The 288,358-nt window shown below is 33.1% G+C and overlaps 11 protein-coding genes across 15 annotated transcripts in view; 4 read left to right on the top strand and 7 right to left on the bottom strand.

Moving 5' to 3' along the window:
- LOC106714909 overlaps positions 1–7,037 on the top strand; it is an 11,048-nt gene extending 4,011 nt beyond the window's left edge. The window contains exons 3-7 of the mRNA XM_014508032.2: positions 2,678–2,886; positions 3,897–4,032; positions 4,360–4,493; positions 4,614–5,031; positions 6,800–7,037. Of these exons, the coding sequence (XP_014363518.2) occupies positions 2,678–2,886; positions 3,897–4,032; positions 4,360–4,493; positions 4,614–5,031; positions 6,800–6,864 (962 nt within the window). The 3' untranslated portion in view covers positions 6,865–7,037. The remainder of the gene's footprint in view (positions 1–2,677; positions 2,887–3,896; positions 4,033–4,359; positions 4,494–4,613; positions 5,032–6,799) is intronic.
- Positions 7,038–45,167: 38,130 nt separating this feature from the next.
- LOC123721093 lies at positions 45,168–47,339 on the bottom strand. Its single transcript, XM_045678420.1, has one exon. The coding sequence runs from the start codon at positions 47,337–47,339 to the stop codon at positions 45,168–45,170; it is 2,172 nt and encodes a 723-aa protein (XP_045534376.1).
- A 35,833-nt stretch (positions 47,340–83,172) lies between these two features.
- Positions 83,173–85,967, top strand: LOC106707291 (deoxyribose-phosphate aldolase). The gene is made up of 6 exons (XM_045678421.1): positions 83,173–83,202; positions 83,539–83,747; positions 84,117–84,273; positions 84,587–84,816; positions 85,521–85,667; positions 85,764–85,967. Exons 1-6 carry the CDS (start codon positions 83,175–83,177, stop codon positions 85,965–85,967), a joined length of 975 nt encoding a protein of 324 aa, XP_045534377.1. The 5' UTR covers positions 83,173–83,174.
- A 1,367-nt stretch (positions 85,968–87,334) lies between these two features.
- Positions 87,335–94,256, bottom strand: LOC106714857. Its single transcript, XM_045678349.1, has 5 exons — positions 94,230–94,256; positions 89,062–89,982; positions 88,892–88,979; positions 88,394–88,547; positions 87,335–87,504 (listed from the first exon to the last, which is right to left on the bottom strand). Exons 1-5 carry the CDS (start codon positions 94,248–94,250, stop codon positions 87,345–87,347), a joined length of 1,344 nt encoding a protein of 447 aa, XP_045534305.1. The 5' UTR covers positions 94,251–94,256; the 3' UTR covers positions 87,335–87,344.
- A 4,121-nt stretch (positions 94,257–98,377) lies between these two features.
- On the bottom strand, positions 98,378–111,971 carry LOC106714973. Of its 2 annotated transcripts, XM_045678471.1 has the most exons (23): positions 111,869–111,971; positions 110,725–111,609; positions 110,331–110,483; positions 109,108–109,220; positions 108,871–109,027; positions 108,404–108,536; positions 108,087–108,217; positions 107,478–107,681; positions 107,228–107,371; positions 106,824–106,997; positions 106,552–106,702; positions 106,330–106,464; positions 106,003–106,210; positions 105,627–105,792; positions 105,396–105,557; positions 103,521–105,318; positions 103,235–103,433; positions 102,819–103,002; positions 102,463–102,641; positions 102,117–102,307; positions 101,645–101,839; positions 100,146–101,567; positions 98,378–99,682 (listed from the first exon to the last, which is right to left on the bottom strand). In XM_045678471.1, the coding sequence occupies exons 2-23, from the start codon at positions 111,517–111,519 to the stop codon at positions 99,540–99,542; spliced, it is 7,137 nt and encodes a 2,378-aa protein (XP_045534427.1). In that variant the 5' UTR covers positions 111,520–111,609; positions 111,869–111,971; the 3' UTR covers positions 98,378–99,539. The 2 variants fall into 2 exon arrangements, with proteins under 2 accessions (XP_045534427.1, XP_045534426.1); XM_045678470.1 differs by having other exon boundaries at positions 110,725–111,971.
- An 899-nt stretch (positions 111,972–112,870) lies between these two features.
- On the bottom strand, positions 112,871–114,117 carry LOC106714901 (NADH dehydrogenase [ubiquinone] 1 beta subcomplex subunit 7). The gene is made up of 3 exons (XM_014508024.2): positions 113,841–114,117; positions 113,488–113,656; positions 112,871–113,004 (listed from the first exon to the last, which is right to left on the bottom strand). The coding sequence occupies exons 1-3, from the start codon at positions 113,947–113,949 to the stop codon at positions 112,926–112,928; spliced, it is 357 nt and encodes a 118-aa protein (XP_014363510.1). The 5' UTR covers positions 113,950–114,117; the 3' UTR covers positions 112,871–112,925.
- Positions 114,118–114,943: 826 nt separating this feature from the next.
- Positions 114,944–116,951, top strand: LOC106714931 (serine/threonine-protein kinase Nek8). The gene is made up of 6 exons (XM_014508058.2): positions 114,944–115,154; positions 115,235–115,325; positions 115,426–115,596; positions 115,674–115,834; positions 115,909–116,059; positions 116,675–116,951. The coding sequence occupies exons 1-6, from the start codon at positions 115,084–115,086 to the stop codon at positions 116,909–116,911; spliced, it is 882 nt and encodes a 293-aa protein (XP_014363544.1). The 5' UTR covers positions 114,944–115,083; the 3' UTR covers positions 116,912–116,951.
- Positions 116,952–117,276: 325 nt separating this feature from the next.
- LOC106714890 (U2 small nuclear ribonucleoprotein A') lies at positions 117,277–119,649 on the bottom strand. The gene is made up of 6 exons (XM_014508013.2): positions 119,453–119,649; positions 119,227–119,374; positions 118,954–119,118; positions 118,519–118,703; positions 118,247–118,396; positions 117,277–117,916 (listed from the first exon to the last, which is right to left on the bottom strand). The coding sequence occupies exons 1-6, from the start codon at positions 119,532–119,534 to the stop codon at positions 117,873–117,875; spliced, it is 774 nt and encodes a 257-aa protein (XP_014363499.2). The 5' UTR covers positions 119,535–119,649; the 3' UTR covers positions 117,277–117,872.
- A 2,453-nt stretch (positions 119,650–122,102) lies between these two features.
- On the bottom strand, positions 122,103–212,508 carry LOC106714941 (cAMP-specific 3',5'-cyclic phosphodiesterase). 4 transcript variants are annotated; one of them, XM_014508069.2, is made up of 11 exons: positions 189,641–190,974; positions 186,518–186,613; positions 181,841–182,035; positions 178,466–178,501; positions 162,283–162,384; positions 160,200–160,264; positions 150,236–150,348; positions 129,382–129,475; positions 126,453–126,562; positions 125,138–126,268; positions 122,103–124,731 (listed from the first exon to the last, which is right to left on the bottom strand). In XM_014508069.2, exons 1-11 carry the CDS (start codon positions 189,934–189,936, stop codon positions 124,669–124,671), a joined length of 2,301 nt encoding a protein of 766 aa, XP_014363555.2. In that variant the 5' UTR covers positions 189,937–190,974; the 3' UTR covers positions 122,103–124,668. The 4 variants fall into 4 exon arrangements, with proteins under 4 accessions (XP_014363555.2, XP_045534175.1, XP_014363553.2 ...); XM_045678219.1 differs by lacking the exon at positions 178,466–178,501; XM_014508067.2 differs by lacking the exons at positions 186,518–186,613; positions 189,641–190,974 and adding an exon at positions 211,780–212,508 and having other exon boundaries at positions 122,105–124,731.
- A 53-nt stretch (positions 212,509–212,561) lies between these two features.
- On the bottom strand, positions 212,562–213,313 carry LOC106714943. The gene is made up of 2 exons (XM_014508074.2): positions 212,919–213,313; positions 212,562–212,686 (listed from the first exon to the last, which is right to left on the bottom strand). Exon 1 carries the CDS (start codon positions 213,308–213,310, stop codon positions 212,924–212,926), a length of 387 nt encoding a protein of 128 aa, XP_014363560.2. The 5' UTR covers positions 213,311–213,313; the 3' UTR covers positions 212,562–212,686; positions 212,919–212,923.
- Positions 213,314–225,278: 11,965 nt separating this feature from the next.
- LOC106719772 lies at positions 225,279–227,198 on the top strand. Its single transcript, XM_014514215.2, has one exon. It carries the CDS (start codon positions 225,279–225,281, stop codon positions 227,196–227,198), a length of 1,920 nt encoding a protein of 639 aa, XP_014369701.2.
- The last annotated feature ends 61,160 nt before the right edge of the window (positions 227,199–288,358 follow it).

Here is a 288,358-nt window from a genome sequence, read left to right on the forward strand (position 1 = left end):
TATCGCCATAGAGCATCCCCCTACGTGTGATAGACGCAGTAGGTAGAACAGTGGTAGACGCCAGCAGCTACAATATCCGTTAAACGAATAGCAGGTTTCGTCTGATGAGTGTGGTGCCGGAGGCCTAATTTTAGTCCTCTTTTCCTTCCCAACCTTTTCTTACAAGGAAAGGATGGGAAGGGGAGGTGGATTTGATGGAAGAGGAGATGCATAGGAAGGTTAAATATTCTCTTTTAATGCGTCTCCTCCTTCATCGATTGGGGGTAGGCAACGCACCTTCAAATGTGAATGTCTATGGGCAGCGGTCGCTTCGCCATTTCGACAAATTTATGTGGCCGCTTGCTTGTTTGCCACCTTGTAATATAAAAAAAAATGTGTGAGAAAATAAAATGATTGAAAGAGCTTAGCAAATGCAATATTTAATTGTTTAACCATAGTTTAGTTACTTAATTGTAGATCTAGTTGTTGATAAAGTAATAAATTACGTAAATTAGCAAGAAGTTTTAAATATAACTATTTGATTGATCTTTCCCTTAACAATTGGGGTTTTTCGGCCAAAATTACTTAATTGTATTTCATAACATTGATCGAATCTAATCTCATTAAATGTGATTACGAAATGATCAAGGAAACATTTAACGGTTGGTTTGGTGTATCTGCAGTGCTTTCATAATCAGTTTTTGATAATACTTTTCAAACTGAGTATAACTTATCAGAATATGATTAGAAATAAGTATTTACAAAAATAATTGATGCTTGCAGTTAAATGTAGTTTCCGTTTTTCAAAAAAATTTTGCCAAAGAAATACAAATAAAAACTGTTTATAAAACGGACATTACGAACACTTTCAATTAAATCTTTTAAGCATAATCACACAAGTGACAAACTAGACAACCAAAACACTATCAGTACCAGTTTATGAGCATACTGTGGGCCTAGCACGAATATGGTGAAAATCACCTTCGTATCGTCGTCGCCAATTACGTCAAAATTAGTATGAGATTTTTGTTGTAATTTAGGATCAATAGAAGCGCTGGACAAATTTTAATACAAGTTTTGTCTATGACGATATGACGGTGATTGTCACCATATTCGTGCAAGGCCCACTGTTTGGTTCGTAATATCCCGTCTATTGACTTATGTTATTGTATTTGAAGGGGCAGGAGGGCCTTCATCAGAAATCATATTGTGCGAGTATAAAAGCGGGTATGTCGGCAGGTGGATGTGAACAGATCACGAGTCCTTGTTGCAATCGCAGTTGTTTAAAAAGGGTTAGGTAACCAAAAATACACAGTGGATCGAACACTGTAGTGTCTAACCAATGCGACACCAACTTAATTAAGCGCTAGATTTTAATTGTTAATTAGATGCTAAGCGATTCGTCGCAAGCGTGGTGCGCGGGCGCCGTCTCGAACAACACTGTTCAATGGCCGCCCTCACAACCATCGACAGTGACGCTTCGCTTGGCTGAAAAAGTCAACCAGTCATTTGACTTTGGCGGATACGCCGTCACGGCCGGACTGACATTCGACCGTCCTCGGGCGATTCTCTGAAACAATGAACTGCAGTTGTACCTATTCCGTTCGGCATCCTGACGGACTACTCATTACAATCATCATATGATACTTAAGACTTAAGGCGAGCGTCTCGTAACAATTAAGTCAGATGACACTGCCTTGTCACTAAACAGCATGTAGGTTAACTGTTCACAATCGGTACTATTGGACAGGTCAATCCTTTGGTGGATGTGACCCGGACGACAATATTCGTCTTAACACAATCTGCAAGGCATCCAGAACAAGTCATCCAACATAAATGGCTCTGACTCGGACGACAATATTCGTCTTACCACAATCTGCAAGGCATCCAGAACAAGTCATCCAACATAAATGGCTCTGACTCGGACGACAATATTCGTCTTACCACAATCTGCAAGGCATCCAGAACAAGTCATCCAACATAAATGGCTCTGACTCGGATAACGTTTTCGACTATGCACCGAAGATCGTTCACTATCACTAGATGTAGACGTATCCCTATTACGACCGGCACAACGCCTCCTCTTGCGAGACTCGTTTGTTCGCAGAGGTGGACTACCTTCCGACCTGCTACGCGATCTAAACCGGTTACGCATCCCGAGCAAATTTTAATTAAAAACGCAAGAGATTTGATTAGCGGCCGTTTGTTTTTTTTTTTCACCCTCTTATAAAGTAATTTGGAAAGCAGATAGTGGGCTGAAAGGCCTATCCCACTTCTGATGAAGGGGCAGGAGGGCCTTCATCAGAAATCATATTGTGCGAGTATAAAAGCGGGTATGTCGGCAGGTGGATGTGAACAGATCACGAGTCCTTGTTGCAATCGCAGTTGTTTAAAAAGGGTTAGGTAACCAAAAATACACAGTGGATCGAACACTGTAGTGTCTAACCAATGCGACACCAACTTAATTAAGCGCTAGATTTTAATTGTTAATTAGATGCTAAGCGATTCGTCGCAAGCGTGGTGCGCGGGCGCCGTCTCGAACAACACTGTTCAATGGCCGCCCTCACAACCATCGACAGTGACGCTTCGCTTGGCTGAAAAAGTCAACCAGTCATTTGACTTTGGCGGATACGCCGTCATATTAAATGTTTTTTTTTTTCAAAGAAAATACCAATATGTTTATTTAATTTCTATACAGGTGTTGGAGGACTTCACAATTTAGAAATTAACGTGCCTAGCGCAGTTCTTGTGGACGAAACTGTAACACTCGAATGCAGCTGGCAATTAGAAGATGAAGAAGCATTATACAGTGTAAAGTGGTATCGAGGGAAAGAAGAATTTTACAGATACATTCCCAAAGAATTGCCACACACAAGAGTGTTCCCACTGCCGGGAATCGAAGTTGACGTAAGTATTCCAAACAGAATCAGTAATTAGATTTCGTAAAGGAAAATCTTAATATTGTTGTATAGAAAACCGGATACAAGACCTTTTTCTGAATAAAACAATAATGAATACTCTATTATTCTGTCCCAAGCGAAAATTGGACAATTTATATGTCTTTCATAGAAAACCGTTTTTATTTGTTACACTCTATTACTTAGAATGAATTCATGTTATTACTGAATTTTATTTACCGCTGATTTCATAAATTATAAATAGATGAAAGTCTTTTCAACTTAAAACAATTTTATAAATATTTAATGTGAATGATTGACACTCAGTTCAATTATAGTCAGAAGTTTGATGATCGAGTTAATTAATTTAATAGAACAAGAGCTATGATCGGCAATTTTTAGGTTTTACGATATTACAAAACATTTTTCAGCTAAAATAATTCCACAATCTCTTCAAAACGATTGTATTAATAAATTAATTAATAACCTTAGTTGGAAGCCCGAGTGGTTTTGTAAGTAGATATTAATGTGTTTATTATACCAGTTCAGATTCCGTTAACACCTTGAAACGATGTTTCGTGGGGTGGATCTAATGCTATGGTCTATAGTAATAGTTTAATGTGAAGCGTATTGTACAAGGCTTAGTGTTTGACTGTACAATATTATAGGAACCGTCCAATATGAATATATGTATATTTTATGGTCAAAATGACTATTCTAATATTTTATTAACTTTATTATTGATTAATAATAATGACTTTGTATGAAAATATTTCCAATTGTTACTCCAGTAAAAATATAACTAAATTTTTCTTTCCCCCAATTTCCAATAAGGTGGATGCAATCCAATAATTGTGTCATTAGACATATTGATTTTTTCGTACCCTTAAGAAATCAATATGTCTAATGTCATTTTAGGATTTTAAAGTTGTCTTGTATAGCTTTAAATCTTAATAATGTCTTGGTCATCGTTAAAATTGAACTAGGGAAATGATACTTACCCTAACCTCATTGGTGCAGATATCCCGGTCTGGTGCGCGGCGCGTGGTACTGCAGCAAGCGACGCCGGCGATGGCGGGTCGTTTCCGTTGCGAGGTGTCCGCGGACGCGCCCACCTTCCACACGGAGATACGATCCGCCCCACTAGAAGTTGTTGGTAATTGAATATTTGGATATTATAATTATTATTAGAGAATTTATTGATAGCTCACTTAGTTGAGTGACCATCACTTCTCTTTAGTGAGCACAACAGTCAAAAGATGAGATTCCTGAATTGCTTGCGGAAAGTTGCAGGAAGTAAATATAATTATTTTTACTTCCAGTATCAGAAGCATATTATTATAAGCAACATTGTGGAATTATATCTAAATATACATTTTAAGATGCCTTGGTCTATTCATATAAATAAAAAAATATGGAAGCGTAGAAAACTTTTATATACGTTCTGATTTTCGGAGAATATATTCTGAACTTAAAATTTTAGAACCTCCGGAATGGGGACCGAAACTAGTCTCCGATCGGTCGTGGTACGGCGTTGGGTCAAATCTGCGAGCCACGTGCGCCTCCCCACCGTCTTATCCATCTGTGAATCTCACCTTCGCACTTAACGGAGAGGAGGTAAGAAATTCTTTTACAAAGGCAAATAAAGCAATTGTACAATTTCCCACTACATTTAAGAATCTAATCTATAAGTACGAATTACAATAATAGTAATTAACAAAGACTTTTGTTACACAGATTGACATCGAATCTATAACACACGAGTTACCACCATGGTTCAAGTGGGATGCCCCATTAAAATCCGAATCGACGACAACCGAGCGATCTGATGATGAAATGAATTTCAATGTTTTCCACGACGAAGAGAACCTGCAATACTTAGATGAGACGTATATAAATTTACATAAAGAAGAGATAAGGCGTCCATCGAAGGAAAGTTTGAAACAAATATTTGAGAGGACGGGTCCCGATAATAGGACGCCGACTGTCGGTGTGGTATCGTTCGTTGTACGCACAGAGGCGTTTGAACGTGGCAGCCTCCGGTTAACGTGCATCGCTAATATATACAATCTTTACGCAGCACGTACCGAATTAATATTTGATATGGAGCAACCTGAAGTTGCTTCGGTTCTCGGAGTCCGTAATAAAAGCACAGGTGAGACTATTTAATATACAATTCCCAAATTATGATTAAGTGCATAATGTAATATTGGGTAAACTTTAAGTTATACGAGTATATGTGTAGCATTTTTGCAAGAGCTTATAGACGTTATAGTTATTTCTATATACGAAGTAAAAATCATTAACATTTGCTGTGTACTATTTACGTGTATACAGTGATATAAACCGAAAACTTTAGTCGATTTCCATTGAAATTAGACAGAATCCTACGTTTTGTTTTTACTTTGTTTAAAATGTCACGAAGAACAATAGATGTTTATAAATGAAATATTGGACTTAAAATTGTTATCTAAACTCTAGGTGGTAATCATATTTGAGCATGGTATTTAGGCTTTAATGGGATGTGTGTGTGTGCTCTTGTTTTTCGTATGTAGGATTTTTAACATTTTATATTATATTAGGTCCTTACATATGAAATTGGCGTTTTGTATGGGAGGAACAAAAAGTCGAATATTTTTTAATATAATATATTTAATTAATCAAAGTATGAACCATTATTTTCTATGCACTTTTGCCATCTCATAGGTAGTTCATTGATCCCTTTACTAAAAAAACCAGTCGGACGGGAATCAATAAAATCTTTGAAGGCGATTTGGACTGCCCCATCGGAGTTGAATTTTTTCCCTTGCAAGAAGTTATCCAAATTTCGAAAAAAATGGTAATCTGTTGGAGCAAGGTCCGGGGAGTACGGATGATGTCTTAGACTTTCCAATTGAAGCTCTTCTAATTTAGTAGCCGTCTGTTGCGCAGTGTGTGGTCTAGCGTTGTCGTGAAGCAGCAGTGGCGTGGAGCGATTGACCAGCCTAGGTTGTTTAGCCGCTAGCTTTTCCATCATGGTTTGCAATTGCTGACAATAGACATCAGCCGTAATAGTCTGGCCAGATTTGAGAAAACTGTAATGAACAATACCGACACTAGTCCACCAAACGCTTACAAATAACTTTTTTGGGGTTAATTTTCGCTTGGGGCAGGATTTGGCTGGCTGGCCAGGATCCAACCATTGCGCTGAGCGCTTCCGATTATCGTAAAGAACCCATTTTTCATCACAGGTAATGATTCGGTTTAAAATACCTTCATTATTGGGCCGGTTGAGTAATGTAACGCAGCAGTCGACGCGCGTTTGCCGGTTTGCTTCAGTCAATTCGTGAGGTACCCACCTTTCAAGCTTTTTAATCTTCCCAATTTGCTTCAAGTGAATTAAAACAGTTTTATCACTAACATCGCAGCCTGCAGCTAACTCGGACGTGGTTTGCGATGGATCCGCTTCCACAATAGCCTTCAACTCTTCATTATCAACTTGAGTCTCAGGCCGTCCACGGGGCTTGTTCTGCAGATCGAAATTTCCAGAACGAAAACGTTGGAACCAAAAACGAACTGTGTTTTCTTTAGCAACACGACCGCCATACACATCATTCACCCTTCGAGTCGTTTCCGCAGCACTAGTGCCACGGCGGAACTCGTATTCGTAAATAATGCCATATTTTAAGTTATCCATTTTGTAAAATGAGTGACGCAAACAGAAAAAAACAGAAGAAAAAAAACAAATGAATGACGGTCATCGAACCACAAATACATGAGTCTATAGCTGTACAAATTTGAATTTGAAATTCCTTACCAAAGAGGAGAAATTCGTGATTAAAGTGGCCAGTACGAAAAACGCCAATTTCATATGTAAGGACCTAATATTAAGATTTTATCTCTTATTCTTCTATTAAGATTAAATCTCAATTTACTTGTTTCAGTTCCGAGTTTCATACATTTTTGGCTGTTTGGGTTGCTGATATTTCTTTGGCTAAGCGGTCGGTAGTTTTATTTAGGATCTTTATCTATAAGGACAAACTTGTAATTAAATTCTAGGAGTCGAAAACGAAGATTTGAAGACCATAGTGTACAAAAATTCTGGACATATCCGATAGTAATGGGTCAATACGAAATTTAACTTTGCTTTGAAATCCAAAAAACATTGTAAATAAATAAATTACGAAAGAAAATTCCAATGAATGTTACATATTTAATAATAGTTTTATTAGTATTTATGTAATTACTTATTAATACAAACAGATTAAACACTCTTAAAGCAACGTCATTCAATACGTTTCCTAAATTTAAATATTTTTAGCAAATGAAGGCTAAAAAAAATAGAAATCATCTTGTAAAGGGACATATAAACTTGTAAAAGACTGATTACTTACGTAAACTGTGTGTTACTTGTTTGCATTTATTTAAATTACTTTGTAAACTTATTATTTGTTTGAAAACTGGTTTTATATTGCCTTCTTTTCCGATGTTTTCCTTGAATTTAAAGAATTTAAAAGATATCTATACATTTGTAAATATTTGAGTAGTTGTAAAGATTTTCAATATATTAGAAATAAATATAGATGTTGACATTTAAATGAGTTTTATTTTTTAGAAAACATGAAGCTAAGCAAAAAAGACTAGTCACATGGTCTTTTTTAAGTTTGTGGATAGCGATTGTTATATTGTGTTGGTAAAAGTTTAACATATGCTTATTTGGTGCCGTCGCAACCTGTCGCCGGGAATCGTGTAGGTAAATGCAATTTAACAACTTCTGCGTCCTTTTGTACCTGTCACTGCTTGCAGCGTTGTGAAAACGTTTCCAATATTCACACAGTTAAAATGAACATTTACGCAGATTGTGTTATTTTGATGTAATTTGAAATTGATCGTAAACTTTACACTTCATAAGTGGAATACAAAAATTGATAGAACTACATAATATGTTGGTGTTATATGGTGGGACTCATTTATAGATTTATATTAATAATAGGCACTAAATATGGTCGCTTACCATTGGTAATAGTAAGTTTAAGAGCCTTTAGTACAATATTTATCTGAGGTTAGGTTAAAATAAGATTAAGGTTAGAGACCTTCCAAAGGGAAAAGTGTTAGAAAGATGATCTTAATAAGTGTAGTGCATTTTTTTTTCTTTTGTGCCTCAATTCTTAAGTATTCCACATAATAGCTAGGCATAATTGTAAGTTCTAAGTAAAATAAAATTAAAAATAACTGTACCATGCGCTAAAAATGTTAACGTTTACATTTTACAATTAAATGTTCCGGTTCGCTTAATCTTCATTTAATTAATGCAAAGTTTCATATCAAATTGAAAATATAATGCACAGTTTCTCAAAGCCAGTTCAAAGTAAAACTTTGTAGAACTCCGTTCCAGATAAAACAACGATCCTAAAGTCGATTTAAGTTTAATTTCTTGCTGAACGACCGGTTGATTTCATTCTAGCCCCTTGAAAATAACTTGATTATTCATACTTTAACAACCGCTAAACTTTTGCATTTATTAGGTAGACCATTATTTATCATTATTTAAAAAAAATTAAAAAGGAACGATACGATAGACGGGAATTTGAAAGGTAAAGTAAAAAATAGTAAAGTAAAAAGTCTAGACTGGTAAGTGATATTACAGAAACGAAATCAGAATTACTCGGATATTCTTTACCACATGGGCGACGTTGGGAGGATCTCTAGTATTAATGAGACGAGACGACGATAATCTCAAATATTATATAATATGCAGTAGGTACATAATTCTATTCATCCTATCCGTGTTAATTGTTTGGGAGATCGTTATTTTTTTGCAAATGCTATATCAAACGCGAAAAAAAACTCTTGCAAATGACCTGGATACGAGACTAATTAGCCGTAGCGTGTTGCAGGTGACAAAGCTTTCACTTTTCACAGCGACCGTACGGTTTCACAAACGCGTACAATTTCACACCCTGCGGCTTCACTTAATTAACCCGTTCCGGCTCTTTTTTAAATGAGTTGTTGTGCTTTTGCAATTGACCTTCACTTGCTGTTTTATTTTTCACGAGTTTCAAAATATGAATTTCTTTCATCTTTTTTAAATATCTACACCGCACAACAGAAGAGATGGCTTAATAAATAAGCAATAAATTATTAGAAATTGCGCGTGAAGTGTGCGGGTGTTGCAATTAGTGATCAGTTTCATATATCGTTAGTTGAATCAAGTAAATAATTTTATTTGTGATGAAATAAGTTCGGTGAAAAATGTTGATAGCATTAATTATACTTTTCTTCCTCGTAGTGATAAATTTCCTAGAAACTTTGCCTAAGAAACTGATTTGCTAAAGCAAAGATAAGTCATTACTACATTCAATTAAAACGTTATAAATATACCAAATTTCGTCTAAAATTAATCCTGCAACAATTATTTTTCGAAACGCTTGCTTGAAAAAAGAAAATCAAGGTGAAAGTAATTAAAAGGTGTATTAGCGTTAAATAGGTTAATACGCTCTTTCGCGTGCCACTGACCATTTCAACCGTTGCTTTGGTACGGTGGGTGTTAATTTAATTTGCCACTCTATGGGCCGTCGTTATGGCGACATTCATTTTACGCACGCTGTAACAATGTACATTTAACTACCTCAAGTTTTATTATAAAACGATATATTTTCAATGCCAACAGTTAACACTGTTCAATTAAGCAACAGAAATAAATTATAGCAACATACTGATGCTTACTTGTTAATGTATGTGCTTCAAGTTAAGTGTGTAATAAACGAAACGTAAAAGTACTCTTATTAATATTAACCTACCAAGACCTCATCCACGATAAGAACGGCTATTCAAATTTAGTTTACTTTTCATGTAAAATGTAAAACGCACCCAGATAAATAATGTAAAGATTATAAAACATATAAAACAAACAATATTAAATAACGACAATAACAATATATTTTACATTAAAAAAATATCTCATTATCCATATTATAAAAAAATAATAATATGTAGTATTTTGTATTGTTATAGTCACATCTGTACTTGATACGTATTTTAATTGCTAGGCTTTGCTTGGACCTAACAAAATTATAATAAACAAGAATACCCTTTTGTGTTCAATTGAATTTCTTTCTTTGAAGAAAATTATAAAAGAGTTAGAACTTCAAGGGACGTAGTGACCGCCTGAGGCCTGAATGGATTTTATAACGACCCAGGATTTGTTTTTAAACATTTGTAACTGTTATATATTTTTAGATCAAATAATATTATTTTCTAGCAAACCAGCCCAACTTCACATTTTCTCGTCATTGGTATAGAAATAACAGCGATAAAAATTATATTAAAATTTAAAATGAAAACGGTTCTAAATTTATGAGTAAAAAATAGCAATTTCTAGTACAAAAATACGGATAGGTAAATTTATACATTTCGGTTGAACATGACCTAGGACATCTCTCGCTTACATTGTATCAATGATTTTTGTTTTAAATTTTGGCCTTTATGAAAATCTTTACATATTTTGCAGTAGGTTTTTGCTTAGCTTGCATCAAAGACCTTCCTAAGACATGGCCATGAACTAGTTACACATCTTATGCAAGTCTTAATAGTTCGTTGCATTTTCTAGCTCATTTAAGTCGTTTCTCTTAAAATTATACGTTGCTTTTTTTGCTAAAATTATTTTATATTGTTGTATAAAAATCATCACGGTATAAGTAAAAACTAAGTTATACATAACTTAGGAAGCAGAAGCATATCAATAACTTATCTTAGTTAATTAAGTTAGTCTATCACTCAACGCCAACTACATCTGCCTTTGAGTATACAAGTGAAGGAAAAATAAACATTCTGTGTTATGATGTTATTATTTTCGTCAATCTTCCGCATCCTTTGTTTATTCGAGAATGATGACTTGTAAACAACGGTATTGTATTTTTAAGTAAATACGTAAGCTGTAAGTAAGCTGCAAGAAAGCTAGATAGAACATTAAAACCAAACAATTTACGTTATCAGCCGTAGACCCAGAAGATCGGATGTTGCTGTCGATTATTTAAAGTAGTTTTTTAAACTTAAAAAACTATTATAATCAAAAAAGAAATATAAAGAGAACAGACTAAAATATAAGACCTCGCTCTCTTTGCTGCACTCTAAAGACTGTCTGGGCTGTCACTCGAGAGACTTTATTTTACAACGCCAAATAACTCTATGAGTTTCGTTGCTTCATTGTCATTTTAGGTTGTTGGTCACTTGTTCTATTTTCGTAAGATAAAATTAATTATTCAATGCACGTATACTATATGTAAACGAGTATAAATCACTCACTACTCGTTTAATTGATTTTTTTTTCGAAATAATAATTTAGATTATAGATAATAATTTTTTTTTCCGGAGATACCTTCAAACAAACATACATCCGTCCATCCATCCAATTTAAACTTTCACATTTATATCATTATTTAGAAATAAGATTGCGACTGCGAGTACTTGCGGTGTTTAAAATATGAATAAATAGAATTAAAAAAAAAATGAGTCCATTAAAATGATGTTTTGCTAGTGGGCAACATTACGGAACACAATTTAAATATTTAATAGTGCAGCAGCGTTGCAATTGGCCGGCCAATGCTAACATCCGGGTCACTCCTACCACTTTCTTTACCTTACTAGAATTCAAGCTTCAATTCTGTACATTTCAGGTAGAAATCTGTAATATATCTTTATTTTCCATACTTTTACCAAAATAAATGTATGAAACAATTTAATGGATTGTTCAGATTCATATTATTCTCTAGATCGTGTAGTATATCTATCATAGTGTTACAGTCAGTCTGATTTGATTATAATTACCTGTTCCTTATTTGGTATGAGTAATTTTTTCAGGAAAATGTACAATAAATTGTTTGTCCTTTTAAATAACATCCTCTCTAACTAATAACGATCATTACGCCAGAATTTCAATGAATGCCTGCTATAAACTACCCTGACGATTAGCATTCCATAATGCTTGAGAACAACGATCTTATATAATATTAACAACTTTCGGATACTATACAATAGCCACAAATTATAAGATACTAATATCGACTTAAGTTGTGTTATGAAATTAACTGATACAGTCATAAACTTAAATTCCACAGTCGTAATAGTTTACTCTACATAATCAAGATAATAAGGTAGGTAAAGCAAAAAGCATTATTAAAATGAACAAAACTTTGATTTCATTTTTTGTGGATTTAGGGCACACATTATAAGGTAAGTTTTAACATACTGTCACATACTGTTAAAGTTTTAGTAACGCATAGTGAATAAACTTGCCAACGTTGATTTTCATTTATTTAAATAAACATTGATTAACATTTTGCCATCGCTTTAATTAAAATCAGTCGGGTAATAACAAGGCTGACGCTTGCCAAATCGTTTTTATCTCACTGTTAATAATATTTTGTACAAAGTGTAGTTACAAACGGCGGGCTGCGCGTGACACTAAGGGTTAACAAGTGCGGAACAACTGCCATCCCGCTTCTAGATTTCAGTTACAGTTTAGTGTTTTGTTACACAATTTAATGTTATTGTGTCCGACTATTTGTTGTTTCAGATATACAGACTGAATATTATTGCTCTTTTTGTTTAGATAATTGTTTTGTGTTAATTGAAAATAGATGGGTAATAGATGGTAGAGACGTAGAGGAATACCGAAGTAAGTATGGACGGATAGTGTAAAAGAGAATATACGTAAGATGGGAATTAAGATCTCTGTAGGGTAATGGGAAGAGTGTTGGTGAATTTTTAAGTGTAATCATTTTGTTGTATGGAGTCCTAATTACCAAATAATAATAATAAATAAAACGAATTCTTTCTTTCACTTTTTAGATTTTAAGACTTGTTGTCATTTCTTAGGAGTTGTGACTATTGAGCTCGTAATGATTTATTTTAGTACTGAGTCTATATAGTTACATAAAATGAATGTATGGATATTATCAATACATTTCTCATTGATAATTTCCGTAGACGTCAATAGACGTCGACATGCTTGTTTTATTATGCTATGGAAAATACGGCCGGCTGTTATTTGTAGGTCAAACAAACAACGTTTGACTTTGAAGGATTTTAATAATACGGTATCGTTTCAGGAAATGGATTTGTCCACATTAACGCATGATAAATAAAGATTTAACACATCTTTTTTCAGTAAGTACTTACTTAATAGATAAATGTATACCATGTGCTGTGAAATTTCGAAATAACGAAATGTTTTTAAGCAAATCCTGAACGAATCCAGTAAGGTTAAAATGAAGAAGTATTATCAGGGTTAGCGAGAATCCTCTCGGACCAATTGTAGTAATTTACATAATATTCCTTGTTTCAATTTTGTTTGAGATTTGGGTTTCTTTAAATCTTATCAAATTGGACAGACAAATCGGACATCTTGAGAATATTTGAATTAAAAGCCGTAGATTGACAATTTATATATTTTGTACAGTCAGCTTCATAAATATAGTGGCAGTCAAGATATCCAAATATATAGGAACACCTAAAGTGATCAATTATATAAGTACAACCAAAGTTATCAAATTAATTGAAGCATCCACTCTGCTCAAAAACACCGGAGCGTTCACATCGTCATATATATGAGTACATTCAAAGTGCCCATAATTATAGTAACAGACATAGCGTCAATAGTAACGAAGCATCGAAAGTATGCAAAAATATCGTAACATTTGACAAAATTGAACTCTATCCCTATCTACTTAAGATACACTTTGAAATATACTACTTCTGTTAAATTCATTTGACGCTTTGTATCAACATAATAGGTTGTCCAATAAGTTCGTTCCGATTTTCAATAGGTATCTTAGAATAGACCCGAATATATTACAATTATTGAAAACATATGACATGTTTACATAACACATACATACTGAAAAGCTTAACTTCAGCCATATTTTGACAAATGGTAGGACACGATTCGTTCTTTTCTATCAGTTTTATAAAAACTGATTGACTTAATTTTTGCCGAAATACATAAGACTTTTTGCTATAAAATCGAACAAATATAATTTAAAAGACTTATGCCAAAACTTAAGGGCCTTTAAAATTTCCCTTAAAAATGTTCCCGAACTTATCGGACAACCCAACATTTTTCTTATTATTATAACGCTTAAAATTTATAAATTTACGATACATGACAGATACCTAATCTACCTATCTATATATATAAAAGAAAGTCGTGTTAGTTACACTGTTTATAACTCAAGTTCGGTCGAACTGATTTAGCTTAGAACTAGGAGACGGACATAGGAACTTTTTATCTTGTGAGCATTTTTTTTAATTCCTCGCGGACGAAGTCGCGGGTAAAAGCTAGTAAGTAATATCAAATTTTATTCTGTCACAATATGTGCTAGTTGCAGTGTTTTACTATTTTCGCCGCAGTACGTAAGTTTAATGGTTCGAATCCCAGGCTTACAAGGTTTTTATTTTTCAATATTATCAATATATGTATAGAGCTTGATTTATTTTTAATGAAAAGGAAAAATCTAGTAATTTACTTAGAATATGTTTTTTACTTAACAAAAACAATTTTAAATTTTTATTTTTGGCGTATAACTATTTAAATAAAATTAATAACGATTAGGTTCGGCCATATATACAACTTCTGTTAAATTAATTGACAATTTGTATCAAAATATTTTTCTCTTCCTGTTAGGTATCTTCAGTCCGGTTGCAGTAGAATTTTCCAAGCTTAGATTTATTACACGTATTCGATGTCGCCAGTGACAGTCCGCGCGGAATTAAATGACGAAACTTACAATAATAAACGTGAACAATAAAAAATCATGCTAATGACGTCTCGGTTAAAAAAGGGACAAGGAATATTGTGGTTCCTTAATTTTTAAAGATGTCGAATAGTAACCAATAATTGTTGCGATAAAGTTCAATTTTATATAACGCTTTGATAATAAAATTAAAAACCTTAAAAATGTAAAAATAAGTTTGGGATTCGAATCGCCAAAACTGCGTATTACAGCGAGCAGTTAAGCCGTAAGGCCAAACTGGCATATATGGTGACAAATTAAAATTTGATATTGCTTATCTATCTCGTACCTATCTGTCATGCGGGACGTAAACTTGAAGTAAATAGCAAAAAAATGTTTTGATATAAAATGTCAAATGAATTTAACAGAAGTAGTATATTTCAAAGTGTATCTTAAGTAATAGAATAGATAGAGTTCAATTTTGTCAAATGTTACGATATTTTTGCATACTTTCGATGCTTCGTTACTATTGACGCTATGTCTGTTACTATAATTATGGGCACTTTGAATGTACTCATATATATGACGATGTGAACGCTCCGGTGTTTTTGAGCAGAGTGGATGCTTCAATTAATTTGATAACTTTGGTTGTACTTATATAATTGATCACTTTAGGTGTTCCTATATATTTGGATATCTTGACTGCCACTATATTTATGAAGCTGACTGTACACTCAATTTTGTTATATTATCTAAAATGTTAGAACATCGTATGTTAGATCTTAAGAAATAATAATTGCAAAAATGGTTTTAAATCAAATTAATTTTAACAACTTTATTATATTGTCACTAATATTGAAATAGTTCTACAAATGCTTTCATTTACCTGGAGCTTAATAACTATTCTTCAAATTAAAATTCACAATGAAACCTCTGGAACGTGTGATTTCAAGAATGCAAGTAAAACGAAATGATAAAATCCGTCCCTGCTGTGACATTCGCATCAGGCTAATCTCTGCGATACGCTCTTTGTACTCGGCGCCATTTTAATTTTGCGAACCGAAAACCCTTCTCTAGCGCCTGATACATTTAAATGAAGCACCGACTCCTAATCCTATAATTTACTTTTTAGTAATTCTTCTTTCATTCGTTAGTGGCATTAAAATCTATATCTATATATATAAAAGAAAGTCGTGTTAGTTACACCATTTATAACTCAAGAACGGCTGAATCGATTTGACTGAAAATTGGTGGGCATGTAGCTTAGAACCAGGAATAGGACATAGGATAATTTTTACCCCGTTTTCTTTTTTTTTTTATTCCGCGCGGACGGAGTCGTGGGTAAAAGCTAGTATATATATATATAAGAAAGTCGTGTTAGTTACACTATTTATAACTCAAGAACAGCTGAAACGATTTGACTGAAAATTGGTGGGCAGGTAGCTTAGAACCAGGAAACGGACATAGGATAATTTTTACCCCGTTTTCTTTTTTTTTATTCCGCGCGGACGGAGTCGCGGGTAAAAGCTAGTTAAGTATATAAATAAATATAAATAACTCTTATCACTCCGAACTTATCCTGTGCTATTCAACTGTCTAGTTCAACTTGATTGTTCGTTACCTGTGTCCTACCCTAAAATAAGAAACAAAAATTTAATCTTAACAATAAAAGAACAACGTAGAAAGTCTAAGTATGAAAGAAACCACTTCGATAACAGGAAATCACATAACATATAGAAATAGCGAGTATATTGTATCTCTGTTTTGTCAAAGATAATGACAGGGATAACAAAATGTTTTAAACGGAGGTTTTTGATCTCAGAAACCCACGGTTAGGCAGTTTAGACAACACTTGTTAGAAAGTACCCTAATGGTTTGTTGGATCGATGTCAAGACATGACACAAAAAAAAACTTCTGTAAAGGTCATTTTTACGTAAATACAAATTTTACAAAGAACCAAAACTTAAAAATCCGATTAACAAAACGATTTCAAATTCCCTTAAAGGCCCTTCACAAACGATCATTTATAAGTCTTTTGTAACAAAAACGCTTTTGATGGAAACCTCCAGACGGGGATTATGTTACAGATAATGACAAAATCTGATTGATTGTTATTATTGATAAATAAATTATATTAAAAGGACCATTTAAAAAAAACATGAAAGTAGGTTTTTATTTTTTTACATTTATTTTGTAATTTTGTTAATTAGTTAAATCTCCCATATCTTTTTAAAGATTTTCAACTCCACATCTCGTTCTTGATTCGAGTAAAATGTCTACGTTAAATTTAAATTTCAATACACTTTACAAGATAAAATACTCGATGAATGTTTATTAAGTTATTGAAGCGGATAGATAATATTGAGTGAAAATATTCTCAGCATATTCTGCGACGTTGAAACATGTCCCCGCGACATAAATAATAATATACTTACATAAAATTGAAATAAAATTTATAATATTCATCTTTTTTAAAAACGATATTATCTTTGTGTGACGGGTGAAATACATTCTATATTCTTTTTACTGTGTTCGTCAACTTGTCGGATATTGAAGAGTTTGGTGTCACATTACCCACCTATGGCAACCTAAAATAGCAGAACAACAAATACAGATACCTCGCGGCAGATGCGTGCTTTAAGAAAAATCCTTTAATAACCGTAGAACCGTTCCAGTGATACCTTCAAACAAACATCCATCTATGCATCTAAATTTTCGCATTTATAATATTAGTAAGATTACAAGTCAAGAGCAATAACTAAAGTAAGTTATTACCTGATAAAATACCTATTCCTTTCCGTTAAAACTTGTTCAAAACACTCAAAAACACCAAAAAATTTGTTTTCATTGAAGGTGAAAATAAAAAAAATATGTAAACTAATCTCGCTGCTTATAAAGATTAGCAATAACTAAATGAAATTCGCATGCATTGCAAAAAATTTCGAAATAAAATATCAAATTAAAAAAAAATACACTCCTCTACTGCAATATGCTTATATTCTATGTAAGTATTCTACGAATGTAAAAGAAATCTAGTCAATGATATTCAGATGAAGTAAACTTAATAATGTCTTACTTCTTGGAATTATTGGAAAAATGGGAATTTAAATTACTTTTTAAGGTAAAAAGTACTTATATTTTCAGCTAAATGACATTTAACTTACAAGAAATCAAAAACGATTGACGATATTTTTTTGATATAAAATTAAATCTTACCAAAATTATAAATGCGAATATTTTCATGGATGGAGGAATAGATGGATGGATGGATAGGTGTTTGTTTGAAGGTATCTCCAGAACGGCTCAACTTATTTCGATGAAATTTTGCATATTTACATACTCGTAGATCATAGTCTGGAAGAACATACTAGTATAGGCTACTTATTATGTTTTTTTTTAATTCCGCGCGGACGGAGTTGCGGTCGACAGCTAGTTATTATTATTTTAATAAAATTCTAGAACAGTCTTATATGATAATGGTGAGAAATACAACATATTATCTCTTTTTTGTCAAAGATAATAAGAGGAATGACGTTATGTTTTATACAAAGATTTTGGTCTCAAAAACCAACGGTTAGAAACTCACAGTTTTCTAGAGTTTGCAGCGTGCTTCTTCATAATGATTCTTACTTCACCTTTACTAGCTTAAATCTGAGACTTAGAAATTAATATATGCAGTTGATATAGAAGCGTTATTTAAGGTTTATTGAAGTGCGATTCTATCAGACATATTAATTAATTTAAAATACATCAGGTATCTCTGAAACTCATTTAAATCCAAAAAATGTCTATTGTTTATTTTATTCATAAATCTATTCTAAACTCGTAGAATTATTTTAACAACAAAACGTTTTCCAAGCTGTAAGAGCATGCTGCTATGACGTCATCGGATTCAATTCTCATATATTTATGCGTGATTGTGTAAAACAATGAGCCGCTATTTCAAGTGGATATTCCGATATTCCGTAACCCTCACTGAACACATGGAATCGATTGGATTGATTGACGGCTTGAAAGATTTGTAGTACCTCCAATTTACTCGTATTTTCGTAATAGCAAGCTACGTTTCATTCTTAAATGGATTTGGTGTATGTTCCTCTTATACCACATCGTACGTACGTAGCATATCAAGTGAAAAGTAAAGCATTAGGATAATAACTGAGACGTCGTATAAATATAGGTGTATTAATAAAAAAAAATAATTGAAAAAGTCAAAGGTAAAACATAAAAAAAAAACTTGAGAGGTGTCAAGGGACACCCGGATGGAACGAAGTTCCTTTCTATTAATTAGTAAAGGAACCAATGTTTATTCTATGAATAAAAAACTTAAGTCTTCACAAGAAGTACATTTTATTTCTATGAATTTTCGTTATATATTGTCACGTCGTTGCCATGGTGAAGTAGCGCTCATTCGTCGTTAACATACTATAGCAAAAAGTGTCGTGACAACTTTTCGTAAGAAATTTTTCCGTCTAGCCCCCTTTCACAACGCGCGATAAGGAACTTCGTTCCAAAAACTTTTACAATGATTTAACAAAAATTCTCCTTCCACGTTTTCGTAATAAAATGCACACACAAAATGTTTGGCAAGTACCCCGATACGCATTCGATTTGCAAACTATGCAAATTTACACAATAGATTTGTGAATAAATATGTATGACGTTGCAAACAGGGTGTCATTTGATCTGTAAATCTGCTGTGTAAAGGTAATGGAATTAAATTTACTCCTGAAACCTAGGAGATAATTTTTTTTATATAATTGTACACATAAATTAGAACACAAATACAATTTAGATTGTTCAGCAGTACAAAAACCCACAGAGTTAAGTGTACTCACTGGTCGCTTAGTTAGTTTATAAAATCAATAAATAAAATTACAGACGTTTCTTGATTGATTACAATTTTTTTATTGAAAAAGATCAAACGGTTCAGACCATAGAAAACCATTTGATTGACAATTGTATTATCTATATAAATTATTGAGTTAAAAGAGCAGATACTTCATTTTATTCAAGATGCTTTTACATTTTGTTGGCTTTTTAACGTAAAGGGCTTCATAATTCGTAGAACAAGGACTAAATTCTTAATATTGTTATAGAGATAGATGTGTATTCGTTTCAAACATTGTACATCACAAATTGCTTTATATGATTTCACGTGTTATGTATTATGTCAACTTATTAATATTTAAGTTATTTTTACTTTCAATTATCGGTACTTATAAAGCTAAAAATAATTGACTAAGCTATTACGAGTACAAGCGTTTTGTGCAAATCAATGTGTTACCAGAGTAAGTTAAGTGCTGAGGGTGTTGTCGTGTTCCTTGAATATCATGTAACCCGCATATTGCACTGAAGATTGGCTAACCAGGGAATTTTAAATAGACTTAAGTCCAGAAAGAAATATTACACAAGTAACTTTATGGAATCGTCAAAATAAATAATCGTTTTTTTCTTGATTCGATCTTCAAAGCTATAGGTTGGTTGGTACAATTTTATGCTTAAACTATCTGATATTTCAAGTAAATGTTTAGGAACTGAAATGAGCAAAGTGTACATAAATCAACTTTGAACCTTCAAGTAATACAATTACTGCGACATTCGAACATGAACGAACCCCGCATTAAAGCTCGTGAATTTTGAAGCGGCTTTATGATTAAAGATTTGACTGCGCAGTGGAGCTTGAAATAAACTGTGCCAGTGCCGAGTAAACGCTTTAATTTTATTTACATCATATGTTTGGTGCAAAACTCTTAAAAGCTATAAAAACGTATATATCCATGGTTTTATATAAGAAGAATATATGAATTTAACTTTTTTTCGTATCTAATTGTTTTCTTCTGTTTTCTACACTTTAGTATTGAATTTTACAAACGATAAATTTAAGCACATATAAAGTTGAATACGTGTAATTAGCCAAAACATGCGTCGAATACGAAATGGGAATGTTTTTTTTTGCTTAATAATCTGAAGAAACTTTACGTAAAATCATTCACAACTGAAACATATAAATTGGTTGGTAAATTATGTAGGCAAGGCTACTTACCACTAGAGATCAACGTCAGACCTGAGATCTAAAACTTAAACGAGTTTTCCCACTTCTTGTTATCTTTGGCCATCCGCCATCCAACTTTTATATTGTTCTGTAAATTGAACATCGCGCCGTCGACGTTTGGATACACCGAAACTTTTGTGAATTAATTCAATAGAGATTGCTGTTTGCTTGTAGCTACTTTTCATAAAAAAAATTTAAACATAGAATGACAAACATCGTAGTTTATTCTATACCACTCATGTAGATTATTTCTATCGAATTGTTTATTTGTATACAAACGTTCTTTGTCGAATTTCTTATAGGAACTTCACTTAGATTTATGCCTTAAATCCCATATGAGAATTCCCGTGCTTTTAGACGTTTTCACTCCAAAAAAGTGTAATAAAAATTTCAAGTTACCGCCGTGGATTCCCAAAAGGAAAAAAGCGTTAGGGATACCGGCTTATTCTGAAGTGATCGTGCCTTATCTGTGTAAGGCTAATGCGCAAATTCTCTCAGCGGAAACTCTTAAAATGCAAAAGAATGCAAAGTACTCTGTGAGCTATTCTCTACTTGTATTTCCTTTTGTCTTTTAAAAATTAAAATCCTATTTCCAAAATGGAATTTTTAATCGCACTACTGAGTCTAATAACGTTGTTCAGAGGTTGCGTACTTATCCATAATGTTAGGTAGGTTAGGTATAATTTACATCTATACTAAAATTATAAATAAGAAATATTTGATTGTTTGTTAATAACTACTAAAATATTGGAACGTCACGCATGACAAACAAGACGTCAGGAAAAATTTTCAGATTTTTTACAAAATATTTTAAAATGAGCGTGAAATTAAATGATCGTATAATGGAATAATATTCTATATCCGTGGATAAAAATATATTTGTGTCTACTAATAAGCATCACCTCAAAGTTGGTAATTGATCCTCTGCGCTTACAGTTCCGCGCCACAGTTCGAAAATTTTTATTGAAACATCAAATGCCTGTTTTTCTAATCAACGGTTCATCATCATCGGAATCCTCAATTTTAATGTGATTTTCGCCGTTATATAATCTTCCTTGGAGATGTCAAAATCGTCAGAATCGTAACAAGTAAACAACAAGCATAGGTTTTTTGCGTCAAGCTGTGGTCTGTTCAGACGAATGTTTGTAAATCTAGGGTTAAGACAAATTACAGTGTACATTTAACATTAATTATTTAAATTTTAACATTTACCTAGTTATTATTATATATAGTCCTATTATTATTTTATATTTTATTATTATATGTTAACGTTAACTCTCCCGACCCCTGAGCAGGCTACATCCGCAAGTCAGTCCGGTGCAACCTCGTCACAGGAACTCGTGCAATGCAGAGAATGCTCTCAGCCGCGTTTTTTCAAAGGACAAAGAGGTTTGCACATACACAAAAGTAGGTGCCATAAGGGCCGGCAACCGCATGTAGGTAGCAATGAGAATTTTCATAATGTAACTGACAATGAAGCCCCCACCGGGGGCCCCTTATGGCAAAAATTAAATAACTTGAAGAGAAACCTCCCCTTGGTAAAAAGAATCCCTCGTGGGGCTAGACGGTGCGTAGCGACCTCTTTATCTTCCTGCGTCAGAGATGTCATCGACAAGAACGATAAACATAGCTGGGAGAATTTTCTGACATTCGCGTATAAAACGCTACATGTTAGCCAAGACAAGCATGGCAGTTCCCTTGCACAAAAAATAAAAAACAACTGTTCCCCCAATTTTAGGCCTACTTTAGACAATATTCAGGAAAAACAAATATCGTACAACATTACAAAAAGGATTGAATCAAAATTTGATGAGGGAGACATTAAAGGTGCTGCCGACCTTTTATTTACTAGTGACGTCGTTGCTCCCAACTCACCAGAGACCTACGCTGCCTTGTTGTCTAAACATCCGCAGCCTTTAGCAACAACTCGCTTGCCGGATGCCCCCGAGCCTTCTGAGCCTACCCTGAGGGCTACACCGGAGGATATACGAGCCGCGATTATGTCTTTCAGGAGGGGCTCTGCCGGCGGATTAGACGGTATGTCCCCACAACACCTTAAAGATTTGATTTGTGGTGTTGTTGGTGACGTCGGCACTGCACTTCTGGAAGATTTGACCAGCCTCGTGAATCTTATGTTCTCTGGGAAGGTGTGCAAAGACATCATTGATGTCTTATATGGGGCCAACCTTTGCGCGCTTCGGAAAATGGATGGTGGCATCCGACCAATTGCCGTAGGCAATACAATTCGTCGTGTGGCTTCCAAAATCTGCTGTAGGCACATCCTGCAAGATTTGCAGCAGGAATTTCAGCCAACGCAGTTAGGTTTTGGAACCAAGGGAGGGTGTGAGGCTGCTGTTCACGCTGCGCGCACCTTTCTTAAGCAAGGTTCAAGCGAAGTGTTGCTAAAGGTAGATGTAAAGAATGCATTTAACTCTTTGGACAGGGGCGTCTTGCTGACCCAGGCAAAGGACCAGATACCTCCTACCTTTGCTTACCTGTGGCAATGCTACAGCGGATCAACCAGCCTAGCGTATAATGGTCAAGTTATACAATCAGCTGTCGGCTGTCAGCAGGGCGACCCTCTCGGACCGGCAATATTCAGTTTGGCAATACATCCCCACATCAAGAATTTGACTTCTAAATTCAACGTATGGTATTTGGACGACGGGACCTTGGGTGGAGACGCTGCTTCTGTTTTGTCAGATTTGGAAAAAATTACAAAATCTTTCAGTGATATTGGTTTACAGTTAAATTTTTCTAAATGCGAGTTGTATTTCAGCGAAAGAGTACCGGCACAATGTCGCTATGAACTAAATTCTAAATTTAATGTTTTGGCTCCTAATATTAAAATTATTGACGACCAGTCGCTCCGTCTACTGGGGGCCCCAGTGCTGGAAGCGGCTTTCACCAAAATTGTAGAGGATCAAATATTAAAATTTCAGGAATCTTCCAGCCGCCTAAAAGACATAAATCCTCACATGGCTTATTTTATTATAAAATTCTGTCACTTTGTTCCCAAGACTACCTATACGCTTCGCTGTACACCGCTTTGGGCCCACAATGACCTTCTCTCTCGTTTAGATGAGACAATAAGAGTAGTTTTAAATAGCACATTCAATTGTCCTTTGAATGATAGGTGCTGGGCCCAAGCAACCTTGCCGATTCGCCATGGTGGTCTTGGAATACGGAAAATTTCATGTGTAGCACTGCCAGCCTTTCTGTCCTCGGTTTATAGCTCGGTTAACCTCGTTGGTAGCATACTAGGCCCGTCGTTCTGCGGCGTAGAGGTTGCCTGTTTAGCCGAGGCCAGGGATGCCTGGCTCAGTGCAACCGGTCCGGACCTACCCCTGAACCTGGCTTCACAGCGGCAGTGGGATGAGCCACTCTGCATGAAGACCCGAAACCAATTGTTAGAGTCTTCAGAAAACGAAGCGGAGCGGTCTCGTCTTTTGGCCAGCTGTGAACCTGAATCAGGATACTGGTTAAATGCCATTCCATCGTTTAGCGTAGGTACCCTTTTGGAGAGGACTACATTTAGTTTGGCGGTGAGCTTACGGCTAGGGGCCCGGACGAACGAAGCCCATCGCTGCCGTTGTGGGGTAGACGTGGATCCTCTAGGTCATCATGGTTTAGCATGTCGTCGCAGTGCAGGACGCATTCCGCGTCATGCCGCCTTAAATGACGTCATCCGTCGCGCCCTTGCCTCTTCCGGGGTGCCAGCAGTGCTCGAACCTAATGGCATCACCCGGGACGATGGCAAGAGGCCAGATGGTATGACGCTCATCCCTTGGAAAAACGGGCGGTCACTAGTGTGGGATGCCACATGCGTGGACACTGTTGCCCCATCCCATGTGAGAGCGACCGCTCGCAAAGCCGGTGCAGCTGCGGCGACAGCCGAAACCAATAAAAGGCGTAAATATGCAGCTTTGGGAGAGCCGTATATATTTGTGCCTTTTGCCGTGGAGACCTTGGGGCCTTGGGGTGCGGAAGCCCGTCAGCTCTTCAAGGAGATTTCCGTACGCCTTATCGACGTCTCAGGGGATCCAAGGGCTGGCGCGCATTTCGGACAAAGGTTGAGCCTGGCCATTCAACGGGGAAATGCCGCCAGTCTCTTGGGCACCTTACCCTGCGAGCGCAGCGATTTGGGGTCGATTTTTTACATAATTTAGTTTTATTTTTAGTTTAGTATAAGTATATAGTTTAGTTTAGTAGTTTTAACATATTATTTATAGTTTTTACATAATAATGTTATGTAATTTATATTATATTAAATTAAACTTATCTATTGTTTGTTTGCAAAGAATAGGCTCCGATCCTGCTAAATCGATTTAAGAAAACTTTGACTGTTTGGGAGCTACACTAATCCCGGGGGACATTGGCTATATTCATTTCTAGATGTTTATAATTCCGCACGGACGAAGTCGCGGGTAACTGCTCGTTTTAAATATAAGTAATAGAAATTTATCTTTAGTTTTCTTCGTCCAAATCTACATAAGAACTTTATCTTACATGCAGTCTGTTAGTGAAATCGTTATAATAGACTTATTTAGCTCTCGCTTCAATTAATATTTTATTAATATTAATTATTAAAACGCTTATTTATTTATTTAATTACCAATGTAAAATAAAATCAGAAGTAAAAAATAAAACTTTGGAAAATATGGTTTTAAACTGTATCTAGTTAATTTCTCGTTGCTTTAACTAAGATCAACAAAACATACACGTTTATTCAAACATGTGAATATGAAGTCATGTTAGGAGTCACTTTGTGGTTACCGAAGTGGCTTTTGCAACTCGCCTTTTGCGCTCTAGTTAACAGTCTCTTCTGTGCGCCGCACTATGATGAATATCTTTCAGTGTGGTACAATTGCTATCTTGTAAATCATTCTTGAAGAATTAACAGAGTTTTACTTGCATTAGGCAGTGTGTAAAGTAAATAAACTATAGAAAAATTATGGTGATACACGCTAACCAGTCACTTATCGCATTCAACAATATTCGAAATTAATGTTTAATTTATTAATACTGAAAACATGTCTTTTTGCAGTAATGTAATAAAGTTTAGCTTAGCCTTTCAATGTTATAAAAACGATTCATCGACGGCTCATTTGCACAATGCCTACGTTCACACGTCTCGATTCAAAATTGGGCACGAACGTGGTTTATCACTGTGATCCGGAAATTAAGGAGCGTTCGTTAGTGCTCATTTACAGATTCGTCGACCGCAAATTTAAAGCACCTCACAATGTTAGTGAGTAGTTGCCGAGATGATATATTTATACACACACTATATACATTTATCTCCGTTTAAACACATTGTTTTAATATGAAAATCTTATAACAATTAAATCGGATTATACATACAAAAGCTGCAGCTTACATTCTCAACGCGATGACTTTTGCAGAAGAAAATTACGATGAATTATTATTAACTATTGGATGGACCATTAAGTCACACAACACAACATAAAACCCTAACTTTTTTATTTTTTGTTAGTCATAATTGTAATAATAATAATAAAGCCTTGGCTGACTAATGCCAACATAACCTTTGACAATATTAGATTAATGACGGTTGACGTAAAATATGGCGCAACATCGTTACAGCGGAATGATAATTAATTTTAAGATTTAGGGCTTCAATAAATTGAATAGCTTAGTTGTTATACATTAAGATACAGTCAGAAATCAGATCTTCAACTTAAATGAGTTTTGCTTGCGCTTGTTATCTTTGGCCATTCGCCATCTAACTTTAACGTTGTAGTCAAATGAACATCGTAAACTTTCTCTTTCAATCTACAATTAGAATTAGATTCCAGAAATATTTTTTTCTGTAATTAATTCACAAAGATGGCATCTTTGATACAAGCTTTGTCTTGTAAGACTTTTTTAAATTTTAGAGCACAATTTAGCAAAGTTTTAAAGTATTTATTATTTACAAATACGATTGAAATCATAAAATGACATTTCAAGTATGAATTGTGCTCTCTGTAAAGTTAAATGTACATTGTACTTTATGGTATATCAAATATATTTTATTGATAAATTTTATTTCAACAAAGACCAAGAAAAGAGTGAGTACAAATAAAAGAGAAGACACAATGACAAATATCAGAAAAGTGAAGTTTATTTTACGTTGCCTTAAAAGCTAATGTATAAAATGTTAAAATACTATTTGTTTAAGCTATTAGAGCAAACTATACAAAGTTTAAATATAACTATTTATTTTGTAAAATAATATGAACCTAGATTTAGTCTACGTTGAATCTTACGAGGTTTTTATTTCTGATTTTCCATTAGAAGTAGCGACCAACTCAGATTTCGAACAGTCAAGATACGATAGCCGAAGGAAATCCGGCTCCTTCCGGAAAGGTCTGACGGCGAGTACCAGTGACTTATTTGAAAGTTATTTAACACAAAAAATACATAGCTTACCATCTAGATTGTAACATGACCAAAATTAATTAAAAAAACGTGGTTAAACCCGAAACAAACGAGCTTAGATGTATAAATATGGAAGAGGCGATAGAAGTGTGTCAGGAAGTCTATGGTCTCAGCCTACACATCTGGATTACAGGCGTGAGCTATGTATTTGGTATTGTTACATTAAAGTCAAATAAAAGTACTTCATACTGGCCGAAACGATAAATATATTTTATATATACGAATGAAAATCCTAATGATATTTTTAAAATAGTTTGTCTAAAATATAAGCTTTATCATTTGCATAAACGTAATGTACAGTAATTTGTAGTAGCGTGTAAAGCGTGTGCGATGCTTTTGTTTCGGTCAGTAATATTGGCAATGTTTCTGTGTGGCCGTTGCACCAGAAAGTTTTTGATTAATGACACAGAAATGTTGCAGACAAAGCGAAGCAAACAACCGAAAGCGACGCGCCATGTAAACACCACTACGCCGCACTATTCCGCACTATTGTTACAAACATAATTTGTAATATAAAGTATTACAACAGATTTACTTTCTTTAAAGTTAATTCCTTTAACGAAAGAAAGTAAAATGTTTCAATAATTATGGCATTCAAAAATAAAAACATAATAAAATAAATTTAATATCTTTAACATCGATGCAAAACGTTATGTATTTTCCATTTATATATTTACACTTTATATAATACCAGCGATTTTGATCATGTAAAGAGCATAAAGTTCGATTTGTCCGTTCAGTGGTCGCGCGAGATATTATGGCCGTATCGGGGCAGTGTAACGACAAACAGAATACACTGAAATCGTGACTTGCATAGCCAAATATTTGACATAAAATTATTTTCTGTTAAACAATTTGGTTAATATATTTTAAAAACTAAAAAGGTATTGTAAAACAATATTAAAAGATTTGTAATTTTAGAAACAATGATTACCTGTTATATTTAGCGCTATAGTTCCAATGGAACTGTTGAATAATAGTAGAATACGAATCTAAATTGAAATTCAGTGTAGCGATTGTTAATGTTTTTGTTTAGTGGTCTACTCTATCTGTATTCTATACTTCGGGGCGACGTAAAGAAAAATTTTGTTTTATGTTGATAATTAAAGTGCATTCTGTTGAACAATTTATTTTTAATTTTGAATACCTCTTTAAGTGTGATCATATTTTGTGTATTCTTAACCCAATGTAACTAAACATAATCATTCAACTTGAGTTTAATTTAACATATCGAAGTTATTTTCGGATATATTTCATTCAATAAAAAAAAGTCAAAATAATCAGCTATTTCCCGAATAGAATCTGAGAATCGACAATTGCTGCCTTTAACAGTAGTATGGAAATAAAGAGTGGTCAAGAATAATTCATGGTTAATAAGGTTTGGTTACACATATTTTAAAGTCCGAAAGGTCTTTTAAAAGGAAATGTTAAAATTTTAGTAAGTACATAACATAACTAGAATAGCTCATAAACCAAACGCAAGAAAATGATGAGTAAATTTTAGCGTATGCAATCTTGCTTTCAAAATTGAGTGTTATCAGAACATATAATGATTCCATGTAAAATTTGTCTATATTAAATATATATCATAGTAATATATCTCTAAAGACTCGTTTTAATTAATGAATTTAATTATAGCTGTTTATTAATGCAGGCTGCATTTAACGTTGAAAAACGTCGACTATAAGATACAATATATCGCCAGAAGTTCCGACATTTCGAGAACTCGGAGTTGCGCCGAGTCGGAAGCGCTCAAGTTAAATCATACTGCACTTCGCACTTACCACTGTTTCCATTTACTTCTTCATTTTTTATTTTTAACTTTTTTAATTTACCCAACTTATATTTACCGTAGCGCATATTTTTGTGCATTAAACACTTGCATTTTGTTACTTATTTACAGATTTTATAAATTACAGCGCAATTTTAAAAAGATTGATAACAACATTAAGATTATAGTTGGTTATATGTGAGTCTCTTAGTTTATATTTAGGAAGATAAATCCGCACTAAGGTAAGGCTTTTGTAACCATCATTCGTCTCTTAGTACGGCAGTCTAGTTGTGCAATAGCCTTTATATCAATCTTGTGAGGGCTGTCATTTTAAAGTTTTAACGTTAATAACACAAAACGTTTTGAAAGTGAACATATCACGAAGAGATCATTCTTATTTTGTATTTCAGAGACTTGCGATGACATCTCGGACTCTTCTCATCTTTACAAATGCGACCACACTGCCTTCGCGACAACGGAAGCTTATATTTAAAAGTACGAGTAAAAACCAGATTTCCTTAATGGTACAAGGAGTTAAATAAAAAAACAGCTTTTTAAGTTTTCCTCGCCCAGTAAATTATGACGAGTGAAAATAAAACGAAAGCACATACTTCTGTATAAATAAACATTCTCGACTGACGACAACGAAGAAGAAAAAAAATTGTGCCACTCTCTCTTCCAGAAATTTATTTAAAAAATATTTTTACTCATAATTATTATGTAATTTTATTTAAGTAGACAACTCTGCACTTATTTGAATTATGTACTTTCATGTTCTTTTTCAGCACTTATCTTTTGACCTGCTATCATTTGACACTTGAATTGAAACGAAGCTTATAAGAGAAGCTATAACATATAAAAAAAATGAATTAAAACATAAGTTAAATACATTTATTTAAATGTAAACCAATGAAATACCGTCAACCGATGAAACTAGCTGTCCCGCGACTCTGTCCGCGCGGAATTAAAAAAACACCTAATTAGTAGCCTACTTAGGCTACTTACAACCAGTGGCCACTTGCTCGTTTGCCAACTTGAATAAAATAAATATATGAAAATAAAATAAATTTAATTAAATAGTTACATTAAATATACAATTTACAGTATTCATATTTCAGACTGTTTTTTTTCCGACGAATTACTGCTTTACCAATTTTACATCAAACAAATATTAATACTTATCAAGTTAATTGAAAGGCAAATAAATATTATAGTTATTTTAATATAATTAGACAATACTTCATTACAACTAAAACGACACGTTTACATTTACAAAAAATAACAAAATGCAAGCATATAAACACTCGGAGAACATAAAGCTTAGACACCATATTTACTCACATGTTGGTATGTTTATGTGTGGATGGAGCGAAAGAAATGTGTCAGGGTCGTGCAAAATAGAAATCTTTGTAGTGCTTAAACTACTTCTAATGTGTCTATTCTTTTATGATTAAATTATGAATTTATTTATATTGGTTTATTTTGAATTGAGAGTAACAACCGAAAGCAATATTCAATCCTTCAGATTGATCCGACAATTATTTTAATTACTTTCTATAAAACCAAGCACTACTTAAAGTATAGATCATGATTTTCGATTGCTAAATCTTTTGATCGGTTAAATTTGAACTAAATGGGTTAAAACGTATATTAACAATACTGCGGATAAGCAAAGATGGTTCAAAGTCCAATTTTTGTTCGGCCGTTTTTTTTTTCAAATAAAAAAAAAGTGAATTCTGTAATATGAAAATAATCTTTATTGCGTAATAAGTAGTGAAGTCTTGCTGTACTTCTTTTGTTATTTACTGTACTTGTAAGAAACTTTGTTAATATAACCTTACGTATAAAGCAAATCTGAAATGTAACTTCCTGCAACGCGAGAACTCGCTAAGCTTATTTTTGCAAAATAAAACCTTATGAATTTAATAACTTTTATAAAGTATTTCATTTCTCTTTTTGGATCGTATTTATATAAAATATCTATCTTAGTAACTTTATTCTTATTTTTTACATTTATTTAATTATAGATTTTTGGTAATATTTATATTAATACTCGTTAACACTTACAAATAACCTGATATAAATGTCAGTGTTTGGTGTGTCAAACGAAATTAAATAATTTGTTATAGTTTTTATATTTAATATTCATTTAGACTTTTATATTCACAACTTCGATATTAAATATTTTAATATATAATATTAAAATATTTAATGCAGACCACATATTTTTAAACCTATTATTTACATTTAATTCTTGTAATCATAGTTCACTATTTTTTATTACTTGTTGATATAACTTAATTGAAGCATTTATTATTAATATCTTGAAAGGAAGCCGCTTTGTCAAAACCCTTGTAATTTGCAAGCTTAAATCTCTTCAAACATTCGGCAAATATAATTAAATTGCCTTCTGAGTTTATAATCAAGCGAAATTAAATAGTGGCTATACTAAAGGAAATTATAATAATGTTATTATTTGGGGTTATTTGTGGTGTGAATCAATTTAATAAGTTAAAAAATAGTACTTAAGTGTAGAGGCATATAGCTAGACGCAGGAGTACAAAAACTGACGTAGGTAGCCACCAAACTATGGTAGACTAACCTTTTATGATAATGTTAGTATACACATTATTATGTAGTTATAAATTCTTTATAAACCCATATTCTATTAACCTGCTGTGACTTCGACTTTGTTTTCTCACATTAATATGAAATTACGACCAATGAAAACACAAACAAACGCTGACCGATGAAAGATAAACATACCAAGTATTCGGGTCGCTGGAGTGTATTTTATTACGTCTTGCTGTATAATATGGCAAATAAAAACCCCAGATATAACAAAGAAAATATTTTATTAAACTTCATCGATATTGCAAGTACACTTAATAATACGCAAATATAATTAAAAAAACAATGTATCCGTTTTCATTTTAACAGCCAATTTAAAATGAAAAACATTACTTTGAATAAAATACACTGTTATTAAGAAATTACAGCATTTCACCAATTAAAATTTACATAAAATTAGATTTATTAATTTTGTTTTTGATATATTTATAACCTAAAATTTAATTTAATTTAGCAACGACAACATTATTAACAACAGTTAACAAAATAGAGCAAGAAAAATTTTAGACATAGAAAATATTCTACAAAAGAATTATGGGACTTTTAAGAATTGTTAGTATTGCCATTGAAAGTTATACAATAAGAGTTTCTTTTGTTTCGTTAGCGGAAGCTTTGTAGAAATTCAGCTTAGCTCAGTGAAACGTCCGCCGCAAACAAGCGAACGACGAAATGTTTGCACAGCGCCTGCCTGATAAGCGGAAACACAGAAGCAAATAAACAAAATATACCATTGTGTTTGTTCCTAAAAACTTTGTAAATACTAAAATATGTATCCATAAGACAATGTCGGCATATCAACTAAGATATTAACAGATACATAATAAATTCTACCTACACGTGTAGACATGATTGTAGACTCAAACGTTAATACACGTTGGAACAATTTCCTTCAGTATAAAAATGTTCTCGCACACGGTAGATTATATCAAAGAGTATATTAGTAACTTGGCTGAAAATAAAATTAACATTTGTTTATGTCAACGACAGAAATAAAAATGTTTATGAAGTTCTGAGCAATTATTTTCAGGGGGAAAGCACTAAGAATATGTTACGGTGGCCAAACTTAACAGATTAATTTTATTGTAATATCTTACGATATATAATAAACCTACTGGGAGTCTAAAATCAGAAAATAACGAAAATTTCTTTTGTTTTATAAATCAAAATTTGTTATGTTATCAATAATCAAAAACCTTTAATTAAAACCGTAAAGTCTGTTAGATTCGAATCTTTACTTATTACACAACTTTCAAACATAACTAACGAACGTGAAAGAACAAGCCGAAGAGAAATTCGAAAATTTTGCTTTAGGTAGATACAACTTTTCATTTACCACTGCAGCAGAATAATAAAGTAAAAAGACTTCGGGAACAACAAATTTTAGTTTCGATTGTTGATTAATAGATTTTTTCACAAACTATTTTATAGTTTTTGTAAATGATTTACTAATATCTTCCGTTTTGCGTTTTTTATTTGCTCCGTATAATTAACATCGATCTTCTCATTAATTGCATACCAAAGAGTTGTTCAAACCGTAATTAATAAGACCATTCTATGTCAATTTCAAACGTAATAGATATTGATTAGTTTAACGTAGGAACTCCACGCAAGAAGTACTGGATTACAAATGTTGTTTTAATCAAAATGAATAGAACAATTATTGGATTAAATCTTACTTCTTACTAATATTATCAACGCTAATGTTTTGATATATGAATGGATGGATGTTTGAAAGAAGGTATTTTCAGAACGGCTCAACGGATCTCGATGAAATTTGGCATAGAAGCAGATTATAGTCTGGAAGAACATAAAGGCTACTTAGTTTTTTAATTCCGCGCAGATAGAGTCGCGGGCGACAGCTATTTATTTAATATAATCTTTTACTTGATTCTTTCAACTAATATATCAAAAGTTAAAACTATTACATATTTAGACTTATATATATGGATATAACAAATTGGTTACAAAAGGTATAACAAAAGCTTCAAGAACTTACCTATCTATGATATCTCTCTGCCATCTTCATATATTTTATACTTACATGATATTGATATAGCCTAGGGATAAGCGAAACTATAAGTGATAAACCCCAGTAGGTAGGTACGCAGAATATTTGAAAATAGGTATTTTGGAATTTCTCTGTTGAAAATCAAATCAAAGGACGTAAATCATTTGCGAAATTTAGAACAAAGTTAGCTGGTACCAAATCCCAGGAGTACTATTACATAACTTAGTTTTGTAACTTAAGTGTATGAATTACAGTCATAGATAAAGGGGTAATTAAATGCTATCTTAAGTTCAAACTAACCGCTTACAAAATGTACAATTATTAATGTATGCCACTTTATTTTAGAAAGATTTAATTGCGATAAATATATTCCAATGTTCACATTTTGTAACATGAAATTAAATCTTGGTTCCTAGATTATCACTTAGACTTTAATAAATGTTTAGTTATTTGTTACTATTTTGGAGAAGGTATAAAGCACTAAGTTTTTTTAATCACAAAAACAATTTTTAATAAAATTTTTAGACACAATTAGATGTGTATATAAATTCACACCATTTTTCTTTACAGACACACAACGAAATCAATACGAACAAAACTCTTATTTTGAATAGATTACGTTCGTAAACCATAAAGACTCACGAGCTTTGATGAAATTAAGATACCGGAATAGCCTGGCCGTAACAAATGATGACCAGATGAAAGATAGTTTCATACTTTCTAGACTTGGCTAAGCGAACTATCAAAACTATATAACGAAATTTCAACTTTCGACTTTAAATAATGAACAACCCCGTTGAAGACTGTACTTATATCTTGTACAGGTTTAACAACTTAACGAAATAATATACTTTGTCAAACAATGATATACATACCGCGTGCCGGAGGCTTGCTCGCTCGCTGATTTGCGTCCTTATGAAAAAAAAAATTTTTTTTCTTCAAATACAATTCATCAAAGTCATATATCCATATCATACACATCCCCAACAAGCTTGAGCCTATCCTACGTTGGTGTGACTGGGCCTTAGCCACTATTAAATATATTCCGATAATAAACGACATCGTTGCCGAAGTTATTTTTTTCATTAGACTTAACATAATAACAGGCAATAATCATATATTTTATGACACAGGCTGGGTTTTCCCACGAGCTTTATTACCTTAGGTCACCCAGCCCGTTAAAAAATCATAGACTATTGGGGAAGGAAATGGGATAGAGACATTTTAAGTGGTTATTTTTACACAAAAATTCGCGAATTCAAACAACAAGTTCATTGACAACAAACAACAAGTCGAAATCTTAACGATGAATGTAATTAAGCTAAATTATGTCTACATTCGTATAACACGATTTGTAATTCACTTTAACATGACGTTACTTACTTTCGCTTCTTGAGTAAATTTAATTTGCACCGTATTAGAATTGGAAAACAGATAAGGAGATTATTCAGTCCTCAAGTCGGAAATTGCTCTGCTGCATAAATTTTACTTCATCGTATCAGATGTAAATGATAAGTTGTTAAAGCTTGGTCTTTTGATGGAACGAAATTTAATCTGTATAAACTTGAGTGGCAACTCACGTTGCCGAAACACACGTAAAAAAACAATAAAAATAGTTCTTAAAAATACAATTACCTTAGGTTTTTCAATAAAAATGAGAGTTATATTTTTGTAAGAGTGCAGTAGAAATAAAGTAGAAAATTAATGAAAATATTAAAAATGTTTAAAAACATATCATGGGGATTTATATTATACAAAGCAAATGAAATATTGATCGAAAGCAACAATATTTCCATTTAAGTTCCAAATTAAATACATTTATATGACAATCAGCGTTGTTTCAGACCAACAAGATTTTAATTCATACATCAATATTATTAAAATGAATTACCATTATCATTAATGTTCCTTTGTTTTTATTTCGCAACAGCTTTTCTATGGAAATGTAAGATGTAAATATTTTAAATACTATGGTATATAACGTTAATGTAATAAAAACAATATGTACATACAACAAACATAAATTAAATGTAAATAATCCACAACTGTATAATTGGAAATTAACAATTTTTTTCAAACAATTGAAAATTCAATATTTTAATTTTTTTTTAATAAACGTACACATTATAGACAATTGTAAACTAACTAATTAACTCTGTATACAATAGTAGTCTATCAGTGATCAAAGGGCTTTCATCTGATAATAATACTGACGTAAGCCTTTAGATCATTACTAAGCCGTTCCAATCGCAGAACAGTGCACAATATAAGGGGATAATTTAACCATACTATTGCGTAAAATGATTTTTAAATTAGAATGCGTCTATAGAACGACAGTACGGTTTATTTTTGTTCCTTTATATAATATTTATCATAATTAACATGTACATACATATGCAATTAATTGGAATGTTTTATTATTAAATAAAATAAATATTTGATAAATAAATACGTTAATAATAATAATTTATTTTAAATTTACATTTCATAACCAGTATGGCAATAAAATAAAGCTTTTACCCGGTACGAATGTAAACAGTAGTTCATACAAATGAATTTACCATTTCGTAATTCTCTCGTGGATTTACTTTTCTCGTTTACGTTCGTTAGTTGGCATAAGGACTACATAATAACAATTTAAATTAATTAAATAAGGCACAAACCGCAATTATGTTCAATTTCTACAGCAATTCTGCTTTGTTTGTTGAATTTACAATCTTCCGCAACGTAAATTCTTTTAGTATTAAATAAATAATAACTTACCATACTCGTATATACCTACATGATAGTGAAGAATTAAGATCACGTGTATTTATTATAAATATGGAGGTCTAAATAAATGATCATTACCAATGAATCTTCAACCACGTATTATTACAAAGGTAGAGGAAGGCCGAAGAAACTATGGAAGGATTGTTTGAAAAAAGTTATGCGTGAGCACAGACATGACGGCTGATAGAGTTATATGAAAAAGTGGTAAATACTATGCTTACATTCCGTAGAGTAATGGGTTCAAATCCACAGTTAAAATCACCCCCAATCACAAATATTATTATTACATCTCACCATATTAAAACTGAATTATTTCATCGTATGTGTGAATTGTTGACGTCGTTAAGTGTAGTTATTTAATGTTTTGAGCGTCGCTTTGTTAAGTGAAACAAACTAGCATCCATTATGTATGAGCCGCAATTAATTATTCCTTAATTACTTAAAAGCTCGTTGCTCTTGTTTATAAAATATTAAAATAATATGATAATATTCTCCTTTGTATATTTTACATAATACGTCGTAGTATATCCTATTGTTTTATGTTATTTACTTTAAGATATTTAACACAAAAATATCGGGAGAAGAGCTGTGTTATAAACAAAACTTATACCTTTTTTATTTAAGTATAGTAAAAGATGTTAAAAAAAACATTTGGGTAATTTGTAAAATGTATTCTTTTTTACGTTTAATCATTTAAAGATAAGCAAACTCATCTACCGTGCCTCATGCTCTTACGAATTTAACCTTAATCTAACTATTAAGTTATACTTATATAACTTACTTCTATTTCCTTGAAAATGATATTCTTCAAAGAGATAGAGAGAGAGAGAGATAAAGTAAAATAGGAATCGTCAATAGCTGAAACTCCAATTTGGCATTTCGCGTTCCCGTTCGTTAGTCGGATTAAAAAATCCGATTGTCGGAATGAAATTTGAAAAAATTTGTCATACCAGAATTAAACAATTTTTTTACTGGCGGGAATATCGTCTGTATTCACGGCTGCGAAAGCGGCGGGTTTTTAACATCCTATAAATCACTAAAATGACTCACTGTTTGTTGTATATGTTATACATTTTACAAGTTATAAAGGTGGTATATTTATTTAATAAAGGCGAGTGGTTTCTCAAACGGAGCAACAGCACTAACAGATTATTTGTATTCAGCTCACGTTGCTTTTAGTGAATAGGATTGTTCTGTTTCTACTGTTGCTGGTGCCGCAGTGTGTGTCCCACTTAGTCGTACACATTTATTTTATTTAAGCTCAAAAATCTTCTACTTTTTTTAAAAGGCGAAAAATTATTTAAAAACGCGGAAGTTGTATATCTATATCAATATTGACAGTTAAATAAATTTATACAATATGAATTAAAACAAATGAATAAAGGACAAAAATTCTGAGAAAGTAATAATACAGTTACATCTTAATTTATGATCGGAGAAAAAATCTTGATAAGATTTATCTGTAATATTTACATTTTAAAGCTAATGTAAGATTTATTCAGCCTATTGAGAACAGAAGTTAATGCTACGTAACTTAATATTGTAAGCACACGCATTGAATGTCGATCACACAAATGTATTGTGAAAAACGGTAAAGTGAAATTTTCTTTACCCCGGTTACAGCAATCAGGTCACGAACTTTCACGACTAAGTATATTGTGAATACAAATGTTGGTAAATTGAAATATTATTCACATAAATATGTTTTGGTTTATTAATTTACGTAAGGGTTAACATCAGAAATTTAGATGTATCTAATATTTAGAATATGTGTAAAATAGTTTAGACACATATTAGAGAATACATGAAGATTAATAGATAGAATACACAATCTCGTTCAAGAAACAAGTGAAAGCTCTTACACACCTAAACAATTTCCAAAATAAATAAATAGTTAACACGATAATATGAATAGAGGTATTGTTGCAATGTCAGAATACCACAGAAGTACAAAATACTTGGCACGATTTCTACTTGCAACAAATGTTTGCTCATTGCACGTGTGTTTATTCTGAGTGTAGGTAAACTTCGTCTTGATTTCAGTTGGTACCGTTTCTTGCGACACATGAATGAGCAATAGCGCTCACGTTGCGTTTACTAAGGATCACTAACACAACTTTATAAAGCAATATGTAAGGGATTTAATATAATATTAATTCTGAGTTCAACCACAGACTAGAAATTCTCTGGCTTATCTGAACTACGTAATTTACATTAGTTCGCGCGGAATTAAAAAAAAAAATAAGTAACCTGTGTTCATCCAGACTATGTTCTACATCTATCCTAAATTACATCGAGATTCGTTGAGCCGTTCTGGAGATACCTTCAAACAACATCCATTCATCCATCCATTTAAAATTTTGCATTCATAAAATTATTAAGATTCGTAGTTGTGTATGTGCCCTAAGATGCCAGAATCCTCTTCTATTGCACTCGAGATTGGCCACGGAGGGATTTTAGTGTGTCAAATTCCAATATACCCTTTATTCTCCCCATACCAAAAAAATTAAAGATATGTGCGATAGCTTACTTAAAATTATTTGCTACAGGACACAATTAAACAATACAACATTAATAACTTTCAAAACCGACTAACGAACTCGGTAAAAAACGTGAATGTGTTCCAAATGCAAAATCATAAAACCGACGCAGGTTTCATTTCACTACTTCATTGGATTTAAATGTAAATGAAACAAAAATAACAATAAATTTAACTATAAATCGGAAAGAAAACATACATTATAAATAATGTCAATCTTTGTTTAGTTTATATTAATATTATATTTAACTAGCAACCCGCGATGGTTCACTCGGGAAAACAAACAAAAAAAATCGTAAGTAAAGTTAACGTCTGATTCAATACATTTTTTACTGATACAAGATTTTAACATTAATTCAATTACATTTAAATTTAATGTAAACAATTTTTTTTCTCTTTTTCTACTTATATTCGTTTTAATGTTTGAAACGTGAAGTCTTGGTTTCAAACATATTGGATTAACTAAATAAATACAGCTTTAGAATTCAAATATTTGTGACAGAATACGACGTAGACATCTACGTCACTAAGGTGTTACACACCTACGCCGCTACGCTGCAATACTTTTGCTAGGCTGGTGCTACGAGGGTTGTTGTAAAAGTTCAGGCGAATTTAATTGACTAGTCGTGTTTAAGTTTATCAACTTAAATACATCGAAGAAAACGCTTAGTGTATAGTCGTAGTTATTTGTATTTACTTCATTTGGGTACTTATTTTAAACTAATTTAAGAAATAATTTAGATTCTCTGACATAGTTACTTCTGAACATGTTTATATTTTGTTAGATGTAAATAAAATAAACAAAGATGAACTCGTGTAACTCTTAAAAACATTTGGCACTGCCCTCACTAGCAACCATTTCACTTTTTTATTTGCCCGACGTTTCCGCCGCCCCGTAATGAATTAAAGCTTTTTCACGGCAAAAAGTCCAAATACACACTAGATTTACAAATTATACAAATTTACCATTTTATTTTTACATCACTCGTCCTAGTTACTTGATATTTTGTAACATAGAATTATATTTTCATTTTCGGAACATTTGTTGTATGTAGTTAACAAGGCTCGCTTTTCACCAAACTAATGAGGCATCAAATATATTATAATTTAAATATACTTGTATGTATTTGAATAAAGGAAAATAATATCAAGCACTTTTGAATTGTACAATAGAAATAACCTTATAGCCCTGAAACTTCACAGTTTCAAGTAATTGAGATGTTACAGACTATCGAAAACACTTAAACTGAACCCGCTGGTAGAAAAAGTACCGAGACGAAACGCTTTGTGATTTAAAATAATTTGAATCTAAAAATGTTTACTTGTTGAGGTTGAGTTTCTTATTAAACTATTTAGTGTTAGTAAAAATTCATTAAGCTATTAAACTTAATGTAGTAAAGATAAATAAGTTCATTTTTATAACCTTAATCTCAACAGAGTTGGTGCTACAGCAGTTTTAGTCATTTGAATTCAACATACATCGGTCATAAACGATGTCTAACCCGTAATTGTAAAAACCATTACCTCGAATCAGACATCTGTCTCACAGATTGTCAGTCTCTGTAAGATCTTTTCACCTTGCACACAATCTTAAAGCCTACTACAGACGTTCAATTTTAACTGAAGGTGTGTATGTAAAACTTTAACAGTATAGTTCAATTGACTGCCTATCGTGCGAACTGATGCCCAACTTTTCAAAGATTAATTCTCTCACTTAAAGTAAAACAAATGAAATCTCCTATTAAATGAATTCCTTTCAACTGCTCGTAGCTGAACTAAAAGTTTTGTAAAGTTTGGAAATCAAAACTCAAAAACTTTAATCACCTGAAAGTTTAACGAAAGCCGTTAGTCAAATCATTGGGGAAGTATTACGGAGATCCGCTCCAGATTTACGACCAATAAAGTATCATTCAACTTAATGTATTTTATTAAGACCTGTATTAAGTGTTTAATTCCTTCTGTACTTAATACGGAAATAATATAAAACTTTCTTTTATACGCAATTGTTAAAAATATTCGATAACTTTACTTAAGCCTGACTAAATAATCAGTTAATATTCTTAAGGTAGAAACTAGGCTTTTCTACCTAAGGTTTATTTGAAATTAATATACGTAATCCGACAGCATTTATGATGTTTATGACATGACTACGATCTACGAAGATTACGTCGATTTCCGAGTGTGTCGTATTAACGTAGAAACTGTTGTTATCCGAATGAAATATGATCTAAGTTAAAATTAATAAATAGAGGAAAATTGAACATTATCGAAAGATCTATAAATTTAGTTGTTGGAAGTTAAAAAATACATTTAAAAGGACAATAAGTAAGAAGGCAATGAAACAAGCTAAGGAACCAAATTGAATTTTATGTGGTTTTTATCTTTTAAAACGTTACCTGCTTATTAATTCTTTTGCGAAGCAAATTTAATTTGGTTCAGAGGAAGAGAGGACAAGTGAAGAACATAAAGTTTTAGTAGATTATTTACTAGCCACGGTTTCTTAGGACTGCAATAAATTTTCCTTTAAGCCTGTTACTAAAAACCAAGTTGAAATCTATATAATATATAAAAGAAAGTCGTGTTAGTTACACTATTTATAACTCGAGAACGGTTGAATCTATTTGACTGAAAATTGGTGGGCAGGTAGCTTAGAACCTTTTTTTTTTTTTTTTTTTTTTTTTTTTTTTCAGAGGGGAATGCTTTATGCATACTCCGCGCCCCGGGGGAGGCGCGGTAGTTATGTGGGATTCTCTTCCAGATGGGAAGCATACCCACTAAACCCCTCTGTTCCTCCAACGCATGATGGAGGGGCTGCGGGCACGCTTTCGCTTTCGTCCGCAACCCCGCCTGCGCCAGCTGCCGAGGCAGCTCCCACTACAGGGGAGGTCGATCCCTAGCCACAGGTGACGGATCCCCCCGTATCCGGCACCCTAAGGCTGTTGAGGGGGGAGGCGGGGGCGGCGACATATTGCCGCCCTTGCCTCCCCACTCTTCTACGTGGAGCGGGGGAACCAGGGGATTTTCCCCGTGCTCCCGCTCCCTTGCCCCCCTCTACGAAATAACAACTCGCAGAGGAAAGCAACCGCTCGCCGTGACCTCTCACTTCCCAACATGGCGTCTATAACGCCGGAAGCGAGAGGTCACCGCCTGTCGCCACCATCATTATTGCGGCGCTCCTGGGCCTAGGCTATTGTGGGGGGGGGCGAGGGCGGCAATATATTGCCGCCTTCGCCTTCCCATTCTTCTACGTCGGAGCGGGGGCGCCAGAGGATTTTCCTCGCGCTCCCGCTCCCTTGCCTCCTTCTGAGAAATAACAATTTCGCAAAAGGAGGCAACCGCTTCCCATGACCTCTCACTTCCCAACATGGCGTCTATAACACCGGGAAGCGAGAGGTCACCGCCAATATCCGCTACCAGGGTGCGGCGCTCGTTGGACCAGGCTGTGCACACCTCTAGGGTGTGCTGCGCCGTGTCCTCTTCAGCGCCACACCCATGGCACGACGCTGTCTCTTCCCTCCCAATCCGCCACAGGTACCGTCCGAAACATCCATGACCGGACAGCACCTGTGTGATCCGGAAGGTGAGGGATCCGTACTTTCGTACGCTCCATTGATGGAGCCGTGGGCGTATGGCCTGTATTGTGCGGACGCCATGTTCAGCGCCAGCCAGGCCATCCACCCAGAGCTCCATCGTTTTTAGCCTTCTGATCTCTCGAGCACGGGCGAACTCCTCCGGGGCGGGCAAATCGCCCCGGGCTCTCTGCTCAACCCGCGCTCGGTATGCGTCTGCCAGCACTCCCGCCTCTATCTCCCATGGGGGAGTGCTGGCTAACACGCAGGCCGCAGCGTGACCCACCGTGCGGTAGGCCCGGCAGGCGCGTATGGCGATTATACGCTGCGGCTTGCGGAGGAGGGCTCGGTTAGTTGCGTCCAAGGCCTCTGCCCAAATGGGCGCGCCATATAGGGCCATGCTCCGGAGGACCATAGAGTACACCCTTCTGCAGGGTGTATCCGGTCCTCCCAGATTTGGGAGGATCCTCGACAAGGCCGCCGCTGCGCCAACAAGGCGGGGGGTCAGCGTTCTGAAATGTTCATTGAAACGCCAACCCCCGTCGAGTATGAGGCCCAGATATTTCATCCGGGCTCTCACCCCGACCACGGCTCCATCGAGCTGAAGGGCGGCCCCCGTCGGCACTCTCCACCTTGGCCCTTTAAAACAAAGGGCCTCAGTTTTACTGAGTGCCACTTGGAGGCCCAGCGCCCTGATCCTCCGGATTATTAGTGTGGCCCCAGCCTCCGCCCTCCTCTTTAGCCTCGCAAAGGTGGTGTCCCGGATGGCCACTAGTGTGTCATCTGCGTAACAGATGACCGCCATCCGGGGCAGCACCTCACCGCGGATGGCCCAGTCGAAGCCGATGTTCCATAACAGGGGTCCTAGTACAGACCCCTGGGGAACACCGCAGGCCATCCGCCGCTCTTTCTTTATTTTACCCCTCCCCATGTAGGACACTACCCGCTCTTGCAGGTAGTGCCCTATAATCCTTCTGAGGTAGAGGGGCACTCCGTGATAACGGAGTGCCTCCTCGATTACCCCGAAGGGGAGAGAGCCGAAGGCATTGGCGATATCTAACGATACCGCCATGGCCCCCTCCCTCCTCCCGGCTGCACCCTCTGAGAACCTTTTCAGTGCGGTCAAAGCGTCCAGAGTGGATCGCCCCGACCGGAACCCGAACTGGTTCTCAGAGAGTTGCGGCCCCTCCGTTGCCAGATGCTGGATGATGCGGGAAGCCAACACTCTCTCGAGTAGCTTCCCAACCTCATCCAGCATCACTAGCGGTCGGTGCCCGGAAGGAGAATCTGCTGGGCGATTTTCCTTCCTTAATAGCACTAACCGCCCTTCCTTCCACACCCCGGGGAAGCGACCCACCGCCAAACAATCGTTAAATAGGCGGCGAAGTCGCTCCCCAAGGTGCTTCAAAGCAATAGGGAGTATCTTTCCCGGCACCCCATCTGGTCCCGGAGCCTTCCGGGACCTCCTGAGCCGGCTGACCGCCCTATCGATCTCCACTTCCGTAATCGGAGGAGCTTCAAGGACGGCTACCTCGTCCTCCCGATCGTTGAAAGGAGCCATGCGCGGCGGTTCGAAAGGAGGGCTGTCTGGAAACAGTCCCTCAACCACCGCGCTGAGGACAGCCGGCTCCATGTCTTCCGTGGCAGGCGCCACCTTTAATTTTGCTCGTACCATGCGGTACGGGCGCCCCCACGGATCCGCATCGAGGGTCGCCAAGAACTCCGCATAGGCAGCGTGCTTGGCGGCCCCGATAGCAGAGACGAACGCCTTTCTGGCAGAGCAGAGCTCTGCCTGAAGGCGCTCAAGTTCGCCAGCTACCCGGTGCTGACGTCTACGACACCGGGTGAAGGCACGCCGGGCAGCGTTACTGGCAGCGCGTAGGACTGCAAGGTCCTGCGACCACCAGTATACGCCTGCCCGGGACGCAGAGCGTCGCGCCCTGGGCATCCCGGCGTCACAGATGGCCGTCAGGTCCCGGCGGAACCTGACAGCCCTCTCTTCTACTCCCACGGTATGTGGAGGTTCTTCCGCCCATGCACGGACTATAGCGGCCTCTTCCGCGAGGTCCGCATCGAGGCGTGAGAGCTGCCACCTCGGGAAGCTCTCCACACCTTGCCCACCCGCCACACGGACTTGTGGTCTGTGGGGCGCGTTGGAGACCCTGAACCGAATGTACATGTGATCGGAAAGGGTCTCCACGTCCTCCAGGACACGCCAGCACGTTATGCGTGCGCCAATGGCAGGGGTGGCGAATGTGACATCTACCACGGAGCCCCCCTGCCCGCGCACGCACGTATAGGCATTGCCCTGGTTCTCCGGAACCAGGCCGATCACTGCAGCCCAGTCCCGAAGAAGCGCCCCTTTCATGTCAGTGATGGAGGACCCCCATGCTGCGCACTTGGCATTGAGGTCCCCCATCACGATGACCTGGGCCGGCGATGCTCTCTGCACCACCGGTTCCAGGTCATCCAGGAACCTCTCGAATTCCGAGAGGCTCCTGTTTGGAGAGAAGTAAACTCCTACGAGTATTATTTCTCCCCAATTTGCCGCCACGAAACCCGTGCCTCTATCCCTAAGGGATAGGCGATGCGGGCCTGTTGGCGACACCACAATACCTACCAAACCCTCTGTGTCCCCAACCCAATTTGGGTGAGGGGGAATCACGTAGGGTTCGGCCACGACCGCAACGGCAATTTTCCACTCTGCCAGAACCTGCATGAGCAGGTCCTGTGCGCGGGCAGAGTGGTTGGCGTTGGTCTGCAGAAATTCAATATGCAGGTGTCTAGACATTAAGACACCTGCATATCTTCCTCGGCCGCCTGTCGGTTCTGTGGCGGATTTTGGGGAGGCATAATCTTAGGGACCTTTCCCTTCACCGTAGGTGGTGCGCATTTAGCACCCCCCATCAGGTGACTATGCGGACGACCTGTCTTTGCACAAACTGTGCATTTCGCAGGGGCCTCGCACGTTGCAGCCTTGTGTCCCTCTTTGCCACAACGGAAGCAGAGTTGCCCATTTTCTACCTCCGTTTGACACTCTGAAGGACAGAGAGCCCGTGTATGGCCCAGTATCATACACTTATAACAGCGCAGAGGCTGGGCCTGCACTGCCGTGATAGTGGCCATGCTCCACCCAATAGCCATTTTACCCATAGCGACGACCGCCTTAGCAGCCGTCGCTGGGCATCTAACGATGGCCGAGCCACCGCCCCAGAAGCTGGGACGGATTTGGCCCACTTTGACCAAGGTGGGGGAGCAGCCCCCAGCCGTCGCCACCTTTTCCGCCAGCTCTTCGCGGCTGACCGAGTCGTCCAAACCGGTAAACCGAAGGTCGGCCAGTTTGGTTGGGCGGGTAATATCCGCCAAATCCCCAACGACTCTGGTCAACTCTGCGGCTAGGCGGTCGGCCGACTCATCTGGAGTCTCCCCTCCCACCTCCATCAGTTTAGAGCCGGTCATACTAGTTCGTATCTTGACCGACTCCAGACCAACATCTCTAAGCGAGATAGAGGCCCTAGCCTTAGATAGGACCTCCGCATACTTGGCCGCAACAATTTGGCCATCAGTTGTGGCTATGGTCGCCCCCTCCTTCAAAGTTATCATAATGGCCGCCGTCTTGGGGGCCACTATCTTGATAGGCTTTGGGGCGACCACGGCCCTTTTTTGGATTTCCACGGTTTGGGAGGTGGGCTGGGTCGGAGCCTTTCCCCTTGATTTACGGCCGACAACCTTCGACCATGGCGCTTCTTGAGGAATCTGGTCTTGTTGCACTGGTCCTGTTCCAGTTGAGGAGGCCATTTCTTCATTTCCACCTCTCTGTTTTCCCTTGGGGGGAGGAGGAGGCGGAGGGACAGTCGGCCTCGCCTTCGTCTTCGGGATCCTCTTGGGCCCTGGCTGAGCAGCCTTGGCTTGGGCTGGCTGATCGGCTGTTCCTTTCATAGCGCTGTTCGCCAAACCAGAACGGACTCTGTGGCGGGGCGGTGGTGGCTGTCGCTGATCGGCGATCAGGTGTGGTCGTATCACAGGCTCTGCAGGGAGACGCATCTCCAGGTCTTCGAGGCGGGCGTTGACCATTCCGCCCACCGATTGCAGAAGCTCGCGTCTCATTCCTTCCATGGCCTCCTTTATTATTTCTTCTACACCTGGTTGGACCCCAGCTGTGTTCCTCGATGCCACAGGTGTTCTGTTCTGTTCAGCATACGCTTCTTTAAAGGCTCGCAGTTCTCTGCGCATCAACTCTAGCTCTCTTGCGAGCCGAGCGTTGTCAGCACGGAGTCTGCGCTGCTCCTCTTCTGGTGTAATAGATCGTAGGCCCTCCACTGCGTCTATTACTTTCTGCGTGGCCTTATTAATCTGGCCAATCACTGTGCCTTTAAGGTGTCCACTCTTTTTAACTTCGCCCTGTATTTTTGCGACGTTCATCAGGGCCTCTGCAGCAAGGGCCTCCACTGTTACGGCAAGTGGGGCACTGCGGTCTTCGTCCTCGTAAAGCCCCTTGGTCGCTTGGACTGGGCTCGCTATCTTCCTGTAAGGTGCACGGTAGGTGGCATCAGAGTCATCATCCCCGCTCTCCTCCCCCTCAGCCAGATACTCCTTTGCTTCCTTTAGGAAGCTGTAGGCTCCTAAAGCTCGCTTACCGCGGCCTCGAGTTGACGTTGAGGCCACCTTGAGGGCTACCGCTGGGTCGGCCTGCTCATCAGGCGATATACTTAAGGGTCTCTTCTGGGAAGTCCCAGAGGGGAACCTAGGTATAAGTCCCGAGGTGGACGGCTCGCCCTTTTTGGTATTACTCCGCAAAATGCGAGTCGGCGCCTCCTTACCTCCGTTCTTATCCTGCGGCGAAACTTTCTCAGCAGTCGTGGCACCGAGTTGGCGCCTAGACACGCTCTCATCCTCAGACAGCGGCAGGTTCGCATTCAGATAGACGTTATCCTGTCCCTCATCCATCACAGTGTTGTCCATCGCGTGATCTTTTGATCACGGACGGAGAACACAATGAATGTACAATTAAACTAACACAATTATATACAGTCACAACACATATAGTCAAGATAAAGTAAAGCACAAACGAAAACACATTTAAATTTACAAACTAAACTAAATTAAAACGCATTAACATTATATTTACAAAATATCTACAAAGTTATAAAACCGTCCAATTTTCCAATAACACTAATTACGTAACAAAAAAGCCACGTGCGTCAAACAGTTTTTCGCTAATTACTTTTTTGTTTCGTCACCCTTCGAAACACCGAAAACACCAATAGCTTCGTCTCCTCGAGGCGCATCTCGCGACATATCACCCGTTAAAATCCGAACACTTTTTACCACTTTTGGGGATTTTAATCGCGGAGCTCCTCTAGAAACGATGCACACGGAACGACATCCGGCAGGCGACTAGGTAGCTTAGAACCTGGTTCTACCTTAGGACGGACATAGGATAATTTTTACAACGTTTTCTATTTTTTATTCCGCGCGGACGGAGTCGCGGGTAAAAGCTAGTACATTATACAATCCAAAATAGTATGGTGATTGATTTTCAGACGCTTAAACTTGACAAAACTATGTTTCTAGAATTCTTAGCGCACCTGCTCAAGTTTGTGTGCACATTTTTTCTTTAATTTACTTAAGTGACGAGACAATATTAAGTGAGAATTATAAATACTACTCGTGCTAGTGCCATTTAAAAATATATTCTTCAAAATAAAAATATGCTATCGGCATGTGATTAAATGAAGAAAAGACTTTAAAAATCTTTAGAAAGGACTTTAAATGAGTTAAGAACATCATAACAGATTTAGAAACAAGCAACATTAATTTATAACCTATCTACGATACGCCAGTATTGCTAACGTTATCACGTAAGCACCGAGTACTAAATGGCCACTAAAAAGGTAACTGCGACGTAAAAGCGTCGTTTATAACCCTAAATTTTCTAAAACTATTATTCAATTTGAACACGTACCACCACTTATCTTTATAATTTCGTAAGTGCAGCCATATGTTTCAGGGAATGTAAAAATTATATGAAAACATATATGTAAAAATGCAGTCATTTATATAAAGTCTCAGCTTACCTCAGCTACTTTACTTTAATCCTAAAGATAATGGATAGTTTTGCAAATTTCTAGACTCTTTTTCATGCAAAGGAATCCTAAATGAAACATTTCGAAACAAATGTTAAACACTACTTCAATTTATTTTACAAAACGGCAAAGGAAACAAGAAATATTTTACTCTTTCACGTTTCTAAAGAATGAAAGCAACCTCGTTAGTCAGTAAACAATAACACGGCGAGTCATTACGGGAATACGGACTAAGACCGGCCGTGGATAACATTCACTGTGATAAACGATTTACTTGACCTTATTAAAATAAAGTAAATTAGAGACTTCAACTATTAAGTTAAAATTGATTCGAAGAGTTTTTTTTAAATATACTTTGTTTTCTCAGTGTCTTTTATACTAAGCTAAAATAAATAAAACATAGTTTAATTGGACGAGGACCCTTGCGTAACAAAGACGTGTAATTTTCAGAAACATTAACTGGATGTTACCTAGGGACTCGCCTACGCTACACAAAGAAACTATTAATTATGTAACGATAACAAAGTCCTTACAGAATTGTAACATATAAAAACTTCCATCAAATAATAATGTTACTCCGATAAAAGTCATAGTCAGGTAAAAAATAATGTTTTATTGTTTTTATAAAATTATTTGATTACTTATATGAGAAAATTTTATATTTCGTTTCGATAAATCAGAGTCCTCTTTAATATTAACTCCGCAATAATATTGAGTAAAATAATGATATGGTATATTGTCAAACTTGATGTGATTCATCGCTCAAATGGGATATTCGTAGAACTGTTACTGAGAAACAATGTGGAGTTTATTACCTGCAAGCGTTTTTTTATTTTTTTTGAATTCATTGCAAGTAAAGGTGTAAAAGATTAACTAACTATAATTCAATAAAGCGATAATGCGGGATATCTTATACGTTCCAAAGTGTGATGTGAGTGACAGTTACACTGACATAATTGGGGAATCGACGAGTGTTACAGAGATTATAATTACTATAATAATTACTAAGAAAGTAATTAAATAGTCAACCTCTATCTGAGTTTTACTTTTACAATCCACTTAGCGTTCTAGTACGCTTCCGTAAACTCAGTTAAATCCACGGCAGCATTTGAAGTTCAAAATTTATGTAACTTGGTAATTAAAACAGTTTCTGCTTCATGTAACCGAATTCAAAAGTTTTGTGCGTGTTTTGTACAATTTAAATTAAATCTTTGTTTAACTGTTTTTCTTAACCATTATTATGATTACATAATATTTTCGTCATTTATCAATGTTTTCGCTTATTAAGGTAATAATGCTAAAATCAAACCACTCCATGCGTAGTACCTTAGTGAGTACTAATTGGAAAAAGCTGTATAATTATTACGAGAAACTAATACAAAATTATATTGATATGGATTATTTTCAAATGGTCGTATTTTTCATATCTTTCTTTTGTGTGATCGTATTTGTTTGCATAATTTAACACAGTAAAGAAAACGTATTTAAACAATAGTCCCATCAGGAACTAAATTAAGGTGAGTATACATTGCAATAAAGTGAAAGTGGAGTTACATTACTTAGGAGCGATGGCGATATGTTTGCAGGATTTTGTTTATTCGCTAAGTCGGTTTACGTTTGTCAGGCTGATAGCGAGTAAACATCTATAGCACGCCGCTCACCGCTCGCTGGGTATTTGCGGTCGACGTTTATGTGCACTGAGCTGAGAACGTACGAAGGCTCGAAGAAACACAAACTATTATTTCGTTACATTTTATGCTTTGTTAAGTGAACAGTTACAAATTTATTTTCATTTTAAAACGTTTAATTTATTTTATGCCTTATTATAAAAAAATTCGCACTGTTTACGAGTTTTCATTGAAACTTCCTGTAGCGTAATACGTTTACTGATTATAAAGAATTAGGTATTAGTCGATTTACTACATGGGTCATAGGGGTTTAGTCAGGTTGTTTGAGTATTATTATTAGTATTTATTCTGTCTCCACCTGGCTGGTTTTTATATGATAGATAAAGTAAATAAATAATGATAAAATATAAACTAATAAATATACTACATATTTACGATATATAAATATATATAAAACCTAAATTGCACAATATACATACTTTTAGAGAATTATTAGTCAAGATCATCTCGAGCGTACTGCGCGCTAAAGTTCCCAAAACCAAGTGACAGATAGCTGTAGTGAGGCGACGTAAGCGTTGATATTTGACATGTCTAGTGCCGCGCCGATACACCGGCACAGTGTTGATTTTTGTCTCTAACAATACATACATAAATAAATAATCCTAGCCAGACGAGATTCCCTCGGCAGGGGAGACCAGACGGCCAGGGGTCAGGGAGAAAGGGAGAGCATGACTAATACACTTCTATAAATGTAATTTGTCTAAAAAGCTATTAAACAACTAGATACAGTCGTTACGATACGACGTAATATTTTTCAAATAATATTTTGTGATAAAATATAAGTAAATTTGAGTGAGCCAGGTTGACGCAGGCTCTATACGGCTCACGCCTGCATCGCTCCTCGCGGCTTCGCGCAGCTTCCGGTGGTTTTGTCTGCCCACTTACAAAGCGTCCATTATGGAGATTGAATTCAAAGTTGCTACTTTAGAAACACTTTGCATCATCATATTTCAATATGACACATTTTTTTCAGTGATTTTGAATTTTATCACACTTATTTCACTTACAAATTATGGAAATTTAAAATGATAACGATTTGTCGTAAATTACGATAAATCGTTTTAATTCAACTAGAATTTATAACTTTTTGTTCTGTTTTCCTAAAATATATTTTTTAAGTTTTTTTCAGTAGTAAGTTTCTTTAACCGGAGTTTCTATTAAGGTAGTATATTTGCGCGTAAAATTTCATGATGAAATATTTTTATAGTTACTTGAGACATCAAAATGCTAAAAATTTAAACAATTTTAAAGAAAGTATGAAAGTTACTTTGAAATCTTAAAAGGAATGTTATAAAATTCGCACACCTTTTGTAGAGGCAAGGAAGCTTTGAGCATTCCGTAACGCTGCGAGCTACATTCATTTTACTTTTGAATTTAATATGCGCGCTACATCAACAAACTTTTCACCTAGACACAATGAATTATTAAATTAAGCCGAGGAAGTAAAGTAAAGTTGGTTTTAACATTTCTTTGCGTTGTTTTTCATATTTCCTGGAATAACATGAAAAAAGATATGTTTTACTTCGTAAGCAAACAAAAAACTTTATTTTAAGTTATTTTTTAAATTTAAATACATTTTAGTATTTAAATAATTCATGTGAGAACTTATACCATTTTCAAGATGATTTATTTTACCAGCATAGTACATAATAATTCAAGCAAAAAGTAATATAATTGTTATTTTGCTCGTAAGGAAAATATGTGTATATTATGTGCGCTTATAGTGCACAAAATTGTTATGTAAAATGACTTATGTATATATAATTCAAATATATTTGTGAAAGTGCTCTCGTAATACATATAGTTATACATACAGTAGTATCAATTATAATTATACTCTGTAATACTTACATAGTCTCATAATACATAGGTGATACTGTTAAAAGTAATAAAAAGGCATTTTTAAGTATGTTGTATAATTAAAATCGCACGTAAATTTAATTAATTACTGCAGCTGTGAGGTCGAAAATCTCACTTGTTTGCATCAGATATTTGTCCCATTTCTCTTTGCAGTTTATTCATGTGAAGTACGAGTTTTCCTTTTATTTTCAGATCATCAGATGATCTAAGACTTAATCTTTTTACGGTTTTTGTAGCAACTTTTAATGGTATAAATAGATTACGACACTATATATGGTACACTCAGTGTATACATTGAAGTGTTTCTGTATTAATACAAGTATCCCTTGATTCATTAGTTAAACCGTGTATGACCAATAATGCCAAATAGGTTATAAAAAATCCATCTTCTTGTGAAAAAAGTAGCACCTAAAATAAAAAATACTTTAACTATTTTAATTTTAACAAACATGTTAATATGTTTGCTTAATTTTTACTTTCATCATTTTATTCCCACAAATTTCTAAGTCTCTTCTAAGTCATCTTTACTGTTTATTTAGGAATAGAATAAATACTACGCCCTAATGGAGTATTTTCATTGGCGTATTACTCGATTTTTATGAACACATTACGTATTATTTTTACGTTCATTAATATAGGTATTTTAAGTTCATTCGATAAAACATTAAGTTAATATTTTTTTATTTGTCAATATACCTTACTTACACTGTTCAATCTTTATTACATAGCAACTTTAATATATAGCTTTTTATGTATAATGTTATTACAAACTCACCTTTTAGCTCAGAATAAAGTTAGGCAACATGCCAATCGATTGTTTAAAATAGCCAATGTATATCATAACTTATTCATTAAAATTTAAAATTACAAAATATGAGGTAAAAATCTATGTAAAAAATCTTAAATCTTGTTATTTAAATTTTCTGATGAAATGCCTCTGCCGTAATACTGTGTAAATGAGGCGCCGAATTGTCTTGGTGAGATTTTTGTCCGCAGTACAAATCTTTCTTCTTATATTAAAAACATAATACTTACTCTAACATTAATATCCCTTAATATTACTTACATTAATATCTGTTAATTAATGTCTGTAATTAAGAACAGTCTTAGTATATCTAAGTTCAATAATATAAATTTTTGTTAAACACCAGTCAATAAAACTACGCAGAGTACAATAAAAGTTTTTTTCAAACATTGTCCAAAACATCTCAGAATATGTAGAGAAATAAAGGAAATGTGTTTTAAAATGAATGTTTCGGCAATGAAAACCCACAGAAAAGAAAGGCGAATTAATTGTCAAAATAAATCCTTGAATCAGTCTACGATAGATAAGCTTTTCTTGTCTTTTTTATCAAAACGAAACAACTTTGAGATTTAATTAAAAAGATACGCTGATTTTACGGCCTTAATTTTTTTACATTAATTTGCAAATCTTGTAAATTTTAAAAAGTGAAAGATTTTTTTGTTCGTCATTAATTATCAATGTAATAATTATACGTGTTCTAATGGATCTTTTAACGGGGATATTGTTATTTATATTTTTCCAAAGAAAGTATTGCATTGTATGAAACATAACCTTTGTATACGAGTGTTAATTTAGTTCTTTTATTATTGTAAATTATTTCATGATTGTTGTTGGTCATGTAAAAAATTCTATTTGTAACAATTGCGTCGAATAGTGCGGCCTACTTGTGTTTACATGGCGCGTCGCTTTCGGTTGTTTGCTTCACTTTGACTGCAATATTTTCGTGTCATTAATAAAAAACTTTCTGGTGCAACGGTCACACAGAAACATTACCAATATTATTGAACTACTAAACAAAAACGTCGCAATCCCCATATGATTTTTTGTTATTAAAATTTGAAATTTAATTCATAAAACAGCAATCAAGTACTTTTGATCTTTTTACAACGAATTGAAAGCTTAACAATCTAGTTAATTAATCAGAATTTTTTAACTGAATCTCAACTCTACCTATTTAACTGCGACGGGACTTAATTTTATATTAAACACCGCACCATGACCCAAGGTAAATCAAGGTGAACTTTGTATTTAAACATAGATATTTTGATATTTTGCATTTAAAAATAGTTTAAATATTATTTTAACGCGAACTAAGAAAATTGTGTATATTTAAGCTGTGACTTTTTATAAAATTACATAAAATTCACAAGGTTTTTGTCAAATCGAGTTTGTGACGTTAACAAAACAGCGTAAAAGTTTGATGGCTACTTGCTAAAGATAACAAGAAAAGCTAAACCTCATTTAACTTTAAGTCTTATTTGTAACAGTTTATTTGTTAACATTCAAAGAATACGTTGATATTTATTGAATATTAAGTAAAATGCGATTTAATGTGATATTTAATAAATCTTTAAAAAATCTATCTAATATAAATTTATATATATTCAGAAATATGGCGAAAATCAAAACATGATTGAAATTATACACACTGATTAACAATTGACCTACCTCATTTTGTCTGTCCGTATAAAGCGATATTAAATTCTATTCCCGCGGAATTTATTCATTTCATTAAATTAGGCAACTGTGTTTAGCGGCAATTATTTTACCACAATCAGCGGTCTAATTAACGATTAAATTGCTCAATGACGTGACCCAAGCGATCGGTTGATTTTTTAATCTCATTATATCGTTGAAATACACAATTTACATCATTTATGGTCTTTGAAGATCGTTTTTTTCGTTCCTAGTTCCTACGAGAAAATTTATTAATTTCATTCAGTCTTAAACGGTGAATACAATATTTGATCTCGAAAGATTTATATTTAAATTTTAACCGGTCTAATAAAGATCCCAACAGTAATAGATACAAGTTTATACGTATTCAGCAATTAAAATAACCTATCGGCTTCGGCCGTAAGTTATTAGTTCTGTATCAAGTTCTATATAGCAGTCTTAGGGACTAAGGTTTGAAGTAAATAAGCAGTTTTTTTTGCTGACACGTTGCTTAAATAATTTTAATTTAATTAATTACTTTCTTATTTATCCTACATAAATTATACTAGAATTAAAGAGGCAATTTGCGTAGTGGAAAATTACATTTGAATTTTAAGTGAAATTTGATTGTCCTCTTACATTTTTTTAATTTCTTTTTAAAAACCTCAAAATGGAGCTCATTACAGCGAACAGTAGCTACAATCGTATACACTACAGGAATCTTGAGTGAAGTAGCAATTGCATTTATTGTTTCAATTCTATTTTATAGAAAAAATATTCTTTTCTTCATTTTTCATATTTTTACTAAATTTTGTAGTCTCCTACGACCTATTATCTCTAGAGGTTAGTTAGTACATTTTAATTTCTATCCACAGATTAACAGTTCTATTTCTATTTATGTTTGTAGTACTTTCACAAAATTCACCTCACCGAAAGTAAAGTTACTGAGACATCATTTGAATAAACTCATTATGGTACGGATATGAGCTTAAAATTTGAAATTTAAATTGTTGAAGCGGTCCACGAAACGACTTAATATCGAGTAACAAATCTTATTTTATGTTCTGTATGAAAATACAGCATTTATTTTGAAAAATACAATCTTAGTTATTTGTTGTCGAAGTTGGATATTAGGTATAGGTTATCTCGTTATTTACACTCGTACTCACGTGCCATAAATAATATCGCCTACATTGTATTCATTTTTTTGGTTAAAAGAGTTAAAAACATTTAAATTGTTATTATATGATAAATTATAACGGAGTTAAAATCTTTTGGCATTTTCATTTGTAATATAAAAATTTCCCGACATTGGAAATGTAGCTGAACAAATTGTAAATTGTAAAATATTTTCGAACACAAATAATGTCGTAAAAACTCAATGCATTTTCAAATAGCTTTATGATTAAAGATTTGACAGCGCACTAGAGTGAAAAATAAACTGCATCAGCGTCGAGTAGACGATTAAGTTGTATTTTAAATTGTACATTTTAGTGCTGGCATCTAATATTTTCTGTTCGAAATATTTATGTCGGACATTTTTAGTAAATAAAATAAGCTTTAAAAGTTATTCCTGTGATGCCTTAATATTTCTAAAATTGTTGTAAAAAAAATTTATTCATTTCGATCATATCTTTTCACCATTGTTGTCGTAATTTTCACCAGGTGAAAAACATTCATCACTGGACAGTATTTACTCGGGATAATGTTGACTGGACTAACCAAATAACAGCATGCGCTGTTTTGATTCCTGCGGTTAGTGAAGGTTATCAAAACCTACATACATACAATACCAAAACATACGTATGTAGGTAATTTATGTAAGAAACTAAAACCCAGGAATAACGCTGTTTTAATTTTTTATACATCAAAATACAATGAGAAAATGTTCTGTTCGAAGAATTCATTTCCTATTAAGACAAAGTAACGAACACGGTTTTCCATCCTTCTTTTATTACTTTTATTACATTTCTTTCGCCTCCTATTATTTAATTAGATAATTAAAGTTGGCATGCATCCCGCTGCTCGTTGCTTGTAATCCGGGTCAAGTGAATGTTGTACACGTTGAGAAGATTTGTTTTTATTTCATTTCTCCAATGCCTATTGTGTGGAAAGATTCTGCTTGACACTTCAACATTTATTACATTAATACTTCCTCATAACGGAAGAAGCTATACAAGATGGTTTAACATTTTTTTATTATATAAATAAATGAACATCAACTTCATCATATTAACCTTTTTTCTACGGAGGGTCGGCCCAGTGTATACTACTCTTCCATACATCTCTATTAGCCGTCATATTTGAATTCACTCCCTTCTTACGCATATCCTATTTCACACAATCCATCCACACTTTCTTTGGTCTTCCTCTTGTAGGCGTCACATTCAATGTTATGAGCATAGTCCGTTATTGTTTAGAAACTATTAGAAAATATATTAAGATATCCTCAATTAAGGAATATATTTTTATTTAAATGTATGAGGAAATTAAACAGGTTTACTAGTATTTACAATAGTTATTGCTTAGAAAACTTAATAGTATTCAACCTACTAAAAACTATATAAGTAGGTACTTCATCAAAAATGGAAGATAACATATAAATGTTGAGTAACCACTGACATCGTAATTACGCCCATTGATTACCCACAAGGGTCACACAGCAACATCTCGTCGTAGTTAAATAAAAAATGTATCTCCAATACACATCACCGTTAACTGGCCTCTGTTGGACGTTTCAAACCATCTATCCGGACTATGTTCCAATAACACTCTTTGTCTATTCGAGCTTGATACGCCAATAGACTTTTATATCTCCAAGTTGAATTAATGAATAAAACACGTCGATAACAATAAAGATGTGAGGATTTCAAAAGTGAGTTTTTAATTTTAATAGAAAGATAAACAGCATTTCTTAAGGTCGAACACATGATAATTCAAATATACTGCCACCTTGAATGACCAGATCGACCTCATCTATTAGAGTGAATAAAGTTTTGAAAGACCAATACAGGACGATTATCAAGACAAGAATTTGAAGTTTTGTTCTATTTATGATGTTATATTACTAATTTCTATTTTAAAAAGTAATTTTGAATTATTTAGCTATAACATATATCTATAATTATTAAGTTTATATTATATTTAATTTTAAGATATTCCTCCCAAGTAGGGTTGACGAAAGGCAGGCGGCCGGCCTTGTGTGCCTTCTCCACGTGAGTGGGATAAGGCCTGGGAGATGATGATGATAAAAATAATTTCTACATATACTTATCTTATTCATACTACGTATATTTTGCATGTAAACATAATATTTTCCTTATGAATTCTAACTTATCCTCTAGGAACACCTTGCATAAATAAACAAGTTTAATAATACATAGGCTAAGATTTAAGTTCTCAGTTGATGTAAAGCTCATTATGCCGAGGCACGCGACGTGACACAGTATTTAATCATGGAACACGTCACTTCAGCCAACGGAGCTCAGTACTTTATACTTCTAAAAGTTACACTAACGTATTTCTAATGCTTAAGTCGTAGGAAAAACTTCCTTACATTTTTTTTTAATTATCAACATTAAGAGCATTAGAACGTAGACTTCATCGCAACAAAACAGGCGAAATCTAACCGTTCCACCTTTCCAATCTAAGAAAAAAATTCAACCAACTGTCAATACATCCTTAGTCGGCTTCAACAAACTGTAACCACAACCTTTCTCGATCACCTATACGTAAGTCGTTGTATCTTGGAATGGACATTGTTGACATTGCGGGATGCTTTACGATGTACCACTTGGCACCCCAGGCCTTTTGCCTCTAGTGCTAATCAAAAAGGCAAGCTCCTAAACCAAATAAAGGGTCCCAGATGACAAAGTTTAGGTTTAATTGGTTAAAAATTATCTTTCTTTGTTTAATTTAAAAACAGTGTCAATGAGTACTGAAAAAGTTGAGTGCTAAGTCTAGAAAACTCGGCACTTATAGTTTTAGATAGTAGCACAGCTGTTGCCGCTGTCATGTTCAACAACAGCGCTAACTTCAAAGCATCATTAAGTCCAATTTGCAACCTACAGCAAACTTGCACTCAAATATAATATTAAAAGTACAAAACTCAAACTTATTAGCAACAAAAATATTTTTGTCGTGTCTTTAATTATTTGGGTAGCTAATAATTGACCAAATATTGTTGACAATAGTTTATTCACATAAAACGGAATGTAAAATAAAAAACAAACATGCTAAATGAAAATGTTTTATGTTTGATTATTCGTTTAAAACATGTATTTGCTTTAAAGATATTTACCTACTATTAAAAAATACCTAATTATATACCTATACAACTAAAAGTTACGTTGAACATATATTATATTGAAGTTACATCATAAATAAACGACCATTAGAGATAATGAGTTTTTTCTTCATTTTAGCAAATAACGAACAAATAGCCTCAGGCGATCGCGGCTTGTCGTCCTATTATTATTTCTCAATATTAGGATTTAAGAGAATTTAAAATGTGGAATCTTTATAAAACTTTATTATATGTCTACTTTTGCGAGATCGATCGAAGAAATAAAATGTTCTTTAAGAAAAAGAGATTCTCAGAAAAAGCCAAATTAGGCACTTGGGTTTCTCAAGAGGGCATAAATCACAAGCGTGATTGAAACATACGAGTATTACCAAACCACAAGAGTGCTATTATATTTAGTTTAGAAAATACACGTATAAATCAATGCCATAGGAAAATATCAAACAATATTTTAATATAGTTTCCTTTATAATAGTTTTAATAATGGTTTAAGTAGGGAATGCTACTATTATTATTAGAAAAAAAATTGATGAAAATTACTACAGTCGTTTTAAAATGAAATCGAACAGAACATTATTTGAAATATCTTTGTTAATAAAACAATATAAGCCCAAATGTATTTTAAACTAAACTGACATCCTTTCACCGAGCCAATTAGAGTTGAAATGTGACAGAGGATGGGTGCATTGTCAATTGATGGGAAAAAGTCAGATCCTAAATATATATATTTTTTTATTTACGTTACTTGGATTTATTGCCAAACGAATAAATTTTCAGTATTACATTTTATAGAAGCCGAATTGAGTAAAATTTAATTTCATTAATTGTTACATTGCAGTATTGAATTACGGCATTAGGCCCTTCGTTTAAATGTGTCGAGCTCTAGACAAGGTCCCGGCATTCAAAATTAAAATGGCGCCGAGCACAAAGAGCGTGTCGCAGATTAGCCTGATGCGAATGCTACGGCAGGGACGGATTTTATCATTTCGTTTTACTTGCATTCTTTAAATACCAACGTTGTAAATTTTTAATTTTAAATTCTTCAGAATATTTTTATCGAAGTTTTTACCTCTAGGATACAAATCACTGTGCAACAAAAGTACAGATTTAAATCTTTTGGTTTCTAAACAAACTTCATACACATCCAGATTCATCAGTTTGATGTTGAGTTTTTCTATTTAAGTAACAAGTCCTTTAGTATTTTGTGGCGTAGATTTATGTATGTACCTAACAACACCCGTTAATTTCGTGATACGTTACTTTACTAAACTAATAGTGTGCTATGATGCTACATTTATTAGATTATCAACGGAACTGAAAGATTATCCAAAGTTATATATTAAAAACATTCACAATTCAAATTTCGCAAACGATAAAGGTAAATTAGTTTAGAAGTGCAGTCCTCTCCTAAGCAGCAGTTCCTAACTTGTTTAAATATACGAGGTAGTTTACAAAACCACAAGAGAGTCATACTGAAACAAGGTTCGCCTCCGACTCGAAAGAGATTAATTACAACCCGCAGCCGAGCGCACTTGAATATGCGGCCTATTTTACAAATTAATTTATAGTTACAACTGTCGTATCATACTTTCGGAGTTATGAAATCAAGTGGGGGAAACTAATGAAACCTCAGTTAATCCCGCGCTAACTTGCCGCTGCTGTAGATGCGGTAAATTGGCGATTTGCAGAAATTAATGCGCAATTTGTTGAGCTTTAAAACATGTACACAGAGATATGACATATAACTAAGCATATTTAATCTTAGTTAAAAACGATATTACTACTCTTTATAAAATGACAATACGCGTATTGTAAAATTATTATTTGTTTTAAAAAATCAGAGTCGCGAAATATTTATTGTTAAAATAAAGTGATGGCATAAAAAAGCTGTCGCTACGGGCTACGGGCTACGAACTACGGTCTACTGGCGGTATCCGGGTCACAGAGGCTGCTTATTAGTCAGACGCAGACGTGTTGTCTGAACGCGTGACTGCAATGTTTATACTAATTACTTATGCTATTACTGTTATGTGATGTTACTTTATAATATTCTACATGTTTTCTATATCAGCAGACAAAAAGGTAATAAGTGTCAAGCTTTCGATCCTTTAATTTTGTCTGACTTAATGTAATCTAGATTTGTAATTTATTATCATTGTATTCTTAGATCAATTTAAAACCAGATCAGATTTTTTAAATTAGTATACTAACAACTCACCTTGGGTATGCTCAAATAAAAAACTTAAATTGATTTAATTGGTTTTTTTAATAATCCAGAGTATTCAAAATCATTTTTCAATAAAAGAAGCAATTAATTTTAAGAAAAATTTAAGGCCATTAATAGCTCAGTGTCTGCGCGACTGACCTACATAATATTCTGATGAGTTCGCGATTAGAAATATGTTGAGCCTATAAAACGCTTAATATGAATTGGAAATTTGCTAGTTACCTATTAAGTTCTTATAAGTTCATAAAAATGTAAAGAATGACTGTGGTCTCTGGTTATCACATTATAATACATATTTTTTAAATAAAAGAGGAAACAAATTAATCCTTACTAATATTATAAATGCGAAAGTAACTCTATCTGTCTGTCTCGCTTTCCCGACAAAATTGATAAACCGATTTAATTGAAATTTGGGACACAGATAGTCTAGAGCCTGAGAAAGGACATTTTAATGTGAAAAAAGGGTTGTAAGAGGTTGAAAGGGAGGATAATAAGTTATATGAAAGTGTCGTCATTTTACAGTTAAGCTTTGATATCAGTTTGAAACTTATTTTTAAGCTGGTAATTTAATAAAAATAAATATAAAATTTAAAGTTGGCATAGGGAACGAAAGTTTTTATGGGGATATGTAAGGTTTATGTGAATGTTTACTAAGTTTAATACGTTTTTTTGTAATGTTTCATAAGTATAAGTAAAAAAAATAGCCTGAATAATTAAAATGCTACCCGAAGACAGTATTTCACGCAGACGAAGTCGCGGGTATAGCTAGTAATATTATATAACTTTCAAAATATTTTTTTTGTAGTAGTATTTTTTAATCTCTTGCAAAGTCATCTCTTTAAAATAGTTTCAAACTGAATAAACTACTACAATATTGCTTTGTTTCTAGAGACTTTGAGTCAATTAAAAGTTAAGCAATATGAGGTAATATCAGACATAGTTGTATTGTTTCTATGACGTGTTTATAAACTTATTCGTGATATGTTTACAAACTAATAATAAAGTTATATTAAACATTATCATAAAGCGGTCCAAGCCACAGGGATTTGGTAACGTAGAAATAATTTTAATGCTGCAAGAAACGCGTTACTTCATTGATTATGTTTTCTATTTGATTTTCTTATACTTATCAGATTTCTTATTAATCCTTGTCAATGTGTGTCTGTTCACATCACCGATATTTATAAAAACATGATGTCGAACTTTGATGTTTTAAGCATCATTTCTACTTTAGATTGCACATTGTTATCTTAACTATATTACAAATGTCTGACTAATAACCAAAACGAGCCTATAATCAAATAAAGTAAGTAAAATATGATAAATTATATAATAATAATATGAATAGGCGAATTCATAAAATCAATATAGATATTGTATTACGATTTGTCTGCATCAAAGTGATAAGAGCTAAGGGACCCAAATCTTATACAAAATTGAAACAAGGAATATTATGGAAATCGCTGCGATTGGTCAGGGCCATTTCAGGCCGAGACTACAAAGGATTTATTCTTTGAATTCTGAGTTAACATAACGATTTACTGATTAAAATGTGTCTGCAATGAAACAAAAAATTCAATAAATGATGTTTATGAAAGCAGTAGATATGTAGTCGAAAATGTTTTTATTATGTATGAATTATCTATTCAATTAAAACTGTATTTTAGCTACTGAATTTTAACAGTACAGCGCTTTTCTAAAGTAGCAAATTAAGATTAACTGTGACTTCATTCTGCCAAACAATATTCGTACAAAGACATTAATTCTATTGATCTTTCTAAAAAAACTGAAATAACAATATTTTTAGACATGTTTAGTTGATAGATTTTCCTTACAGTAAGAATATACAACGCCGGGGATCGTGCCTAATGCACTTTCCGGGGTATTAACGTGTTAGATTGCGGTTTAGTTTAGTAACAATGCTATAACTCTACCACATAGAACTGTTTATGTACAATCACTTACATATACATAATATACAAAAATTGATTGATAGTTTTTCTTTTTAAGAAAACTATAACTATAATCAATTCTCGGTGGCTCAAGGGTTAAGCACTTGACTTGCAATCTGCAGTTTCTGGGTTCGAATCCCGCCATGTAACAATATGTTTTTTGATTTTCGATTTACATATGTACATTTATTCGACGTTCGTACGTTGAAGGAAAACATCGTGATGCAACCCGCACATATGTGTGAATTCTCGGGAGAAAAAGACGGTCACTCAGCTCGCCACCCGTCACGTTCCGTCTCCCGAAATGGCGTAAACTAGAGATTGCGGAGCTTCATTTGGCCACACCAAATGGAGGTCCGTGATCTCTGCCTACACCTCTGGGTTACAGGTGTGAGTTGTGTTGTATAACTATAATTTTAGATAGTTTACTGTATAAAGTATATTGTTTATCCATAAAATCAGATATTGAGATAACTTTGATGTGTTGAGTACACCCGTTGAAATTAGTTTACCTGTATTCATTAAAACTTATTAGAAATGTGCTAATACCCAAATCATTATTGTATTTAACTTGCTTAAACACATATGCGAGCAGTAAAATTTCTCTTATTAATAAATTAATGTTCTTTTGCTTACATTTAATTTACAATTTAAATATGTAATTACATTTACGTAATAATATTACAATGTACGCAGTAACAATTTTCGCGGCAAAACAAATATTGCGGTCATTGACAACGTTAAGCATCACTTCGTTTTGATTGTACCTACTTATAGCCGAATTAACTAAGGTATTTGTTTTAAAATGAGTTCTTTTCATTATGAAAGACAAATATTTTCATGGGAATGTGTCTTTTTATTATATGGATGTTTAATTAATAATTTATGTAAAAGAAAATGGTAGCCGAAAGATATGCTACTTATTGTCGTATAGACATATTATTTTTGATTCGTGTTTTATTTTTTGTGGCCTTTGCTTACTTCAAAATTCTTTAGATTTGACAAAACTTCAGTGTTAACTGTACAGTTTAACTGTTCAGTCAAAACTAAATGTCTACAGCATACTCTACGCTGCAATTATGCTTTACGTGCATTCTATTACATGATTTTTTTTATTAATTTTGCGTGAAAAAAGTTACTTTTGGATAATATAAGAAGCGTTATGAGCTGACCGTAGTAGTGGTCTCAGGCAGTGCCTGTACAATTTGCGCAGCTGCACTATTAAATATTTAAATTCTATTCGTTTCCAAGCTGCGGAATATGGAGTAAATAAAATTTTACCTTTTTTATTCTTTTATCCAATTTCGCATGTTTTTCACAAAGCCATTTTGTACGGAAATAATAACAGACAAAAGTAGAGTTATTTTATTTATTTTTAAAAATATATAATTTATTTTTGTTACAATTTTGTATTAATTACATTATCCGAATCTTTACCGATTTGAGTATTAAAGTGTGGAAGAATACATGAGCATTTTTAGTGTCATTAGTACAGTCAATCAGTTGGTTTTTTATGTAAACAGTTCCTTGTTTGATAAATAAGCAAGCATTTTATTTACAAGGGAAACTATGTCATGGATGTTACAATAGCTCAAAATAGGACAGCGGCTGTCAGACTGCGGAATAAAACCACTGACAGGTCTCGTTACCGCCGTGTTGCATAACTCCTGGGGCGGTAATTGACATCCCCATACTTGTTTAGCTATGCCTTTAGCATAATTTATACTGAATACATCGATGAAAATATGTCACTCCCTCTTTTATCCATAGTTCATTATTACTAAAACAGAGCAAAAATAATAATTATTATGAATTCTCTGCTCTGTAGAAAAATGCCTTCGTTTGTTCTGAAATATAGTGTAAGTACCCCAACACTTCGTAAAAAACAATCGCAAAATAACTTATAAAGTAACGCAAAATAATTTAAGAATAATTAAAATATAGACAAGTATACCTATTTATGAAGATATTCGGCAAGGAATTAGTGAAACACGCTCGGTATGTTCCTCGTACATATCTTTACTGATACGTACATTCATAAAGGCATTCCGCTTGCCTGGCTTCGTTAAATTAAATTGCTTAGAATAGGAACTATGCTTTACAATATTTAAACTGTTATTATAATACATACACGAATCAAACTATAGAAATTATTTAAATTGTTTTATTTGAAACAATTCAACGTAAAACAATGAATACCGTGAGATTTAATATCTATCCATATTGTTAGCTCTATTCTTTCTTCTACATTTCAAAGAGAATAAGAGAATTGATCATATGTTTTCATACAAATCTTTCAACTGTGGAAACTCAAAATTTCATGCGGAAGATAGTAGAATACATCTATCAATATGTCGTGACAAGACGACGTCGTGTACATAGTGAGCATCAGTTTGGGCAAGTCTCGCTCAAGTTATGGTACTAATGCTAGTTCGGAGAGCGCAATAATCATAATTCTCTCTATATAGGTTTAAATTGCTAAAGTTTATTACAAGCGTTGTTGTGTGCTACACTATGTTTTTGTATACGTATAATTAAATTGTTTTAAATTTCACTAATGTTATAAATGCGAATATTTGGATGTATGGATGGATGTTTGTTAAAAGGTATCTCCAAAACAGCTGAATGGATCTCGATAGATATAATAGTTTGGTCGGAACATTTTTTTTAAATATAATTTAATGTAATATAATTATAATTCGTAGTACCCATTTAACATATTTTAAGTAACCATTTAGTACTAAAAACGGAATAGGCAACGGCCTTGAGTCTAAATTGCTTAACATTTGCGATAGAAATAAATTATAAGTTCGATATTCCCGCGTTACCCTTGTCATACTTACCCAACCCTCTAATATTCCATTAGTAGGCGTGTTAATTCTATACGATGTCTTAAGTATGTTGTGATAAATGTCAGCTAATTATATGTTTTGCGCCAATTAAGGTACTTATCTTAATACTCAAATGTACCGAAAAACGTCCAATTAAATAAAGTAATTAAGTTTATGAATAATTGTTAGCAAAAATATGTTACCTTTAAACCTATTTAGTATACTGCAAAGTACTCGAGTTGTCGGAATTTAATAATAAATTTTATTTTTGGAACGATGTTCCTTATCGCGCGTTGTGAAAGGGGGCTAGACGGAAAAAATTCTTACGAAAAGTTGTCACGACACTTTTTGCTATAGTAAGTATGTTAACGACGAATGAGCGCTACTTCACCATGGCAACGACTTGACAATATATAACGAAAATTCATAGAAATAAAACGTACTTCTTGTGAAGACTTAAGTTTTTTATTCATAGAATAAACATTGGTTCCTTCACTAATTAATAGAAAGGAACTTCGTTCCATCCGGGTGTCACTTGACACCTCTCAAGTTTTTTAATCATAAACCTTTAAAGTGCACACGGACTAAAAATCACTGTTGCCTTTAATATCCTTCGAATGAGAATAGAAAACAACATTTAATTATACAAATAGAACATAACGAACAACGTAAGATAATAATTTCAGTTCTTCTTTTCGCACCAGTCGTATAAGAAAGTGTTCTGTTTTATAAGAAAGAGTTGCTTTAGTGAAGTTACATTTTGCATTCAATACTTCAATAAGTAAACTGAGCAACTTGCTATACAAAGTTAGCAGCAAAACTTGTCAAACTTAAACCAAACTTTACGAAGACTTACTTCGACACGACTAATGACATTGCTTTCTTACTGAGTTCTGTTGCTAAAAGTAACTTAGTAGTAATTATTTTAATATGTTCGGTCCCTATCTTTCTAATCATGTTTATTTCTCTGATAATAATTTTTTTCCAAAAGATTTCATAAAATGAAAGTAATATTTTTAAAAGAAAACTTTAGCTTTTGCTATTTTTTTGGTAATAAGATAGAAATATTCAATTCTAAAAACTTTGTCACGGTTAAAATGTGTACTAAAAATGGAAGAGAATATGTAACTCTATTGGATGAAGAAAAATAAATTATTTTCGTGTAATATATGACCCCATGCGTACAAGTATGTTACCCTAATTGCCTATAAATTATTTTCTAATGTGCTTCGCATATCTTACAGAGGAACACAATTCATAACATACCACTAAAAGAATAACTCAATTGTAAATGTTTTTAAAGACTTGCAATACGTTTATTTACGGTCTGGTAGGAATTTGGTCTCATTTGTTGAAACCTTTTTAAAATGTAATTACCATAATATTGGATTTCGTTTAAAAAAAAACATCATAATTTTGTACAATTATCATTGTATACACGTACTATATCAGAACAAATCTAAGCGTTGGAAAAATTAGAGATTCGTTACCTATAGAAATAGCGCATACAAGATAAAAATAATAGGACATTATTGCATTAGGAGGCGTATAATATCCCATTACATTTTCAGCTCAGGTACTCGGTGCGAGGCCGCCATTTCTTTATTCACTTTTATTGTCAACTTAATCTCATTTATTACAGCGTTAAGGGACGAACAGTAAATAATATGAGAACTTTTTGTGTTAAATAACATACATATGAACTCATAAAAACAAATTCTGTGTATTATCAAGCTTATATAATGTTGTAGTTTTTTCTTATAAATATAGCTACAACTGCTTACAATAGAAGGTAGAAGACTACTATTGCTTAAATACCTTCCTATCTACGTTATTACAAAGATAAACTGCATTATTTTTTGCAAAATTTTTTCAATGATTTTTAATTTCAATCCAACGTTTAATATTAAATCGTGACCTTAAGGATTCATTGAGTCGCGTCGCTCCGCGAGTGAGTCCCGAACAGCATTTAAATAAATGAATCCAACCGTGAACTTAGTAAACCGTGAAACTCGCGACGATTTATAATCGTCTTCATAACATATTATTAAAACAAGTAATCAAGCTATGTCTTAAGGTTAAAGTTTGATTCATTTTAAGTGGTTTAACAAACACCGTATATGAATAAACATAAGATTTACATCGTGTTATGTTAAAGAAATTTCCTAATACTTTAATAGTCAATTTACATACACACATTACAAATCACATCACGTTATTCTGTGAATCTGGCAAACCACAACAGTTACTTCTTATTTGTTATAAGTCAGGTGGTTAACCACACGGGTATTACGGTACTCAGCAACGATAGCTACTATAATATGTTACGATCTAAGCAAAAACACACGGAGGTCTATTAATTGGGTTAATACCCGTGGGATGCAAAGACCGCCGATGTACGGGAACATTAATCACGTTTAGGATACGCCCTCGTCTGCCGCAATATCATATTATCTTAACCTTTTCACACATACCTTAAATATATAGAAAAACAATAGCTAGTTTTACGCCATTCCCAACTGTAATCAGCTTGATCAATTCAGCCGCTTTGGAATAAAGCCTTTGTTAATAAACAACGTCCATCCATCTTGTAGACATCTTGATTTTACATACAAACATTATGAATAAAACAACACTTTTCCCTTTCCCTAATAAGGTTAGTTATTGGTATAAAATTCTGCGTACTCTGAAACCAAATTTAATAAAGGCTCGAGTTTTATACACACGAGCCAAAATTTAACGTGCGAAAAGGCGGAGTTCACGTGAAGGGCACAAATCTCATCACACCGCTCCACGTATCATTTAAGTATTCAAGCAACACGTAACATACTCTCAGAATAATAAAAGGCATATTCTGTTTACAACGCATTACGTTCCTTTTCACGCCTCATCAAGGCGTATTATTATATTTTAAGAAATAATAATATTAATATTGAAAGTAAATTACAATTTTAGATACTTTGTACATTTTTTTAAACATACATGGTACATACATATTTAATCTAAATTAAGCTAGATTTCACAGCAGTTGTACTCATCCATCGCTATTTATTATACGATTTTATTTCAAAGGACTACTAACTTGTAAACGACGCACAGCACTTTAAAGTAATCGAAAAATTGCAAATATTTCTATGGAAAATTGAAATGGAGTAACTAAGAAAATAGTAAGTAAGTTAACCTCATGCAAAGTGAAATCAATAAGTTGAAGCTATTTTCACGTTCGATTTCATATCTTCTAAATAATATTTTATTATAGTATCGTTACCGCTGTCTTGATCGGATTTTAGGGAGCTAGTGGACCATTCGTTAAAGGATTATATACGAGTATTTTTTCATTATATTATTATACTGTTTGATTGTAACGTAGTAGTCGAAGTTTTCTTTATTAAACATTTACTTGTAAGACGAAGAAAAATAAAGGCAAGATAAGAGCTATTTCATTTATCGCGAGAAATAAATCCAAGGCCATGAATCACTTGAGAAATTGTGAACAAGTTGCCAAAGCGCGGTTTTTCTTTCCGTTACAGTAGTTCCTAACTTGCCAAATAAATTACTCTCTTCGGCTTCGGAATTTAGAAATGTTGGTTTAATTAAATTCAACAAATTCTACTTGGGAAAAATGGATTATTATTTTGTAGCGATAAAACTTATTGCACTTATTGCACACTGTACGTAGAAGCTTTCAAGCTTCTTTACAACTTAAATGGGCGGTGCTTCATCTTCTATATAAAAACCAAATTAAATGAAAAATCTTATATTACTGCAATTTTTTCATCAAAGATTAAACAATCTTTTAAACCGTATATTTTTTCAAAAAGATGTAAATAATTTATTTCGTGTGTCTTATAATTATTTTAATTTTATTTTTTTCGTGAATGAAACAGAATACAAAATTTCTAACAAAAATTTTAATGGACTACATAAAATGAGACGCTAGAATTAAAGTATGAAAACTTACTCGGTTAGATGAAACATAAAAGAAATGGACACTCAAAATTGCAAGACCGTGCAAACCCTCATTCGGGCATCTATTTAATAGTGAATTTGCAATTTAATTTTACGCCTTCAGATACCGAAAAATACTGGAAAATATTGAAATTTCGATTCTTTTGATTTGAAAGTAGGTAGTATTTTCAAGTTATGTTTAATTTTTTCTAACAATTAAAGTTATAATTGCAGCTATATGAAACTATTATAAACAAAACAGATTAAGGCATTTTAATTAAACTTTATTCACGTAGACACATAATATATAAATTAGTTACCACTAGCCTACCTTCATATAATACGCTTAAAAGAAATGAATGCTTAATTATTCATTACTTATTTATCATATATTTACTCATTTTTGTTAATTATCTCAAAGTAGATTATCATATTAAAAGTATGAGCAAGAGGAAACGGAAGTTATATAACTTTTACAACGCTTGTGATATGATACTCGTAACTAGCTTCAACAAAGTTACTAAGTTATTACATGAGTTGATTTTTTATACTATATTCTAACGAGTATGTAATTATATCGCTTTAGCCAAAATTACCAATGTAATTAATAAATTAAGTGTTAATTATTATTATTAGTTTGGAATAGATACATGAAATAAAATAAGAAGAATACAAATGAGATTCAACAAATTACGAGTTGAATTTACTAAATAACATTGCAATATCATCCAATTTTATGACCGAAGATATAAAATGAGTATAAATTTTGGGTAACACAATAAATCAAAGAAATAAAATACAAATCGCAAAATATTGGATTCAACGATGTCCAATATTAATATTTTTGCGAACCGTTTTTGTGTCTTTGTTTGAATACTGGCCATGTAGTATCGAATAATATAGATAAGCGTTGATATGACGCAACTAGAAATCCACACAGAAATACAGACTTTGAAAAATAAACTCCAAATCAATCAAAGTATTGTTATTATTAGGAATAAACCGACCACTTTACATTGACAAGTATTTAACACTTATTTATGAAGATTTCAGAACTCTTCGCGATGTTGTCACTTTTACGACGTCGTTACTTTAAATAGCTGTCATGTTCATGATATATACGTTGACGCTAGTAATGAAAGACTATCGGAATATGTATCATACAAAGTAGTTATTCTAAGCAGTATTTGTTGATTGGTAATCTCAAATTATATAATTATAACTAATTTAGACTTGGTTTTATTGACTTGACTTTATTGGTTTTACTAAATAACTAGCTGTGGCCCGCAACTTCGTCCGTGGGAAATACAAAAGAAAAACATGGTAAATAATCTATGTGTTTTTCCAGACAATTTTCTACATATCTACCATATTTCATCCAGATTCATGCAGTCGCTGTGGAGATATCTTCTAACAAACATCTATTCATTCATCCATCGAAAATTTCACATTAATAGTATTAATAAGATTGATGGTGGATTTATAAACTGGCAAATATTCCAATGCAATTTAGGATGATGTTAAATGGAAAATTATATGACAAAGCATTACTGAAATTCGCGAATAGACAGACGTGCGTTGGGATTTGCATTATTCATACATAATGCAGCCGACCTGCACGCGTTTGCAAATTGTACAAATTATACTTGCGAGTCTTAAAGTTCTTTGTTAAATTTAACGTGCACACGTGACATCGAATTTTCCTTTCTGATTAACAAGACCTAAGACAGACTTGTAATTTATTTTAACTCAATTTTGTACTGAATATAAAGTGGTCTGACGCCCGCGGATATCTTGGCGTTATAGATACAATACGAGTACCAGAGGAACCACCGATGTGTTTTCAGGCATTTAGGGAAGAGTATGTTTTTTGGGGACCTACTCGTAACTTGTAAGTCTCAACTGTTTGGAAAAACTGCTGAGGACAGATTATTTCACCAGACGAGCATGCGATGAAAAAATCAAACGAAAGCCTTGTGAAAATTGTGACATTTTTCGTTCGGCTGACTATAATGACAATTAATTTTTCTAATTTGAGTCTCTATACTCTGTACAATTTGATCAGCTGTAACTATTCTTACTTACCTAAGTATTGTTTAAAAATCTAGACTCAATATCATTACTAATTCACAGTATTTGGTACGTTGTTGTTGTAAAATCTTAATAATAGTGTATAACTGTACAAAAACAGTGAAATTCTTACAATAAAGCTTGTCTGGAATGGAAGAATTTCGTGAATAGGATAGGCCCACACTCGTCTGGGACGTTATTTGTGTACCAAATGAGGATCCGCGTAGCAGTGGTACAATAGCAGTAGTACCCCTCCAGTGAAGGAGTAACTTGACAAAAGATGTGTAAACGTTCTGTCGCTTAGTCAATAAAAACAACTGAAATTCTTATTTACTTTTTTTCTTTACATAATGCTAAAAGTATATATCGATAATGATTTCTTAATGTAAAAGAAATATTGTAATATCTAAATCTTTATAGATGCAATACAAGAAGAAGAAGGAGGGCTATATTTTTTAATTTTACACATATGTATTCTCTAATAATAGGTTCAAATAAAATAGGATACTCTTTCCTAACGTGACATTGTTAAAGTAAAATAAAAACTACAGAAAAGGAAGAAGTTTCTTACTAATGTATATTGTATTTGTTCAAGTAATGTGATAAAGTTTAATTGTTATGCTTACTACTTCTTTTTGTGTTAAAAGGCCATTTGCTTTCGGTAACACGGATAATGGACTTTACAGTGGAATTAAAACTAAGGTTTATAAAATATATCAGTTGCCCACAGCTTCGTTTACGCGGAATTGAAAAAATATAGCCTACGTCACCCGAAATAGTGCAGCTTCCTGAGGAAAAAAAATTTCAAATCGGTTCAGTAATTTCGGAGCCTATTCAATGTAAACGAACGAATAATCAAATCTTTCCTCTTTATAATATTAATAGATGTCACCGGTGACTCCGTCCATGCGGTCTTTATAATAAATTTAATCAGTAGCATATGTGTTCTTCCAGACTATGTTCTACATCTATGCAAAATTTCAGCGAGATCCGTTGAGCCGTTCTGGATATATCCTCAAACAAATCCATCCATCATCTAAACTTTCAAGTTTATAATGTTAGTAAGATAAGTACACATAGAAAATTACTTGTGTCGAACAGAACAGAGAACAGAACAGAGAACAGAACAGAGAACAGAACAAAGAATAGAACAGAGAACAGAACAGAGAACAGAACAGAGAACAGAACAGAGAACAGAACAGAGAACAGAACAAAGAATAGAACAGAGAACAGAACAGAGAACAGAACAGAGAACAGAACAGAGAACAGAACAAAGAATAGAACAGAGAACAGAACAGAGAACAGAACAGAGAACAGAACAGAGAACAGAACAGAGAACAGAACTGAGAACAGAACAGAGAACAGAACAGAGAACAGAACAGAGAACAAAACAGAGAACAGAACAGAGAACAGAACAGAGAACAGAACAGAGAACAGAACAGAGAACAGAACAGAGAACAGAACAGAGAACAGTACAGAGAACAGAACAGAGAACAGAACAGAGAACAGAACAAAGAATAGAACAGAGAACAGAACAGAGAACAGAACAGAGAACAGAACAGAGAACAGAACAGAGAACAGAACTGAGAACAGAACAGAGAACAGAACAGAGAACAGAACAGAGAACAGAACAAAGAATAGAACAGAGAACAGAACAGAGAACAGAACAGAGAACAGAACAGAGAACAGAACAGAGAACAGAACTGAGAACAGAACTGAGAACAGAACAGAGAACAGAACAGAGAACAGAACAGAGAACTCAACAGAGAACAGAACAGAGAACAGAACTGAGAACAGAACAGAGAACAGAACTGAGAACAGAACAGAGAACAGAACAGAGAACAAAACAGAGAACAGAACAGAGAACAGAACAGAGAACAGAACAGAGAATAGAACTGACAACAGAACAGAACAGAAAACAAAACAAATTAAATAACTTTTACATCATATAGTGTTCTAATCTGTTACATCCATATAGTGTTAGTGCAGCAAAACAACAGATCCTGCGACTATGTTAGTAAAATAAGATAAAATAGTTCATACAAATTATTTTGTTACTAGGTTATTTTTCGAAGTGTATCTACGAACAATTCCTAGTAACATTAAGAAACGATAATTAATTTTCTTGTCTATGACGTTCTAAGTACAAAACATAGTATCATCTAGTCTAGTCAATGAATCCATATAACACTGATTGTTTCTTTTAAAATTACATGGATACTGGGGTTTAATATCACGTATTGTGTTCGAAGTATGAAACACTGAATAGTTTCGTATTCAAAGCAGCGTCAAAAGAAATCCTTCAGAAAAAGAGATAAGAAATCTCAACAGATATGACCTACAGGCATGGAATGTGCGGGTAGCATAAATAAAATATGCTAATACATTACTTTCACCTTACTTCAAAGCGGATCTTTTTTACCGGCAGATGTCTTTGCGAGAATTTTCTTTTTTTTGGAGAAGTAAGTGGGAAAACGTTGCATTAAGAGTTAGGATAAATATCAAAATTCGACATCAACTTAAACATTAAAAATTTACCTTACTTAATATTATATTTTAAATGCGAAGCACACACTATCTTTACATCGAAAGTACCAATGTGATATTCTTTCCTCTTAGAGTTTTTGTATCCTGCGACGACTTGAATTACCGTAAATCTAAAAATACCCTACTAGATTATTCTAAACCATTCCATTTTGAGGCTACTGAACGTGAAAAATGGGACCCATTATTTATTTATGTCAATAACATCACAGGAATCAATTCAATTCTTACCTTAGTGATATATCAAGCTTTAATTTTATGTACATACAATTTAATTCTTACAATATTAGAAATGTACGTTTTATGAATATTCGCGTATAAGCTAAGCCATCCGGGATTGTAATACACAAACGCCGGATATTTTTACTAAAATTAATAACAAACTTCAAGCTATTTTACGACCTTCAAATAAATGTTATCCCCAAAGGAAGTAATCCAGTGCCACAAACAATGAATCATTTTTTACAAACTAAAGAACTTTCGTGAAAGCAAACTGCTTACATAATAAAATATTTATAAAATTAGTTTCCTATTTAAACATAAGGAATGACAGTAGAAATCTTCGTTGATAAAAATCAATGAAGAAAAATCTATTTGATACCATAAAAATGAATAGATATGCTTAAATATGTATAATTGAAGTATGATACATGTTATAATGTCACAAGCCTTAAGTTGCGAAAGAACCACCCTACTTGTTAATACTTCTTTGATACTCTGAATCGAAGTTCAGATATTTCTCTTGTATATGAAAATAACGTAGACTGATGAGGCGGAAAAGAGGAAAACTTATTTAATTTGCGCAATTTTTGTTGCAAAACTGTGTGTCGTATTAATAGGAATGCCCAAGGCGAAAATATCGTCATGATAATTTAGTAAGCTACGGCATAAAAAGTGCCTATTTAAATAAATACAACAGAACACTTACAAAATATAAGCGGCCCGCGACTTCGTTAGCGCAGAATAAAAAAGTAGCCTAATTAATAAAGTAGCACAATGTTCGATCTATGCATGTCGAGAATGCATCTGGTACTTTCCAGTCAAATTCCGTCGAAATCGGTCCAGCAGTTCTGAAGATTACCAGAAACAAACGCAGTCTTGCGGACAGACAAACAAGAATTTAAAAAAATCGGTATCGGCAACAAAATACATCACGTGTACGAAATATGATTTTTTTTCTCGATATTACAAACAGATACTACAATTTCAATAATATGTATAGAATAGTATTAAATTACCTGCAAAGTTATTTGAAATTGTCAATAATATTTCATAAAATTGCATTTGAAAAAATATAGTAATTTAAAAGACGAGAGAAAAGCGATTCTATCTTTAACATATCCCTGACTTTATTCCATTGGTTAAATTTGGTATAATAAAGCTTAAATGAATGAATTGGAGCGTAAAAATTACTATTTTTACGCTCCAATTCATTTTAAAAAGGAAAATTTTGAGGTTTACTAACCTCAAAATTTTCCTCACAGAGATTTATTATCGTGAAGTCCTTACGCATCAGTTGAGCGCTCTCCCTTCACGGTATTTGTAAAGGGAAATTAAAAGGTTAATCGTTTAACTTGTTTGTTAAAGCCAAAAGAAAAATCACAAAGTAATATAGTTAAGGAATTAAATAAATTATTAAAAATATCTCTGTTAATGCCGCTTTGAAATATTAACAACATCGAAACTGTTAGAAATATTTAGATGACATTTAATAAGATTACTTGTTGTCTGCAAGCAGCAAGTATTATCGGTTCCGAAATAGTTTATAGTGGTATTAAAATTACCACATCTTGGAAGATTGCCCGTTTGCCATCGGGAGAATAGTTGTTGGCTGTTAGGAAGTAGATAACCAAAGATGTTCAAGGCTTCTATACAATACACAACAACTAAGGGGTCGTTGCAATGGACCAGAATAACAGCAGTCATTTATGTCAGTATAAATATCGGTTTTCACTTAAAATAATATCCAAAGCTCGAGTATTTAATTAGTTACAGAATAATTTGGTAGCTCCCGATTGATAATTCGTGTTATTCACATATCAGTTACATTTACTTGAGTTAACATTTTAAATAATTAATTTTGAGCCGTCTAACGTGTATTCATTGAGTTAAAATATTTATTAATATTATATAACAATAGACACTAATGGATTCAGCTATTAAAACAATAAATGCAAAAAATATTAAAATTTTTGAGTTCATAAGCTTAAATTATTAACCTGATACTCGTGCTTTATATTTTAAAGTGCTTTATATATATTGCTACTCGTGCTTTATATATATTGGTTATAAATTTATAATATTTACTATGATGTTCACTTAAGTATTTTGTTATATTTATTAAATCCATATAAAAATATGTACTCACGTACAAATTTAAACACAATCGTTACACCTCAAAGAGCTTTCAAAACATAAATTAGAACTCAAACTTGTTAGATAAACATGTTTTGCTCCTAACTTTATTATTAATATTCGTCGAAGTAGTCCTATTAAATGTTCCGAACAATTTGCTGGGAACATGTTGTAAGCAATATACGAGTCTGTTTGTAAATTGCTTAGTTTAGAGATATTATAATTATAATAATTTTAGTTAGTTAATTACAATTAAACAAATTTTTTGTCTGTTTTATGACTTGCCTAGAAATTCGTTGCCCAATTACCAATTTAAAATATTAAAGTAAAATAGTTTAATACAAATAGAAACAAAAATATGGTATATCTATATTTTTGAAGTGAAAACTAGTTACAAGATTTCGACATATAAACGGAGGTTTTATAGCGCAGTTACCTTTTAAGTGGCCATTTAGTTCAAAGCGACGCACGTGATATCGAAAGAAATAAAAGGAACATCAAAAAGTGTTAAGATAAGCCAAAATATTTCAGGTGACGACTATATGCATACATAATAAACTTACATACTTTTTAACTTGTAAAATAGTAAGTAAATGTTCTTATCAATGGAAGATAGGTTTCAGAACTTTTTCTTGGCTTTTTTTTATTTCTCATTTTTAAAAAAAGATAAATTTAACTTAAAAGTGTCTGTATCCTTTTTAGCCCTTTTTTTACCAAACGCTGGTAACCAATCCACAAGTTGTTGCCAAATGAGGCTATGATTTCCAAAAAAACACTTAGTATGCATATAATATGAGGGCGATGTAAATTAATAATCTAACAGCATACTATTCAAGTACGGTCGTAATGCGACGTAAATTCCTTGTAGATATTGTTCTCAGCAATTCAAAATGAGTGCATAGAATTTTCATTGTTAACAACAACGCTCCAGTTCGTGCAGTATTTCAAAGAAATGTTTTGCATGACTCGTGCTTAAGGCAATATTCATAAAATGACCAAATGTAGAGATAAAAGAAAAGCAACTGGGTCCTACGAAGTGTAATAGAAGAAGGTTTTTCTATTTTAGTTTTGGAACACTTTTTTCTCTTCTATTTCTTCTCTTTCTCTATTGGTGAATTAAAAATACGTTTCATAAAGTAAATTGGACTGAATGAATAAAAATAAAATAAGCAACAATTTTAACAATTCAAAAATAATAAATGGGAACATCTAACTGGAACACATTTGGCTACAACAGCGGCTGTTGAACAATCCTATTCACTAAAAGCGACGTGAGCGGAATAATAAAAACTCCTTTTCAGGAAGTATCTGCGTTTGCTAAATAAAAATATAATAACTACATTTTTATTTGTGGGGAAAACGTAAAGAGATGACCAGCTAGAGAACTAAGTCACACTTTGTTTTGAAACTTATCCTATCATCCTATCACAGACAAATTCACTCTAACAAATAGAGAATAAAACTTTTTTTTACATTTGGATGTACGTACTGTTAATAGCAAGTTATCGTTGTAAAAAAAACAAAACAAGTTGTTAAATACCATGGCCCGCTCAACCACAATTCGTTGAGTTTAAATGGCAGCTAGTGACAAAGAAAACCTGTTTAATTACGGAGTGACGTAAATTTCAGCCATTCAACGCTGTCACGGTTTTTTAATCCAACTAACGAACGGGAACACAAAATGCTAAATTGGACAGTCGAAGCTTTTGTTGGATTGCTATTTACTTTATATATGCCAAAGTATAACGGACACATAACTAGCCATTTTGAACACAAAGGTAGAAAATGTCACGGGAAAATAGCTCGAAAATAAATACGCTTTTTTTTGTAAAATCGATAGACAGGCCAATGAGATGTAATCTCTCATTTTATTACATAAGAATATAACTATTATAATTATAATAATTAACTATTATAATTATTTTATAACTTTTAATTATTTTTGAAAAAAAAAAACGTTTGACGAATAAAATCTCAAAATGCATTGTCAAAGATATTGAATAGTTCAGTTGGTTATTCAATTTATAAGGCAAAATTGTAAAAAATAATCTTAAGGTCGAAAAATCTTTATTACTTCTAATATTTTTCACGCGTATCTGGTAATATTTTCTTTTAGTAACGAACACAAAGAACCTCTTACAACTTTATATTATTCATGATGAAAACTTTCAGCAGGGCGAGAACAGAAGATTTAGATAGGTAGAGGTTTGAGTGCAAATTGCACATCACGCTTTTAAATGTTACTAGATAAATCATAAGGAGGTTAATGTAACAGGCCGTTCCTTAAGCCTTAGCAAACTACGAAAGCACGAAGTACTCATACTATAGAGGATAGCCGGACTATTGCTGAATAAAAATTGTAATAAAGTAAGTTTTTATAAGTTTAAATTTCATTTCTAGTAATGAAAAAAAAAACGTTTTTTTTTTAAATACAACCGGGTAAATTCAATACGACTTAAGCTTAGTGATTTAACTTTGAAATAGCACGCATTGAATGTTGATTACTCAAACGTATCGTGAAAAAAAAGAAAAATTTACTTCGGCGCGTTACAGCAATCAAGTCACGAACGCTCACAAATATATTGTGAATACAAATTAATGTGAAGCGACAAAATTTTAAGGGACAATACTATTTCTTTTGTTAAGTTTCACAATGTTTTCAATATCAAGAACAAGCAACTTCAACTGTTACAAAGTTTAGAATATTTATAAGCCATACAAATTAAAATGACTATTATTAGTTAATTAAAAGATAATAATTACAACAATATATAATTATAAAAATATTTATATACAACAATAATATTTTAATTGCATGTTGTTTTACGAACGAAGTCAGCCTTTTAATGTTATTAATTAACTAAGTATGATAAAGTTTGCACAAGCTTGGAAAGTTATGTATCGAAGTTGATGTGATTAACGAGTTGCCGGGTTTTCTTCACTTCGTTGTTTAACTATCGAATGTTAATGCATTATTAATTTATGTAAATAATATTGATAACTATCAGAACTGTTTTGTTGTAAAGGCAACATTTAGATTCTCAAATCTTCAGAAAACTTATGTGTATACTGTGTTTTCTATATACTGTTTTGTATATTCTACGATGTATATAACAACGATATTCGTACAGATACAGAGTGCTAACAGTAATTCCAAAATGTTAAAAACTTTATTTTTGTCCTTGATATATATATATTTTTTTTGAATATTGTTACCAAATTTTCGTATTCTAATACATAGGTTGAAAAAAATAGGAATGATTGGCAGACTGGGATGATGATTAGAGTTTTTATATTTTAGAGTAAATTATCTCAGGACAAGAAATGGGTTATCCATCTTGTATAATAATCCGAATCTTTGATCATAAATATATCAAAACAGCAATGGCTCTATGTAGAATGTCATGTTAAAGCATAGTAACGTAGCAAAACATAAATAATGCAAATTCGGTTGAAGGATAGACTGAACGAAAGTTGTTATTGAATTAGTAAGCGAGTCACGACAGCTTGAAAGATGACATAAGCCAAAGTTAGCTAGCCTAGACATGGGCAAAACTGTACTAATAACATTATTTATTACTAATACAGCATCTGCGCATTTGGAATAGTTTATTTGTTAAAATTAGTTGAAATGAGTCATAATGCTAAAGGATTCTTGATCATTTGAAACTTCTCTGCTTAAATTTCAATTGTTTAACAAATTTTCTTGCTTGTAAATTCTTTTTTTAATTCTATCTTAAGACATAAGGAGTCAATTATAACATGTACGTATGTACTTACCTTATTACTTTATCTTCTTTCTTAGTATCAAGCGTATTGCACGTGCGATCTAAAACCAAATACATATTTGAAATTTATTTAAAAAACTGAAAATTTTAATTTAACCGGGAATTAACCATACCATTATAATGCAATGAATGTAGAATAGTAGCGATTAGAAACTAATTAGGTACAACCAGTATAACTATTACATCTAAAAAAAGTTTGTGACAGTTTTCTACCCAGCTCGTAATAAAGTCTCTCCTCTCAGCGCTGAATGAAAATGTCTATATCTTTTCACAGCTCCGCTCGCCCTCATTTCGCGTCATTAAATATGTAGCCTGATGATCTTTTGACACCTTTCCACACTATTTGTCAGATAAGAATTATGAATAAAATCAGTAGTGTATACTAAATTTTAGACACATTAAAAAGTAACCTTTTTCACAATAATTTTTTAACACAACACGTAATTTGTAGGTAATTGTAAAACTTATTATTTGTTTTTATATGTTGTCCGATAATTATAATTAGTACTTACAGTTATTCCGATATTATTTTTACACTTCCGAGATCTGCGAGTTTTCAACCTTCTATAATCTAAATCAAATGAGATTCACGGATCATGTCGCGTTTAATTAATTCTTCCTTCTTAGTTTGAGTTACTTCACAGTTTCAATAACGCTGTAATTTCTTTTTTTATAATTATAAAATTTAATCTTTTATTCTTCTAGCATTATTTTATTATTTATAAAACCATTGTTATAAAAATTTAACTTTATTTCTGAACAAACGTTAAAATTAAAGCGCTTATCTTAAAACATAAGAATGCAGTTTTAATCCATATCAAGTGACTGCCTTTTAAAGTTCTTTAAGTCTTTACTGCTCAGTGTAATAGTTAAATTTAATCAAAGATAAATGACCATATTTATTATTTATTTAAAAAACCGTTGCTGTTAGTCCATTAGCATCTACATTACACTCGTATTACAGAAAAAGGAGAGAAACACTCGCCCTAAAAGTTGATACAATAGCTTTTGAATAAAGACATGTTTTTACAATAGTCGTCGAGCCTGAAGCCACTTTAGCCGGCGTATTCATTGTGCCTCCCCAGAGACTGTAACTCTTTTAAAGAAATTTTGCAAGAAATACACAAGAAAACTTTTATCGCACAATTTATTTTCGTGTCTTTGTGTAACTCTTACGTACACTACGTGGCTACCGAAAGTATTTCAAGAAGTTAATGTTTCAAGTGCCATAAGAAGCATTAACTTCATCTGCACTATGCAGTGCTGCAAAAATTATTAAAGACGAACTCTTTACAAGACTTCAATAGCACCTAGACTAGGCGATAACTTAATTTTAGCCGCTGATAAATGTAACATTTGCGATAATCTCGAAAGAAAGTGGATAGCTATTGGTTTTAAAGAGTCAAGAAAATCTAATCCAAAAAAAACAATTTTACCTTCACCAGGTGAAAAGTTCGTCCCGTCTTATAGTGGACATCGACAGTGTGGAAACGCAAAATTTACGGTAAACAAACTTATACATTGAACAAAATAATAAGTGTGCAAGGAATGCGGGCTGTCGGCTCTACACCATGTGAACTAATAGCCAATTGATAAATGAAACAGGAATTAAGTAAGATTAATTTTATTACAAATCTTCCAAAACATTGCGTCGAAGCCGGAGTTTTACTTCGGCCCTCGAAATGGGTTCCTAAAATATTTATAGCGCAATCTCCTAAAAACAAACTGATCGGAGATCCCAATAAATCGTGCGGAACGTAACATTTATCATTTGATTAGTGTTTTAGTTGACGTCCAATTTGCATAAAGGTCTGCGTGCTGGAGTTTTAGGAACTAATTGGCTGAAAATATGGTTACCACTTTAAACTCGTATAAATTAAAAACCAAGAAAGTCTATCCTAAGAAATTAATACCTTAAAATATGTCTTACTTAAATCTTTATGAACACAGCGTGATCTCGTCGATTTAATTAGGATTAATTTCATTTATCTTTTTTTAGCATACTCCAGAAACCATCATGTCGGCAGATTTACTTTTTGAGGTACTCTTTTTGCAGTCGAGCATCATAATCATCATCACCAGCCTTTGTCTGTCGGCTGTTGAACATATGCTTTCCCCTATGCCTTCCACAGTATGCGGTCCTTTGCTCTTCCGCATCCAACAATTTCCAGCCGCCCGAGGTCGAGGTCAGTCTTTTTGATTTCTCAAGGACCTAGTATTACAATTGTATTGAGTAAAGACATGTAGTTGATTGTTGAAAACAAAATTTCCTGGAACAGAAATTAAATTAAATATACATATGTTTAAAAATTATAATATTTATAAGTAGTGTTACAAGAAAATCAATGAATGGTATTTTTATAAAAGATTTCTCGGTGCCAAAAAGGCTTTGATCCAAAGCCAGGTCGCTATTTGTCATCAGCGGTGTTTGAAACTGACAACTGACGTCTTGATAGCCGTCAAACCGTACTATCAAATGTTGATTTCTGACTTCTCTTCTCTTTGTATAAACAAATTCATATTCATATCTAAACCAAAACTAAAATTCAAACGTTGTTCGTACTGTGCGTTGGCGTTGATAAGATACACATTATTTTCGTTCGATACTTGGTGTCAAGGTCTCGAGTAATTAAATAATTTTTAGAATATTGAGATTAAGCTTGATTATAAGTTTAATTTAAAGTATGATAGGAAATTGTAATAAAACGTTACGTGAGTTAATTTTTTTTCTTTACTACTTTACCAAACTAAAACTATAACAAAGATAGATCTCTATATATTATATCCCATCATCATCATTATCTCCCTGGCCTTATCCCACTCCATCTGTTGCCAACCCTGTTGGATCACATATTATATCTAAAGCCAAAGACAGCCAATAATTTCTTTGATAAGTTATTTATTATCTTTTTTAACTAAGCACTAGTGCTATAAGTGAAACACAAATGTTACTGGACAATATAATAAATTCATGTTAAATGAAACCAAATTTTTGTTTCAATATATTTATATTTTAGTATTTACCATAACAATTTTGTTTACTTTCAGCTATGGATATTATTTCAGAGAAGTTCATGAACAATGTTTATGTCAACAAAAACTCCTTGGAAAACAAAATCAGATGTATTTTAAATGACTATCCAGTGGTGAAAAATGAAACATTAAAGCCATGGCTGTTGCAAATTATATCTGTGATTGACTTGACTACTTTGTCCGGAGATGATACCAGGTCCAATGTAATTAGATTGTGTCAGAAGGTTTGTAGCATAAAATTATAATTAAATTGTTTGAGCTATCACTGCAGATTCTTTTCTCATTCTATGACATTTTCTTTTATTAATTTTATATTGTTAGTTTTATTATTAAAACCTTACTCATCTAAGAGTGTTGCCAGCCAAATCATGAGACTAGTAGTAAAAATTGCTATAAAAATGGTTCATGCGCAACATATAGTTCAATTTATAAATGAAAAACTGATTAGTCATTTTTAAGTTATGTAAGTGGGTCTATATGGATTTTTTGCAAAACCTTACAACTGAAATATATTCAATAAACCAACTTTTATAAATTTACTAATATTTGATTTGATGATTCAGAATCAATATTTTAATTATAATTTTTCATAGGCTGCAAATCCCTTAAAATGTGATCTTTTAAATAAATTGGGCATTGATAATAATAAGCTTAGAACAGCTGCTGTTTGTGTGTACCCTGCAAGAGTACCTGATGCCTATGATATTATAAAACAGATGGGATTGACTGACACTATACAAATAGCATCAGGTAAAAGGCATTTATACTGCTTAATTTTTTTCTTTTGACTTAAATATGAAACAAGTATTAAGCTAATAAGTAAGGTAGTAAAAATGCTCTATAATAGCTTAACAAAGTTATAGTAGAAACTGATTAATACAATGCAATTAAAACAATAAACAAACCGAAATTCGAAGGAGTATGAAATCAAAATAACTACCTTAAAACAGTACAATTCAATCAACTTGTCAGATGAAAATAGTTACATCTAATATAACGATTCCGTAAGATATGTAACTCTTTACATTTGTAGGGTCGCATTGGTGTTGTATTTTTTTTCTAGTTGCAACAGGTTTCCCATCTGGACAGTACCCTTTGGAGAGTAGATTGCAAGAGATAAAATTTGCAGTCAGTAAAGGGGCGACTGAAATTGATGTGGTACTAGACCGCAGTCTGGTGTTGATGGGCAAATGGGATGAGGTGTACAATGAAGTGGTACAAATGAGACAAGCTTGTGGTAATGCACACTTAAAAGTTATTCTCGGTGTTGGTGAACTTGGTTCCTATGAAAATGTGAGTATTGCTCATTCTTTATATTGAGGCAAAACTAAAATCCTCAATATATTTCTTCAATGTTATATTCTGTTCAATACTAACATTTTACCTTTATTCAATCAAACCAATAAGCGGCTACATTTTTTTGATGAAATAGCAAAGCGACCACTACCCATGGACAACTGCAATTGCAGATGTTGTCTACCTTTAATTAACAGAGGATTCACAGAAAGAGGATTACCCTGTCATATGTGTCCCCTTCTCCACCAAATCCACTTTTCCTTCCCATCATTTCCTTACAAGTAATGGGTGGGAAGGGAACATAGACCAAAATTTGTAATCTCCGGCACATACACTCTTCGCGGAATTGCTTCCACTTCATGCCCGTCTAATGTGTGTGTGGTCGTGGTATTTCACAGATCTCCTCACAGATGCTCCATGCAAATATTGTCTCAAAATCTATCACGGTCAAACTAAGATAAGTTTGTGTATTACATTGTGACTGAAATAATTTTCGCTAATTTAAGTGCATCTAATCGCTAATCTATGTGAAGGCATCCATTGTAATTGTTTTTATGTAAAATAATATAAAATTATAAATAAGTCTTATCTAGCTGACATACTGAAAAGACCTTAATTTAGTTATAGCTAAAAGGTCCCTTATAAACAAAATAGTTATAGCTTTTGTAAGTTTTTAATCTGTAGCTATTTTAATTACACAGGTGTACAAAGCTTCAATGATATCTATGTCAGCCGGCGCTGATTTTATCAAGACGTCAACAGGCAAAGAGGCTGTGAATGCGACCCTGCCAGTCGGTCTAGTGATGTGCCGCGCTATACGTAACTTCTACCAACTGACAGGTGTCAAGGTATCAGATTCGTCCAATTTTTTTTTTGTAATGTAATTTGTAACCAGAAAATTATTAGAGTTAGTAAATGATTTTTACAAGGTACTTTTTATGCAGGTAGGTTTAAAGCCGGCTGGTGGTATAAAGACAGCGAGAGACGCCATTAACTGGCTGGTATTAGTGTACACAGAGCTCGGACCCGAGTGGATCACACCAGATCTGTTCCGAATCGGCGCGTCCAGTCTGCTCGATGTTGTCGAGAAATCTCTCGATAATTGTACCAAAGTTGTTCCCAAAGGTGATCTTAACACATTCCAATAAGCGAAAGAATTTATGAAAATTTAGCATTTGATACACTCGATCTTAAATAAACATTATTATCATTTAAGAAGTACGAAGTCTTTATGTTTACAGTGTTGCCATATTATATTTCCTTTTCTTTACATTTTTTTTCTTTTTACTTTTAAGTAAAACTTTATTACAAATGCATTTTATATAATTTGTTGATCCATAATTGTTTTTCTCTACAATTTTATTTGAATAAATATTCTATATTAATGAGACTTATTTTTAACAAATAAAAGTATCCTAGAATCCTAGTATCTGCAATTGCACATGCGATGCCCATCTTTAATCGATAGAGTAGGGGATCATCAGTCGAAACGCGTAATTGTTTCCACTTCTGTCTGTTTTCTGTGTGGAGGTTGCATAATAAAAAATAAAATACATTCATAAGTAATATTAAACATTTTATTATACTATCGCCATAAATTAACATTACAATAAATTATTCTTTTATCATAACAAATTCCCTTCTGTTTTTATGTTGGCAACATTTAAAAGCTTGGACAGCAGAAGATACGGAATAAAGTGCATTGTTTAAAATTAACGTTTATTTATTAACATCATTTCATAATTGTGGTTGGTACCTATATTGCTTAAACAATAACATGGTTTTGTTCATACTATTTCTACATAAATGTGATATTGTTTAATATGAAGCTATAATCAACTTTTTACTCGTACACACAAAATAATAATTTTTTATCTCTTTTGAAATTAAACTATTTAGACTAATAAATAAATATGAGTACATTTATTAAAATAACAAGCTACAAAACAATTTATTGTTTAACACCTAATATTTTAACGTAAGCGTAGACCCAAAACTTTTCTTAATATATAACACGGTCAAAGCTTTTAACGGCTTAACTTTTAAATCGGGGTTTATCGGCCCTGCTCTAAACTTTCCCCAATTGTACATTTCTACATTTGCTTTTCATTTAACATTTTTTTTCTTTGCAATTACAAAATATTTATCTGATATGGCTTTTATTCAAAGGTGCTTAAATTAACATCAAATTAAGTCTTTTGCAAATCAAATTCGGACGTTTCCATGTCAATTAAGCAGAAAAATGTACGAATTACTTTACAAAACTTTCTTTACTTTTAATACAGGTAATACTGTAATTTTTTTTAAAGTCTTGTGGGCCGAAAACTAATATTTGCGACAAGCGCCTTCGTATCGTTAATGTTCAATTAAGTTAAAATTAGTAGGAGATTTTTGCTGTACTTTTAACACAAATTTTGTCGATAACGATACGATGGCGCTTGACACAAATATTCATGCTAGGCCTCCTACTCTATTTTTAAAAATAGGATTTGCTTAATTTACTATTCTTTTTCAACAGGCGCTTTTTACTGTTCTTTTTCGACAGGTGTTTCAGCTCGGAAACCGTGTACGGGGTCGGCGTCGTAGTTGACGACCCTCAGCTTGCCGTGCCTGTCCATGTAGCCGTAGTGGCCGCGCACATGACCGTCATTGTCACGTTCCTCGTATCGGAACTGACGATTTTTACTATAAAATAGATTAATATTGCGTATTATAGAGCGAATGTTTAGATGGATGGATGTTTGTTTGAAGGTATCTCCGAAACGGCTCAACGGATCTTGACGTAATTTGGCGTAGGTGTAGAACATGGTGTGGAAGAATACATAGGCATATTTTTTTAATTCCGCGCGGACGGAGTCGCGGGCGACAGCTAGTAATATATAATCACAAAAACAATTCTTTTTGGGTGTGTCCTATTTGACATGTTAGGCAATCTAATAGATTTTCGTTTCAAACAGTGTTTGCTATATGTATTAAAACAAGTCGCTTTAAAGGTGAGGCGGCATTAGGGATTAGGTACTATTCATGAAAATGGTTTTCGTTCAATTTAAAGTTTGATGATACGGCCCAAACTTTCAAAGAATTGATACGTTTGTGGTTATCCGATCAGTTTTCAAGAAAAACTAAAGATTTAGTCGACCTTTCGGTATTAAGTGGCGTATACTAAGCTTAAGCTGGGTAAAGGTTGAAAAGAAAAACCTTTGATGTACTTTTATTAACACAAGTATAAACGACAAAAGAATAAACTCGAAGTTAGTCTACAATACTGCCTGAATTAGTACTTATTCAATTTTCATTGTATACCATTTAATACCATTATTAATATCATACCATTTAATTATTCTTCCTTTAATGATGATGTTAACAAGGAAAAGCTGTGTTCACAATCTCCCATCATCGTCACTCATATTCCTTAATTACAGCAGCATCTTATCATCTCATAATATGTTACATTAACTGGAATATTTTAGATAGCAGGTGTCCATAGACAGAGGTGGTCACTTTACAACGTGTGAACTACGCGATTTACAAGTATACATGATGTAATGAAGTGCATGTTGTACGGATACTTTACCCTTTGCCTGTGTCGTATCCGAACTGGTAACTATGAGGTCCCTTCATGCCGTGCATGCGGAACTCTGTGCGTTCGGCAGGCGCGGGGGGCACAGGGGGCGCGGGTTGCGATGCTGGCCGCTGATTCTGCTCACCCGATCCATAATAAACACTACCTGCATTATATCACCAATTGATTACCACGTAATACTGGTCATTGAATGCAGTACCCGGTCGTGAAGTGACTTAACTTTCTCTTGACGATAAATGTCGTAGTTAATACAAAGTCAACATACAAGATGACTAAAGTAAAATATCCAACAGTAAATCAGCAATTCAGAATTTTATTATACTATATTCTATTATATCCCTGTATACCCTAGACCGAAATACGCGTGAGATAAGCCGTGACCGTGCCGTGATTAATCTTATTCTATTCTATTTTATTCCATTAATATTAGCTTTTAATCTCTCTAGCTTGTTTACACAAAACTATTTTACTTGTTTGTTCTTTACTTACGTTCAGGATATCTATTGTGACTCGCCGATGCTTGCTGCTCAGCGGTCGACAGCTTTATATCCTCCTTGTTGTTGTCTGCCAAAGGCTCCTGCAGAAACACAATAAGTTATGAATTTATCTACTTGGAAAATACTTAATCTATTCTATAATGCTTCTTTTTCTTTTAATACCTTTTCATTTAAATTTTCTTTTTGCACCTTGCGCTTCTTTTCAGCTTCCTCAAAAAGGTAAACTTTTTTCTCATCCGGCGTCGTTTGGTATTCGTCGTTCGTACTTAACATAGGATAAAAAGGTTTCTGAGGCTTCGCTTTAGGAATTTCATCATCATTAGAATCCTCAACATATTTTGAGATCGGGATGGGAATCGGCTTGAATCCATCAGAATATTTCTTCGGATAAAATCTCGTCGGTATTTTATGTTTAGATAGCTGAGGGCTGTACGGTAACATTTGTGGCAAGATCAATTTCTCTTTATACAAGCTTTGGAAGTGAGGTAAAAATCTATTTTGACCGCCATTGAACGTGAGACGTTGATGTTCCAAACTTCTATGGCCGTTTAATCTTTGTATATTATTCTTAGGATATTCTAATTCCTCAGTAGGAGAAGTAACTATGTAGTCATTGGGTGCGTCCGGAGCCGGGGGTTGCAATTCTGTGGACGGTGTTGGTACAGATGGTTGTTCGTGTTGTAACTCTTTTTGCTGTCGTGTATTCTTTATTAATTTGAGAGCTTCAGTTTCGTTTACCTCCGTTAGTATGATCGGTACTGTATTGGGAGAGTTTTGAGATAAATATGTCATTGGGTACCAGTCGCTTTGCTCGCCAGGAGGATTCTGTTGGTATTGATAGTCTGATTGTTTCCCAGTCAATGGCGGTAGCAAATACGTAGCCAGCTTCGGAGCTCCATCTATTATAACTTGAGCACGCTTTTCAGGCTCGTGGGGAATAAGAAATGTTCTGTCTTCAAGATTCTCGAAGTAGACTGGCTCATGCAAATGTTCAGTAGGGGGATGCACTGAAGTGTTATCTTTTTGTTCTCCATTGTCGATTTCAACTCTAATCGAAGTTACTGATAATACTGCGGTCAGTCCCTTAAAAGATCAAGGGAAATTTTATAAGACAAATCCGACTAACAATTATGACCCATATTCGATCGTATTTTTTATTCAATAGAGAAAAAAAACAACTATACAAAATGAACATTTCTATATAGATCGTGTAGCTTAAAACAAATTACTTTTCAAATAGCATTCGGAAACAGTATTGTTAAAGTACCGTCGTAGTCATTTAAAAATGGGCAACGTTCATCAACAAACGGATGTAATAAATAAATAAAAACCCAAAGTCTATTTTCTATTACGTCAATGTCGCGTAATCATCTGACGAAGAAAAGTGTGTCAAAACAAAAAAAATCTTCATCATGTAAAAAACGAAATGGAACAGTGAGGTTATTGACAACTGTTAGAATTTTTTTTACTTGACAATCTAAAAGTAAGTTGGCAAAGTGGGTTAAGCTTTCTTTTATTATTCAATTAGACATTACTTTTTATGTTTAAGTGGATACTGAAAGTGACCTATAAATATTTAGGGAACCATCTATTCGTATATCAGACGTGTTTACTTGGAGTAATTTAAAAAGGTATATTAAGGTATTTTAATCGATTAAAGATAATAATGAATTCACTATTATTATTTAATTAAATATTAGGATAAAACGAACGCGTGCTAATAATTCTAAGAACATAAAAGCTGCTGATCATATAATTCTATGGGCCATTAGTCCGCTGATCAACGACCTGGCAGTTTCTCGCGGAAATGAGACCGGAGGTTTCCTTCTTTACCAAACCTGCCTCCATGCGGTCGTTACGTTTTCTACGTAATAGAGCCACTTTCAGTGCAGGAAAAAGAATGAATCTATATATTTATCTAAGACGAGCAATTAAGTCGGAGCAGTAACTATTATGTATGTATTTTCATAAACAAATTAAGTGGACAACCCGATTTATGTCTTGATTGATGCATGTTACTGTTCATAGTGTTAACAGTTCTTACCACACCAGTAATTATTTGTAAGTCATCGCATAATATTCACATGCGTCTGAATATTAAAAAAAGGAAAAGCGTAATATGAATTCGCACATGTCCAATGACAAAAACGTGGAATGTTCCATAACGATAGTTTTTGTTCAGCGTCATATGTCACCTAACCAAAATCCATTTTTAATAGTGAAGCAATCGAAAGCGAATTTTTAGGCAATAATTATAACTTTCACTGTAGTGAATACAGAACCGGGTTACGTTTATAAACATAGCATATTCTAATAGAAAATATAATCAAATAAATAGCACTTCAAGTAAACACTTTAGTAGTAAGAAACCTAATCCTATTTCGTCGAGAAAGTGATCCTTATTTACTTATGTACCCAACAAAATTCTATTGACGACAAACGTGTCGTAAATAAATAATAAAATTCTTACCATACGCGCTGCAATTTGTGAAAAGAAATACATATCTAAATGAAGGTAAACCTACCTATTCTTAAGAGGGGTACGTAACTGAATACCGTTTTAAATAAGACTAAGTGATATCTTTAGATAAATTAAATGTTTAGATAAAAATAAATTACAATTGATAGAATCTGGATGTTTGTTAGAAGGTCCATCCATCCATCTAAACATTCGCATTTATAATATTAGTATGATAAGTATTGTCGACATCAAATTGTAATATTTTTGACTGAACATTTCAGTTTGGAATCAATTGTAAAAAAAATTACAATTGGCCAGGTTCAATTTGTGGTCGGGGTTAACGGTGCGGATATATTTCACTTTCTAGGACTGTCCTAGAAAGTGAGGAATTGAGTAGCGACGTCTCCTCGCATCAACTGGTGACCGTCGCCATCGATATCTTTATTAGCGTTCAGTCACGCCACAAAATGCGTATCGATATCGAGTATCGATTTACAAAGTTTAGTATTTGCCCTACAAAGAAACTAGGTCGATGTTAACAGTTTATGTACCTATTGCAATAAAGTTTGTCCTTATGTTCCATACCCACAGTACGAAAATTAAACTAAAAAGAGTTAGATTAAATTAATTCAAATTCGCAATTCCATTCTACTTCAACTTTCTGAAGTTTTCTTATAAAGTATCTTCGTTATCTTGCTGACGATTTACGGGAATGCTGTCATCAGGTTAAATTACTTAGCCCCACACAGCCAATACAGCCAGGCAGTGCAGCATACAAGAGACGGACGACCTTTTGCACTCTATGCAAGCTCAACGGAAGAATAAATCATTGGTAAGTTCATAATCAAATGTATTGTATTACAGCTAAGGATGAGTTTAGTACGAACCGTAATAAGCACAGGTGGGCACAGTTAATCGAAAAGTTAACTTCGTTAATCGTTAATTCGTTAATTCGTTAATTAAAAAATTAACTTCGTTAATCGTTAAAGCGTTAAATTCTCGAAAATTTAACGCAAGTTAAAGTTAATCGTTAACAGTTAACCATACCAAAATTATACATACTGCTTTTTTTAAATAGTAATTTGACTATATATTTATAGAATATACACATTAGTATTAGAGACAAGTATGAATGCATTATAGTATATTTCATTACGAGTGCGGAAAGCCTGTCATTTCAAAGAGTTCCGACAAAATGTCTACCCGAGCCGAGGCGCAGCCGAAGGTGAGGGTTGATAGTTGGAACAAGTTGTAATGACAGTTGCGCACGTGTACTAAACAACTATTTTTGATACAGTTGCGAAAAAATGAAACAATTTAATAGAATAATAAAACACAATAAACGCAACTAACTAAAATATTTGGAAAATGGCGCCAACCGTAAAATAATACAAACAGAGATTTTTTTTTGTTTTCTTCACCCATTCTGGGTAGACAAAGGGAATTATGCCCAAACAGCCAAGTCTTCAGTAGATTATTTTTATTGATATGAAATGAAAATGAAATTTAATGAGATGAAATAAAATGAAACCAAACCTAATTCATTGAATCATATCACTAAATCTGATATTGTAAAAAATTAGGAGCTTCTTTAGAAATATTTGCATGAATCATAAAAACTTCAATGATTTTTTTTGTAAAAACTTCGTGGTTGGTTTTTCTTTTTAACAGACATTATTTTGACAGTTGGGAAAGAGAACGCACGAGTTTGGAAAAGCTAAAGAAAAAGCACGAGTAAAAAAGTGTTTTAATACAGTTGCTCAAAAAGTGTCGTATTGCAGGGACGAAGAGTTCGGACGTTCGGAATGTGGGCTATTACATACTCGTGCTTTTATGTACTATTTCGAACCTTCTTTTGATTTTGTCCTATAGGTCACGTCTTTCCCGGACGCCCTGATGCATCACACTTGCACGCGAACTTCACATATATCAATTATCAACTCGTTCGTTCACCATTCGAGTCGCCGAGGGTCGCCCAATATAGCTGAACTTACGAGCGTGGCGTGGCACGTAATTTAAACAAAATGACAGCACGTCTCCAAGTTTCTAATTTAACGATTAACGGACTTTTATTAACGGAAGTTGAGTTTAACGGAAGTTAACAAAAGCGTTAACACTTTTTGAAGTTAACTTAAAAGTTAATCCGTTAAGCAAAATGTTAACTTCGTTAATTAACGATTAACGGATTAACGAGTTAATGCCCAGCTCTGGTAATAAGCGTTGATAACTAAGCAACAAGCAGTCGGGGTTCGATTACGTCCACACGCTCCTAAACATATCTGTCAAATTTTGGTTTCATTTTGCCTATTTATAGGGTTTGGTTAATTAATCTACATAATTTTCAATTACTTAAGAAATTCATAATACTCATCAGTTGAAGATTGTATCTTTTTTTTTAATACAGTAAACAGAAGTCCATTAAAAGCCGCGAGAACCTATTTAACTGGCCGTTGTTACAGTTCTTGTGAACGCCGCCTCCGTTCCCGCGAGAGAAATGAAAGTGAAACTAATAAGACATGCTTGTCAATAGCCAAGCATTCTCATTATAATTGTATTCATATTTTTTACTCCTTTAATCAAGTTCAAATATAAACAAGAAACTGCAATAGGCTATTAAACTTTCAGCCAAATAAAACAAGTTAAATTATACAATCAACAAAAGCAAATTATTTTCAAACAAAAATATATTTTAGGGAATAGGTACTAGTAGAAGAAAATATATATAAAATAATAACTGAGTTTAAATATTTTTTTATTATAAACTTAATCTTTACTTAAAATTGTAGTATAGTGGTAATCCAATATACTATAATTTTTTAATTATTCGAGTAGTGTTTTTAGTCATATGATTAGTATTAAAAAAACTTACCAATACTAATTTAAACCACATTTTTAATTATTCAGTGATTATTTACGTTTTAACTATTCACTTTAAATAAAAGTAAAAAAATAATCACGCCACTATCTGACAAATATTTTTTTTTGCAATCAAACGTCGGGCAGTGGCATTGCGCCGGCGTCACCTGTACTTATAATATTATTAATGAAAACGGACTGCTGTTTCGCCTGCATTTTATAGATCGACATCTCACTTCTTATACATAAGGCGTTGCATTTGCCGTCGTTGTTTTTGTTTTTTATACGGTGTTAGGTAAGTGTTGCGTAGCTTGGTTATAATTTAAGTTGATATAATTTACTCAGTTTTATTATTAATTATCGTTCGAATATAATGATATCGAAAAAAAATTATTGTATAAATCTCTTCTCTTAGTTAAAACAACTAAACGTACAAAAGCTATAAGCATTCGTTACAATTTACATTGCTTATTATTCTTATGCTTATTTTTTTTAATTTTGTTTCAAGATTATATTTTTAAATATATTCATTTACATACATGACATTATCAGTACGGTCGCTGAATTAATTAATTTTAATTTTCACCTAGCCCGTTTTACTATATAACACGTTAATTTTAAAAGGGCGTTAGTTCCCTTTCTTAATCCGTGATTTAAACAACGCTTTTTAATTTTACCAGCAAAACACGGTTTGGTTGAAATGACCTTTATTTAAACTTTTAAAATACAATAACGACAACATAACTCACTCCCGTAACCCAGAGGGGTAGGCCATTTGGCGCAGTCCTGCCTGACACACCTCTCTCGCTTCTTCTGCATTCATACATCTACGCATACATGCACCATGGTTTCGGACAAATATACTTTTAAATTCAATTCAAAATAAAAATAAAAACGTAAGTTTTAATCAATCTCTTTACTGGCTAGCTTCGGGTTACGAATTTATTTTTCGTCCCTTTCGAATCCGTTATTCGGCACATTATTCCAAAATACGTAAAACTGCAATCGTACATCATCTTTATTATCATAATCATCAACGTCTAGCAAGATAATGTTTTTCCTTGATACCTAGAAGGGATGAAGATATGAATGAAAGCATAGGAAAATTTGGAGAAAGATTTGTATGTAGTCGGTTCATAATTAAATACGTCCGCACTCTCCTCACTTGGGCATGTCCCATAATGTGATATATGCATGCCAAATACACGGAATACCTGCAAATTGTTCTATTTATAGATAAGGTGCGTAATATGAAAATATTTATGTTATAAGAGGTAATTATTTCCGTGTTATTAAGAATCGCCGTTGAATGCATTTAACATTATTTGTTTTTTGTTTATATATAGCTATTCATTGAAAAAAAGAATTAATAACATATTATTTTACAGAAGCATACTACAACACTAAACGCACTTTTTCGTGTACTAGTTAGGAATTTGTAACTTACTAAAACTTCTTTTGATTTTGTGCAAACATAATCAATTTTAACGGAACCCTATTTTTGATATGATATTTAAATAAAACACAAAACTTGAGTAAAATAAGTAGAATAGAAATGATTATGAAAACGATACAAAAGTACGGAATAATATAATACAACAGGATACTGGTAAGACTTTCTTTAGAAGCTGCGAAGAAAACCAAACTGTTGAGGAAAACTTTAAATGACAAAAATGTAACATAGAATCGGACTGACGACCGCGAATTGATTATTCTTGGTTATTGCAGAAAACTTAATTAACAAAAAGATTTTTTTATCTATTGGAATAAGAATGAGGTTAAGATTTGTAAGACCTTGTCTTAATGTTACTTCATAATTTGTGTCAAATTTAGTTTGTCACAATTGAAAATTTTTACACTGTTCTGTATTTGTTTTTGTAAGCATTTGTACTAGGCTATAAACTTGTAATAAAAACTACTTGAACACCATTTTATATGCGACCAGTAAAGCCTGCAATCTTAATAAAAGCAAGATAAAATCAGAAGTTAGTTTAGTTTGTGTCACTCGTACGATGTTACTCGCATTCCTTCATCCATCCAATCACAATTTATAGGTTATAAAACAAGTCCACAGCGTTAGTCGAGAATATGACAAATCTTTACAAGTACGGAATCAAATTAACTGCATTAATTATGGGTATATCAATTAACTGCTACAACTAAAAACAAAAGGTGGACTTACGTGAAAATTAAATCGTCTGCTAATTAAATAGAATCATGTGCAATAATTGAAAATTTCATGTTTTCGATAGTTTGCTGTAAACAAAACTGTTGAGCAATTATATTCAAACTTAATCCAGTGAACTTTATGTAATTGCCTATCGAATTGAATTCTGAAGTCAACAACTTAATTTATTTTTGAGGCATTCAAGACTAAAAAGTTGTTACAAAGATTTTTTCATTGTTTTTTGTTAGTACAAAACAAACACCTATCATTGGGATTACAAACCTAAAAGCATTATGCAATTGTGCGTCAAATATAGTTCGTAGTATCACTTCCCGAGTTGATGAAAATTGTTTTAGACATTATTTTTAATAGAAGTTACAAATTATGGCTGCGTTATTACTATCCCTAAAAAACCGATGCGTTGCCAGCCAGTTGGGGGATATGAGAAAGAGGTCAGGTTTACAGCACTTCAAGCACAAAGCATTTAGAAATAAAACAAAAAATAGACCAAGCGTAAACCAAATCAATCAAGTATAGTCCAAAACGTATGCCTTTTTTAATTACTCAAAATATATTCAGAATCTTCTATAGAATAAAATTGAAACAAATAAAATGTTTTATTGATCACTTTATTGGATATTACCGGTACAGAACTAGACCAATTTAAAATGCAATATTTATTATTTGTATCACTTCGAACAATAATGTCCACAGTTTTGTACAAAAAAATAATATAAGAACCGATGAGTTTAACCGTAGGTTTCTGAGACCAATACCCCCGTTTCAAACATATTTGTAATCTCTGTTTTGGCAAAGATAAAGACAGGGATGACGATATTGTTTTATACAGAGATTTTGTTCTCAGAAACCAATGGTTAAACATTTTAAAACGTTGAATCAATACACGTAAACAGCATTTCTATTTTTCATTTGGTGTGTGTAAACCAGTCGAAATGTTTACATATTGTTAAAACAATGCTTAAAAAAATACGATAAAATTTTTAATCGCTCGAGAAAAATATTAGAACATTAAAAAAGAATATTAGAGACAAATGAATATTTCTATACATTAAGATTATAATTAATAAATAATAATTATTTTATCTTATATTACACTTCATGAAAAATGCAGTACCAGAAAGTAAAGTGCTCTAATACTATACAAATTCTTAACCATAAAGATAACTAAAATCGTTAATCAAAAGTTTATAAAGACACTCTTCTGATAACAAACCATTGAATTTAATGGTAAAGTTAAAATAGGATGAATTATAATGAATTTAAAAAAAACTTCATTCAAAATCATTCTATCATAAACCTGCCAAGACAAGGCAAACTAAGCATTCAGCTTCTACTTTGTGATCTAATGACGACAACATTAATAGATTCTCTCTTTCTCTTTTCCTTATTTATCTTTCTCACTTTTCGTCTTTTATAATCGATATCAGTTTCAAACTCAGGCCAAATGACAGGGCCGGCGTTAGGTTAGGGCCTGATCGTTCGACAGTCCAGGGCGCTGGACAGAAAGGGGCACCACACACAGACACACACACACACAGTCACATATTGTTGTATATATTTTTTCAATGACAATTTGAGGGATGACAATATATGTAAATACAATCGCAAAAAGATATTATTACTTCTGTACTTTTTTTTTAGAGTATTTACACTTTTCAATCAAATACATAGACTAAACAGTTGATATGGCATACGATGTATAGATAATATACATTATAGATTATTAAACATTTCATTAATGTAAATAATTGATTAAAGAATCTGCATTTTGAATTACAAAAAAAATCATTAAAAACGTAAAACACTTTATTACAAAGACCTTTCAAGTAAAAATTTTCATAGATAGTAATATCACAGAGCACAACTAAAAGAAAGGTTTTGTATATTTTGAATTTTTTTAATAATCTATGATGAAGCTTTGTGACAATTTTAATTTATATTTATATTTGTCAGATGACAATAAAAATGCACACCAAAAGGAAAATAGAAATAGTAACGCATATCTTTAATAATATCGAAATTAGACAACATAAAAATCGCATATTCGAATAATACTATCGGCGTAAATATAACTGGGGGCCTAGCACGAAAATTTGTGAGAAAGTATTCATAACGTAATCTACAAATTTTGTTGAAGTTTGTATGAGAGTTGTCGCTGTATGTAATACAAATTTTGTCGATGACATAACGAACTCTTTCTGGCAAATATTCGTGCTAGGCCCCCTGTTGCGGGCAAGTCGAAAGACTGATGCGAACTGAAATGCTTAGGATAACCGTTATGAACGCCTATCTAGTGCTAATTAAATGATAAATACTCCTTACGAGCTAATTTCGACTTAACCTTTAATTTAGCAACGTATCACATCCATCGACCAATCCGTAGCCGTAATATTCGAAAGACAGAGCCAGTATTGAACAGAAATTTTACTTTCAACGAAAAAAAAACAGTTTATTGAGATTTCCGACTAATACAATTGTAAAATGATAAACGATAGTTAATTTACATCGTATGATAATAATTATAGAATTAACGCTTTGCATTAAAATGCATTTACAACTGCGTATACTTAGCAATAAGTACTTCCACGTCATGACTTCAGTATTCTTAATACAGAATTATCAATTATACATTAAAGACATTGTTCGTATTACTTCCATTTAAATGTCAAAATAATCGTTTGGTATTAAACAGTAAAATACGAGAAACAATCGTCATGAGGCTCATGTATTTACAGTTACTTCTTTAGCCCGATGTTTTCTTCGAAAAGCTAAGTATATGTATGGAGAAATACGAAAACAAAAATTGTACGACAAAATACATACTAAGATCTGTTGAGAATTGTATAACTATGTATCAAATATAACATTTTTATGCATAAATAAATTGTAGAACATATATGAATACAAGGAAAAAAAAATTGTGCATCAACATTTTACACTTGGTTTTTAAACACAATTATTCATGACAGGAATTATGATGACTATAAAATGATATAAATTAAAGCTACATAAATTTTATGAAATGAGAATGAATTATATTTCGAACGTACGCCCACATAACCCACTCGATGTAACTCACATACTGTTTTACTCAAGTAGTCTATAAAATGTTTATTCACTTATGTCACTGGTGTTCTACCACTGCTGGTTAGAAGGCAGGTAGTTATCTGGCGGCGGTACAGAGGGCGTGGTGGTGGGCGGGTACGGCGGGTAGTACGCGCCGCCGTACCCCGCGTAGTACGCTGGGTTCGGGTACGCGCCGTACCCCATGCCGTAACCTGCAATTATTTTAATGCCACTCTTTGAATTCAAAGAAAATTATGTTTCCAATCAGTATGTTAGCAGTATAACGTAAAAAAAGTATTAGATAAACTAACTTTAATTTTAAGAAACCAAAAAACGCGAATGACTGTCGCTCTAATAAAATAGCGCCATTTATAGAAATAAAGTTTTTTTAAAACTGAATAAACTTTAAATGTTATATGTAACCTTTTCTTAATTTGAAATAACATACTAGAAAACATCTAAAAAATATTTGGTATTTAACAAAGCTATGGCGAGTGAGATTTCGAGAACTCGTTCTTTTTACTTATTTTTTAGAATTTCATCTCTCACGTCGACAATAAGTGTTTTGTGTTTATGTAATACACTCTATGACACTCCGAGGAAGAAGACTGAATAATCTTAGTTGAATCGATGATAGTAAAACTTATTAGAAACTAATATACACAGATAAAATACCTGGATATTGTCCATAAGGTACTTCTGGAGGCGGATTGTGAGTGGGATAAGGCTGTACAGGTTTCAGCGCACCAGTTGGCATAGGACTGCTTAGAGGATCACCAAGCGAACCCGGTACTTTCCGCACGTCAATGTTAGGCGTCACCGGGGGACCACCCATCAGCCCTATGTTCCCCAAGGCCGGGCCCATCGCCATGTGCTTCGAATGATCTAAACTTTGGCCCATAGTGTAATCGCGCAGTGGACTGATTTGGTTGTCGTGAGATATGCCCAAAGGATTTGGTCGGGGCCCACTGAGCGATAAGTTTTGTGCTATCGAGTCGCTCATCCTGGGTTTAGGTAAGTGGTTGCCGAGCATCGGATCGACCCGAGGTTTCTGCGTGCTCGAGCCGAGTAGACTGGATACACTATGAGACATATTTGAACTCGGTATCGGCGGCCTTTCTATATTTACAGGTGTTTCTATATTCCGAGGTTCGGGATTTGTTTCAATTTTAGTTGGTGATTTCTTCTTTCTGGATTTATTGTTTGTTTTGTCATCGGTGACCGGTGAGTAAGATTGTGTAATATCGTCCAAGTTTCTTCGAAAGTCTGGTATTCCTTCATTGTTCAATGTGCTAGCCGTTCTTTCTAGCTGAGTTAAACTAGATTCCGTCTGCGGTCGGCCGAAAGGACGTTGGTGCCTATAGTTCTTTAATAGATTTATTTTCTTTTCGATTGGTGTGGGTTCGTGCATTTCGTTATGTGCCAAATTCATGTGATTGTTGGGGGCATCGGGTATTTCTCTAGGTGTTTCATTCATGGATTTATTTTCTAAGGCATCTTCAGGTGGTAATTTCTCATCCGTCGTGAGTACCATTGGTTCACTGTCGTTACTTTTCTGGTCTTTTTCTGTTATCGTATCTTTTTCAGCTTCTTGAGGGGCATCTGACTTTTGGCATTCACTATTGTCTTCTTTTCTTTCGGCTTCTTCTTTTTTGTTTGTTTGCTCGCTTGTTTCTTGTTCCTTACTATCGTTTGGTGAATCCTCTTCCTCATCGCTGTCTAATACCTGAGGGTCTTCATCCGACTCTAATTCCATTTTCTTCGACTCATTGGACGCAATGTTTGTAGGCTTTTTTATTTGTTTCGGTATCCTTGTTATACTAACAGAACCGGGTAGGTTAGGCCGCAGTAAACGCGCGTGATTCATTGGCATCTTCGGACGCATCGCTGTGTACGACTTCATATCTCCTAAACGGCTTCTTATCTCTGCTATCTTTTGACCAGGCAATACGGGTCTCATTTTGTTAGGACCTAACATTGAGGGTCGGGACATTACTCTTTGCATCCCAGGTCTAAGTCCGGTCTTTGATGTTATCGTAATTGCAGAGTTATTTTTTAAAGAACCAGGAATATTTACTGCAGCGCGATTGCTCAAAACTGTAATAAAAAAGTTTTATTTAAAATTCAACAACTTTTGATATACGATAGTAAAAGATGCATAGAAAATATCGTACCTTTCTTTCCTATTGGGGTTCCTTCTTTGACTTCGGATCCTTTTTGCAAACCTTTGAGTGACGTCTTAATTGCAATGATTTTACCAGACTCGAGCTGCATATAAATACCTTTCGGCGACTTCAATACCATGACGCGCTGTCCTGCCTTTAGTACAATATTAGTCTTTTCGGCCGAATTCGTAGGTATAACAACGTCTGAAAACGAAAAGAAATACCAGACAATTAATGATATTTTCCTATGCATTGAACTACTATTATTTTTGGATATTTGTGGCGGCCATTACGCCACCACAAAATGACGGATGTCATATATTTGCACAAACCCAAAACATGGATATCAAATGTAAAGATCTCACTAATAAAACAACTTGGTAAATGAGATTAAAAACATTAACTACAAACTTTAAAATGAATTGCTGAACATAGGAATTGACTATTTTTTATTAATATAAGTTGATCTGTGTGCAGTAACCTAGAGGCAGCGTCATCTCCTGCGCGGTCATGCCCTGTCGGCGCCACACGTCTGCAGGTATCCAGCGCGCGTGCTGCATCGGCCGCACGGAGGCCACGGGCCGCTGCACCACCGTGCCGTCCGCCGTGCGCACCGCGCGGTACGCGCCCGTCGGCTTCGGCGCCAGGGCCGCCTTCTTCTCCAACTCGTAACTACCAACAACATATTAACCATACTTCTTTTTCTAACACAATGGTTTCGATCTTTATGCCTAATGTATCGACCAAAGAAGTACCTATCTCTATTCCTACTTATTTCATTAAACAAAGTAAAAATAAATATTCTATTTGTATGTAAAGTGTTTTACCCTCTTTGTGCAAGTCTTTTTTCAGCGCTAGATAATTTCTTCTCCTTTCTATCGACTAGGAGTGATTCATGCTGGAAAGGTTCCTTGCTCAACAATGTGCCGTGCTTTGTGAGAATACCTTGCATCAGCAAGTCAACATACTTCTCTGCGTGCTCTGATAGATCTTTTATTTCTGATTCCTACAAAATAATTTCATAAATTAGATTTATCAGTTTATCTTAGAAATATCAATTAAAATAATAAAAAACTATTTTGTTTATGCCATTTTGTCAAAGATAATGTAAAGGATGATAATATTTATTGATACAAGGGTTAGTGCAGTGGAGGTATGGGATTAAATGGCATTGTTGTATTACTTTTTCGTCATTATCAAAGCATAGATTGGTGATCTCCTTCATAGAGAGCACGGCGTCGGGGTTGCACTCGTCGACGACGCGGTCCGCCATGCCCTGCTTGTTGATCTGTCTGTCGTAGATCTTCTTCTCCAAACACCAGTCCATCACGAAACGGTACACGAAACATGGCTTTTGCTGACCGTACCTGAAATATTAAAAATCGAATTTATTTGATCCCACAATTAAAAAACTCATAGTCTTTTAAACATAAAAGTGTGTTTGTGTGAGAGAGAAACTTAAAGGAAAACATGGATAATGTATTTTAAATATTAATGTACATGAAATAGAACAATGTTGTGACGTCTCAGTCTTAGTTCTCTAATCAAATAACTATGTAGTGTCGTGTGCGTAGTGTGTATTCTTCTATGAAAAATTACCTATATACTCGACAAACAGCTTGCGTGTCGTGACAAGGGTTCCAGCTAGCGTCAAACACAATGACCCTGTTGGCCCCCACCAAGTTAATACCGAGTGAGCCGGCGCGAGTCGAAACCAGGAATAAGTATATATTAGGGTTCGAGTTAAATTCATTGATCAACTTCTCTCGTTCCAAAGCATGGGTTGACCCGTCTAGTCCTGTTAAATAAAAATTTAAGACTTAAGAACTATCGAGTGAAAATTAACAATGTTATATGTTTAATTAGGAACTTCTAAAATACTTACTGTAGTATGAAACATTTCTCTGCCATAAACTAACTGTACCAGGGATGTAATTTTTTTCCAAGAAATCCTCAATAAGATTCAATGTAAATAAACTCTGACTAAAAAGTAATAACCTATCTCCGACTTTGATACTTTCATTGAGAAGATAAAAGAACAACTCCATCTTGGCGGAATTTTCAATAATACCCGGCACGTAATCCTTCAACAATTCGGCCGCCCAATCGTATGTCATTTCTTCCGCCTTTTTCACCATAGCTAACTCCTCTTCTTTATTCATTTTTTCCTCCTTTTCACTTTCTTCAGATTCCGACTCCTCGTTATTCTTATCTTTCGATGATTTTCTATCTTTCCGTCCCTTCGCATTGGGTCGTCCTCTGGCCTTCGGTTTTTCTGCTTTCTTACTGTCTTTTCCTTTGCCTTTTTGTTTAGCTTTCTTGGCGGCTTCGTCAGATTCTGATTTATCACTTTTAGTTATTTCTTTTGATAATGCACCATCTTTTGAAGGACCTTCAACAAATTGATTTTTAGGCGACGCTGCTAATTTGGAACTGTCTCTTTTAGTTTCATCTTTAACAATTTTCTTGGTATCTAGATCTTCTATTTTGACCTCTCCGTCTGATTCAGATTTCATTTCCAATTTGTCTTCAAGTTTTAGTTTGTCTATTTCAGTCTTAATCGTATCTGTGATTGGCCATGATGTGACCGGACTCCCAGCGCTATCGAGAGGCGGTTTTGTTTCAAGGTTAGAAGAGAAAGGCGGGTACTGACACGGATAACTACCGCTCGTACCTGTCTCTGACTGATTTGGATATAGAGGATTTTGCTGATGAAAATTATATGAGTTTTCAAATGGAACATTATTTTGAGGATAGCTTGGTTCAGGTTTCCTCTCAGTAGTCTGATAATTGGAATCCACATTCATCTCAGTTTTAACTGCCGTTTGATTAGGCAAGGAATTACTTTGAGACTGATTAGGAGTAGGATTATTTCCGTAAGCAGGATAATTTGAATTAGGATTATTATATTGGTTGTAAGGAGGTGGGATATTTGATCCATAGCTTGTACTGTTTCCAGGAAACGATGGAGGTTGATATGGTGCATTGGAATAATTCTGTGGTGGCTGACTACTTGGGTAGTTAGTGGGTGCTGAAGCACTGGAATCAAATGTAGGATATGCTGGAGTAGTTTGATTAAGAGGTCCCTGAAAGGGAGGCCGGTGTTGATTGGTGAAGTTATCCTGGTTACCGGGATACTGTGGTATTTGATTGTTAGGATATGGTTGATTGTTTGGATCCATTGTATTAAAGTTTGATGGATACGGTTGACTATTATTGAAATTAGGCGGAGGATTACCAGCAAACTCTGGTTGCGGTTGTGAGTTCGGATACTGAGGATTGTTATAGTAACCTGGATTACCATAATAGTTGCTATTGTTCCAGTAATTTTGATTATATCCTTGGCTACAGTCAGAATTGTTCTGAGGATACTGATTAGGATAATTGTTGCCATACGGCGGTTGAGTTTGTTGATAATAATTGCTATTAAATTCCTGATTATAGCCTTGATTCGGGGGATAGTAACCTTGGCCAGAGTTATGATATTCTTGATACGGGGGATATGGAGCCTCTGGTCTACCGGATCTATAGGAGTCAGGCATCCCTGGTTGCCCCGGTAGACCTGGTGGTCCTGGGTAAGGACCGTTTGGGGGGAACGGTGTATTTCCAAAAGTTCCCGCATCTTGAACATTTCCTGAACCAGTAGTATTAGGAGGTATAGTAGCCGCAGGCTTTTTAGAACCCTTCGAAATAAAGGAAAAATTAATTGAAGTGTTTAAAATTGTACTTGTATGTTTTAATCTATATTGTAGTAACTTACCCGAGGTTTAGCTGCCTTTTTGGGATTTCCTCTGGATCTAGTTTGTCGACCGGCTTTAGTGACTCCGCCTATTTCCTCTAAATCTAGATCTTCCTCGATGGCCATGTTAACTTCATTTCTTTTTCTAAGAAAATTGTATAAGACATCTGGATGATTCCATATCTGAAAATGTAATGTGTTTCAGACAAAGGATAAATTGCTAACGCCGTTATACGACAATTATATATTTACCTTGCAGCAAATAGCGAATGCTTTTAACGGATTAGGCACCGATGTAGTTCTAACAACTTCATTCATGAATTTGTCGTATAATTTTCTTTGCAAAGGTGTCATGCGCACGAGCAGCACATATTCCTCTTTCTGTGGTAAAGTAGACTGAAGCACGGCGTGAGATCGTCTGTGGGTTATAAAATATAGTGAAATTCATGTTTTGGGCATTTTTTAGGTTCGACCTCTAACAGTAAACGTTGAAAGAATTAAAAACAATTCTTGAAGCTGGTAGTTGACACTTTTTCGACTTTTTTTAGGACAACAATTCGGATTTAATTCAGACTTAATATTATTACTTTTTTAAACTTATTAAGCAATGTAATTAATTTTAAAATACCTTTGTACAAAACCCACGAGCAATGAATGAAGAACATGGGCTCTATATCTCATTAGCCGAATGTCCTGAGGCGTGGAATCAATACATTGTCCATTTTGTATGGGACGTTCAAACATGTTGCAAAATTCAGTCTTACTGCCCAAGTAATTCGGTCGCACAAAGTCAACCATACACCAGTATTCCAATAAGTTGTTTTGTAACGGATAACCTGAAAATAAGGTTATAAGATAAAAAAAAATACCTATTAAATACTATTACTAGTTATTTTTTTTTTTATTTATTTAGAATTAATCTGAAATGTAACTAAAATGAAAGGAATAAACTTGCCAGTGAGAACGACGCGGCGTTTTGTTCTCATTTGTTTTAAAGCATAAGATATGTTTGAGTGAGAATTCTTTATTCTGTGACCTTCGTCACATATCACCAGGTCTGGCCCAGGTCGTACCAGTGCTTCATACATTTCTAAAAAAAAAAATTTAGTTAAACGATTTAGGATGAATAAAAAAAGATACTTAATATAAAAATAATGGTGGATCTTAATGATATTACCATCCAAAAGTTTTTTGTCCTCATCAGCTGGACTATCTTCTTTTTTCTCTTCCTTATCTTTAATTTCTTGGTCAGTTTTATTTAGAGTTTCGCCTTCCTCTTTTTCACCTCGGGATTCTTCTGATGGCTTTGACATATTACTTTCTGAACCCTAGAAAAGTAAAAACTTAAAGAAAACAAATTGAAGATAAAAACAGATGTGTGCTTAACCATTTTTTCGGTTTATTACTGAAAAGATTTAAACTATAGTTTCATAAATTCATTATGTATACCTGCATTTCTTCATTAACTTCATTTTTATCATTTCTCTGTGCTTCTTTCTCTTTTTCCGCTTCGGCTTTCAACTCCGCCTTTTTTTTCTTACGAGGTTTCTTGTCCTTTTTCATACTTAAAAGTCTATATAGTTCGTATCCTATCATAAGCACACCGCCAGTTGCAGTCCAATCCTATGAAAAATTATTTACAAAAAGATAAAAGAAAGTACATCCATTTTAAAGATAGAGCTCGCTTATGGCAACATGCAATATAGTTTTATTGATAAAAAACTGAATAAATAGTAATAACGACAAAAAACAGTCCCCTTCTATTAACAACATTAGTAGCAGTACTAGTATAAAAATGTTGTATATTCTCCATCCATATATCCATACATGCTTCATGAAATAAAAAAATGTACCTTAACAACTTTAGCGCGCATCTGTAGCGTTTTGTGGCTGTCGTTGAGGACGTAGATGGGAAAGTTCCTTGGACGGACCTCACCGTGCGCTGCAAGCGGGCTGTTGCTCGCATCTAGCGGCAGCCACATGTTGAACTCTGCCACCTAAAAGTATTATTACAAACATTTCAACAAAAACATTGCTGTTTTCTACATTTTCGAGACGGTGAAGATACAATCATGACGTTTAGAACCATAAAAAAATACTTACCCAATTTTGTAGAGTATTAATTGGCATAATACATAGCACAGTTTTTGATGTGGTGTGCCTCAGAAATATGTCACAGAAGGAGACAATCTGTAAAGTCTTCCCGAGTCCCATAGAATGTGCTAATATGCAACCAAATCCTGTTGAATTTGAAAATCTCTCAACAGATTCTATGATATTGTCAAACAAGAACCGCACACCTCCAATCTGGTAACAAATAAAACATTTGTAAGGTAAGAATTAAAATAGTATAGCCTACGTAAGCGCTGAAAGCAAAAAGGCTAATTTTCGCAACGCATTAAACGCAGCTAAACTCAATATCTACTAATCTTCTAGTTATTTTTATAAAAATCAAAAAAATGGGACCCATCTGCAAGCAATACCTTTCGATTAAAATATTTTTTTATCAAAATCGAAGCACCAGGGGCGGAGCTTTGCGGTAACAAACATAAAAAAAACAGTCGAATTGATAACCTCCTTCTTTTTGAAGTCGGCTAAAAAGCAATGTTATGGTATAGTATAATGAATTTTGAAGTCGCATTTTCATAACAGTCCCAAAATTGTACAAGTATTTTACTGTATTAAAAATAAAACAGCAAAGTCGTAACATACCTGATGCGGTTTTATAATTCTAGCAATTTGAGGAGCTAAGAATATATCTTCTTCTGATTCTGGATGACCGATGTTTATCAAGACGCGTCCTTGCTCGTCTGGTATATTGTAGGTGTCATTTACATGCAAACCTTTATGAAAAAAATAAATAGTTTATGGAATAAATACCAAAATGTATCTTAATGGCACTGAAATGTACAATAACCTTATTAAAATCATTACTTAACAGATGTGCAGTCTGTTTGCACCAACTAGTTTCAGATCAATCAATGGACCTTCATCACGAAATTTATAATAAGATAATAGATGAGCCTCACCAGAATTAGCGGGATCTTCCTCAGCCTCAGGACTTGGCGGTACTTCTGAATCTGACAACATTATGCAATCGTCAGAGTCTGAAGATGACGATGAAGTTTCTTCACCGCTACTACTATCAACTATTTCAACCACCTGAAATACCAAATTTAAATTCTCAAATAAACATCATGAACATCTTTTTCATTCAATATTTTTTAATGAACAATGTTATATATTTTATATGCAGAGTATGTATAATTTAAATTAAAAGTACAGTTTGAAATGCTCTTGTCAATTTGTAGTCATAAATACTAGTGATGCAACAGAAGTGACTTAGCGGAACCAGAAACAGAAACAGATGCAGTAACGGATGTTGAGAAGCGCGCGGAACTTCCGCACTTGCGGAAACAGAAACAGAGATCCGTTGCATCACTAATAAATACTACTAATTCAGTTAATACATGTTCAAAAATATTAATGAACATACCTCTTTCTTTTCTGGCTTTTGATCAAGTTTGCCAAGCTTCTGTGAAAATGTTGCTGAAGTTGTCGGCTTTTGGACTTTGGTAAGTTCAACTTGCCCATGTTTAATAGTCCTCTTAATTTCCCCTGATGGCATTTTCACTGTTACAGTGTTTGGTAAACTAAAAATAAAACATTAATGAGAAACTAGTTGTATAATAAAAATAAATTGAAAAGTTAAATACTTAATTTAAATACATACTTTAATTTTTGTCCAGGCCCAGACTTTTTTAATATTGAAGATCCGCCTTGTAATAAAGAGAGAGTTTTCTGGTGAATTTTGTTCTGTCTGTTCATTGCTATTTGTCTTTGCACCTGTAAAATGTAATAATATATATTACTGCCGCACTCCATCAATACAAGATCCCTAAGACAGAACCATTATATTGCTCTGAGTTTTGCAGTTAATTAGTATACTAAGTAAACATTTTGGAATGTTACGATAAAATGTATACTATTGACATTAAAGTAAACTACAGTGGACCCCCGATAATCCGGCCCCTGTCTAATCCGGCGCCCCCTGTAATCCGACATGACTTAGAATTACATAAATTAAGTCTGATTTGTACTTCAAAGTACATACATATGTACGTATAATATATAGATTCTTGTCATTAGATATGTAATTTGTCGGATTACAAGGTACTCTTTCGTAAAAAAAATCCGGACTATAGGGGTCTTAGGCAGTGCTCTATAATCCGACAAATTCGATTGTCCGACACTGCCCTGCATAGTGTTTGCCGGATTACCGGGGGTCCACTGTATAAATAAGTCATCATTTTGTGCTTTAAGGAGAAATACCTATTAACTATTATTTAGATGGTAAAATAGGCAAGCAGGTGATAAATGCAACATATTCCTTTTCAAGATTTCTGTAGACAATTCATAATCTTCAGAGTTTGATTTATCCATCTCAGCATTTATCAATTTCATCTATATGCCTTTCCAGAGTGGATAGATATTTAACTTAGTTTTCATTTAGTATTTTTAAACATCCCAAAATAATCAGAACTGCAAGATTGCAGTTATTGTAAGAATATGAAATGTGATCTGGGATGTTTGTAATAAAACAATCCTATTAATCATACATGATGTCATACAGCTATTTGATCTTTTAGCTGATGGTAAATTTTATAATTGATTTTAAGAACATGTAATAACTTTTAAATACAACAAATCATATGAGAACCAATCATCTGTTATTACATCAAATTTAGAAAATATTAGACTGTTTCAAGTTAACTCAAAATAAATTATAATACCATAAAAACTATAATTTGTTCATTGCTATTACAATGTTTTTGTATGAGTCAACTCTACAGGCAAGTTGGAAGTATTAATCAAAGTATAATATAAAATATTTTTTTTCCATCTATCTTGACAAGCAAAATTGAAGCAAGTTACTTATTTTATAATATTACTAACCTCTCTGATGATCCTCTGCTGTTCTTGTACACGAGCCAGACGTTCAGACTCCTGCCGTTGGGCTGTTAAAGTTGATGCGTCCAAATTTTTCTCGTCCATTACTTCTCTAATATTTCTCCTTACATTAATTGCATTAAGATTGTTCAGTTTTTTCTGAAACAAAAATTATTAAGTTTTTCTTTAATCTTTGTTTCTATATAAAAAAGTTTTCACACTTGTATCAAACCATATTCTTGCTATTAATATTTCAAAGAAAATAAGTGATACAATATCACATTTTCATACAATGTTTCAACAATGGCAGTCAAAATAAAAGTGTGTTCTATAATAATATATTTACAAGGAAAACAACTTTTTTGTTACTAGGATAGATGAAATAATATATTTCTCTTACCTCTTCTTCCGTTTCAGGTTTCTTTTCATCTTTTACAGGACCCGCTTCCTCATTTAACTTATCTTGAGGTTTGACCTCTTCATTGTGAATCTCAGTTACATTGTTTGACTCCTCAAAGTCCTGGCTAGCCTCATCTTGCTTCATATCTAACAAATCCTCTGGACATTTGTCTGGGCATAATTCACTTGTTTCAACTTCAGCAATCTCAACATTTTTACTCAAGTCAATACCACCCTCATTAATTATGTCACTGATTGAAAGTGTTTTGGGCTCTTCATTTTGCTGCACATCAGAATGGTGAGAAATATTGTCTGGACTTACAGGTCTCTGAACTGTTTTCTTGCATTCCACAATATCACCTGTTACAGGATCAATGTAACTTTCGTTTTCCTCCTCTAACTCCTGAACTGCATTTGGGTTAACAACAAACTCTTCCTCGGATAAACCATCACTTTCCGATTTACTATCTTCACTAGAAAAGTCACTTAGTTCTAATATATTGTTTCCTACTAAACTACGAATTGATATACCAGTGTCTTTTTTTAACTTTTTAGTAAAATCATGAAAATTTTTCACTGCTTCTAATTTTCTTTTGTGGCTCATTGGGCGAGGGCGCGGAGGCGCCCGCCGACGAGGATTCATAGCGGCTGCTTGCGCGTAGTGAGCGCGCTGAATTCTGGCGATAGTCTCGTCGTCGTCTTCGCTATCCCAAACTTCTTCTTCTGATTCGTCCTCTTCTTCGACTCTACTTTTCATTTTGCTTGTAACAGAAGTGACACCACCGGTATCACCCATATTAAATGAGTAATTGCTTTAAATTAACTTGGATTCATGTTAACAGCAAAGCTGGTCGTCAGTTTCCAAAGATATTTTACAAAGCAATATCTAAAACAAACATATTTACAACAATACATTTATACCAAAACATTTGCCGAAGGTGTGAAAATGTATTAATTAATCTTATTATACAACGACAATCTTTATTATAAGAGAGTTCTTTGTAGCTTTCGCACGGGACGCTGCTGTAGGAAATTGAAGGGAGTAGAAGCCGGATGACACAAATATTCACAATGCACACTTGGCTGTATCAGGATACATTATCAACCTGACAGTATTTGTTTAAAAGGGATAAACTATCGCTTACAAATTAACATCAGCAATTAAATTTTAGGAAGCCATTACTTCCGCAATAAATAGCATAAGCCTATTTTATACATATAATTTGTGTATTCGACTAGCGTGTTTACAAAAATTGTTAGATCTCGAAAATCTGTCATGTCAACTTTAATGGTAATTCAAAACAAGGTATGTAATTGCGTATCAGTTTTGTCATTTTAGTTCATGTGCAGTAAAAGAAATATAGGCAACAGCAAACAAAACTCGACTCTAAAAACGTTGACAGATAAGGTGAAAGTTTATGAATCAGTTATTTTGTATAATGGCAATGATGTAAAATTTAAAGGGTTGTCATTATCTTATTGTCTATGGCTCTTTTCGGAACGTTTTAAATTATAATTTCTTGTAAAAGTAAATAAAATTAAACATACAATAATACAGTATTTTCACACTTTTATGAATCACGAGAATAGTAAAATCGAAAAAAACATTTATTGACTTCAAACGCCACATTATAGAGCCGACAAAACCTTTTTATCAATGTTAGATCCCTTTTCCACCAGCAATGGTTTTGGTCGTATACAAAGGGAAATTAGCCTCTTTCTGTCCATCCTCTCCTCTGTCGATTAAAACTATAGATAACGCATCTGCAAATGCGTCTGTCCATGGGTAATGGTCATTTCACTATTTTGAAGAATTCAGGTGATTACCTGATACTATAAATAAAACAGGTTTGACTCACGGCAACTATACAGCGCTATCTACTGCTGTATCACAGGCTGGATTTTACATTGTTACTCTAGCAATAACTAATTTATTTAATTTTTGTTGTAAAAAGCCTATCATGTGTGAGACTTCCATCATTATGATTTTGTATGAATCCACTGCTAAACATAGTAGTCTAGTTATTTGTCATATACACACTACCAAGAATTTAACCTAGTATTATCACTTAGACAAGATTGTCTAAAACTAAGTCCCAAAAAAAAAAATAAGAGAAATAAATTATAGTTTTTTAAAACAATCATGATATAATTTCAAACTATTTTATTTACAATATATTCAGAGAAAATTGCTGAACACATTTAAGCAACACCAACGAGACGATTTTCACGAAGTCTCAAACGACGTTCACGCTCAAACTCCTTCATGCGGAGCACATAACTGAAAACATTTAGAACATTTTAGCATATTTTAATTTGGCGAGTGGGAACACTTACTGGGAGACTGCATTTACTACTAAATATATGGTATTAAAACATAATGTGAACTGGTTCTATGCAACTTCAGAGCATAGCAAATATTGTTTCACTATAAGAAAACCAGGAACATATTTAATGTACAATCAACATAGTTAACGCCGTCTACAAAAACTAGTGGTTAACTATTGTACCTGTTTTACAAGATTTTTAGTAACAGTATGAGTTGAGCTGGTTTTTTTATTAGCTCTTCTTTTTATAAGAAGGGTTCAAACAAGAGGCGGATCGTCTAAAATTATTTGATCGGGCGCCCATAGGACATACGCAACTTCAGAGTAACCACAGATGCGTTGCGGATGTCCATGCAAAATGTAATTCTTAAGAATTCATTATTGGAGTATACTGAGCATAAGCTTACAACCCAAAATAATTATTGTTATTTACTTACTCTTGGTGCTCACAGTTCAAATAATTGTGTTTCTCATGAGCACATCGGTACAACATGGGCATATTTTTGTAGCGACATACTTGATATTCCAGTAAATGATGAGCGCAATAGTCGCGTTTGGAGGGAGGTATTCTTGCCGAAATTAAATCTTCATCTCGCGCTAACATTTCTGAAGGTGTAACATAAAATTTGAATTATTTTTTTTAATTTACTCCTATAATCTAACACTGACATAACAAAATAATAACCTGTCAAATTATATAACACTTAAAAGAGAAAAAAAAACAGTTACTGTCATATATTACTAACAACAATTTATCTTTTGTTTATTTAAATTATTAATAATGATGTACCTCGCTGTTTACGCTCGAATGAAAACCCGTCTTGAGGATCAAAAGTTGGTTTATCGTCCATGTAAAGATCGACATTTCGGGCATTATAAGAACCCATTATTTGTCCCATTTTAATGGCGAATTGTTTCTTCTCAGATAGAACTAAATTGAATCCACTTTACGGAAAGTAAGCTTTGTTTTTAAATGGTTTTTATTGTATGTAGCCGAGCTAAAAATCTAATGAAGACGGTAAGAAATGTCATTTCGTGTTTCGGGGTTCCTCTGCAGAATTGCAGGGATACCAGTATCAGTTATAAACTTATTCTTAACTTGCTATTTTTTGTTAATTTTGGCGGTGTTATTGTTTAGAAGACAAAAATTGTATTTTAATTTTACAAATAAACTATAGGGTACGTAGACAGTACCTTTTTAATCACAAGACGATTCGATTCCGAACGAGTGTACCGCGGCAATATGATACAATAGCATATTCCAATGTTTGATCTCTAACATTTTTCACTGCAATTGCAAACCTTGCTTTATAAAATATTTATTAAAGCCAGAGTATAGATTTTGCAAATCCATTTAGAACTTATACGGAAAGTTGGTCTCGTTCCGAGTCAAAGCCGAGTCTACTGTATCGATTTGTCAACAGTCTACATGTTAATGTCTATGTCGCAGTCACATTGTATAATCCGCCTTATTACATTATGGCTAGCTGTTATCAAAAACAAAAACAGTTTTTGATAACAGCTAGCCGTAATGTAATACGGCGGATTATACAATATGACTGCGACATCTATATAAACCATTAAAAATAGCGATTCGTGTCAAATAGTAAAAATATCTAGAGTTTTATCCGTTTGTAATCTGACTAGGCAAATTGTAGAGAGTCAGCAAATTTAATTCAAATTGCGACCGAATTCACTCACAGAGTGACGAGATGCATTTTAACACCTTGTAAAGATTGATAGATATTTGTGGACATAACAAGTTAATTCCTTATAAGTTTTGATATTTGTTATCAATAATAAAAAAAAGAAAGACGACAATTAATAGGCCTAAACTCAAAATCATGTTTTGAAATCAAATTAACCATTTAGTATCAATTTAATAGCGTTAATATGTGGTTCTCGTTTCCTTTTATAAAATAATAAGATAGACTACACTAGTGATTAAACTAAAAATATTCGGGTAGATGCAAATACAAGACTGTGATAAAGGCGAATGCAAACGTTAAATTGACTATGTTTATTTGAACAAAATGGATATTACAGAAAGATTTAAATTGCATAAATTAATAGTTCTAAGGACAATAGGCAAGGGCACGTATGGGTGGGTTATTATTATAATTTTTTTTACTAAAATGGTGAATAAATTTGTATACAAAATTAACCACAAATTTTAACTTTTAGAAATGTTTACTTATGTGAAAAAAGAAATAAAAAGTCGCTAGCTGTAGTAAAGGATATTGAACTGAATACGAAATTACAAAACCATAATAAGGTAAAAATGTTTTCCTTAACTTTTATGAAATATTTACTATTCTTAACTATAAGACACGTGTGCATTTACAGTTTACTGTTTGTAACATGTATGATTTTAGGAAATCGCCAACGAAATTAAAATTTTAGCAACAATGAATCATCCCAATATAATAAAATTTTATAATTGTTATTACGAAGAAAAACACGTTATGATTTGTATGGAATATGCGACGAAAGGAAACTTAGCGGAATATATGTTTGAACGATGTCCCAATTTAATAAAACAGACGGTAATAAATGTTAAATGGTATAACATTGACTTAGATGGGCTAAGTAGTGTTGTTAATGAAAATACTTGAATTTCCAGGAGATTTTATTTTATTTTAGTCAAGTCCTTTTGGGAGTACGCTACATACACAATCTGGATATAATCCACAGAGATTTGAAAGCGGAAAATATCTTATTAACAGGAACTCATGGTGTGATTGTTAAAATTGGAGACTTCGGAATTTCAAAAATGTTAGCTAGGTTGGGCATAATATAGATGTGTTCATTTCGCTCGGTTAACATGTAGGAAAGTAAAAATATATATTTCATTCTAGTGCAAAGAAAACTTCAACTGTGATTGGTACTCCTTATTATCTAGCACCAGAACTTTGCGAGGGTAAGCCATACGACTCCAAAAGCGACGTGTGGGCGCTCGGGTGTCTGTTATATGAAATGTGTACACATAAGCGGGCCTTTGACTCAGAGGTTAGTGAACATTATATAGGGCAACTCCTTTTTCACTTGACTGTCTTACAGGCGAGGTAATGTTTTCACCTGTATACGCCATTTCAAATTAAGGCCTAAATCTGGTATACCAAACGTCAATTTTTATCGAATTCTGGCCTTACTTTAATTCATAGTAAGCTGCATCGTTTTTTCAAAATACAAGGTCGGAAACGAGCAAGCGGTCACCTCAATTCGCCGAAATGGCGAAGCGACCGCTGCCCATAGACATTCGCAATTGCAGATGCGTTGCCTACCTTTAATCAACGAAGAAGGAAACGCACAGAAAGAGAATATCTCTCAACCTATTGGACCCCCTCCATCAAATCCTAAATTCTAATAAGAAAAGGATGGGAAAGGAAAGGGAACTAGGCCTCCGGAACGCGGAATTACTTTCATTTCACGCCTGTCTTCATGTGGTCGTGGCATCGCACTGGGCGAGCCAGCCCATTTATGCAACAGATGTTGCTGGCCTCTACCACTGTTCGCAAGAACTTCTTGATGATTTTGGGTGTAAGGTGTCATTTTATTCAATGTAGGAAACCTCTCTATGAGACTGTATACCCATTCCCCACTCATTGCATTGTTTGTTTTCAGTCACTAGTGGGGTTGGTGAAAGTGATAACAAGTGGTAACGTCCATCCAATTGATATGACAGTGTATGATAGAGGACTCCAAGACCTGATAGACTCAATGCTTTCTGTAATTCCGGATAAGCGGTCGACGATAAAGGAACTATTAGGCAGACCCATCCTTCTACCTACAGTCTACACAGTTTATTTGGATGCTGGAAATGATGAATTGTTGTATGCGAAATTTTGTAAATGTTTTTAAATCTATTTTTAATGACTAATAAAATGAAATAAAAAGTTTAAATTATAGGACTGGACAGTAAAATGATGATTCAATGAAATAAAACAAATAATATTTTAGATGGTTTTTATTTCTTTAGAAAATGTAGAACTTAGCACTGCATAAAAAATTTGTTTTGAACTTCATATTATAACGAACAAAAAAACAGACAAACCACCTCCTTTTTGAAGATGGTTAAAGAATTATGGTAATGCAAAAAAGAAATAATAACTAAGCAGGAATGGATCAAAAATATGTTAAAGCATAGTCTAAATACTGTTTGTGTGATACCCACCTTGCTTAAAAGCCACAGCTGTATTTTTACCGATATTTGTTTTTGAGCCTACTTTTTATCGACAGAGGAGGGGATATATAGAATGAGGATATTTCCATTCCTATGCATCCCTTCCAAATCCACTTTAAATAATCCACACCAATCTTTAAATATTATTTGGTGTATATTTATGTTTGTTATATGTATTTATAAGGATACCAAGAAATCCAACCTTATTGTTTTACTGTGTATCTGTCAGTTCTAAATTCAGTAATCAATAAAGAAGTATTTTCAATCGTATTGAGAAAAATGAAAGAAAATGAATAGTGCAACATTTAGCATAAGCAAATTTTTTAACGGCAATTGTTGAAATCTTTTTTCAACACTTTTGTATCACAATTTCTTATATGATACATGAATATTTTAGTTGAAATTGCAGTATCTGTCTTTTGTAGCAAAATATACTGGATCTGTAACCATCTGTTCTTAACATCTTAATACCTAAAATTATATTTTATTAGTGTGTATTATCTGTTCTTACAGCTAAACTTCTAGAAAGTTGAATAAGGTTTTCAAGTTGAAATCCTCAATGGAAACACGAGTGTTAAAAACCTTAATGTAATATCTGTTCTTAGAGCTATAAAAAAGAATTCATTATAGAGGCTTTTATCAATTTCCCGTTTGTTCAGTCTCCATTTCTTCATCCTCGTTTTCTGAAATCATTAGAAATGTCTTAATTAATTGTACTAGCAAATATTTTTGTGTTTATATAATTAGCTAGCTTTTACCCGCGACTCCGTCCGCGCGGAATAAAAAATAGAAAACGTGGTAAAAATTATCCTATGTCCGTTTCCTGGTTCTAAGCTACCTGCCCACCAATTTTCAGTCAAATCGGTTCAGCCGTTCTTGAGTTATAAATAGTGTAACTAACGACTTTCTTTTATATATATAGATTAGAAATGTTGGGTGTTTTAAATTGATACTATGGATTCTATATTCACAGGATCAATTGGATCAATTTCATCATAGTTTTTTAAACTTACGTTTTCCATTGGTTTGTGTTGCAGGTTGTATTGGCTTCTGTCCGGGAATTTGACCTGACTGCAACATTCTTGTTAGCCTCTCAACCTCTTGCAAGGATGAAGCATTCTTGATTGCCTCTCTGATCTTGTGGATCTCTTGAGGATTCAAATCTGCAAAAAAACTTTTATTTGATGACAGCAACACAAATAAGAAATACATATTAGTTTGAGCTTTCAAATAATTTTAGTAATACAATGTATTTAAGAGGTACAATCAAAATGTTAACACTAACTTGTAACTTTAGGATCGGGCATATTTCCTCCAGGTACAAATGTTTTTGCTTTTCTTGAAATCTCTTTTTGCATTTCCTTGCCTTTTTTACTCTTGAACAAAGCATTTGCCTCATCCCTTTCTTTTTGCTTAATTTTTCTGAAATCTAGCAATCTTAGCTCTGGAAATTTAAATGCTACATAGGCTCTGAAATCAAGAAGATATGTTATTGCATGCAGATGATAAAATTTTATTAGATTCTGTTATCAGTTCACAAAAAAGACAAACGGAATTATATAATTTATTTTTATTTTAGTAAAAAGAAAACAAGTAAACTGCCAGTTAATATCACAAAAATTTAGTGGATACTACCCATAGACATCTACAACAAGCAATAAGTAACTGATGATGATATTATTTTATAAATCGTAATACACATTTTAAAGTTCGTTATTACCTGTAGTGCTGTTTATTTGCCACGGGGTTGTGCATTAGTGATAGAGTTTTAAGTTTGGGTAGTGTTGCCAAAGGATCCAAGTCCCCTAATTCACCAATATTGTTATTTGTTAAAATTAAAGACTCTAAATTCGGAAGATATTGTTCCAGATTTTCACCTATTCTCCTAAAAATCATAAAATGCAAATTGTATGAATGTTTATTGTATTTAAGACCTAAAACAAGCACAGTCATAACATAAAATATATCTAAAAAAAATATGTAGAATACTCACACAATACGGTTATTATTAAAAAATAAACATTTTAATCTTTTTAGCAGTGGAAATCCATCTAGTTTTCGAACATCGTTATCGGAGAAATCGATTGTATCAAACTGATCCAAAGTCGCTCCTAAATTTTCTATTTGTGGAATTTTATATCCTGAAACAATAATACTATAATTACTTTAATTCTTAAAGCAACAATCAATCTAAGTTTCAGTTGTAGTAAACATCTAACCTCTAAGATCCAACTCACGATCTCGGCATGGATTCATATATTGCATTGAATTTTGAATGAGTTCTGTTGTTAATTTCACCATTTTTATTGAGATTGGAGAGTAATACCATAAGAAACATAAATCTTATCGTCCTTAAGAATATTTGATTGTGTAGTTTATTTTATTCAATGCCGGATTTATGTTTTAAGTTTTATAACCATTTTACACAGATTACTAAAATAATCCTGAGTCCAAAGATTATGGTATTGGTAGTTCATAGATTATATATTATCGATGTATGTCGCTGTTTGATTTGATTTTTTTTCTGTATAGACAAGGATCTATGGCAGTCAAGTCTATGACACGGTAATAATAATACCGTGAGTGAGAGAGATACAGTTATACACAATTCCTGTGACGTGACAAAGACAGGGATAACTATCTTCCGTCCCTTTCTGCGTACCAGGGTTTGGGCTTTGTTTGGAACAAAGGTTGTCCCCTACAAACAACCTAGGTTGTCCCTAACAAAGTTTGACATTCGTGCTATTTTTCGAAAATTGTGAGTACTTAGTGGCTGTGATTGTGCAAAAATATTTTGATATTACAGTTTTAGTGAGATCAAGTGTATAAAACATGGTATACTGCTGTATTGTTGGTTGTAAAAGCCGTAGTCAGCGAAAAGAGAAAAACATAACCTTTCAATCGTAAGTACTGAAACTACGCACTTATTCACATGTATTCATACAAAATAAGGAAGAAAATACAAACTAGTTGTTCTTTACAGTCTTTGTAATAACTAATATGTTAAAATACGTGTAAAATCAGCTAAAATAAAATCGTATTTTTCGAACATTATGCGCCCAAACGCAGATGTCATTTGTGTCAAATAATATACTGTGGATCTGGGAAACAAGCGGCCATATTAAACTTCTTTTCAAATTGGTTGGTTATTACCCGTAAACATAATACCACCATCTTGTTGTAAAAATTACCCTGAATTTAGGGGAAATAAAGTATAGTATTTGTAATGTATATAAATGAAACAATTCACATTTTTTATACTATTTTTAACAGATTTCAAAATGAGTAGTTTTTAATTCTGGTATATGCTGTGTTTTTTATTGATACTTTCTTATCCCGTTGATTTTAAAGAGTATATTTTTTAATTTGTCCCATGTAAATTTTATCGAAATCGGTTACTTAATTTCTTAGAAAGTACAATCAAAATAGTTAAATATTAAGTAGTTTTACATATTGTGTTCACTGTAATGATATACAGAATAATTTAAAATTATATGACTTTAATATTGGTATGTTTTTTGTAGCTTTTTAAGAAGACTTAGGGCTTCGTGCATATCGAAGAAAAAAAGGACATCGTTTGAATGCTGGTCTAATGGACCTAAGACTGAAGAGATGCCGCGCTTTGTTGAAGCGGTACGCGGGAAAAAAATATCGGGAATTCTTTTTTTGGAGTCATCAAGACATCCTTGATTAAGGCAGCCGCCGATATTGACATGGACCTCGTTCGTGCTGTGATAGACGACTGGCCGAGCAGATTGAAGGCCTGTATTCAAAATCACGGATGTCATTTTGAATAAACTTTAGTGTCATAAGAATCTATGTTTTGTTAAGTTCAATTTGGTATATAAATGGTCACATAATGAATAAACTTGTTTCAATTATTTTATATTAAACATGTGACAGAATTTATGACCTGACTAAGTATTACTAAAAAAATCTGTTTATGTAATCTTAGTCACATAAACAAAAATTACGCATTGTTTTTTTATATTTATTACGTTTATTAATTACAATTTAATTGGGAATATATAAATTGGTATATATTAAATTATATCGTAATTATTCATTTTCGGGCAAAACAAATAACTGGTAACCCCAATCCTCTCACTTATATATAGGTATAGTCTATAGTACTCTCTATCTGTCCCTTACGAGTGAACGCGCATGCCATATCTATATAATTCTTCATCTGAGATGGCAGTCGGAAAATATGTGAACTTACAATGTCAACTTGACAGCGTCAGTATAATGTTGCTATTATTATAATTTCAAAATTTCATAAAATATCACGCATGATGCGTTGAAATGTAGCTTAATTTGCTAATGTATTACAATTTAAAAAGTATGGCATTACTAAAAGAAGGTTTATTACTAATTTTATTACTAAAGGAAGGAATTTCAAATCATCATGTGAGTTGTTACATGGACGACTTTTGGAAGAAGCTAGGAAATTTTTGCGCACTGGTAACTCTTAAAACATGTAGGCGGCGCCAGGCTAAAGGACACCGATATCCAAACCCAATACCTTAATAAATAAAAAAAAAGTAGGCGGCGCCCCTCTCGAATCCACTCTAGATATCCATTGAGGAACGCGCGTCTAATTATGGCCACAACTAAACGCACAAACAACCCCAACTTCATATAATAATGGCTCGCGTTAGATTCGTTTTTTTGCCGAGTCACCTTGATGTGTTTGTCTGTCACTCAAGGCTTATAAGGCTAGACTAGCTTGACAAGCTGTTGCTCGCTTCTTCGTCCACGCGGAATATATAGATTGTGAAAGGTAAAAAATTAAACACCTTCGATTTTCTCCAATTTCTTTTTATTCTAAATACATTAATATTCTTTAATTCAACTCAAATATTCATTAAAACTATTACAAGCTATTTTATTTAAACATATAAAGTAATGCAAATGTCCAGCATTGCACACTTTTAACTCGGTATTTATAATAATTTATCTAAATATTATTCATATTAGCGATAGTTCTCCACATCAATAAAATATTGGCGCTCCAAGCTTCAGGGAGAGACTACAGGATTCAAGTAAAATTATGACATGCCAGATGTACATATAGCCAACTCAATAAAATATCACATAAAACCTTTGAACTTTGCTCTTTGGTAAAAATCGAGTTAGATGAACAAAAAACAAAACAAACAAAATACGATTAAACGATAGGGGATATATTACGATCACTTTATGTTATTTGATTACAGTAATAAACATTTAATACATGTTATAGTTTCTATTAACTGCAACGAAGTTTTTACAGCAAGCATATTTAAATCTATACAATTTAGTATTTTCGAGTAGGTTATAGGAAATAACATCTGCTAATTTGTCATCTTTAAAAGTAAAATGTTCCAAATTCGTAAAGGACTTTCAAAGGAGGAGGTTGCAGAAAGTACATCGAATCAGAATTTTACCAAATAATCGGCAGTGCAGCTGCTACAACGTTCTGCCACAGATAAAGTAAATATTGCCACGACTAAACATTTACAAATGTGAACAATTATACTTGACGAATTTGGAAGTATTTCAGAACAATAACGGTAATTCTAAGATTTTGTCCAAGATGCAGTGTCTTCTTAAATTACGAATGAATATGGTATTCTACTTACTGAGTACGTAAGAAAGTTCTTTACACAGATCATAATATAGTACAAATATCTTTACCCAACATTAACATACATACACAATTGTTACCATAATTTTAAACCATCGTTTATAAGCGTAATGATTTGTTTAAACATACACATATATTATATACTGTAGATAAGCGTTCCAAATTAATTTCGTCACTTTTGACACATCGAATTCTACTATGTGAAATTTTAAAATAAAAAATTATTATTTTTAAGAATGTTAAAGACGACAGAATATTTGGTCGCCTGTTGAATCTTAATTTACCTACGAAAATATTGTACATTGGACCTTTATTCTTAACACCGATGAATGATTAGTGCGATTAACAGGGTAATACTGTCCGTAGTTAATAAGTGTAACTATTCCGTTGCAACAAACAAATATGATCGCGAGAAATTATTTGAACGATTATTTATAGCAAACAAATATCTTTTGAGTACATAAAAAACAGAGACCAGCTCACAAATAATAAAATCGTAAACTAAGATGACGGCTTCTATAAAATGCACATAATACAGTTGATTAAGTATTACACCCCCAATGTAAACGAATACGGGAATGAGTTTAATCAAGGTAGATTATTGGGTTGAGGCATCTAGAACCTAATCACTACTTTGGTAATGGCTACAAATAAAGGATGCGAGCCGCGGATTCAGATCTGAGGCTTCGCGAGGACAACAAGCTAGGCACATTTACATGTATACAGATACATACATATATACTTCGAGTTTAGTGAAATGAGCATTTACATTGATACGAGAGAGAATATCGTTGTGCGCAGTTTCGGAAACTATCTACTTAGAAGTACTATTGCAAGACCCGGCCCACGTCACTATCGTATGCCTCTTAATTAGTACTGTCGCAAACCACGCCTCTGTTAGTACTATTAGTTCGGTTCAAAGACTCAAGCCGTTCGTTAGATGCATACGCGAAGATATTTAAATATACCTATTTTTAAGATGACTATTAAAGCGAATGAAACTAGAATTAAAATATGTACGTAATTTACAAAAATAATACATTACTCTAAAGAGAAAATAAGGGGATCGCCAGCGATCCTTCGTTAGAAATGAGGTGCTACAAGTTTATTCAAATCAAGTAAAGCTATCTAACAGGATGTTCTCGGTAGTGTCATTCGGCGAGAGGCGTCGAATATTAAATATTTAGAAAAAACGATACAACAACAACTCCGAAAAGGCGTTTTTAAAATTTACCTTAAAATAGTATTTTATTTTAGGATACCTATAACGTTAATATATTTTGGTGAACAACATCATTATCGCAAACCCGTATTAAATATGAGAAAGTGGATGATATGACAATATAAATTACCCTTTCATACCAATTAATAAGCGTTTTCAATGTCCTTACTTAGCCAGCGCCGGTCACGCGGCGCCGACCTCTAATGCTACTTACACCGTAACGTTACGAGCGAATATCGACTACTGACACGAGGGACACGGGAGAGAGACAGACGACTCGACCAAACCACCACACAGCTCTTTGGTTACACGACAAAATGAAAGGATAGTAAAAACACTAGACGATCGAATGTTACACAGTCATTGGAGGGACATATTGAGTCGTTAGGTAACTCTAGACAACATTGCGTAGTATTTATATAAATAGTGTCGGAGCGGGCGCGTGCTGCACGCGGCTCCGACGTTAAGCGTTAACAAGTGTATTACTATTCCGACAAGGGCGCAGCCTGGGGCGTCTATTGCCAGAGCTTCCACCACACCTGCATCTTCTCAGAGAGTTTCTTGCAGATTCCCAGTAGTTTCCGTCACATTCCACCGTCTCCCTCCCCCTCGCACTCTTCGGAGCCCTCACCCTCCTCTAATGTTACCTATAACAACAAAATATAAGATTAAACATCTGACTCTACCAATCAACATATTCTTTCTAACTGAGTCAATCTTTTCTCCTTCACGTGTCTCCAGTTTTCTTTTCTAAATTAGGTTGTCTATAGATTGCACTGGTTACATAACATTAGATGAACTATAAAAAGTTCGAGATATTGGGAGTCTTTAGCCAATATACACACGTAATTTTAAAGGCAAAAGAATAAAGACTCAAAATTATCCACTTCTCACATCCGGGTCCAATTTCTACTGTAACAAGATCGATAATACTTGTAATACGTTTATACACATGTTAGATAATAAGATTATTTTGCGCAATACTGGTGGCTATATATTTTAATATATAATTCTTTTTCCTTACGGATCAAAGTTTTTGTAATCAAAACGTACCTGGAAGCGTATTTGTTCGGGACGATCGTCGTCGGCTCCGGAATGAGATGCGGAGACGGGTGCCGGCGGTGGCGATGGTGGTATCATGCTCTGGTAGTAGTCTCGGTTCTCCTCCAGTGTGTCCAGTATGTCCTGGGCGTCAGGATGAACGAGGTCTGCCCAAGTCTCCCACAACGGATGCACGATATAGTCGATGAAACCGACTTGAGATTTCTCAATAGTAGCATTGTGCCTGTCGCACATCGGGCTTATATCCATCCCCTGCTCCCTCTCGCGGTCGCCCTGTTGGAAGAACTCCTCCATGAGCAGAGCGACCCAGCGCTTGTACAGCGGTAATGGTTTGGTAGGGTTACTCAGATCGGCACAATGCACGAGATTCTCCAGCACTTGTATCCTATCCGTGTAGTTGTCGAGCAACAGGACGCCGCTACCGGCCACTTTCTTAGTCTCAACCATGGTCTTGAGATCTGCGAGAAGACTCATGTGCTTCGACATGTCCGTGGAGAGCACCATATCTATTACCATCTTGCGCAGCGTCTGCCTCTGCTTCTTGTGGAGGTTGACGAAGATGTCGCACCCGTCGTTCTGAAGCAGTTTAAAAGCGACAGCGAGATGATGGTTCTCTAGTACCGACTCGTCGTTATACATGAGAGCGAGCTCTGAACTCGAGTTGACCAGGAACTGGTTGGTGAGACCGGGATGGTCAACGTCGTGCACGCAGGCAGCGAACAGCGCGGCGCACACTTCGATTGGCGTAAACACGGCGTCGAGTGCCGGCGTATTGAGCAACACGTTCGTCGATTGCGTCACGTCAGCGGCGTGCAGAGAGTTGTGGAAAGGATTGTCACGCACATAGTGCTCCTCGAGGGTGACTACGAACGCTATGAAAGTGCGTGCGGGAATCTGCAGCGTGTTGAGGAGTTCGCGCGATGTGAATGCGGCGTAGGCGACTGCTGTCAGTGGACGGCCGCACGTCAAGTCGCCAATGCGGAAGATGTCGACGCCCCAGCGATCCAGTTCTCCGAGCAAACGGCCGAGCTCCTCCTCGTGAGGTGTTTCCACGCCGTATCTCGGCACGCGCTCGCCTGTGAAACTGTTTGTATGTGTCAGTGTCCTCTTCACACCGGATATCTGAAAATAAAATTACAAAATTAATTAAAAACGGTATGGTACATTTGTAATAATTTTCCTGTTGCACATGCAATGCAAGAAATTACTTCGTAAACAGGATGCGCTGGGAGGATAATAAATGTTTAATTTATTAGGCAGTTACTTATATGTTAAAATATTGTTATTGTATATATTTAAAACTTACTTGTGACATGGTACCTCCGGGCCCGCCATGACGTGGCTTTTCTTTCTTCTTGGTGCGTTCAGTGTTTTCTTCAACTTGCAAGGACGGCAAGTCCAACTCTTGTTGTTTATCTGCAAAATGTAAGTTGTTGATTAACTACATTTCTTATTAACGCTGTGTAGGGTCGGAAAGTAAGCAATTTGAGTGCAAATTATGGTCGCTCTCGATGATTTCGATACACATCCTGAGATCAGTCAAGGTGAAAGATATAAGGAATAAAGATAAGGAAACACTACCATATCGATTCCCGCATATAATGAGAGCACTTGCATTACAAGGCAAAAAATTATTCGATAAAAATAACGCTTCTATTACAACAGTATTATATAAACATTATTTTATTAGCGAATTTTATCGCGCCACAAATGATGTCAATAGGTGCTCGTGTTGAAAGAAAGTAGGCAACACATGGCGTGCTTATAATATCACTGATTGATACAATTCTGGGTCACTGTATCGGTATGCTATCTTTGTGTGATAAACTTGCACATGAAAATATGTTTCTTGTTGAACGAGTGATATAAAACTTAATTTGTGGGAAACAGATATGAAAAATATTATACGCAATTTTTCAAACCCGAATTTAACTCATAAGTAAATCGATCGTGAAGTTTCTTAAAATTTTCTCACACCTGATCTCAGTGGTTTAAAATATGAATCGTGTTTATGGTCAAAAGTTTGATTTCTCCTGTCTTAGCCTACTTACAAAAATGTATTTTTTTGACAAAAATGCATCGTACATTTGACTATACTATTAATCATCTATTAATTCTTGGTGAAATAAAGTCAATGAACTAAATTATTTCGTTGGTATCATCATAATATGACATACGAGAAAAGGGCCAGAAAAAATAACGATAATAGCATTTATAGAGCCAAGTGCATTACACATAGGATTACTTTACCTGTTATCAGGTAAGATAGTACTATGCGACCTGGTTCTATCTAATCTATGGCAGTGATACGAAAAACAACGCAATTAGAAAATAAATCTTAATAATAATTAAGACAAAGTATCAAACATTAATTAAAGGATTCATATGGCGCGAACTCCTCACATGTGAAAAGACCGTTTTTTATTGCTCATTTTTTTTTGTTCTAATGTATTATATCTCTATAATATAATTATCTCTTTGATTTATAAACAAAAACAATTTCATGTCAATTACTGAGTTTAGTTGGCCTTGTTATTCGAAACGGAATAAAAATAGATTGGGATGTTTCTTGTAAACAAAGATTTCAGCAAATGCCATTGTTTCAGTTTCTCAGTATCCTGTACTTATTGGCAAAAGAACAAATAGAAATCAACGATTCTCGTGAATGTTTTTCTCTAACAATAAATAAATTATAGGCTATTTTTCTAAAAATTGTTGTTTCCTTCACAGTCATTTTAAATATTTTTAAACAACATCAGAGAAAAATTAAGTTCTACAAAAATCCATTTTTCACTTACATATATAATTACTTAAACTCTTAGAACTTGTAGACAATATATTGTAAGAAAGATAAAGTAGGAAGTTGAAGGTATAATAATACTCAAATGGCATACGAAAATGTCAATCTACGCGGTCAGCGCTCGTTGTCGGTGCTCACTGGTTCAGTCCAAACAAACCAATTGGCCAACTATTACGACACCGGTTTGTCAATGGCCTCAATAAACCACTTCATTGATCTAATTATTACACTTAGTACATTGCTTTTAGTTCAATTTCTTTGTATTTCTATCTTTTACAAAACAAAATCAACAAACATGCATGATAATTTCAACATCAGTCAAATGTTGGTCAAAGGCTTCTTAGAACATCAGTATAACTATGGATATCGATAGTTCTGCAATTTAATGTTTTACATCTTCGTTATTCTACATGTTTCTTTACTTATCTCTGTTTTGTTTACACAGTCGATGAGCTTTCGCTACATTTTGATAGCAATTCTGATAAAGCGTATTTATTTACCTCTCATGCGATACGCTAGTCTAAAAGTTAAATGACTGGTTGATAATATATACTAATTTATATCTACAACGTAATTTACATTAAGTATTTTCATAAAAAAGCGGTATGTGCTTAAAATTATTATATAATCGTGTGAACGAACTGAAAAATGGGTCAGCACAGTTCAAAAGTAACAATCCTTATCTTTATCATTTTCACTTTCCTACAGGCTTAAAAAGGCTTTGACTTGAGTATTAACATCATTATCTTGTTCTAAGGTAAGCAAACTTAAGATTAAGCAATTTCTAAAGACTAGCACCAATCAAGACTTAGACAAATATGCTATTGCGTCGACGTTTATCCTACATTGTCTGCCAATTCCGTATTGATTTTTATTTTTCTAGCAACTTTAGATTGAATAAATTATTTCACCATATATTTGTCGCCAGAAGAAACTAGATTATATCTTGTAGCAATCTTTAATAATATTTTCACTAAACATTGTATGGTAAAGTAAAAATCTTTCGTGCTGTTAATACCTAATAGTTCTAAACTCACAATCAAAGGCCTTTACTTACAGTTTGAGTTGGATTTTATTCAAGTCCTATGATAGATATATTTCATAGTGTTGAGTATACCAAACTATTTTTCAAAATAATAATCACAGCAATTCAATTTATTTTAATCTACGAAGAGAAATACTGTGTACTTGACTTTCTTTAAATAAAAACACAAATTGAGGTTACCTATATTGACCTTTTCAATTAGATAATTAAAGGCCTTGTCTAGCAGAGCGCTCTATTATTTACAGGATCGATATTTCGATTAAGGACGCTCTAATGAAACTGAAACATTTAATTATGTGAACAAATACTCTGATGGTCTTAATTGTCCCATTGCTATATTTTCTATTCTATTTTTCCTAAACGTAAGAAGTACTAAAAGTGTATACATACCCAAGAAAGTGGAGCAGATATATTCAGAGATCTGGTTGCCGGATTTACTGGATTCGGAGAAGTGGCTCAGTTCCTTGTTGAGCATGCGTTTGAACTGCAAATGCAATATATCCATTGAGTGTGCCATCTTAGAGGCTCGACGCCCGAGCCAGCGAGCCGGGGCACAACGAACGCACTGTCTCTCCGAGCACACACGCATTTCAGAACGAAAATGTAAAAAAAAAAATATTTAAAAGTCTCAATCACGTAATTGTTTTCAAATCACAACGGCCAAATTTCGCACGCAAATAAATATATAACGCGGCGAAGCTAGAACCGTCCGTACACTACGACTTCAAGTTGTACACTGACTGTACTGAAGAGACGTCGTTCGTCGCAAACACCGCTTGTGACGGCCTCGTACTTAAGCGTAGTAAGCTCTCGTCACTTTTGCCTACGTATAAAAATATCTCTTTCCCAGTATTCCGTTTCACTAGTAATCCACATGCTAAATATTGGTTCTAATTTCCTTTTACAATACGAAGAAAATCGAAGAGAAACTTTCACACTTCAATCTTAATTTTAGTGACTAACGCTATCCAGATATAACTGCCAAAACCCAAGATCAATGTAGATCGCACGAGTAACGCTGTATCAATTGTATAATGAATTGTTGCAGTTTAGTAGCCTTATCGAAGTTTCATGGTATAATCGTTATTGTTGGTTGGCTTGTACAATTAAATCGATAGTTTAACTTCAAACTTTCGTGGTTTTTACTAATATAATGTTCGTAAGAAACGGGATTCTTACCACGATTAGGCTGTTTGAACACAGGCATAAAGGAACATATACGAGCTGTTAAAAACAACGATCCTCAGAAGTCGGCTATAGCTGAACACCTTTTGGACCCCTCCACCAATCACTGGATTGAACTTCATAGTCCCCAGGTACTATCGACAGAACGCCACTACATACCAAGATTGGTAAGAGAAGCGATTGAAATTGCTAAATGCAAAAACTTCAATCGCGAAGATGGGTTTAAATTGTCGAGTGCCTGGAATCCAGTGATTCAGTATTACAACAAGACTGGACAGCAACCGACTTCGAGTACGCGCACAAATGTGGACACAGTGAGTGTAGTTTGTCGACAAACAAAAATAACATCGAGTGCGGACTTAATGTGCAGTGAGAACGCGGACAGTGGTAGTGGTCGCCGAATCAGGAAGAAGGTAGACCGATACGGCTATCTTTAACATTTTTTACACTACCGCACAACACCAGTCAACCCGTGAACATGGCGCATGCAACTGTGCCGAAATATCGGGAGCTCAAACAGCCTAATCGTGGTAAGAATCCCGTTTCTTACGAACATTATATTAAATCGATAGTATTCCGTGACAAAAGCCCTCGCCATAGGTGTCGATAATCTTGTAATAGCTGATAAAGCGCATGTCGTAGACGGCTGGCGTAGCAACAGTCGCTTAGAAATTGATACACTCGATTAAGGAAGTGACGTAGAATGTTCGCGAGGACAATTACATGCGATAATGTTTGCTAACATTTTTGAATATTCAGTTACATGTTCAACAACATATATATAATTTTTTCACGTGACAGTCAAGGTTATGTTTTTTAAAAGGGAAATATGTACTAAATTTCTATCAATGAAAATATCACATGTCCAGTTTTAAGTTGTTTAAAGTAATAATCAAAAGGATAAATTAGTATCGAAGGATTATATTTCGATAGTAGAGTTAAGTTATCGAAAATAAATGATATTTAAATATTATTTCAAATGGAAAGGTGTTCATGACACACTTTGTTATCGATTTACCGCAGTATTCCTCAGATCTCACGTACACTTGAAAGAGTGAGTGAGCTTCAAAGAGTTCCCACAGACTTAGTTTTACTGGGATTTTTATTTCAAATAGCCCCTTTATCGTTTATTGACCGTTTTTAAGCTAGTTTATTTTATATAAAAGTAATATTCATAGATTATTTTTAAAATCTTTCTCAAAATATTTTAGTTGAAATAACATGATATTCATATAGGGTATCAAAGAATTAAATAAGTAATAGGTGTTAAAAACAATTATTTTAATTTAGTATCATTATTATTCAGCACCTTTTACTTATTGAATCCTTGATGTTCAGTTTCTACAAAAAAGTTTAACACAAAAGTAGTTAAGATGGATTTACAAGCCGGATAAAAGTTTGTCACACCCGGTTGATAACTACAGTACATGGAGACCGTATACATAGTTGTTATAAAGCTATAAAGGCGAGATTATAGCTAGGATAACTGACAAATGTCTAAATTTATCCAAAGCCGATGCTGTAAAAACGCTTCTATTTCTGTCCGGACATTGTTGATAGTTTGTCATTCACTTTTTAGTGAGCCATTCGCCGACTTATTTGTAGACAGTATAATGAGAACAAATTGTTTATTTCTTTGTGAACTTTTACAAAGTTATTGCTATTTACGCCGCAATGATTCATATAACGAATGCGACTCAAGTTAATGATAAAAAGTTAATGATTTAAAAGGTGATAACGGATATAAGCTGATTTGACGGATTAAAAGGAAAATTTCTAGATTTAAAATGTTCAAATACGCAGTTCAGCAACGCAGCGCAGCAATTCGCAGTTTTACTATAATTGAAAAAATGTATTAAAGTTGCACGGAAAAAATTTGAAACATCTGAATAACTTTTAGCTAGCGATGGACATACCTGTTGTTGCGCAAAGTTTTAACAAACGCTGTCATGAAAATAACACCTTTAAATTTTATGGAATTTATCTGTCATTGTCGTATCCTATATAGCATATTGTCTATGTACTACGTAGTACAATGTTCTAATTAGTCTACTATATAGCATATTGTCTATGGTCGTATCTCGTCTCTACGCTACTATATCTGACATACTTGCCAACTATTTAAAACTAGCTTTTACCCGCGACTCCGTCCGCGCGGAATAAAAAATAGAAAACGGGGTAAAAATTATCCTATGTCCGTTTCCTGGATCTAAGCTACCTGCCCACCAATTTTCAGTCAAATCGATTCAGCCGTTCTTGAGTTATAAATAGTGTAACTAACACGACTTTCTTTTATATATATAGATTTAGATGGACATTCCAGTAGTGTGTCTAAATCGTTAAATTTACTATTTCATGGTTACAACCCTGGCTCTGTACAATAAAATAAGTCACAGACGTTTTATATGAAGTACTAAATGTTTATTTTTGAATTCATATGGAATGGTTAAAAATAACATCAGTTATTTATCTACATTGTTAGTTAATACAAAAACCTGAGAGATAAAGTATACTAACTGTATATAAAAATATATTATTAACGGTAAACGTAAGTCACACCACAAAAAAAGTGAAACGTACTTTGACAGGCTGTTCTAAATATACTGAGTATTCGACAAAATACATAGTAATATTTGCAGAACCTCATTATTTGAAAGATGTTTATGACGATGATGGAGATGAGACAAAAGGCTGGTAAAAGTGGGACACCGTTAATTCGGTCAACATTATGCTTTCGGTTCGTTAGCATAATGTTTTCATAATTTCGAATACTCGTTGTATATTTATCACCCTACATTTCACTGGTAAAATGATTCACCTGTTCCGAGAACAAAAAAAACAATAATGCAACCCGTCCTTATTCACGCACAAAAGAAGGAAAACGAGAAAATCTTGACCACTAGCATTTTCGTGATTTTTTCCATATTATACTTTATTTTAGACTGCCAGTGTTTCAAAATACAAGTATATTGAATTTACTGAGACTTTCATTTTCACCATGCTTTAATTTTAGTAAAAATTGGGAAAAGTATTGTGTTAACTGCGTTGAGTAGTTTTGACCAAAGTAGTCTGTTTTCGCATATTGTTTGATCAAGTTGAGACTTACATACCTAATTGTTGTGACTACTCAACCGATTAATGGAATTTTATTGACTGTGATTTAACCTTTTGATACAGTTAATGTCATATAATTATATATGGCATTTTTAAAAACCTTGATCACCATCTTTACCTTAAGTGTAACACCTACGGGTCTTTAGTAATTATGTGTAAAAAATATTATATTTTGCTCAACGTATTTTTCTCTTAAATAAAGTCTTTTCTATTCTGAACTGTTTCATAATCTGGCTGTGTTTTGTTTAAGACTCTTATTCGAAAAAAATCACTAGCCGTTGGTTTCAGAGACCAAAGTCTCTGTATAAAACATCATATAAATCATCATCCCATGTCATTATTATGTGAGACATCAAAACAGAGATAATAATATATTTAAAGAGGGGAATTTGGTTATACCCACGGTACGTCAAATCCACTTTCAAAAAAACGTGATTTAATCAAAACTTTCGTTAAAAAATCTTATTTTAATGCATCTTGTGTGAATAATAACAATCTATAATGGACGACCGTTATGATCTATACCGATTAAGACCAGTTAAATAAAAGTGACAATTTATATATTTTTCAGTATTTCAGATAAGATCTGCTACTTATACATTTAGAATGTGGGTTATCTTAAGTAAATGTTACATTTTTAAGATGTAGTTGCACCATTGGGTGTGATTAGCGTGAATCATTAGTGTCGTGACAGACGTGACGTAGACCTATAATCTTGTGATCTATAAAGTATCCGTCGGTAATACAGGAAACACGCCGTCAACCCCCACTGCGTGATGTAGAGATCAGACTTTTATAGCACGCGATACCTGCGTGGCTTTATCCACGTGTTTTTAGTTACTTAGAATCGGAAAAAGTGTATAAATATTCGATTAATAAAAACGGATACAGATAATGTAATTTCAAAATAACTTTAATTAAACATTTCTTACAGTGCCATCCATTTCAATTGTTTTAAAAAAATCAGTGAAAATTAATGATTTGGAAAATTAGATTCTAAAAAGGTAATTGTTTAGAAAATAACTATGCAGTTCTTAAGTAACTGAATGCTTCGCCTAGAGTACACCTCTTTTGGTGCAACAGAAATAATTTCCTACAAATGAACATTTTAAGATTATCTGTAAATTTTACTGATTTATACATATTATAGTCTATTTAGAGCGAACACTCCACGCATATAAGTACATATATTATTAATTAGCTATAATCAAACTCGTAAATAATTTTATCCTGTTGCTAGAAAATCTCACATTATATGTTTATTCTGTGTCTATGGGCATTTAAATTCGATTAACATATTACGCTTTATATGTTTGAAGCGTACGTGACTCAAGTGACGTGCTCGTGCGGTATATGTAAATCATAGTTGTATATGTTGTGATGTCTATTTAGTCTATTTCATAATTTGTTTACAGTTTTAAAAACATCTATCATTATTTTGTCACAGTTTCGCAATTAACAAACAATATTATAAACTATTGAAGTTAAATTTAAAACACATATTGGAGAAATCTTGAAAATGACGTACGTGATTAACTTTCCAAAAAGTGATAATGTCTACATATTAAAAATTATTATTTTCATTATTTAACCGAGTCGTATACACAAAAACGGTATTCACAAAAGCACACAAATTAAACATGCGTGTCAATTTCAAGGCGTCACTATTCATACGAAAATCTTTTACGGTATTATGTGTAACCGACTGTGATGTTACGTATTGTATGTGGGTCAGGGCTGGCGCGAGTCGTCGTAAACATCACATGGGCCTCATAAAACTATCTCACAAACTATCTTATCTGTACTCTGATATAATCGGTTTAATTCTACACAACTTATCTATACATATATCTATATTATATCTATACAATTAATAAAATTGGAGTGTCTGTATGTGATATAGAAAAAGAATCATATTCCTCCAAGTAATGTATTCGCGTAGCTTTTAATAAAAATCTGATTTTTTAAATTTTTGACTGTTTGTCCGTAAGTCCGATATATAACCAGTATAATGAGAGACCTTGACTTTTTTACCTTTTACATTCACAATCACAACAGATTGTATTATTCGGACGTCTTTTATTATAATTTAGAAAGAGATATCGATAGTCATATACTTCGTCTAGTTTGGACTTCCTGACACGGGATGAGTTAATAGACATAATATTGGAAAATTACTAGAATAGCAATTTGAAATTTAAAAATAAGATACTGCCAATTAACACAAATTTAATTTTAAAATCGATCTTTATTTTGAATGTTACTCGTCCATAAAAATCTCAAGTGACAGGGATTTTATAGTTTTGCTAGACTATGACATGTAGTACACACAACCAACAGTAAGCGAATTAACTTGAAATTATATCTATGCAAGGTTTCATTGTATGTTCATACCGGTTACTACAATGAACGTCGCATTCTGTGTATGAAATTGTATAGGTAGACGTAGTTTAATTGGCGTAAGTAATGTGACGCTGCAGTCGCAAACTGGTTTAATTGTGAACTAGTCGATTCAATCCGGTAAACCGAATAACACATTTTTTTAGTAAAAGTTTCTTAAGAGCAAGGATTATGAAGTTGCTAAAATTTCTATCCATGATTCGGGTATTTCGCCTACAAGAGTGTAAAAATACAAATCAAAAAAATTATAAATGAACGATCAAAAACGTAAAAATCATATTAATTTAGATAAATAGTTACTGAAGCCAAATGATTTTTTTTAATAAGACATAATTGCTAAAAAATAAGTATAATAAAAGGGGCTCATCATTTGGATTAACCGATCGAAAAAATCATAAAACTTACAGAATCCGTATAAATATATTTTGTGATGTTATTAAAATGAAATCCAATTTTTACCGTCTCGAAGTTGAAAAAGTCAATTCGTACTTCGATTACTAAGAATTAAATGGGTCTGGATTTTTATCAAAAACAACTTTATTTTCTTTTCAACTGATACCGTTGAATCGCTGAATTGAGCTTATTTATTTGTGACGGTTGAGTTCATACAAAATATTAGAAAACTTGTTATTGTGAAAGAAATTTGACATTTCAAAAGTTTATATTATAATATTTTTAATTTCAACTTCAATTATTAAATATTAGTACTTACTATAATATTATTTAATTTACTCGTGTCAGTTAAAATACAGTCATTGGCAGTACGCTTTCACTGTAGTTTTAACACAAGCCACCTAGCGTATCTTTTGTTATTTAATTCATTTGATTATGTTAAGATTTGATTTCAAAACCAAATATTATAATATAAATGTCATTTGTACACATGCCAGTTGAATGCAACTAATTGTCTTGTTATGGGTAAGAACAATTATCATTAATTATTAAAAACGATTTAATACTAGTGTCGGTCATCATTTTGTTTCACTTTATGTTCGTGTCAAAGTTTAATTAATACAGAAATGCGATCTATGCTCGCAGATACTTGCTTCTTTGACTTGATATCAATAAATGTATTATAGTAATGGAATTAATTAAGCATTCGATTCCGAGTGTGTTAAAGTATGCAATTTTATTACGTTATGAGAATAAAATGCAGATTCAATAAAACCTATTGGAGGCTTAGCGCTGCATTGACGTGCCCACACGTCACATACTCGATACAATATTTCCTGTATAACAAACCTTGAATTTTATTTTTGAATTGTGTTTGCGTATGGCAATACATTTCTCGAGAGACTTAAATATTCTGACATAACAATGTTATATAAGCTCTATCAGAGCCAACGTCGGTGACGAAACATTCACGAGCTCTAGTTTTACTTTTATTATTTACTAGCTGTACTCCGTCTGCGCGCAATTAAAGAAAAAAACTTAATTAGTAGCCTATGTGATCCATGACTATGTTTTACATCAATGCCAAATTTCATCGAGATTCGTTGAGCCATTCTGGAGATACCTTCAAACAAAAGTTCATACTTCGATCCATTCAGTAAAGAATAATAGCATACTTTATAAAAGTAGGGTATGCAAAACATTATTGCCAGTTATAGTAAAGTATTAACATGTTTTTGAATACAATTCTATTATGTGGGAAAACTCATTTTGACCTTCTACTAGTCGATGGCAGCCAGTTGCGCGACTTGCTCGCTTGAGGTCGAAAAATACGTCATTTCCTGCGTAGGGTTGCACATGACAGTTTTCGTTTACTCGTATAATCAAAAGTTTATATTATAAGAATTTTAATTTAGTTAAATATATTAATTTAATAAAAATAAACAGACAGGGTCATGATTTATTAATGCAATAAAGATATTTTTTATTTTAATTGTCCTTACATCATCATACGTAATTATTATTGACAAGGTTTTGCCGGTTTAAAAATGACGTTAAAATTATTTTCAGAGTCGCTATTTATTTCTGTATGAATTAGTTAATGCTAGTTATATCAACAATAAAATAAATTAAATATGCGTTAACAAGACCCAATTCTTACAAACATTTGTAGAATAATGTAAAATTCAATATATTGCACTAATTCAATGAGCAAATTAAAAATTATTCAGCGTGTAAATTAATTAAAAGGGAAACACACAGAGAAGGCTTTTTAGGAAATAATTAACTTTAACGGTGTACCTTTTTAATCCCGCGGCACGTTGGGTCAAAGGTCGGTTAAGGCCTTCAAAGTACTCTTTATTATCCTATATCGTCGGCCAATTAGGTACTTGTTAAAATCTGAGTAATTTGACAGTTTCTTATATTTAGGTTAATCGTAAATTACATTAGTTCTGGAAATGTTTATTATATTTCAATTTCTGTACAAAAGATGACTAATCGTTGGTTTCTGTGACCAAAATCTCTGTTTAAAACATATTGTCATCCCTGTCATTAGCTTTGATAAAACATAGATAACAGAAACATAGTTGAAATATTTTTAAAATTTAATTTTTCATTAGTTAATTGAATTCTTGACACGCAGTTGAAAATTATGTTGCCGACTCAATTTTGGTATGCTTAAATCAATAAATGATGGGGAAAGGATCATACCAGTGTCTGAAATGACGTTATAGATTACACAATAAGGAAATTTATTAATCTGGTGATTCGTAGTTATGTTTTGCTTTATTAATGCAATTGCTAATTACGAAATGTAGTATGAAGTAGCTGCAATTATCACTTTCAATGTTTGATTAGGCTCAGGTTTACCAGCCGAACTCTAGTCGGTGACAAATATACACTTAAGTGAAAAATAAGTTTACGAATAATGTTAAAATATTAGAATTAAAAAGCCGCGACAGTTGCAAGGCATATTTATTTCGACAGCCCTAAGTGAATCAGGTCATTCAGTAACCCTTGCGAGGCCAGTAATTTATTCACGGCTAGTACATTCTTACTGCCATATCTTTATATTTTTGTATACTTATATATATTACAGGATATTATAAAATACCAGGCACCACTACTATATCATAAATTATATTAAAAGATTTTGAAATAAAATCAAATAATATTATGTAATACTAGTTGTCGCCCGCGCCTCCGTCTGAGCGGAATTAAAAAAAAAACTTAATTAGTAGAATATGTGTTCTTCCAGATTGTGTTCTACATCCTTGCCAAAGATCATTAAGATCGGTTGACCCGTCCTGGAGATAACTTCTAACAAACATCCATACATCCTCTAAACATTCGCATTTGTAATTTTAGTATGATTTGAAACATAAAAATACGATCGTTATAAATAATAAAAAACAAAGAAAACATAAATCTTAATTGGTTGAAAATGAAAATAATAGACAGCAGAAATTGTTAAGGATTTATGGTTTTATTTTAAATTACTATACCAAAAGAAACACATTTTAAAAATTGGTTTCCATTACACCCAATGTTTTATTATCACACAATTAAACCTAATGTATTTTGTTCAGAATAAAAAAAGTAAATTAAGATACATTAACGTAAAAAATTAATCCTTTTAATATGTAGATAATAAATGGTATAAATTTATTTGATGTTTATTTTGTGGGTCTACAAGGCCTGCATAATCTTACACGGAAATAATAACACATAGAAAAATGTTTTTAAATAATCTAAATATAATGTAATGTCATATCGCACAACAAGATTACGAAATTAACTGAACTATCTTGATATTGATATTGATTGATATTTAAAGAACAAACAACAAAAGTCAAAATTATTTTAAAAAGAATTGCTAAGAGGTTATAAATTTACCAGACAAATTAACGAATTAAACCATTGAAAGGATAAAAAATTTATTTCTAACAATGTGATATATCAAAGACGTTTAATTCACAAAATGACACTGCACAAATTAATATAATAAAGGACACGAAAAGAGGCTGAATTAGAGATAGAGCTGATAAGGATAACCTCATTGAAAGTAGATAACATTCTCTTTAAATCTTTCAAGATAGATTACCTCAAAACTCAATGTCAGTCTTAGATTATTTCTGAAAATACAAGTTGTGAATGAACACTGCTAGTTACACTCAATGCCAGTACTATTTTTTTTTTAATTCTAATGCAATAAAACGAATTCCGTAAAGCCAGTGTAGTGTATACAAGTGTTCTTTCTCAGACATTTATCGATCCGTTGGCCTTATAACGTACGTTTATTAAATCAACCTTCGTGTCTATTTGAGAGTAGCAACATCCAGGTGGTGGGGAATTTTCACGGAATTACATATTTGTATTTCGTGATGAGTTGCGCTCTATCCCACAGTTCAGTTCTTAGAAGCCTTATCGTCACTAACGATAAAACTAAATATATATATTTACAAAGTACATTTTTGCATAGTTTAATGACAATCTTTTGATAGATTACATAATAGACTAGCAATTTGAATTTTAGTGAGGACTCAAACTCAAATGTAGTTTACATTCAAAAAATTCTTAAATATATTTTTTTAAGAGTGTTGAAAAATTTTTATGAGATCATCATTTTTCTGATAAAATCTTGAAACATGTTTTGTATCTCTGTTTCTCAAATAGTTAGACGGATGCCGCGTTGTTTCGTTTCTTGTGCGTACGTGACTTACGCGGCGTGCCTATGACCCTCGGCCCTGGACCTTAATCCGAATATCTTAAATATAATATGAATAACGCAGATTTAACGAGCATGTTGTTGTTTACATTTTTAGATAAGACTTCAACATGTTACAATATAAAATGTTGTATATAATTATAAAACAGAACACGTAAACTGTTAAATTTTGAACATCGGGTATAATAATGACCCAAATATCTAATTCGCTATTGCTCTGGATTTATCTAGGTCTAGGGTATACATATTTTTTTGATGTAATTGAAATAAATTAAGTCCCCCGTAAGCAAAAAGTTTAGCGTTTAAATAGACACATTTAAATACACAATTGTTTATCCTATTATAAAGCTCATACAAAAAAATCTTCGTGATACATTTATCATGATAAGTGTTCATCTACGTCGTACATAATGCGTATGAAAAATATAAATAGATCAGAAGTGTTGGCTAAATACGACTTGATCTTTGAATCATTACATCGAACGAAATACGTCACGATATAACAAGCCATCTTAATAGGAGGATTGGCGTACGACTAAGCTGTATAGAAAGGGAGCATTTAAAATGTCAATGCCTTATTTTGTCGTCATTAGCTTACGTCATATTCTTAGAGCTTTGTGGTTTCGATCCCGATGGCATCGTGGAATTTATTTATCATATATTACTCATCTTTGTTCAAATATAAACTGAATAGTTTGATAATTTTAGTTTACTCTATGAAACATAGAGTAAAACAAATATGCTAGTACACATTTTAAGCTAAACACACATGAGATGAATTACGATGTTTTTCTTTTAACGTAATAACAATAAGACAAATCCACAGTACTCGGAACGCTGTAAGGAAAATATGATCTACTGAAAATAATTACCAGATATTTTGTTTTAATTTACCATAACAGCAAGCATAAATAATTATATGTGTCATTCATCGCTATAACAATAAGCTTGAACTCCTAGAACAGAACGCTTTTTTAATTGACATCACTAAAAATACTGCCGTGACGTATATTAATTTTGCGTTTGATTACTAGAATACCTATACTCGGTTCAAATTTCTCGCTTATCGAACAAGTGTATCGCGATTGCTAATAAATTAATTCCGCGTGGAGCGGATGTAAGCTCTCTTTGTATAAACCCAATTCAGCGATAGTAAACCGTTGCTACATTCTTATTAGTTTGCAGGATAATGTTGCTTGTGAATTTCTGAATATGTTTATTCTTGTCGAAAATTACGGTATGAAACGGTAAATTACTATATAGAAAAAGTATTTTATACACAATTTATTTGTAGGTCCACTTATATGTTTAATGAAACTGAAGTAACTGTCACTATATAATTTAACAAAACTTAACCAACTTATAAAAAATATATTTAAATCAACTACTAACTAAACTTTATACTACGCTTACGCGATATATATTTAGGCTTTTGTATATTACTACACGAACAATTTTAATATTCATAAGTTTCTGGTAGAGACGAACGATTCTATTAAGTGACGTAATACTCTTTGTTACCGATTTCTATATTTCGAAGGTAAAACTGACGTATAAGTTATGTAAATCGTTTCTCATATCAAGGCAACGTTACCAATTATGTGCCCACTTCGGGTGTAAAATGAACAAGATAAAGCTCTCTTAATTTGACATCAAGCTCTCCCTTGGGTGGGTTAAATTACGGCGTAGTATGATCGGGGTACTTGTTCTAGGCATAGGTGGGCACAGTTAATCAAAAAGTTAACTTCGTTAATCGTTAATTCGTTAAATAAAAATTTAACTTCGTTAATCGTTAAAGCGTTTAATTTAAGAAAATTTAACGCAAGTTAAAGTTAACAGTTAAAGTTAATTTTGGTTTATATTACGAATATAGGGCGCAAGCGGGAAATGGCCATACGAATAATCTCCGAATCATATGGACTGATTTTGTCAAGACTTTCTATAGAACTTAGGCTATTTTTTTACTGCGCTTACGAAATCTCGGGCGAGCGCTAATCCTATCTATAGTTTAGTTATATAATATACTCAAATAAAATTTTGACGATTGGGGTGATGTACTACTGCCTGTACGATATTAATGACATAGCATGCACTAGTTACACACACTTATATACTTCACTGACAATGATGGACAATTGACCTTTTCAGTCATTTTTTTATCGACCATCCAACTTCACGGAATTAGAGAACTAACTAAATTTAGACAACACAAGTTTTCTATTAAACAGTGAGACATACTCGTATTATGGTAATATTCAAAAGAATATCAATCTCAAATCTCAAACCAAATGCAGTAAGAAGGGACATAAAGTATGTTTAATACATCTCAAATATAAAATGTCACCTATTTACTTCGGCCGACACCGACTGCGAAATAACAATAATTATACAATAAATGTTACAAGAAAGAAGAGAACTTTCTTTAGAGTTTAGAGGGTTTTCATGACATTATTTTGTTACTTTTCAGTGCATTTTGTTTGAGATTGTTTTTTATGTTATTGTAAAGGTCACTTGTGCCGACGACATTTCATATATTAATTTTAGCATAACACAATTTAACATTATTTCACTAACATAATTATTTTATCTTTTTCCTCATTCTTTCTCGTTTTATCGTATACTTTTTTTTTGTAAACAAACAAATTATCTTCGCTATTGTCTTTGTGCAGCGCACGTGCATCCCCGACCATTAGAAGGGTTGGGGCCATAAATCCATCGAGTTCGTTATCGCATTCTGTGTGTGGGCTGTCCATTTGATCCTTTGTTCATATTTTTAAAATGCAAAATTATTTTTCGTTGACTATGAAGAAGCCCCAAAAAAAACAAACGACGGTAATAAACACCTAAATCCCTTTTGTTTTTGAGGAATGTTTATTGCGTGCACATTTCGTCTTTCGTATTTTTAAATTTATTTTTCATTGTTTGTTTCTTATCTACGCAATGACAAAAAAATCCTATTTGTACGCTTTTTCAAATGAACCATAAACGATTTTTTTTAATATTTTTTGCTGTCTTTAAACTTCAATATTAAAATAAACATTTTCGTCGCCAACAAAGTTTAGTTGTAATTTAGTTACGACGTTGAAGAGTTATGCACACTTGATTATTTTGATTGCAATTCACCGCAGTGTTTATCTTTTTTACTAGATTTTTGCGTTTCACGTATAAGACAAAGTGTATAATTATTGTATTTAGAATAAAGTACTTTCGTACCTTATGTTGGTTTTATAACAAAATCATGTTCTAAAAAAAAAGTGATGTTAAATAAATGAAAACCAGTTTTAATGTGAATAAAATGTAATATAGACTTTTCGAGATATTTGTGTAAATGTGAAATAATTAATAAACTTTGAAGGTGTCTAGCGCCTAAACTTCGCAATATTTGATAGAGGTAAGTTTGGTTAAATCGACACTATTTTCTAACAAGGATTCTGCGGTACTCTTTTGATCACGTCTTTCCCGGCCGCTCGGTGTATTGTATAATAACCTACATACACTCGCACTCGCTCGTTCTCGTTCTCTCTCGTTCTCGGTCACCATTCGACTCGCCGACGGTCCCCGAACATAGCCGAACTTACGAATGTAGCCTGATGCATAATTTAAATAAAATGACAACACGTCAATAAGTGTCTATTGTTACAATTAACGGACTAAATTAACGGAAGTGAAATTTAACGGAAGTTAACAAGAGCGTTAACACTTTTTGAATTTAACTTAAAAGTTAATCCGTTAAGGAAAATGTTAACTTCGTTAATTAACGATTAACGGATTAACGAGTTAATGCCCAGCTCTGGTTCTAGGATATGTGTTCTAAAATGGAACGCTCAAAACCCTTTGCAAATGTAATCAAAGTACACAACTTCTGGGTAAGATCAGAAACATCGCACCAAACTTTTGAATTACTTATTCATCATTTTGATTAGAGAGTTACTTTAAAACAGAATCTTTTTCCAGCTCTCTATATAAATGACGTACAATTACAATAAATATTATGATTTTCAATATTTCTTTGAAAATAAACAACCAAAATTTTATTGTATTAGCTAGTTAGAGGAATTATAAGCTCTACAAACAACATTAGTCATAGTATTGCGTAAATGAGGAACAGATTTCAGGGGAAGTACTAACCACAGAAAATCAGCGTATACGAGAATGATAATGATTTGTCTGATGATAAGGATGACGGACCATGATCGAGGCATAATTGAAAAAAAAGGATAAGTTTTAGTTGAATTTGACATAATCTAATCTTACTTCTTACTAATATTATAAATGCGTAAATTGAGATGGACGAATGGATGGATGTTTGTTAGAAGGTATTTCTGGAACAGGTGTAGAATCTGAAAAAACACATAGGCTACTTATTTTTTTTATTCCACGCGGACGACAGCTAGTACATGATAATTGTCACTTTCAATACTCATTACAATCAACTTATTTATTTTAATTAGACTGAGTAAGTTGTGTGATGACTAACTATAAAAATGGCCGTTGAACTAAACAATTGAAAATCAATTTGTTAACCGCGGAGTATATTTCCGACTGTAGATAAGGATGAACTGGTAAATAACGTGGAGTAGTATGAATTGTAATTTTCCTCAGTTCCAATTCAAGCGCATGTCGGTGGCTCAGTTGTTAGGCGCTTTACCGGACTGTACTGAAATATACACGTCCAGATTCGATCTCCACCATATACCAATGTGTTTTTCGATTCACGTGTACATCTATCCACATATCGGCAAAGAAATTGTAAAAAAGACATGTGTAACAAACCCTGCGAAAGCTGTGAACAACGACATATATGACCAGACATCATGACACGACAAAATTCAAGTGAACTCCAGCAATAACTGGCACCGCTGGCTACAGATTTATGTTTCTCTGTTTTCAGGTCTGCTGTAGCAATAGAATAACCTCAAATTCTTCGAGATATCAGAGCCATGTATAAGGTAGGTAGGTAGGTTAATAGGTACAAACCCTATATATATATAACCCTATATATATAACTTGTTAAAGTTATGGTTATATTTCGGTGGTCAAATTTCGCGGTTATGTTTTTTATATAACTTGAATGTAGGTAAACCGACTTCAGTGCTACCGAATTAACTTTTAGTAATTTTGGTAACTAATTAAGCTTATAATGACTGTTGCACTTTCTAAAAAGATATTTCAATGCTTGACGTTGCTAATGCTGACGTCAATTGTTTCGTCAAATGGTTTATATTCCCACAGGTGAATACCGGCGTTAATAGATTGTGCATATTGTACGGATGAAAATTGTGATAATGTGACGGCTAATTCTGCGAAACGATTTGCGGTGCTGGTCTGTAATGTCAACATGACTGGACCATTTAGGCACGCAGTAATCATAACGACAATCTATTTCCTATCAATTTTCAATGAAATTAATACACGTGTGAAAATTAAACAGTAATTGTATTATTCCCAAAAATACTGTTAGACACTGTTTAGTTTTAAACATATGTTTTAACACTTTGACCGCCGTTGATGACGTCAAAGTGCTGATATGTTTCACCATAAATATGTATTACCACAATGCTTTCGGTGTAAGTACTTCATTATTTATTGGTAAGGATCGCATTTCGCAAGCTTAAGCATAATAAGGTTTCAATAACCACAATTTGTCAAAAATCCGTGCCGAGTTCTAGAGTCACGGTATAAAAGGGTCGACGTATGTTTAATCTAAAATGTATTTGAAACACTAAGTTTTTTGTGGTAAGGCCCAATTTTTTTACCTTTATCCAACTTATCTAATATTTTAAAACTTTTAAATTCAAAAATTATCACCAGATAAATATTAGAAAATAGCATACGAATTGGAATCAAAGCTTGAACTATAGTTGAAAAAATCTTAATTGATTTTTCTAGAGAGCCAAGAAAAAACTTTAATCGATGCTATTGCAGTGGAGATAACGTAATACCCTAATAAATAGAAGATAGATCAAGAAGCGATATTCACTTTATGATCTAATTACGGCTATCTAAAACTTTATATTAATGGGCTTGGTCGTGTAATATTTGGAGTAATGCGTCACTGTGACGTCAGCTGCATTTATCGTTAGGCTGTTAGTAACCTTGCATATTGCTTGCGTTGACATAAGCAAACAGTAAAAGTGGAATTTGAACAAGTTTTTGCATTTTATAAAGTGGTTTAATTAGAATAAAAAAGTTCCACAGCCTCGTTTCCTTAGTAACTGTGAGATTGAGTATTTTGGAGGTATATAAATTTTAACATGTTCAAATTCTAGTAATAATGAGATCTAATTTTTATATCAAAATATCAATTAATATTTAAAATACTGCTTCAAAACAATATGGAGTATTCTTAAAGAATTTTTTTAATCTATTCTAGTTGAATTTAGTCTAAAATACCCAAACTAAATGATTTTTTTTAGTTTTTGAAGTTTTCAGATGAAATGGAGTAAACATTTGATATGAAAGATAATTTCTTAATCAGCACATCACTAAAACAACGAGGAACGTAACAAAATGTATATGAAGAAATTCCCATTATATTTCCACTGAACTCAGCTTACTGTTACTAACAAGATATCGTGAAAAAAAACTTACGTTTAACTAAGATTGAATACTAAATGAATTTATAAAAGCGAATATTTAGACGATTGGATGGACGGATGGATGTTCGAAGTATCTCTACAACGGCTCAACGGATGTAAATTTAATTTGGCATAAATATAGAATATAGTCTGGAAGAACACACAAGTTACTTACTAAGCATTTTTTTCCGCGCGTATGGAGTCGCGGGCGACGACTAGTTATTTTTATAAATCTTGCAATTATTTTGAACATATTTTCAAAATTCTTATAATTCAACGGGTACATTGCAATAAAACGTAAACTTGTGAGACACGTTTACGCATTTCGTTGTACAAATGCAATGTATGTGTCACATATGTAGATAACTGCGGAGAATCATATAAGAAATCCTGGGTTCAAAATCCCTGACAGAACGTTAACCTGTTTTATGAAAGTTGAATGTTCTGCTACATAAATAGGGATCTCTGCGTTATGAAAAAAATTAATCTTGAATAAAAAGTGTAAAACTATAAACATCAAATAATCCCTAGGTCCTAGTTACATTTAATATAATTTTAACGTCAAGTGAGAGTGTTTTGCTATGATTCGGCAGTTATTTTAAATAAGATATTTCTTAATAGAAGCTGCTCGTTAAAACAACTAAATTATATGGTTAAGTAAGGGAAATGTTATATAAAAATAAATTTACATAAATCGAGAGAAACATTATGTAAATACAAAAATATATTTAGTAAGATTTCGTGGTACTCTGCCTACTTTACTGCGTCATCAGAGACACCTACACAGTTTTCTTGCGAAACTTAATTTTCAATACTCAAACGTCTATAACATCTGTACAGAAGTGGTCTTTCCGGAAAGTCATTAAAAGTTTGTTCTCTGAGAGGTGCTATTCTTATTGATGTTGGACGTAAACACGCCAAAAACGAGATCAAACTCTAAGCTACTTCACGCAAATTGGAGGATATTTATGATAATTACAATAAATCAAAATACATTTTATTTTTCTTTAAACAGAATATATATCGCAAAAATAAGGAACAAGGTGAAAAATAACAAATATGATGTAACACAGTTATTTAGCATGAAATAGATTTTAGAATTCTTTTGGACTGATTAAAGTAGAATTTGAGTCACCGAGCTATCCGAGAAAAGTTGCTTCACACTATTCCTTTGTCTTGGGTGATTAACCTTGAGCTGCGAACATACCAACAAAATGACACATTTCCTCGTGATGATGGAAGGAAATGGGATATATCAAGTTATCACACAATTCGGATTTTAGGCTTGGTACGAATAAGTCTCAAAAATCAATTAAATTTTGTTTAATACATTTAAGCATCATGAGCTGAGAATTTTTAGTTTGTCCTGTAAGATAGTAAACTTAAACATTTATTCTATTTGTTTGTCTACTGAAATCAAAGAAGATCCTGTTGCATTCACTTTCTTCTCTCACTTGTCGTTATCGGTATTCATCTTAATCGACTTCAGTTTCTTTCAGGACGAAGAGTCATTTTTTTAATACGGGTATAGAGATAAAAAAAATTACTATTACTTTTATCTTACTATTTTTTTTTTTCGTGTGTGGATGATCGTATTTTATTTAGCCCCATGTGCTATTTAAAGGCTTTAGCTCATATAGTGGCAATCAAACAGACTGCCCGCTAATATTATTGTGGGCTTTGGTTCGTGACGGCTGTTGCCAGTAACTTTCCACAGACATACGTGGCGCAAATCTCATAGCAAATAAGCGTCTCGTTTAAGCTGCAACGATGTTTACTTGTTGTATAGTTCGTTCGTCATTTCATTATGGGCACGTAATCTCGGATTGTGATGAAAATAGAATGGATTTGCACTGCGATTAACAATAGCGATGATGTAGGATTATCTACAAAAACAAAAATAAAAAACGAGGTTACTACATAAGTCACAGATCCGACAGATTTAAGACCGAACTATCCAATCTTCTTAAAATTATTTTGTTTTGTAATGGCAGCAGTAAGTTTTATAATTTTGTCTGATAATATTACTAATCATCTTTAATTTCCAACTCGGTGTCCAATAACAGTTGTGTGGCTTACCAAAATTTCTTCTTTTTAATTATTTTCATGTATTTGATTCGAGTTGACGAAAGTAAATAGAAAAAACAATGTAAACGTTAACTTTTCCTTTCTATTTAGTTTAAAAAACAGTGATTATAATTGGGTATTGTGCGGTTACCGTATCAACGAAATTTCTACTACGAATCAATACTTTTAATGATTGATATATTTGTCACATCCTTTAAAAATATGAATCATAATTTTTGGATGGGGATATTTCCAAAAAGGATGAATAGGAGAGTATGACTTCTGGACAGGGATCTGCAAACTGCAAAAATTATTAACAATCAATATTCAAAGGACCCATATACTACTCCTTCGAAAAACCCATCATTTTCCGACTGAGGTATCAAAATAAATTTAATTGCGGGGAAATTTTGTCTCAGTTTTCTTTGCATATATTGTACGTAAAGCGATTTCCTTAAGTTATGAGTAACGTTATAATTGGTAATGCAATCTGTGGCGGATGTTTACCCGTTGTGATGATCGATATAACGAGCTGGGATAAGCCACATTTTGCTTTAATCTACGTATAAACATACTTTTCGAGGTACTTATCCATCACTGTACATTACGAAACATTTTAGTACGCGGAATACACGGCATTGATTTGGCGCCAAATATGTACGAGTTTAGTGACGCTTGTTTTTATGATCACGTAATAAATTTGCTGTCTAATGACCTTTGTAATAAATTATCCATTATAGTGCAGCTAATTGATGTAGTATAGTTGTTTTAGCTAAAGATGTTTATTAAAATCATATTTTAAATACATTCAATTTATTCCAAATATCTTAAAATATTAGTGTATGAAAAGATTAAATATCTCTTCTTAAATGTGAATTATGAATTCAAGATTTCAAAATTAATCTTAAGATTTCTGTCTTGATCGTAACGTCTGACGCACGAAGATAAAATTGTGAATATATTTTGTAAATACAGGATAACAATTGGAAAAATCCTTGGGTGGGATTTTAATATATAAATGTGTTTCACTGAAAACATACAAATTGGAAAAAACTAAACGTAAATTCCACATAATTCAGAATTTATAATATTTGACAAGTATTCCTTGAAACTTGCAACAACATTTGATACATTTAAAAGTTCATCATTGTCGTACATTTCGTTTAACAAACGCATTGTACTTATTATAGGCCTAAGTTACGAATAAAGTTTACGTTTGTGCTCGGAGAGATTTAGTTCATATTAACATCTCTACAGTAAATAACATAGTGAGTCTAACCTTAAGAGACGCCATATCGGACACGGACCGATGTGTTTGAATAGTCTCCAGCTGATCCAAACACCAGTCCAACTCCTCAACGGTCTCCAATGCTAGCTTCATGTAGGCTTCGTCTGGAACAAACAAAAATATACAATTTAAAGAAGAGTTTCAAAAATTCATTGTTTCATCAGCAAGTAAACTAGCTGTTCCATGACTCTAAGTACCAACATAATGTTGAGTACGTCTTGCAATGTTCCTGTATCATATCATCTTAGTAATATTATAAATGCGATGTTTTGATGGGTGGATGTTTGTTAGAAGAATTCATAGGCGTTGCGGTTAAAAGCTGGTATTATTATATGGCTATCATAGACGGGTACATTTTTGTTCAAATAATTCCACAATGGCCATTTAACATTTTTTCTCCTATTTGTAAACTCATTTTACTAGCTAGAAGTTGCGTAGCTAGATAAGCTTTTAATTAAGTTCTGATAAAAATATTATCATCATCATCATCATATTTATAGTTAAGCTTATAAGCTTTTCAAGTTATCGCTCAAATTTTTGTTTAAAGAAAAGAAAACTTATTGGATTCTAAAAATATCCGCTTTAGCTCCAGTTCAAACATGAAAGAGATACTCGGGCAAAGTAACTGAAGCGTATGCATACATTAATTTACTTATGCTCGAAGACGAGTAAGTAAAATGTTTAAATAAATAAAAATACACACAATATAAAGAATTTACTAGTTTTACTTGTGACTAATGACTAAAAGAAGTCATTTTATTTAAAACTAGCTTTTACCCGCGACTCCGTCCGCGCGGAATAAAAAATAGAAAACGGGGTAAAAATTATCTTATGTCCGTTTCCTGGTTCTAAGCTACCTCCCCACCAATTTTCAGTCAAATCGATGCAGCCGTTCTTGAGTTATAAATAGTGTAACTAACACGACTTTCTTTTATATATATAGAAGATTCAGAATACATTTCTTTACAACCCCAGAACTCTAGTCGTAACCCATAGTAACAGAAACTATATGTCACCAAACATAAAAATAAATTTATTTTCAGGAAAATATGATAATGATTGCACTGATATTTAAAGAATAATTGAGCTTAAATCAGATATAATGATACAAATTGTTGAACAATTTGCAATATCCTGGTACTAAAAGAAAAAAATCGTTAAAAATTTCAATAAATCGTACAGAAATGTATCGTAATTACGCTTAAGCACGTTCTGTTTTATTGACTGCATTTATTTGTGTTACAATTAACATTCTTATTACTACTAAAGTCTTTAACAAGAGCGCCAAAAGAAAGGTGATCGGCATTCAGTAATTGATACTACTAAAGAAACAAGACGATATAATTGACAGTATTAATTACACAAAGCGGACATTTTAATGATCTTTGGTCACAATATTTATGACAGAAGTCGATTTAATTTCCCGACTTGTGGCAATGAACTAATTGATAAGTTCTACCTTTTAAACAATATATTGGTGACGAAAATAGAAAGGAATTCGAAAGTAGAATAAATGGATAGAATCAATACATACAAGAATAGATCATCATCAGCTCACTATATGTCCCCACTGAGAGACTCGGAGCTTACCCAATGTCAGGGGTGACTAGACCATAGTCAACCATGCTGGCTCAGTGCGGGTTGGTTGAATTCACACATATCTTGGAATTTCTTAGTAGATATGGACAAGATGTAACCCGATGTTTTCCTTCACCGTAAGAACGTCTGGTAAATGTACATATGTAAATCGAAAAAGAAAAAACGCATTGGTGCATGGCCTGATTCGAACCCAGGACCTGCAGATTATAATTCAAGTGTTTAACTTTTGAGCCACTGACACTCTCGAAGCAATTATGCTTACAATACAACAACAATATTAAGAAAGCTAACCTGACCAGAAAATATTAGAAAACCATCTGTATATTCGTATCGCCGAAGATCTCTTTCATGGAGATGGTCCTGGGAATGGTACTAGGTTCACTCACTGTTAAGTATAGTGCTTATAGCATCGATCGATTAAAGCGAATTTTTATTTTCATATTTAATTGGCATGAGACATAATAATTGTTGTAACGTTTTACGTTTCCAGCAAATTGTTTTAAGAATAAGGCAAATATCGGTTTTCGCTTCATTACGATGTAATACGAAAGAAAATATTGATATCGCCTGCGGGCGTCGCTAAAGCTTCTTATTTCATGAATAAAAAAATATTGAAAGCAAAATTGTTGCTATTTTCATCTAATATTAACTCTTAAGCTGTATCAATTATGTTCAGTCGTGTAAGGCGATTCAACGCCCACAAATATGCCTGAAGCAAGATGATTAGTATCTAATTTGCGAAATATATTCATCTTAAAACATTTTATTTTTATGGAGCTATTGATAAAATTCTAAGGATTATTTTTGACCTGACACAGTATTTGTAATTGTGTTCTTAATACATCTTAATCTTATCTTACTATATAATATAATATTTGCGAATGTATAGATGGGTAAATGGAGGAATGGATGTTTGTTAGAAGTGGTCTACAAAGCGGCTCAACGGATTTCGCTAAAATATTTAGAACATAGTCTGGATGAGCGCATAGGCTACTAATTAGTTTTTTATATAATATAACTAAATAAATATGATTTAGTTACAAGTAAAACAATGAAGAGCAATGTTTTACTGGATTACGATTCAAATACGAACTATTTAGTGCGTATGCTATGTCAGCATGAAATGAGTGTGTCTAATGTATGAACATTACACACAGATATGATCATATTAGATTTAATTTATGGATTTATTAAATGGTGGTTCACAACCTGAAATTACTATTAAAGAAATATAATATGATATTCGTGATTTCCACAACAGTACAATCCCTTTCGTAATTTATACAAAAAGTATGAGTAATAAGATAATTTACAGTTAACGCGTTAAGTAATGATATGGTTATAGGTATATTTTTTCGTTGAGACACGAAGAGAAGAAAGTTGATTTGTTTCCCTCTTTACACAGGTCATATGTACAAGTTCTAGTAAAAATTAAATCACATCCCAGAATAATCGATATTCTCATTCGAAGATGTACGCACGAGGTCCTGATAACACGACCTTCGCTGATTACATACAGCAGTCGTTGGCAGCCACGAAAACAATGCGTGATCATGTTGCATTTATTACTAACTTTTCCTTTAAAAATAAAATAAAGACAGTTAATGATGGGTCGGGTAGTTAATGAAACAAATAAGTAACAGTACTTTGAAATGAATTTAATAATGAATTTTTGACCAGATATTAGGTATCAAATTGATTCGATATGGTTTGTACAAAAAACTCTGAAAGCGTAACACAACTGTAACACTATTGTTATATTAAAAAAAAAAAAAACAAAAAAAAATTGACTAGTTTCCTATCACACTTCGGGGATGAAGACGATTCGAATGAAACGAATCCGTTCAGACGTTTAGGTTCTTCACAACGGAAATTACATACATACAAACCCACATACATAAAAACTTACATACTTGCGGAAAACATAACTCTTCTGTGTCTGTTAAAACACAATAACAAGAATCAAGTCTCTGTAACTGTAAGGAAAAGAGGAAACAGGCTAGAATCGTCGTTTTTCTTCATCTAAACAGATGACCCAGTTTATCAGAGCAATGAACTCTTTATTCCGCGGGAGCGTTTCAGAAATATTAATGCATTCTCACAAAACATGACTTATCGTTTCGTGATGAATGAGATCTCTTCTAGTGTTGAGACAGCTCCGAACAGAATGTTAAAAGATTTCCATTGGCACTGTTTGCATGCCATATAAATAGTATTTTACTATGAAAAATATTGACGAAACGGAACATGTTCAAGACAAAACAATAATTTCAATAAATACATCAATCACTTTTCAGATGTTCCGATGAAACATTTGAATGAAGAGTACAAAAACTACGTTGTATTGTAAAATTTACGCTGTATTGAAGAGAACAAACAATTTTTTCCTCACAGAGTACCTATAAAGCCAAGCTATAGCGCTTGGATTCATTCAAATCATGCATAAGTTTACACTGGATTTAAAGCATTGAAGTTATGGTCATTGTATATAGTAACTCATAATCACAGATGGGCACAGTTAATCAAAAAGTTAACTTCGTTAATCGTCGATTCGTTAATTAAAAAGTTAACTTCTTTAATCGTTAAAGCGTTAAATTCTCGAAAATTTAACGCAATTTAATAGTTAACCCTACGAAAATTATACTGCTTTTGGGGCTAAGTGAAATAGGTAAAACACGTGAAAAGAAGATCTTTTGATGACTTTTGATAATATGCACCAATTGCACACAGTTTTGTAAATTGAATTTACAATTTCACAATTATTATGGCGACACCTATTTCAGTATATTAATTTCACTATACATTCTCTAACACATAATTCGATCTTTTCACACTTGATTATTTTGATTGCAATTGAACCTTGAGTCAGTTAGTGGTATTTGTAACTGAAGTATAATTAGAAGTAAATAGACAAATCGTTAAAGTATGAATGCAGTAAAGTGTTTTCGAACATTCTTTTGATTTTGTCCTATTGTTCACGTCTTTCCCGAAAGCTTTGATGCATTATGCATTACACTTGCAGGCGACCTTCACATATATCCATTATCAACTCGTTCGTTCACCATTCGACTCGCTGACAGTCGCCGAACATAGCTTCTAATGTAACGATTAACGGACTAAATTAACGGAAGTTGAGTTTAGCGGAAGTTAACAAAAGCGTTAATAGTTTTTGAAGTGAATTTAAAAGTTAATCCGTTAAGCAAAATGTTAACTTCGTTAGTTAACAATTAACGGATTAACGAGTTAATTACTAATAATAATCGATGGAATAAAAATATACGTTGTTAAGAGATGCTAAAAAGGAATGTAACATCAAGAGGCCAGTCAAATATTCAGCTAATCTTATTTTCAGGAATAATGTTTAAAGCTACACCAATTGTAGGTAAATGCTGATATATTATGTTTACAGTAGCGTCATCAAGATGAATGATAATCGAGAGAGATAGTAACGTCATGACGTGACGCAATCTGATAATGACCATATTATGATTATTTCCTAAGAAATGTGTACGCAAAAGTTTTTTACCTAAAATTAGGAATAAATATGTGAATACTTTTTCTGTGTGTATTGAGTAAATTTTTTTAAATAATTTATATGAAGATAATGATACTTATATATAAACATACATACGTATCTGTTGTTACAACTCATTTTTACATTAGTGTTTTTCTTTTAATTTTATTCAGCTTTTACGAGGATGAAATGACTAGAGATACGATGAGATATTGCACGCTTGAAATGTGTTGTGTAATATAAATATTATGTTTTCATAATACACAATATAACAGGGTTCGTTAACTTTGTTGTGGCATTTATTAAGCAAATCATGTACCGCAGACAACGTAGTTTATCGCTACACATACGTAGTTATTAAAGAAAACAAAGGTGACTAGCTGCATCTAGCTTTCTAATCGTTGGTTGCTGATACCAAAATCCAAGTATAAAAAATATTGTTATTTCTGTTTTGTTGAAGATAATGTCAGCAATGACGATATGTTTTATATAGGATTTTTGGTATCAAAAACCAACGATAAACGCGATAAACTGAAGTTGATTTGCTAAGCCAATTGCATTATTTTGTAATAGAGATTAAAAATGTTAATCGTCCAATTTATTAATCTAGTAATTTAGGTCAACATTAAAACAATGCTTGTAACATAATACTTACTTTTGAAATATGACCAGAATAACTTATATTTGAGCAAGCCAAAATCTTAAACACAAAATAGTAACTTATACAAATGCAGTCACATTTTTATTTATTTTTTTATTATCGACACGACACTGACCGCACTACCACCAAAAACATGTCTTAAGATACAACTATACAATAAGAGCCATTAAGCTATTAGTCGTTGTCACCTGTAAACAGATGCCGTTAATTGCCACGCGCCAATTCAGTTGTCACGACTTGTGAATATTTTCCAATATGTTCGTCTAATCAGTTAGTCGATTGGTACGGATTTAGACACATGTCGGCTAATTTAAATTACCAATAAATTTGCAAAATTTACAAGTTTTAAAACAAAACCAAATAGATAACGATTTCTTATAATATCAATGTATTATATCAACAACTCGACATGAAAAATTGTTTAATTTAAGTACATTCTTTATGGTTCAAATCGAGTTTGTGTCTTATTTGCACATGTAGCAATGTAGCGCAGAGTTTTTAAACTTTTTCGTGACACGTCACTAGTCAAATGATTCGCTACCCCTTAACTACGGGGTGAGAAAAACTATTCAGCTCAGTTACTTCTGTTTAGTGGAAAGCGAGTCACTAAAACTCTTTGATCTCTATTACAAAGGTTCCGCGACCCACGGAATGAAAAACGTTGAAGTAACGGTTGTTTTACATAATGCTTTTGCCTTTTTTCACGGTACTAAATTTGAAAATTTAACAGAATAACGATTAAATTAAAACAGATAACACAAAAACAACAATAAATCGCATAATGCAAATACGATGTTTTCAAAGTAAAATTAACTTAGTTATTTTACGATTGATAACAACGCCATCTAGTTATATATTGATGTACTTTAGTTAAAACATTTTTTTTTACTTGCTATAAATGTGTAATATTATGATGATGTTTTTATACCACTAAACTTAACTAATTTTTCCTCAGTGTTTACCAATATGTGTTATCTAATATGGTGAAAACAGATAATAATGAGTTGAAGAACGAAAGTTGATATGACTATTATGAATATGACTAATAAGTTATCGTGTAAATATTATACCATTTACATTCTCTAAAGTTTAGAAAAGATGATAAAATAAATACAATAAAACGTTAGCGTAACGTTAAAATTCGTCTACATTATTGCATGTGTAAATCCAAAGTATAAAAGTTGTTAAATGTTTTTACTTTTTTGTGCCAACTTTTCTAAAAGTAGCGTAGAGTAACAGTGGAAAATGTATGTTAAACAGTTTTGCTAAGTCTTTGATTTACGTTAAAGGCGAAGGGAAAAGCTTTCAAATAAGCCATTTTATAGGACCGGTCTTAGACGAGATTGTTTAAAAGTAACAAAGCGCTTAATTGAAAAACTAAACTGTTTACTTTCAAGTTTTATAGGCTAGCGATAAAGTCTATGCAGTCTTTCGTTGCTGCGAAGTTTTCTTTATTTTTTCCATTAATAACCTTTTAAAGTAGATCTTTTTCTCAGATATTTACATAACCAGTTCTTTTATAAAATTGAAATAAGGAAAAAAAAACTTACCTTCTTTATTGCAATTGAAGTACACAATATTTTACAACAATATTGTTTTAAATACTTTATACATAGGTGGTTTCATTACACGCCTCTGTCTGTTTACAATCGATTTGTAATTGATAAGAGTGGGTGAATAAACCCAACATTGTATAATATTGCACGCAATTTAAAAAGTCGATGAATTCAGATTACTTCATCAAAACATTCTTATCGGGATCAATAAATCAATGATGGTGTGTTGACTGCGCGACACCGATTTGAAGGTTCTCAGAACTTTGATTAGGTTTTCCTGTTCATTTCAAATCATTTCTTAGAGTATTAATTTATTCATTTTCTTCGACTTGGAAAAGATAACATACTTTTTTGTTGGCTATAATTTTTTAATATAACATGTATTATTTACTAATTATAATTTATATACTTGTAAGTTGTAAGTACAATAATTATCGTCGTTTGATTTATAATGACAGTATTCATAATTCAAGACGTGTGGCGCCATCTATTTTTAAGAAAAGTAGTCACAATTATAATGGGATAAATTACTTAGGCTCTGTTTGCTCGAAGGCTTTTGTAAGTTTATATAATTACGTGTTAACAGACGTCCTAACGTTATGTAATATGGTAACTTGGTGTTAAGGGTTCCACATTTAATCCTTGGTAAAGGCTTTTTAGTGAAACTATAACAGAAGCGAACGATAAACTATTTTACAGCCATTTATACGACAGGAATGAAACATAATAGAAATTATTAGAATATCCACAAAAACATAACGATGTGATAGTGCGTTGTTTATTTCTTTTATCGCTATCTAAATCGACTTTGAATCAAAGATTATTTTCATTTCAAGAAACCTAAGCAATGAAAATAAAAATCTTATCATATTTTTTTAATCAATCATTCGAAGAAGATATTTCGTTTCCTTATCTTGAGGTGTTAAATAATTTGTTTGATTGTTTCTATTAAATATGATTTATTGGAGTTATCAATAGTCCAGATTCGCAATCACTAATACATAGTATATGGATACAAAGCATACGGTAATAGAAATCTTTTTTTAAAATAATTAATGAAATAGTGACTGATCTAAATGCAAGATTTGGTTTAAAGATGTTTCAGTTTCAAAAGTGGTAAACCGATCGACCGAAGTCGATCGTAGCAAGGCAAAAAATACGTACGTTAAACATAACATAGCGGCAGATGCTCAGGCGCAATGCTCACACTAATATAAATAGATATTAACTAAGAATAATTGTCAGTCTTATAAATTCCTTTTAAATTAAATATAATAATTTAGTACTGAACTATGCTGTTTCGTTTAACATTCCAAGACAATTGTAATTAGTACAGCGCCGAGGGTTTCGTCTGTAAAACGCAGATCTCTGATCTAATCAAACAATAACAGTCATAGTAACTTAACTTTGCTTAATATCTGGCAAGTGTCAGTCAGCATGTTAGGCAAGTTATTCACAATCAGTTGTTTCTTAAAAATATTGAACTAGAATAGGTTCTTTCACGTAATTCAAGTGATGTATTTTTGTACTCTAAAATAACTATTTTATATTCGCTTGGTCATGGCGAGCTTGCATTCTTTTGCTCTATAACTTGCGTTATTTATAAACGGACAGGTAAAATTTCTTGACTGGAGATAAACATGACTTGGCAAATGTAATGATTGTTTTCATAAATAAATTTTTCCCTAGCGACCAAAACAAGCGATTCAACTATTTTGAAATAAACTTTATTTGAAAATTAACATTTTTATCGTGGCCACATCTTTTAAAATAATGCTGTTAAGGTAATAAATTCATAAAAAAGGGTAAGGAGTTTTATGTAGTGGGTATCAAGATCTACATGTGAAATTAGTGAATGAATGCGGAAACAAGCTAACGACACGTTCTTAATAAAATTTAGGAAAAAAAAAAACATTTTCATCGTAAAAAGTTCTTTTATAACTTCCGTAAGAGCAACATACAATATCAATTTAGCCTCATCACTTAGCGAGTGTAAACAAAGCTATTCTCGTTCCAATGACCACTCTATACAATTTAATGGAACGATGTTATTTTTGTCAATGAAAAAACCTATTTACTTAATAGAACATGTAGTTCATAAACATCTCTATTAAATACTACATGTAATAAAATTTGATACTTACCTAGATGTTGTGTTTAAAAAAAAAACAACAAAGATCCCTTACATTTATTTGATTTTTAACAGTTAAAATGTAGTGCCGTTTTATAAAAAGTTACTAGCACTCGTTATCACAAAGTGAATTGAAACATAACACGCAAATAATATAAAAAGCCTCTAAAGAAAACTAACGGAGTCCCTAAGTGTCGTTTTAGTGGTTAGTATGTTAAATCTATGAAAAGGGTTTGTTTACATATTATAATTTTTATGTCTTAATATTAATGTTACCAATATTATAAATGCGAATGTTTAAATGGATGGATGGATAGATGGATGTTTGTTAGAAGGTATCTTCGGAACAGCTCAACGGATCTTGATGAAATTTGGCACAGATGTAGAACATAGTCTGGAAAAACACATATACTACTACTTATTACGTTTTTTTTATTCCACGCGGACGGAGTCATAGGAGACAGCTAGTGTGGTATAATTAAAAAAAATCTTACCTCCTGGATTAAAGTTTTTGGGCTGCGGAGTAACAGCCGTAGCCACCCCCGAGGACCTCCGCGATCTGAAGCGATACAAAAATCACATTTTAATGAGGAAATTTAATGCTATAGCGCGTTATTTTACAGTACATAATACACGCTAAAACTTTCAAACTAAATATTCTAATAGATATTGACTTAAAATATTATCGACCTAATCCAAGGTTAAGCAATCGCTAACCCATATTTTTTTTTAAATCAAATTAAACGTAGAAGGATAACAAGATCATACTTAAAATATTATTAAGCATTGTTGAATTGTAAAATAAAAAGATGAAATTCAAGATATATAAACAAGCTTAAAAGATTAAAGGTAAACATTTCGGGTTAGAGCGGGGAAGCTTCCGTCCAATAAAATTATTTACTTTGTAAAAACTGAAAGCTCTCTCTTTGAGGATATTTTTCGTTAATTCAAAGGCCCGTTTCACAGTTTCTAAGTGGACATTGAGTAGGGGCGTATACTTGATTTAAGACTGTACTTGTTGTCATGCCGACGAGGAAAATTATTTATAAGATTACACCATCTTTAAAAAAATAATAGCTTGATTAAAAAACCAACGTGTATTTATACATAGATCAGGAGGCGATTGCACGATTTCATACCTTATAGAGAATATTTCAATTTGTCTTGAATATGTTTTAAAATTCTGTTCCTGACGTCATGAATGACATTTACTACTTTCATGCTTTGCTCAGATTGAGATTGTCCGCATTGTAATAGTAATTGACTGATATTTGCTATGACCTTTAAAGCTTGATTCATTCATCGTAATGCCGACCGTAACCAAGTAGTTTTCGTACATTATTATTTTTATTTATTTTTGATTTATGTATTGTAGTAGAAACATGAGGAATGGCAAACGATTTTGTTATGTTTATGTTACCCTTTTCAACTATCCGTGTCTTTATTCCTATTTATAATATACTTTCTAACCGTGGCATATTCCAGCTAGTACCTACCTAAACTAGATTGAAAGATGGTTTGTACAATGAAAACCGTATAACAATTAACTGGCGATTTTTGGAAACAAAATAAAAGTTAAATTGCAATGACATATAACGGGCGATGCGAACAATGCTTATTCTCTAACGAATCATGTCGGCGCGTGACGTAGCCGAGCTGTGACGTCGACGCCGCGTTGATGCGGAAATTGTGTTGTACCTACGCAATATACCAGCCAGTTATTAGCAGAGTTTCGTTACTCTCTGTTAGATTTTAGAAGCTTTTAAAAAGATATAAATTTGAATTGATTAAGCTATGATTGGATTTTAGCGATTTTGCTACGTTTTTAAAATATTTTTTTTTGAATCCGTATTAATTTTTTAACTCTATGGTTATTCTCTTTATTTTTTTATGAATTTCATTTTTCGAGATCTTATACTAGTCTATATGCTAATAAGAAACGTCTCAATATTTTTATTGTTAACAGTAAAATTTATTAATTGATTATCTTTGCTAATTTAATCTCTACTAATTCTTCCTTATTAGTCGAGCATAAATATAAACACTAATATTATCTACGAAATAATATTATTTTACCACACAAAAAATAAAATTGAGATTTTTTAATTCACTTTTTATAAACATTTATTTGCATCATCATAGTTCTTCGTCAAGATGCCGACATCTAACATTCTTCTGCTGTCTAAGGGTTATTTGGAAGTTATATTTTATTGCATTTAAAAATATTTTGTGACGTATATGTACTTTCACTACTCTAATAAGTCTAATACTTCAGCTCATTTTTTTGTGACTGACTAGCCACTGTTTGCCTTGAAGAGGAAATTTACAGTTCCACCGGGCTTGAGGTGGCCGAACCGCAGATTAAATTTTCAATAGGCTCCTAATTATGTATATAATTCTTAACTATTTCGTTCCATCTTTAGTGGCTTGTTTATATTCTCTTCTCTTATAGAGTATCGTCTTATCCCATCTTCTTTTGATTACTTTGGATAGTAGGTAACAACATCAGGTAAACTTAATGTTTTTACATCTATCATATAAATTATAGTAGTAATTAATAAAACAACATGTACTTACTTTCCGACGGGTACATTTGTGAGCGCCATGAAGTTGTTGCGAACGCTACGCAGGCTCGCCAGCACCTGCGCGAACGGCGTCACTATCAAGTCTTCGCCGTGGCTGTCAACAAAAGTTTATAAAATTAATCATCGTTGTAATCATTTATAAACCATTCTGTATCTAATATTAATTAAAAAAAAATATTCTTTCGGTATTGTTGATGTTCATATGAGTGTCAGCACCTAATATTAGGCGAATCTGTGTTCCTTTGTTCTTGTATGCTATAAAAAGATATCATGCTGCATCATGTATTAGTATTACTTATCATGAATAAGCAGGACTTAAAAACGTACTATTAATTATGGACTGAACAAAGGCGAAGCTCTGTGTTTTGCTCAATGTATCGTGATGGCTGCTCTAATGCAACCAAAGAACAAGCTACTAGATCCTTTTAAATGTTTTTAAAATTTTCAACATAACATTTGAATACATAACAGAAAATTTTCTATATTAAAATGACCAAAGTATTACTATTGCTAAAGTTTTCATAAAGCGTATTTTTTTTTAATTTTTACATGAAGTTCAGTTGTTGAATAATAAAAGCTACCCCAGGCGATTTACAAACTATCCAAAACTAGTTTAATAATCTTGGTAAAACTAGAGATCATTTACTTACAAGATGTTTAAATTAGCTACTTAAAAAAATTGTAAGCAAGATTATGATAAAATTAAGCATAATTTTAGTACTAATAATTTTCTTTCTTCAACAATATTTTCTTACTTGAGCAATTATAAATATGTTTATTATAACAACAGTAGAAAGCAGCAAACTACGTAAGTCCCGCTATTAGCAAAAGGGAAATTGAGACGCTATATAGGTATTAAAGATTTAATTTAGGGACGTCGAAACTTTTGTCGTTGATCGTTGTATTATGTAAACTGTCACTAGCATGAACAGGCTTGAAATTAATATTTTTGGTACTAGCATATAAAGATTATAATTTATCGTAATATGAGCAAAGCTTAAATGCTTAAGCACTATCTAGACCTAATATTATTACAGTTCTTTAGAGATGCGCAGGTTTTCTTAGGATATTTTTCTTCATCGTGGAGCCCGTCATAAATCAGGATGCAATATTGCAATTATCAATTTCCTCGGCGCCGGAGCTCGGCACCGAGCAACTAATACTGTTTGTTCGCGCACTGAAATATTTAATACGACAGTTAAACAGTTGCTTCAAATATTTGACTCACATTTTCAGTTACACTGCGCTATACTTCATTTGGACACTATATTTCATTTACTTTCAATCTTCTTTTCATGGATCTTTGGAATGGTTATAATAATGAAATACGACATTTACTCTATTTTAAAGCTATTTATCAATATAACGATTCACCATAAATTTTTACTGTCGCGTTAATCCTAGACGCCTTAGTAAATGTTTTGATAGATCAAACATAAACGTTGCAGCCAACATACAAAGTAGTAATTTTAAAAACACGTAACAAAAGCAGTAGAGTCGGAACAAGGACAGTTAACATTCGTGATATTCGTATAACGTAGTATAAGTAATTTTGGTGCCCGATTACGAATGAATAAAATGAAAATTGACTGGAAATGTTACATTTTCAGGTCAAAACATGTAAAAAAAAAAAAAAAAGGTCAAAACATGTAGTATGTAGACCATTTCTTATAAATTGGTCGGGATAAATTTGCGTTTACATAAATATGAAGAACTTACTCTATAAAGTATTTATTCCGCAAGAAAATTTGAACAAAAGGCATTAGACGTTGATAAATACAGAAACTTTATGTTCTGGTAATACCTTTACAAAAGATTGTTCTACCAGTTGTTTAATAGAACTTATTTCATAAAATAAATAAGGTTTAATACCGAGACCGTTTTATTTTTATTGTGAAAATAAAGCAGTTTACCGAGGGCGTTCGGGAGCGGGGATTTAACGTCTCGTATTGTCTTGGCAACATCAAATAAACTTCTAAAGGGGTTAGAGATAATTGACACTTGTGAGTTTTCATTGTTTGTTTAGCTTCTGGAAAATAATCTGAAAGGCTACGTCATCAAAATAATTATTTTTAATAAGTTATTGTTATTGCAAAAAGGACATAATATTATGAAATATTCTAAAAAATACTGTAGTTGGCTTATATATTGTTTTGTAATCATTCACATTAGCCAAATTTGTGGAGAAATTAGATTGGTAATGTTGGCGTACTTTGTGAACTTCTTATTTTCTATTATGTCCATCAAATAAATTAATAGAGTATACAAAGTAGTTAATGGCAGCATGTTATAAAATAACATTACATTTACATACAAGTTAGTAGGTACAGTGTAAGCAAGATGTTTGTGTCTAGACGAGTATTGGCAAACGTTGGCTATGCCCTTGGAGCCACTAGATGCGATGAGTATATGCATACATACATACATACATACATACATACATAGTATACATATGACACATATCTGTGGTCAACCGATGCGCATTGTATTCCGCGTATTAATTTTGTAATTGATATATTCTTGCAAGACATAGAAGATTAAATATTTATACACATAATTAATAAAATAATTTACAAAAATAGAATGGAAGTAGAATATTTTATAAAACCGTGTTTCAAGGGAGAAGACAAGCACGTAATCTCATATTCATACAATGTCTGTCTGTCTCGTAACTTACGAATGTAACTTCAAAAGTGACAAATAATATACCGTTACATTCAAACATTTCCTTTACTATGACAAGTGACAAGTGTATATATGAGGATGACGACAGCATAACAAATTATGGAAACGTATATATAGATATTAAATAATTATCGTTCTAGTGTATCTAAGATCATGTGAGTGTTAAAATACGGATGGTCACATTGGCTAACGAGCCTGGATACTTGCCCACTGCTCACGAGTACCAAATGAAAAATAGATGTCACAATCATAACCGAGGAATCTGTACTGAAAACAATACGCGATCACGTGATGTCTATTGAAATTTTGAATAAGAGGAAATAATAAAAAAGAACTAAAAGAAACACAACCTCATCTACATTGAATAAAGTACTGAATACATACAAAGTTTATCAAATCTCTTCGCCGAAATAAAAAGGAAAATTGTACAAAAGAAGAGCATAAGAAACGAGCTTGTTCATTTACGAATGATAAAAGTATATGTTGCAGGAACCGACAAAAGAAAATAGATCGATGGCCCACATACAGCAAACATACATTTTCCCGGCGTCTCATGCGAGCGGACTGGGAATAGTAAGTGGGTAATAATCAGTTACTCACTTAATATAAGTGATAAACTGATATTGTTTGCCAAACTGTCCCTAGAGATATTGAGAGGGTCGTTTGGGAAATATTGCCTTTGTAAATTGTTCGAGATCTACAAGAACATAATCAACAGTAAGACAATAACTAATAATACGTTTATTCCGTGATTTGGTATAACATGTAAAATTTAAATTGACCTGTAATTTTTTTTTATTTGTTTTCGTTAACGCACGTCTATTGTATTATTATGATGTAGAAGTATATTAAAGTAGCAACATATTAAATGTTGGTGGTTTTTGAAATAGTCGTTAGAAGGTGAAGAACAAAATCTAAACGTATAAGAGATCACAAGCGTGCCGTACAAGAGAAACGCAATAAAAAACCTCAAAGGAAGTAACTCGAGATAAAAACAGCAATACTGTTATCTTGAGCAGATCGTTAAATCTAAAAATAGTGTTAGTAAGGCAAAGATTATAAAACTCAATAAAGGCAATTGAAACTGGTATGTTCGCGAATAATTTTACTTGTGACTTGAGAATTAACAAAGCGGAAATAATGTAAGAAGTTTGAAGTACTATTAGACTTCACCAGGTCAGAGTACGACGGTCACACAAAAATACATTTCTACACATATACGTTTAAAAAGGCAGTTGAAGCATATAAAAGCATCACCGTCCTGACAGTCGGGACTAGTTACAATAAAACCCACTTCATCAGTTTAGTGTACACTTATTAATGTGTTCTCAGATTAAATATATTCGGTTTCATTTAGCCTCGTTTAAAATCGATTATAACATAATCATAATGAATTTGAACTTTATTGATTCGCTGGACACAAGATAATAAAACTGCCTAATTGACCTTAATTTGTTGATCAGTGTACGTCATTGTAAATTAAGACTTAGTTATGACAGTGAGGTTTGGAAATAAATTATTGCGATTTATAAAGACGTTTTTTTTTTAATTTAAGCTTATTAGTTTTAATTGAATGCATTATTACTTGACGTGATACACAGGCAATTAGTATTTCATAAAATGGGTTATGGCATAAAAGAAAATTAAAAAGTGCCTTAAGAAGATGATCATTTTAAAATGTAACTTAGTACCTGACTCACACTCCTTAAACAGTAACCTAAGTAATTCCAATTTGATTTGTTTTTCACTAACAAAGATACATTGAATAATTAATATTAAAGTCAATTTATAGAGTTCAGTGTTGTATTAACTGTTATTGGCAATAGGATATTAATTCTAATTCAAGGGGCATTATTGCGACAAGAGGGAGCCAAATCACGTACAGAAACTAAAACTGAATAAAGACTAATTCCGATACTACGCTGATTATTGAGTTGGGCACGAATCGTTTTATTAATGTGCTTCGTTATTGCGAACCAGTGGATTGATTTAATTCTAAGATTTCAATATAAATTTTTGAAGAGAAAAATAATTGATATTTCTATAAGATTTACAGACTAAATAAGAATTTTGTAAGGTTCTTTACGTAATTAAGGTGACCCATCATTAATTTGATTAATTTATTTAAACTTATAAACACTGTATAATTAACAAAGTTCTTTAAAATATGTGTTTAGATAAATATTAATATTAAATAATGTTTACAATTTTTTTATAAAATGCGAAGAATCTTTTTCCCCAATCTTATAAATAGTATAACCTTACTAGTATTATGACTGCGAAGGTTTGGATAGATGGATAAATGGATGTTTGTTTAAAGGTATCTCCGGAACAGTTCAACGGATCTTGCTGAAATTTGGTACAGATGTAGGTCATAGTCTAGAAGAACACATAGGCTTTTTTTTTAAAATTCCGGGGAACGGATTCGCGGGCGACAGCTAGTCCATAATGAGAGTCTCATTAATATTTCAAAACCTAATAAAAATATAGAGCTGTGGATTTTTACGTGCTAAAAATTAAATTATTAATAAATATAGATTAATTAAAGCGACTACAATTAATTTGAAAACAGTTCATGTATATTAAATACTAGCTCACCTCATTTCCATGTAAAGTTTTATTTGATTCAATTGTTATAAAAAATCCTGAATATATTTCAATTTACATTTATTTGTTGTATCATTTACAGTGATCAAATTTGACAGACATCAAATTTTTACTTTTAATAAGAAAATGTTTCATAAACAATTTAACTTTGATCATACCTTATTTAAATTCCAAGTAAACACCACGTATTCACTTATATTAGCAGTGAGAGCGTAGCCATCAAAATATAAATAAAAACTGCTGTGATATTTTTTTTGTTCGTAAACTTCGTTTCGAAAATAACAAAAGAAGTTTAACTTTTGCAAAAGGCTTAGATATAATGCTTAAAATCGCCACAATTTATAAGCTTCATACAAAACTAACTGCCACCCGCGAATCCGTCCGAGCGAAATTAAAAAAAAAAAAAACTTAATAAGTAGCCTATGTGTTCTTCCAGACTATGTTCTTCATCTGTAACAAATTTTATCAAGATCCGTTGAGCCGTTCCTGAGATACCTTCTAAAAGACATCCATACATCTAACTTTCGCATTTAAAATATTAGTAAGATATCATTTGTGCATTTTTTTTTCTTTAGCAAGTCAAATGTTGTCACACTTTGCGTCAGTTTTTATTTGGAAATCTTTATATTTCATTCTGGTAAAATAAGTACAATTTAATCTTAAAAACGGCACTGTAAAAGTTTCATGTCTTTCATACACGTGAGTTATTTAACATTTTGACTATCATTACAATATTTACAATATAATATATATAAATATATAATTTTAAATAAGTATGTTATTGTTAGTTTTTAGAGATCTAACTCCTTTATATATTTGCTAAATTACTTTAAATAGATGTTAAGAAAAAAAACTTTCCTTGTTGATATTTTTTGTATTAAATTTGGACGAGGGTTATTATTCAGAGGTGACACGCAGCGATCTATCAAATACTTTATCCTGACAATATTCTCTGACTCAGCGAAAATACGGTAAAGTACGATCCTAAATAGAAATTCACGTTAGTAGGTTGGCCTACATTACATAACGGCCTAGTTTTTGTCCTTTGTTGTTTATATTGAATTTTGAATTCATACTAGCTGTCGCCTACGATTCATACCACGCGGGATTAAAAAGAAAATGATGACTACTCAGACTATGTTCTACATCTATGCCTTTCAGTGAGATCCGTTAAACCTTTGTGCAGATACTTTCTAACAAACGTCCAAACTTTCGCATGTAGAATATTAGTAAGATTAATTTAACTGGTCCCTTTAGTTCCAGTATTGAAAAGACTCAGATTTGTTCTAAATTTAAAAATAGATTTAATTAAATTCAGAGTTCCTATAAATTAAAGACACAGAATGAGCGTTTTGCTTGATTATTCTGTGAACATTTTACTGTTATTTTTTCAATGTCATTTCAAGTCATTACATATTTATTATTTACGCGCATTAAGTACTATTATTTTATTAAGTAAAATCATGAAAATAAGCATTTTGGATGGTTGTGAAAAACACAGAGAAATGTCAGATGTTGTAAATATGAGTAGAACACCTCTGTACTATCGATTTCAAATTGCCTTATTTGCGGCCGCATCGGTTCAGTTATCAGATACCTCAACATTCGTCATGTGGGTATTCTTGGGTTTAGCTCTATAATATCAATCTATTTTATTATTTACGAAGTATTTTATTTATGAAGTAAAAAGAAAAAAGGTTTTTTACAAAATTGTAATGTTGTTAACATAGTTGATCAATAAAATCACGAAAATTATTTTCATCTTCAAATGGTGAATGTTTCGATTGTACCAATTCGATTTTTATTTATTCGAGTGGTGTCTTGAAATTTAATTCATAAATATTGGTTAGAATTAGCTAGATAATAGAACAAGTAAAAGTTATTTAAACAATTTAATATCGGCATACTGGAGCTGCGGGAAATTTGCATCCGGCCCTTGCAATAATCAACAACGCGCACGGTCTGATAAAAGTTAGAAGGCCGCGCATATTTCCCCCGCGAGCGTCGCTGTTGTTAGTTCATATTGTGTTATCTATATCAACATATCGAGTTCGAGTACCTGTCGTAATGTACTCCTCGTGTTTTGCTACTTGCCGATTTATTGACTACTTAACAACTTGCTACATCACATTATTAATACCACGTACTCTTCAACGTACGTAATTTTCAACTTTCATAAAATAGTAAGAAATTTGACTGCTCAGTTGATTACTAACCAAGGTGGAAACATGAAGTACTGAAAGACGTGGATGACTGCCATGTCTCAGATGAAGATGTTGAGGACAGAGCGAAGTGGAAGAGACTAATAAGGAAAGTTGACCCCAGCACTATATGGAATACCTGCTAGACCGAGTGAGAGAGACGAAAGTGTCATAAGCGGTCTTATAATCAGAAGTTTTTTAAGCTCAGGTACCATGTCTGGCTTCTAAAACAGAAACAATTTTATTTCGACCATGGAATAATAAAGAATAAAAATATGTATCAACACACAAAGTTCATTTTGTGCTTATTGCAAATATGATTTCAACGTTAAGTACAAAAATATTCATACTTATTCGTACAACTTCGACTTTTGATGAAACTATAAAAAAGTTCATTCAAAATAACAAGTTATAATCGAATGTCACCTGGATATCAACAAGATATATAAATGCAAGGTACTATGAGTATTGTATCGTAAGAAAATGAGTCATCAGAAAAAAATGTAGCTACGTAAGTAGATACAGTCGATTGCGCAAGTTGGTCGTCAGATCACTACGTCAGATTTGTGAAATTGTTAAATGTTATATAGTAATAGCGCAAAAGATAAGTTACAATTTACATCAAGAGAAGTAATGGGCTGGTCAGAGGAACTAATATCCGATAAGAATAAAAACATTGCTTTAGTTGGTGTATTGATTTGGTGGTTGTGTGTTTAGTTGTTGACAAAAAGATGGGACTTCTTTCATTTCGTCGTCGATTACGAATCGAAGAAGTTTCGTTGGACTAGATGCCACAGAGCATAAGATGTAATTTCGTTAACACATTCTATAATATTTATTTTATGTCATTTGAAGTATATCTTTTTAACGACATTAGCAGCTATAGTGCTTTAAAATGTTTTCACAGAGCCCAAACCGTTTGGACAATTAAAAATGTTTCAAGCAAAAACATCTTCTGAAATCTTATTGATTAGTCCCATAGGTTGGAGCTATGACTTTAATAATTAATTACCTATATATAAAACATCGTAACCATACAATTAAGCCTTTTCGTTTTCCTTAAAATATTTCGCTAACAATATGAATTTATTCGATAATATACATAAAACCTTACAGCAGTTTTTGAAAAACTATTTAGAATAAAATGTTGTTTCTCTATAAAATGTACGTAAAAGTTATTTTACATCAAAACATATGTGAATAATTACAATAACACTATACATTTAAGAAAGTAATAGTGTTAGGTGAAAAAAATAAAAATTAATGTTCACAACAAGTTTGATGGGTCTACAAATTATCACGTCTGTTCTTTCTCATTGTGAAATTATTTATAGAAAGCTAGGGCCGGTGCTGGCCGGTGCAGCGGCACGATGGCACGTGTTTTCAATTAACTTCCCACGCGCTATCTCACAACAACCAGCTTCCAGCTTAATTATACATAACGTTTATTGAAGAAATATAATTTATACTTTAAACTCCCACTCTAAGTACCAGTAATACTTTAAGTTCCACCCACCTGTTAATGAAATAGGTATCTTTTACGGAAGGATTTTATTTTAATTTAATATTGCATCGCTAGAATATTTTCTTATTTGTTTAATGAACGTGCTTTTGATTTATTTGATAGGTTTCCCGTCTATTTTTTTTTTGTTAAAAACATAAAAGATTAGAACTTCTCGGTACTGCAACTGCTATTTTATTATATCTAAATACTAGTATGATCGAGGTGGAATCCATTCCTATGTTTTATCAGAATTTGTTTAAGAATAATCAATTAATTTTTGGGTCATAGCAATTGCTTTCCCTTAACCATTCACGAACTTTATGAAACGTATCATAAGGTGATCTAGGAACGTCTTAAAATCGGTAATATGGTAACTTTTCCTAAGCTGCAAAGGGGAAGAAATTAAATATATTATGTCCTGTCCAGTATTACAGAATGGTCTTCCTACGCCAAAAAAAAAATTCACAGACCACACGAAATAGCAACGTTATGTCAAATAACAACGCACTGTAATTTTACGACAATATTATTTAAGGTGTTTTACGCAATAGTTTATTGCGTAATTCTTAACGAAATACCTGATGAAACTGTTCGCGTGTTTCTATTCTCATCTGGCACAAGGCGCGTGGTAAATGTTCTAATGAAAAAAACACACACACACGGTATTAAAATCGAAATTAAAGATAACTGTCTTGAACTGACTTTGAAGTGAAAGTCTATGAAAGAAACACATGAAAGACTAAAAACAATTTTAAATGTTAATACACCAATAACTAAAATTCTAATATATGACTGCAGTAATTTGTCGTTTTAGCATTGCAATTGTTAAAGCGATTAAATTATATTGAGAATAAAACATTTTTATGTATATATGTATAGCATTTATTTTTATTAATATGGGCAATAAAAGTTCAGTTTCGTCTGCTCTGAGGTACAATTATTTCACAGCAAAAAATCACCGCGGTCTTTCAACCATGACATTCTCGACGACATCGCACAAAAGAAATGTTTTCAGCTTCGTAAAACAATTGATTTCTCTGATATATGTAATGGGTAATCTTTTAATATGTGGAATAAAACATATTATTAACATTTAAGGCATTGTCTTTGTTATTTTTGCTGTACTTTGCTTACTCCTAGTCATTTGTTCTTGCTTCTACTCCAATCCTATCTGAGCAGTTTCTTTATTAAATAATGGCTTTAACAATAACGTTTAATTTACGTTGCCGGTCACGCAGAAGATTGTCAATAGTTACAGTCTAATCGAATTAGGACAAGTCATCCTGGTGTACTGGTTGTTAAAACGATGTCTAGTACAAAGGTAAATTTAAAATTTGTTTCTACATTAAGGATGGACCATTTAATAGTAGGGGAGCCCAAGCGGAGATTTCGGGATTTCCTAAAGCACGGCAGATTAATATACAGGGGGATACCTTGTACCCGGTTAAGTACCTCCACAAAACATGGGGCCCATGTATAAGGCCGAACCGTTTTTCTAATTTTTTTTTGTCAGATCAGGCGAATCCCTCTACATAATCGTCAGATTATGAGACAGTACGTTTAGAACATAAAGATAAACCATATATATCTTAATCTGACGCGCTTGAGTATTTCAAAATGGCGAATTTTTTTGCACATTATAAAAATGACCGCGAGTTTGCGTCCCATCGAAATCGTCAGATTAGTGAATGAGAGCTTTTTTTGGTGCACTTAACACTCCCTTAGAAAATCTGACGCGCTCGAAAATTTTTTTTTTTTTTACATTTTTAAAAATCTATAGCCGCTTCCCCCACTGATGTAAAGGTATATATCATATAACATTTTTTTCTTCTTATCATCTAAGCTTTGCATCCCAATAGGTCTCTACGATGCTCGAGTAAATCCCCATTTAGCCTCGTGGGCTCCCTTACTATAATATTATAATTATAATTAACTGCAAACTTTGTTGGATTATTAACTTGTAATGGAATATCTGACAACTCATTGTGACGTATCAAAAGAAATGATAGTTTCTTGAAATGCGGAATAGAACACAGGCTAGACATTTTGTTGATTTCACTACCCGTTTAGAAAAACAATATAATGTTAAACGTAAGTATTGTAATGGTAGGTAATGAAGGCCGCGGTAAATATTTTCTTTTTCTTTATTGTTAGCTTGTTCCAGAGGCTTTTACGAGTAAATTGTAATAAAAATGGCAACAGGAAAGTGGTGTCCCAGGCTCGGAGTTTTTATTTATAGCTGAGCTCTCCCGGCGACTGTTATCTCTGTAATAATATTCGTCAAACACGCGCTCGCTATGTTTAAAATTCCAACCAATATTCAATTAAAATTACATATCAAAAATAAAGTTAAAACAAAAGAAGCAAACAAAGGGTTACAGAAGCTGTTCTGCGGTGCGATATTTCATTCAAATCGATTTTACTAAGGCATTGAACTTGACTTGAAAGTAACTGAGAAATAAATTCGACGTTCATATTAAGTGTCAGTGCTTAGTCTCGTTGTCTCTGTAAATGTAAATACAACCTTTTAATTTTAAAATAGCATACAAAGTCTGATGTATTGAAATCAATCTAGCTTTGAGCTACACGCAGACAGAGCTCTATGCTGTTCTTAAACGAAAGACGTGCTATTACACATCCTATTACAAACAGGTGAGAGGGATTGAGTCTCCTGTGTTTTCCGTATTCCGTACAGCTTACTGAAAAGGAAGCAACATGCTCGACTAGACAATATTACGTTTTGAACTATAATAAGTTTTATGATGTGCATTCTGTTTTGTAAATTTACATCAGTTTCAAACTCTCCAAATGATTCAAAAGCAAATAGGAGATTCGAAGTAATAGTAGTTATCCTATGCTGTAATGCGTTGTGTAGAATTCACACGTCAAACACTATTAGCAAAGTTTTTATTCGTTAAGTCCTATGTTTAATTATACAAAGTTTCAATTAAAATTAATTCGTTGACGATCTACAAAAAAGAATTTGTAATGTGCGAATGAAAATTGTGAAGGAAATCGCGTTGTAAGAACAAGAAAGCATTTCAGAATAATGTTAAAAGTCAAACATAATTTCTGCATATCTGTGATTTTTAGTTGTATTGAATATCTTTCTTTATTTATGTCTGAGATTATAGTTATAATTATTTGTGTAGACAGTCAAGGAATCACTTAAGATCAGGTGAACAAGTGAGAGCAATAACCATTAGCAAAGCTCGTCAACACCCACGCAGACTGTTCGCCTTCCCACGATTTTCTTGTTTTATAAGAGGCATTTATAAAGGCACGATGGGATCAAAGGTTCATAATATTCCAGGATTGTTTATTCTTGTATGTATTTTAATTATGGTATTATTTAAAATGTTAAATAATTCAAGTGAATCTTTTCACTTATTAAAATGAAGTATTCAAAGGACGGCAATTTATTAAAACTTAAATTATTTCATAGTTATTTTGTAAAATGTTTTAGATTTTTTTATCCTTTAATAAGCGCAACTTTACGCGGACACGTTTCCTGAACAACGGACAACTGAATTCTTATCTTATCTTTGCAAGTACACAGTTTTATGTTATGTTGTGCAATAAACATTAAATACACGCTGTAATTGGTAAATACAATTTATATTCTTTTAATACATACATATTAGTTATTATCGTTATAATTTTTTTATTTGTATTAATTAATGGCGATGAAATTAAATTTACTAAAAAAAAATTGGCAACAAAACAATTATTTTCAACATTAATAATAACTGCAGTTAGGTTGTTTAATTTTCTTCAGTTTCCCAGACTAGGCAATTTAAATATTTCAAAATAAACATTGTGTAAGCGACAGGTTTCTTCAGGAAAATATTAAAAAAGACTAAAGGCTAGAGAAAATAGGTATTACTCAAAATTTTCTTTTAATCATATTGCATTACAAAGAAACCCGCTGAAATATACACAGGTATTTACAACAGAAACGAAGGAAATAAAACCCAAAGTATGGATAGTAGTTAGATAATTAGCGACCGATCCAAAGCACACAATCTTCTAGTAAAAAAAAAGAATTTATCCAATGTAAGCTAATGTAACGGTTGCAGATTGAAAGAAATCCTTTCCACTAAGCTACACGTTTTCTCCATTATATTGTAGTGGCTTAATGCCTCTGAAAGCTAAGGGTGGTAAATAGTAATACTGAGACGTAATTCCGACACAGCTTGGGTAGAGCAGCGAATAATTGATTCGGTATCGGTTCTAGAGTTTAATTCATAGATTAATGTTAGTCGTACTGCAACTTAGATTTGATCAGCAGAGCAGATCTTGTTAGCCTGGGATACTTTAAGATTTTTGTTTTTATTATGTAAACATTTCTAATTATTTAATTGACCTAACTATTACAAGTTGTTTAGACTTACTTTCAATGTCGGAAGTAAAAAAAAAAACTCATTTACAAGTAGGTACTTATGTATACAATAGCTAGCAAAGCAACTCACGCGTCGCGTCTGGTTCGCTCGTCCCAAAATTTGTCCCAGAATGTGGATCTGTTTTTAATTCTGAGCACGCTGGTGCTGAGGGTTCGAGGCAGCGTGCCGCCGCTACTGCTGGCCGACACGCCGGTCGACATGCTGTGTTCTGAGGCAGAGCTCTTCGCGATGAACGTTGCGCCCCCGCCGGCGCACAGCCGGTCTGACTGCGAACCCGAGCGCTGCATTGTCATCTCACCTAGCAGCTAGCAACGCACTACATTACTTGACCCGATGTCACGAGCAATGGCATCATCTCCTAGATCCCAGCACTATTATCAGATAACGCTCCCTTCACCATCTCCCCATCTGATGTTCCCGTTTAATTCAATACCACCTAACACGGTTACGCGAGCGAACTCTATTTGGGTGTGAATTATTTTTTATTTAATCAATGACCGAACTGCGAGATAATAATGTAATACAAGCTTATGCATTTATCACATGCGCGTTATCGGCGCTGGAGCAACTAGTGTTCTGAACGCGGCGATACTAAACACAAGCTTACAATCGATAGTACGTAGCTTACAACTGAGGAAATAAATATTTAGACCGCGATTTCCCGTCGACACTAAGATTCTATTGGAACTTGGGTTAGAGCTAGAACGACCTCGGTGGTTCGATCTTCACACGTAATGTACGCTTGTAATATTATTATTGACACAATCCCGCACTGCGTATGGTGAGGGAAGACGGCGTGCGTGATCTAGCGTTAGAAAAATCCGGGGTTTATTTGTGCCCGCTCGAAGATCGAAGGGCGTTCGTACGTGCGGTAGCGTGCCGCCGGCGCGGCTGGCGGACTCTCAATGAGGAGGACCGGCGGTGAGGAACGGTGCGGGGGAGGAATCGGGTACGGAGAGGGGGGACGTCGCACTCGCCCGGCGCGCGGCTCAGCCCGAGGATAAATTTGGCGCTAATGGAAACTGGCGGTGGGCGCCGGTAATCAATGTTCGACGTGGAAATCGAGGATCGAGCATTATCCTACGCGACTCGGTTCCAGGTGAAAGTGGCGACAAACATTAGCTAGCTACCTAGCATGTATTGTTTTGGCTTTAATAACTAGATTTCCTGCATCGATCCATGATGTTTACCGTGAGATTGCAGCACGGAACTCGCTCTACGTGACATAAAGTGAGAATTTTTTGACTAAAATACGTATTAAGGACTTCTTTGAATAAACAAATAAATAAAATGTTTTATTAATGTATAACTTATCGATAATTAAGACACAACCACTTATAAGTTTTTAATAAGTAACGTTTATAAAATGTATACTATTTCTTTAGTTATTTGTGATAACATTGATTTTATTATTAAAAGTATAAAGAAGGAACTAGAGACGGTAGCAATTTAATGGACACCGGTCCTAGGTAAACTGCAATGAGATAGTTCAATTACGCTTTCAAGTAATCCTTTCACGATCCTTTCATCTGTACAATGTGTTCACATTGTACAACTAAAATAGAAGACCAGTACAAGTATCATGTACTTATATTAATTAAAATGATTTATAGAGATTAACAAAAAAATTGTACACTTTGGACTTACTTTGTTATAAACGATTTAAAAAAACGTGAATATAATTCAATTTAATTAACAAAAAGGATTATGTTCCCCTTGTAACAGATATCTTTCTCTTGTCACGTAACATGGGCGTGGTATGCTTAATTTACAAGAAGGATCTAGTCGGCTTATGTTGACTACAATCTGCTGAACTTTCACAATAAAATGTCCTATTTGAGAACCTCCAACCGACTACAGTTACATTACTTAAGAAATGTTTTCGATCACTTAAAATTTTCAATTTAATCGAAGCAAACAAGTTATTTGCTAAAATGCTACCTCAAGTACAAGTATTATTAGCTTATATACGCTAAATAAAAATAATGAATAATGAGTATACATAAGTATTAAGTATATGAGTATACGTTTTACACAGTATCATTATTATTTACTATTAATATTCAATGAGTTTTATTTGATTTCTTTATAGTTTAAAACGAAGGATTTACTTGTCTTGCATATTCAAAGAACTTTTGATTACTTTATGCAAGTAATTAATTTAATGAAAAATTAATACCCTGTCGAAAATATATTTTAGTTGTGAATAGATGAAAGGCAAAAACAATTTATATTCATAGACATAAATGATGTATTAACATGAAGTTATTATAATATTATTGCAGACGTGCACAGAACAAAGAAAAATTCAAACGAGAAGTTATGAAAAACCCACAGTAAATATTAGTGACTATGAAAAATGTTTCCCTTTCTTTACTAGTTATTTTTTTATTATCTGTGATTTCCAATCTATCGACATGTGTAATATCCATCCGTAAAGAGATAAATTTGCATTTTGTTATTAGCTCTCAATTACTAAAACTGTAAAAATCTATTTAAAAAATTCTTTAACCATAAGAAAACTTCTATCGAAGGTAAATTTAAAGGTTTTTTTTATCTGTCAGTAAACTAAAACTTACCTACCTTTTCACACAAGTTTAAATAACGTATAATAGTAAATAGTGTCTCTACATTAACAAGGAAAGCATAAATGTGTTGAGGTAACATAAAATATACATCAAAATAAAAGAGAAAGCGTTAAGGGACAACGAGCGGAGCGGTATGTCTACACAAAGCCATGCAATATGCTTGCATGCGTGTTATCCTAGTACATACGCTCTGTCCAGTTGTGCAGCTTCGGCCTCCTTGAATCTGCAAGCAATTAAAAAATATGGAAAAGAAAGATAGAACGGAGGAAACAATTATTCTCACCTAAGCATTCGCAATAACGTTATAACTTAACATCCAACAAAACTGGTAAGAACATCATATTGAATTCTGGAAGAAAGAATCGTGAAGATTTAATAATACAAAAATCGCTATTTCAGCTTAAATTTGCAATATTATTCCAGATCAAAGACAAAACCGTACTATGTAATATTGTTTTACCATTTCGTTGGATATAAGTCTTAATGCGGGGTTCGGCTTCACATCAATATATATTGTGCTAGAGTAGTGTTTCGCAGGCTTTGTTGTGATATTGGGAAATATAGCGTGAAGAGTTAGGTCGCATCGACGTCCAGCCGCTCACTTTACTCGGGACTACCACAAGTACTCTCAGCATACACAAGACAACACAATTTAGGATTCATTCATCACATAGAACGCATGCTTACATCTCAATGTAGACTGTGTGAGTAAGCTCTACATAGATGTTAGTCGACACAACATTTATATGCAATATTTTATAACCAGCTTACTTTGTCCCTTTCCAAAGCGGTGTCTTGTAATGTAACCTGCTTGTTTTGGTGCGACGTGTAACTAAGTACAATTTCACTGTGTCTAAAATTGTGTACATCGTGATATTTTGTTATTCATAATTGGTAACATTTTTATAGTTATTAATTACTAATACGTTTTACAAAATCAAAGTGTATAAAAAGTAATATCAAATTTTCCGTAAAAAGATTAGAATGTAAATAAAAACGCAATAACATAAAAATGTAATCGTACATGATTTAACTAAATGTTAATTAAATTCAAATCGCAGTAAGTGATAATAATTCATTTTTAATTGTACACGTCATAGAACATTTTGTAATTTCTAATATTAAATCCATCTCGAATAACAAACGTTTGTCAGAATAATGATACGAACGATTCCAATATAATTTATTCTGGTGTATTCAAGAACATTCTACAATGTTGATTGTATTTACGTTTATTTGCAATTATTTTATACAGCAAAAGAGCATAATTAAAACATCACGTTACGATGAATCATTTAAAAGGCAATTAAAGAAGCTTTAATTGCTATGTTGTTTTTATTTATCAGACATAGTTATATAACAGAGTTAATAATGTAGAAAAGTATCTGAAATATTTATAACTTTAAATTACTAACTGTACAATTATTATAGAAACGTGATTGAATATTCAATAAATTTGTTTGAACAAGATGAAACGAAGTGTATATATTGATTCACTCTTCAACAACTGGTTAAGTTTTCGGCTTTATAATAATTCGCAAGGATAATAGTAGCTTTCAACTTACAATTTGGCAAGTTGGCAAGTTTCATACGAGTACTCATTATGTTACAGTAAACAGTGGAAACTCGATTAACTGAACTAATCGTTGTCGGATAATCCGAATGTACGTAGAAAAGCTGTTTTCAGTCATGTGGTTCTATGCTTAATGTTAGAGGTTACCTGCACGATTAGGGAAGAAAGTTATCCGTAGTATGAAAATTTTCGCAAATATAATTTTTCTGCTGTGCGTTAAATGTTCAACAATTACGTGAAAATTGTTCATATTGTTGAGGAATCGGAAAAGTTATACAAGCTTTTTGAAAGTTATACGAACTGATATTCTAACGCAATTCATTCGAAGTCATATAAAATTTAACAATTTTTAAAATCTAGTATGTCTTTATCAGCAGAATATAATCTTGTAAATTTAGGACCATGTTTTATATTACTATCCAATGTTTTTTAAGTAAATTAATGCAAGAAATTTTCCATGTTCTAGTAAGTAAAGCGTAGTAGTATTTATTTTAAAGTAAAATCAATAAGACAAAGTTAAATTTACATTAAAATCAATCGCTCTCTAATTTGGATAAGGACTTCTGAAAACTGAAGGTTTATTCATAAATGTTACTGTATACCTTTCATTGTTTTAGTTTTATAATTATAAAGTTAACGCAGTCTACGTAAACTACTATAAATATGAGTGAATTACACTGACTAAAACAATTTTGCAACGATGAACGATTTTAAGACATTTAATGCGTTGTAATTAATTTAGCTAATATCAAAAGAATACTACAATGTGACACAAGAAATATAAATCTTATTAACCAATAGTTTCCTTTGCCGAAACACTTGAATAAACAAATATAGTCAACCCTCTCGTCCATTTTGAAACAAAAAACAGACAGCAATGTTGTTGCTCCGTTACGAATAAAGTCTAGCGACTTTAAATTTTCCGTTGTTATAAGTGGCCAATTAGAAAATAAATAAGATTATTTTACCCGAAAGTTGTATTGATATTGAAAGATCACTATTGTTTTGTATATAATAAAACTGAACAGACAAAAAACACATGTATAAGAAATGTTTTGGACATAAGCATTTCCAATAAAGACTATTCATTTCATAATATGTATTGAATTTATTCACGTATGATTGCAGAGATGACTGACCTGACATTAACAAAAAGTAAGTAAAGTAAAAAATATATTTTATTGATCACGCCAATAAGAAAGTAAAATAAAATAAATATTTTGAAATAACTATTCTTTAACATCTAACATTTAGTAAAAAAATAACTTAAAATTGACTAAATAAAATTGGATAAACTGTCGCAGAATATCGAAGATAAAATGCATATTTAGTTTTATTTAACAAGTTATTTGCAAAAAAATTATTTGCTAAGTCGCTAAACAAACTTACGAGTAGTGTTTCCAACTGTTTTATTAACGAGAGCTTCCGATTTCAATTTTAATTTCGAAAAATCTTTATTTCATAACTTTCCAATGTATTTAGTTAAAAGCATAGTGCAGAGTATGTGTATAGTGGTATAGAGATGTCATAAATGCTCCGCTGCAGTGTCGACCGGTCACCAATTCAATAAGAATTCAAGAGCCGATTCGTGATCGTTCGTCGAGCTTTTACTGCGGAAAGTTTATTTAAAATTATACATTTAATTTTAAAACTTATTTATCCAAATATTTCTTTATTATACAGTTCTGATGTATATAAACGAAAACGTGATTCATTTATATTCTTTGAAAGCAATAGACAATTGGTTATTTCCGCTAAAATTTTCCGTGCTACACGTATTATGACACAATATCATTTAAAAGTATCAAATTACTTGCAGGTTTTTTGTTGAATGTTAATCATAAAACGGTTGCTGAAAATGTGTCAGGTTTATTTAATATTTTGATAAGATGTCAACTTACAAGTTTATTTGTTAAGATTATCATGAGTCATGAATAAATTGTACGTTTCAATAGAACATTTTGGTTCTAAATCTCGCTGCGCACTTACCTTTCGCTGGCGATGGAACTATTCCTGGACATTGACTTTGGCGACATCTCGAAGTCCGAGTCAGATCGGTAGAGGAAGGACTCTCGGCGCTGCGGCATCGCCTGCAGCACCAAGGCGGCGGAGGGGGAGCCCCCCTCCAGCGGGGAGCGCGCACCCCCCGCGCCACCCGCCGCCCCGCCATTCTCGACGTCGAAGCTGGAACAAAACACAAAGGAATTAATCATATGGCATGAAACCGTTTGAACCATTACCTGTGAGGATACTTCAAGAAGAGATGTTAGTTTAAGAAGAGAGGATACTCCTTTCGTATATAATCCAGTACTTCATCAGCGGTATATTTTAAGTTAGGCCGACCTTATGTTATATTTAATTCATATTTATAAGTACAGTAGATTCAAAGAATATTCAAAAGTAGGTCAGTCATAACTAATAGGACTTGCTCGTAACAATTGATAACAACTTAAGTTAAAAAAAAAACTTATGACAAGCTTTCGCAAGTTGCGTTACATTTAGTTTTCAGTAGCTGAAAGTCGAAACAGTTTGATATCATTTTTCATCGAAAATAAAGGAATATTCGTTCTATTTATTTATAAAAAAAAATCTTACTAATATTATAAATGCGAAAGTTTAGATGTATGTTAGTTAGAAGGTATCTCTAGAACGGCTCAAATTTGGCATAGATGTAGAACATAGTTCAATTTATTCATATTATGCATAATCGTAATAAGGACACTGAGAATTATTTCGACTTTAAATATACATATTTCTTTATGAAAGTTATTTTTAATTGTATGTTAACTTCAATGTTTTTAGATGTAAACACAAAGAAGTTTCGTAACAGATAATAGTTTATTACAGAAACAATATTATTGATATCGATGGATAAGTATCGGTATACTTTATCTTTTGCTACTGTATTTAAGTGATTTTTACTTCTTTTGTACTTCGATCATAAACTTTAATTATTTAATAAGACCCTACTTATAACTTTATTACCTATTTACTTATTTTTAATTATTTTATCATCAGCAATAAAGATTTGTCAGCACATACATACTTAGAATTTGTGAACGTTAATTAATTACCTTACATATAAAAATATTTATACCACATAAAATAATAAAATTTTATAGAAGTCTCTTAATATATTTTTAAAGCTATTCATTTTATTTTAAAAACCAATTAAAATCAAATGTTTCCATGTGAAGATGTCAGCGACATCTATTTTCCTGAACACATTAATATCAGTCTCACAAATCCGTGAAACGTTTCAACCAGAACTTAGCGTTCGTTATTGCCACAAGAGGTCGCTATTTCAAAGTATTTTGTAAAAGCATTTGGATAATAATAATTTGTATTGTAATAATAATTGTTAATTAATTTATGTATTATTAATTATTAATATTATATATTACAATAATATACATTATAATTTATTGGGTTGTAGACAATAAAACTTAGCAACCCCCATAAATATGTTAGGCGATATCGATTTTAAATATAAATAGCTGAAATACAGGGTGGAAGTTCTAAGTCACCTCCAAATAAATGAAACCCGATATTGATTTGTCACTCTTGGTAAAGTTCAATCGAATTATTTGCTCGCATTTTAAAAACAGTCAATGTTTAAGGCTCTAGAAGGCAACCTTACTTACAAACATATAAATTTACACGCCAGAAACCATCATCATCAGCTCACTATACGTCTCTATTTAGGGGCTCGGAGCCTACCTCAAGTTAGGGGTGACTAGACCATAGTCAACCGCGCTGGCCAAGTGCGGGTTGGTTGACTTCACACATATATCATTGAATTTTTTCTCAGATTTATGCAGGTTGCATCACGATGTTTTCCTTCATTGTAGGAACGTCGGATAAATGTACATATGTAAATCGAAAATCGAAAAACACATTGGTACATGGCGGGCTTCGAACCCAGGACCTGCAGATTGCAAGTCAAGTGCTTAACCCTTTAGCCACCGACGTCGACGACGTACGAGAAACCATAAACTTCCGTTAATCTGATATTATTTGCAATTAAATAGGTTAGTGTACACTAATGAATCAGCAATCTAAAGATGTCTGCATGGTTTAACAAAGAAAGCCGTATTTCGGGCGAGAGGATGCGACATAATCCGATAATAGTATTAGAGACCAGCGGATGGATTGACTTCGATTGAATTCCACTATCTCTCTGAAGGCGCGAGGAACAATTACTACACCAAGATGGGATTAACGATATCTTTAGATACTTTGTTAACGAACGTATAAATTAGAAATGTAGAAATAGTAGAAAAGATTTACAATTACATTTTGGCATATCAAGAGGGAGATTTCAATTTAAAACTAAAAGAATTTATGTAAGTATGTCGTTATATCAAATATTATATTGCAATATAGCAATGTATTGTTACAGTTACTAAGCATCTTCTATTCAACTATATATTGTAAGCCTTAAAAGTCTTATCACATTTTACAAGCTTTTATCTAGTTTCACCTGTCCCGATGTTTGTCATCAAAACTTGCCAAATAAATTTGATGAATTTCCCGGTTTCTGATTGTACTGAAATTGAGCATACGAGTATATGTGTAAATCGCGTGACATTTTAATGTTAAGATGACATGATATTGATCTGATGATGGTGCTGGAAGGTGGCAATAGGAACTTCGCTATGAAACATCCCAACCCACATCATCGAGTTTGCATTCTTTTGAATAGTTTGGCCGAATTGTCTTAAACATCTTTTTTAATTATTTTAATCAATTAACGAAAATTTTTTAATTTTTTTTTTATTTTATTTATTATTAGGATTTAATTAATAAACTTAAAGTGAAAAAAGGGAAATGAGTCTAATACTTTTTAGAATGACTCATCGCATAATACCTAGCTGCTTTAGCTACCATTCAATTATCATGGAATAATTTAAATAAATGGTGAAGAAAGATTTCGAAAGCAACTTTTAAAGAAAATAATTAAAAGCTTGTCTTAGTTGACAACCAAAAAGTTGTTCCAGTTAACTAGGTATTTGCTGTTATTAAAAGAAACTGTATTTTCCTCTTGTACATTGCAAAAAGCAATAAAGTTACAGACATATAAGTATTGTTAAAAATCGAACGAGCTTTTACTATTCTGTAAAATATCGAGTCAAAAGTAAATAAAACTGTGCCAAGAATTAACTTCGATCTTTTCGGTTTGGAAACTTTATGTTAAATAAGTAAAATGCTATTGAAGAAATTCAAAAAGATAATTTTGAAATGCGCAAAAAGTCTAGAGACAATGCTCGGCATCTTATGAATGAAAATCTTTAATTTATGCGCCCAGCATGTAATAGGAAGTGATTTAAGTACGTTTTCATTTTGTTGGCAAACGAGCAATCGGCCATTTGGATTCGCCGAAATAGAGAAGCGACCGCTGCCCATGGACATCTGCAATTGCAGATTGGTGATGCAAAGAAAGAAGATATTTCCCCCTCCTATGCCATTCCTCTTCCCGTCACTTCCTTACAAGAAGAGAAAGGAAGAAGAGAGAAGAGGAAGGGAACATGGACTAAAATTAGGCCTCTGTCGCTCAAACTCAAAATACGAAACGTGGAATTGCTTTAACTTTAAACCTGTCTTCTGCGTGGGTTCATGCAAGCAACTAAACGTTACTGTTTCTCATAGTGTCTATTTATTAGGTTTAATATTCGTATATTTATGTGACAATACTAACCAAAAAGTTATGGCTTTAAATACGCTGAATGGAGATTTACTGTTGTGTACGTAGGCAGCGCCTATGCTGAGATTGCCAATCGGACTGCCAAGCGATTTGGTGACGTTCAATATAATCTTTACACAGATTTTAAGTACTTTTTGTGTTTTAATTATTTAGGCATGTAATATTTCGTTAAAGTCATTACTACTTATATTAATTAATATTTATAAATACGAAAGTTTAGATGGACGGAACGGTTTAACGGATCTCGGTGAAATTTGGCATAGATGTAGAACACAATCATAAATAATAGTAGTATGTAAGAATTCATATACGTATGTTGAACAGTATATATGTACTTATGACGACTTGTACACACATGTAGTTATTACCCACTAAACATCCTCTCTTTATGGTGTGGTCAGCTGTAAGAGAAATCTTTTAGAGTTAAGCTCTCCAGTACGTCACCGTATTTCTAATGTAATGTCACAAAAATACTATGAGTACAAACTTTAAATAAATAAAAAATAAAATAATCTTGATGAACACATAGTCTCCTAATTAAGTTTTTTTTTTAATTTCGCCCGGATGGAGTCGCGGACAAAAGCTAGTAGTTAGATAATAAATGTTTCCGGAGTGATTGAGAAATGAGCATAACGCATCCATCTCTTCTATTTTAGCGCGCCCTCGTGATACGCCTACCGCTTTTAAATCTGTATTAATCTGTCGACGAGTTTGTTACTCTGGTATGCTCATTATATCAATGTGATAAATATAATTGTTTAACAGTATCAACATACGAGATACTTGTAAATGTGTCATTATGAAAAAGTCGTAGTAGTATGGAGTGTTAAGAAAATGTCTCAAGAAAATTCATAAAGTTAACAATTATGTTGTTTCTTGATGTTGTCAATTCACCACTAGATATACCACTGGATACTGATAACAAGTTGAATTAAGATTTTCTTGATGTGATTTCTATGTACCTGCCAGTAGTCCGTCTTCTTGCGGACACGGGCGGCCTCCTCAATGGTCGCCGCGACGACCCACGTGCACTCCATCGTCTTGGAGCCTCACTCCACCTGCATAGTCCACCCAATGCTCCAAGTCAGACCACCACTCCAGTCAGAACACGATAGTTTCATCGCACCGTCCATATTGCAAATGTAAACGTATTACGCATAAGTTTATATCCGTAACAAATGCTTAATAATTGAACGATCGCAGTTAAGATAAGAATAAAACGAAAACAACTCTGTTATCTTTTACAGTAAGCCGATCGGATTCCACGCGTGTTTTTTTATCAACATTCATAAATCAGTTGGCATTATTTGTATTAACATACGTTTACTTTGCCACTTCTTGGCTTTCGTACACGAGTGTTGTATATAGCCAGACGGCAAGGCGACATCCGGTCGCCGGCCTTTAACGAATAATGGCGGGTTTTCAGGGGGCGTGATACTGAGGTCGGCCGACGATCACAGACATACTTGCACCAGGCACTGAATTAAAGACACGATGTTATCCTCGTTGAATGTGGATGGGTACTAAGGTAGACCGAAAAAAGAAGAGATGAATTGGTCGAAAGAGACAATGCGTAAGATGGAAGTGAGTTCAGCGAGCCTAGCTCGGATATTTGTGACAATCGTCATCATATCGGTAATGACAAAATTTGTAGTACAATTTGTATAGCGCTCCTATCGGCCCTAAAGTACACTAATCTCATACTAATTTTGACATCATAATTGACGATGTTCGTTGTTCGAATTTAGTTGAAAAAAAAAATCTTACATTTATTTACTGTGACTTACGTTAGTTCATTAAAAATATTGGTCTTGGTTTATTAAATTCTATAAGCGGTCGTTGGAATTTTTACGTGACTCTTTTAAGTGAGATTTTGTAACTAACTGTATATTTATACCTAACATGTTGATAAACTATGATGTACGAGTAAATCTATTGAAAGTACTCAAATATGATACTCGACATTAAAAGATTATCTGATAAGATTGTGACAATTGCTGGCGTAACGTTGCTATGGGAATTATGAATATTGATAAATTGATTTGTCATCGATTACAATAATTATCTATAGCCCCGATCAAATTATATTTACAGCATTTAAACAAATATGCAGCTTCTGTGTAATTTCTAATTGATATTACGAATAATAAATTCTATAGATATAAAACTTAAAATAAAAGACGAAAACTCGATTTCAGTTTATAACAAAGTTGTCCCATTAAGTTTGGGTACCCGATGATGCTTATTATTATTTTCATCATCAACCTGACCTTTTCTCTAAGGAGGTTCTACAGAGTATGTACCACTCTTTTGATATATCTTTATCAGTCTGTTGATTCTGTATTATATATTAATAATGCGAATTAAACATCCTTAAGTTAATCAAATTAAAGCAACATTGCTTTATCAATATGAATTTCTTTTAGCATAATATGTTACATAATATGTAGTAATTAGCTATCTTAATTGTCATTGATTCTTTTAATCGGTTTATAAACTGTGAGGTGTTTTTGTGCGAAATTTGCGTTGCATTTTTTAACTTTGAATGCGTTGGATATTATTACTACACTTTTAATTTAAAATGATACGAATGTATTTTTTGTATTTGTATTGCAGCAAAGCAAGATACAAGGGAAAGTTGCCTTGTTTTTATTACGTTGCACCTTTTATTGATGTCGTTAAACTTTGACGTCGTTAAAATGTTGAATAAAGATGCAAATTCTAGAACATTTGTAAAAATTCTTTCAGTATTTTTGGTTGCTTTTTGTGACTTCATTACATATTTTTATGTTCCTAAAACAACATTAATTTAAGCTAATTATTAAAAAAGAAAATTGTGACCGTATAGAAAAAAATAAAATTAAGCGTCAAAGTTAAAGCGTTCAAGTTAACAATGAATGTATTATTATCAATAAAATCGTATCCAATAAAGTCTATCGATAAGAATGGATTCGTTCAACCTGTACATTGTGATTGGTCAATTAAATCCCATACTGAGCTGACTTCAGGCTCGGTTAGACTCGAAATGTTCTGTTGAAAGGAATACGTCGCATCTACGAAGCCTCGCTACATACCTGTGGTTAAATCTTTCAATATCTTTGTTGATATTTATTGTGCACGAAGTTCATTTTAAATCGTTTCATATACCTACCACCTAACCTCGTTCCGAAATATGTATTTGTAGATCGCATTTGTAATATTTTATCCTCATCTCTCCACGAAGACGTCAAATAAAGCTTAAAACCTTTTGGCGGACGTATTAATTATTAACATAACATGTGCATTATAATATCACATGATTTTATGAGTGAAACTATATATGCGTTGGTTAATTAATATTATAATGTACTAATATACCGCGCATGCACTTAGTGTCCAGCTTTTATCATTAATAATACATATATACGTCTACTGGCACTTGCAAAGTGTATGCGATGTTTACTACCTATATAATTATCGTTTGCATAACTTGTGTGTTATTTATAGTGGTCGTTGACCTTTAGTCGTTTTTTTTTTGCGAGGATAGTTACGTAAATAGGGCCCTAACGTGGGAACGGTTCTCGATAGTTCAAGATTATATTGCCTCAACACAGCTATCGTGTCGAGGTACATGACAGTATTGTGGCGGCCTTCAATAATCATCAACGTCATTATATCATTACTCGCGACTAGATAAAAATTAATTGCCGTAGATTTCTTACTCGTTTGCGAATGCTTTATAGAATTTAAAATTTTCAATCTTGTTGACTGATTTCGACTCTAACTATATATGATACGAGGATCTCCTATGAGGGATTTAGCATTGTTCGCAGCAAAGTTTTAGTTCCAATATACTAGCAAAAAAGCAGGGCTAATAAGTAAGTTTTAAATTTGCAAAACTTTTTGCATTCCAATAGACAAATAATAAAAATAAGATTTTGCTAGATATTAGAATATTACTAACTTCCATGTATCAATTTGCGTAACGATTCTGACAAAAATGTTATCATTATAAGACACTCCGTGTGACCCCATTTTTAATTTAAACGACCGAAACAAACGTCGCTTGTCGCTTCAAAAGCGGCAAGCGAACTTGGTTCGTGGACCTTTTGGAGTGATCTCCGCTACTGGTCTGACTGGAGCTGGTGGTGGTGGTACTAAGTGTGGACAGGTCGCTGGAGGCGCGCGCGGAGCGCAGCCGCGGCAGCACCGGTGCCTCTTCCGCGTCGACGTCGCCCTCGCCGTCGGGCGTGGTCCCTAGATCGCAGGACCAGCCGAGCGCACGCGCCGCCGACCACACCGCAAACACCAGGCTCAGCATGGTGCGGCTAGCGCAGTGCCGGCCGCCGCGCGCCTCTACCAGCCGCCCCACACGCTCCGCACACTCCGCACGCTCGCACATGCATCACAGTCCACCGTGCACGTGCAGCGCGCGTCCGCCTCGCCGCGCACACGACCACTACTGCACTCGCCTCGACACGCGGCCCGCTCGCACTCCGTACGATGTTATCGTCATATCTTCACTTCACTGCTAATCAACGGTTTTATAAAAATCTGTTTATATAATTATTCTCACGAAACCATCCAGTCGTCTATCGCGTTCACTCATTGTTTATAATACGACGGGCGCGGTGTCGTGCGGCAGGCGGCGGAGGTATGGTGGGGCACGCCGACGCGTGTTGATGTTATTTGTGTTCGTCGCGGTCGCGGCACGGGTTCGCGTTCGCGGAGATAGTCCGTGACGCGGCACTGTTGACGTTCGCGCGGCGCGGGGAACATGAGCGCCGACGTCACTCAGCGCGCCGCCCGGCTCACCCGCGCCGCCACTCGGCAAAAGGGCACCTTCTATATTTGTAAGCGAACTGCGATCACATCACTGTCAGCATGTAATGCCGGTGCGTAGTTTATGTCGGCGAGGCGGCACTTGTTGCACGCGAGGCGGGTGTCTGGGCGCGCAGGCTGTGGGGTCGGCGAATCGATTACGAGGAAACGTGCACGGAAGTGCGTGCCGAGGCGTTCGGCCGCCGCGAGATCGCGTTAAGGCCGTTTCAGCCGGGAGCGGCGTGACGGAGCATCCTGCGGCTGCCCGGCGGCCATGTTGGCCGCCATCTTGCCGGGGGTCGCACGGGGCGACCCGCATGCGTACGGCGCCACGCAGACTCAGGGTGGAAAGGACGCAAGTCGCGCTGACGGGCGAGCGCGAGCAGGGCTTTGCTCCCCTCTCTCAAGGACCAAAACGAAGGGCCACCACGGTGCGTTCGTTTGTAGGTCACGCGAAAGCCTCCCATGACTGAACTGAAGCTTGCTACGAATCACCAAGACTACTTTCAGTTTAATAAATTTAGGTTAAGGAATATTAATGTGTTAATATTATGAATAACGTACACATTACTATTTTGGAGTGGAGGGGTCAATCAAATCATCGTCACTCCTTAACTTACTTGAAATACTTGATTTTAACAGTCGAAAACCCACGTGTACTTAGTTAAAGTTTTTTATCAATATTCAACATTCATTACTATGGCAAAGTAATGAATGTTGAATATTAATTACTCCTGGACAATACAAAAAGAAAATAATCATATTCTTCAACGCTAGATCGCTGCAATAGTATATCAGTATTCGAGTAATTCCAATTATTAATTTTTTTCATTCATTATACGAAAATTTAAAGAAAGAACAGTGCAATTTTGGTAAATCACCAGTACAAAAAATCCAGAGGGTTTAAGTGTTTCAGCTTGACTTAACGATTTACAGACGTCCTTTGCTTAAGTAAATTTAAATATATTTTTTTAAATAAAAGATTAAACGGTTTTATTCCCATAAAACGATAATTGTCATCAGAATCAAAAGATGTGTACCAAAATTCAGTCCAATTTATCTACGGGAAGTGGATCTGATTTCAATTTCTAGATTTTACCAAAATAAACAGTGCATGTTAAAAATAACCATTAGATCAACACTTGAAATATAATATTATTTAATGAGTTACGAGTGCTGATTCCAAAGTGTTTCAAATATTTTGTTGTTTTTTTTCAATTATATTAACTAAACTATTCATGTACTCATTGGGCCATAAGAATTAAGATACAAAAATAGTACAACTCGTAAAGGATTAAAGTATTCATATTTTCAATTAAGGCTATAATATTTTTGTTTCTTAATATTCTCCTACCTCATTGTCTTTCACAATCACATGATAAAAAGAGTTAAAGTTTTACGATTTCAATCTATTGTATCTTACGTAATCCACTATTCCTAAGAAATACATAATAATAGTGGAATACAATGGATAGATACATCTTTCAATCAGTTTTAAGTAAAATGTTATATAGTTGTAAAGATAAAATAGAAATCTTATTTCAGGATTTCGTTAATAAAACTGAGAACGATATTCTCAAGTTTGTTGTACACTAAAACTTAATTTTTATTATTAAATAATGTTTTTATGGTACTTGATTGGCAATAAGTTGGTTGTCTTTTAAAAGGAATAGTCGCATCGAAGGAAAAAGCACGTGGCGTTTGAACTTGACCGGTGCCGTCGCCCTTATAACAAGAATGAACTTAGAACTTAGCTACCACGCTAAATAGATAGAATATCTAAATACTACGTCAAATAATTCTATTAAAAACAATATTTTATGTAAGTTTTATGTTATTTAATCTTTATGCAGATTCGAACATCCAGTTAGTTACTAAGTAATTTGCTTAATGTAGATTTAGTATTACAAATATACATTAAAGGTCCGCTTTAGAAATAATTAAATGTCAGTGTGTCAGTTCAGTCAGAAGCTTATTTTTATATTAATACATTTTTGATCATTACTGAAATAAATTAAAAAAAAATATATATTAGCTAAAAAATATATAAAAATGTTATAAAACATAAAAGCACGTAAAAAAATTCGGAACCTAATTTGTGCGAGCTTTTTACCATTCCCTTCTCTCCCGCTTCATCAACCTTCATCCCCTCGTACACGCGCCTCGCCTTATTAATAACTTTTTTATTTTATTTCTAAAATTATAATTACAAAATTTACCTCACGTGTACAGATTCTTGGTTTAATTTGAATTTCATGTTTGGTAGACAACTTTTAGTTGAGTTTAAATTTATTTAGCAACTTTTATTTTTAATAATCTTCATCATCGTTAATATCTTGAATGAATTATTAAATCACTAGATTTTGCCCGCGACTCCATCCGTGCGGAATTAAAAAAAAACTTAATACGTAGCCTACGTTTTCTTCCAGACTATGTTTAACACGTATGCTAAATTTAATCGAGATCCGTTAACCCGTTCTGGAGATGCCTTCAAACAAACATCCAACTATCCATCTATCTATCGAAACATTTGTATTTATAATATTAGTAAGATTAAATCGCCTATAATTTTTTAAATTAAAATGTTTTTTCAAGAGTAATGTATCAATAAAGCTTCTTAGTAATTTTTTCTTAATTTAAAAAATAAAAATTAACGTATTTTTGACCGAGAAACTTGAGTTCATTTCCGGAAATTGTGTATATTTACGCAGATACGTGTATTCTTATTCTTTCGCTTAGGTGCAATATTTTATTATAGTTATATATAAGATAGATTACAGAATTAACTAAGATAAACCATCTAGTTAATTTTAACGTATCTATATTCAAATATCTATCTATGTACAAATAAACCACAGAAGCATATATTGCTTCCACATATCACCTGGAGCGTATGACGTTATAACCTTGTGTTGTAACAGCCTTGTCTTCGTCCATCATATTATTACGTTTGTGGTTAGATATAATTACTGAGGGATTGCGCGTACACGCAATTATGGCGCACGTCAAGGCATAAATTGCATGAAGTTGTATATGCCACTATACATTTAGTAAGGAGGTAATTCGATGAATAATACCTTATATAATAACAATAACTTGAAATTTCAAAAAAAGACTGATTAATGCTATATAACATAGATTCCCTTGTTTAATTCTTCGTATAATTCTGGTTAAAATTATATTCTGATTATATCAGTTTTTCTGAAATTTAATCTGTACTGTATTGTTTTTTTTTTCACCCGATTAATTCAAAAACCGATTATAAAAGTTTTTTCACGCTTCGAAAACTCTTCCTTTGACAAGTTTGAGAGACCTTGATTATATTTAAGTAAAAAAATTGTTTTTCCGCTGTTGGCAGGGAACTGGTGTCCAAACTAGGGTAAAACCCTGTGTCATTGAGTGGATTGATTGATGTATAAAGTGAAATAGATTGCTAGTGTATAGATATAGATCTGTACAATGTACTACAATTACTGCCATCAAAATCATTAGCGTTAACTTGCAGTGAGATAAAGGGTGTTGTTATTACGATAACATCTCATCTTAAGTGGTCCCGGGGCCTCGCCGTCGGCCGGCGGACCACTATCTTCGTAATCGAATAATTGTGCAGTAACTGTCGCTCAGTGACGCCGCCAACGTGATTATCCTTTAAGCGTACAATTATTAAACTATATGTGACTTGGATATACGTACTGTGTAAAACATATTAAAAACGTTCAAGTTGTTTTATGATAAAGTTTATTGAAATTTATTTCCGAGTGGGGAAAATGGGTGTGATTTTTTTCAGGTAATTTAAATATGTACATAAAATATTTATTATGATACGTGATAAATATGAAGTTAATAACTGTTTAAATTTAGTTTTCGTATCGCTAAAATAACGGTTCGATTTTAGTGTGCCATGTTTTACCTATATAACCCAATCATAAAATATAGCTCAGGAATAGTAAGTTTTCCGAGGTCGCAATATTAGTATGTGGATTGGCAAGCTTGTCTTGTGGCCCGCCGATAATCTCATTGTGACTTTACAACTTTAGGATCCCAATACTCTTAGTAGATCAAGTTTTATTATGTCTATAACCACGTAGACCCTAGTTCCTATAGAAAGGGAATTCTAATAAGAAATTTTCTACTCAAAATTGGAATATTTTATGTCGATGCTTATATTTTAAGATATGTAAAATATCTATTACTTAAGCCTGCTATAGACATTCAGTTTCTGAACTGAACTGAACATTCGAATTGGTTAGTTGTGAGTTCGAATGTTCAGTTACAAATGTCTAATAATAATGTATCTTAAGGATTTGCGTAAGTATGTAGTGGATTGAGATATGAACGTTGATAGACATGTACGGAAAAGGTATAATACCCTCTGCAGGAATAAAAACAGGATGATGTGTATTACAAATATCCTTCACTATCTTGAACCAAATCTATGCTAATTGGTAAAGGCCATGAACTTCTATTTAAAATAAATAATTTGGTTATTATAAATTAATATAAATTAAAGGGAAGTTATAGACTATTATATAGAAAATTACAAATTACCAATCTGTTTACAATATACAATATTGTAGTTACCGGTTGTGATGCGTTTGGGAATCTTCCTGACTGCTGCTGCGCTTCCTCTTGCGTCGGAAGCACCAGTCCTGGCCCATCGCATCACAGCCGGCGTGCCGCGATCCGCCTCCGCCCAGGGCGCCCCTCTCACTCCGCCATCTCACCACAAAAACCGACTAACACAATCGTTACTACTAACTACAAGTCGTCAAACTCACACTACGATATTCTTAATTCGATGATCTTGGTATGGTATAGATTTCTAGATATATTTCTAATTCGTTGTTATAACACTTTTAATAGATTTGTTTTTAAACTTTATCCCACACTTGTGTTCATTCGTTTATTTTATAAGATCAAAAGGCAAACGTTTCAACGTTGCCGATTTGAATATCGTTACCGGATTAAATTAACAGACGAGCTTCCGTTGTTTTTCTCAGCAATAAGATCTTAACCTTTTGGAAAAGTAAAATATATTTTTTTTACAATCTTTTAATATAATTAGAAATTTAATCGAGTAAAGATTATATTTTCAGAAAAAGTGTGGATACGATAAAACATGCCAAAAGAAAAAATACAAAACTAAACAAAACTAGTTATTTACATACTCTACATTCATCAAATTCGTTTATATTTATTTTTTTGTAAATCATAATAAAATTACCTATCGTATTGCAGAAATAAGGTAATTGAGGCTGTCACATGTCATTTTGTATTGTAATGTGAATACATATTATAACCGGAGATTACTTGAAACCCAAATATTTGACCCTTTCTAAAACCCGCTTTGACCTTTTTCGATCGATACAGGTACATCAAATTGTGACAGTTTGTTGGAGAAGGGTTTATTTTGTGCTCCAAACCGAATTACAACAAATATTTATATAACTTATGATAAATGTAACTAAGTGAAATTTTTTACTATGATTTATCATATTATGCTACTAATTTTTTGAGCATTATCAATAATTTATCGTGATTTTGTTCAACGTTCTAAATATACTGATTGTTCATATTTATTAAAACGTTTATTTTTTTTTTATTAAAAATCTCGCAATACATTTTTGCTGTTATCCAATTGTGAATCGGCACAATGAACCTTCCTTGGACTACCAAGGTTACCACGCATGCGTGCAATGTAACCACATACTTCAAGAGAAAATGTTTTATATTCAATTGAACTAACTTCTATAAACAGCTTATAAAATGTAAAAGTAACTGATGTTGATGTATTCATTTTTTTCATATTATGAAGTCCTAACATCGTTTCATATTCAATCACTGCTTTTTAACTTTATTACTAAGACAGTGTATACTGAAGTTCTAGATAAAATATAAGAGAGTCTGTTATACCTTACATATATGTAAATTACTGTCGTATACTCCAATATTTATTGTTGGTTCGTTCTCTTATGTGGTACTTAACATGCGCAAAGTGTTAGCATGTAAATAGAGGGCTTCATAATAGATGCATCATTTAATACTGACAAATAACTAGATATTTATGTAAATAGATTATAGTCACATACACATGTGTTCGGTAAAGATGAAAGAAATAATGATACCAGATTTGTATTAATAGTTATCACAACATGGGCAATGAATTGTATAAATAGCAAATGTATGTATTTAGGTATGTAACTCAAAAAGTAATTCGATATCAAGAATGTATTTAGTTTGACTGTTGATTACTCTAGTTTATTACACTGTTACTTTAGTTGTTATTTGACCAAATTATTATAAAGATTTAACATGTAACGTATCAATAACAACTACACAAGTCGCAATTTTACGTTAAATTGTTGTTTAATTTATTTTCCTCTATTGCAGGTTTGATGTGTTCAATTGAACTAGATTGAAAAATATAAAAATTTAAAATGGCGCCCCCTATTCAACAATATCATCAAACGATATCTCTATTAAGCGCCATCTGTTGCTGTCAAATCGTAAAACTTGAGAAGCGTTAAAATTTTCGTTTATAGCAAATAAACAAAACTTTACGCTTTATTTCATTAGTATAAATTTATTTCAATTAAAAACGTATAGTCTATCGTAAAAAAATTAAGCTCATTAAAGTAATTAATATTTCTGATTCACCAGTTATGGGTATGACTTTATTTCAATTGTCATCCAACATTTATTAGATGTTTTAATGAAAGAAGTTTAAAATTAAACACAAGTGGGTTATGTATTACATGAAGTTGTAATTCAAAGATGGATGGACATAATGGGTTTTGTGTCTATGAAACAAATACTATAAGTAACTTTCAAAACCAGTAAAATAAATAAGCTTCTTAGTTTTAAGTACTCTAAAAGAAAAAGAAAGATGAGAAAGTAAAATATTTATAAAACGTCAAACTCAAGGACGCTTGATAACAACCCCGATCGTGTGGCCGTCGCCCTAAAGTTATACGACTGAAAGTGGAAGGTACGAACAGTCCTCCTACATCGAGCGATTTTGCTACCATTTTCAAATGCACGGTTATGAACTATACCCGATTTATATCCCGATTTACAATCAAGGCCGAAATGCTTGGAACGAAATTGGATAGAATGATGAGAGCCCCGAGACCGAAGCGAGAAATTATTCAAGTTTTATAGTAGATTTGTTGGCAATGCTACATTTTAATTCCTATGCTTGCTTTTTTAATTTAAATATTTATGTATTTTCTTTATCTGTATTTAATATTATATTTCTTGTATCGTATTTATGGATAAAATATTAAATGCACACTAAAGAAGGTTTTATTATAATTTGTATGTTTATATTGTTATTTTTATAATAGGAAACTGAACAATGTCAGCATGTTGACATGTGAGTGTATTTGGGTAAAGTTCAAACACGTCAACTGATTGGAATTTCCGATTGCTATATTACTGACATAGTTCTATATTGATATATTATCAAGATAATAAGTTAAATCATTTAAGGTACAGATAAGTAATAAAATTGATAACACTCGTGTTTTATTTTTGGAAGTATAGCGTAAATGAATAAAAAGTGAACACTACAGAGTGCAACCGAATTATTACTTAATTATAAAGCCTATTGATGATAGTTAAAAGCTTACATGATATTAATATATAAATATTAATACTCTACTTAATAAAATTAAAGTATATAATATAATCTGTACATGTAACTAATGAATAGCTAATGTCTATGAATACTTGTAAGAAGCGCGCCACAATGTAACTGTCACTGCAGCGGGGTCACGTGGTCTGCGTTAGATTTTGATAACGTACACCGCGTTCGGTATACGGTTTGTTATTATTTTAATGGTATCGTTAGAATAGGGGGTGAATTAACATCGGAAGCTCGTGGTGGTGTCGGGAGCGGCGCGAGGCTGTACGCGATCGCGGGAGGCACTGGCGCTGCGCCCCGGGACCGCCGTGACGTCAGAGCTCGCGCACGCGCCCCGCCGTACCCTGCCGCGCGCCGCCGTCGAGCTGCCATGCTTAAAATCCCAAGAACCCTTCATCTCGAGACCTCAACTTCCCTTTGAATTTAATCGATAGATTTTTGAAGTTGCAGTTTCAACGACACTTTATTCACTACAACTATTAATTAAATTTACCCATTACTTATTTATTTGAGAAAGTACTAATCGTTTAAAACATATTGTTATCTCTGTTTTGTCAAAGATAATGACAGGGATGACGATACTGTTTTACCTATACAGAGATTTTGGTCTCAGAAACCAACGGTAGATAATATGTAAAATATTTTTGTTTATTTAATGAATTTAAAAGTCAAAACATTAGGTAATAAAATATTTGTAAATATTTTAAAGTTTAAACATAAAAATTAATTGTGAAATACTAAAATTAAAAACTCTGCATTGAGTCAAAGCCGGATTAATACGACGGTTAAAGTACAACAACGCTACTATTCATCAGTATATTTCAAATAAGATAAGCTACTTCGGTCACGTTTCTTCAGAAAAAATAAAAACAGCCTACGCGCATGACTTCTATAATCACACTGTACCCTTATCAACTTAGGTAAATATATGTAAATAATAAGAATGATGTAATGTTGTTAAATTATTATGTAATGAATACTTGAGTGCTTTTAAACATAACAGTAATATAGTAAGTAAGTCATATTCAAAAACAAATGGTTTATAGGGTTACAAATTGTTCATGCTTTATGAATAACACTGTTTATTATTGTATAGGTACTACTATATCTTGATCATATTTTATAGTTTTGCAAACATGAAACTTTACCTAAAGCTACAATGTAAACAAAGGTTTAGTTAATCAAACTCAGCTTCGTTTTAATTACTCATGGTGTATGACGTAATTCTGCTACGTGCATCGCTACAAGTATCTACAGGCCTAGAACCGGCTACGTGGCTCTACGCACGTAGCCAGTTCTACGACTCCGACTTATAACGGTTACGTGATCTCTTTATTAGACTTGTATCTTTGCATTTACATTATACAGCTAAATTAATATTAGATTGAATACTTGACATGGCTTTATGATTTAAACATTACTATCGAATAGCCTACTGTCATTTAAATTGAGTATATTTGAAATTAAACATTTCTGGATTAGTAAAGAAAGAAATTTTAATAGCCATTTTAAACGCGATTAGAGAATCGATAAAGTTTTCCATTTTTCCCAATTGATAAAGTTAAAGAAAGTTGAAACATGAGTATAAACCTAAAAATAAGTACTTATTATTTTTAGAAATACATAAATTTCGAACTGACTTGACTGGATTAGACTTTGAAAAAGTAATTTCTAAAAGACGCAAACATTTAATTTTTTTATATTCATAATGAAATTACACATGAATGAATTTAAATAGGCTTCGGTTTGGTTATGTTTGTTTGAACCTAAACGGAGATTTAACATTCGTCTCGCGAAATGAGACTATTACCGAAGCCAAATTGGCTGACATCTCGAGAGAAGTAATTTTTCAGTTGGATTTTATAAGGTCTTTTATATTTTTTCTAAACAAACAAGGCAAAAATTTAATGTTTTTTAAACTGAAATATTTTGAACGCAGGAAAAAATATTTTAAAAACTATCGAATGTTTGATTGCACATGAAAGTATTTTTCTATTACCTCTATTATTTAAATTGAGAAAAGAAGCAGTAATCATGAATTTTATACATAATTATTCATAACTAGCTAATGGTTCAGAGCCGCGGTGTCAAGGGTACAAGTTGCCTTAATGATCGCCGACCTTCGAAAGAAGGTGGCACTATAAGAAGAAGAAGAAGCTAATAGTTGTTTCTTTTAATTTAATATTGTGTTTGATTTTGATAGTACAAAGCTTTTTCTAACTAATTTTTTATCAAATTGTTTTATTATTATGTTATTTATTAAGAATTTTTAATTGCGAAGAGGACAACAAATGTTTTTATGTTAAGAAATAAAAGAAAAGAAAGACGAAGTTTGAGTTAAAGTTAGTATAATAGACTTCACACTATTCTTATTTGTACATAGATAAAAAAATATAGAATCTTCTGTAGTCATAATTCTTTACAAGTCATAAACCTTTTTTAATTAAGTAATGTTGCCTGGTTCTCATTTATAGTCAACTTATGAGGAAATTTCTGCTAATTAAAGTTGATTCAAAGGTGTAGTGGAAGTCCAACTTCAGTCAGAAGGTTTCTGTACACACCCTGCGCTCAGTGGGATGGGGAATCAAGGTTTTGACGTCATACCCGTGACGTCAAAGTTTAAGGGCGGGGCGCAATGATGGCGCTGCAATTGAGCCACACCTCTCCAAATTGTATATCATAACATTTATTGCAATGTTGCCGTTTCTTATTCTGGGTAAAATATTGAATACCGCCATCCACTTATTTTTTAGTAATTATAGCAGTATTTTAAGACGAATCCTTAATTTCTCAAAGTAACTAAAATAAAAAGAAGTATACTTCTACAAATTAAAATGTTTTTCAATTCTGAAACTCGGAGCTATGATTAGCGCCATCTATCATATAGAGACGGAACGAACAAAATAAAGTTTATTAACCAGAGCTTTGCTTTTGAATGCCGTTACAATGTTTCCGAAGCACGATAGATGTCGCTTTATAATATTTCAACCCACGACTGAAAATTATTATAAAATTCTGGTAAAAAGATATTTGTCTTTTATCCAGTATCGTTAGAAATTAATGTATATGTCGAAAACATATTAAAATAGAAAGTATTAATAGTTTTAGTAATTAAGTTTTATTCTGCAAAAGTATAGTTACTTATATTTTTTTTTGCAAAAAACATTTTTCATTGCTTCTTATTTATTACGTTGATTAATACTGCAGAAAAATATAACTCGACAAGTACTTCAGACTGTTTATATCAACAAGAGTTCGTTTGTGTATAGTTGTTAGGGACTATGCTAATATAATTTCGATAGCTTTTCTTTAATAACCGATGCAAGCGATTGGTCACGTAGGTTAAAATCGGTATTTGAGAAACCATCTTTCAATATAAGCCACGGTTTAATTAATTTATTTCATTTATATGAAAGTTAAATTAAATCAATTAGTTACTTCAAACTTTTTAATCTTTAATCTTTTTAAACTTTTTATCTTTTTAACTTTAATCACATCTTTGCAGATTAAAATGACTTTTTTATAGAAAGTGATTAGATATACGGGGTTTATTCAAACATATTTCATTTCAAGCGCAAATTCTGCGAGCTTGCGCTGACTCGCTTTGATGTGGGACTTCATTGCTGATGGGAATGATACGACGTTTATACATCGTTCTCAAGATTAGAAGCGGGTAACATATTTTTATAAAAAATAGACATAACATTTTTCTTTAATATAGCTAGAGTAAATATAGTAAGAAATTATATGTTTTTTATAATTAACAGTAGACTCGTCTTGTAAAAGGTCTAGTTAAAAAATTATGTAGATCTGAGCTTAAAAACATCTTTGTTGTATATGTACAAGTTCAAACAAAAGTATACGAGCCATAATTCTGCTGTCTTTTTAAAGAAAATGAGTGTTCAAAATGAGGTCCCGAGGAAATTCGTATAATTTGGTTACATAAGTACTTAACATTTTTTTCGTTGTCATGCTCTCCCAGTCGAGTCTTTGCAGAATTTTCGTATAACATACCAGTTGGCTCAGAGGTTAAGCACTAGATTTGCAATCTGCAGATCATTGGTTAGAATCACGCCATGTACTAATGTGATTTTCGATTTATATACATACGTTTAACCGACGTTCATTTAGTGAAGGACGCAAAAAAAAAGGATGCAACCTGCACCTATCTGCGAAGAAATTCAAAGATACGTGTGAAGTCAACAAACCTGCGCTGGGCCAGCGTGGTTGACTATGGCCTAATCACCCTTGATTTAGGATAGGCTCCGAGCCTTTCAGTGGAAACATATAGTAGGCTGATGATGATACCAGAAAACACTGAAATATTTCTAGATTTTAAGTGATAATTTCCAGAACTTTCATAGACAGAGCTACTTTCAATATATTGAAAGGATTTATACAATACTCTTAAGTACCTCTTTCTATAATAAATGACCCTCAATTTAAAAAAAAAAGATTCGATCGCTCGCCTTTTTCGTATAAACGCTTTTTAATCCGAATGTTTTTCTAAATTCCTCATTAAGAAAGTTTAGGCGCCGATAGCGGTAAAGTGGTTTAACAATGTTAAAAAGTAGATGAACATTGAACATTTTGAAGCGTAGATAAGGCAACAATGTAATTAGATTACTTATTTGTTTTATTTATTTGTTTAATTTTGATGTTTCGCATACAAGCGCACTCCAGAAAACCACGACTGGTGCTGAGTAAATTAAACACAAATAATATTTTGATTAACTAATTACTGAGATCATTTATACCTGGTTAATTAAAGGATCCTATTTATTCAATAATTAAATACTAAATAATCCTCTTTCGACTTGAAGCAAGCCTTCTGAAACATGTTTAATTACCCTGATCATGTTGAATTTCTTCTTTGCTTAATTTTCTTGCCCAGCTTTCGAACTTACCTGAAAAGAAATAAAAAAGCGGTTAGGAGTTTCTGCGCTAGGTTTTAAAACTTAAACAACAAACTTAAAGACAACTTTGTGAATAAATTTAGCTTCAGCGCTTTTTAGATTAAGTTTAAATTGAAAATATGTTAAAATAACTTAGATTTAAAAAAACACACATTTTATGAAAATTTTACTAATTTAGAATTTTAGTTTTATTAATTTTTTTTAATAATATGGCGGACTTTGACTGGTTTTGTATTTTTTGTGTTTTAATAAATATGTTATAAAAAGATAATTTTTATGACAAGATAATTTCTGCTCCCAAAACACCGTACAAAACATATTGTTAATAAATCTTACAAGCACAATCTAAGTTTTTATAAAAGAAAATACTATAAGCTTTTCTAAGAATATTTTTCGGCAGGATAAATTCTTTAAGGTTGTTGAGTTTTATTTGGTTCATTTTGCTATTGAAATAATAATGGTATTTATTGAGGGCCGTACCGCAAATTGCACTGAACATGTTACCATAGAAAATGTATAACATCCAAGCAGACGGTATTTCCTCGACAGAGGAGGCCCAACAGCCGAGGGTATGTTAAGAGTATCATTGTTTTAATATAATAATGAGAATCCTTTAGTTAAATGTTGCTAGACAGTTTGCCTACGCTTCACGTCGAAAGTTGAACATCAAGTTGTCATGTTGGCCGTAAGGGCTGTATACTCTGCTGGGGAGCGCGGCCTTTAAATATTCACAACCCACATTCAAGAGACCAACGACTTGAATCTTGTATACCGTTATTTATACTGTTTGAATTGTTCTATAAATCACTAGTTAATTTGTGAGCTTAATACCTATTCCTGCTAAGTAATTATAATAAAACGAATATTTAGGAAATAATACAATTTAAATGAAACGAGGGTTAACTATGTAAGCATTTTCGCGATTTTGATGGATAGGGATGGTTCCTATCCATCAAAATCCGCTTCCACGGTAAAGTTACAAGCTTAGGTATCTTCTGACGCTTCTACGCTTTTCAATTAGAGGTGTAACATTTATTTTTTTTAAACAGAAGCTTTTCTTTCAACTAGAGGACTTCTTAGTATTACTCCAGGTAATTCTAGGGCTTCTTAAAATCCAGGTACATCATAATATTTGCTCTAAGGAACTTTTTTTCTTTTACCTAAACCATTTTTCTTGCAACTTGAGGACCTGGTCGTAAAATCACAGTATATTTTCAATCAAAAAATTGTTCTAGTTATATCTATTTTTATTTCATTACAGTTTGGTTTCCCATTTCATAAAATATTTTTATTTTTGTATCTAGTTCACCATTAATTTAAACGCAGAATGAAGACTTCGTCCATTGGTTTACATTTCGAGTGTCGAAAGTGGGATAACTATTAAAAAGAAAATATAAGCGCATCTTTTAATAGGTCAAATATGTGTGTTCATATAGATACTAGAAAAATATAGTGTTTATATATTCGTGAGAAATCCTCATAGTATCAATCAGGTGAACAATTTACTATCCCTTAAAATATAGCCAGGAAATATATACAAAACATTAGTATACGAAATATAAAACGTAAAGGTAGTAAAGAAACATCCAAAGCTTAGCTTAATCCTTTAACGGATATGGGTCTTGTGTCACAATCAAAGCGGATAGGAGCTTAAGTACAATCTGGTTGACTTACGTGATGCAACACCAAATGCCCGGACTGATATTTTACTAATTTTATAAATACGAAAGTTTAAATGGACGGATAAATGTTTGTTAATGACATTGGCATAGATGTAGAACATAGTCTGGAAGAACGCATAATCTACTTATTAGGTTTTTTTTTTTAAATCCGCGCAAACGGAGCCGCTGGCGACAGCTAGTTGATTAATAAAATTACTACATAAAATACACAATGGGTTATGATTTGTCTATTTTGAAAGATAAGTCTATTATTACTTTATTTATTTTCTTAAACAGTTCCTTAGAGTAGGTAGTTTAGAATAGCGGCTATAGAATCTCCTATAGAGACTATTTAACTACTATGAAATCGGGAGTTAGACAAGTAAATGTTTGGATCATAGTACCTGTCCTATAGTTAATTACATTAATGTAAACATCATAATTATTCAAACTAGCTATCTAAATACGAGAGAACACTATTCCATCAAGTTCTTGGGATGGAGTTAAGATGTTTTTATTACTTAAGGGTTGTTAAAACCTAGAAGAAAGAAAATGGAAAATATCTACAGAGATTACCGTGATACAGATAAGAAAAATTGTTAGGAATAAATTTCTTTTGAAACAACTATATGTGAGATATTAGATTCTGATTTTGATTCAATCCCTTAATTTTGAGAAAAACGGCAAATTATTTTTCTAGAAAAAAGATTTTAACTACTTTTAAAAATTTATTGTACTGAAGTGGTCGTCTTATTTTTGGGTATGGTCTATTCATTTTCTCGCTACGAATTTCTTATTCTTCATTTCTCTATTTTTCTGTATTTCTCTAGATGGGATTTTTTTCTTTTTATTTGTTGAACTAATTGCATTGTAGGAAACGTAAGGCGGATTACGCACCTGAATGTGATTGGACGTAAACTGTTATTATTCATGATTAGGGTTATCGTATGGATACTTACTGTTACTTACGTACTGATACTGTTTACTTACGTTTTGTAATCTTATCATTTTGGAAATTAATTTAATTTAATCTGGATATGAAACAACACAGAATCGTCGTGTTAATTTGTCGACGTAAATACGAGACTAGATTACAGAGTCTGGTATGAATGATTAATGCTTATATAATGTATATACTACATTTAACTACGTTCAAAGACGTAACTTGTATAATTGTTAATGTCTTTGAAGTTATCAGTCGTATCAATCTATTAAAACTTACAAGTTACATCATGTGTATCTCTTTGTTTGTCCTAAGTTATGTAAACAATACATTCATTAGATTTTTGTTTATATTTTTCTTGTATGTGCACATAAATTAAAAATAAACTATTCCCATTTTTACATCTTTATATTTAATTAAAAAAAAACTTCTATCATCAAATTCATTGTGGAATTCAACGTAAATATTTAATCGTATTATTAAATAACTGTGAGATTACGACATCAGTCAGCCACATGTGTTATCATTGCTTGCTGGCCACCTGTACACACATTGCTGTTCCATACTTACTAAGCCATTCATAAAACTCTTCTATACCTCGGTATCGGTAAACGTTACCACAATAACAATGATTTTAATGCATTGTCTAAAGTAACAAGGAAATGTTGAAGGTCTCTTAAAAGGGGATATTTTTTTAAATTAAAATTTTTTAGGAAATTAAGTTTTTTCATAGTCACGTTTTTAAACAAAATTGTTTACAATAATTGTTGGCTTCCACATTATTACAGATTTTTATCAGTATTCAATGGAATAAAGGCTCATTTAGACGATACCACTTTCTTGTAGGCATAGTCTACCTTTAATAATTGAAAGCAACTGTTGTTTAGGCTATTCAAAACGTTGCTTCAATTTATTTGTTTGCAATTTGCAATACTTGAATCGTGTAAATGGGCTTTAATTGTTCGGAATATGAAAATATCTGAAGTTCAAAAATTTTTTGATAAAACTATTCTCGTAGCTCTCGTATGAATATTAATTACCCCAACAGCATTCATTGGCTTATCTTTTACTATGCAAAAAGTAAATCATAAATTCAAATTTAAGGTATCAAGATCTACAGAACATTCATATGTATGAGATAATTTACCAAGCAAAATGCTTTATTTGCTTTTCATTTTGATTTTTTATATAATAATATTTGGGGAATGCATTCAATAAGTGTAATCTAATATATAAAATTATCGTGTCACAGTTTTCGTCATCGTACTCCTCCGAAACGGCTCGACCGATTCTCATGAAATTTTGTGAGCATATTCAGTAGGTCTGAGAATCGGCTAACATCTATTTTTCATTTTTTTTTTTAACTGCGCGCGGACGGAGTCGCGGGCGACAGCTAGTCTCATATATAAAATTCTCGTGTCACAGTTTTCGTTCCCGTACTCCTCCGAAACGGCTTCACCGATTCTCATGAAATTTTGTGAGCATATTCAGTAGGACTGAGAATCGGCCAACATCTATTTTTCATAACCCCCCCCCCCATTTTTTTACTGCGCGCGGACGGAGTCGCGGGCGGCAGCTAGTTTTTTAATAGAAAAGTATTATACGTGTACGAATTGTATGTAGAAAGAGGTATATATTATGCAATACTTGCATCTTAAACAGTTGAAAGATTATTTTTTTTTTTCACTTTACGTAGTGTTGCGACGCATGTTCCATTGCTGAATAGCATGCCGTGCGATAGATGTAATGTATGCTTTTACCGAATAACAAGGACAGTGGCCATCGTGGTATTGATCGAGCCTCGGCTGCACCAACAATTGCGGAACAATATATAATATTACGGTATAGAACATTGGATCATCTATTCAGGGTGAAGTCATGGTTGCAAATTTTGGCGGTAGAAGCAGGATATCAACTTTTCAAAGCATTAACCATACATTAAAAAGGATTATTTGTTATTTAATTTTGGTCGATAATAGTATTTTTTTTTTTATTTTCATGATGAAACGTTATATCTATCCTGGAATAAGACGTTTCTCTAATTTATAACTTGTTAATTGATACTCTGACGTTCTTCTGTAGTGTGGCACTGAAATTAATGTAATGTGAACCGTATATACATTTGATATCTAATTATTCGTCGTCATCTCATAGACGGCTCCACCGTAGGGCCCGGTATCTACTATAAGTTAAAGGTGGTTAGTTCTTAGTCAACGACGATTCACACATATCTGTAATTTTTTCGCGATAATGTGCAGATTGCATGACGATGGTTTTCTGCGCTGTGAGAACGTCTGATAAATGTACGTATAAAATTCGAAATTAGAAAACCACATTGGTGGGTATCGAACCATGCTTTGTAGATTTAAAGTCAAGCGCTTAACCTCTGTACCGAGGCTACTTTCTCTAAATATAATATTTCATTACATGGATAATAATTTAACTAATAACTATGAAAGAAAATGTGATAACAATACTACTATGAGAAAACTTTCGTAGAAATCCGTAATGTGTTCATTAAAAGCAAACATCAGAAAATGCCACAGTTATTATGATTAAGCATTTCCGAGCGTTCTGTATTATTTTTGTCTGCACAGACTCGTTTATAGTAATGACCGTATTACAAAACTTCTCTTTATCCGTTAGGCATTTGTGGAATTCAGTGAATACTGAATCTTTTATTTTTTTATTACGATTACTGGGTTTAATCCAGTGACTGGCAGTGTCCTTTCAGCTTGTTAAAAAAGAAGCCAGAAAAAGGGTAAGACATTCCTAACATGTTATAAAAGAATAAGAACACATCGATATTATTATTAAGAAAAACAAAGACATGAAATAGTCTCTTGTTGATATAGTTGAACGAATTTGTTTAAGACCATTGTTCTCTCGATTTGTGTATTCTCAGGATTGGATCGTGGTGTGAAGTATCTCTAATCTAAAATCATGTTTTAACTTAAAATTGGTAGGTAAGATACCTTTATATGATCCCCTAATAACAAAAATGTATTTTATTAAATTCAACCTTTACTAAGACATAGAAAGAAGCAATAAATTTTAAACACAGTTGTTTATCGACAGTTAGTCTGGGAAAATTATTTGTAAATATTACGTCATATTTGACTGAATATTCGTAGCATTAAAACCTCGCTATCTACGAATTGATAATTTGTAACATTGACACGGTGGCCGTATGTGAAGTGATATAATGTTATTTGCTTATCAGTGTTGTATAATATTGATCATCGCGTTATGATAAACGATCTATAAGTGAAACTACTCACCGTTTTCATTAAACATTCACTCTTCAAGTGGATATCTATTTATAATTAATATGTTAATACATAGAATAATTAATTTATGAACGCGAAAACTGTATCAACATAAATACGAATACCTACCTACTCATATGTTTTAGCGAAAGTTAAAATTTGCAATAATATTTTCTCGACGACTTGTGAAGATTTATGTCATGTGATAAGTATTTATAATAAGTCATTTTATTTTAGTAGGAAACAACTTCCTTATAACTTTTCGATGAGTCTCTAAAACCTTTTTGGTAAGAAATGAAAGAAACTTTAAATAACACGTTCCTTTGGCTTTCAGTTGCTTATCTATCAGCCAATCATCTCAGTTGTTTGCGACGTATATTCTGTGGCTATAAATAACAAGGCAGCTAATATATATTTTATCAATAGATGTAAATTAAAGGCTTACAACATTGTTTACATATGATAACTAAAATATTTATATAGGATGTCCGTTACTTCAATATCGATCGAGATATAGTTAAATGGTGTTCAGAGAGGTGTGTAACTTATTAAAAGGTGAAAAGTTATTTTCAGTGTTCAAAAGGTTTTCAATTTTTTTTTAATTTGTATAATATCGATATACTGAAGTTTGTAACATAAGTATGTATTAGGGCTGTTATTTGGCGAGATATCTTTATCATTTAGATATCAATTGATGATTGTTGGCTGTAATGAATAGTTGCAGTACGTGACTAGTTCATAAATAATAGATTAATAGATCCCATAGTAGAATAATACCAATGATTTTATGGGGAAAAGTTTTACATATTTAATAATAGTAAATAAATAAATAAATAAATAAACTAATTACAATAGAAGATCTTAATAAATAACACATTAAATACTTTTATATAAATAAAAAACTTCTAATACCCAAAGCAGTTAGGGTATTTAAGGGTAAAACATACCCTTTCATAACCACGAAACCATAATCACTTGCGATCAAAGAGTTTAAACACGTGTTTTACTAAAGAATATCCTACTGTATTTTTTGCAGGAATAATACAGTTATTAGTCAGTCATAAAGTCAGAAATACAGTAATTTTTACCATTATTTTCAGAAGCCAGCAGCGGTTGGCAGACGTCCGATCGAGGCGTGGAGTCCTATTAAGACTCGACGTATTTTTAATGATTTATTTTCGGCAGTTAGGAAAGCCTGGGACTGTTTGTCTGCAAAACTCAATATAACTGGCCTGGTCTATCAGTTTTAATCGTTTCAACGATGATTCTCTAAAATTCATGTAGATTTTGTCCCATCTTTGATTAGTAGACAATAATAATTGTATCCGATGAGTCGATATGGAAGATTATTTAATAACGTACTCTAAAATGGTTTTTGTGAAAAATGTTTCTTTTTTTACGACTATGTGTATGAATAATATTTTCCATTTTCCTGTTTTTCCTTTTACTTTTACTTCATTTCTTACTAAGAATAAATTAAGAATTATAATTAGAATTTCTAAAGTAAGTATATCATAAATACAATCAGTAAAGTACAAAGAGAAAAGAATAGAAAAGTTTTCTTTAGCTTCTTTAGTTTTCTACAAAGCAAACAAAGATTTTAAAATGTCTCCTCTCGTTTGCTATTATGTATTCCTTTTAACATAATTATTACAACCTTTGTTGCTTTGTGAATTGTATTATATCAAGTAATTTTTAAGATTTGTTTCAAAGCCTTTTAATTTGAGTTTATATTTCTTAGTTATCATAAAAATATGCAAGAGAAAAAATGAGAAAATGATTAAATTGGACATACGGTAAAAAATGGATAAATTAATAATGTACTTACAATTAATTTTCGGTCATTTATGAATATAGTTGAATAGACTTAAAAATACTAGAAAGTGTAACTCATGTATGTTTAAAGAGAAATATCATCTGCCAAAACTAATTTCCTAGCATAGATAAGATAAAGTAGCAAAGTATTGAATACCTAGTTACATTTGTGTTTACCTGTCCGCATCGTTTAAATATAAATAGAACATTAATGATTCAGCACATGTTTTATCATCTAGTCAGTGTGGGACCGATAGAGCAGAACTTATTTGGATTTCATCCAACATTCTGCACGTGTGCTCGTATTGTATACGTACCTACGAATATCATTTTCTATTGTTACGCTATCTAAAGAAGTTCTACCTTAACATTTAGTTTCCCATCCATAATGTTTAATCCCTTTGTTTTAGTTTCCATTGTTTTGCTAAAAGCCAAATGGTATAATTTTCTACATTATAAAATTATTAGAAGATCAAGAGTTGCAGCAAGAGAATGATCTATGGATAATGATTTTCTTTTACAGTGATGCTGGAAACAGTTTTAATTGGTTCAAAATGACGATGATGATAATAAGGAAAATGATGGTTTTAATGATATGATATTTGATAAATTTCTGCTGAATAAATTAATAAGTTGTAATGAGCAGAGAAACAATTTTCTAAATTTTGGTGTAGTTTATGTTGTAAAAAATTTCTCTGTGGCGTAATGTAGTATAAAACGAACGATAACGTTTTAGTTTTTATAGGAGTAGTCAATTACAATCCTAAAATTGTAAGAGAGAAGAATTTATCAAATAAAAAAGCGATCTAAAATACAATTATAACTCGTAAATAAGAATAAAAAATTTCACTTACGATCGATTTTAATTAAAATGAACGAAACTTTCATAATTTTGTGAAAACAACGTACAAATTCCAGCACAAATAAAACATTCTACTCCTACAGAGTAAACAAACGATGTTAGCGTTTTGTTGATGACGTATTCGTATATATGTGTGTATATCGCATTCGAAACATGTTTATCTTGAAAACTTCAGTCGAAAATTTATGTACTCGCTGTATTTTCAAAGTAATAATTATTTCTATCTATATTATTCCTAGTAGACATAAAAATAAAGGCTATAATATATATAGTCATTGTACTATTTTTATTATAATACATAAAAGATATGCACCTTTCAAAAAATACTTCTGATCCGTCAGAGTCGCTGCGTGGTAATATTAGTTTGGGCAGAACCATGCCCTTCTTCCGTCTACCTCGTATACCAGGTGGTGTAGGCCATTGTAGTTCAGTCGTTGCTAAGGGACTGTGCGGGCTGAGGATTGTGAGGCGGCGTTCAGGCGGCGGCAAGCTGAGCTGCTGTAGAGCCCGGCGCTCGGTGCTCGCGAACAGCCCTCGTCGCTTTTCCGCCGAATTTCCCATGTCCTCGCCAGATAGCGCACGCCGCGCCGGCAGACCACGGGACTCCCGCACATCCCGCTCACTAGCGGTTAAGAACGAGCTACGATGAACCCGTACCGTGGTACAGGAGCTCGCTGGCCGTGCCGGAGACGTGTCTTTGCTCGGGCGAAGGCTCTCCATCGAACGAGCCGTCTCCACTCTCGCAGCTGCTAGGTACTGACCACTCGTGATGGTTGTCTGTGCCACCTCACATTCCTCTTGACTCGAACTAGAAGTACCGCTTCGGGAGAATGTACTCGTTTTAGATACGAAACTCCTATCACTGAACTGAGCTGTTGAAATACTGGATGTATTAGCGTCGGCCGATTCAGAGGACGCTTGCTGGCGTAAGAATCCTTCCTCTAGTGAGGAATGCACGATGCGTGCGTTAAGGGAAGTGAAAGCCGCCAGCTTTTGCCTACGAACTTTTCGCTCGTCGTCTTCCTCCTCCATTTTAGTTTCTTTTCTGAGTCACCTATTACACCTTGGACTTTACTGCACCAATTCAATACACCATTTTCGATTAAAACATTTATTGATTTTATTAAAGTAAACTTAAATTTATGATAACATTTAGAAAGGAACACTGGACACAGTCTTTATAACTCTTTGAGACCACCACACGCACTTTAAAACGACACCTGAAACAAATTAGTCTAATTAGTAAAGAGTATTTATGTATTTACGTAAAATATTTCAGTTGCGAAAGAGAAAAGGAATATTAAGGAATATAAGGATTAGTACATCTCGAACAACAAGCGTAAATGATTGTATTTTAATCTAAATAGTAAAACATGGTTGTGTTTCGCGCAATTTGGTCCAAATTATTTAATTGTAATTGGGGTATTAGGTTTAATTAAATGTTTTAATTACATGGCTCAATTGGCGGACTTGGAATCGAGCGCAAGTTGACCCGCCTCGTTGGCGCAGTCCGTGAGGGCCTTTACTTGTTCGGCGTTCAGTCCGGTCGCCTTCACCTGTACGTTGGCGCTCTTCGAGTGCTCCGAGCTCTCGCTGCTCGACTCCACTCTCTTGGTGGTCTCATTTCCGAACTGATCGATAAAAGTTTCCTCTTCAAACTCTTCTTCGTAACTCTGTTCAAAGTGTTCGCGGAACTCTTGTCTCGCCTGAATGGTAACCTTTTCTGTGGTTTGTTTCTGTTGTATCAACTCGTCCATTGTCTTCTTAACAAGCTGCTGACCGGCTTCCAATTGCTTGCTTTCAGACATCTTGTTTACTTTTGTGTTATCTACAAAATTGTACATGTATTATAACTTATACGTAAGATAAAAAAGCGAAATTAAAAATCAAACACTTATGCCAATAAGATTTAAAATTGCATGTTTTCAAAACATGTGAGCGTTTAAAATAATTTTGTATTAAAATTATTCAAAACAATCGATAAATAAAAAAAAAAATCGTTTGAATTATTCAACACGTTGCAGAAGTAAAATGAAAAGTCAGAGTTGATGGAAGCGAATGCGGCGGTTGGCTCGCGGCCAGACATGGAAAGCAGCGGCCGTATTTAAATTTACGTCTCTGAAAAAATTCAGGGTAAGTTCGACGAACACCCGGCGACGCTCGCATTCTTGTCAATCTAACTACACAAACATCGAAACTATTGTTGTACGCGTGACTAGAAAATTCAACAGAATTGACAAATGTTCAAGTCTGTCTAGGCTATTGGTCTAAATCTATTATGAACTCGAACATTCTAGAATGTAGGAATAATTTCACAATTTATCGACCATACATGACGTCATACTTTTAGGATTTATGTTTGCTTATAAATTTGAATTGTTATTATTTGATGTAAAGAAGATATTATCTACAAATTTCGATATTTCTCGTTGCAAACTAAAAACTGTTAACAACATGTAAAAATTATATTTTATAAAAATTGTGCAATAATTTAATAAATTTTAAACAATTACATTCGATTTTGAAATCGTACTGAATTTGGTTTAGAATTTATATTTCTTTTTGGTTACTGACTTTGGATTAGTTCTTGGGTTTAGAATTCACGGAAAGTACATTTAACAAAATATAGCCAGCGTATAACATGCGATTTGTAATTAGCGCATAAGTATAAATTAAAATATTCCGATTCAAGATTCAATAACAAAAAAGAAAATAAAAACAAAGGAAATAGTTTTAGAAACGCTCCAAAACGATTATTTAATGTTACAAGAAAAAAAGTTATTACAATTAAAAAAAGTACCTGAAGAATTTAAAAATAAAAGCGTGTTCCTTTAACTTCTGTATTCTAGCACTGTATTTATTGTGGAGTTGTTTCCCGTTTCGAGATCCCGCGTGTACTGAACTGAACGGAGAATCAAGTAGCTTTGTCCGCGCGGGCTTTGCGTGGGCGCAGTTTGGGCGCAGCGTCTGAGCTCACGTTGTTTCGCGGTCACATTTCTTTGAAACAAAACGGACAGTCAGCTGCCATGCCGGATTTATTAATTGCAATTATTAATCTGAACTTACGGAAAATCTCGGAATCGGAGTAGTTGCATGTCCATATATTTCTTTTATGCGTTTTAAAACTGATATAAATGTATCTACTAATAACAAAAATGCGAAACGTATAGATGTATTGATGGATGTATGTTTGTTCGAACTTATCACCAGAACTGCTAGAGGGAGCTCGCTGAAATTTGGTAAAGATGTAGTCTGGAAGAGCACATAGACCTAACACATACTAATTATTTTTTAACTACGTGAGGACGGAGTCGCGGGCGACAGCTAGTTTAAAATCATATAGTTTTCATAATATTATCCTTCAACAATTCGTTATTATCGTAGAATAGTGACTAATCTAAAATAATTGTTAGTTTTGTTAATAGAACTAAAGCCACGTACATGACTGTCGAAAGAAAATATTGAGCTACGTTTTGTTATGAAAAATTCTAGATAACACGCACTATACGAGGATTAAACCTTTACTATTTCTGATTTCAATATGTATTCAGACACACAACTAACACAGTATAATTTTAAACTCCAAAAGCGAGCAACCAAGGAAGTAAGACCAGTGTATTTTAAGATACAAGTGCTAATTAATTATCAATTTCTTGGTGTGCTTAAATTAAATCGAATGACGTTTATTACGATGAATCACAACACGTGAACATACATCTGAGTGCACGAAATGTGTGAATGAATTTAAACGAAACTATGAGATAACATCGCGACTAAGGGCTCAAATCAATATTCGATTCTTGAGCTCTATCCGACATTTATTTTTATTAGTTTGGATGAAAATGAGTACTACAAAAGTTATTCGATAGCCCACAATAGATCATGTTTTTTTAATTGCTCTTTACATTGGTTAAATTAGAAACAAATGAATTGAAAAAAGTTGATTACAAATACTTTGGATAAGTAGCAACGTATGGAAACGATATGAAATATTAATTTCACGATGCGGTAACACGATGGTTGCATTGAACCGGGACGTCTTAAAATAGTCGTATGCGTCAAGGGACGGGAGAAATACGTCCCGATGAGTCTCCTATACGTATGGCGTGACAAACAAACCAAGTATTTCAATAGCGGTTGCCAAAACTCTGAATCAGTTCATCACTGATATCAATGCGAATCATGTTTTCCGGAAACTGTATAAAAAATAAACTTGTTAATCGGTTCTATCGAGAGATGACGTTGGAAGCCACTATAAAAACTAATAAATTTCTAGTTTTTATATACAAACTATAACTCAATTTGTTAAACGGTTTCTAAATAATAATACACTAAGTGGTACAAAAACACTTAACATTTCACAACATCGCGATAAATATTACGTCAAATCACAACAGAAAGCGAATTTTCAGATAACAATTTTTAAAACGTTTTTTGGCAGGAAAATATGACTACAAAAAAACGTTATGTTTTAACACCATAAAATAAATTACAAGTTGTGTAAAATTCACCTTTGTTGTACTGTTGTTATAAATAGACTCAGGCAAAATCCGGTGTGAAAGACTAGTATTACATAGTTTTAGAATATTCTATTATTACCCCCTACGCCTTCAATTATTTACAAAAGATAAGCAAATGACTGACATCAAGGCTTTCGTGACCTGGTGTCAGTGGTCGGGTCAAAGCAATATATACTAAGGCAAACAAATTTAATCAATTTCTAAACACAAGCAAACGTTATTTATTCTATTATGATTTCCCGTGGCTTCGTCCGCGAAGAATTTAAGGGTCCAAAATAATTTTCCACTCCTATTTAGACATTTGCAGGAAACTTTTATTTTCTTAATTTGTTTTAATTTTCTTCTTTAATCTTCTTCTTCTATTTTTTATTTTCTAGTAATTCTACTGTAGAAACAAAATCTCTATACAAACTTCTACCTTCCCCTTTTCAGACCTTAGAAGTATAAATTTGTAAGGAGTCGTTAATTACGTCGTTAGTTAACGTTCGCTAATTACGAGTATAAATATAATATGTATTTATTTACTAGTTGTATTTGTCATTATTTAACTTTATTTTAAAGTAATAACGCAACCCAAGACCGTATGCAACGGCGATGTTGGGATGTGATTTAGCATCCGCGACTTTATTACCAATTGCCAAAACGTATATTTGTTGCTCAAAAAATCTAATTTTTCGTGTCAAACTTTAATATTTAGAATATAAGCGTGTATGTAAACACTAAACAAACCCACCTAAGATGCATAAACCATGGACTTACTATAATACTAAGGGGAAAGTTTCACCGGACACAATACTTTCGTAAAAGTGTATAAAAGTTTTATAAATCGCATTAAAAGCACACAATAGATACAGAGGTATTAGCGACAACATAAGTTGTAGAGACCGGATACATTTAAAGGTCTTCCCGGGTACTCAGACGTCGCACAAAGAGGACAACGCCCCGGGCTATGTGATAGAAACCTTTGAGATATCTTACTTAGCATACCTTATTTACTGTTGTATATAAAATAAATAGTAAAATAATAAAAAAGTGAAACTTAAAATTAAGTAATTACTTTTGAGTTTTTTAACGTCAGTTCATAGGGAAGTCGATAAATCATTTTTATTTACAGTTCTAATAACCTTATTTATAAAAAGGAATTATTTGGTAAAATAGATTTCTCTTTAAATGTCTAAAAAGCGTTCGAGCAATATGATACAAGATTAATGATTTTTTCTTTACGGACTCATTAATCAAGGAGAGCCGTAATCCACAAATTAGTTATTTGCTTCGTTACGTCACCCGCCGGCTATTACGTCATGAATCATATTGATGATATTTACAACGCTACATGGATATTTATTTCATAGCTTGATGTTCGTTTACCACATTTAACGGTATGTGGGCATACCCTATTGGCCGTAAAACTTTTAACAGTCAATTAGCTCTGTTGATGTGTCTTTTATCACAGGCTGTCTGGGTACCTTTCACTCATAATTGAAATGTGTTCAAAATGAATATATATCTATGGTTATTTTAACGAAAAAATATGTTTTCAATTCACTATGAAAAGAGATTATGAAATTTAAAAAATGTATATCTACTAAACTACACTGGTTTCTTTGTTGCGCTTTAGCACTTTACCTTTAAATTTCAAAGTCACAGTTATTGAACTAACTACGGTATATTCATTAGCTTATAATTGTATCAATCTTAAGCAAAAAAAAGAATACAATAAGTTTGAGGTAAAGTTTAAGTAGTGATTATTTTGTAGTTGGAAAATTGACACGTAATACCACCTCAAAAAATAGAGAATTAATAGTTTACCTAGTTTATCTATTGACTACAATGTAACCAAACATTTTGATAAGAATTTGTTTTCAAATTTAAATCATGTAATTGAAATTAGATTTTATAAATTACAGTACAACACGTTTTAGTTATTTTTTTTATTTCTTAACGTAATTTCTTTTTTATAAACGCCCTTAGTTTCTGCCCGAAGAATGTTCTTGACATGTGAAATAACCGCTAAAATGCCTTGGAGGCTTCTCAATTTAATATGAAGAATAATTTCACCATTATTTTTTATAATTCGTTTGAAAATTAATTACTAAACTACAAGATCGGGTTCAAGAATGTTTTAAATTACAAATTTGTTACAACATTTTGTTACAAATTACAATAGGATTGTTAATAATTTCAAAGCATCAATATATTTACAAATTTATATACCTAGTATGACTTTTAAAGTTTTAATGAAAACGACATTAAATCTTTAAAAAAAACTAAACAATGAAAATGTCGAATTAAGTTGTTTCTTGGACAATTTTAATAAAGAAATCGGAGCTATTTCATTATTAAATAAGATAAATTGCACAACTACTACATTACTTTCGTTGCACGTTACAGATATCTATATATCTATATATATAAAAGAAAGTCGTGTTAGTTACACTATTTATAACTCAAGAACGGCTGAATCGATTTGACTGAAAATTGGTGGGCAGGTAGCTTAGAACCAGGAAAAGGACATAGGATAATTTTTACCCCGTTTTCTATTTTTTATTCCGCGCGGACGGAGTCGCGGGTAAAAGCTAGTATATTATATATAAGATAAAAGAAAGTTGTGTTAGTTACACCATTTATAACTCAAGAACGGCTGAATCGATTTGACTGAAAATTGGTGGGCAGGTAGCTTAGAACCAGGAATAGGACATAGGATAATTTTTACCCCGTTTTCTTTTCTTTTTTTTTTTTTTTTATTCCGCGCGGACGGAGTCGCGGGAAAAAGCTAGTTATATATAAGAAGGTCGTGTTAGTTACACTATTTATAAATCAAGAACGGCTGAATCGATTTGACTGAAAATTGGTGGGCAGGTAGCTTAGATCCAGGAAACGGACATAGGATAATTTTTACCCCGTTTTCTATTTTTTTTATTCCGCGCGGACGGAGTCGCGGGTAAAAGCTAGTTCGAAATAAATCTTGATTTAAATTTAATACTCACCATTTATGTTAATTTTTTTCTGTTACTTTCTTTAAAATCTTTCCAATAACATGTTTAGGCTTTAGTAATTTAGACATACATTAATGTTCACGCAAAAATGGATCCAAAGTAAACGGTTCGAACCAACGGAAATATTTGAATAATAAAGCCGAAGAAAGTTTTCCAGACCCTACCCAAACCATTACACGACGCTTTCCGGACGGATTTACGTCAGTGAAATGTTACGTTGAAGTAGAAATAAGTGTACATACAGACTTAGTATATAAACAACTCTTTAATATGACGCGCGGAATAAATGCTAGCTTTTATACCTGAATTAAAATATGAACTAACCATTGCACAATTTTTAATGCGAAATTGATTTTTAATTGAATTTATCATTTCTTTACAAATTTAAAATACAATTGTTTAAATTAACCATACATTTTTTACGTTAGCTTTTTAATTAGTTTTCCCCACCCGGTATTAATGAATGTTCATTTTAGCGCAAGTGTTGCAATTTTCGCAAATTGCTTCTGATTCTATTAACTAAAAACCTTGATACTTGACGAGGTGGCTAACTAATAGCCAGCCAGGTGAGGGCTGAATTAATCGATTTAAATCAATTCTACCAAGAAAAGAAATAACTGATTCAAAGCTTTTTACATACTTTCGAAGAATGCAAGGATAATAAAGTTAAAACTATAAAGACTACCTAATTTACTTTATCTAAAAATCAATGAAGTAATTCGAGGAAAAAATTCGTACAATAACCGTAGTCTAAAAATATTCTATCAATAGATATTATCTAGCAGTACATCAATTACAAGGGGCGGTGATTTCAGCGCGCCGCCGCGGCGGTTAAGCTTAGATTTATTTACGTAACGTGACCTTACGTTAGTTCAGGAGCCTCGTATTGTAGAGTAAAAACTATTGCTAGGAAAATGCAGTAATGCAACACGCGATGGTGTTCGTTCCGCAAATGATGCCTATCGGCGCGGCCCCGAGGTATTTCAGCTTTCATTATCCACATGTACATGTATTCAATTTAAAGTTTAAACGAGGTAGACATGATAATGGTTCTAAATAATAATTTAGATGTACGCAGGCGAATAGAGTATTTTTTCCTATGCTGATTAATTTAATAATCGTTAATTTTAAGTACCGATTAATGACATTTGTTTTTAATAGACATTAAGACTCCCATCTTATGTGGCAATATAGCGGAATAAACCTATTTATATGTACTTCATATGTCTTTAATATGCTGGAATTAAGATTTTCTACCATTGTTAGATTACGCTTAGACTATAATTGACATACAAATTACTCGAAGCTACAACTTTGTACATTCCTTTACTATTATATATCAGTTACGCGATATTTCCGGTTAAACATGCACATTAAATAACAGTTATAAAGATAACGCGGGTAATAGTGGAAGTAGTAAAATTTAAGTGCCAAAAAACGTGACCACTTGTGCCATTATTTTTGCACACTTTTCGTGTTGCAATTACGTATAAAGGACACATACTACATAGGTTATTTGTTGAAAAGATAATAAAATGATGAGTCACATTTTAAATACACAACTGAATACTTTAAAACTGATATTTAAAAAAATAATTACGACTATCAGTATTTAAAATAAACAAACTCAAAAAGGAACTGTTTTTTATTTTAAATTTTACATGAATACAAGATAATATGCCTGTCATCTTTTCTTTAGTTACGTGCTTATTTTATTTCCTATTTCCTCCAGTTATAATAAAGCAGCTGCATATATAAAATCTATGTTAGAATTCCTATTGAAATATGAAACCAGCGCGCTCGTATTAATTTGCGAAGATTCCAGCGTTTCTCGTATTTGCATGCTATATTATTCTTTAACTTTATCTATTGAATTATGAAGACTACTCGGTCCTTGGAATTTCGACCATAATTCATAATAAATAAATCTAACTAACTAGGATGACGCAATAATCTGAAGTGGGCCTTGGCCTCCGACAACAAAAGTCTAATTCATAATCAAATATTTTTGTTTATTAATTAAAATATATATTTACACATTTCTTCTCCACATTAACTTTAACTGTATCAATTTATCTGTTCGTCGTCTATTAATATAATGATTTTCAGTACGGATAATATCAACGTACAAGGTTAGACATAGCGTGCTTGCCACAATTTGTAGTTAGGAATGGTATGATGGAAGTTTTGTTACGGGTCCATAAAATGAGTTTCTTGCCATATAATTTACAGAAATGTTACATTGCTCCATGACCTTTACCAACTCATTATCATGATTGTATCGAATATTTTATTTAATAATTTTATTTCAATATCAGGTCAAAGTCCAATGCCGCAACAATATACATTGTATTATATATACTGTTCAATTGCTTTAGGAACTATGAATATGTTTCACAAGGACTACGTCGTAAGTCTTTTTTGTAGTCCTAACGCTTACCAAATTCGTCAGAATTTGGGAAATAATACTAAATCACTGTGAATAATAGCACGAACTACTTGTTCTGTAGCAAAAATATAAAAATGTTATGAAACCCATCTGTTTCAAAGACTTCAACGTCAAATTTAATAAAAGAGCGATGTTGCTCGACGTTTAATATATGAAATAGATGATTGTTTATGGTCTCATCACGATGGCGATTAATTTAATGGATAGTAAAAATTAAAAGGTCAAAAGTTGAGTCAGTTGATTAATGTTTGACACTTCTGGAACCTGGAAACGCGGCGTGACCTTTATCGTTATTAGAGAATTATTATTCAATGGCGTTCAATTACAGAATAATTCTTAATTAAATTAGGAGTACTAGACCTGAAAATTAATTAGTCCATTTTCAATTTAAATTAGTAATTTAAACTTAATTTTAATAAAAAGAAATCTTGATATCGTTAAAAACATAATGATATATATGAATGGTCATAATTTAGAAAGGATTATAAGAACAAAAGAAATAAAAGTCATTTTAATTATCTGTAGAATTGAGAATTCTTAATTGAACTCTGAACCCTATACGTTATAGTTAGAGTCCCCGTACTTAATCTTTAAAGCAATCCTGTCGACTAACTAAAACCCAATTAAACGGAACAAATGCGATTGCTTGCTTCCTTTCAAGCATGTAGTATATGGTAATTTGTACGTGCTGTACGTCCGGTACACGGGGGATGCTTCCATATGAAACGGGTTTAAATCGTTGGAAATAAACTTGCACTCCCTGAGCTATTAATAAAGAGTACTGTCGCGTGCGTCGAGCGATAACCCGGCTGTAGGAAACAAAAGAACTCGATGAATGCGTTTAGTACTAGATAAATGTTATGGTATTTGATATTGGTTTTACGAGTATTTTGTAGGTGTTGTTTTTATGGCTACCTAATTCATAGGTTCGGAACTATTCACTTATTTACAATCATTTAAAAAAACTTTCATGATTTCAAATCATGTCTAAAATTAAAAACTACAAATTCCTAAAATTATCACTCAAAATTCTTTATATCACTATCATTATAGGCTTAAATAAAAATGCCAAATGCCATGGTAGTAACAAGTATTCTTTGAACTAGGTATATATTTGTTAATCAACATTAGACGAAGCAATTACTCACGTTTCTATTCTAACAAATATTAAGCAATAAACCATAATTACAACAAACTAATATAGTTGTCGCCCGCGACCCCGTTCGCGCGAAATAAAAAAAACTTAATTAGTATTACCTATGTGTTCTTCCAGACTATGTTCAACATCCATTCCAAATTTCGATTCGCAAAATCGATACAGCCGCCATCCATCCATCCATCTAAACATTCGCATTTATAATATTAGTAAGATAAATAAACACGTACAATATATACATAAAATCTATTCTAAACCGTTTCCGTTTATCGAATCATTCCATTCTTCATTGCGTTATTTGCTCAGTGCATTCTAGGACTTGCATCGGATATATTTCATTGTCTACTTTGAAAGGCTTATGGTACGCTTTTCAATAAAGAAATATATTATAAAGTTCCCTTTTTATAATAAAATATATTTCTATGTGAAAAGATACTTTAATACGTAAATAAAAGATTTGTTCTGCTTTAAGTACTAAATTAAAATAAAATTGTAAAAAGAGAGTAATTGAATCATACTAATATTGTAAATGCGAAAGTTTAAATGCGAAAGTTTAGATGAATGGATAGATGGATGTTTGAAGGTATCTTCGGAACGGCTCAACGGATTTTGATGAAATTTGGCACAGATGTAAAACATAGTCTGGAAGAATACATAGGTTACTTATTATTTTTTGTTTTTTAATTCCGCGCGGACGGAGTCGCGGGCGACAGCTACTAATTCTATAAATAGTAAATATTATTTCCGTATTCTAACACGTTACACGCAAGCGCAACTTTGGTCCCTAGAGCTGGTAATGCTCATCAATCACGGCATTTGACGTTGAAGCGTGAACTAATCTATTTCTTGAATTATTATTTTTAAAGTAATGTAAACTACCACGCGGACAGTAAACTATAAAAAACTTTACTTGGTGTCTACCGAAAAAAAAAAAAAACTATTTCACGTAAATATTTATGCAATTAATCAATTAATAAAATTGTCGAAGAATAAGCAGACAATAGAAATAAATCAAACATTTTAGCAAATATTCTATTAACAAAAGTCGGGCTGAGAAACTAGTTAAACAGTATGTTCTGCAGTTGCATGAAATTTATATTTGTATTGATTATAAACCGCGTAATTTAATTAAACAGCAATCACAAATATAATCTTGTATTTATCCGAATTTAATCATTCGGACAACAAATTAATCCAAGCTTATATGAATTACGTTGCACGGATTGACAGTAAGTGTTATATACTACATAGTACATTGAAACAAATTACCGTACATACATAACATTTTTAACAGTTGTTTAAAAAAAACTATTAAAACTGTAAATCAATTATAACTGTATTTTTTATTCCATCACTTCTTAGTTTATTAAAAGTATTTTTATAAAAATTTATAACGAATCAACTTTATCCTCGATTTTTTGTAAAAACACAAAATAGTGGAAAAAACGTTGTTAGTACCCGTAGTACGAGTAATTAAATCTATGGTTGTAGGAATTAAACAAGTATAATTACGAAACGTAGGCTTTGTATTTCCAAACCTACGACGCAATTATTTATTATAACTATTATTACTAACATAAACAATATGATCATCTTTGTTTAGTAAGTTATTTGCATAGATAGTTGTTGAAGTTCCAAGGAAACCATCTAACCGCATACCGTACCGTCAGTGTAGGTGCTTCCCAACTGTGGTCGCAGATCACTTAAAGGACTAAGTAAAGCTTTAGTAGTTAAACTATCAACTGTTAGAAAATGTAAAGTGAATATTGACACTCATATGTAGCTATGATATAAATGATTTACACATTTTAAGGCGAGGCTATAATATATATAATACAATAAAATTAAGCACTCGTAACAGATATGTATGAAAATTAAGTATAAGTATATTCGTTGATTTTATTTGCTTTATCTTGTTATCACATCATTTTACTTTTACGTCAGTCGATTTATTAAAATTGAAAATTTAATTAATAAAAATATAAAGTTAAGTAATTGTCGGTTCATAACGACGGAAAGCTTCGTGATTTAATTTTACATCGCTTTTTATGACCGCTACATACATTTTAATGAACATATATTTTGATCCTTTGTTTCAGTGTGAAAAGCGCGCAGTAAAAATTGAGCGTGGTAGGAAGCATAAATTTATGCAGCAAAAAGTTGCATTCCTGACGCGAGCGCAACGAAGTCTGTATGAAATAAATTTGATTCAACCGCCGCTAGGTGTTGGACCGTGACCCGTAGGAGTCGCCAGTCCTCCTTTCGGGCGCGTCCCCAGGTGGCGGATAGGGGAACGCCACCCTGTATGGGTGGTATCGGGTAACCGGCGCGGACCAAAACTGGCTGGGTTTGGGGCGTACCATCAGTCTTCTAGGGACTGAGAAACGGCCAAGGCGTATGCCCATGAGTTGGGCTTAAGTGTAAGAGAGCTTCTAGATTTCTTCTATCAGAGAAGAAACATGGGAGGATCTCGCGCGGTGCTGTGCCAAGTGCACTCGGCCTAGCTGACGCCGGGCAAACCGAAAGCTATAGAATCGGGGGCCCTGTGTTGGAGTTCACCAGGGCTACGAGGAAGAAAACCTCTATAAAAAATAACACCAATCTCAAGGTCTCGCGTGCCGAGGGGATGAATGGCCGGGGGGGAACCCGGTCACTAGCGCGATCAGGGACCAAACCCTCCAAAGGCAAAAAATGGAAGTAGAGTCGCAAAATCAAATACCCCAGGGTGGTAACGGCCACGCCGTGGAATCCACCCCCGGGCCTAGCCCGGGCTGCCTCATCGTATCTGGGGGAGGCACGCCTCTACATCGCGGCGGCGCAGATGTGTCGACCGCGGGTCCTTCAAGGGACCACGTGATCATGTCTGGGAGTAAAAAGACCCCAGCACGAGGTAGACGAGGGCGATGTACTCGCTCTTACACGACGAGTATGTATACTGGTGAGAGCGGGAGCGAGGCATCTGATGTCTCAGTAATGTCAGCTGCCTTAATTAACCCAGATTTGACGACAAGAGGAAAGCGGAAGTCCAGAACTGCAGATACTGAGCTGGTTGCCGCGAAATTCCTAGCTCTACCGGCTTCCGACCTGGAGACGGAAAAAGCAAACACGGAAACAGAGGAAGACTTACTCAGTAAACCCAAAACAATAAACACTAGACCGAGGAAAAACACGCGAAGATCAGCTACTGACACAAATGTTGAAAGACTGGAGAAAGAGAACGCTGAGTTGCGGTCCCAAGTTTCCAGCTTGACTTCGAAATTGGAGAAACTCACAGAAGAGATTAAATTCCTTCGTGAGAGCTCAAGTATTATTGGCGATGCGAGAAATGTTGTCGAAACGTCACCCCATATATCTAACGTAGCACCCTCAACGGGAGGCACCGAGTTGATGGAGCGTATCAAAGATTTAATTGAGACAAAACTCATGGAATTTGAAGCAAAATTGTTTCCCGACAGAGCCATCAGGCCACCATTAAGTGCAGGCAAGTGCTCCAATGGTAACAAGGAATCTAACATTCCCAAATCACAAGAGAAATGGAACCAAACAAAGAAAGGAGGACCGCAATCGCGGTCGGGAAGAGGAAAAAGGCCTTTGCATCCACCTGTAGCAGACTTACCGCCGGTAAAGTTTGTTCAGCCGGATGAGGTGCCACATGCAGGTGACGAAACGTGGGCTACTGTGACCAAAAAGGCAAATCAGTCAAAGTCGGCACTGGTTCCACAAAAGCGTAGAACAAATAACGTAACACGAGTCCCCACCTCCGCTGCTGTAACGGTGACTCTACCAGAGGGTTCATCGCTCACTTACGCTAAGATAATGGAGTTGGCGAAGAGTAAAATCCGACTGTCCGATATCGGCATTGAGTCTCTTCGACAAAAGCGGGCTTTGACTGGCGGTCTTCTTATGGAAATCAACGGCGCCGATTGCACACAGAAGGCGGACAAATTGGCGGAAAAAATGCGCGAGATCTTTTCTGATACTAACATCAGAATTAATCGCCCGAACAAAATGGGAGATATTCGAATAAAAGACCTTGATGATTCCATAAGTCCACGGGAGGTTGCAAAGGCAGTGGCAGAAGCGGGAGGGTGCCTAGTGGACGACATTAAAGTCGGAGATATTCGCCGTACGCCCTTGACCATGGGGACTTGCTGGCTGCGATGCCCAATTAAAGCTGTGCGAGAGCTAGCGACAGCCGGAAGGATACGTGTGGGTTGGGGATCTGTGCGAGTAGAAGCTCTAGAACCCAGGCCCTTGCACTGCTTTAGATGTTTGGAAAAAGGTCATGTAGGCAGCAAGTGTCAGAATCAAGCAAACCGAAGTGGACGATGTTACGCTTGTGGAGAGACAGGTCACAAGGCAAAAGAGTGCACAACAACTAAACTCAAATGTCCATTGTGTTCCGATTTAGGAAGACCCTCAGACCACCGCTATGGCAAGCGGTGCGGTACATTAGCAGATAAACGCCTTACAAAAGGACAAAAACTGTGTGATGTTGAAGACACAGTACATGTGGCGGCTCCGACCCAAAGCTCGACAGCAGATGGTATAACAACGCCGAGCCCAAGCGCGGGAGTGGAGGCTATGGAAGCATATCCTTCACCCCACTAAAAGTACTCCAGGGCAACCTAAATCACTGCCGCAGTGCGCAGCAAATGTTAATGCAAACCATTGCGGAGAGACAGGTTGTCCTCTCAGTAGTGGCGGAGCCATACTTTATTCCGGACAATCCCCGATGGGTTGGGGATAGCACTAACACCGTGGCCATATACTGGAGTGGCGGAGAATTTGTTCCGACGAGCACCCTTTTAATTAAGGGCGTAGGGTTTGTTGCTGTCCAATGGGGCCCTGTAGCTATTGTGGGATGTTACATATCTCCTAATAAGTCCCTCGCCGAATATGAGGTGTACTTGGATAGACTGGCGGATTGCGTTAGAACGTGCCACCCTCGTCCAGTTATTATACTGGGTGACTTCAATGCGCACGCTAGGGCCTGGGGGAATCGCCGAAATGACGCTAAGGGGAGGGTTTTAATGGACTGGGCAGCCGGCTTAGATCTTAGATTGATAAATCAGGGCTCTGTTAGCACATGCGTTCGCTGGCAAGGTGAATCGGTCGTAGACCTTACATGGGCATCCCCTTCCGCAATGCGATTGTTATCGAATTGGCGTGTTGCTGAAGAATTAGTGTCCTTATCGGATCACCGATACATCTTTTTTGATATCATGTTGAGTCAGTCTACTTCCATTTCAGGCAATGAAGCGAGTAGAATTACAAAACGGTGGTGTCTTAAGAAGTTGGATCCAGATATGGTTGTGGCATCGGCTATAATAGCAATATGGCCACAAGACGCTGTGACTCCACTGGATCCAGAAAATGAAGCAATCTGGATGCGAGACAACATGACACGAATCTGCGATGCATCAATGCCTCGAGCGGGTCTTTCTAAGAGGAGAACAGCATACTGGTGGTCTGATGAAATCTCGCAACTTCGCGTTGCCTGCCTGAGAAGTCGCCGCCAGTACACTAGAGCTCGCCGGAGAAGACGAGCCACAGTTGAAGAAATAGCCACTCTCTACCGGTTATATCGTGAATCTACGAAAGCGCTGCAAACTGCAGTCCTAAAAGCCAGAACCAGGTCTTGGACAGAGCTCATAGAAGGACTCAATGTGGATCCATGGGGGCGTCCATATAGGTTGGTCATGGGCAAGCTGCGACCTTGGATGCCTCCACTGACACAAACTATGAACCCAGTGTTGCTCGAAAATGTGATAAACGCTCTTTTCCCTGCTGGTCGGTCTCTACCATATGTTCAGCCCCAAAATACGTCATGGTGTTGGGAAGATCAAATGGAGATAACTGAGCAAGAGCTAACTAGAGCTGCAAATCGTCTGAAAGTGCGAAACACGGCACCAGGACCGGACGGAGTACCAGGTCGAGTCTGGTCATTGAGTCTAACTGTCTTAGGAGACAGGTTGAGGCATCTTTTTAACCTGTGTCTCCGCCACTCTATTTTTCCTCTCCCGTGGAAAGAAGCTCGGCTGATCCTTTTAAAAAAAGAAGGCAGAATCGCGGAGTCCCCTTCTGCCTACCGCCCTATATGCCTTTTGGACGAAGTGGGCAAAATGTTTGAAAGGATATTAGCAGGACGTATAAATTATCACCTGTCGCGCGTCGGCCCCAACCTTGCTGAAAATCAGTATGGATTTCGACAGGAGCACTCAACCATCGACGCAATTATGTGTGTCCGCTCCTGGTCGCAGGAGGCTTTGTCCCAAGGTAGAGTGGTGCTAGCTCTGAGTCTAGACATCACCAATGCTTTTAATTCCTTACCTTGGGATGCAATAAAGCTGGGACTCATACGTCACAACGTGCCGCGGTACCTACAAGCTATTATCGGCGACTACTTGCGCGACAGGTACATTCTTTATACGGATCATGATGGAAGGTGTATCCGGCGAAAGATCCAGTGTGGAGTTCCACAGGGGTCTGTTTTAGGGCCCTTGCTTTGGAATCTGGCATACGATACAGTATTAAGGACAGATCTCCCAGCTGGTGTCAAAATCGTCTGTTATGCGGACGACACCTTGCTGCTAGCATGTGGGGACACGTTCGAAAGGACAAAGGAGATCGCTGAACGGGCGGCTGAATTGGTTGTAGCTAAGATCCAAGAACTGGGACTCAGAATAGCGCCAAACAAGACAGAGGCACTTTGGTTTCATAAGTTGCCAAGAACTAGAGAGCCGCCTGACACGTGGATCCGAGTAGAAGGATCCCTAGTTAAAGTCGATCGGTACTTAAAATACCTCGGTCTAACTTTAGACAGCCGCTGGGGGTTCGAGGAGCATTTTTCTCGGTTGGTTCCTCGAATCGAAAGAGTAGCAGGTGCCCTGCATAAACTGCTACCAAATCTCGGAGGACCAAGAGAGGAAGTTCGCCGCCTTTATGCAGGAATTGTGCGATCGGTAGCCTTATACGGGGCTCCTGTGTGGGCGAAAAGGCTGGTCATCCGCCGCTGTAGAGCCAAGTTGTATAGCATCCAGCGACGGGTGTCCATACGGGTCGTACGAGGATACCGCACAATATCTTTTGAGGCGGCGACAATCTTGGCTCGATTTCCGCCACTGGACATATTAGCGGATATGGATGCGAGGATATATAACCGAGTTCGCATCCTTCGCGAAGAGGGTAGGCCCATAGCAGGCAGTGTGCTTGAGATGGTGAGGCGGCAAGAACGACAGAACGCTATGACAACATGGCGCAATAGGCTATCGAGTGAACGAGTTGTGCATAAGCGCGTCGTTGAAGCACTTCTGCCAGTATTGGATGCCTGGATGAAGCGAAAAGAAGGAAGTCTTACTTTTCGGCTTACTCAAATAATCACCGGGCACGGCTGCTTCGGTGATTATCTGTATAGAATCGGACGGGAGGTATCGGACAGCTGCTTCCACTGTGATGGGAGTGCCGATTCGGCTTCTCACACCCTGGCGGTATGTCCGGCATGGCAACCCGAGCGACTTACTCTGGTCCAACATATTGGGTCGGATCTATCTTTGCCAGCCGTCGTATCGGCGATGCTAAGCGGAACCTCAGCTTGGAGGGCAGTAGCCTCCTTTTGTGAAGCTGTTATGGTTAAAAAGGAGGCTGCTGAGCGAGATAGGGAGCGCGCGATTAACGCTCGGAGAGGTCGGCGGCGAGGCACCAGAACCTCGACATGAACGACCTTGACTAGGTGCTGAACAGTCGTCATTGTGGTTGTAAACTAAAATGGGTTACGGGTTGCAGGTGTATAGGGTGGGGACCCTGAACACTATTAACGCAGCCTTGAGAAGGACCATAAAGGTAGCGAAAATTCGCGCGAATTTGTAAGGAGTTGGGCTAGTCGTGTAGCAAAGCGAGGAGGGGCTGCGGTTGCGTTCCGTATGGAGATCCCGTGTCCCCCCGCTATCGCTGTTGGCGGCCACCGTGGGGTTTTAGTCGGTGCAGACCCGACATAACTTGTCTGTTTTCCCCAGGCAGATAAGTATGCGTTAGGCATTTCCCCACGAAAAAAAAAAAAAAAAAAAAAAAAAAAAGGTGTTGGACCGTGAGTGAAATGTTGTTTAAAAATACAAAGCTATAGTTTCCGCGGTTAACTTTTTAAAGTAAAGTTCCCATTTAAAAAATTTAAAATTTATTTAAAACTAATTGTATTTTTATATTAAATTATTAACTGTACTTAAAATTGTTAAATGACCACTAAGCGTGTCCCTTAATGTTGATTTTATATGAGATTTCTACACTAAGGGCCAGCTGATTCAATATTACCATGTAATTATTCAACGATGTCTAAGTAGGAACTCCAGTTTCTACTGTTCCAACACCAAATGTACTTTTGTGTTTATTTATTCATAGAAACTTACTCCTTGTTTTGTTAGAAAACAGCAATATATAATTAATTTATGTTTCACCTTGAATACTAAGTATGAGTAAACAGAGGCCACCTACTAAACACGTAGTCATAAATGTAAGAATATTCAATACTTTAAATATATATCTTACAGCATACAAATTTAAATTAATTAAAAAAAAGATTTAACCTAAACAAATTTTAATTAAATATCCTATAATTAATTACGCCGAATAATTCTCTACTACACTAGTAGAATTTAAAAAAATTGCAATTATAAATGTGGTAATAATTGATCCTTACTCACACCTTTATACTTTGTCCTTTTAACAATTATGAACTGTAAATTTTCAGGGCCTTACCATATAAAACAGGGATACTCAAAATATTTTGAACAAGTGATCCCCTTTTCCAAAATGAACCGTTTCCACAGACCCCCATGGCCAAATTATCTAATTTTAAGATCAATTATTGTTATTATTGTTATTTTTCATTCTGACTTAGGTCAATAGAAGAAGACAGAGTAATAATCATTAGCAATGCTTTAAGGTCGATATCGACCCCTTTGGGAATACCTGATATAAAACTTAGACAGTGTTTCAAATACATTTTAGCTTAAACATACGTCAATCCTTTTATACCGTGACTCTAGCAGGTCTAACACGTGGCGTTGATTTTTTACAAATCATGGTTATTGAAACATTCTTATGCGTAGGCTTGCGAAATGCGATCTTTACTAATAAATTATTAAGTACTTATACCGAAAGCATTGCGGTGATACATATTTATAGTGGAACATATAACCACATTGACGTCAATAATATCAATCATCAGCGATCAAAGGGTTAAAACAGTGTTTTTGGAGTAATACAGTAAGTATTAACCGGTCGCCGAAACACTAAAGTCATACATGCACGTGTACCTATATTTTGAATATTACTGAAAATGTTTGCCATTTGCAGGCGAGACTAATATAAAGGTCGCGTTGATTTATGAGCGGGCTCGAAGTTAACGAGTCCATTCTTTCAGTAGCCGGTCACGGCTGTACCGTCTCATTCATTAGCGCTGACTTGTGTACATCACAAAAGGAATTGTTAACGCGACAGCGATGACAATGTTACGTTGGGATCGTAAACATTTTCCTAGTATTCAAATACTTTAGCAACTGTCTTGTTATTGTTACAACTTTACAGTGTCCAAGGGTCTTTTCTCTTCCTAATGGAAATAGGTTAGAACGTTCTTAAGTACACGGTTTTAACTCTGTTGCCCCTTCGTTAATTCTAGGGTTCGTAATGGAGATGTGAAGTTAAGAATATTTTAAATTGCAAAAAATATTAAAAAATATGTATGTAAGGCATGGAAATTTCGATGAAGCACATTTTGCATATTTCGCTACGTCAGCTTGCGCTGTCGTGATAGGCAATTGTTAAAAATTAAATATTTTATAACTACTGTGTTATAAACAGTTTATATAAAGTCCCTAAAACACAAATACTATTTTACTGTAGAATTTCATCAGTTAATTGTGGATCACCACTTGATGACAACGTTTAACGTTTACTCATTTTGTTAAACGTTTTAACTCATTTGAAATAGATATGACTTCAATTATTTGATCGGGCATTACAATATACACAAACTTTTTTCCAACAATAATTCCTACCTACACGCCATCAATAAATGCATATTTTATGTAAATTGCTTTTGTATTTCTATACCATAGCGATATCATTATATAACTTGAAATTGTTAGCCACCTTATTCTTACCTAATAACTATTTCAAAAGTATGTCACACTATGTAATATGGCGTAACTTGTTGACTTTGTCAAAACAAAATGTCTGTCACGAAGCCTCATACGATCCTTCTGTTTATAACCGTTTATATCCGTATATATTGTATACTACTACCGTACATTATAACCGTGTATATTGTAAAATGTCTGATATAAAACTAATATCTTCTCTTTTATTATCTTTGTAAAACCAAAGACAAAGTTTCATCAAGTAAATATCACAGTGAAACTCATTCCCCCAATTACTTAATGTGATAAAAGGTTAAACGTTCTGTCGAAAAATAATGATAGCTGTTTGATGATAAGGTAGGATTTAATCTTCAATTCTTTTAGGCTTTAAATCCTAGCATGATTTTAATCATAAAATGTTTAAATGCTGAAATATGTTATTGAAAATATTGTGGTTATATTAAAATATCTTCAACCAGACTGAACAGCGCCTCATTTTTGTCTGAAATTAATTTTCAATTTTACCAGTGAAAAGCGCACTATAATTTCATAAATGGACGGGTGGGAAATTCGCTTGTTCAGATCTTCCATTTCCGATTAATCAGTAGCCGGTCTATGAATTAATAAAGCTACAAAACGACATAGTAAATATAGAGCAAATACGTATATTTGGATAAATTAATATTTTAAAACAAAGTAACATTTAATCCGGAATACATGTTGTTAAATCTAAATTAATAATCATAATTTTACTCTACACATAAAAATAAAGTATTCATGTAAAACAAAAACTAAGATACATGTCAATCAATATGGATAAATATTTCAGTATTTCAGTATGGTTATCAAAACTATTAATATTAAATATCAAAACTGAAATAAAAATTATTCTAGTTTATAAAATTACAAAATTAAGTTAAGCAGAAACACTATGTTATGTTTTAGATCACACAAGGGACCGTAGCTGACTATTTAACTAGCACGTTTTAATTACAAAGATAATTAATATCAAACTATTTAAATCAGACTTGCATTAAATATTCGTATGTTTCTTACTATAAAAGTATGAGAGCAAATTTGAAATAGAATAGAAATAAATTTCAAGAGCGTCTTGAATAATGTGAAAAATAATAGTTTTTAATCAGCCTATGATGTTCGATTCAACTAGATAGATTATAAGAAAAAATCTTAGTAAATGTGCTATAAAGACTTTCAAACCACTCAGACTTGCACTTCAAACCAATTTAATGCTTACATTAAATATAAAGATAGATAACTAAACAATTTAAAGCTTTTCTGAGTAAATGTCATCGTTAAACAAATGAATATTGATGAGGTGAGAATATTCTCCACTTATTGTACCTAATCAGTGTGACGTAAAACAAACGAGGCCATAGCCCGAAGTTCAAAGGACTATTTTAGTCGATCCTGACAAAATTTCCATTAAAAATTAGATTCTCTTAATAAAATAATAAGTAATTACTACGCATAATGTTGAAGATTTTTTTTTCATGACATATGCTTATTTATCAAGCACAAGCAATTTGATTCTCTACGATTCGATGTGATTGGAACTTTCGTTAAGCTTCTGTGGTACGTTTGAACTGTGGAAATTCTATCAAAATGGAAAATTGTGGCTACTCTTTGTTCGCTTATTGGACCGAACACCAAAGCAAATTGAATCAATTCAGTTTTCATTTCCCATATTTGTTGTATTGTTATATTTAATTATATAGTTTATTTTGGTTTGGTTTATCAAAAAACAAGTGAAATATGTAGTTAAAAAAAAAACTTGAGAGGTGTCAAAGGACACCCGGATGGAACGAAGTTCCTTTCGATTAATTAGTGAAGGAATTGTAATAAAATTTTATTTTTTTTAAGTTCTAATAACTTAACTTCGTTCCAAAAGTGTCGTGACATATTTTTGTAAGAATTTGTTCCGTCTATCCCCCTTTCACAACGCGCGATTAGGAACTTCGTTCCAACAATATACTATTATGACATGGTAATTATGACGCACCATTTAGAACCTTGTTGATATAAATTTTTTATTAATAATAGAATTATGAATTATTAACAATGGGTGACTTTATGTAAATATGTGCAGTATAAAAAATATACTGGACATATAAAAAATCTAAGTAGAAATTATTGGCAAGAAGATTTTACCTTAAAAAGAATAATCGCTCACTGTATTGTGATCGATTTCAAATTGAAAGAGTACGCTTTGCATTTTATATTCCGAACGCACGAGAATCGTATTCTATTTTTTTAAGCTGTGCCTAGATTGAAACTGAGTGGTTTTCTTTTACGGTGATACGTTGCGCATATTGGTTGTATTACGATACATTTGTACAGAAAAATTATATATTTTATTATGGTACATTATTAATACTTATACTAAAATGTTTTGATATATATTTTGAGAAAATAACATTGCATAAAAATCTACATTATTATTAAAATTTATACGTTTTTATTAATAAAAAAAGAATCTTGGGAAGATACTAAAACTCTTAATTGCGATAAATATTTATACGTATTAGCCGTAACTTAGTATACATCCTTGCCAGCTGATAAACATATACGTCCCCATCGAGGCTCTCGGAGCCTATACTAAGTTAGAGGTGACTAGGCTACAGTCCAAGACAACAACCTAGTACATGCTCTGTAGAAACTAAAATGTCAAAAAAGTTGCTAACTTTTCGTTAAAAAGAGATTATTACCTTAAAAGACATTTGAATTCACTGTTAACACACAAGTAAAATAATAAACCATAAACCTGACTTCTGATTTTTGGTACACCTTACTAATATTATAAATGCAAAAGTTTGGATATATGGATGGATGTTTTAGAAGGTATTTCTAGGATGGTTCATCAGATCTCATTGAAATTTGGCACTGATGTACAATATATTTTGGAAGAATATAGGCTACTTACTAAGTTTTTATTTAATACTGCGCGGACGGAGTCGCGGGTGTCTGCTAGTATCAATATAAGTATGATCCTTCTTGTTTATTTAGAACTCCTATTCCTCGTACACATAAACGTATAGCTTAAAGCGAGACACTTAAAAACCTTCATATACAATGTCACATTACATAAAATATCGACAACGGAAAAACATGTTTTATATTTATAGAGATAATTAATTTGTTATACCTATTAATCAACGTGGGTTAGACAAACAATTTTCCGCTTTTCATCCATATTATGAGAAATATTACGGAATCTCTCACCTAAACAAACATATCCCTTTTTATACAACCGGTTTTTACTATTCTTATTACAAAATTAGTATCTGGTAAATGTTATAACGATTTTTGAAAATCCGGTTATCCAAGTATTAAGTTTGTATGAGTATGAGTGTTTTCGATGCATTTTTATCTTCTCTAGAAAATTCTTGATGTTCCAATCGACAAAGTTCGAATTGAGAATTCTTTCCCTCGCCACAAAACTTCTCACGAACTTCTGGGTTTCTTGTTTTATAAAACTTAATCTTTCTAGATTTTGACGTAAATGAAAAGAAATACTGTAATGTAAAATAATTTATTGGTAGTACTTGATGCATAGTTTCTATCGAATTTTGACCCAAATGATATAAAGCTAAAAAAAAAAAAACAGGTTTTATAAAGTTTAGATTCTCACTTAATTTTTAAAAAACTTCTATTATAAAACTCCGCGGTCGACAACTGTTTTACTCAAATTGGCTGCGAAATAATGACAGAACAAAATGCGATGACGATTATTAAAGTAATGCGTTCATTTCTGACGTTAAATGAGAACGCATTCAACCCGGTGTTCACTAAAATGGCACAAAAGTAAATGCTTTACGTTTGGAAATCGTAAGGTTTACAGATATAACATGGAACATTCTTCTTTATATCTATCCACAACTGGAAGTAATGCCTGGTCTACATTATACCAGTCCAGTAGGACAGTGGCGATGTCCTAGCATGGAATGTTTTGGCTCACTGGGGTAACTTAGTGTTTACATTATGCCAGCCCTGATATTGAGCGCTACTGTTCTACTGTACTGGCATAATGTAAACTAGGTATTAGAACACGTCATACACAAAAAAAGTAAAATTACTGGTCAAAATATGTTTAAAATCGGTTCATGTTTTTTTTTTTATAAACAAACATACGTTCATTCTAATCGTTTGAATGTACAATAACAATAGATAGTAAATAAATGTACTAGTATATACATCTTAATATACATTATTGAAATATGTAAAAATGACAAGAAAAACTTCAGTTCTCATCGCACATGTTTGTGAATTCATAGGTATGAGGAGCATTCAAAGCATCTGCCAGGATAATACGAAATTGAAAACTACAATCTTTCTCATTTCATCCAATCACAAAATATAAAGATATAATATAAAGGTTTTCCGAATAAATTTGAAAATTCGAGTTACAAACTTAGGTTATCCTTTTCATACAATTAGCCAGAAAATTTTACCTTTTGCAAAATAGTTTCGAACTGAATTATATTATGCTATAAGTGCATGTAAGGTAATATAAATGGATATAAGGCAATTTTATTACCGCACTGGCTATGAAGATAATTAAGTATGTTGAGAATAAGCTTTTCGCTTGCTGTAAAACATTTTGCTCATATCCAAAGGATACGTCCGTCTTGGATCTGTCTAGTGTTGCATGAGTTGGCATTGTTTATCCTACAGCTTTAATGATAGTACTAGCTGCATTTTCTTTTTTAAAATATCCTTAAATTTATAGAATCAATCGCCGATAAATATACAACTTTTTATATTAACACATAACACTAAAAATTATAACTCTGAGAGGTAGAGGATTTCCATTTGACAAGATCCTGGAACACCTTATTCACTGAATATAATCTCTGATAAAATTATATCATGAAAAAATTTTGTACATAATAAAGTAACTCAACATTATTACTTCCAGTATTAAGTATCTTCAAGCTACGCAACAATTCACGTAAACATATTAATATTTAAGTAGATGCTCACCTATTTGACTTTTACCTTTATACAAAGACGACGGGTAATTTACTTAGCAAGTCGTATGAAAGCAGAATTATTTCTAAATATTCTACATCGTTTCGCATTCAAATTTGTTTACAAGAACAGCTGAATTGCTATTTTTTTATTAATTTACTTTCATACTGTATGGAAAACTTAGTAGGTTCAAATCCGAAACATAGAACGAAAAAAAAACTTTCATTACGATGTCTGTCAAACTTTTTAATTTAGTTAAAAAGCTAAAAGTGATGTTTATGTATGTTGTAATGTTTTTTTTATATTATTAGAATTATACATAGAAATGACTAAACCACAACTCCAGTTGTATAATCTCGGGACTCGAAACTCGAAGCTCAAGTTATTTTTGTATACTACTCGTATAAATTGTCTTACTACTATTAATTTTGTCACAATTCATTGTACGTTGATAAATTATAGTTGTAAACATAGCAGGTGAATACAGCGAACTGCTGGAACGTGATAATTTCAATTACTGTATCAACGTAACAATTGTTTTAATATCAACTATTGTTTCACTCGTCTAATCGTAAAGTTATTTTATGAGAATACTACTTTATTTATAGCTACTATAATAGTTATATTTATATAATAATAGTCAATACTACAATGTTTCTTTTATTAATCGGTATTTTTAATGCGCATTTCAATAACATAAAGAAGTTAAAATTATCGTTGTAAGTTTATGGTCTTTCTTCTATATTAAAACATTATATTATGATATCTTCTAGCCGTTTTTTATTTTGTCTTAAACAAAAAAAAAAACAAACAATTTCATCGTGACATTTTGTTATTACAAGAGATAACTTATATTGATCAATACATAATATTTAATACAATATAAAATGGTATGGAACTTAATCGCAATACTTGAATATTATTATTGTTACCTTCATGTCTATTTGTTCTTGGTTTTACAGTTCATATTTCATCGTTATACATCAATATTTATGGCCAATAAACTACACGATAACTAGTGGAAATAGTTATTAATCTCAATATAATTTTACTTGCGTAGTTAATGCATGAAATATACGAAATTTTTAAGTTAGAATATTATTTTACATTGGCGCATTTGTTTTCAGTAATCTGAATGTGTCTAGAAGTACATCTAACAATTCTTGCTTTGAAATATCAATCGAAATCTTCATATCAACGTTTCGCACATGCGTTGCCACTCGAAGGTACGTGAATCATCATAAATGAATGACAGGTCTCTTTGGGTTTCGCTGTTAATACCACATTTGTTTACACTTCGCTCACAAAAAGGCCTGCTTGGAGCAGGTGCCAACTAAGTAAGCTCACAAAATTTATGGTAATATTTGACCCAATTTCCCTTTAAATATTGACATCATTTTTAATCCATAGTCTATGTCCATAATTTTTTTCTTACTGCGACGTAAGTACGTTCAGCACGAAACTAAACTTAATCTATCGCGTGTGTTTTGTAATAAAATTAAATGATAACGAATTTCCTTAGAGTCTTTAAATAGATTAAAGTTTTCATTTTTAAAACTAAAATATATTACAGCGAACTTTCAATTATTGTATTTTAATACATTGCCAAAACATGGATTCACCAAGCCGTAATGTCTATCCTTTATTTGAACATATGTTCAATAATTTTTTACTTCAAAAAGATGTTACTCGTCAATAAAATCGTGGAGTCAAGTAGACAGTTCTGTGATAAATTCCAGCAACCCGATTCACACCGATAACAACCCGTGTACCGATGAAGGATATTCAAATGATTCGGGACTAAGTAAAGGTTCTTGATACTCATCCCTGCGCAATATAGCGAGGATTCCATATTTCAGCTAAAGGTCATTGGTGTAAGTAAAAGAATGTTTTGTACACAATTTTTATCAATACACGTAATTTGATAAATAAACAAAACTTAATTTAATTTCAAGAGCTGTTTAACTTAAAGAAATAAAGAATGTTACATTTGTTGTAAATGATCACTTCGGTTTGGTTTTCATTGTCGTCATAATTCTGGCTTGAGCCTAAAGCGTTTGTTCCTAACGAGTAATGTTTTATTCCATCCATTTTTCATTCCATCTTCCATATTTGTAGTATATTCTCCAGTTTTTTAAATGAAATTAAATTCAGTCCATTGGACAACATCATATTTTGGTAACTGATCATTGTGTCTTCTTGTTTCTTACCCGATGTAATCTCGTTTATAAACATGCGTAGCAGCTTGTATGTCGTGTTGTCGCATCTCGTTAATCTAGATAAGTGTGTGAAATTCGGCTCACCTCAAGGCCGATGTCGATAAGCAAGTGCGCGTTACTGTTTGAGAGACTATGAATGGTTGCTTGCTATTCCTTTGTGTTAATTTCCCTTTCGTTAAGCTCACGAGTTTTTTACCCGAACTAATAATTTATTCATATTAGGATTTTTTCTTTGAAGCATAGCTTTTACCGTTTTTGTCCGAAACAAAAATATTAATCCGAATTCGTTTCGTTTCGTTTCGAAAATTTAACGTTAAGAGACGTTGAAATTTTAACAGAAAAACTGTTTGTTTTAGAAAATATAATAGTAGTCATTTGGCTGCGTATACGTAATGGTTTGTTTTTTTGGCAATCTGTGACATAATTATGTCATTAAAGACGGACAGTGTCGCTCGACTGTTACAAAAATATCAACAATAAGAAACACTTTAAATTGTTCAGTTGCGAACAATAAACAAATAAAATTAATAGATAATAATTAGCGGCTTGTTGTTCGAGATTTGGACAGATTGTAGGATGGGTTTAAACTATTGAGGTGGATGTTTACCTGGGGTAGAGCCGCGGTGCGGGAGAGCGGGTACGCGGTAGCGGAGGCGGGCTCAAGCACGGCGACGGCGGCTCGGGCCGACGCGTCTAGCCGCGCGGGCCTGCCGACAGTGACTGCCGCGGCAGCTGGCCTCGCCGCCCTGCGCTTATCGGCCGCGCCATCACTATGCACTCTACCGCGCGATAACGATTTAAACCCTTTAAATTGACCTTTAATTAAACCCATAAAATGATTACCTATATACTAAATTACCTACGGAACCGACCATCTCCTACAACGTACAGTGTACGTAACTTCGTTACAGTTTAGAACTATGTTAGCGTGTAGCACTGTAGTTCAGAAAGGCACCGCACCTTCGTATCCATGTTTAAAGTTAGTATTAGTTCGAGCCAGTTTATGTGAGACATAAATCTAACGGTATTAAGACTTCTAGCTTTCACTGCTAATGAATATTGGAATCTATACTCCCAACTTTCCGTCGAATATATTTTTTCCTGTTTCTTAGTAATTATTTGTATATTTTATTTAAGAAAACAGGCAGAGTGTCTTGATTACACAACTAGTCTTTACTTGTGGCTTCGACGGGGATAATTGTGCTTCGGTAAGCAATGTTGCTCACAAAATGTAAGTGACTTTAGTGCGCGATGTTGTGTTTTATTATAATTTACAAAATTATATTACAGCGAAGGTTAAGTTCTTTAACTGAAGAACATGGAGTAAAAGCGGGAAGTTATTTTTCGACAATATAATAAAGGATCATCGAAAAGAGACAAGTGGCGTGCGTTCAACGAAATGTCACGCTTTAGTTATTAAAGCGTCGAAGACTCACAATGACTTTTACATAATATTTTATTATAAAAGGTTTTTGTTAAAGTAAACCTGTTTAAGATTTTTTATTATACTAGTCTACATATAATGAATATTGTTAGAAAAATGACTAATATTTACAAATGAATGAAATGAAATATTGAAATGTCCAGAAAAAACCTATATTAGGTTTTGACCTAGCATTTGCTCGGCGACATTATCGACGCGAAATAAAAAAAATAGTAACTAACCTCTGCGCTATTCCAGATAGTAATCTATCTCTGTGCCAAGTATCTATTACCCGTTTGGGGTTACCTGCTATCAAACATCTATCATATTAGTAAGATAGTTTCTTGGGTGATTACATCATAATTAAATACTGAAAAGAAACAACCAACAGTCTCTGATATCGGATGACAAGACCCACTTTATGTCAGTGCACCAGCGATGTAAGTAACTATCTTTCACCACATGTTTTGTTCGCGTTCACTTCTCATCCCGCTTAGTCGTAACTTCTCAGTAATGTCTCAACCATCTTATTGGCTAAGCGCCATACAGTTTAAATGTTATTTCTCTATTTCCTTATTAATGTTTTGATTTGCGAGCTTGTCGATTGCAATCAAGTCTTCATCTTCTTACTTTAAATTCTAATATTGAAAACATAATATATTCCGTAGGACATTACGAGATATTTTTATTAAAAAACGAATTGGTTATTATTGGTCCGGCTTTGAAACTTTTAACACAAGATGGCAAAAGGTTGTAAAAATAAATATTTGTGTGAATTAAGTATAAGTAAACAAAATTACTTTCCAGTCAACGTAATATATTGAGCGTAAAAAACTTAAACTTGGTTTATAAAATCATACTAATACTCGTATTATAAATGCGAAAGTTTGGATTGATGTGTGTCAGTATGTATATCTAAAACGGCTTAACGAATTTCGATGTAATTTGGCACAGACGTAGAACATAATCTGAAAAAACACATAAGACTACTTCCTGAGTTTTTTTTAAGTTCCCGAAAACGAATTCGCGGATAAAAATTAGTAATTTATAAGTTTTTCAATCCACCTGACAAGTAATATACTGTTTGGTTCGATCTGCTCTCCTGAGACTATAATGGAACTTTATTGAATAATATATTATCACATTACCTACTTTAATATATATTACCTATTCCACATACGAAGTTAAATCAGTTCATCTCAAGAGAAAAAAGCCGTGAAAGTCAGACAGTTGGAACATTTAACAGCGGTAGATCCCGCAGCAACAATATTTTTTGGGTGCACGTATGTACCGGGTCGATCTGTGAAATAACACAAACACACAGACGACAGGCGTGAAGTTGGAAGCAATTCCGCGTTTACTCTGATGAATGTGTGTGCTGGAGGCCTAATTTTAGTCCATTTTCCCTTCCCACCCTTTTCTTATTAGGAAAGGATGGTACATGGAAGTGAATTTGGCGGAAGAGCGGACGCTTAGGAACGGAAAATATCCTCCTTTAGTGCGTCCCCTAATCTGCTGATTAAAGGTAGGCAACTCATCTGCGATTGTGAATGTCTATGAGCAGCAGTCGCTTCGCTATTTCGGCGAATTCAGGTGGACGTTTGCTCGTTTTCCACATTTTGATATATATAAAGAAAACATAGAGGATAATTCTACAATAGTTCTTCTACAGTATGAATATCCAAAAGGAAGTATCCTAAAGAAAATTTTATGGGTTTCATTTGGTAATCCTATATAATAGGATCAACATAAAAGGTAGTTCAAAGCCATTAAATGAAATTGATGTGATGTGAAAGTAGAGATAATATTTATTATGAAGATAACACCTATTGAGTATGTTAGAATTTCGAGAAAAGCTGTGTAAAGTGAGCCTGTAACACGCGCACTTCCAAAACGTTCCATTCAAACTTGAAATATTAGAACGCTATTGAATAAACAAAGGACTTTAGAATTATAACGCTCACATTTTTGTTTAAAATCTTGAAAGGATTTATAATTAACGCAACCTAAATTCGATTGAAATATTACACTACATCTATATGTAACTCCAGTAACTCACCTTTAATTTGTGGAACCAAGTGCTTACCTCGTACTGTTACATCACTTAACGTTTTATTTAATATAATTTATTAAATATATTTAGTATAATTAATTCTTCGTTAAATAGGCTGACGCACGAATTTGTAATTAATGATTAAAATTTACTGCGATGATTAAAGCCCGTTACTAAAATATTGTCTGAAATAAGGTTAGATAAGTCATGTGTCTTTAATTTTAAATGCATAATTAAGTTAAACCCGAAGGCATTAATTGAAATTGAATACACTGAGCAAAGGTTGGTAATGTTAATTTACATATAATTTGTGTTACAAAGACGCTATGATAATCTCGGTACAATAAACGCACTAAGAGGTTACAAATGGAGTTATAATAGAGTTACAAATGTGCTAATTTGTGTGTCGAGAGAGGAGGAGACAGAACGTGTTTTAAAGTTAAATGTCTACTAAAATAACATTATGGTATAATAAATACAATGTAATCCGGACTTGTTCAAATATCAATTCAATTATAATTTTTACGTTAGTAATGGCAAATTCCCAATCTAATTATCGGTTCTTCTTGACCTAGGCTGTTGGAATTAATAAATACAAATAATCTTACTTATGTAAAAGTTTAGATAGATGGTTGGAGGTTTGTTTGAAGGTATCTCCGGAACAGCTCTATGGATCTTAATTAAATTTGGCACAGATGCAGAAAATAATCTAAAAGAACACATAGGTTACTTATTAAGTTTTTTTTAATTCCGCGCGGACGGAGTCGCGTGCGACAACTAGTATGAAATATTCCTGGGATTCATTAATTCTGTGAACTTAATTATATTTGTTCGTTAAACAAAATATAAATAATTTTTTTATTAAAATTGTGCTATTTTCAACAACAAACTTTCATAATGCTAAAGTGACTGGTTATTTAATTAAAGTTAGGGAAAATGTAGACTAAAAAGTTTATATGTCACGTGTATGATTATTTTTAAGAGCACTTTCAAATGTTAGATTACCAAATAACAGTGTGAAGTTTCGTAGTTCATTTTAGCAGAAAGTCATTTAGTTTTTATAAGGTAAGTTTGGTTCATAAAATCCACGAAGCCAATTTTCAGAACAATAAAATTACTGCCGATGAAAAAACTACAATAAAAACACAGAAATTAAGTTTAAATTAAGAATAATGTTAAAAAATTATACATCTTCGAATTCCTTACTATAAAATAAAAAACTTTATTTTCGTAGAGTACGGCAGCGAATAAAACCCGTGCAGGGAACGTGGGTTTCAATTTAAGCTCTATTTGCAATACTAAGACTTGGAAATAATATTGATAGATTTATCGTACATTTTCCTCATCCGATTTAGATTTCCACGGACAATATCTGATAGTTTTCCAAACAAGCTGTGCCACAGCGGTAAGCGTTCCTTCAAATTTAAATAATACTACGAAAACGTGAGAAATATCGTATATTTTAATAAATATTTAGTTATTTAGAATTCAATACATATTTTCACCACGCTTATCTAAATACATTTCATAAAATAATTAAAAATGATTTAAAAATAAAGATTTTTATCTTAAATCGAATGAGAAATAGATAGATTTGTGGAATTTTGCTCGACCGGTTGGACAATGCGTGATATTTACAAGTGTAAATACGTTAACATTTAAATACATAACAAATTATTATTTCGCAAACTATAAGATGCATTTAACATAGTAAATATGACCCTATTCTTAACAATATGTTTACCAAACCTGGCCTTTAAAGGCAGGTGGATTTAATGCCACAAGCGTAAACAATAACTGGCAGTGTAGCTATGTGCTACGAACGTAGCCCTGATCCGTAGTATGAAGAGCTTTAAATGTAGCTACGAAGCATTCATACGCCGGCTTATTTATTCAAAGGTGATATATGTCGAAAGTTCTGTTTAAAAATATACCGAGGCTTCGTTTAAAATAATATGTTATATGTATGAAAATACACTGAAATGTTTCAACATTTATTAAGAAAATATTATTTAACCAATGATATCGCAGTGATCAAAGTTACAACGAACTAAAAAAAAAACTTCTCGTATATTTATGAACAAGTTTATATGAACTTGTGGGGATTTTAATGGTGACTGATGGGGTCAGTTTCAGAAAATTATTTCTATATGAGAAAACCTTTTCACTAATTTGCTTTATTAAAAAGTAAAGGTTATATATTTATTTTTATTGCATGAATTCCATCACATATATCTTAATTATCTTTGCATTGCAATTAATGTTCGAATAGTAATAGTTACTCCTAACTAGGCAGTAAGTGAATAATAAGTCATCATTTTACATAATCAAAAAAGAAAAAAAAAAACCTGAAATTGGAAATAAATAATTAGTAAAACGATTAATTAAAAAGAGTATTAACGCACAAAAGGAGGCAAGTATTCTACAAACCAAATGTTTATTGATCCGATAGGCGATACACTAACGAATATTAAGTATTTTCCAGTGAACACAAAAGAAACCACCAGTGCGTATGATTTTATGCTCCCAGCGGATCGAGAGAGTCTAAACACTTGTTCACACGGATAAGAAGAGGTTTGCAAAAGATAATACAGTGAAACTTATCCGCTAAGCTAGCTAAAGGTTAACTTAACAGACTAAGCTCCTTAACATAAGCTTTGTGTAAAGATGTGAAAAGAATGATCTTGAAACAAATGTCTAATCAATCCGGTATTACCCACTGGACAGCATTTTATTTTACTTACATATTATTAGTTAGGATTCCTAGTTTCCATAGTGGTTTATGACAGCCTATATAACCAGCGTTAATAAGGTGTCGCTTAGTTTACTGCTCTTCTGTCCGCTAATTTTTAAAGACAACCATATAAAAACCGTGCAAAAAATAACAATAATCTGTTATCGATGTTGAATAAAAGATATTAAGTATGATACTATCGTGTATATTATGAATACATAATACCTATATAACTATTTCATATAATATAAGATATACCTTTCCATTCCAGTCATAAGAAAATGAAGCTACACAATAGCACAGTTAATGCAACAGAGTTTAATTTATTGTTGTAACATTCACTACAAATGGACTGCGCACGTCGTGTATCATATAATATTGACAAAGAGAAATTTTAAATTCTTCTATTTAAAATTAAAGTTAGTTATCGATTTTATGTTAATGCTTCAATATAATAAAATTTAAAAACTGTGCGGTATTTAGTTTTAATGTAGGTATTTAAAAGTTAATTTTCATAGTATTTTCCTCGTTGCAAATAAAATGTTATAATTGAGAATTGGCTTAATATCATTATTTATTTTATATTTATTTATTATTCAACTATTTTTAGCCCCAAATTTAATTTTTATTAGTCTCCAAATATGACTTTATTTTATTTTATTTCAGTGACAAAAAATGCGTTATGAACCACAGTCAAACACAATCAATCATAAAATCGCACTCTATTATCGTTTAATGTCATCATGGAATTAAATAAATAAAAGATAATAAATAAGGTAGACAATGCGTGCTCTGTGTAAATTATGATATTGAAAGTTTATTTGCGAAGATGTCACTCAAAGTAAAATAATGATTATGAATAAAAATGCTTCTACGTCCAAAATCAAACATTGATCATTGAGATCAAGCTAAAACTAGCTAGCTTGAGAAAACGGATTAGTAATAATAGCTCAAAATCGAATATTGATTTCGGCCGTTCGAAGTTTAATGTTTGTTGATTGTGTTTTCCTTAAGTTTTAATAGATCCAAATTAAATTCACATCATCGCAAAACATTTGCATGCTCATATGCGTGCTCATTAGATTACGAGTAAACACCTAAAAAAGGCATTGATAACTTTAGCCCTGCGGAAAACGGATATTGAAGAGGATATGGGTCCCTTTGGAAACTTGCAAATTAGGTATTCAATGTTACTTATGAATACGTTATCAACAAAGCTATGTGTATTTGATTTATATCGATATTATTCGATAGAATCAGGTCTTATTGTGATCGATTTTTGGTGCTGCGTTTTTGCAAAGTAACAAATTTTATTTTAATGAATTTAATCCAATTGCGTTGTTATTAGAAACTCAATATTAGTAAATTCACTGATCTATTTTCCACCCCTTTGGGGAAGAAATAAATGTAAAGACGTTTAGGTATTGCAGTAGTTGTTATAATTCAGAACTAGAATCATAATATGGTGTACTTTTTTTTCAACAACATAAACTGGTGAAATCTTTGTTTTTTATTTTGTCCTTATTCCATCCGATTATACAAAGTCAAATAAAACAGGCGCAAACTGATATTGCGCTTATGAAGTACGGCGTAAGCGGGCGTGAAACAATGGCCCATATTGCAATGGATTTAAATAAATTATGCACATTATTAATGGTTCCGTAACGAACAAAGTGATTGCCACCGCTTGCGCGACTTCATTACAGTAATTAGTCGTTGACATTATTGGAATTTCATCAATTAAACCATAACGATATTATTAGTCGACTGTATTTTAATAATTAAGTGAGCTCTCTAAAACTTAAAGTTTAAAACTGTCTCGAATGACCATGAACTTGAGTTCAGAGTTTACACGAGATAGTTCAATTCAATATCGGATAAAGTTGGACTAGCAACAATAATTCCAACAACATACACTAACAATTATCCACAATCGTAATTAACCCACACAAATGCCAAGCAATCTTAATAGGTAGTTCCCGCCAGTTAACTAAAATCATTACTGATGACATCCCGTCCCTTTCACTCAACGGTTGTGTCATCCCGTTTACGAGCACAGTCAAGGATCTGGGTGTCATTATTGACTCCGAGCTGCGATGGTCAGCCCATGTCAAAGAAATTTGTCGCAAATTCTATGCATCTCTCCATTCTATCATCCGATTTAAACACTTCCTCCCCGTCAAAACAAAGCTTACTTTAGTAAATTCCCTTCTTCTTCCCATTATTGATTATGCCGACGTTTGTTTTATTGATCTAAATACCGACTTACTGAATAAGCTGGATAGACTACTTAATAACTGCATACGATATATTTATGGTCTTCGCAAGTTCGATCATGTGTCGGATTTCCGATCAAAACTAAAATGGCTACCCATCAGAGAACGTAGGAACGTTCGTATTCTCTGCACTCTTTACTCTGTATTAAATGATACAAATTACCCCACTTATTTAAAAGACTTCTTCAAATTTCTGTGTGAAAATCACGAGCTTTCTCTTCGGTCCTCTGATAATCTCTCACTATCCGCGCCTATTCATCACTCGTCCTTCTTGGATAAATCCTTCTCTGTGACAGCTGTTAGACTGTGGAACGATCTTTCACCTAACATTAAAAGAGCCCCCTCCAAAATTATTTTCAAGCGTCTGATTCGGCATCATTATGTTATGAGACTCCATTCATAAGTAGCCTTCTCGCTGTTATCGCTTATTATTGTACTTATTAATCTAAAGTTTTTATTTATCTTATTCTTTTTCTTCTACATGTACAATGTTTTATTAATATTATATACAATATTTTATTTATACCTATTTATTTCTAATATATTACTGTATTACATAATATTGTATTAGTAAAATTGTATCTTCAATTCATATCTGCCCTGCACATAATTATACTTTCCTCTCATATACCGGATGACTGGTAGAGAATGCCTTAAGGCATTAAGTCCTCCTTGTACTTATAAAAGTGCTAAAGAATAAATAAATAAATAAATAAATAACAAGAAGATAAAGGATACAGTAATATGTATATACCTATATATGATTGCGTTGGTTGTTTCTACATCAAATATGATGCGAAAAATAAAAAAGAAAACACTCATCGAGGCATCGACTATTCATGTTCCTAATATCATTAAGTATAAAACATACGGAATAGAATGTCTTCTTACTAAGCGCTGTTTTAATGTGAAATTTATGTATAGAAAAGGTCTTGTCGCTTGACAGCATAAATAGTTACACGTAGGTCGTTTATATTAAAGCAGTATCAGACACGCAAGGCCTGGCTTGAATGGAGCTATTTAAAATTATAAAGAGTCTCTACATTTTCCATACTCGAAGGAAGGATTAGAAAGTATGAATATATTTTTATAACGCAGTATTGTTTTAACATTTTTAAGCTATATTGATGTAAATGTAAAATTCTAGTGTAAAGATACGTAACTAACTAATGGTGGCACGTTATTATAATTTGTGTTTGTAAAACGTATGTAAAGCGAACTAGAAAACAAAATCAAACCTTATTATAGAACGGAAATAACATTTCTGCCTAAATCTCCAATTGCTATTCATATATTTTATAATAAAATGTATTGAATAAATCCTAAAATATTAGTAAATCTATCTATAATTTAAAAAAATTGTAAAACATTTGATAATATTAATCCCGTATATATTGCCTTGCCTTACGATGTTACACTTTAGAACTTTCTACAGGAATTATAAACTAAGAGAGTTCGATGTTGGTTTTGTGTTCAAGAACTCAATTTTGTACGAAATAATTTACTAAACTTAAATGTGTTTCCTTTAAAATATATAATGTAAGAAAACTATAAATTACAATATAATACAGAAGAGTCTTGTTTACCTTCTACTGTCTGAAAATTTCCAACATTATTTTTGATACAAAGGTATCGTGTATTAAATTACGGCATATTATATAGCAATGGATATCTTAATTATAATTCAAAATTACGTTTTCAGTTTCAATATCGTTGCTTTGGAGAACAAAAACATAGCCTTGGGGCGAAACAGACTTATTTACTTTAATCAGATTTTGACAAGAATGATGATACAGCTGGTACGACAAAGTTATCAAGGTCTACTCCCCGTGACGCATAAACACTAAAACCTTCGTTATTGCTATGAGAAAAGAGTTCAATTAAGCTTATTATTTTTATTATTGTGCAATTCTTTTTTTTAAAAACTAAAGCATGGCAATCATTTTATCGTTGCTTTTCACACTGATCGGTGTTTTCTCTTGATACAAATTCGAAAACATATTGAAGTCTTTCTATTATAAATTTTTATATGTTGTCATGGATTCTAGCGATGAAAAACAGATAATTATAACAAAGCGTTTAATATTAAGATTCAATTCTCAAATAATCGACAAAAATAGTCAATCTCAGTAACAGTTTATTTACAAGGAGTCTTAAAGCAACTCAGTAATTAGAAATATTAAAGTCACATAATTTTGTACCGGACCTATTTATATGTTTATAGGCCTTTTGAGGTTTAAGTACCTACATTATTAGTCAAGTAAACCACAGGATAAAAACCTTATTGCAAATTTACTTGGGTAGTGTCTAGTATGCAAATATTTGATAACATTCGTAGACACAATACTGAATCGATCGAATAGTTGCGTTGTGGCCGGCTTGCGGGCTAGACGTGTCTAATAAACACAAATTATTAACGAAAATATAAAATAAGTGCCAATCGAAAAAAGACCTTAATGTGTAAGTGTTAGTAACTAATTTAGTGAGATTACGTGATAATACTTAAAACTATTTACTGTCGAGTTGTTTACTACTTCAGCCGTCGGTGAACAAAAGAATCTATTGAATGGCTCATCGCTGTGACTCGATTAGTGCTAATCTAACTTAACTTCAAACGATTAGCGTTAAAGTGCATTTTTGTTTATACCATATCAAAATGAGTTTACTGGGATCAACAAGTAAATGTGGCGGATCGCAACCTGACTTGACAAAATCTAGTGAGGGTGGTAAAATCGTGGGTAAGCCGCAAATCACGTTTCGTAAGCGTAAGGAATTGGAGCCTGACCTTAGAATGAAGGAAGAATTTGAAAGTTTAAAAAAGGAAATGAGATCTTTTCTGACAAAATTTTCTACAATACAAAATGAAAGCGTGGCTAGTATACGACAAGACATGAACGAAATTAAAGAACAATTGGTTGGTATAAAAATATGTACAGATAAAATAATAGAGGATCAAGAAATAATGAAAAAAGACATAGATAACTTAAAATTTCTATGTAAAAAAAATGAACTAAAAATAAAAAGTCTCCAATCTTCCTCACCTACACACTCAAACATATCTACAAATTTTTATGAAGAAATGATTTTTGAATGTCAGGAGCGAATTACTAAACAGAAAAATATAATTATTTTTAATGTTCCGGAGTCCTCTCTTAAAAGTTCAGGTGATAGATCAGAGTACGATAAGAATGAAGTATGCAAAATAATCAATAAAATAGTGGATAGTTACAGTCCGCCAATAAAAATATTCAGGATTGGCAAATATAATCCACAGAAACCACGACCTTTGAAGGTATGTTTTGAAAATGCAGATGTCGCTCTTCTAATCCTTCGCAATAAGAGTAAACAAACTGAATTTAAAATACACTCGGATCAGACGTATAAGCAGCGCACATATCTGTCTAAACTTAAAGAGGAACTGCTGACACGCCAACAAGAGGGTGAACAGAACCTTATTATAAAATATGTAAAAGGAACACCAAAGATTATAACTCAACAGTCAAAAAACGAATACCACAACATAATGAAAAGATAAGTCATCATCTAGCAATTAAATATGAAAACCTTAGCCATAATCCGTCATCACTCCGCTTCTTTTATGCCAATTTGAGAAGTATTAGAACAAATAGGAAATTTGATGAAATAAACTGCATAATAAAATCAATACCAAAGACAACTCACTTCCTAATCTTCACAGAAACCCACATTACATCGGACCAAGAGGCCAAAATATACGATCTACCTAATTACTCACACGTCTACAACTACAGGAAAGACAAAGGAGGTGGCGGTGTCTCCATTTATGTTCATAAAAATATACATTTTGAAGTAACTGAGGATATTTATGATAATGGCAACCATTACTTATGGATATATACTAGCAAGTTATGTCTGAATGTTGGAGTGATATATAAGCCTAACGGTGATGCAGCGATGGATAATTTTTTGGACATATACACATCACAATTAGAGAAAAGAAAAAGGGCAGTTGTTTTCGGCGACTTCAATATAGATTTATTAAAAAAGGACAATTACGTCACGAAATATGTAAAAGCCATAACAGAGAGTGGATATGAAATACTAAATAAAATAGACTCAGACTACTGTACCCGCGCCACGGACAAGACGAAGACTATCATAGACCATATTTGTACAAATGTAGACAATCACTCTTTTAGCATGTCGATTATTGAGTCATCTTTGTCAGACCACAAGCAGCAATATCTTGAAATAGGCAAATGGGCACCGCCTAAACCACAAAAAATACACTATAAGGCGATTAATTATGATAAACTTCTCCAAAGTGGCTCACAAGCAAATGATATACACACTATAGATAATTATGATGTTTTAGAGAAATCAATTTTAAAAATAATAGACGATTGTAAGATAGATAAATTCAAATATAATAATTTACCCCGAAATGATTGGATCAACAAAAATATAATCGATACTATAAATGTGAGAAATGATCTGAACCGGCAACTTAGGCAAAATCCACAAAATGAAGATCTGAAGAAGGCATATTCTCGTGCACAAAAGCAAGTCCATACTCTCATCAAAACCTGCAAAGAAGAATATTACTTTCGATTATTTAGTAATTATACTAATCAACCAAAAAAGATGTGGGAGGTTATCAATAGTTTGGCAATAAATAAGTTTAAGGATAATAATATTGTACCTAAGTTAATATTTAATTCTAAAGAAATTGTGGACGGCGATGAAATATGTAGTGCGTTTAATACTTTTTTCTCGTCAGTTGGCACAGAACTAGCAAATAAAATACCTCAAAAATATCACAAAACTAATACTGTAGCGGATGGAGTAGACTACCTGCATAAAGTTGAATTAAGTGAATTCCATCCTTGTAGTTCAAAAGAAGTCATTTCCATTATTAATAATTTAGACAATAATACAAGCACTGGGGTAGACGGGATCAGCACTAAATCACTAAAATGTCTGAAAAATGCTATTGCTGAACCGTTGGTAAATTCGATCAATAAATGTTTAGAAATAGGGTCATTCCCAAATTCTCTTAAGATTGCCAAAGTAAGCCCTATTTATAAATCAGGTAACAGAGCTGACCCCAGTAACTATAGACCAGTCTCGGTTCTGCCCATTATTTCGAAAATTTTTGAGAAAGTTATTTACAAACGCCTAAATACTTACCTTATTGATAATAATTTTTTAATTGATGAACAATACGGTTTTCGTCCTCAATCTAGTACAATTACAGCAGCGGTTGATCTAATCACCAAAATCAAAATGCATATTGACAAAAAAGACTATGTATTAGGTATATTTATTGACTTAAAAAAAGCATTTGACACTGTTAGTCACCAAAAGCTATTAATCAAATTAAGTAAACTCGGTGTTACTGGAACAGCCCTCAAAATGTTAACAAGTTATCTAAAGAATAGGAAGCAGGTCGTTAAAATTGGTAATTCTAAAAGTTCAATTCGGAAACTGAATGATTTTGGTATTCCACAAGGATCAATATTAGGTCCACTGTTGTTTTTGATTTACATGAACAATATTAATACAATAGGTCTCACAGGCCATCTTACGCTATATGCGGATGACACATGCCTATTCTACTATGGTAATTCTTTTGATACTCTATTAACGGATGCTCAAAACGATTTAGACAGACTTAATGAATGGTTCCTAAATAATTTGTTAACAATAAATATAAAGAAAACGTCTTTTATAATATTAACAGCAAAAAATAAGCCCATACCAGATTTTGTTCCCCCCAAAATAAATAATGACACTCTTCAAAGATCATATGAAGAAAAGTATTTAGGGTTAGTAATAGATGACAAACTAACATGGAAGCCGCATATAGAAACGATTAAGTCAAAATTAAAAGCAGTCCTAGGAGCTCTTTACAAAGCAGCTCACTGTATCCCTAAAAGAGTTAAGACAGTTATATATAATTCTCTAGTAAAATCGCATATTGAGTACTTAATAGAAATCTGGGGATCAGCAGCATCGACTAATTTACTTTCATTACAAAGAACACAGAATAAAATTATAAAGGTATTATATCATTTTGATTACCGAACTCCAACTAATGAACTTTATAACAAAACAAAATTACTTAATGTCACTAAAATGTTTAAATTTAAAACCTGTACTCTCATAATGAACATAACAAATAAAAACATTAAGTCTAACATTAAACTCGAAAAAAGAGATAACAAACATAACTTACGTAACAAACACAAATTAAAATCAATTACTCCGCGAACTAACTATGGAAATAAAACTATTTTGTTCGAAGGCGTTCAAATGTTTAACAAACTGCCGGACGAGATAAAGAATTGTAACAGTATTAATGTTTTCAAAAATAAACTTAAATCATATATCATCGCTGAACTGTAATAATCTCTCAATATTATCTGCATATATAACTTTGTAATTCCTGTCAATTTAGATTCTTTTCTATAGTTGTGCTAAGGTTTATTTTGTTTTATATTAATCCTGTATTCTGTATCGATATTACGTATTAACCCGCAAGCCTGTATGTTATATATACTTCTTTTTTTATTTTTCTCATTGTAAGTGAAACATTGTGTTTTTTATGAGAAATAAAGATCTTTAAACCTAATCTGTACGATGCGTCTCAATTTGCAAATAACACAACCGACAGTCGCACAGTTAAGACTGTGTTTACATTAAAAATAATATTACGAAAAAATGATAATACATGTTCATTCTGAATATTAAAAAGTTTAACGGAAAATAATATGCGAGTTGCTTTCGACCTAAGCCTCTTCGTACACAAGGCAACGTACATACATATACAAAATTAAGGTATGTGTTCTTGCATTGCGTGCATTGCGTTGCTCGCGCTCTGTACACTCAACGATGAATAGTCGACGCGAGTCGTCAATTCAGCCCATACAGGCATAGCAACTACATTGTACATTGTATAAATTCGCTCAACCACCATCTTGAAAATCATAGCGACTCACACAATCATCTTAACAAATAGGTTGCGGCGACTGGCTTTGGCGTCGAATGATCAAAATGTCGGCGACTTGCCTGTGTACGAATCTCTCTGCCATTGTATTGTACCTAAATGTATAAAGCAAATACAGTATGAATTAGTTAAATTGTATTTGTACACCCTCTAAACCAATTCATGGTCAATTTTTCATGTTCTATAAAAACTTATTATCATTAATTTAAGAGCGCTTAAGAACCTGTAGGTGAAGCGATTTCCTTTCATCTCTGTATTGCGCTTCTTGACTTTCCGATAAGACGTTTACGTTCTACTTTGTAAATTATGATATTGTAATAATGGTTTTATAAGATCGTATTGTCGCTACGCTTGTGTATTCAGTTAGGGCCTTGCACAAATATGCGCTGCGTCGCCGCCGGGCTATATTGGTGAAGGCAGGCTGCCAACGTTCCCGGAACGCTTATCACCCGTCACCTGAAATCTTCGCATGCCGGGTGACGCATCCCGCATCCCACATATGTCAGTTTAAATATGGACTTGTATCTTACAAATAAGCACACTTTTTTTAATGATAAACTTTTTTAGTACAAACATTATTCGGTAAAAGAGGCTTGTAAAGAATTACGAAACAGTTATTAATATTTATTATTAAAAATTATTATTAACTGCAATCTACGTGAATTTTAAAATGATAATAAATCAGTTCGACTTAAAACCTAAAGAACTTAAGATTAATGCAGGAAGTTAGATAAATAGCAACCAGAGAACAAAACATAAATACGGAACAACGTCGACACCAGCCAAATATTAACAAGTAAAATGAGAAGATTTCAATGTTTGTAAAGAAAATTTTGTTTCTTATTTCTTGCTACATTGCTCTAGCCTCATTTTATATCCAAAGATTATCAACAAATTATTATTGCTATTATTATTTCTTCACTAATAGGCTTAAAACTGTCAAAACATTTTATTAATCATTACTTTAACTGCAATTTATTAAATATACGCTTGAAACAAATTTAAATTGTCACTATTTTCTGACGTCAACAATTTTCCATGTTGACAATTATTTACGAAATTCCGAATTCGTCTTCGTTTGAATGGTTATTTGATAAGCATTTGGATGTACGATTTTTCACTTTTACAAATTCTTGAACCCAATTTTCTGCTATTATTTCAGTAAATTCGACAAGCTTTGCACAAAATAGAGAACTTTAACGATTCATTTGCTATCCAATTTGTAGTACAAAGCTTGAAGCAAATTACTTTAACAAATAACACTTGGGCTAAGAAGCGCTACAAAATGAATATTTAAACGATTTAGTACTTCTGTCGCGCCCAAATAAAATAAAAAAAACGTGGAAGAGTATTAAAATTCCCAATGTATTTGGTCAAATTGTAATCTAATGAAGTTATCTACTATAACAGTTTGAACATTTAATTCGTTCAGAAAATAAAATAATGAATTAACATGGAAAAAAACCTCACAATACAAGAAGTCTTTTAAAAAGAAAACCAACAAAGAAGAAAAAAATCATTTGCGAGGCTTAATTTGGATTATCCTGACGACCTTCTGCAAAGTCCGTAACAAATTATACGAACAAATATAAGATTTGCGATAAACGACATCTTACGAACTTATCATTTGTAGCCAAAACAAGATTGTCCACTTTTAACATTTTTTTTTCAAATGCATATTTATAATAAAATAAAAAATCTTTTATCTTTCGATCGTATACATGCAATCTTAATTCAGTTGTTTTTTAATTCCGCGTATACGAAGCTAATCTACAAGAATAAGTCGTATTTAGTATGTAAGTATACAATAAGAATTGGTCGTTAATTCAACATTCAAGTGAGTGAAGTGTTTATAAACTCTTCAGTCAAGCGCTACGTAAATAGTTAACCGTCCGAGATGTTCGTCTGTTCATTCTTAACTTAAGCTGTTTATAAAATGTTATGTTTCAATGCAATCAATGTTACGTCTACTTTGATGCTTTAAACACAAAAAAAGAAAAATTTACTATCTTATGACTATTTTAATACGAGTATTTTCTTTGCATTTTAGTACAAGAAGATAAAAAAGACTTTTTACTCAGTTATTTGTTATTACAACTAAGATTTTCATACTTATACTTACATACTTAAATATCATAAATAATATAATATACTTTTATACTTATATATTCATTACATCACCATCATCATCAACATTACAAAATGTATTTCATAATTGTATCTTATCGTGATGTATTTTTATAAGCCTCTAAACATTTAGCATAACACCGTAACAGATATACGTCCATTACTTTTGGCCTCGACCCTTCTTAATGTCATAATTAGATGATTTTTTTTCGTTTTTTTTTTTTGGAAGTTGTTACAAAATTTCATTTTTATGATATAAGAGTAAAGTTAGCTTTTTGTTAATATTTATTATCTTTATATGAATTACAATTTGCTTCTATAATCAATAAATAAGAGGATAAATTACAGATTTCAGTTTATTATAAAGAGGAAAAAAATGTAATATTTGTTTGTTAATAGGCTCCGAAACTACTGAACCGATTTGAAAAACGCAACGTGCAACTGCTAGTCTATTTATATTTTCCATTTATTTATTCCATTAAATTCTTTGATAAATAAAATTTCTGCGATTATTGATTGCCTGGGAAACTGAAACGTATATTTATCTCACATTATTATATTAATAAATTATAATAAAGCTTTCACTATAACTCAATTTCTAGAAATGTATTCATGGGAATATTATACTCATTTCACACGAAGCTAGTACGAATAACTTACGTTGGAAATTGTTCATAAATCCGTCTTATCCAGATAAAAACATTTTATGTTCAAGAATTCCCGAAAATCATTGGTTGACATCATCGTATCAACATAGCTTGGAATTTAAGTATTTAAGTATTGATTGAATTTTAAATTTAATAAAAACAAATCAATTCGGTATTTTCTTTATTTTTTCAGTTCTTTCGCCGACAGAAAACTTTTCAACAGCAGATATTTTAGGCATTTATTTAGCCATATATCAATATTTTATTGTTTCATACAGTTTGAAGATCTTGTCAGAGTAATCAATCGCCCGAATAATGTGGTTTTGTAGCTCCTATTGAGATAACTCCTTCGCTTAACTCTCCTCAGAGTCATAATTTTATCATTAATTTTTGCGTATGGTGTTGCAAAATATTTAGCTGCTAGGTAATAGTAAAATGTCGGGAATATGTATAACACTAAAAACTAATATTTATGTTCTATAAAGTTTTATTACGTTATCTAAATTTTTAAAATAATTAAATATTGATGTATTCATTAGATGTTAAGGTCAGCTTTTTCTCCTCCTTAAAATTATTTTCTCTTTTAAGTTCAAAACGTTTGATTTTTAAGATGATTGGAGATATAATTGTTTAACGCCACCTATCGGAAAGTGAATAAAGCCTTACCTGGTTTCAGAGCCCACTACAGTCCACCCTCGTCTACGACGAAGAGCGCGAACTTCAGCGGTTACTACGCGGTCGCGAGTCCTCCGGTGTCGGCTGGCACTAGCTACTAAGAGATTGTTACTAGCGCCCTCTTTCATCTCTGCGATGGGCAACATTGTGTCACGTGGTTTTAAAGTCCTTGCACTAGATGGCGTATTTTCCGAATAATAATTGTCACATTTTCAGGAAAACTATTATCTTTCTTGAACAAAAACACCTAACGATAAACAGAAAATACTATGATCGATATTACATTACATTCATGACATTATTTTCTGTTACTTACCTTTACAGATCTTTTTATGTTTTAGCGATAAGCACAGTGAATCAATAGGTACATTGAATAAAGTTTCACATACGAATATTTATATATGTGTATAAACATTTAGTTATTACTGTTATGAAAAATTCTTGCTGATATTATGATATCAAACATGGCGTTTTTATGTTATTAGTGCTTTAATATTGTCTAGAATTAATTGTGCTATGTAATCTACTAAATACAAATACTATAAGCACGATGCTATTCAAAAATTAATTTACAGTTAAAAAAACTTAAGTTTTTAATATCATAGATAGAAAATGCAAATTAAATGTGGCGGTTCTCTGGAGACGTCATTTCATAGAGTCGTCTGGTATAATGATAATAAAGAATTGAATCCTCTCAAGATTGATAATACTTTATTTTAATGCAAAATATAATAATGCTAAGACTTGAAAATGCAGTACTTACATAATAATTCTTAATAATATTTGTCCTTTATCAGACAGACAAAAACATGTGTGAGTGAACCATTTGGCAAGACATATTGGATTATTTTAGAAATGCGTTACCTTTATTAGTTTTACTATGGATATTTAACACATTTCTGGGGATTATTGTATGTTGGATTAGACATGTTTTATGTAAATATTTACAAGATAAAATTTTTATGCTTTCAATTGCCTTCAAATACAAAAATCGTGTTGTATTCATAAAGTATTTAAAAATCTTTTTAATTGCGTCATGTTTTTCAGCTTTCATATTTCAGAGATGATGAAGAATTTATATATAAGAGCAAAATGAGAAACAGAACATTTTAATTCATCATACATGTTACTTCATAGCTTCAATTGTCATGGCCTAATTTGAAATCTTTACATTAAACAAAATCAATGAAATGTGTTTTTATTAAGTTCATAAAATATAACTTTTAACTGCTCAACGAATCCTATTACAAAGCCAGTAAATGTTATGCCAGCCGATAAGTAAATGTTTTTTTTTTTGAGGATTTCAATGTAATGCATAAAATCTAATTAGTATATTACAATATGTCTAAATGTTAGTACCTAATTCAAAAGGAAAGCGAACATAATATTTTCTGATATCGTCTTACATATATACTAAAAATACTACGTTATATATACCTTGAAGTTACACAAGAAAATTTATATTCCAGTACTGGATAAAAATATATTGTCACGAAAACCCATAACACGGTTTATGATACAGCGATCGACATGGTTTTTTATCACCGTCACAAAAATCGCTTTTATAAATGCGACGTACACTAAACTCGTTCGTATTTCACTGATCTCTCGCGAAGTTCGAAGTATTCATATTGCTCGGCATTTTATAATTTCGATCGACGTTTAAATCGTTGGGCGCGCGTCGGCGACTGCGCGCACGATGGTGCGTCCTAACCGACCGTAGACTCCGCAAGTCAGGCGCTTTCGCGACAACACAATTTTTCAACAATATTCACTGCAATAAATCAACGACATTTTCATGACTCAACCGTGCCACAGATAAAGGTAACACTGTATGCATTATTGTGTCGCTGTTGCCCTGAATTTCTGTAACATTTTAAAACGTGAAAATCTTTTCAATGTTTATATGTGTATTCGTGTCGTCATTGTTTTTAAAGATTTTGATAAGATACGTGTAAAGTTAAGGTTTACTTAGTAAAGAGCAATACATCAAATGCCTTTAAGAACCTGCACGTTAATTGACCCTTCGTTCAAAATAATAAAGAATTACATAATAAAATAGTAGGTAATAGTCCCCCTATTTACTTCAATTCAATTCACGTATGTGGTGAGCTAAATTCTCTCTGAAAGGAATTTTTAAAAATCTCCAGCGTTCAATCCGAGGGGTGGCAATATAGATGGAAGCTTTCAAATATCGTCGCGGCTCCAATGAAAACATATTTATTATTCTCTGATCCTCACCGCCACGTGGCAAAGCTGCTATCAATTAATTAAATATCAAAGCGATTTTAATTTTAGAATTTCTGTAATGTGTGCAAATTATTTTCTTTTTGCGTCTTTAGTTATAAATGTATTTGGTATTCGTTAATAATAATTCACTTGTTCAAAAGTTCTATTCATGCTACTTTGGTTTATAACAACCGATGTGATTTGGCATTTAAATTAAATAGCAATGAATCAAATTATACAAATACATTTAGTCGTGTTGATTTACCCTTGCGGTCTTAGCAGAGTTGTTTTTCCCAGAGGTGCCAATGATTTCGTAGACTATCTTTCAAACTGGGATTAAAAACAAATTGAGATGAATTCTACAATGTCGGTGAAAGAATTCCATTGGCTGGCAACTTTCAACCGGCGTGATTAAGTACAAAGTTCATAATGCTTCTTACACAATGAGAAACGAGGAAAATTTTAAGGTTGCGAAAGTAAAGTATATTTATTGCACAATCTTACCAAGATTATTGGCACGTATAAAGAAAACGCATTTCTGAAGTGAATGATATTAGAATGGTCCTTTGTATACAAGGTTTATAATTGTCATTTGGCAGTTGTTTATGAATAAATGAATATTACTCGTTATATTATATTAAAGACAGTGTTCGAGTGAGACGTGTTTACGCGGGTAGGACAAGAATAGACGGTGGCAGAGATTCAAATATGTCGCGCGGTTCTAGTCCTCGTTTCAGCCGTTTTTCATAATGTCACAATTATTAAGTACCTGGAAATTCCAGATTTATGTTTCCAGAGTCTGTCTATAATTTAGTAAATCATACTACAAATATAATAGTTTTTAGTAATATGACTAGAGACTAGATCTAAAGACTAGCGGTTTCATCCATCTCTCCGTAGCGTAAGAATTGTTTCATAATATAAAATTACCTAATTTTTTTAATAATAGTTTTAGTAAGCAGAGATTAGACGTACAAACGAACTAACTACATATTCAGTTTTATAATATTAATAAAGATTAACAAAGACTATCTCTTAGTCTATTTTGTGTTAGGATATTATGAACGACGTTTATTTTGAAATCTTTTCATCTAGTCGTTGTGCTTTATGCCAAGAATTTGGAATAGTTCTAAAAAAACATCAACATCTCTAACTGGCCCCGTCAACGCCATTTTTTGTGACAAATGAGGTGCCTAAACTATTGGAAGTACGCTACACAAGCGTACTCCCAATAGGTCACGCACGTGTTTGTATTTATATTTTAAAGAAACTATAAAATAAGTTTATCCAATACTTCCATGCCAATAAAGTCATGATTAAAGTTTTGTAGTGTTTAGTAATATTCCGGGTTTATTCAATTTTTGTATGACACTCATCTCTCATCTGCATCTACATATTTTTTTCTGGATTAATTCTCAGTAGTTATGCAACAATGTCTTATTTTGTATATGAGCAACACACTAGAGAGCAATATACATTGCAGAAAATAAAATAAATGAAGACATTCGACAACAAAATGCAGTCGACGTTTCTGAAGCAAAGAGATAAGTGGACAATGAACTAATTATACGAAGCGAGTTAACGACGTTGTTGGAGAAGAAAAGTGTTAGAGTCAAGTTATTTCCACCTAGTGTTTGTGTTTCAAATTACTAAAGTAGTACCTCCTAACATAAAGTTCGTAACAAGGTAACTACGTTTACTTTTTGAGCTTCAAATATTTCGGTACATTTGCATGCGTCATAGGCATGGGCGGCGGCACGGCATTACGAACTTTATATTACAAAAACACCATAAAAGTTTAAAATTATAGTACCGTAGTAACTTTTTGAACATAGGTTCACACTCGTACTTTACATGATGTACTAAAGAATAAATGTTATAGAAAGTGAAAATATTTAACAGTCGAAATTCTGAAAACAATATTGCAATAAAATCACAGCATCAAAGACCCAATCAACTAAGCTAAGAAAGCTTATAAAAAGCTACTGAAAGGTTGCGTTCGAGCAGTAATCAAATTAATTCATTAAGTCGGTACTTAAGCTAGTAAAACAGAATTGTTTGCTGCTAAGTGAATTAAACCGGTGAGCGAAGTTGCAGATTGAATCTTGTTTTTTTTATACATCTCATTTTGTTTCCTAATTATTCGTTCGTCGTTCATATTATTACTTTGCTTTTGAAATGTTTAAAAGTTATATTTCTTTTATATAATCATTCTTGAAACCTTTTTTTTTTAATAAATCACAAATATATAAAACACATTATAAGCTGGTAATTGACCAGCTGATATTACTATGATAACAAAATATTAATAACAAAAAGATACCCATTCTCTAGTTTAGGAGACATTAGTTAAACAGCCATTAAAATTAGAAGCAGATTAGGTTACATTATAATTTAAATAATAGACTAAGTACCTACCACACATATCAGCTTCCTTCCAATTCCCGTCAAAATCGGTCCAGCTGTTTCGGGGACTACCCGAAAAAACGCGAATAGACAGATAGTCGAACAGGTAAAAAAAAAAAAACTTACATAATTATAATACATAAATAGATGTTCCTTTCAGAAAGGCTATGTTTCAATTTATCCATGTTAGACAAATACAATAAAACTTAGTTACAAAGTTGTTTCCCTGTCGGCTTATCTATTTCTCGAGGGGATCATCTGGTGACAATTACGCTACATCTTACAACTGACTTAAAAAAATGAACCGTAAATACCCTATAAACGTACGTGTTCTATAACTACTAAAATCTGGTAATAATAAAATAAGTAACTCTTTTATGAACTAAAATTAGAAAACTATATGAAATCTAAAAATAATGTAACTAAAAATTAAATAAAAAATAATTAAACCAATCGAATTCAATCAAACACTACAATTACTATAAAATTCAATTAATCATTAAAACCAACATAAAGGTTTCAGTCCCTTCTTAATTCGGTTAATAAGTAACAGAACACCGACAAAGGTAAGTTAAATAAAATTGTAAGAAAATACCAAACAGTGCTGCAGACAGATCTAATTATTGTTTCTTCAGATGATTTAATTTATTCGTTTTAAATTAAGATTTCGTTTTGGGACTCATAATCCAGGAATACATTAATTATTTCATGTAATACTAAAGTTAAAAAGATAATCAGAATTATTTATCTGCATTTATTCGTGTCCACTGATGATGACCAAAATGAGGATTTTGGACCATGACTGCTCTATATTATGTGCGAATAGCTTTAGGGCCAAACTCTTTGAAAAACTCTCATAACATAAACTCCAAGCATAACGAGTGTTTTTAACAGTGTATCATATCACAAACTAGTTAAAATTGAATTATTTCAGATATTAATGAAAAAAGATACGAAACAGAACGGCAATTGCGTTGGTCTAAGTTTTTGTTTCATCTTAATATCATCTAGGTTATGGACATTGGCCGTGGTGGTGTGCTATTGCGTTCCCACGGCCCCATCACAAGCGGAGAAGGTGGAACAACGTTGGGTTTTGGTGAGTATACCCGGCGCCCCTATTGGTACCGGGGGAGCCCCACATAACCGCCCGCCCCCCCGAAGGGCGGGCGGTATGCTTAACACATTTCCCAACGTTAAAAAAAAAAAAAAGTTTATGGACATTGAAGATAAAAGTTGAAAAATTGTCTTAATTAATAAATAATCTTATAACTTTTTAGGTATACTTTTGTAAGTTTCTGCACCAATAATCGTTTTTTTGTCTAGTAGTTCGTTAGATTATTAGTTAAGTTCAACTACAACTTACTATAGAAAATGATAACGGTAAGCTTTATCTAAATTTTAAACAATGTATTACATAAATAAATACAGATTAGGTCGATACTTTTGATAAGCATATACGAGTATTAGTTTTAGAGAGAACTCAATTCCAGGGGGATATCAACTAAACTCGTATCGATAGCCAAAAATAAACAAACTGTACCATAAAGAGCATAGACAGTAGATAAACAAATAAATGGTCGTAGGACTTTAACGAGAACTCAGCAGTAGTTGATTTGAATTCCGATTGAAGCGTCAAAGGGTAATTGGAATCAAACTGTTATTTCCCTGAGACAAGATTGATCTATTTCCCATCGATAGACGCGTAAGGATTGTCTAAAAACTTTTTTCACATCTACCTTCTGAGAGAAATATTTCTGACTCAATGGTATTCCTTTAAACGACCGTCATATGTTATCGTAATGCCACGAATACATCAAAATTAAATCATAGCAACATCGTAGGTATAATAAACGACTTAAAATATCGGATCAGTGACTCGCCACGCAAGGTCTAACGTCACAATGAGTTATTACGTGATTAAGTAATGTCCGTGCTCGTTGGAGGGTGTGCAAAAACATTATTTATTATCTTTTGCGTTGGTGCGAATATTACTTTACAAATATAACGTGCTTGACCAAAAAATCAATAATGTATTACGCCGAATTTAACAATAGGTCAGTTTGTTTACCACAATATATGAGGTTTAAGGTTAAAAATTCCTTTCATTTAAGGTTAAACCTATATTTAGATGATAAAATAACACCAAAGTGATCCAAGATAACAACACAAAAACGGTCAGAGATGTCCACAACACAATAGCCGACGTCAGGATAAACGCTTGTGTATCTAAACTATTGTTGTGCTAATGTTCGTAGCGATTTACTGAAGAAACCCTCATGAATATTAAGATGTATTAATTGTCTCTCAGGCCACCGCGCTGCTGAAAATACCATTACAATTACAGGCACGACTTGAGTCATGTCGTTTCAACAACGATATCCATAGAATTCTATTATCTAATTACCATATTCTCATTGCCAAACTCTGCTCGATAACTGGGTTTGGATAATATCTTATACATGGCAAAGTTGACGAACAAATTTGAAGTATTTAATTTTTATTATGTAATTAAATGCTGAACTGTCCTTTGTTCCTGATGTCGGTTAATATGGATGAAATATTGACAAATATTTTACTTACCCACATATCCAGGAATGTCTCCGACGAGGTATAGAAGCGAGGGTGAGCGCAAAGGGCGGTAGTGCCGCAGGGGGATCGTCAGCGTCGTCCTGCGCCCCGCTCACCCGCACCTCGGGCACTCGCAGCTGGTGGCGACCACTCATCTCACCACTTATTCGCTTTACTCACATATTAATACGCAACTTTTTTAAGCAATGGTTATCAGAAGTTGCCAGATACACTGTCATTTGCTGACAAACCTAAATAAATGAAAACTTAATGGTGTGTTGAAAAAGATTAAAATACATTTTTAAAAATGGAATGTGTTGTTAAAATCGACGATCAATTGTTTGAAAAATTTCGATAACGAGATGGTATTTATTCAAAGAGACGGTATTGGTGTCCTTTTTAAGAAGCTAAAAGTACTGGTGTATACTTAATACTTGAGAAATAATCTGCTTGAGAAAATCTCAGTGGGAACTCGAGCTGAGAGGCTTTGTCGATGAAGTCCCATCGCCACATCCGCTATAAGGCGCTTTCGTTTAGAGTCACCAAGTACTAAATGTCGATCGGTATTTCCTGCTAAGTTATAAACTAAATGTGTAAACTTGAATAACTAGAACTTATAATATAAAAAACCTTTTGCTTTTTTTACAAGTGCATTTTTATAAAATAAACGCAATTTTGAATAAGCGGATGACAGAAGATATTCCAAATGCCTCATTATTTAGAGTAATTTTGATTGGAATGGTTCTACCACAGTTTAAACGTTATTTATTATCGAGACCTTCCATAATGGGATAAGACAATTTAAACTGTCTTTAGTTAATTATCCCAGTCAACCTATTTTACGTTGTCCTAGCTACTACTACGCTCAATGATGGACGAATACAGAACAGAAATATTTTCAAAAAAGTATAAAATTTAGAAAAATTGTGTATTTTAGTAGGTCACTGATATAGGTGGAGTTATATTAAAGTACCGGAACTATCGCCACATCTGTTGGCCGCACGCCCAACACTGACATTGTCGACGCACGACTAAGGTTATATACGGCTATATTTATGTTAGAATTATCTCAAATGCGTATCGTAAACATTAGTAAATATAATATCCGTACATTATTTATAATCTTACTCATTAATAGTAAACAAGTTGGTTAAAGACACTTGACAGACTATTGAAGAAGAAATCAACTACAGCGTTTAAAGACAGATAGTGTCAGATTAATTTAAAATAATATGTGTGTAGGTCAGCCTTCTATTCAAAGGGTAACTGTGAGTTATCACTGCCGAAACAGGTGTTTCACGAAAACATTCCGACATAAAGAAAAATTATTTCTTAAACATACACATATTATATTGGTATTGAAATTACAAATACTTATGTAATCGGTTGAAAATAAGTTTTGTGGTAGCTAAAGGTCATTAAAAGTATCAACCCCTTGGACATAATAATTGAAGATTTAATTAACTCCATGAAAAATTAATTGTTACGAACAAAACTTTTCGTTAATCTAAGATTAAACTTGGTAAATTGATGTATAGTGTTTAGTTAATTTAGATTCTTATCATCACAATCTTTATATCGATACTGGTTCAGATGTAGCGGCAATCAAATGTCGGCAAGGCGGGTCTACAATTAATCGCCAATCGCGACCTTTGCGTGCGAGGTGCGCCTGAAAGACACATAACACGCACACAAATGTATTTGTGTGCTATAATATTTTGACAGGCGCTTAAATTTTGGCCGTACTTGTTACTAACACAGCATAAAACAAATGTATGAAGTGAATATTAGGAAAATAAGTAATTTCATATTTTTAATGTAGCCGTTTGATATAAATATATCATTAAAGTTTTTGTCAGTTTCAACTTTTATGCAGTTTCCAAAACAGTTAATAATATTGAGTTTACGTCATTTCTCCAAACAGTAGTATTGGTTCAAAATACTAATAATATGTAGTAGGTACAAGGCTCTGGGTAACCACTCTTGACATATATATAACTGAAATTGCCAGTGCTTGCCAATATCCAATAATCGCGTGAAACTTTAATATTACGTGATACCGTTTTCGTTTTAGGTTTTAATAAAAACCTCTAAATCAATTTTTGATATCTACTAACATAACAAAAATTTGTTCATGTGGATAGATTTTTTCACAGGGCTTCAGTGTTTAAAAAATCTCTTTTAACAATCATCGTAGTTCAAAAAAGATTCCCAAATAGCCTATCCATACATGAATGAATTTTCTCCATAATATTCAAGTACGATATTAATGTAGTCGCAATAATGTCAAGGTTTATTGATTACAACGGACCCATCCTTGAACATTTTGCATGCCTAACGATAAATTAGGCGGCGTCAGGCCGGCCGTGGTATTCAAACCGAGTGCCATCAAAAACAATGAACAATAAACGAGCACGCTTAAATGCACACACGTCATTTAATATAGCGCAATTTATAAATACCACACGCGTGATTATTATTTAATTACTTAATGAAATGTAATCAAATAGTAAATCGATTAAACTTTTTTTTTAATCTCTCCTATTACATTAATTGCCAAACTTACAACATATAGTATAGATAGTTGATATTTAAAAATATTATTTTATGCATGTTTGACATCCTAACTAAAAAATATAAACTGTTGCCTAAAATTGGTATAAAAAATTAAATTGAAAAATGTCTAGTCTATAGTATGGACAAGTATGTCATTTTCAAAAGAAAACATTTTTAATTTGCACAAAACGACTCATGTCGTCAAACAGACAACACCAAAATTATAGCTACATACACAACTACAATATTTATTTTCGGAGCCACCAAGTAACTAGAAATAAGTAAAGTTTAAATCCTCATTTTCATTGCAAACAAAGTTACTCACATTCCTTGTTAACGATGTAAATTGAATGATCCGATATCGATCGAATTACAATGAATGATATAACATAGATTAGGAATAGATAAGATAGCAAATTATATCCATTGTTGTCTACTCTAATGCCATGTTTCATTTGATTTAACACAACAAAATACTAAAAGAAGAAGAGAAAAGCACCTATGTATCATAAAATCGCAAACCACCGTAACTTTCGCGTATACGTTATTTTGTAGAAAATACTTTTTTAAATTCGTCTCTTCTATTTCTATACTTATTACTTGCAACAATTAAGTGAATAAAATATTTTTAATATTCTTTTATTCGTAGTCTAGCACTAATAAGAGGTAGTCAGAACATGATTGAATGGAAACCGAAAACTGACTAAGTTTTGACTTAATATTCAAACTTAAATGCTTTACATTCATTACTAATTGCTCCCTTCACGTCTGACTTAAGCGGCCCATTTAGTGGTTTAATTTATGCTTTTAGTGTCTTCACGATGTAATAAGAAAAGTAGGACAAATATAACAAATATACATATAAATAGAACAAAATATAAACAGTTTTGTCTGAGATTGAAGAATAACGTAAATGTCACGTAATTATGTTATGTATGTGGTTAGGTACAAGGCTTCAGTATGTGAATAATTATATGAAACCCTATGTAGAGGATTTGTAATTATATGGGCACTTGCGTCTTATTATACCACACGTAATGCATGCGTAAGCTAGAACGCAATACTGTATTCTCGAGAGTTTGCTATGAAAATCAGAATGCGTGATACATTTCAAATAATTATTTTTCTCTAATCAAAATATAGACTTCAAGACATTATTGCCGCACAAAAATTATGTTTTGTGGGGGGGGGGGATCGTTTAGTGCACGTTATGGTTGAAAAAATACACTCTTTCAATTATTTATTAGTTATATTTAAATTATAAAACAAGTGTGATGTTTTTGATATGTTGGAAATAACATTTTATGCTTAAATGCAACATCACCTTAATTTATAAGAAATATCTAAGTTAAAAAGTTAGAACATCAAGGACGGGCGATATAACCTCAACCAAGACAACGACATTTTGCAGACCGTACTTTAGATAATTAGGCTATTACGAGATTCACTACATTCTTATAGTCACTGAAAACATGAAAGTTTCATTAAAGGCTTTTTTATGAGTGCCAAATTCAGCGAAATTCTTTTTACTTTCATCAAATTTATATTGCAATGAATTCGCAACAATTATTCTTTATATGTTGTTTTTTTGTGCATTACCGATTATTAAAATGCTTAGTACATTGTTTTTGATAAAACTCTAAAAACTCCTCACGACCTTTACTTCCTCGTTGTCGAATTTAATTATGTAATCAATCCATTACCTGAGTTGTAAAAACAAGTAGTAAAAGTCGTCCTTTTCAACGACAAAATATCGTAATGTATTCGAGTTCCAATGGTAGTATACTTTTTATTACTTTATATTTCAGCCGCCGTTACTATAGAACTGTTTTTATTACTTCGATTGTTTTAAGTGAATTTGTTTACTAGTTTGGTTTATGTTAGATCGATTTGGATACGTAAGTACCAACTAAAACAAACCTGGACTAAACTTTTCAATACTTATACAGAAAACTTGCAAGGTTGCTTCCCAAATGTAACTCTAATACAAGCTTTTAGGTATTTTATTGAGTAAAATTTTATTTAAGATAGTAAAAAATTAATTCAATTATACCAGCATAGTAACATTGAACTTATACATCCAACGTTTTCAGTGACGTTTCTACGCATTGGCAGGGTCAAGGGTTCTCGTTTTATGTTATTACTCGTAGATCGACATGGTCATGGTCGACAAATTGCTTAATAAATTACGGACACACGACGTATTATTAACACTACAGAAGAACAATTACCTACGTGACTTGCCCTTTGTAACGTTTCTTGCCTTAAGTAATACTTTGTTTTGGTTAATCAATATAATCTAACAAAAACGTTCAACTAGCTTGACATCGCCACTCACAACCAATTTACCTATAATATATGGCATTTTACTTGTAATGAAGTAAAAAAATTTAAATAAAAATTTATAAGGGTTAGGACAAAGACCTAAATTTATTATTTATTTTATTTATTTATTTACAACACAATAAAAACCTAAAATAGAACTATGTCCCACAAAATTATATAACATAATTTGTCTGTGGGATCAAAAAATTTAATTTAAATTTAAATTGATATAAAATAAAATTAGGTAAGTATGATAATTATATAATATCTTTCCCTTATTCGTAAAATTTGATAATGTTAATTTTATACAGTCCTTCTTGTTTAATCCTTTCAGAAACCTGCAACATTATTTTTCAAGCCATACGTAATAATAGAGTTGAAGTAAATAATTCTAACACATGTTATTAATAAAAAAAAATGAAATCTTTTTAATGAAATTGAAACAGATCCATTCATTCAAGATTTTAATTGACGCGGCCACGCAAGTTTTTTACGATATAGTATTACGATAAACTAATGAATAAAACATGTTGAATTTGTATACAATACTATTACAATTATACTATACGTTTGTATACTATTCAATAGTTATAGTATTTTTTATGCCTACAATGAAAAAAAGAAAAAAAAAACAACACCTTACGTTCGATGTGTCAAGCAAGTAGCACTCTGATTTGTAATGTTTTGTTGGCCGACACGCAACGCCAATAATTATGTTTACCGAGCACCTATCCAACACGTCACTATTGAATGGAAGAAGCCAAAGTACCTTAGAGCTATTAAAATCAACCAACCATTACAAGAGTTACCTCTATGTGGAAGTCAATGAGCCATAGACAATTTGAATTGAACGAATGATTTCTTCCACTTTATTTCAATGTAATACAGGGTTACAAAGTTACTTAAACGCTACACACAAAAAAAATTTGATTTTTCAAGGAAAAAATAAAAAACCGGTTCAATATTGAACAGTTTAGATAATATTTACGACTGTCTCGAGAAGTAAGGCATTAGGACATTAAAAGTGAAGAAATGGTCTATAAAACGAGCCTTTTGACTTTACTGCACATTTCTTTTTTAATAAAAGAGGCTTACAGGATCTCTCTTCGCTTTGATTAACAAGGATCATGGAATAGCTGCCGCGACAGAAATTTATACGACGAGATTTTGGATCTATTCCAGCAAGCCATTAAAGTCTGGTGCTTGCTACCTCTTCAGATTTGCACGTCCTATCTCCGTGATTTTTTAGAATCGATTAAATTATGATAAAATAAATATTATTAGATACTAATCGAGAATCTTAGACTCGGTTCATATAACTTTATCCTAACATTTCGTTTACTGTTCCAGTCTATGAGAATTATATTTTTACTATAGGTACAAAATAATCGAAAGATAAAAGATTCTATTTACCTTGAAAACTACAATATTATGCGTCGTTATTACTGTTTGTTCATTCTTCGTCGATTTATAAAACTCCTAAATATTTAATAGTTATATAAAAGAGTGGGGAAGTGGTTATTTCTTTTTCGTTCCAAGGTTTTATTTTATTTTAAAATGTATCAAAATTGTAAAATAAATCCACAACAAATTTGTTTCGTAGAATTGAGAAGTAACAAAATAATCAGTGAGGTCGTCGTCCGCTCCACACTAAGTTGGCCGAAAGGTTTATTAACATAAAGTGGCCCACTTGCTACTGTATATAAAAGCGTAGAATTTAAATGAATCCATTCCATATTATCAAGCTGTTCAAAATTATCTGATTAAAATTAACTTTGTGCATTTCTTATTTTTTATGGCTAACATAAACACTTGGATATTATTTTAACTTCCCAATAAGCAAAACTGTAAAGTAAATAATGTTTTTAATGGACAACTAAAAGATTATTCATACTTTTTAGCAGACTTTGTATCTCAGTACGTGAAAAAAGGATAGACGATAAAAAAAATAGGGGAAACATATTTTTGGAACGAAGTTCCTTATCGCGCGTTGTGAAAGGGGGCTAGACGGAAAAAATTCTTACGAAAAGTTGTCACGACACTTTTTGCTATAGTATGTTAACGACGAATGAGCGCTACTTCACCATGGCAACGACGTGACAATATATAACGAAAATTCATAGAAATAAAATGTACTTCTTGTGAAGACTTAAGTTTTTTATTCATAGAATAAACATTGGTTCCTTCACTAATTAATCGAAAGGAACTTCGTTCCATCCGGGTGTCCCTTGACACCTCTCAAGTTTTTTAATTAGATATATGGCAATTATTTTATAGTACCTATGTATACGTAGGGACGTCTGACATTTTTTATGAAGCTAAATCAGGTAAAATTATTGTAACTAATACGTATCGTATGACGGTATAAAATAACGCCGCGGTAATCCGTACCTGTAAGGTTTCCACGCCAACGTTGCAGGATAATATACAAATTATTTTACCACTTAGACTAATGTTTGTTCGGTAAAGTCGTGACGTACGTGCTTTTTGCTAAACAAAATATTATGCACGCCGGATTCCAACAGGAAATGGAATATTTATACAAACATTGAATTCGAACACTAGAAACATTCTGAGATCTATATCCATTCAGCTTCATAAATTCACTAATACTTCTGATGCGTGGCTAGATTCTTGAAAAATGAATAAAACACTTTTAGTGGATTACTCTTTTTTATTGAATAGCGATGGAGGAAACATTTGTTTTACGTACTAAATACAATTTTAAGTAGTTTTACGTCCACTGACCAGTTTTCAGCGATTTTCATAACTGAAAAATGATAAGTGTTTCACTACTGCGACAATTGGAAATCCGTAAATTTGCCATACGTTGGCCAAATGCGAACACGAGAATATCTTTTTTATATTCGACAATATATAGCTTGCTCAGGTTGAATTTTTAAATGATATTCAAACATATAAAACATAATTATCCCGATATCGCGTGAACGAGGCAAGCAGCCATATCGAGTGTTTAAACATGCGCCAATATTTGTTTGGGATAGCACCGAATCAATTCCGTATTCGTTTAATAAGCATGCTTATGTTTGTTTTATATCCAATTTCTATTATAATGATAAACTCTTTTATAATACTTATTTGAATGGTCTTTTGTTTTAACGAGTCAATGGTTAAACGTCGACTTTTATTCGATATTTTCTCTGTATAATATATAAACAGTTAAGCTGACCTTTATGCGTCCTTAAACTATTCGATTTTTAAAGTTAATTTAATGAAACGTTTAAAAATGAACTACTCGCATTGTTTGTAAATAAATATATTTTTTGATTACAAAATAAATATAAATAAAACGTTGAGCATAACCATAAACAGATTACTATTTCTGAAACTGACATAAATACGATCAGATCCATTTAAACTCCAGAATACTACAAACTAAAAAAGGTATAAACTTTATACAGCTTTTAATACTACGAGTTGTATTCAATTGGAATAATGTTTTCTGCGTAAACATCAGATATCACGGATATCATAGATTTAAGTAAAACGTTAAAAACTATACATTTGTGAATTATTAAAAACTATCTCTCGCCCGTGACTTCAGCCACCGGGAATAAAAAAAAAACTTTATTTGTAGCCTATGTGTTCTTTCAGCCTATGCTCTACATCTATGCCAAGTTTCATCAAGGTACGTTGACTTATCCCGGAGATACTTTTAAAAAAATATCTTTACACCTTTGCTCTCTCAGCCCAACTATACTGCAGATATAAAATATTTTTTACGAGATACACTAACAAAGTAGTTGTTTTGGGAACTGAATCGTGAAGTAGACCATTGTTCCATTCATGAGGTTAATGACACATCAAACGCGCACGGCATTGCGCTTTTTAATCCAAATTTTATTTATTATTTGAAAATCAAACCAAAGTAACAAAGAACGAATGAAGACTGGTGACACTTTTAAGAACAAACTTGCTCTCAAAATTAAATATTGTATTATAAAATTAAATTAATTTTAGTTTGAAATGAAATTTATAAACTACTATAATACAAAGCAAAATATTGTTAAGACTAACTATAGTAGTCAAAAAAGTATTCGTACTTATTTCTTTTCTTCTATTACAATAATTATCTCTTACGACCGTCTTCTAACCCTATTTACGAACGAGTTCTATCTAGTATGTAGTTAATAGTCAGCAAAAACCCAACAAAAGGCAAGTTATTCAAACTAATCGGTGTTCGTTACTTTATACACAGAACACATTACGTCGTTCATTGTACAGAACACAAGCTTATGTTATGTTTTAAATACTAAATGACGGAATATTTATTTATATACAGCACTTATCAGTATTGATTAAGCAACAAGTATTATTTAGGATGGAAAATTATATTCGATTAATCATTTATTTTGTTATGCTTCAATCGTTAATGTTATTGTTACCTTTGCAGTACGTACGCGGCGTATTAAGATTGTATTTGTTTACAAACAGTGGACGTGCGCGCCAGACGCCGCCCACCAAGGACGATCATAATAAGCACTTAACGACGAAATATTGTCGCTAATTATTCAATGTCTCACTGTTTGTCATGCACTTGAATATATTAAAAGATGTGATCGGTAATAGCCGGTAGCAAAAAATGCTTCCATGTGGGATTCTTATTATTTTTAGCCGACTTCAAAAAGAAGGAGGTTATCAATTCGACTGTATTTTTTTTTATGTGGGTTACCACGAAACTCGGCCCCTGGTGGTCCGATTTTGATAAAAATTATTTTAATCGAAAGGAAGTGCTTGCAGATGGGTACCATTTTTTTGATTTTTTTTTTTTAATAACTAGAAGACTAGTAGATTTTTCTAGACATTAGATTCTAATGATCATTTTGTTATTAATGTTTATTAGGTGTTATTGATAATGAGGAAATTATCATACGAAAAAATATCAGTAACCCAGATGATTTGTCTAACTTAAATTTGACTGGTAAAGTGTTATTGTCAAAGGAGCGATGAAACTACATATTTATATATTTACTTATAGTGTTTTTTAGATTTTATAGAACGCGTCCTATAAGAAAACCTATGGTTTCGTGATATCTTCAATTGTTTCGAAGAATGCTGATGTATATAATCCAGTGAATTTAGATATGACGGATGATAGAAACTGGAAAGCTATACGAGTACATGCTGTGCCGACCCTCCGTAGGGACAATGGCAGGCTAATGATAGCTGATGTTTTTATGCGTTCGTCCCTCTCATTTCCTTTGATTAAAAAGACACAGCAATACTTTACATCTCTGTACACTTTGATACCCACGGTCACATTGACATTTAAATACCAACACGTCTATACAAAAGTAAAACGACAAGCCGTCTCAGATGATTGTCAGCAAAAATGCGTAATTTGTTTTTTCAAGTCTCTTATTTCGTCTTTAAAGCCACACCTGCACTTGTTTGTTTAAGCCTTCTGAGAAGTGGTATATATATTATGTTTATAATTTAATGTCTAAGTAAAAAATCTGGATGACTGTTTGTAAGTGATATAATTATGTTACGAAGTTAATGTTTAGGACCATTTCTGTGTCCTGTCCTACGTTTTATTGAAATATTCCTGTCAAATACACGTCAACGCAAAACAAGGACAAACGGAAAATTGAATATCACGATTCTTAACGAAAAAAATTATCGAAATTTGCTTATAAATTGAGTTCCGAAAGGAAAAGGAAATATCATGGCACCTAATTTAATGTAATTCAAATGCGAACAGCCATATCACTTCAAATGCGACTAAATTTCTAAATTAACTGTGTTGTCTCTTCTGGTATTACACTCCAGAGCGTGAAGCGACAATATAAAGAATATTAAATCCAATAATGAAATAAGTAATTCAATAAGCCGCCTTTTAAAGAAAATTCACATAATAAATCTTAGACTTGAAAATAATAAGTCATTGTGTTGTATCTATAAAAGTAAACATATATCGTAAGTAAACAGTACGGTTGAAATGTTACATTTATTGTCTGTAAAATATTTAAATCGAAAACAACTTTGATCTCGACTATGTTTGTTTAAGGTATAGCTTAACTATTTGTAAATACGACATTTACTAGAGGTTTAGAACAAATACAGCATATCGGGAAACTGAGTAGAAAATTATTGTTTATGAAGTATGAAATACTAGCTGTCGCCCGCGATAATGGTCGTCTTTTTCATGACTAATTTTTTAATCGAAAAAAACCACAAACCCTATTCTCAATTAGTTGTTTATTGAGAATAGGATGTAATGTAAAATAAGAGATTGCTTGTGCTTTTGATTTTATATTTATGTAAATTTTAAGATTCTAACCTAACTATAAACAAAGAAAAGCTTGTCTAAGTTTTCAAAGTCAATGTACAAATAACGCAAGTCATCGAGCAAAATAAGAAACGTAGAATACATGATATAATATTAGTTTAGTGTTCGACCTTAGGATGTTGCGTTACAAAGTTCGTGGGAATAAATACTTTGCTGTTACACAGAAACAATTCGATCTGAATTCGGACGTGGGGGCAACTTCATGAATATTAAAAAGCGAAGAGAGTTCTTATTGTTGGAATTCGTTTAACTTTGATAAAGTTCACGGATCTGTTTATTTCTTTTGATTTCAAAATGGCATCCACTTTAACTTCTTAATGTACATTAAAGGCCATTTTAATTTGTGCCAATAACCGAATGACTCGTAATTTCTCTGTATTGTCTTTGCAAAAGTCACAGTTAATAAAACAATAATATGTTTGTTTATGAATTGTAATAGGGACTGTTTATATTGAAACAAAGAAGCACATTACTAATAAGATAACAAATGTTTTTACAACACAAAGACTTACGTCCTCCCTTTATTATACAAGAATTACACTTTTTTCCTGCGGGTTGACATGAAACTAAATTAATTTTCGGACTTTCTAGACTCATTACGTTTTAATGTACATACACACTACCTCCTACTCAATTACCATCGACTTAATTTTCAGAAATTTTCAGCTATATTTATTAAAACTAAATTAATTGATCTACTACATATGCCATATTGAAGCGAGAATCATCAATGCTTTTACTGTTTAAATCAGACGGCATATAGATTACTATAGATTCAACCTTCAGAAACAAATGAAAAACATTAACCTTAGCAATAACAACGAACAACAAAGTAGATGATGTAAAGCTCTAATAAAACGTCTAACAATTCTCTAGCAAGTTGTTAGGCGTCCTCATCGTTTTCACCTTATTTGTGCGCTAACAAATACCTGCGTATTTACATATTTACTGCGTAGCTCTGTTTCTATTGTGTTTTTTTTTTCTTCTGCAGGTTACACGTGCAAGGCTAACCTTAACCTAACCTTATGATTTCAATCGCTTTTTGGTGACGTCAACTGGCACATCACAAATAGGTAACGGACTTTTTGACACATAACTGTCTAACCGTGTGTTTCGACTACAGTGTAACTTGTACTGACACATTTTGTTATCCCTCTCATTATCTCTGAAAAGAACTAAGACAACGATATGCTTCGATGCAAGTGTCTCTGCAATAGCATAAAACGTACCTAAATTTATGTTATAATTCTACTTTTATTAATAGTAGTTCCGATCGATTAGGTCTTCAAAAAAAAATCTTGTTCATTCAATTATAACTTGAAAGTATTCTATGTAGACAGAATGTAAAAAAAACGAAAGGCAAAAGAGCAATAGATATATACATCGATTATCATCATCATCATCAACAGCCTTTATCTGCCCACTGCTGGGCATAGGCCTTTCCCAATGCCTTCCACAGTACGTGGAACATAATTATATAAAAAAGTAATAGATGGGTTAAGTAGATGATATAGAAAAAAATGTAGCAACTGTTAATATCAATAAAAAAAGGAAAACTAAAAATCTTCAGCTTCAGCATTTTTGTCTAGTATCTAGGTATTTCGAAGTATTTCGCAACGCACGTCCCGCTTGTCAGGAGTCTAAATTGTTACATGAAAACGGGCAGACGACAATGCGATGCTGCTCTGAAGCATGTTTTTTTCTATTTCCATCTTTTTGAATGCTATTATTTGTATGTATTTTAGAGTATGTTACGTCGTTTCTTCCGCAAAATATGTTAAATGTGTTTAGAAAAATGTTAAAATTAATCATTGAGCTCGATTCGTAATAATATGGATAAAGTACTATTTTGAATTTTGATTTACTTCAAAACCCTAAACTCACATGTCAAAGCATGCATCTTAAACAAATACGTATAAAAATTCGAATGGTTTAGACGTTTGTAATTCCAAGGTCATTCCCCAATTCTACAGTAGCAGGAATAATTTACGACTCTATCCAATAAAGCCGAATGATAAAACAGTAGCAGTTCTCAATACTAGATAATATTTTTCATCCAAAAAACTTTACGATTTCCTGTTCGAAAACAGCATTCGTTCGACTACTGCGAAACGTCCCCTTTGTCCTCTGAATTATAATGCCGTAGAAAAATCAGATTTATGAATTAAAGATCGAGTTCCATTAGATATACATTCATGACATTGCCGTCACCTCGCCATTTCCTTGGGGATAACATATTCGAATATTGAAGTTCGTCTGGAAATTGTAAATACGTTGCGGAGGGAGAACTGCGCAGCGCATAATAAAGACTTGTTTGCTTTATGTCGATTATAACAGTCTCGTTGTTTACTAAAACGAGATCACATATTTCTTTGTTTGTTTCAACTGCCACCTAAAAGATTTTAGGAGTTTTTATTAAACGGGCTACACGTACAGCTACAGCTGACATTTAAAGCTAATAATGAGACTTTAGTATTCAGAATAAAAGTAATCTCAAAGTTACATATTTTATGATATTGACATTATACTATCTTTCATTAGACATTAAAAACTATTAAATGATTGTTCATCAGACATACTCTCGCACACAGAGTCGTTTAGCTATCTAAGCAATACTTAAAAGTAAAAATCTACATACAAAATCTATCTACATTGAGAGACTCACTTGTGGTCATTTAACTATGAGTATGGCAGTTTGTGAATTGAAGGGTTTGTAATGCGACCTTCGTATGTTAGACGTGCGGCAGGTACGGGGTGGTTACGTGACATTCCCTGCATGGTTCCGATGTAATGCCGATAAAGGCTACGTAGCGGAGTGTTTAGAATTCGGGGCATATTTGAGAGGGCATATAAAAATATACCAAAACGTTGAAGTTAATACTCAATTGCTTTTTGTTAAAAAAATGAAAATCATAAAAGTAAAGGGTTAATGCTTACAGCATATAGACTGAGTATAATAAAGATTTATTTAAAAAGGCCTACAGAAAATTTTCTGAAAAGGAAAATTGCCGACCATACGTACGAGTAACCTTCGTCGGTGACGTTAAGCAATTTTGCTTTCAGAGGGTTAAGTAAAGATTATCGTGATCTGTGCTTTCAACATCAGAGTCTTAAATTGTTGGAGTATTTATTGCGTGCGTCTTTAGACTTTAGACGAGGAAGCAATTACGGTATAATAACGATGTAACACGTAGCTGTTTGTCACGACTTCGTTTTCTACTATGACCTACATCTATAGATACTATCTTTGGACGATCTATCTAATCTTGGTATTTTCTATACAAATTAGTTATTAAACAAAAGAATCATATAGTTAGGATGATTGAAATGATCCATTGAGATCAAAATACGTTACTTGCTCAACCGATTATGTGCATTTTAACGTTTGGACCGCTAACAGCATTAGAGCACCTAGTCTAAATACAACTTCAAAGTGGAAATAACTTGGCAGCTGTGTCATAAACAGATTCGGCAATATTAGTAGTTTGTAGTTATTAACTTGAATACCTGATTTTACTCTATCTTAATTTAAATTGTGGATACTAGGAATGAAGTAAAAAAGAAATCAAATTCACGAGCACAACAAAAAAGTACTCTTTTCATAAACTAAATCAGTAATAACCACTGAAATGGTAATGAGAAAATATAACATAATAAATTTATATGTTAATTATCATTGCTCGCGTCAAAACAAAATGTGAAAGTCTATTTGTATGTGTTTTCGACGTTTTATAATAACTTGCGAAAAAAGTGCAATTTTATAGCAAATTGACGGTTGTAGCGTAACGTCAGCAAAATAGTATAAAACATAGCGAATAATTTTTCATAACAAGTGTAACTGAAATTTGCTGACGCGTTGAATGGAATTTGTAGGGCGTGAGGTATTATTTGATTTTATTTATGTGTTCTGCATATTGAGCGAGTATGTATTACTTACGTTGTATATTTTATGTTTAATAGGGAAATTGAAAAAGAAACTTTAACATTGTATTATTTTATATTTGTATTAATAATTGAGAGTGTTATCATGAAGAATTTATTTACGCGCACGTAAAGATTCTGATTAATTTTAAATGACGCCGTGTGCGATGACGGAACAGTAATGCGTGAAGACATATGAAAACGTAGATTAATAACTGATAATATTTTAGGAGTAACGAGAAACTACGTACAAGATGCAAATAGTCACGCAGTATTACATAAATGTAACATAAGAAACTAACTGGATATTATGTGCTGATAAAGCGATAGTTCCGGTCTTCTGACATTGCTTTGCTTTCACAATGTTACGCTCCAAGTGAATTGAAATTGTTGCAATTTCTCATGTGTGATTTTACTCTGATTTTTTTAATCTGTATTATATCAACTCTTCAAAAGGTTAAGTAATAAGGTTTTTATAATAGCAAATAAAAAATAATTAAAATTGAAAATAGTCAAACAAGGATTGGCGTAGAAAAATTCATAAAGAAAAAAATGACATGTCAGCTACAGTACGAAAAGGCATTGTGACACTTATTTGACATTGACAGGAGGGCGCTAGCGAGCTATCATAATTTAATTTGACACCGGGTCAAATAGTCGCTCTATAATTCGTAAAAGAACTTCATTCTAAACCAAACCTGAGTTAGTTACAAGTTAGAATAATAATAACAAGATGTGAAGAAATTCATATAAACACTGTTAATAGAAATAACTGTGATATGAACTTATCAGAAAAAAACATTCAACTTGATATTAAACGAGAACAAAAATATATGGAGCAGTTTAACAACATTGATATTATTGTTACCACATTCCACGTACACTTTGATAAGGGTTACGGGTAATTCTCTCGGAAATAAAATGCTCGATTCAAATTTATTGTCACGTCGAACCCTTGGATATCAGCAAAACTCTCCGTCGACATATATCCTCGTCATTTCATTTAATCCCACAGAATACATTTTTGGAGACAGTTAACACTTTAATGTACTTTGAACTCTTTGAAAGTACACAAAGAAAATATGTAGTTTATATCTATATATATAAAAGAAAGTCGTGTTAGTTACACTATTTATAACTCAAGAACGGCTGAATCGATTTGACTGAAAATTGGTGGGCAGGTAGCTTAGAACCAGGAAACGGACATAGGATAATTTTTACCCCGTTTTCTATTTTTTATTCCGCGCGGACGGAGTCGCGGGTAAAGGCTAGTAATAATATAAAAATAAAAAGACATTGCAAAATTATGTGAAAATGTTTAATAAGGATCAATTCTTTATACATTCGTTCTTTTTAATATAAAAATGTTAAGGTATATAAAATACTAGCTGTCACATGCGATTCCGTCCGCGCAGAATTAAAAAAAAAACATAATAAGTAGCCTATGCGTTATTCCAGACTATGTCTATGCCAAATTTTATCGAAATCCATTCAGCCGCTCTGGAGATACCTTCTAACAAACATCCATCTATCCATCCATCTAATCATTCGTCTTAACTAGGTCGTACAAACAAGCATTGGACATTTCCTTCAGAATTAATTGAATAAAAAAACATGTTCATTTTGCTGAATTTAGATCAGTCAAAATTGATACTAAACGTATTTTTATGAAAGACTTAGGTCTAAATAGAGAACATTTGTCGCTTTTTACTAGTTTCTTAAGATTTAAATGCAGTAAGCATTTAAAATAATTGACTAATAAAAATTGCTATTAAATTATGATGTAGGGTAAAAGCCGGATAGTTGCCTCGGACGGATACATGCCTCAGTTTCAAATACTCTATGTTAGACGTATTGACTGTGTTTCTTTTTGATCATAATTAAAAGCGTCCCCCTCGCAGGCCTTAGTGCCGCATAATCCGTTGAAATAGGGGTATGTGTTTTGTCCGTGTGAGAAAACATCTTCCGCGGCGATACATTGACGAGCGCCAGAATTATATTGGTAAGTAATCTCTGTTAAATATTTTTATAACTGATTACGATTTCAGTCAAAAATAAATTTCTTTGAGTTCATTAGAGTTTAAATTGCACTGTTTATTAGGTTTTATTGTTAAATATGTTTTATATATTTCGTAAATAAAAAGGGCAAGTATCCGTATCAAATCGGATAGTTGCCCTACTGTCTTTTGCGGATTGTTGCCCTGCGGCAACTATCTAACTATACATTGTTAACAAGCAAAAACAGATTTTTTTCTTACTCATTTTTTTCATTTGCTTTTACTGTTTTTTTCTTGGTGATTTTTTATTTGATTTTACCATAGTTAATCTAAAATAAAATAAATACTCAACAGCAAAATGCCGAAATAGGTGTGAGGCAAGCTGAGGGCTTATCAATTCAAAGAGCGAAGGGTCTAAGCAGAGCCGAATTAGCCAAATTTTTTGATCTGCTCATAACCGTCTTAACTGATAACGATTTGCTAGATAAGCCGGATCGAATTTTTTAATATGGATGAAAGCGGTGTCCAACTCAACAATAAACCAGGCAAGGTAGTGGCCAAGAAAGGTACTAGAACAGTGAAATCACTTACTTCCGGTGAAAAAGGAGAAACAATTACCATTGTTGCGAACCGAAATAAATAATAACATTACATTTTTATTTTGGACACTTATTTACTATATTGGAGTCAATTATTGTTATAATTTTATAATTATAATTTAACTTTAAATAATACTTAATAAAAGATTGTATTTAATAATAAAAACTGCTTATTTAAATTAACATAAGTTCATTTTTATTTGAAAATAAAAACAGACGGGCATCTATCCTCACATTGGGCAAGTATCCACCCAACCATTTTTAACGATAGGCTAGTATCCGCTATAGTTGGCAACTATCCTCTTTTTTAGAGGTCATATTAAAGTGGATTTACTTTAAATTTATAATATTTATATTTTTTTTATAGTTAGGGTATATTAGAAGATTAATGAACTATGTTGGTGAATACACTTTGAATTAAAAATGTATTGGTACACATTTTTTAAAGGAGATTTTTAAAAAGTGTGGCAACTATCCGGCTTTTACCCTATACTCGTACTTAGTTGGATTTGTGCGGAATTATGAATGTTTCTCATAGAATACAACTAAATGAAGCATGAATTATGTGCTAGATTTATCGAGTAGGCAGATGTAAAGATAATCTAGTGGAATGGTTGGTTATATTAATAAAGTAGACGAGCATGTCAATATTATATTTTATAGAAAACAATAGTGTTGCTATTATTAAATAGATATAAATAAATAATCGATGATACCTTTGTTCAAAAGTATTTCAGCAAAAAGCATTAACTAATGCAAGCATTACTAAGGGTTGCCATATGAAAAGAAAAAACTATGTAGCGAGGATATTTTATAGCAGCGGCTCGCCTAACATTAATTGATCCGACGCCAATGGACATCCGCAACACCAGAGGAACCGCAGATGCGTTGCCGGCCTTTAAGAGAATTATAAGTTCTTTTCTTTATTCAAATATAAAGCAAATTTGTAGAATTAATAAGTTATATTCAGAAAATATTTTAATCGTCCCCCCACTCTATGAGCTCGGTCGTGTGTTGGGTAGAAATCTTACTCGCTGGCTTTTAGTATAACTACTATTCAGTAAAGCTGCGATCGTTTCGAAGTAATTTCATCTGCGGCGCCTTTTACAGTAATTATTATGATATTACTATAGTCTATTTTTAAATATGAACGCAATACTATTTACGAATAATGTTAACCGTATCTTAATAAAAAATATCGTTAAGACATCTGGAATATCAATTTGCTAGACTTCACTTCAAAGCAACGGGAGACATTTTAATCGAGTGATTTAATAATAGTCGCCTGTCATTTGACATGCCGAATTGATACAAGGCCTCTAGAAGGAATGGGCAATATCATCCGAAAGAATTTTATCCCTGGCGACATTTCGTCGTCACAGTACGTAAATCTGAAATGGTCTGGAATGTCACCGGAAAATAGCGTACACAGCCCGTTTGTAATTTGCACTGGGTATACCATAGAGACTCAGTAAAATGCGTCTAGAACTATTTATTAACAAATTTATTGACATTTAGCCTGCATCCATCACCTTCCCGTCAAAGTCCTCTTTCAGATACTGTCATGTCATGTATTTAATTTCTGTCATGTATTTAATAATAAATAAATAATAAATAATAAATCTTTATTGTACATTTTACATATCTATTTCATTATAACCTTGACTCCTTTACTAGGTTTCCCTGTATTAAAGGAGCCAATGACTTCCCTTATATGTTCAATTGTATGTACAATTTTTGAATTTAATGAACATTTTAAAAACAAAAGAGAAAAAGTAAACCAAAGTAATATATGTGTGTGTGTGTGCGTGTGTGTGTGTGTGTGTGTGTGTGTGCGCGCGCATGTGTGTCTGTACTGATGTTGATTTGTGTTCGCGTGTATGTATGCGTGAATGGGTTTTTATGTGAATATGGATGTGAGATACTATCCGGAACATTCGCAGATTGGAGAAAAGAGAGGCAATAATTTTAAAAACTGGATTTTCATTATAAGCAACGTCATCATATTTCGCGTCTGAGCACTTTAATGTCTGTACACTCCGATTATATTAATTGTATAGATGTACGAGTTATACTACTTCATTTGAAACTACGACCACTTCCTTGGCTGTCTTTTTCTGTGTAGCCAAGCCAAGCCTGTGTAGTCTGAGTAGCCAATGAAATGTTATACAAAATTGGCGAATAGTAACTGTAGTTTTCGAATACATGTTGTAATCTCTTTTGCCAGAGAAAATGTAAAGGATGGAATATGTAGTAATACAAATCAATGCAATGGACTTCTGGGGTAATACGCGAATTTGTCGTACGAAGTGCAATTTGAAGGGGCGAATTACAATTAGGCAGCGTACACGATTTTCCGGTGACATATACACATATGTTGGATACATACGACGTAAAATTATCCGTCCTAACGGCACACAGTACCCCATGCGGATCGTAATCCCGTATTTAATCACAATGCGTGAACTAAATGCTTACATCAATTGTTTTGCACGTTCGCGTTTATTAGAATGCAGGGACTTTTTGTCGCTGTTTTGATTTAATGTCGTAAATAAATTATTCCTACTGTGGAAAATAATTTGTTTTTAATAATTAATAGGTATAATTTTGATTTAAGTTTTATTTTTAATTAAATTTAACTGAAAGCCAGAAGTGATATCTTATACATACACTATCCCGATAAACGAAAATGTACAAAATAGATATTTTCCAAACTAAGAAAAAGATCTATCTTTTTCTATTCAGATCTCGATCCAGAGAAAAAAAATCTATTAACTTTTTTTTGATTAATATGATTCCATGTTAACAATAATGTCCATATTCATACTGAAATACAGACTTAATTATACAAAGCCGTAAATATATGGCATTAATATACTTAGAGGATGGGCTTCGCGTGTCTTTTACAGAAAATGGTCCCTACTCAGCGAAAGATTATTCACAGACGACATTTATTAGAGCAAGCTGTAACATAAAAAAACACTTCCGAGTTAAGCATTTGGAAACTCATCAGAATAATAATATTAAGAATATCAAAGAATTTCCCTAAGTTAATAATAATAAATTATTGAAATAGTTATTATAAGAGCAAATCTACGTTTCTGATGAGTGTGCGTGCTGGAGGTCTAATTTGGTTCTCTTTCCTTTATGAATTTGGCGGAGGAGGGGTAACGTAAGGTAAGGGAAAAGATCCTCCTTCTGTCCCCTATTCTGTCGATTAAAGAAAAGCAATGTATTTTCAAATGCAGATGTGTAAAATAGTGCTGCGGTCGCTTCACTATTTTGTCGAATTTATACTATAAAAAAGCACTCATGCCTACATCAAGAATATGTAGAATTACGAATTAACATTTGATGCTAAGATGCTAGCATGTTTTTTATTTGCATAGTTTTTTTAGAATAAAAGTGTCATGTAAAATCCCTAACCTTTCCTATGAACAAGTCATTAATTTGATAAAAATATGAAAGATGCTAAACTTATTTGCTGTATGCCTGTTTTAGGTTAACGGCAGGATACTTTTTGCAGGCATGCGTGCACGACTTGATATTCAATAGGTTACATTACAACCCCTTCACATATTACATAAGCCACCGTAATGCAATTTCATCTCAACACATTCGCTGATTAATCATGCCACTTTTTTAGTTTAATCATGGCTAATGGACTTTCACTTCGGTTGGCATATTCGAAAAATTAATTTATTTAGCGTGAAGTTTGATATTTAATAATGTGATACTGAACAACAATGATATGACGCCGTTAACCCAAGATATATTATAACATAAGGAGGACAAAATAACAAGTAATGTTTTAAAATGTTAAAAAGTACGTAGATATTTATTCCCAATTATCTCATCTGCTTGCGATTAAAGAAAAATAGAAAATCACTGTTGTAAAACAGTTAAAAATTATTTCAAATTAATTGTCTGTATATGTAATATTTACATAATAGTTTTAACGTTAGTTGCGGAGTTCATGACCCTTCCACCAAATGACGTTTGTGACAATGTTACTGTCCAACTATTTTAGATCTCTTCTACTCTTATAGTAATACAGACTTGAAAATTAGAATAAAACAAGAGCGGGTTGAAATTATTTTAATTTATACTCATAACTGCAAATTAGTTTGCGGTCTGTAGTTACTGTTGAGTAATTTAATAGTCCCATTGTCTAATTAAAAAGCGAGTTGACATTTGAAAATAAATTAGTGTAGCCGTGTTTCTGTCAAATTAACTTACGCGTGTAGTTTGAAACATATTTTTTGAGTTGTTTTTTGTCAAAAACGAATTAAATACGGTGTCTATGACAATAGCTATGCCAATACTTTACCTTACGTTTTTTCTACTTTTGTTTCACTGTTTCCATTCTCAATCAAGGTCAGTATCAGCACGTATCCGTAAACAAAAAACCGGTTTGGAAAACACACATTCTTAATCAATTATTAGCAAAGTATAAAGACATCGCGTAAAAACAATACAGCCGGTCATTTACTCTAACTTCTTATTTATTTACTTTAAATTCCTCGTCGTAAAAACCAATCAAAACACAAAGTCTTTTTAAATAATTACCACGATAATATTTAGAGTTAAATT

Source organism: Papilio machaon, chromosome 6 (assembly GCF_912999745.1).
Source record: "Papilio machaon chromosome 6, ilPapMach1.1, whole genome shotgun sequence".
Lineage (NCBI taxonomy): Eukaryota > Metazoa > Arthropoda > Insecta > Lepidoptera > Papilionidae > Papilio > Papilio machaon.

Excerpts from the sequence above, each read along its gene's own strand:
- LOC123721093 (XM_045678420.1), bottom strand. The coding sequence starts at position 47,339 with ATGGACAACACTGTGATGGATGAGGGACAGGATAACGTCTATCTGAAT.
- LOC106707291 (XM_045678421.1), top strand. The coding sequence starts at position 83,175 with ATGATAGGAAATTGTAATAAAACGTTAC. Across the intron at positions 83,203-83,538 it reads AAATTGTAATAAAACGTTAC|CTATGGATATTATTTCAGAG; the intron begins GTGAGTTAATTT and ends GTTTACTTTCAG. Across the intron at positions 85,668-85,763 it reads ACCAACTGACAGGTGTCAAG|GTAGGTTTAAAGCCGGCTGG; the intron begins GTATCAGATTCG and ends CTTTTTATGCAG.
- LOC106714857 (XM_045678349.1), bottom strand. The coding sequence starts at position 94,250 with ATGTGGTTTAAATTAGTATTG. Across the intron at positions 88,548-88,891 it reads TCACAATAGATATCCTGAAC|GTAGTGTTTATTATGGATCG; the intron begins GTAAGTAAAGAA and ends GATATAATGCAG. Across the intron at positions 87,505-88,393 it reads GGATACGACACAGGCAAAGG|TAAAAATCGTCAGTTCCGAT; the intron begins GTAAAGTATCCG and ends TCTATTTTATAG.
- LOC106714973 (XM_045678471.1), bottom strand. The coding sequence starts at position 111,519 with ATGGGTGATACCGGTGGTGTCACTTCTGTTACAAGCAAAATGAAAAGT. Across the intron at positions 106,998-107,227 it reads TGCGCGCTAAAGTTGTTAAG|GATTGGACTGCAACTGGCGG; the intron begins GTACATTTTTTT and ends AATTTTTCATAG. Across the intron at positions 105,319-105,395 it reads AAAAGGCAGCTAAACCTCGG|GGTTCTAAAAAGCCTGCGGC; the intron begins GTAAGTTACTAC and ends TTTATTTCGAAG.
- LOC106714901 (XM_014508024.2), bottom strand. The coding sequence starts at position 113,949 with ATGGGACAAATAATGGGTTCTTATAATGCCCGAAATGTCGATCTTTAC. Across the intron at positions 113,657-113,840 it reads ATTCGAGCGTAAACAGCGAG|AAATGTTAGCGCGAGATGAA; the intron begins GTACATCATTAT and ends TTACACCTTCAG. Across the intron at positions 113,005-113,487 it reads TTGAACTGTGAGCACCAAGA|TTATGTGCTCCGCATGAAGG; the intron begins GTAAGTAAATAA and ends AAATGTTTTCAG.
- LOC106714931 (XM_014508058.2), top strand. The coding sequence starts at position 115,084 with ATGGATATTACAGAAAGATTTAAATTGCATAAATTAATAGTTCTAAGG. Across the intron at positions 115,326-115,425 it reads AATTACAAAACCATAATAAG|GAAATCGCCAACGAAATTAA; the intron begins GTAAAAATGTTT and ends GTATGATTTTAG. Across the intron at positions 116,060-116,674 it reads AGCGGGCCTTTGACTCAGAG|TCACTAGTGGGGTTGGTGAA; the intron begins GTTAGTGAACAT and ends GTTTGTTTTCAG.
- LOC106714890 (XM_014508013.2), bottom strand. The coding sequence starts at position 119,534 with ATGGTGAAATTAACAACAGAACTCATTCAAAATTCAATGCAATATATG. Across the intron at positions 119,119-119,226 it reads TTTAATAATAACCGTATTGT|GAGAATAGGTGAAAATCTGG; the intron begins GTGAGTATTCTA and ends TATGATTTTTAG. Across the intron at positions 118,704-118,953 it reads GCAAATAAACAGCACTACAG|AGCCTATGTAGCATTTAAAT; the intron begins GTAATAACGAAC and ends TCTTGATTTCAG.
- LOC106714941 (XM_014508067.2), bottom strand. The coding sequence starts at position 212,498 with ATGGAGGAGGAAGACGACGAGCGAAAAGTTCGTAGGCAAAAGCTGGCG. Across the intron at positions 182,036-211,779 it reads TCAGAAGTATTTTTTGAAAG|CTTCGACGTCGAGAATGGCG; the intron begins GTGCATATCTTT and ends GTTTTGTTCCAG. Across the intron at positions 126,563-129,381 it reads TATCTGCTCCACTTTCTTGG|ATAAACAACAAGAGTTGGAC; the intron begins GTATGTATACAC and ends TACATTTTGCAG.
- LOC106714943 (XM_014508074.2), bottom strand. The coding sequence starts at position 213,310 with ATGTACAATTTTGTAGATAACACAAAAGTAAACAAGATGTCTGAAAGC.
- LOC106719772 (XM_014514215.2), top strand. The coding sequence starts at position 225,279 with ATGGAAGTAGAGTCGCAAAATCAAATACCCCAGGGTGGTAACGGCCAC.